Below are 288358 nucleotides of genomic sequence, written 5' to 3'. Positions count from 1 at the left end.
TTTCTGAGAATGATTAGGAAGATACAAGATTAAAAAATTGCTTCAGCCCTTATCTACCCCAACACTGACAATGTTAACTAGTCAAAGTTCTCCAGGGTTTTAAGCAGAAGTTAGAGGCTTTTTTTTAATCCGTTCAATCGTGTCCTATTCTCGGAGACTGACTGGATAAGTCCCTGCAGTTTTATTAGCAAGGTTTTTCACAAGTGGTTTGCCATTGCCTCCTTACTTCCTAGGGCTGATAGAAAGTGACTGGCCCAAGGTCACCCAGCTGGCTTTGTGCCTGAGGCAGGACTAGAACTCACGGTCTCCAGGTTTCTAGCCTGGTGCCTTAACCACTACAACAAACTAGCTCTCACAAGGCTCTTACAAGGCAGTTAAAATAGTTGCCTAGCAGCACAATCTGTCCATGTTTATTTGGAAACGAATGCCACTGTGTTCAGTGATAGTGGCTCCTTTGATTGGTTAGGAACATGAGAAGCGACCTTCTGCAGAAATCAGGAGGAGTTCGGTAGCATTTTTTCTGACTAAGACATTTTATTGAAAGTGTGTGCCTCTTAATAGTATGTGTTAGTTGGAAAAGGGGCTACCAGATGCCTTCTGGTTTTTGGCTACCATAATCTAACACAGCTGTCTTCCTATAATGACTTCTACAGAATTAAGCTCCTTGGCCTCAATAGCTGAATACTATGTACACTGACAGGAAGCAGTTTCCAGAGTTTCAAACCGGAGGATCTTCGAGGACTACCTGGAGATGCCCAAAGCTGAATGTGGAACCATCTGTATGCAGAACTTGTTCTTTGCCTGATAGTGCAACAATCGAAGCTAGTGATGGATGGTATCATCCAGCCATTGTTTCAGTGATACATCAGAATGCGGACAGACTTTATATTGCCACAGCAATGGGTGGATGTTACTATAAATTATTAGAATGATAGCTGCAGTTGTGGTGCACTTGGGAAGAAGATATTTATACAACCAAACAGAACTCTGTACAAAAAGTAATGTGTGCCTAGTAAATTGGCATTTTTAAAAAAACATTAATTTTTTCCTGTTGTGTGCAATCTCACAATAGGAAAAGATTGAAATCTCTGAAAAAAGTGAGCTCTTAATCTTTAGGATGCTCCCTTATTAATGCTTACATGATCCATTTAGTTTCATTTAGTGCTGGTTTCTACTAATGTCTAATTAATGTGCCATTTTTTAAGGAAAAAAACTCTACAATATGCTTCCAGCTGTCATCTAGCAGAACATTTTTCTCCTTCTTACACTATAACCGCCATGCCTTTTTTCTTCTTCTCTTAACTCTTTAAAAGTTTACATTTGGAACTGTTCAAGGAAAGTAACTGAGGAACAGTGTCAAGTTTTACAAGCTTGAATATTCTTTTCCAAACAGCTGACAGGAAAAAAACCCCCACACAGTTCCAAGTTTTTGCTTGAATTATAGTTGTCCAAATATATGAATTTATGTTGCTGCAGCTGATGCGTAGTCCTATATAACAACATTATATTTCAACCCCACCTTCAATAAAACACACAAGATGGCTATTAATAAAATCTGTAATAAAAAATTACAAAGCTCTCTAGAAATTGAAAAAAGGTGTATAAAATAGCTGATAATCAAAACAGGTTAAGACCTAGAATAACAAAGAAAACAAATCAGTTGACTGGTCAACTACTTATATATATGAACAGTGATTTGTCTTGGACTACAAGCTGGGGCTCTCTATATCACATTGTATTATAGTTCTATTGCTATATTATCTACTTTGAATCTTCCAAGGTACTGATGTCAAACTGATTGCTCTATTATTCCCTGAGTCCTCATTTTCTCTTTTATTGAAGAAACAGGCATCATTTGCCCTGCCTTCCCCAGTATTTCTCAAAGCTAATATGTGAAAGATTACAATCAGTAAATTGCAGTCCAACTGTTCCTTGAGATTTTAACTCATTCAGGGCATTCCACCAGGTCAGATAGGATGGGCATGCACCAGGTCCCTTCCCTTAGCTTTTGCCATCTAGTGGGATCTAGGCATTGTGCCTTCACAGTGCTAGCCCCTACCTTTTGGAACACCCTTCTTCCTGAAATCGAGCCCTACTCTCCTAGCCTTCAGAAAAGCCTTAAAGATCTAGATAGATCTTGTAGAGCATGGCAGGAGACCAGTAAAGTTCTTTGTGGATATGTGGAAGAATGTTTTCTGGGGGTGTTGGGAGTTTTTGTGATGGTCATTTATACCCACATGAATTAGGGAGGTGCCTGTCTGACCTGCTTATGCATACTTTCTGCTTGGTTTGAACTTAAGCCATGTTTTTCTCCTTGTCACTTTGATAATGGATCTGGATTACCTCTGTCAGACCATCTTCTTTACTGTCTACATCAGTTCATGCTGATGATGTCACTGAAACACTGATCTTCCTGAGTACAGTGCAAGCATCTGCCTGAGACGGCTTCCTTGTCACTTTGAATCCCAAAGTGCAGAGGTCAGTAGAAGCCTTTGCGCATATATAAAGGATCCTACTGCAAACAATCATGAGGTCACAAATCCCTGCTTAGTGCTAAGTTAAAAAAAAAATAACAAATGAGTTTCTAGCTTTTGCTCTTACCATTATATTTTTTCCCATCCCTGCAACCAGGATTTGCCTCAATATAAATTAAGAGCATTTTTCCATGTCCTGCATTTTGGGAGGATAAACAACATGTTATACCCCCTTCAGGTGCTTGAAAAATGCTATCATACCCACTCTTCATCTTTTCCAGGGGTGTCTTCAATATATGATTTAAAAAATCAAGTTTGTGACCATGATGGTTTAATCTAAGGCACAGCCTTCTGGACTTTTTCAACCATATCCTGGGGACACACTGATCTTTTCTCAAGGCTAAACATAACCAGTAGCTTTAGACTCTCCATTTAAGATTTAGGCCCTTTCCCCACTGCTGAGTTAAGGTGTTCTCCACCCATTCTTGAATCCACAGAAAACCATGCCAGCATGAAACTTGTCCCCCCTTGCCAATTCCTATCCTAACTCTATTGGCTGTATTCTGAATAATCACTGAATGATACTGTCCTGATTCCGTGTGATAAGAATAAGATAAGCAAAAAATTAAGCATTGGGCAGGCCTGACTCTTCAGCATCTCTAGCCTCCTTCCTGTGCTTTTTTTCCTACACTTCATTCTTTTATAACATGAGTTGAATAAAGTGAGAAAAAAGTTCCAAAGGGAGCTAAGTCATAAACAGCATTTTTATTTAAAATTTTGCTTCCCTTCATTTCCTTTCTTCATATAGACTACAAATGTCAACTTCCCAATTCTTCCATATTGTGTTGGAAGGCAGGATGGGTGGATGAGGAGTTGGTCCCATCTTTCCACTATTAAGCTATTGCAGTCCTGTCCTAAGCCAGCAACCCCACAGAGTTAAAGCAGTTTCAGTCCTGTTATCTCAGCACATTAGTGCTGTTATGGAATTGTGAAAGTCTACCATTTAAATATACTGGCTGCTGGCTGCTTCCCTTTTTTATGTAAAACATCCACTTGCCATACTGTGATATACAGGGACTCCTGGCCTTACAGAAGGAACTACACACAGCTAGAATGTGGAAGAATACAAAGGGAACTCCTGTGTGAAAAAATAATGTTAGACCACTCTTGCACAAATCTGAAAGACCATCATTCCAGTACTGTTGGGTCCAGCTCTTTAAGGAGACCACACCAAAGTGGTACAGATGAAGCTGAAAAGGGACCAGAAGAGAGGGAGTGTGCCCACATCAGCTCCAAACATTCAAGAAGCATCTCTCTGATTCTACCTTTTACCAATTACCTGACATTGCCTATGATGTAATGAGCAGCAACATATAACCAAATTTACAGAACTGGCAGCTGTCATTGGATACTGCCAACTTAAGAAGAAAAATGCTGCATTAGCACCAATTAAAGGATCTCTTAAGGTTATCTTACTCACTGGTTGGGGATGAGATGAAACCTGGCTTGGGCACGAACCACGGGAAAAGAAGGTGTCTGATCCTTCTGACAGTAGTATCTGACCATAATTTGAAAACTATGCTTCTATAGAAATTGCTTTTACTGGTGCTTCTTCCTGCTGCATTTTTCTTTTTGACACCACGTCATGCTGCTGACACATATTTTCCCTGGGATCATCTACAATCCCAAGATCCTTTTCATACATACTACTACCAAGCTAAATATTTCCCTTCCTATCCTTGTTACATACCCATATTCAGAGTTGCAGATTAGTTAATGAAATAATTGTGAGTCTTTCCTAAGCAAAGTATTAGCAGAAGATTTATAATATAAATAAACCTTATTTATCGGAGAACTAGATGAAAGTATCTATCCAACTTAGTGTGATCACAAAAAGCTAAGCAGAATTGGACCTGATTAGTCATTTGATAAAAGACATGAGGAAATGCAGGAGCTGTGAGGATAGACTGGGAGGTTGAAAAAGATCCCTGGAAGAAACAAACAAACAAACAAACAAGCAAACAACAACACAGTTCTTTACTGTTGCTGGAAAAAAAAACCCTATATGAAGTCACCAGGAATCAAGACTGACCCCACAGAGACTTTATTCTTTGATATTGTCTACCTTCCTAATAAACCAGAGGAAAAAAGTTTTGGTTCTACAATAAATACAAATGAGCATATAACTCTTGCTGCCTTTTCATGTGAATTTTAGGGTGTAGCAGTGTAGTTATTTCTTGATATGCTGTGAAGACCAGGGCGTGTGGATGGGTCTATTTAATGACTTACTACAATGCGTTAAAACAATCACAGGCACGTTACTAAAAACAGTGAAGTATTACAAGACCAAGAGGAGAACAAATAAAAGACGGAGAGATAAAAACACAAGTCATTGTTCCCGTGCATTGATTTGCCATTGCTGAGCAGAGATTAGGCCTGTAAATAATGTAAATGATCAATAACTTTGCCAGGGTTTTCTCTTTCGCCCTCCCCAAACAAATAACCCTGTAGGGCTACAGCTAACAACAAAACCTCACAAGATTAAAAACCTGCTAGCAAGAACCTATAGAGTTTAAAGCTTTGGAGTCAGTTCTAAGCGGGGCCATAACTAGCCAGTGCAGATGTGATTTGGAAAATAGAGCTGTGCCATTTTTTAAAATATTATCAGACAGAAACAAATTTGCTAATGATTAAAGGAAGGAAAGAGGACTTTTTTGGGGTGGGGGAGAAAACTTGCATGTTTATCTCTTAATCCTATGAGCCAGATTTCTAATTATAGTTCCTAGGACAGCTAGAAAATGTTATTCTTCAAACTTGACAAGACTTCTTCATGGTACCGATGTATGTATGATTATAACTGTCCCATCAAAATGTGCCAGTTGCTGCTTTGGATAAGGATTTCCTAAATGGTTCATACATACACACACACACACACACACGATTCTTTGGCACAGGGAAAAAAATCTGCTTTAGTTTGCCCAGTGTTTGCATTTTCCTGAGATGACATTTTGGGCTCAGTGCAGCATAACTAATGAGTTACTCAAAATTGGCTGTAAATAAGAAACGTCAGAGCAGCATTGCACAGTTGATTTGGAGCAGGTAGTGCCTCCATTTCTTTCACCACCTCTGTTGTTTTACTATCAAGCCAAACACATATTAAGCAGGATTTCAATCCCATAAAACAAACAAACTAAAGCGGGCAGGGATGGGATGGAATATATTGTGTGGCATTTGCATTAATTAGCTTATCGTAAGTAAACGGCCCAATGTACATAATGTTACCCTTGGATTTGAAAGCAAATGGACTGCATGATAAATTTCTTCCTCAAAGTTCTTTTTTTCCTGCAAATGCCAGGGTTGATTAAAGACATTAATTTCACTTTGGAAATGTCGGGCGGGTTCTGGCTTTGCATGGGCATTCACTTCCATTGTGTCTCCTAATCCATCTGGTTTCCCATCCCATTCAGAAAAGTACTATAAATTCATTGGAATTAGAGCTGGGCACAAATTGCTATTTGAAATTTCCACTAATTTTATGCACAGGGAAAATGGAAAGACAGTTTTTCTGAGCTTCTTGGGGGAAGGGGAAATTGTCGAACAATTTTATAAGGGTGGCACTCAACCCTTCTAGTACTATTAAGGAGAAGGTGTACAGTGAGAACAACTTCTCCTTAATAATATTTAATGGAACTGTGGGAAATCAGGGAGGCTGCAGATCTCTGGAAAGATGATATATTGAAAGCTAGGACAAGGACCTCCTTTGGTCATCTTGCAAGTAATCAAAGAGTAGGAAAGGGCCATTTAGACCAGAAATCCAAATTAAAGCATTCCCAACAGACAGCTTTCAAGCCTCTCTTTGAATCCATCCATAAAAGGGAAGATCACCATCTGTCTTGTGAATTGGTCCCACTGTCTAACTGCTCATATTATTAGAAAGTTTTTTAGCTGTATCAGCTTGTAACTTGAGGCCATTAATCCATGTCCTGCATTCTGGGACAACAAAGATTAAGTTCTGACCTTCTGTGTGACTGCCTGTGACACACCTCCAAAGGAGAAGACAGTGGTCAGGCAGCTGGGATGGAGCTGATGCATTATGGCTGGGCTGGTGCATTCTTTGATGATTTGGCAGCTGCAGCTGAGAAGGAAAGGTCTGGGCTAAAGCTAGCAGGCAATCTTTATTTAAAATGGGAAATGCAGGAACAGAGGGTGGACCTCTGTGGAGGCTGGGCAGGGATGGAATTGCACATCAGAAGATGAAGGTGCAGTTGATAGGTAGTAACAGGAGCTGGAAAAAGAAGCCTCCTATTACACAGAATACACAGAAAGAGCAACACAAAGGTTGTTTAGTTAGATCTACTGTATATTGGCAAGGGCCCTGGATTTACCAGGCATCAGCCAAACAGCCCCATTTTAGGGCTAGGGAATCTAGTTTGATTTATGGGCCTGTCACTGTCACTGTCTCCCCATGAATGCAGTAACTGTTAAAACTCCAACTTTCTCTTCAACTATTTATAAAATGTTTTACAGGACTCTTGATAAATGCCTGTGAGAGTGTCAGTCAATAAATGCCAGCTTTACAAGGCTTGCAGGAGTGCTGATTTTCCTTACTAAGAGGAAATAGGGTTAGAACAGTGTTTACCATCATTTCTAACATAAGCTTTCAGATGCTTGCAACATGGTACCATATAACACCTCCATCATTTTTTTCCCTCAAAGCTAAATACACCCAGTTACCTCATCCTCTCCTTATCAGACAGTTTCCAATTCCTTCATGATCCTCACTGCCTTTGCCTCTGTATTTGTTTCTCTAAATCTTTCTTAAAATCTGGTACTCAGAACGGTGTAAACTACAGTACATAGAGCATACTTGGTAAACAGTATTTGGAAACAGTTTATCTTTTGTTTTAATTTGCCCTTTTTGCATTTGGTGATGAATCATACTACTGATTCCTCACCTATAATTCCATATTGTTGTATTCACATATACTATTACCAAACCAGGTTTCTGCATTCTATACCTGTAGGTTTGATTTCTTCTTCCCAAGTGAAGGATTTGTCTCAGAAATTTCAGAATGTTCTTAGAAACAGAAATTTCATTCTCTTATGTTCTGTTCAAGTCTTTAATCTTATCAAGATGGTTTTGAATTTTGTTTTTGTTTTCTAGAGCATTAGCTATTCCACCCAATTTTGTGTCATCTACAAATCTGATCAACATTATTTCCACCTCCTCATCCATGTCTTTAATGAACATATTGAAGGACTGAACTTGTGGCATTCCACTTGATTGCTCACTATAGTTTGGTGAGGAACTATTGATAAATAAGCATTCTCTCAATACGTGTTTCAAGCTATCTGTGGCGAATAGATATTTTATTCAGTCCATGCTTGCCTAACTTATTAATCAGACTGTCATATAATGCTGGGTCAAATGCTTTGATGAAGTCAGGATGTACTATATCCATTCCATACCCACAATCAGCTGAAGTTAATCATTTAAAAAAAAGAAATAACATTGGTCTGATAGGACATGTTTTTAAACAAAGCCTTGCTGACTTTGGGTAATCATTGTATTACAGTTCAATTGTATTATTATTTTGCGACGTACTGTTGTGAAGCTGATTGCTCCATGGTTCCCTGAGTCTTCCTTTTTTGAACACAAAGACATCATTTCCTAGTCATCTGGCACTTCAACCTTCTTCCAGGATTTCTCAGAGCTAAAAGTTCAGCCAGACAATTAGCAAATTCCTTCAGCAACCCAACTCTTTATTGAGATTTGAAGTCATTCAGGGTATTTCCTGTCTATGTTTCTCTTAAGCCTGAGCTGCACCTCTGCTCCTTTAACCAGCGTTTCACAATTGCACAGTGGAATGGCTATTCTTTTCTTAGCTGGGACTGAATTAAAATAGGATTTGAATAAGTCTGCCTATTCTTTGTTATCTGTTACTCTTTTAATATCTTAACTGAACAGCAGTAGTGTACGTGCTTTTTTCAAATTATTTTGAACTTATCTAAAAAAGCTCCTTGCAATCCCTTGCCAATTCTGAGGAGCTGATTCTAAGCCTTAGCCTTTGTAGAGAATATCTCTAAAAACCAAGGTTATCTATGTATATTCTCCCTCAGGTCCAGCCCCTTTTCTCCCCTTCTATATATGTCATTTTTTTTTAAATCTTCAGAGTTAAGCTTTTTGTACAGCCTTACTGACTTTTACTGTTTTCTTCCATTTCCTTCCCCCTTCTAAAAGAATTCCACTAAATGCAAGAACACCACACTCTCCCTATGACAATTTCTCCAAAATTCTATTTTCCTTTGAAATAATTTCTAAACCAAATTCCCTTTCATCAGATTGAAAGAGAAAATGTAAGAAAGGGAGAATTTTGCCAACCAGTACAAATTAGAATGATTAGTGAGACAGAATATTTACTCTTAGCTCAGAGTATTCCACTTGAAGAGTGATTTTAATAAATAAATAAAAATATATGTATCACTACCACACAATTATCCAGAACCCAGGATACATTATTACTATTATTATTATTTAAATTTATATGTCATCTGACCCCCATTGACTCTGCGAGGTTTACAAATTGTTTAAAAAATTTAAAAGAACAAAAAGTAAAAATGAAGAGTGAAGATGGTAAAAATGACAACACTGGATGGGAACAAAGAAAAACAACCCACAAAATCTAAATTTTTGTTCCAGTTACCTGACTTGAATGCCAATTCTACATAATTCTTTGGGACTTTGTTTATCCTTACAATACGCCTACATTCAAAAATAGGAGAAGGAAATCAGATAATAGATTTGCATCCTGTTAAAAATACGTGCCATTGTTTGAATGAGGGCATTTAGTTATTCGCAGAAGTCTCTCAGATTCTTAAGATCTGCTGATAGCATAGAGAAGTTCCTTTGAAAATTTTAAGCTGCTCTGGCTGGGCAGCGGAGGCCCAAAGAGGAGTCCTGCAGTATGAAAGCTGGCAAATAACAATTTCAGTTTTACATTTGAAACTCAGGACTGCAAGGAACTCCAAAATCTGGACTGATCCTAATGAAACCTTATGTAGATGGAAATAGGGATGTGCAATACTAATCACCGCAACCACAATTGAGCATAAAATCTCGAGAGATTCTTACCCTAGATGTTCTGTGTTTTTTACAAAATGGCCTGAGACTCTCCATTTTTAACTTAGTTGATTTACAATAGCTACAATATAGGTCAGTGTTTCTCAACCTTGGCAATTTTAAGATGTGTGGACTTCAACTCCCAGAATTCCCCAGCCAGCATACACTGGCTGGGGAATTCTGGGAGTTGAAGTCCACACATCTTAAAGTTGCTAAGGTTGAGAAACACTGGTATGGGTATTGCTTACAGTCTTTAGCCTGCTTTTCTTTTTAGAAGCCCCATTTGCCACCTAGGTTCTCCTTCTGTTCTTTCCAGATTCTTTCTTGCTGTAAAAGATCGTGTCTTCTCCTATTACCTGACTAGAATCATACATCACTACAGCCATAGCTTGAGTCTGACTTTTGCCTTTCAAACTGCTTCCACTTGAGTTCCCAGTTGAAGCCATTAACTACAAGGACCTTGAACTAGACAGCATAGACTTACAGAATGGAAAGAGACCGCTGCAATTCATTTGACCCAGGAGTGGGAAACCTTTCTTAGATATGGTGGATGGATTGCATTTACAGTACAATTTGGTGAGAGACAAAGGCTGCAAGGGGAAGGGTGATATTATAAAATGCATGAGGCTGCAATTTTCTTTCTCCCCCCTCCAAGGTTTTTTGGGAGCGAATCAACTTTTCAGGTCCTTCTTTGTTTTTCAGTCTGTTAACCTTAGTTTAGACCTTAGTCCTTGTCTGTTTCTTTCCTCAAAATAGTAGAATACCATTCCATTTTTGGCAGCGATCTGGAGGCCATCCAAAAGGAGTTTGAGGTTACATATAACCTTGAGTGTTCGGGTTACCCATACTGATCTTGTTCAACTACTGCTTAATACAGGACCTGGGACACGTATTCAACCACTGCATCTGCTTACTGAAGCTCTGTTTAATTCTCTCCAGGGGAGAAAAGCTCACTACTTAACACAACCATTGTTTCCGCTGTTTAAGAGCTCTCCTTGCTAGGAAGCTTCTTTCAAAATTTAGCTGATATCAGCTTCCCTGCATTTTCAATCACTATGGATTTTAATCTTCCTTGCTTCTTTGCACAATAGTCTTTCAGATATTTGAAGACAGCTATCATGTCTCTCCTCTTATCCAAATTAACCTCAGATAGGTCTTCCAGCAGACTCATAGGTCTCTGACCACTCAAGGGTTTGCTCATCCATTGACCCAGCCTAATGAACTTGCACAATAGCTTCAACTCAAATATTATGGTACTCCAGATTTACTCTGTGTTATTTACATAGCTGGATCCCCCTGCTAAACTAAAGGTCACCATCAGTATCTTCCCTTCTCCCCCAATAGAGTTATTATCTGTATACCCTGTAGGAAGGATCCCTGGAAAGAGAAGAAAAGGCAGACAGATTACAGAAGACTGCATCACAGAAGACTGGTCAGTTTGATTCTCTCTCCCTCCATCTTTTCTCTTTCCCCCAGGGCTATTACAGGGAGTTCTCACTTACTGACCATTTGTTCAGTGACCATTCAAAGTTACGACATTGCTGAAAAAGGCGACTTATGACTGGTCCTCAAAGTTCTGGCTGTCACAGCATCCCGGTGGTCACATGTTCACGATCTGGGCACTTGGCAACTAGCTCGCACTTACGAAGGTTGCAGCATCCTGCAGTCACTTAATCACCATTTGCAACCTTTCATGCCACCTTCCCACAAGCAATGTCAATGGAGAACCCAGCAGGGAAGTCACTCCAGTAAGTCGCTCACACTGTCTCCCACCCAGCAACAGCCACTCCTGTCCCCCTGTACTTGTGCTGTGTGCCATGCTTTATCTGCCTGCTGGCCTGCTTTTAAGCTGCCTGGGACTCACTTAATGAGCCACAATCCTTGCTTAATGACGGCAATGAGGATTGCTGGGATTGCCATCGCTAAGCGATGCAATCACATGACATCATGCTTTATGACCACATCATTTAGCAATGGAAATTCTGGTCCCAGTTACCATCATTAACTGAGGACTAGCTCTACTACCAATTTCCATACAGGTAAGATTTACAATTGCTTATATTGCTTTTAGGCTACTTTGCAAGAGACTTAAACAATGGTCATAAATACATGAATTCCAGTTCTGTGGTGTTTCATCCATCATCAATACCTCAGGGTCAGGTTACTCAGCAAAATTGCCAAAATTCTTTTGTGTGTGTATCTGTAAGTGGCATACAAGTGTTGGCTCTGAAGGGAATGAGCAGTGAAGGCCTATATTTAATGCTTTCCAGTGACTTTGCATTGGCCTATGGTTGGCATGAAATGTCAATAACCAGGGCTAAAATTAAACCATAGGTAAATATAACTAAAAAGACAACAAGAAGCAATTAGAGCATTAATGGAAACCAGCAAGATTTGAAATCTGCCCTTCTTCTGCTAATTAGCCCACAAATAGCCTAGTGTTCTCCAGATGTTTTGGCTACTCCCCAAATATGCTGGCTATAGTTCCCCTCATTTGCAGCCAAAATAATCATTGTAGACTAATACTCTGGAGGGCATCAGGTTGGGGGAGACTGCTCCCTCCTTCTTTCCCCAGCTTTCACATGACTTCACCCATTAACCCTATATTGAGTTATTCTTTCTTAAACATTAATGTACAGTATATCCTTAATATTAATCAATGGAGGAGTTTTTATATGGAGCTGCGAGCAAAAATAAAATTCAGGGCTAAATAAAAATTGTAATAATTAAACACAACAGTAAAAGAAAGAAACCATTAAAATCTCCTTCAGCAAATCGTATTAAAAGTCAAGTGCCTCTTTGAATAAAACTGTGTCCTTCTGTTAGAAAGACAATAGTGATGAAGTTAATCTGTCCTTTGTTGATAGCATGTTCCAGACTCTAGGATCAGCCATCAAAACGGCTTTCTTCATTGTGCTTTTCAAGTGAATCTCCCATGGTGGTGGGCCTAAGTGAAGGATCTCTCTTGTGGATCTTAGAAACCAGGCAGGCTCATTTGAGAACATATCCAAAATGCCTGGTTTAAAGGTATTTACTCACAAAAGATATATTCCTCTCAAATACACATTTTAAATATATCCTATGCAGTTTTTATGCCCAGGGCTGCATCTGAACATTCAAGGAATGTGAAAATTTGTGGGCAGCTGCATTCTGACCTATGCATAAGTCAAGCAAGTGTGGGTCACTTTGATTCTTATTAGAATTCACCAAGTCTGAATTCCTCAGGCTTCTGTAGAGTCACTGGTCTGTTTGCTTGAGATGATAATTCAGTATTTTCTGTTTTTATGCTTGCACTGAGGATAATGAAAGCTCGCTACATCTAAAGGTAGACTAGGCCAGCTTGGGTGAGAAAAGGCTGTCATCAATTACAATATTATCTTATGACTTAACTCTATCCTGTGAGGATAGAAGGTAAACACATTGTTTCATCATTTTAAAAATTATGTGGACAGATACAAAGCAACATGTGTTTGGTCAGCTGCCCCGTTTTTCTTTCAATACTTAATTTGCAGAATGCACATGCTCCAGAGTGATTATTCTCTGATGGTTTATATTATCTAAGCTCTTCCCCCCCCACACACCCCCAATAAATCTGATTTGTATGGATTGGCAGTTCAAACAATGTATTTTCTAGTCTCAGGAGACAGCATATGGCTCACTTTTTGGATTTGCACCTTGAAAAGATGAATTGTTTTGCATAATGTAAATTGGAGGTGAAGGCTGTTTTTTTGACTGAAATGTTGCAAACACAATTAGTGAGATAAATACAGAACTAAATTCATCTTCTCTGAAAAAGCTAACCTGATTGGTATGCATAACGCCCTTTTATTTGCAGTCTTGGTTCTTCCTAAAGTAGTTAGCGATGCACAGGGTGGCATTCTGATTTGAAGCTTTAAAAAATTCTGGGATGAATAAAACATGGAATTAATTGCCAACACCGAACCTTTGCCAGCCAGTATGAGATCAGCTCTGCTGGATGAAAGCTCTAATTGTGATAGACTCTTTTCCAGTCCTAGGGGAAATGATGCCAATATGGGAAAGCGTTAGCTAGGGTGTCTCATCAGTTGTAAAGGGCTGTCTCTTTCCCTTTCAGAGGCAAGGGATTGATGATATATTAGCTGCATCTTTTACTTCTTTTTTACTGATCCATATATTTTAACAGTTGTGGGACTTAGCGCATTAACAAGCTGAAGGAAAGCATAATGCAGTGCAAGGGGCTTTCATATGAGAGTTGATTGTATGATCATTCCAAGGAATATAATTTTCCCATTTCTTGAAGAGTTGACAATAGTGGGTTGCAACAGCAGGATATGCCAGCTGGGGATGAAGGGAGTTATAGTCTAATGCAGTATTTCTCAACCTCAGCAACTTTAAGATGTGTGGACTTCAGCTCCCAGAATTCCCCAGCCAGCCTGGCTGGGGAATTCTGAGAGTTGAAGTCCACACATCTTAAAGTTGCTGAGGTTGAGAAACACTGGTCTAGTGCATCTGGAAGGTCCTGGCTTGGGGGATTCATATAGCATCAATATTCAGATTTTATTTCCATTCTATTTTCTCAGGTTTGGGCAAATGTTGTCTGTGTTATATGCAGTGGGACTGGGATTTGACAAGAGTTCCTCATGAAATGGGAGAGAGTAATGGATATTTTAGATTTTACAATTATAAAATAAATAAAAAAAATTACAAGGCAGCTCAGCAAGGCTCACTGCTAACACAGCTCCAAGGTCCTCCCATGCCAGATGGCAGGGTTTGAAAAGGGTCACCATTTATATTACCTCTGAATGATCAATATATTACTGCAGGCATTGATGGAAATATTAAATGATATCCTGAACTCTGGATCAAAGCTATAGTAGGGGGCTTACTTTACTACCTTCTTCAACCCTAGCACGAGCTCAGGGGATATCTGGTTCAACCTCATCCTCCTCTGAGCATGTTCAGTCAACACATGTTCTTAATCTCAGTATTTAAATGGCTAAAAACAAGGTGAAGTACGACTCCAGTTAACCATCAAGAGACTCTAGGCCTGTCAAGTTTTGCATACACACATACTCATCACACTATTCCCTTTAAGACTAACATTATGCAGAACAGAGAAAAGAAGTAAGATGCAGTAAGCCAGGTAAAGTAAAGCCATAGATAATAAAAGGAAATGACAACAGGTAGGACAACCAGACTTAGAACCATTATTGCCATGCACTGGATCATAACATGCATCTATCACCATCCTATGGATTCTTGCTTCCATATGTACCCAAAACAACGTAATTAAACCTATACCTGCACTTCCTTGCATTTGCTAATAAATTCTACTCCATAAGGTCAGACCAATTTTGTTCAGGTCTATTGCATCCTTTGCCTCGCTCTTAATTTCACAGACATGCAACATATCCATTCTTCTTCCATTTCATTTCACTTTCTGTTCAATGCTGTTTACCATTTACCTTGCTTATATTCCAAGTGACAATCTTCCATATGTTGTGGTCATCACCAGATAGGCCCATAATTATTGACCTCTGCCTCCCACCATAGCTTTGGCCAATTAAGACTTTCATGTAATACCTTTTAGTGAAATGGAAAAGGTGTAGACTAGGTTACCAGACTTCAGCAAAGGATCGTTACCTTGTCGTGGTGCTAGAGCTTGAGCACCTCAGTGATGCCATGAGCTAAACTGTGAAGGGCCACCCAAGACAGGAAGGTCATGACAGAGAGGTCAGACTAAATGTGATCCCTGGGGAAGGTAATGGCAACCCACCCCAGTATTCTTGCCGTGAAAACTAAATGGATCAGTACAACCAGAGATATGTCGGTATACCATCGGAAGATGAGACCCCCAGGTTGGAAGATGGTCAAAATGCTACTGGGGAGGAACAGAGGATGAGTTCAACTAGCCCCAGACGTGATGATGCAGCTAGCTCAAAGCCGAAAGGACAGCTAGTGGCTGACGGTGCTGGTGGTGAACGGCGAATCCGATGTTCTAAGGATCAACACACCATTGGAACCTGGAATGTAAGATCTATGAGCCAGGGCAAATTGGATGTGGTTATTGGTGAGATGTCAAGATTAAAGATAGACAATTTGGGTGTCAGTGAACTGAAATGGACTGGAATGGGCCACTTCACATCAAATGACCACCAGATCTACTACTGTGGACAAGAGGACCACAGAAGAAATGGAGTAGCCTTCATAATTAATAGTCAAGTGGCTAAAGCAGTGCTTGGATACAATCCAAAAAACGATAGAATGATCTCAATTCGAATTCAGGGCAAGCCATCTAACATCACAGTGATCCAAATATACACCCCAACCACAGATGCTGAAGAAGCTGAAGTAGAGCGGTTCTATGAGGATCTGCAGCACCTACTGGACAACACGCCTAAAAGAGATGTTATTTTCATCACGGGAGACTGGAATGCTAAGGTGGGCAGTCAAATGACACCTGGAATTACAGGTAAGCATGGCCTGGGAGAACAAAACGAAGCAGGACATAGGCTGATAGGATTTTGCCAAGACAACTCACTCTGCATAACAAACACTCTCTTCCAACAACCTAAGAGACGGCTTTATACATGGACTTCACCAGATGGACAACACCAAAATCAGATTGATTACATCCTTTGCAGACAAAGGTGGCGGACATCTATACAGTCGTTAAAACAAGACCTGGAGCTGACTGTAGTTCAGATCACGAACTTCTTCTTGCACAATTTAGGATCAGACTAAAGAGATTAGGGAAGACCCACAGATCAGCTAGATATGAGCTCACTAATATTCCTAAGGAATATGCAGTGGAGGTGAAGAATAGATTTAAGGGACTGGACTTAGTAGACAGGGTCCCGGAAGAACTCTGGACAGAAGTTCGCAACATTGTTCAGGAGGCGGCAACAAAATACATCCCAAAGAAAGAGAAAACCAAGAAGGCAAAATGGCTGTCTGCTGAGACACTAGAAGTAGCCCAAGAAAGAAGGAAAGCAAAAGGCAACAGTGATAGGGGGAGATATGCCCAATTAAATGCAAAATTCCAGAGGTTAGCCAGAAGAGATAAGGAATTATTTTTAAACAAGCAATGCCTGGAAGTGGAAGAAGACAATAGAATAGGAAGGACAAGAGACCTCTTCCAGAAATTAGAAGCATCGGAGGCAAATTCCAGGCAAAACTGGGTATGATCAAAAACAAAGATGGCAAGGACCTAACAGAAGAAGAAGAGATCAAGAAAAGGTGGCAAGAATATGCAGAAGACCTGTATAGGAAGGATAACAATATTGGGGATAGCTTTGATGGTGTGGTCAGTGAGCTAGAGCCAGACATCCTGAAGAGTGAGGTTGAATGCGCCTTAAGAACCATTGCTAATAACAAGGCAGCAGGAGACAACGGCATCCCAGCTGAACTGTTCGAAATCTTGAAAGATGATGCTGTCAAGGTAATGCATGCTATATGCCAGCAAATTTGGAAAACACAAGAATGGCCATCAGATTGGAAAAAATCAACTTATATCCCCATACCAAAAAAGGCAAACACTAAAGAATGTTCAAACTATTGAACAGTGGCACTCATTTAAAAAAAAAGGCAGAGGAACTAGGGACCAAATTGCCAATATCCGATGGATAATGGAAAAAGCCAGGGAGTTTCAGAAAAACATCTATTTCTGTTTTATTGACTATTCTAAAGCCTTTGACTGTGTGGACCATAACAAATTCTGGCAAGTTCTTAGTGGTATGGGGATACCAAGTCATCTTGTCTGCCTCCTGAAGAATCTGTATAATGACCAAGTAGCAACAGTAAGAACAGACCACGGAACAACAGATTGGTTTAAGATTGGGAAAGGAGTACAGCAGGGCTGTATCCTCTCACCCTACCTATTCAACTTGTACACAGAAGACATCATGCGACATGCTGGGCTTGAGGAATCCAAGGCTGGAGTTAAAATCGCTGGAAGAAACATTAACAATCTCAGTTATGCAGATGATACCACTTTGATGGCTGAAAGCGAAGAGGAACTGAGGAGCCTTATGATGAAGGTGAAAGAAGAAAGTGCAAAAACTGGCTTGCAGCTAAACCTCAAAAAAACCAAGATTATGGCAACCAGCTTGATTGATAACTGGCAAATAGAGGGAGAAAATGTAGAAGCAGTGAAAGACTTTGTATTTCTAGGTGCAAAGATGACTGCAGATGCTGACTGCAGTCAGGAAATCAGAAGATGCTTAATCCTTGGGAGAAGAGCAATGACAAATCTCGATAAAATAGTTAAGAGCAGAGACATCACACTGACAACAAAGGTCCGCATAGTTAAAGCAATGGTGTTCCCTGTAGTAACATATGGCTGCGAGAGCTGGACCATAAGGAAGGCTGAGAGAAGGAAGATCGATGCTTTTGAACTGTGGTGTTGGAGGAAAATTCTGAGAGTGCCTTGGACTGCAAGAAGATCAAATCAGTCCGTCCTCCAGGAAATAAAGCCAGACTGCTCACTTGAGGAAATGATATTAAAGGCAAAACTGAAATACTTTGGCCACATAATGAGAAGGCAGGACACCCTGGAGAAGATGCTGATGCTAGAGAGAGTGGAGGGCAAAAGGAAGAGGGGCCGACCAAGGGCAAGGTGGATGGATGATATTCTAGAGGTGACGGACTCGTCCCTGGGGGAGCTGGGGGTGTTGACAACCGACAGGAAGCTCTGGCAAGGGCTGGTCCATGAAGTCATGAAGAGTCGGAAGCAACTAAATGAATAAACAACAAAGGTTACCAGAATTAGTCATAGCTGGCCACATGCAGCCTTCCCTGCTAGCCATAAAGAGAGTTCCAGCATATGTTGTCTAGCATGCCAAAAGAGAACCAAACCCCAGTTTTACATCAAGCACACTCACACTATTCTATATAAGTTAAGATCTCTAATTTAGAGACCACCTTGCAAACCCACATACTGTTGCTCACTTTTTAGTCCATTGCACAGGACATGACAGAAAGGTAAAAATCTGGTGGTTCAGAAACAGAGAAATGATTAACTTACTATGTCAGATTGCTGGCTCATTTATTTTAATATTTTCTACTCTAGCTGACCTTGGCTAATTTTAAAAAGATAAGTAGGATTGGACCTAATATATGGATGGAAGACTGCAAGGAAATTCCATACTATAGGTTAGACTGGAAATTTTTTTAAAAATCACAGAAGAAAGCAATGGAAAACCACTTCTATGTTGTTGCCAAGAAACCTGCATGGATGTATCCATGTAGACATCAGAAATCAAGATCAACTTGAGGATAGAGTTGTTCACTCCAACTGAAAGTAGCTCTCCCAGGTCTCAGCCAAAGGACTTCTCTGCTTAACTGCTTCAGAACCTTTGACAGAGTGTGTGCCTTTCTGCATGCAGAGTAAAAAACACAAAACAACAGGGTTTTCTTAGTATAAGCACAGTGTTATCTAACATAATGGAGCCTGGGGAATCAGGATTTCATTTGCTTTTCAAAGTCAGATAATACTTGATACCTGAAAGAAAAAAATTCTACCCAGTAAAATAGTGGATGACCTTGAGCAACTTTCCAAACAATCACAGAGAAATCACTGCGGTTTGTTCTGCTTGATAGAAGTCTAAATTTGTGGGGGAAAGGCTCCAATGATAGTGGTGGCCCTTTCATGTCACCATGAGGCATTAAAAAAGCATTGAAGAAGCCACAACTTTGCATTAAAACATAACACCCATATACTTTCATACATTTCATAATGACAATTAAAATTTGAAGAGAAATAAAATTCATCTCGCTCTTAGTGTTGAAGATGGTGAGCAGGAGAATTGTATGTCTGTTCACCCTATTGTCCCCGTGCTCAGTATTGTTGAGCAATTTGCAGTTCTCTCTTCTAGAAGTTCTTTATCTTAAAACTGAACCTGAACTGGTCAGTCCCTGAAACAAAGGATGCCTTCAAATAGATTATTGTCCTCTGACCACTCTTAGTTCCAGGGCAGGCTTTTGAAATGTAGCGGTGAAAACAGCTCAATAACTGTATTTATGTGGGGAGGAAATTTTGGTTTTACACAATTGTAAGTTTTGAAACTCCAAGGCCACTCAACAGAATAACCCCAATAGAACATTATAAGAGATATTTGAATAAGTAACCTTTGGTTCTACTGAGCACATTTTTAAAAATCCCAAAAAGCAAAATGTAGCTGTAAAATCTGGGGCCATTTGTCATAATATTCCCCATGGAGCATAAACATGGACCATTTTATAGCTTGCCTGCAAAGGTATAATGCAGAACCTATCTTTTCAACTTGTTTTGACAGAAGTTGGTGTTAGCATTTTCATTTAATTTTATTACAAGGACTTTAAGCCCCATTTCTCCTTCACAATGAGCTTGCTCTGCTCACCAGATATATAGCAGAAGAGTAAGCTCATGAATTCCCACACCCTACACCCCAGCTTTCAAGGTGACAGCTTACTTGTTCTAAGTTTATTCTTCCTTCTGCTTTATAAAACTGCAAAATGTATTTTCTTTCCTTGCCTCCCTTGTGAAGAATGTCTGAACAGATGGCAAAGGCCTACAGCCTTTCTGGGGCATTCAGAAAGAGTCTGTAAGAGACTTAAATAGCCAAGTTGAAGAAGAACAATTTTATTATGCTTTTAGAATACTCCATGGGACTGGCAGAAGTATCTTGAACGCTATCATGCTTCAGAGATTCTCATTAGACACGTACAGGTCTTCAGGAATGAATAAATGTGGGCAATTTGACAGCTGGAGCACATGAAATTAGGAAAACTCTATGATGGCTTAATTATTCTGTAATCAAAATTGATGGCGAGACGTGGCCAAACATTTTATGCAAAAATACGTGTCAATTTCTTGAGGTACTATTCATTTCTATGTCAACTATAGAGAAAAAGGAGTCTTTATAAATCCAGTAATTTGAGCATCTGGCAGAGAAGATCATGGAACATTTATCCTAAAAGAATAACAAAGGATTAACACCCTTTCAGGGGGTAGCAATATTTTTATATCTTCTGTTAGATGGAGGAAGGAAAGGAAAAGATTGCAGTGTATTTCATCAATATTCATTCTGATTTGTTTTTAACGTCTTAAAATAGCTGTTGTAAAGTCACAACTTTGTCAAACGGTTATTCTCCTTTGGGGAGTGAGTTTATGCCATTTGGCAGACATGCTCATTCTGTTTCCCCTGTAGTTGGTTGTAATAGTTGCTCACTGTGTACACCTACTGAACTAGCCAGAGACTCAAAGAGAAATGAAGTCTGTGTATACTGTATCCATACACACTCATTTGGGCCTGAGCACACACATGCACACCCACTGTCTCTAAATAGCTCCCTTAAATAAGACTTTTAATCAGATTAACTTTGATGGCAAAGTGTGCTATTACTTTATCTACCTATTTCAGCAACAGGAATAGAATACTTAGGCTTTGCAGATGCTGCTGCTAATAAAAAGAGGATTGAAGGGGGTAGACATGGCAGAGAACAGAGAGATAGAAGCCAGAATTTTCTTGGAATAAATATATATCTGTACCTTGGCTTTGTGTCCCCATTATAATTAACTAGAATTTGCGACCTTTCACATGCAAATGAAGTCAGAGTCTGAAAGGGATGTCAGCTGTAATTCTTTCTCAGTTTGGCTCAGAGGCTGTGCAAATGTTCTGGCAACAGTTCTTAATTGATTGCAATCAATATCTTCTCTTTTTATGCAACATGCACTGTGATGGGGATTGGGGACATCTCCCCTGTCACATTCTTTTCTGGACTGCCTAAAAGCACCATGGCTAATTTATTTTGATGCTTAACTAATAGATAGGCATCCTGAAAGCATTTTAGGAAGACAGCTAATGAAAAGTACACCCAAACAAAAGCAGGTTGCATTACAATTAGCTGCCATAGAGGGAATATACTGTAGAAGAAGCCAATGATTCCCCTTCCATGTTGCTCTTTTATATACAACATTATTATTGTTTTTACTTCTGAATGTTTCACTTTGGTCTGCTGCATCAGATCATGAAAATAATATGATCAGGGGGTTCTATGCCCAGTTCAAATTATGCTTTAGAGAAACTTAATTGAAAAGTGAGTAGAAACTTTTTGATTCTATTTAAAAATGGAAATATATTGCCCAACCTTGCAATAAGATGTAGCTTTGTGATACTGGGTAAATCCTCTTCACAGTCTTTTTCAACTTGTGAAGGGGAACAGCAAACAAGAACAAGGAGGCAGGATAAACCCTTGACCTCCACATTTCCAATCATTTCAGAGTTCCCCAAACTGGAAAGTGGAAATGGTTTGTAATAAATTTTTAGAGGGGACATGACCTTCCTTTAAAACACCTTCTCAAAACAATATAGTCAATATAGTTTTAAGAATGGCTACACTCAAAATTCATATGAGCTAGGCTGACCGTATGTCCTGTTTTGAATGGGACAGTCCCTTTTTTTAACATTTCCCAACTGTCCAATCATTTCAATATAAATGTCATTTTGGTCCTGTTTTTTAAAAATGTTGGAGCCGTTATTGGGAAAAGCAGGAAAAAATTGAAATTGAAATTGAAAAGGAGGCTGACTTGGCAGTAGTTCTCAATCCGGTGGGAAACCTAGAGCGGAACTGCAGGAACAGCTGATCGGCAGTGAGCAAGAGGAAGAGTCGCTGCCGCCAATCAGTGCAGTGGAAGACGGTTGGAAAAGCGCGCCCAGCAGAAAATGGCTCTCAGGCCAAAACGGGAAGAAATAAAATAAAAGGGCGCACCAGAGAGGAGCAGGTTGTCAGGGACAACCGGTCACTAGACTCCTCTGTTCCTGTCCTCCCGTCCCAGCTCGCCACCACCCTCAGCCCCCCTGCACTTCTCCAGCCTCCTGCCACCTTGTTCCTATCCTCCTGTCCCAGCTTGCCGCTGCCCTCAGCCCTCCTGCAACCTCTCCACCCAACGCCACTCCTGCATTAGTCTCTCCGGACTCAACCATTGCCGCACCTCCCCCCTCCTGCACCTTCCCAGCTTACTGTTGATAACTTTTTTTATCGTCTTTTTTGTGAATATAGAATATTACATAAGCTTAACCCCGTCCCGTTTTGCCATCCCAATCTCCCGTTTTTGTCTCAAGGAAATATGGTCAGCCTAATATGAGCTCACAAACCTTGGCACTATCCATCAGCACAAATGACCAGCTGGGTCCTCTGACTCCCTATTTATACTTCTCTTACATGTTTGCTTTGTTAGTAGATTTATGAAAAATGTTCCTTATTACAGAATGTGCCTTAAGAATTGTTTTAAAAAGATCCACAAGACATATGATAAATTGATTGATTGATTATGTGCCTTCATTTCATTTCAACCCTTAGCAACCACATAGATTTTATCCATGATGATCTGTCCCTAACCTGGTCTTTCAGGTCTTCCAATGGTGTACTTATCACCACTGTAACTGACTTTGTAAACTGTGCTCCTGGTCATCTTCTTCTCTTTCTTTCCACCTTTTCCAGCATCAGAGCCTTCTCTAAAGAGCAAGGTCTTAGCATCATGTGTCCAAAGTAGGATAATTTGAGCCTGGTCATTTGTGCCTTGAGTGAGAATTCTGGGTTGATTTGTTCAATGATCCATTTGTTTGTTTCCTTGGCTGTCCACGGTATTCTCAGGAGTCTTCTCCAATACCAAAGTTTGAAGGCATCAATATTCTTCCTATTCTGATTTTTCAGAGTCCAACTTTTGTTTCTATAGAGTGCCACAGGGAATACCATGGCTTGCATGATTCTGATCTTTCTAGGTATAGACCAGTATTTCTCAATCTTGGCAACTTTAAGAGTCATGGACTTCAACTCCCAGAATTTCCCAGTGAGCAAGGGGAATTCATGGCTGGCTGGAGAATTCTGGGAGTTGAAATCCATACCTCTTAAAGTTGGCAAGGTTGAGAAACACTGGTATAGACACATCATGGCATTTGAATATTTTTGCCAAGGCCTTCATAGCTGCTTACCAAGTGCTAGTCTGTGGCATATTTCTTGACTGCTTGTTCCTTTACTGTTGATGGTTAATCTTAAAAGGCAGAAACTATCCACCACTTCAATATCTTCATTGTCAGTTCTAAGTCTGGTTGTCCTATCTGTTGTCATTAGCTTTGTCTTCTTTAATTTTAGTCCCAATTTTTCACTGTGCTCCTTGACTTTTATACTACAGCTTGCAGATCCTTTGCATTCAGGGTAGTGCCATCAGCATAGTGCAGGTTTTTGATGTTTCTTCCCCAATTTTAAAACCACACACCTCTTCTTCCAATCTAGCTTCCCTTAATATATATCCAGCATATAGGTTGGTTGAATGAATGAATGAATGAATGAATGAATGAATGAATGAATGAATGAATGAATGAGGACAGCCTTGTCACACTACTTTGCCAACCTGGAGTCAGTCTGTTTCACCATGTTCTGTCTGGACTGTGGGTTCCTGACCTGTATATAAGTTTCTCATGAGGACAATGAGATGTTCTGGATTCCCAGTTTTCTGAGCGCATTCCACAACTTGATGTGATCAACACAATCAAAGGCCTTTCTATAATCAAATTTCTATAATCAAATTTCTATTCTTTTTGGTATTCTTTGGCTTTCTCAATTATCCAGCATGAAACAGCCATAATGTTTTTCATGTAGGGTCTAATCTGCATTGGATGATCCTAAGCATTATTTTGCTAGCATGTGAAATTAAGGGTATGAACATAAGCATGCATATTGCTTGAGTATATTCTAATATAAAAGGTACTCTAATACTTGGCTAAGCCAATGCCAGTAACATCTGCCAGTTGCATATTCCATGTTTTAATTAGTTATTTTGTTAGGTGCAATCAAGTCAGGCTTGTGTCCTGGTGACTGCATGGAAAACTGTATGCCATTTTGATCAACCTCTGGTAATAACTTAAAGCTCCTCCAAGGACAGTCCTGTAATTTGTTTGAACACATTCATCCACCTTATCCATTGTCTTCCTATTATTCTACTTTCTTAACCTTGCCAAGCATTGTCATTTTTTCCAGTCCATCATTTGTTTGTGTCATATGTCCAGTTGGTGAGTGCCTACTTGCTGATCATTGCCTGAAGGAAACAGTCTTTATTTGTTTCAGGACAGATTGATTGGTTCTTTTTGCAGTCAGTGGCACTCTTAGTGACCTCCATAATTTGAAGGTGTCTATCTTGTTACCCTCATTCTTTTTCAATGTCTAGCCTTCACAGCCATATAATATCAAATGTTATAACTACTCTAAACTTTGTTGGCATAGAAATATCCGTATAGCTTCATGATGTTGCCTAAATTTGCTGTTGTCTTCCTCTATAGGATTAATCTCTTTACTTCTCCAGGGTACTGTCTGTATTTATTCTTAAACCCAAGAAAACAAAACAATCCATCACCTTCATTTTTTGCCCGTCAGCTATAAGTTCACCAAGCATGCTGTTGACATTTCCTTTGTAGTCTTAATAATGGAATCATAGAATGTAAAGATCAGAAGGAGCTTTAGAGATCATTTAGTCCAAACCCATGCCCACAGCTCCAGCAAAGAAGAGTCTCCCACCTCATAAGGCAGTCTATTCAACTGTTGAACAGCTCTTACTAGTAGGAATTTTTTCCTGATCGCCAACCAAAATCTGCATCCTTGTCACTTAAGCCCACTGGTTCTTGTCCTGTCTTCTGGAACAACTTGAATAAACCTGTCCCACCTTCAGCATGACAGCTGTTCAATTACTGGTAAAGGACTATCATGTTTCTCCACAGTATTCACTTCTTCAGGTTAAACATACCCAGCATCTCTAAGTTTTCCTTGTACATTTTTCCTTCCAGGTTCCTTATCACCTGTCCTGGGCATATTCTAGTTTCTCAATGTCTTTCCTAAAATATGGCACCCAGAACTGATCTAACCAACACAGAATTGAAAAGAAGGATGATTTCTCTTGATCTTGACACTCTACTTCGTTAATGCATACTTGGATTACATTTGTTTCTTTCACAGCTGCATTGCACTGCTGGCTCGTGTTCAGTTTATGACACATCAAGATTCCCTGATTTTTTTCACATCTATTGCTGCTCAGTAGGGTTCCCTGTCCCCCACCCTAGATACATAACTTTGATTTATACTACCCAGTGAAGGACTTTGCATTTGTTCCTATTGAAATATTATTGCTCTTATTATTATTATTGAAATTTGTTGTGGCCACCCCCTCCAGGAGACTGGGTAGCTTACAACATTGGACTATACAATTAAAACAGTGAAAAACATAGTCAAACATAGCAGCCTGCACTAAAAAGCAACCATAACAATACAAAAAACACAACAAGGGCTCCACAAACACACTAACTCCAGGCCTGGGAACAGAACCAGGTCTTTAGAGCATTTTGAAACTCCAGGAGAGTGGGCACCATATGTATCTCTGGGAGGATGCTGTTCCAGAGGGCAGAAGCAGTGACACAGAAGGCACACTTCCTTGATCCCACAGAGTGACAACATTTAATTGCTGGAGTGTACCCACTCTGCCCAAATGTACCGGGTGAACAGATACAAGTCTGTTCTTCCTGATCCAGACCCAAACAGTCTGCGGACACTGGGTCACTACATTGACAACTTCAACTGCACCGCCTGGGGTTGAGGTGTAAAGCTGGATATCATTGGCATACTGATGATACTGAACCCCAAACTGGTGGATGATCTCACCCAATGGTTTTGTGCAGATGTTGAACAGGAGCAAGGAGAGCATATAGCCCTGAGGTACCCCCCAAGTGAATGGCTGCAGGCACAATCTCTCCCCTCCTGTCATGAGCACTGATGGTGAGCAGGAGGGGGCCCCTATCCATGGGGGAAAACGCATGCGTAGTAGCGAGGATTTGAGCAGTCATTCAAAGAGACACAGAACAGACCCGCCTTGACTTTTGGGGTTTATCTATATGGGTTTTCTCACGCTTCTTCAGTTTGTTAGGATTTTCTGTCTAATGTAGCAGTAATAAAACACTATAGATTTATTCCTTGTCTCAGCATGGTTCCTGCTTGTTAGGACACCTCCTATCAACACTGACTGGAAACGACCACTGAGGAAGGAGGTAAACCACTGCAGCACAGTGCCTCCCACTCCTAACCCCAGTAGCTGCTCCAGAAGGATATAATGGCCGACAGTATTTAAAGTCACTGAGAGATCAAGGAGCACAAGGATGGATGCACCATCCCCATCTTGGCTTCACCAAAGTTCATTGACAAATGCAGCCCACACAGTCTCCATACTATACCCCAGTCTGAAACCTGACTGAAATGAATCCAGATCATCTGTTTCCTCCAAGATCCTTTGTAATTGCCATCCAACCACCTTCTCCACAACCTTCCCCTCAATGGGAAGATTGGAAACCGGATGGTAATTGTCTAGAATGGAGGGGTTCAGCAATGGCCTCTTGAGAAGGACCCCCCTCAAAGAAGACAATACCACCACATGGACCCACCCCTTGGTCACCTCCTGGGGCCAGGTTCTAACAAACAGGTGCCTGAGCTGACAATTTGGAGGACTTTGTCCACTTCGTTGGGAATTACAGAATCAAGCTCAGTGCAGATAAACTCATAAGACTGTACCCCAGGCAACGCATTTGGACTGCCCAGTCAGAGTCCAACTCTGAGCAAATTTAAATGACTTTATCTGCCAGACAGCATGAATATTCCTCATGTGGCCCAACAGGGAATGGGTCACTCTAAAAGGGCTGTTGGGCAGATATTGGAAGATGCAATAAGGGTGGAGAAATAATGATTTAGACCTGAATATGGACTCTTATTCGTGTTCGGTCAGATTCACTCTTTTTCTTTCTCCAACAGCACTTCAGGTGTCATTTCTGGTGCTTCAGTTCCTGGAGCTCCTCAGAAACCAAAGTTCACACTGGGATCAGCACACTGTAATGATTGCCTATCCTGATATACTCAGACTCACAAGCAGGTACTTAATGATATCTGATTTATTAAAAGAATAGTATGCAAATACAGAGAAAGCTGAGAATGAGCAAAAGCGCGCCAAATACAAACTAAAAACCCTCGGCTCCAAACGTAATCCCTCCCCTCACCCGGCCATAGCAACCACCCCCTCCCAGGTTCTGTTAGCCATTGTTCACACATCCTGGGAAAGCAACCTTGAACACATGAGATAACCCAAACACATTCCAACCCAGCAGCCAACAGATAACAACTCCCTGAAGAGGAATCCTCCTCCGTCCCGAGATCAAACACGTATCAGGGAAATGACATGCGAAACGTTATGATGTACCAGGAACATTGGAACAGTGAACATGACACACACAGAAAGAGGCTCATAAGGGCAATCCAGTCCAGGTCCTTGGTCACCTGCCTATTCTATGTTGCAATCAAGGCCTCAGCTGAACCTCCTGCCAGATGCTCTGGAACCCAATAGGGTCCATCAGTCACCTGGGGTGGGCTGATCTATCAGGTCCTGTCTCAGTACCAATAATGCCCCTTGCTCTCACATCTCCTCCATCTACCCCCACCCTCAATTTCTCTAACCCAGGCCCATCCATCTATAACTCACAACACCCAACAACACACAATATGATGTCAGGTTTTAAGGTGAATTTTATTGCAAACCGCCCAGAGTCCCCCTTTTAGGGGGAGATGGGTGGTGATAGAAATGTGAATAATAAATAAATAAATATGTTTGTTATTGCCCCATCATTGTTTCATCTGCATGTTTGGTAATCATATTTTATAACTCTTGATTCACCTCATTTATAAATATGTTGAACAGTGCGCCTAGGAGGGAGTCCTGTGGTACATTGCTTGTTACCTCCTTCCAGCTTGATGCAGAAGCACAGCCACTGATGTACACTCTATAGTCATCTAATGGCAGCATAAACCAGCCCACATTTTGCCATATTCTCTCTTCGGAAGACTTTATTGAATGCTTTGCAAAAGTTGAAGTATATTATGTCCAACTAAATGATCAACTAAAGTGGTCACTTTGTCAAAACAGGAGATTAAGTTGGTTTGACATGACTTGTTCTTAACTGAACCCCTTCTGGATCCTGACAAGCACTGAATTATTTTCTAAATGCTCTCAAACCAACTGCTTAATAATTTGCTCTGTAGTTTTAACTGATATCAACATCAGGCTGACTGGTTTGTAGTTTCCCAAGTCCTATATTTTCTCCTTTTTGAAGATAAGAACAACATTTGCCACTCTTGCAATATATCCATCCTCCATGATTTCTCCAAGATCACAGAAAAGGGTTTCAAGATTATAGCCACAATCTCCTTCAAAATGCTCAGTTGTAACTGAGATTTAAGTCTGTTCATGCTAGCCAAGCATTCTCTAACCATCACTTTGGATTGCCAGTCCCTCCTTTTCTCAGTTGTTCTGATTTGGTCATTTGGGGAAAAGTTGGAAACAAAGTAGGAAGTGAATTGCTCTGATGAGGAGAGTTCCATCATCTATAATCATTCTGCCATCTTCTCTAAGTAGCAGACTCACGCCTTCCTTTTTCTTCCTCTTAACCAAAGAAGGCCTTTTGTTGAGTTTAGCTTCCCTTGCAAGCCTAAGTTCCTTTTCTGGTTTAACATTTCTGCATTAATTTCTTTCTTCCTGCATTAATCTAATTTTTGACTTTCTATTTTTACTTTCATAACGAACCCTTCTAATTTTTTCTTTTTTACTTTCAGCTAACCTGGTGATATCATCTGCAAATCTTAAATTGTTCACATTTCAGAGTCCTGTTTTATTTTCAGCGGTTGTGTCTTCCAGGTCTGCCATTCTTATAATATTCACTGTGTTAAGTTACAGAGGCTGGATATGAGGACAATATGTATCCTTGTCTAACTCCTTTAGTCTCAATACTCTGTTTCTCTGAATTCACTTTGTATGTTAACTTCTTGTTCCTCAAAAGAATAATCAGACCTACTGGCATACCCATTAGCCCTAATATATTCCACATTCTGACATGAACTATGGAAAGCCCACACTGTAGTCAGTGAAGCAAAGTCAAGCCACCTTATATTTTCTTTCACTCTCCATTACTTGTCTTATGTTAGCTACCTGATCTTGTATCTCCCTATCTTTTCTAAAACTTCCCTGTTCATCTGGCATTCTTCTTTCCACATAGGGCGCTATATTCATCTTTGTAAGAACTTAAGCAAGATTTAGTTTGTACTATATGAAGAATTAGTGCAATTGTTTGATATGTGCACATTCTCCTGCAAGTCCATCCTATGGTATAAGTATATACCTCAATTATTTTCAGTTTCTAGGCTACACAGACCTGTTTGTTGGCATACTGAACATCTGTTAGCGCAAAATTTATCTATATTTGTTGACATGGAGCTGTTAGCATTTCAACTGCCTCTTCTCCTGGATCTTTAAACAGTGCAAAGGGTATTTCATTTGCACCTGTTTGATAGCTAGTCTATTACTTGTCATATCACATTTTTTAGTGGGATCAGTTCCTGATTATTTTCCATCTCTGCAAATATTTCTATCATTCTGTCATGACAATTGTAAAGAGGCCCATACTGTATAGTCTTTTCATCTTCCTTTAATCTCATTTGTATCTATTAGAATTATTATGGGTTTATGCTTCAGTAGTCCTTCCTAACTTGGCTTTACATTTCACTGTGACTTCTCTGATCCTAACTCCTTCCTTTGACATTCTTGACTGAGTTATCTTTCCTTACCCTTTTTTGCTTGACTAAAGGTTGCATTCAGTTGTTTGTTCATGTGGGGGGTGGGTAGAAGAAGGTACAAATGAATGCACTCCCACCCCAGAGCTTTCATCTTCTTTGGTTTTCATGTCTCAGATATCTTCCATCACCCCTCAGGTTATATTTTACATACATTACCATACTAAATTTGTTCTTTACATTGATCTAGTATTCTGAGTGTATGTCTTCCAGGTCAAGTCTTGTTAGTATACCTACTCTCTTTAATTTTCTAAGTTTAACTCTATATTCGATACCAATGATCTGTTGCACAATCTTAACCTGGAAGCATTATGGCTAACTCAATTGCTCCTCTCAATCTTCAATTTCCTATTACGATGTAAAGCCTGAACTCCTGAGGCGACAGCCCCAGATTCTCATGAAAGACATTTCATAAACAAGAGACAGATGTCAGAGAGCTTCTGAGCCAAGAAAAAGCAGCCAAAAATCCACTGGTTTGAAAAAAAAAGTGGAAGGGGCCGAGGCTTTGAACCTTGGGACTGACATATATATGGTACATGTTCCTTGAGTGTTGCTGGATACAAAACTTCTTTATACACAGTATATGGCTTCCTAATTCTGTGCAATAAGGCTACATATCTTGTGTCTGCTTGGAAGTGTGGACCTGTGAGACAGAGAGAAAAAGAGAGCCTGACCATTCCTGTAAGAGTCCTGACAAACCCAGTAATAATCAACCAATCACAAACACACAAACCAAGAGCTATATTTTTTGTAAACCCTTTTCCTTCACCAAACTTCCTGTCTGTTGCTTTCTTGGCTCTTCTCAATTTTGACCAGCTACTTTCCTGCCAGAACTATTGCAGCTATAAAACAGGACACTTGATGTATTTACCCAATCCAAATCTTCCTGGTTCTCCCATTTCTACAACTTTACAATCCAAAGCTGGTAGTAATACATCCTTTCCTGGTGTTGTATTTAATATCTCTTGCAATATACATAGAATTCCTCAATGTCTTCTACTATTGCATGAATAGCTACTAATTATAATGAATATGATCATGTTCTTTATTAGGTTATATCCAAGCCCATACTTAGCAAAGCTCTTTTTGAGTACACTTGCCACTTCTTTGTATGGTCTCATGACCTGAACAGACTCTTTTTGGAGTTTTTCTTACGCTCAGGAACAGCAATTCTTTGAATCCTCACCAGCACACAATCCATGTTAGTTGAGAATTCTGGAAGACATAGTTCAACATAATTGGAGAACATCAGGCTGGAGAAGGCTGGTGTGAACTACTGCCTGCCAAGGAGATGTCATAGTGTAGCAGGGGCATCCATGGAAGGGGAGACAGAGTCAACTTCTGCAAGATGGCAGGCACAGTGTCATGGTCCCAGACCCTCCCTTTTTGTAGGTGTATCTTTCAGATTTTGACACCTCACATGGATACCACTGAGAGCCAGTTTGGTCTAGTGGTTAAGGTTCCAGGCTAGAAACCAGGAGGCTGTGAGTTCTAGTCCCACCTTAGGCATGAAAGCCGACTGGGTGACCTTGGGCCAGTCACTCTCTCTCAGTCCAACTTGGTGCAATGTAGACTAGCCTCCTCATGGTGCACCCGGGCAATGTGACTTGTCATGGCTAAATAGTCTACACATCTGGCTGCTGGACCTCACAAGGATTTCCCAGCAAGAAAAGCAGCATGAACACCGAACTGCTATGCCATACGATTAAAAAAAATAAATGGATACCACTGCAATGTAGAATATCATGACATTATGAAGGAAATTCTATTATGAAAAGGAAGGAAAAATAAAAGAATAGCTGCTATCTTTTATAGATGTTTTATGTTACCATGTCATCTATTTTGGTGCAGAGTAACAAACTCTTTTCCAAATCACAATTATTCACACATTTTCCACATTCATTTATATTAGTTATGGTGTCATGCTAAACATTTTCATTTGTAAAAGGAGGTAATTCAAAGTAAGTGGATATTGGATTTAAATCTCAATTAAATGAAAAATATGCCATATGCTAGTTTATTTTGAATAATCAAAAAGAAGAAGAAGAAGATGAAAAGGAGGAGCATTGACAACAACCAATTCTTTTCAGAACTAAACATCCTAACGGGTGGGCAGAAACTACCCAACAAACAGCCAACAAGGATTTTCTGCAGGACGTAAGAACCGAGAAAAAGAGAAATTGAACAAAGGTTGATGAACATTCAGTGTTTTGTGTTTGTTGTTTATTCATTCAGTCGCTTCCGACTCTTCGTGACTTCATGGACCAGCCCACGCCAGAGCTTCCTGTTGGTCGTCAACACCCCCAGCTCCCCCAGGGACGAGTCCGTCAGCTCTAGAACATCATCCATCCACCTTGCCCTTGGTCGGCCCCTCTTCCTTTTGCCCTCCACTCTCCTTAGCATCAGCATCTTCTCCAGGGTGTCCTGTCTTCTCATTATGTGGCCAAAGTATTTCAGTTTTGCCTTTCCCATTCCTAAAGTTCTCTTGTGGTTTTGTTGGGTGAGGTGGGGGTTAATGAACTATGGAAAAGTAGCTGTGAAAAAGCCTTTGCACTTGTGTTACTGAATCCCAGTGCTAAGCAGCATTTCTGGTCAAATCACATTTCCCATAAACACAGTGGATCTCCCATAGGCCAGATAACCAAATTAGCGTACCATATTGATAATCAGATAAGTGGAAAGCCAATGTAATAATTCCTAACCAAAAGCCGTACTGGAACTGTAATCTGCTTCTTCGAGTTAATTTTGATTTATACCAGCATTAGATAGCGTGCAAAATAACCCTTGCTCGTAGTGGCACAAATAATAAGGTTTCAAATCTGCTCTGTTGCTTTTCATTCATTCATTCATTTATTATTTATTAGCTTTTCTCACTCCACTGTCAGTTCATGCTTGAAACAGTTAATCCCTTCTCCATGGCTTCTCTGTTCTCCATTGATTTGACAGGTGGCATAAATATTGACCTGGAAGCTATTTTCTAATTGAGGCTTCAGGTTTCTCATTCTTCAGCATTTTGTTTTGGAATCCCTTTTATTTTACTCAGCTCAGCTTCTCAGAAATGGCACAGCTGTACAAATGGTATGAATGCGGCAGCTGCAGGAAAAAAAATCTGTAGGGAAATCTCAGTCCCAGGATGCCCATGGAATAAGCTTTAAAGCATGTACAGCATTGATAGGAGACACAGAAATGGAATGGTAATTAAGAGTCCCTAGCAAGCCCCTGTACATATTGATTCAAGATTAATGGAATTGGAAGACATCAGTGCTGGCTCTTTTCCATTTTTTCCATTTCTTGCTGTTTTCCATCCAATACTGAAAATACAGCCTTCACACTAACTAACCACCCAAAGAGGATTATGAAAATTAAAATTTCAGTAGGTACTTTCCATTGTTGACTAATTTCTTTTCAGCTTGATTATGATGGGAGGAACTAGTCTCTCAAGCTGATGTTTAATGTTTAAGAAGTAGCAATAATAAAAACAATAGAAATAAATCTTTGTTAACCTGCAGTTTCATTTTGCTTTTCTGCCTAGGCATGACTAGTCGCAATGAGTAGGTGGCCTTGTGTGAGTTTCTGAATTCTGTGCTTAAGACACCCATTTTGCCCCTTAAATCTATCAATGCATCCTTGAAAATTAAAAAAAAAAAAAGCAAGGGCTACATATTTCAGTTTTGCCAAATTCTAATGCAGAGGCTCTGTATAGGAGGCTGACCCTTGGCCATTGATTCTTGGAATCCTTGAACATTTCTTTGTTTATCCTGAAATAAGAAATGCATATCTCTCAAAGGAAAGAAATTTACCTTTAGGGAAGGAGGGGTGGGTTTTTTTAGTTGTATTTTCTTCCATTTTATCATTTTTCTGTTCTAAGTTTAGTTCTGCTTTACTTTGAGATATTTTTTAAAAAGTTTGCATGCTACCTCCATGTAGAGTTGGACAAGTTCTAGCTTTAAAGTCCAAAGAGTTGCAGGCAGGCCATGTATATTGGCATGAGTGGCCAATTGGTAGCCAATAGGTTCTGAGATTTGAAGACAATAGGCTCACACCAGGTTGAGTGCCGAAGGGATTTTGTTGTATATAGGTTAAGACAGTTACAGAGAAAAAAATAGACCAGACTGCTTCCCTTGGCTTGCTAAGGTCCCCCCAAATGAGAGTGAATGAATCCCCTGAAGTCTGCTGATTACTATAAAGCAATTTCCTGGGTCTTCTGCTCCATTCCAAGGTTCTGAACTGTCTGGGGTCTTTTGCCACTTTTCATACTTTTTCAGAGAATGGGAGTGTAGGTAACACAATACTTGGAGATGGCCTGGTGACATATCTTACCAGTGACTTGGTCACAACTCAGACAACTAACTATCTGCCAAAGATGTTCTAAGTAAGGCATCACCTTTTGCATGCTGCTGCTCATCCTCCTCTGTGTGATGCCAGATTGTATTGCTCTTTTTATCTTAATTTTTACAAGTTGTAATACAGATAGGAGGCTCAAAAGTGAGTGATTACAGGTAGTCCTCACTTAATTACCACAATAGGGACCGGAAAATTGGTTGTTAAGCAGTGTGGTCATTAAGTGAGTCACCACAGTCATTAAGCAAATCCAGCGTCCCTAATGGATGTTTTTTGCTAGAAACTGACAAAAAAGGTCACAAATCATGATCATGTGACCACAGGACACTGGTTGTAAATGAGAGCTGGCTGCCAAGTGCCCAAATTTGTGATCATGTGACCATGGGGTGGTGCGACAGTTTACAATAGTTGTAAGTGTGAGTACAGGTCATAAAGCACTTTTTCTGAGGCCGTCACAAGTTTGGACTGTTGTTAAATGAACAGTCATTAAGCAAGGACTACTTGTACAATAATCACATACAATCCGTGCTAAGTAACTCTGTCTAAACATGGGTATGGAGGAATCTAACTTATATGTGCAAAGAGAGAAAAAACAGACCACACCATTACACCTCAATGTCATTTCTTTCACAGGGACTCTACACCATGTTGACAAATGGGTTGATAGTCTGACTTAATGTAAGACAATTTTTTTAAAATATTGCTATTTCCCTGAACTGTAAACAGTGATATCAAATCCTACAATTGCAGTGAAACAGGCATTGTGAAATATGCATTTGCAAGTGATGCCTAACAACCCCAAACTCTACAATATATTGCCCTTGAAAATGGATATATGTGATCGAAAATGCCAGGCTTTTAACTGAAGGTACTATTGTGGGCACAAGTGACCTTTTGAAATTCTCCACTAAATCTGTGGGCAAGGAAATTGGATGAATGAGATCTCCAAATTTCTCTAGAGAAAAGAGGCATTCTCAAAACGTTTCTCAAGGGCAGGACATCCCTTGGGTGGCATCAGCAGCACTGTTATTGGAAAAAAAAGGAGTTCCTTCATGATGTTTTCCTTTGGAATTTATCTGACATAAGGAAAGCAGGGGAAGCTGGAGAAAATTGTGCAACAGAAGATGGGGTCTTCATGTACAACCTTTAGGCTTATAATTATACAAGTATAACAATACCTCACAATTCCCATGAATTTCACCCTTCTTTCACCAGACTGAATGAGAACTGCTAGCAGAAGAAAATACAGGCCAATTTCTCTGTCTGGTACTTGAAAAGACCTCCCAAGTACATGAAAGGCCTGACAGCATGAAAGCTGCCAGGTGAATTTTCCAGTAAGTATACAGATTTATGGAGAGATTTGTTATATAGGCCTCAGAGAATGGAATTTTAAATAGGATTCCTTCTTCAGATTTCATACTTCACTAGTCATATTCTGCTGTGGATTCAGCTAACAAATTACGTTTTTTTCCTAAAACACCAATGAGTCATCCCAAGTGTGTCAGTGCTAGCTAAAAATCTTCTATCAAGGATGGATCACTGTTAACTGACAAGGCATCTTCCTTTCTTTCCCTCTATAAAATATTTGTACTGTTACATTTATGCTCTTTCATAACCTTTTAAATTAATAAAAGCTCTCAAGTAACGAGTTGCAGAGGTAAAGAAAATAATACATGTCTTTCTTCTTAATGAAAATCAATTCCAAAATGTGTAAAACTCACTATAAGCAAATTCCATCTGGATGATTCAGACAAGAAATGCCAAGAAAGAAATGCTTTTGAAGCAAATTCAGTTATTATATATCAGGACAGCACAGATCCTTATGCAACGTAGGACTGCAAATGGCACAGAAATAAGAGTCAGAAATATAAAGTGATATATCAGACAGGAGTTGGAGTGATTGGTTGTTGAGGTTGTTGAGTAAAGGATCCTATAGTCCAAAACTTTTTCCAACCATCCAATTTCCTTGGATAATAACAGAGTGAGGTAGAGGACAGAGATGAGATGGGAGGGGGTGAGGTAGGTGGAATAGGAGTTGATTTGAGAACTGTCATATCCATTGCATGGCAAGAGACAGAAGAGGGGCCACAATTCATTAATCCAAGGCACCATAATTCAGAAGAAAGACTTAACTTTTTTTATGCCTTCCCAGTCAAAGAACGTAGAATTTCCCTGGCTGAACACTAAAAGAGGGGCTACAGTTTCACAATTCGGCAAGCACTGAAGTTTCAGAAAAGGCTAAGGGCACTTTAAGACTAGAGTCAGCAACAATCAAGGGTGGATCATTTGCACCACCAGCCGTGAGGTCTCAGTGGGTCACAGACAACATCTCTTTTGTTAATCTTTAGTCCAGTCTGTAACGCACCTGCAGTGAACTCTCCAGGGTCCTGATATTGCCAGAGTGTAGTCTAATTTGAGCTTCTATTGTTTATCAGTATTCCAAAGTTGGCTTCCTTGGAGATTTCAGCTAAACCATAGATGACTGAATCACAGATTGAGCTGAGAAGGCGATAGCAAACAACTGGCATTTGGTGCTTCATTATTCCATTTTTTGAAAAATAGTAAAATAGATGCATTGACATTAAACATTATGTCCAACATACCTTATTTCCTTCCAAAAACAAGGAAAAATGGTCCAGTTTTCACATCATTCATCATTCATATTGTAGTGATATCCCTATATTATTATCATGACTTTCATAGGATGAAAAAAAAATTACTCACCCCTATTCTAGAGTGATACTAAAACATCGTCATCATCATCATCATCATCATCATCATCTTTCTCATTATGGCCCTGAATATATTGCTTTCTTAAACCATATGTAACTTAACATACTGGCCTGCCTCAAACAGCAGGGTAAGAAAAAGGTGGGATTCCTTCACCACAATGAACCACAAATTACTTAACCCAGTTTTAGACTAAGCTAGCATGTTGTGTAAATCCAGCCTGTAAGTCCAGTTCAATAACATTAGAGTTGACATAAAAACACACACAAATTAGTTTTCTAAGTAACATCTTAAATCAAGCTAGGATCCTCCAAAAATGCAGATCAAATGCCCAACTCCATTTTAGCCTAATTTACCATGGTATGGGAACACTGTCTCTTTCTCTCTCTCATTTTCACACACACACACACACATGTATGCATGTATGTATGTATGTTTGTATGTATGTATTTATTTCATTGGTATATGTAATATATATTAAAGGCCTGCCCTCTGGAAGAGCATCCCCCCCTCCACAGAGATTCAAACTGTCCCTACTGTGCCTGATTGAAGTTTGAAAATCTGGCTTTTCTCCCTGGCCTTGGGCTAGGATGATTGCCAAGCCATTTTAGGAGGATTTTTATTGTTCCCTCTGGCTGGCTATCATTCTTTTCTGATATTGTGATGTTTCGAGCCTTTTAAATTTGTAAGCCACCCAGAGTTGTTCTGGAGTTGGGCAGCTCTAGAAATATGAGAAATATATATGCATGTTCTCTGCGGCCAGGCTAAGAGCAATCTACCAGCTTCCAAGTGGAGATCAAAGTCAATGCACAACAAAGCTACCAGGATGAAAGGCTGTAAATCACCATAATCTCTCCTCCTTTTAACAGTGGTGAAGTTAGGGCTCGAATGTAGAAAGGTGGGAAAGGAATACACTCACTTTTTAATCAGGAAATCAGTTCAAGAAAAATGGGATTGAAATGAACAATGGATATGTGTCTCTAAAAGCATTAGCAACAGTGGTGTTCCTGTCCAAATGTATCACATTACAGATGGTATTTAATAGACATCCCACAGGTAATCAAATCCATTCTGAGTTAAAATAGGCTAATTTGGCCAATCTTAAATTGGCATTATCTTTTCAGGAGTGTGCCTAGACATCCACAGAATTGCAAATAGTTAATGCAGGTAGGTTGATGAGAGAGAGAAAGAGAGAGAGAGAGAATAGATAGGATACAGATGATAGAGACGACAGATGATAGATAGAGATGATAGATGATAGAAAGTCTCCTGTTGCATTTTTAAAAGCAGACTGTACAATAGCTTGCATTATGCAGATTCTCTCCACGAATCTTCATGCTGGTATTGAGCTGTGTTTTGTATTTGATTTTTATACAGATGTTGTAAGAGGCTCAAAGTGAGGAACTATCCATGCACAGAAAAAGAGCTCTAGGCCTAAGGACAGATTTCATTTCAAATCACTGCCCTACTAAATGATCATGCAAAGCCTGCCAGTGTTTCTTCTAGCCTCCTGGTGCCCTTGTAAAAATATATTTGATTGAAAATGAAAGGAGCATGAAAACAGAAAGCAGAGGACTCCTCTGCTTGCTCATTTTTTTTCCTCTGCAAAATGTATTATGATTCATTTTGTGAGACACTCAAGATAGATATTATACAGCAAGTCATCTAGGCCTAGGCATTACATGGGGCGAGTGCTTTATTCAGTTGTACAAGGGCCATTTCAGCATGGTGTACAATATATCAGGGTTCGGCAATTAATCAACAAGAGGACCACTAGTGTCATGGTGGAAATTCTTTTGCAGAATTTTCAACAAATGCAATCTATTTGTTTCTTTGAGGAATGCCTTTAAATTAAACAATTAATTTAACAGCTATCTGAAGTTTCTCATATGAAGCATCCTGACAGTTAATGCAAAGTCATGATTGATAATCTAACCATTCCTGCCTTTGTTGTAAACTCAGTAACCTGCTTCACATCTCTCATTAAGCACTAGTACATTTGTTTGTTTTTAACTTAGTGGGTTCTTAGTAAACCCATCCAGTGTGATTTGTAAACCTCAGCTTACCAATTAATGTAGGTAATTATTACTCAGAAAACCTTGACTACAGAAACTGTAGCTTAACACAATGTGTAAACCCAGTATTTTGAAGAGAAACTTGTTAGCTAGGGCCCTCCAGAACACTGTTCAAACGACACTGACTTTTTTGCAGCACTTAATGTGTTAGCTTTTCTCCTGCAGACATTCATGGTGAACATGTGTATGCCTACAAGAAATATCGCCAGGGAGAGCATTATCCAGAGAGCTCTTGTGGTGAGCACTCCAGATTCATAATGACCAAATGGGACTTGGTTGAAACAATAAATCAGAATACTCCACACTTCAAGAATTTGTTGTAGGTCCTCTTGTAATCATCATCATTATCGATATTATGAGATGTTATAATGGTACCCTGGATATGTATGTGAAATTCTTTGAAGGTTTAAAGATGCAACAGTAATGCTAATATTGTCATTATATTGCTGTTATTTTCCATTTCATTTTTTTGGTCTTTGGTTTCATATGAAAGCCAGGCTTTTAGGGGTGCATCTATATCTGGACAGCCTAGTGGAAGAGGTGTAGCTCAGAATCAGAGCCTGAGCTCTGCATGCAGAAGATTGCAATTTCAGGCCCTGCCATTGCCAACTAAGGCTAGGCTATACAGGTAGACCTCGCTTAATGAATGCCCTGTTTAGCAACCATTCGAAATTATGATGGTGCTGAAAAAGTAACTTTATGACCAGTCCTCGCATTTATGACCCATGTAGTATCCCTGCAGTCATGTGATCAACTTTCAGGCATTTCACAATCAGCGGGCTTTTATGACTGTTGCAGCATCCCGCAGTCAAGAGATCACCATTTGCATGCTTCTCAGTCAGCTTCCTATAGGAGACTCAATGGAGAAGCCGGCAGTAAAATCTTAAGTTGTGGTCTTCACAATCACAAGTTCTCAACCCACGATGACTTGCTTAACAACTGAATGGGAGGTGATGTCATAAGCCCATCATGGTCATATGATGTTTCACTTAGTGACAGAGTTGCTGGTCCCAATTGTGGTTGCTAAGTGAGGACTATCTGTATTTCTCTTTGAAAAACTAGCAAACAGCTGCCAACCAATGTAAAAAGCTGAGTTAGTCTGACTACTGCTCTGATGTGATATGAACAGATTTTATCTCTTCCATGAGGTTTTGCTTAGTAATATAGCCATATGGACTTTGCTGCTAACATTAAAGCCATTCATTCCCTTTGTCTGGTATGAAAAAGAGTTCACTAACATAGCACTAATAAGCATAATTAGTCTTCTAGCTTGTAGGCATTGGTAAGGTAGGAGGAATATGGGTCCTGTTTTACAGAGGACAACCATTTTTTCAAAGGTAAGGAGTCTATCTCCCGAGATATTGATGAACCAGAGAATCAATGCTACTGAACTCAAGAGCTTAGGTTTGGTTGAAACAGTAAATCGGAGTATTCCACACTTCAAGAATTTGTTGTTGGTCCATAAGCATCATTATCACCAACGTTGTGGAGATATTATAAGGGTGCCTCAGATAGGTTTAAAGACACAACAATAATGCTAATATTGTCATTTTATTAGTGGCCTTGGGGATCAAATAAGGGAGATTGGGGGACATGGCATAATGTGACAATTACTCACTTGTAACAAATAGATTCATGTAGGATTACACATAATGTACACTATAACATTTGGCAGTTAAAACCATTTTGTTTACTTTGACCAAATGAAACACTGTTTATCTTATCTATGAACTATGTATTTTTCTTAAAATTGATGAAGACATTTATATGTTGTAGTGTAACTGTATTTACAACCATGAGAGTTGTCTCAAGCCAAGCAATTTAATGTGGTGGCAAGTGCTAATTAACTAATGTCACTTTCCAAGGCTTCAGGAATTCAGCTGTATTTCCTTGGAACACTTATGCATCAGTGAATCCTATGATTCCTAAAGGAGTAATTCCTATAGTCCCAGGTAGATTAGATATTTCCTTGTCTACTAAAATGGGGAATCGGCCATCATTTTTCACCTCCTGGTCACCATAAAAATACACAGGCCCTTCCTTCTCCGACCTATCCTGTGGAACATCAACCCCCCAAGGTTAGATGGGCCCCGAACCTACTGGCCTTTTGCAAGGCCCTGGAGAGATGGTTTTCCCAAAGGGTCTGGGGGGCCGGGAATGTGGTACAGCCAGTGCAGTGGCTGTACTGATCATTCTGATGAATGGGATTACTTGGCTGTGCGCTTTATGTATTTTATGATGGTTTTTATATGCTTTTATATTGTTCTTTTTTGCTGTTTTAAAATTTGTTTTAAATATATATGTGAGATGGACAGCTATATAAATTTGAATAATAAATAAATAGTTATGCAGCTCTGGCCCTTTTATTTATCAGAAGAGTTTCACATGCTCCATTAGACTGTTTACTTAAGATTAATATAGCCCAGGATACTAGAAAAGATTGAAACTTGGCCCCTGTGTCTCACTGATGGTAATATGTATTAAAGAACCTTGTTCAAGGAAATGTTTTGCATTACCAGTAAGCATCAATCCTAGACAGCATTATTGATCTGCATGTCAATCGCTAGATCCTTGACTTACTATTCAGGGTGTGTGAGACAGTTCCATGCTTTCTGTCTAAACTGGAGGAAAAATACCTTTAGAAGCAAGGAAACAGATTTGTATTTTGCCTCTGGTAATGCTTCTCTCCATATTTCATCTTACTTCGTGTCATCTTAGAGTATCAGAGTGTTACATTGCCATTATGTATAAAAATAGAATGAACATTGCTCCAGACCTGTTTTTGCTGCTCCCTGTTTTCCTTTTGCTATTGGCCTGGTCTATGCATATAACAGAATGAGGCAGGACGATCAGATTCATCCCCAAGAAAAAAGAAATTAGTCACTGAATTGGAGGATAAAAGATGACACAAATTTACATGTTCTAAGTGATGAGAAGAGAAATACATATGGAAATAATTACTAGAATTGAAATAATAATAGAAAAAATCCTACGTTCAGAAGAAGACTCCAATTGTATAAAAGGATTTTATACATGCTAAGTCTGCTGTCCAGATGTTGAAGTTGCCCATCAAGAATTAACATCTAAGTGACAGATGAACAAGAGTATCTACTGCTTCTTCTTCTTACATGTACTAAACCATAAAGGACTGCTTTTTGTAAGGTAAATTACATGGGCATCTTGGAATAGGTGGTGGAATCCTGCACTGGTAGAATGAACTGTACCACTTCAGACGGTGGATGGGAGATGCCTGTTTTAAATAGCCCTCTCAAGGTATTTATAAATTAAAAGGAAAAACTAGCACATCCAGAAGAAAGTTTCTATAGCAGCCCATGTCTCTTTTGACTGCAGAACATTTGAAAATACATTTCTGATACCTACTGCCTAAAATAGTATTTGAATTCTAGTAAAACAGAAGTAGCTCAAACCTTTTAACATTTGCATCAACACCATCCAAACTATTGTTTTCAAATTCATGATTTGTGTAAAATTGGGAGAGGGGAGAAGCATCAGGGAGTTGGTATCAGGCTTGTGAATTCCATTAGCTACCACCCACCCTTCTCTTAACATACAATTGAATATTGTCGGAAATTATATCCACTGCATGACACCAAGTCTTTTTCCATGGCCGCCTTGTTCTGCTGCGTGTTAAGAAAATCTACACTGTGGCCTCTGACAACAGATGTCCCAAACCCCCTTAGGCTTATGTCAACTAAGTTTTGGGATTTGTTGTATCTAGACCATTTTTCCCTCTGTCAGGTGAACTGGGAATTGGACTGTCACCTTTTAATGCCACTGATCATCTTTTCATGAAAAGCAGGAAGCCAAGGGGAGGTGTGGCACAGTTGCCTAAATCTCTTCATGTCTATGGAATGTAAGACCTTCACATGCAATTCCTGGAGTGGTGGATTTTGCTGCTTTCCTTTTGCTGAGGCAATCTCAGATTTCTCAAAGCTTGGCCTGCTGTGTGATCCATGTCCCTCCTGGGAGGTGATGTATCCAGCAGTGATGAATTATTCTTTCAGAGAGGAGGAGGTCCCACCATCACTTAAAAGGCAGTTATGTGCTCCCTCCTCAAGAAGCCATCACTAGACCTGATTGTGTTAGACAATTTTTGTCCAGTTTCTACCTTTCCCTTTTTAGGGAAGGTTGTTGAGAAGGTAGTTGCTTGGCACCTTCAGAGAACTCTGGAGGAAGTGAATTTCAAAACTGGGTATGGGACCAAAACAGCATTGATCATACTTGCAGATGAGCTCTGGTGGAGGCAGGATGGGGGTGATCTCTCAGCGGCTTTCAGTACCATAAATCATGGTATCCTTTAGGAGTAGCTTCGGGGGTTGGAAGTGGGTGGCACTGTATTGTGCTGATTTACCTCCTTCCTTTGAGACTGGTCCCAGTTAGTGTTGATGGGGGAAGAGGACTAGCCCACAGCCCCTGCTTTGCAGAGTGCTTCAGGGCTTGAAACTTTCCCTACTCCTGTTTAACATCTACCTGAAACCTCTGGCTGAGATCATCTGATGTTAAACAGGAGTGGGGAAAGTTTCAAGACCTAAAGCACTCTGCAAATTAGGGGCAGTGGGCTATCCTCTGCCCACCATCCCCCCCATGATCAACACCATCCCTCCCCAATTGTTTCTAGCCAGCCCATCAGATCTGGCAGAAGAGCCATGTTATGAGCCCCATCAATTAAGGAATGTCATCTGGTGGGATGATAATTCTGTCATTGCACCTACCCTTTGGAACACAGTTTTCCCAGATATTAGATTGGCCCCAATCCTGTTGGTCTTTCACAAGGCCCTGAAGACATGGTTGTATTCCTGGGTTTGGGGGCTGGATTGTCAGACCCATGAGAAGGTTATATTAATGGTGGTTTAATTTTTTTTTAACCTTGGCTGCTGATTATGTATTCATTTCTGCTGTTGCTTCTGTTTTTAATTGCTGCTAGCCATCCAGAGTATAGTGAGAGTGATGGCCATATAAATTTAAATAAATAAATAAAGCCTCCCTAGCTGCACAAATTTCACAATCTGGGAAAAAAAAAACAAGAAGAGGAATCCCCTCATGATTTTTTCCTTGGAATTGGAATGAAGTTTGAGAAGCCAGAGAACTGAAGATCGACAGGTGTCTCCAGGGGGAAGAGGAGTCAAATGATACCATGTGTTTTATGACATCATCACATAAATAGCATGACTCATGTACATGCATCAGACATCGTGACAGAATTTCATAACAGCATTGTAAGTATGATTACATCATGATGCACATATTTTCATTTTGATTCCATTGTAATCTGCTGTTTGTAGGTTGGTGCAGAGATGACGGTACAGGAAAAAACAGAATATTCACACAATCCCTTGGCTGCTTATAATTAAGAAGTGCAAGAACACCATTGTCCTTTCCTGCTATTCCCACTGAAATTCTTTTTCTTTTAATGACATTTCAAAAGCAAATTCTCTTTCATCAAATTAAATGAGAACAGATAGGACAAAAAAGGAGAGGGTTTTACTGCATAATATTAATTCTGATCAGTGGGCTGAGACTATTTCATTCCTTATTTAATTCATAAATTTATGTCTCACTCCTCAACCATGAAGGGTTTACCTGAATGGCTAATGAATCAAGTGAATTGTATTTAGAATCAAACCTAATTCACAAGGTCATTTTCCAATGTCATTTTTTATAATACTATGTTTTCTTAGATTTTAAACAAGAGGAGGAATTATTTCTTCCAGAGCTTGCACTTTCAAATTATTTCCGGTCTCTGAGTGGTGTGGGGAGCATGGTTAGTGACATCATAGAAGCGGTGAAGCTGTAATTTGCAACCTGTTGAGGGGAAATTTACAGGCATGTGTGTGTATGTATGTGGGAGGGGGTATTTTAAGGCAAAGTAGTGTTTTATCACCTTTTTTTTTTGTCTTTTAAGCCCCTGAAAAATGTATCAGTAAGAATGGCCAACTTGAAGCTGAATTTTTGTGACACAATCTTGGAGGAGCTACAAAAATGGGCTGAAGGTTTTCTTACGGAGTTTTAAATCTTACCTATAATAATATATTAAGGGGAGAGGATTCTAAAACTTCTGAAGGCAACACACTGTGTTCCATAGTTTATCTGCTGTTATCATGGGAGGGAGGGAAAATAAGCATCTGTTAACCAAGTTCGCAACGATAGCAAATGGACAGATTTTAACCAAATGAAAAGGAGAGATGCAGTAAGATAGGCGGTAGGATTTATGTCTTAATGGAAAAAAGAGCTGTGATATTTTCTTGTTATACATACACACAGAGAGACTCTACTCAGTGATTTGCTACGTATGAGTTGCTAATTACACTGAAAAGTACATTATATACTGGGCTTAATCCAGAGGAAGTTAGTTAATTGATATAATTTCCATCTTGTTTTTATACTATATTATAACATTCTTCCCAACTGAAGCTCCAGATTCTAAATATGAGATACATTTTCTATTTCAAACAGATGCATGCCATCTACTACTTCTGGTTCTTAACAAGACATAGATATCACTTCCAGATTTCTTCCAAGATAAGCATCTCCCACAGAGGAAACAAACATCTGTTTTTGTGCATTTGTCATATGTGGGTTCACTTATTTAAATATATGCAACTTTTAAATTGCCTATTTCCTAGCACCAATCCCAGGTAAATACAAATCATGAAGGAGGTGAAAAACAGACCACAGTGCACCTGACCTTATGACAAACCTGATTTCACATGGGAGCACTGAATGCATTTTGATAGTGTGAATGGCCATGAAATATTACCCTCTGTGCAAAGTGTCTGAGTAATTGAAAATGCATTCCAATTCTTCATGGTCAGAACAGATGGGAGGATCCATTTAGGGCACAGAGATATAGAAGCTGCCCTTTGCTCCTTGCTGCTGCCTAGGTACAAAGCTACTTTGGGATCTGCCTGCTTTAATTTCATTTTATTAAATATTTCATATATTTAAAATTAATTTTACCAGCCCAATCTTAGAAGATTCAACCAGATGTTTCAATTTTTAAAAAACAGGATAAAAATATTTGGAGATGAGCCTGAAAGTGAATGCAACACATACCATGCAAAGGAATTATGCAATAAATAATTTACAGAAAGTGATTAGATGGCTCCTTCAGAACCACATCTTAAAGAGACTATGCTATACAGCAGAAACAATATGGATTGATTTTTGTATATGGTAGATCTTAATAGTGAATTCTCTGTCACGAGATTCGGTAGGCTTTAATACCTAAGCCCATAACTGTGGAGCTGCTTGCAGCCCTCACAGGCAACTCTTTTGTGTTCCCAGGAACCCTTTGAGTGGGCTAAGTAGGGCTGGATTTAGAGACCCCTAGGAAATTCCATGTTGGATTGAGAAGCAGAAAAAAAGTTCTTAAGAAGGCAATGGCAAAGTCCCCAGAAGTCAGTCTTAATCCATTGAATCAACTTTTTACCATAAGGGCCAACAGAGGTTCCTCAAAGCTTCTTCAGATGTTAAGGCTTCCATTTCACCCTTAAAGTTCCACAGCTCCCCAGAACACTACCCCCCAAAGGCTCCAACCTTAAGATATTTTTCCATACCTGATGCAATAGGATGCGTGAACTCCAATAATGCACTTCTTTTGCCATGTGGATGTTGCAGTAAGCAAGCAATGGGTTAACTGTCCCTGTTGCTTGGGCATAAACCAGTAGCTTTTCTGAGCTTTACCCTTTGAATCTGTTTTAATTAAAACTCCTTTGACCATAAGGGCCCATAAAATCAAGATTGATGAAAGCATTGGCAATGAAATGTTAGCCATGGGGCAAGTACAGGGGTCATTGTTCCCATAACATGCCGGTGCTTTCACTTTGCCAAGCCACTGTGAATGTAGTTGCTTTTCATTATACACTTTAAGGTCACCATTACAAAAGGGCTGAAACTAACCCTGACCTTACAGCTAATTAATGCAAAGAAAGAAGCAAATGCTATTTCACGAACCTAACAAATACACACAAACGAAAGCATTTAAGTTAATGAGAATCTATGAAATGACTTGAGACAAAGAAGCACAGACCTCCCAGACTACGATATTAATATCACTTTAGTTTTGCAGTAGCTTCCCTAGTTTCACTAATAAAACTTTCATAAGCTATTTCTGCAGCTATACATTTTCCATTGCAGTCATTTCCCTATCATTCCAAGCACAAATGTGCTGTGTTAATCCTTCTCCTTTTCTAACCCACAGAGCCTCCCAACATTACATTCTGGCACCTCTCCATCATGTGATATTATTGGATGGATGTGGTTACCTCTTTCCCTTTACCAGAAAGGAGATGCACTTGACCAAGGGAATAAGCTAGAATCTGTTCTATTGGATTGTACTTCACTTCTCATCCATAATCAATTGATACTCAAAGCAATTTGCTACACCTGAGTTTCATTTGTGGCAATATCCATCTAAAGGAGTGTTTTGAATTATTTATTGAAATATTAAATGGCAGAATGCCAAGCAGCTGAAATAGAAGCCATCCTAAGATACAAACTGTAGTTCTGAAATGGAATCATGAACCTGTTGGGGCATTCCATTAAAACAGAGATGCCCCAATCCATTTGTGCAGCCATTCCCAAAGCTCTGACATTCAGTGGCACATTGATGATTTTCAGAGGCATAATATCTCCTCTTTTTAAAAAAAACAACTAATTAGTATTAAATCATTGGGAAGCTTAATGAGCTACTTTATGCAGAATGACCTGAACTACCCCAAAATAATTTAAATAAATGGCTCCCATATTTCCTGTGACTCTCAGTACTGTGTGTATATATTATGTTCTTTTTTTAATCCATTCAATCATGTCCAATTTTTGGAAACTGCCTGGACAAGTCCCTGCAGTTTTTTCTTGGCAGGGTTTTTCAGAAGTGGTTTGCCATTGCCTCCTTCCTAGGGCTGAGAGAAAGTGACTGGCCCAAGGTCACCCAGCTGGCTTTGTGCCTAAGGCAGGACTAGGACTCACAGTCTCCTGGTTTCTAGCCTGGTGCTTTAACCACTACACCAAACTGGGTCTTAGATATTATGTATATGTATGTATAATTGTGATTATCAGCCTTAATCCACTGCAGGATGAAGACCTCTTCACTGAATGTTATGCAATCTACGATGCAGGTCTAATGTGGGTTGGCAGATAGATGTTTTTGTTTTCTAGTCTAGAGAATGACTGGCTTAGGCTTCAATGCACTCCAGCCATGATCTGGAGTCTTCCCACTCCAGTGCCTTAACCACTACACCACACTGCGTCTCATATACTGTATGTGTACGTATATGTGTGTATGCATCCCTGGATGAAGCAAAATTGCTCATCCCTGCATTAAAGAAACAAAGGAGAAAAATGGGGCAGTTGAAATTTAAGATATCTGCATGGTTCCTTCTTCGGCAAAGCTGATCTGTACCATGTTGTTGTTTATTCGTTTAGTCGCTTCCGACTCTTCGTGACTTCATGGACCAGCCCACGCCAGAGCTTCCTGTCGGTCGTCAACACCCCCAGCTCCCCCAGGGATGAGTCCGTCACCTCTAGAATATCATCCATCCACCTTGCCCTTGGTCGGCCCCTCTTCCTTTTGCCCTCCACTCTCCCTAGCATCAGCATCTTCTCCAGGGTGTCCTGTCTTCTCATTATGTGGCCAAAGTACTTCAGTTCTGCCTTTACTATCATTCCCTCAAGTGAGCAGTCTGGCTTTATTTCCTGGAGGATGGACTGGTTTGACCTTCTTGCAGTCCAAGGCACTCTCAGAATTTTCCTCCAACACCACAGTTCAAAAGCATCGATCTTCCTTCTCTCAGCCTTCCTTATGGTCCAGCTCTCACAGCCATGTTACTACGGGGAACACCATTGCTTTAACTATGCGGACCTTTGTTGTCAGTGTGATGTCTCTGCTCTTAACTATTTTATCGAGATTTGTCATTGCTCTTCTCCCAAGGATTAAGTGTCTTCTGATTTCCTGACTGCAGTCAGCATCTGCAGTCATCTTTGCACCTAGAAATACAAAGTCTTTCACTGCTTCTACATTTTCTCCCTCTATTTGCCAGTTATCAATCAAGCTGGTTGCCATAATCTTGGTTTTTTTGAGCTTTAGCTGCAAGCCAGCTTTTGCACTTTCTTCTTTCACCTTCATCATAAGGCTCCTCAGTTCCTCTTCGCTTTCAGCCATCAAAGTGGTATCATCTGCATATCTGAGATTGTTAATGTTTCTTCCAGAGATTTTAACTCCAGCCTTGGATTCCTCAAGCCCAGCATGTCGCATGATGTGTTCTGCATACAAGTTGAATAGGTAGGGTGAGAGTATACAGCCCTGCCGTACTCCTTTCCCAATCTTAAACCAGTCCGTTGTTCCGTGGTCTGTTCTTACTGTTGCTATTGGTCGTTATACAGATCCTTCAGGAGGCATACAAGATGACTTGGTATCCCCATACCACTAAGAACTTGCCACAATTTGTTATGGTCCACACAGTCAAAGGCTTTAGAATAGTCAAGAAAACAGAAATAGACATTTTTCTGAAACTCCCTGGCTTTTTCCATTATCCATCGGACATTGGCAATTTGGTCCCTAGTTCCTCTGCCTGTTCTAAACCCAGCTTGTACATCTGGCAATTCTCGCTCCATGAATTGCTGAAGTCTACCTTGCAGGATCTTGAGCATTACCTTACTGGCATGTGAAATGAGTGCTACTGTTCCATAACATTCTTTAGTGTTTCCCTTTTTTGGTATGGGGATATAAATTGATTTTCTCCAATCTGATGGCCATTCTTGTGTTTTCCAAATTTGCTGGCATATAGCATGCATTACCTTGACAGCATCATCTTGCAAGATTTTGAACAATTCAGCTGGGATGCCGTCATCTCCTGCTGCCTTGTTATTAGCAATGCTTCTTAAGGCCCACTCAACCTCACTCTTCAGGATGTCTGGCTCTAGCTCACTGACCACACCGTCAAAGCTATCCCCAATATTGTTATCCTTCCTATACAGGTCTTCCGTATATTCTTGCCACCTTTTCTTGATCTCTTCTTCTTTTGTTAGGTCCTTGCCATCTTTGTTTTTGATCATACCCAGTTTTGCCTGGAATTTACCTCCGATGTTTCTAATTTTCTGGAAGAGGTCTCTTGTCCTTCCTATTCTATTGTCTTCTTCCACTTCCACGCATTGCTTGTTTAAAAATAATTCCTTATCTCTTCTGGCTAACTTCTGGAATTTTGCATTTAATTTGTCATATCTCCCCCTATCACTCTTGCCTTTTCTTTCTTTCTTTCTTTCTTGGGCTACTTCTAGTGTCTCAGCAGACAGCCATTTTGCTTTCTTGGTTTTCTCTTTCTTTGGGATGTATTTTGTTGCCGCCTCCTGAACAATGCTGCCAACTTCTGTCCAGAGTTCTTCCGGAACCCTGTCTACTAAGTCCAGTCCCTTAAATCTATTCTTCACCTCCACTGCATATTCCTTAGGGATATTAGTGAGCTCATATCTAGCTGATCTGTGGGTCTTCCCTAATCTCTTTAGTCTGATCCTAAATTGTGCAATAAGAAGTTCGTGATCTGAACTACAGCCAGCTCCAGGTCTTGTTTTTACCTACTGTATAGATGTCCGCCACCTTTGGCTGCAAAGGATGTAGTCAATCTGATTTTGGTGTTGTCCATCTGGTGAAGTCCCTGTATAAAGCCATCTCTTAGGTTATTGGAAGAGAGTGTTTGTTATGCAGAGTGAGTTGTCTTGGCAAAATCCTATCAGCCTATGTCCTGCTTCATTTTGTTCTCCCAGGCCATGCTTACCTGTAATTCCAGGTGTCATTTGACTGCCCACCTTAGCATTCCAGTCTCCCGTGATGAAAATAACATCTCTTTTAGGCGTGTTGTCCAGTAGGTGCTGCAGATCCTCATAGAACTACTCTACTTCAGCTTCTTCAGCATCTGTGGTTGGGGCATATATTTGGATCACTGTGATGTTAGATGGCTTGCCCTGAATTCAAATTGAGATCATTCTGTCATTTTTTGGATTGTATCCAAGCACTGCTTTAGCCACTTGACTATTAATTATGAAGGCTACTCCATTTCTTCTGTGGTCCTCTTGTCCACAGTAGTAGATCTGGTGGTCATTTGATGTGAAGTGGCCCATTCCAGTCCATTTCAGTTCACTGACGCCCAAGTTGTCTATCTTTAATCTTGACATCTCACCAATAACCACATCCAATTTGCCCTGGCTCATAGATCTTACATTCCAGGTTCCAATGGTGTGTTGATCCTTAGAACATCGGATTCGCTGTTCACCACCAGCACCGTCGGCCACTAGCTGTCCTTTCGGCTTTGAGTTAGCTGCGTCATCATGTCTGAGGCTAGTTGAACTCATCCTCTGTTCCTCCCCAGTAGCATTTTGACCATCTTCCGACTTGGGGGTCTCATCTTCCGATGGTATACCGACATATCTCTGGTTGTACTGATCCATTTAGTTTTCACAGCAAGAATACTGGGGTGGGTTGCCATTACCTTCCCCAGGGATCGCATTTAGTCTGACCTCTCTGTCATGACCTCCCCGTCTTGGGTGGCCCTTCATGGTTTAGCTCATGGCATCATTGAGGTGCTCAAGCTCCAGCACCACGACAAGGTAATGATCCTTTGCTGAAGTCTGTACCATGAGACAACTTCATTCTAGATTCTTCTGAACTGAAAAATCTGAGTCTGCCTTTGACTTATATTTTACTACTATCAGAGCTTATCTATTAAGACTTGCAATATTCTGTATAGTGTTTATGGTTCATTTCTAGTCTCCAGTCTTATCTTAAGCTCTACTCCTTCACCAACTTACAGATTTTCACAAATCAGAACTATACTCTAGATCAGCCTTTCCCAACCTTTTGACCCTGGAGGAACCCTTGAAATATTCTTCAGGCCTCAGGGAACCCCTGCACATTCAGGCTCAAATATAGGCCAGAAGTTACAAAATTATTATATTTGTTCAATGTGTAGGCCTATATATATGCACTAACAGTGTTCTTAAACTAAAAATAAAGAATGAGACTTACCTCTTTAATGTGAAGTTGCCCTAATTTGAAATAATTTTTTAAAATAAATTGTGATCTCCCAGGGAACCCCTAGTGATCTCTCACAGAACCCTAGGGTTCCATGGAACCCTGGTTGAGAAACCCTGCTCTAGATTCTAATTCTACTCCAAAGAATTGTGGGATTACCACAGTATTCCACAGTGGACATAACCAGAAAGCAAAAGGGACAGGACTGCAATAGAATGATTTGGCTGAAATGAACACAGTATTTGCATGTTCATAGTTGTGCATCAGAATTCTTGCTACTATAATGGTAATAAATATTCCATTTTCTTTGTATCTCAAAGCAATTCACAGTACAAAGGGTAATAAAATGCATAATAAGATATATTAAAACAATCTAATACAATACTCAATAAGAAATAAAACATGTCACAGTAATTAAAAAGTTGTTGGGGTGGGGGACATTGTTCCTACATTTATATCAGGAAAACCTGGATAAAGAAATGAATTTTCAGCAAGTATCTAAAAGATGTTATAGAAGCCCCCTCCCAGATTTCAGGTTTATATTGCAGGGACAAAGACACAAGTTGTGTGATCACAGTTGTGTTCTGTGGCCAGATGGGTATTATTTGAAACACATATGACTTGTTCCTTACTTTTGCCCGTTCCCCTGATTTGTGTATGAGATTACGAAGTAATTTCTTTCTTTCCTTCCTTCCTCCCTCCCTTCCATTCCTCTTATTTTCCCATGGCAGGTCACCTTCAATGGGAAAGTTGGTCACTATGGCTGGCACTAATGAGATATTGATTTTTATCTTGAGAGCTGGTGACTGACAGAAGTTCCCCTCCAATAGTCTGTGCAAGGAAAATATGAGGCAGATGTTACAGCTGTCTTACTTCTTCTGGATGATGGAAAGGAAAACCTTGTAAAATGGCACTACTTAGCCAGTATTTACTTTCCTTTTTAACCACAATTGCAATTTGCTTAGATTCTAGCAAGTAGCATCTTAAAATATTAGTTGTTATGTGCAAATCACTCTATGCAACTTTAGTGAGTTCTGCTACATTCAGTGGGACTTACTTATAATTTTTATAGGATTATAGAGTTATAGATTATTAATTATAACAGAAACTAGTATCTGTACCAGGCCGAAGAGGTTTTTGTCTTTGATTAGATAGCGATTAAATTAGGAAGAAATTCCTTTCTAATATCTTTCATGGGTCATATCCTTCTTCTCCATCTTTGACCTTCAAGTCCAGGTGGGGCTGCAGACCAGTGATACAATTCCTGAGCTTCAAGCACCTAGGAGAAGCTTATTAAATACATAGCTATATTGTATGAAACTTGATTTAATTTTCTCCTTGCTCCACCCATTTCTTCTTCCTGGTACTGCCAGCTTTAGAAAGCACAGTCCTTGGAACACCACTGATATGCCAAGTGAGTAAAAGTTGTTAATCATAACCCAGTATAAGCGTGTCCATGGACAGGGGTAAAAAAAAAATCAAGATTACAACCATGACCACACAATTGAAGATCTGCTTTTACTTTTTCTACAGCCTAGTGGTTAAGGCAATGGGCTAGAAACCAGGAGACAGAGTTCTAGTCCTGCCATAGGCATGAAAGCTGGCTCAGTGACCTTGGGCCAGTCCCTCCCTCTCAGCCCAACAAACCTCACAGGGTTGTTGTTGTGAGGAAAATAGGAGTAGGAAGGAGTATTTGGTATGTTTGCCGCCTTGAGTTATTTATAAAAATAATAAAGGTGGGATAGAAAATAAATAAATAAATAAATAATGTCCTGATGCACATAAAAAAGGGGTAGGGCTTTGATCATGTGGTGATGGCTGCCATCTTGACCTTCTTGGCCCCCAAGCAAACAGCTCTGTCTCTATAGCTATTTCAAAGCCTTGTGCACGTTCAGAAAACTGTTAATTGGAGATAAAGTGAGATGTGAGAACTTGAAAAAGGGGACAAGATTGGACTGGAGAGAGAGAAAGGAGAAAGAGCATACTAAATAGATAGGAGGACTGTACATAACACTGGAGAGGTGCTTTATTTCAGCCAAGGTTTGAATGAAACACCCCCTTGAAGCTGCTTTGCAAATGCGAAGTATGACCCCCTTGCTTTTAAGACTGAAGAAAAATAACCCTGTTGCTTTGTCTTGCTCTGTTTCAGAGCCCTACTCAGCCTTTCCCCAAAACACTGACCCTCCATGAGAAAGCTGAGAGATTACTTCAGCAAGTGGTACAGAAAAGAGCATCCTCTCACAGTGGTAGCCAAAGTGTTTCTAGGCTTGGCATATGCTGTGGGTGCTAAAGGCAGCCAGCCTGGATCCCACTTGGCATGTGTCAAAGGTCTTCCAGATGGGGCCACTTTGGCAAACACTCTGAACAATTCCAGAGCATGTGTCAAAGCTACCCAGCCTAGATCCTCCCCTGGACTGCTTGCCAAAAGCTGTGAGAAGTGCCATGGAGGACGCATCACTTGCCTCCTCCTTGACAAACAGTTCAAGGAGGTAAGTGGCATGTCTTCTGCAGTGCTGGCCAAAGGAGGAGGTGAGTGGTTCAGAGGAGAAGTAGTGGAGGAAGTGCTGCTCACCATCTCCAAACCATTCACTGAATATTCTGGGTGCCAAAGGTCATCCAGATAATTCCAAAGCCACTCAGCCAGCCTGAGGACCTTTGGCTAGTCCTGGGGTGAAATCTGAGAAGAGCCCTCCTGTAATACATTGCTTCATCAGGGTGAATCGGTGAAATAAATCTCATCACCTCTACTTCGGCCTTCTAAGCTTCTGGCTCCTGTCTGGGCCAGGTTAAGCCTATGGTCCTGGGGTTTCTTGTATATCCTATAGAAAATTACACTGATAAGATACAGACATGAGAAAATTTGCTCACAATGGAAACTTTTATTTCCTTTTGTTTTTCTTCCTTTTTTTGTTAATTTTCAATAAATAAAAGAGTACACCATTGAACAATACAGGATGACTTCAATATAAACACTAGTTAGCTCAGTGCCTGAATACAGCCCACAATTTCCTAATAAAGATACCAGAAAGTTACTGATAACAAAGTAAACATTGAAAATGCATTATAGATTTACTCAATCCAACTTCAAAACATTTAACCAATGGTGAATGCATTTTGAATGATCCTGGAGCAGCATTATTACTGGTAATTCAGTTTGCAATATTTCAATAATTCAAAGTATCCTGAAAGTTGAATGGTTTCTTTGGCTTCAGAATGAAACTCTTCATGAACAATGTAAAAGAATAGCTACTTTTTTTTTAAAATCCTGTTTTTATGGCTTGTGAAAAATTCCATAATTTGCACTCTTCATCTGTAGATCAACTCTGATATCAATACCCAGAAAGCTGTCCATACAAAAGAGCCATGACATGTCTTTATATTGATTTTTCTTGCTTATCTCTTTCATTAAACTGAATGGCCAAAAATGGCAGGAAGAAATTGGATAGGCATGGCACATGAACAGATACTTGTCAAACCACAACACAGAAATCAGCTTGCTTCCCTACTCAGTTGATGCAATCATATTAAAAAGCAAATGCTGCCATACCTTGAGATCAGATGAAATGATACTTTAGAAAGTATCATTTTTTCAAGAAAAAAAATGCAGGAAGTACCTAATTTAGTCTCCTTTAAGTGTAATAAATTTTATCTTTAAAAAACCTACACACTTATAAAAATAATTTTAAAAGCATTCCTAAAACATTGCAAGGATAGAGCATATACATTTTTCTCAGGTTTCCTATGATGATTTTTATCTACCATTATCTACAAGATTATCTACAAATCTACCATTATCTACAAGTAATAAATAAACTACCACTATAAGGCTGTAATTCTATATTATTTTTTAGAAAACATACAGTACATAGAATTCTGCTTGCAATTAGAAGTTATACAATATGCGTACATATACCTGGTCCCATCATGAAGGTTCGCTACTACCACCAGTGAAGATGGAGGCACAGGAGTTATAAGAGTGAGAGGAAGTTAAGTACAATGAAATGTGAGGGAGAATTTGGCTGATCTCCAAATAGCTAAGCATGTTCAGTCTTGGTTGGTATTTGAATGGGAAAGCACTAGAAAATCCCAGGGTTGTACACTAGACCTGGAAATCAAAAAACATCCCAGGAGAAGGAAATGGTAAACCATTTATATTGTTGCCAAAGAACAGACATATAGAGGTGCCCATATTGTCCCCAGAAGACAAAGCTCAACTTGAGGGAAATCTCTACCTTGTACCAATAACTTTAAAATCTCACATGGGAAAAAAATTAAAGACAAGTCTGTTTAGAAGATGTATGAAGGGGTTGATTTGCAGATTCTAATTTGGCCAGCCTAAAAGTCCCTCATACTAATTTAATGCTTGTGGCCTAATTGGCTATGTATTATGGGAGGTTCTGTTCCAACACATCTGAACTGGGAAAGGCAGTTGTAAAGGCATTGGCCAAGAAGTTCTAGCCTTAAGTTCTTGTTGTTGTTGTCATCGTCATCATCAAGTACTTCAGTTCAGGATCATATTAAGAATGAACAGTGAACATTTTAAAAAAGTGAATGTTCAGTTCTGCTTGAATACTTTGTTTGTCTCACTGATTCATCTTTTAAGGGTCCTAACAACTGTTTCAATACTTTGTGCTTTTACATAGCAGAACCGCTTTCCAGTGATGGCTGTTCAGCTCCCAAAAGGAAATCCACTGACAAATTTCTTCTGTTATCAGTGTTGGAAGTAAAACTTGACTTCCAGCTATTCAGGTGTGAAAATGTATTTATATCTGTTTGTTTTTCTCATCCTATTCTACTCCCTGATGATCATATGACTATCCTGGCAGGATTAGGGGGGGAAAAGCCAAAGTATCTCATTTCAGTGGCATTATTTATTTCTTTTGCTCCATTACCATTCCTATCAAGCAGCAGAGGAAGTCAATTTCTCAAAAAAGGCATGTGGTTTTGCATAAGGAAATGCGTTCTGAATGTCAGATTCTTCTCAGCAGGCCTGTTGCATGAGTGGCCAAGCACATCAGCATCATCTGTAGTTATCATACTGAGGGATAAAAGAAAATGATATGGTTGAAAGGGAGAGACCTAGATTCTTCTTCAGAAGAGTGCCGCTTGGGACTCTCACCCAGAACATCGTTTTACTGAACATGGGGGAACCTGTAGCCTTTCTTTGAGTTAAAAGCAAAAAAAAAATATGTATGTGATGTCATGTTGTTGTTGTTAGCTGCCGTCAAGTCATTTGCGGCTCATGGCAACCCTATGTACAACAGAACAAAATGCTGTTCAGTCTTGCGCCATATGCCTGACTGTTCCAGTGTTTGCATCCATTGTTGCGGTAATTCTATTAATCCATCACATTGAAGGTCTCCCTCTTTTCCTCTGGCCCTCAACTTTATGACTGTGATGTCATAGGTTATGCAATATTAGAATGGATGTCGAGTTCATCTAAAGCATCGATGAACACCTGTGGCCCCAGAGTCATATGTGCCTCCCAAGTCCCCACTTTGTGACCTTTATTGTCAAGAATTTCCTCCTATTTTGATAGAGGAAACATTTGAAAATGGTTGCATAAGCCCTAAAATGAGCAGATCACAGGTTAAAAAAATAATAGAACATCACAAACTCTAACCTCTGCTGACACTGTGATGTGGTCTCACTTAACTTGGAGGGGGCTTAGCCCTCCCAAACATACAATGTGTATCCTTCGGACATCCTTGGTCAGAAGGGCCAGAATTTTTTTTTAGATTTTTTTATCCTACCTTTATTATTTTTATAAATAACTCAAGGCACTGAATATGCCTAATACTCCTTTTTCCTCCTATTTTCCCCAGAACAACAACCGTGTGAGGTTAGTTGGGCTGATATTCAAAGGATATTTTTTTAACAGTCAAATGCTATATATCTGTGGCATTCATTTCTCTAGAGCTTATTCTCAGTTTCATGATACACAATTACAGCCTCAATATACTGTATATTGAGGACATAGCAGGAATTAATTGATATATTAATAATGCTTGACTTAAGACTCCCTGAAAGCCTTGTACTTTGTTCCCTTTAATATGATGCATGGGAATTATGAGGAAGAACTCAATGAAATAGATATAGGCAGAGTTACTGTCTTCCCTGTTGGGAAAAAAATCTGGGAAAATATGGAAGGACATATAGGAGGATTGAATTACCATGATTGCAGCTATTGCCAATTCCAGCAGCTTTGAATGGGATCTTGAAGAGATTTCAATTTCAATAATGGAGGAATGAACGAAAAGACAACTGACTGAAAAACAATGTGTATTTCAATCTGAATGACAGAAAGGAAATTAATTGAGATTTTTAAAGACAGTGGCCTGACAAGAAGAAAGAACAATATTGAAGCAGGAGATTTTAAATTCTAAGTGCTCTAGAAAGGGAATCAGTGGTAGAAATTGAAATAATAAATTAAGAATCATAGTTATGAAGTGCAGTTTGCTCATTTATCATCTGGGCAGCTCTGTGAGGCATGTTAAGCAAGGGTTATAATAACTTGCTTGAGAATTTCTTTTAATTGGAGATCCCAAATATTCACCTTCCCTAACCCTAACCCTAACCCCAGCCTGGTCCCTCCAGATGTTTGACCATGTTTGCTGTGAAGTCTGTACATTGAAATACAAAATCTCCAGAAAGCACCAGGTTGTGGAAATCAGTAACTAAGCTAGTTGTGGGTGATGGAAGTTGTAATCCATCTGGAGGGCACAAGGTTACAAATGATCATTGTAAAGCAACATCAGCAAATAGATTTGCTGCAACATAGCAAATAGTTGCAATCCCACTCTCTAGTCATCGGGACATCTGCTTCATTTCTTGAATAGCTGTCTTGAAGTTCTGGCATGACTTATCCCCATGATGCAGCATGACAGGGTTTTGAATTTTGAAGAGGCCCATTGATCTTGCTCACTAGCACACCTTTCAGTATGACATATCTGCATGCTGGGTTTCCATAAGCAACTGCTGGGCATAGCAGGCAAACCTGAAGCCGTCTGGCTCTGTAAAACTCATTTGGCAGATATGCAGAACACTTCTCATCAAGGGTTTCAGCTTGAATGGCTTGCTTTTAAGTTGCTTTTTTCATTTAAGATTTAATGGTGAAACCATTATAACACACAAGGTTTTCATCCTGACTTTACAGAAAATAATCACTTCCAAAGTCTTATTTACTGGAATTTGCAGTTGCCTTGTGTGCTGTTAAACAGATTTTAATGGTTGGGGGGGGGGGGTTGCTACTGTTATTTTAAGAGAGAGAGAGAGAGAGAGAGAGAGATTAATCACAAATGCTAAAAACATAAATGCCCACTTATCTGTGTGTATCCTGTCATTTCCTTCATTGTCTCTTCTACCCCACAAACAATTTACACAATATAGTAGAGCATTTAGGATTGTCATCAAATGTACACTCATAGCAAAGAGCTCTTTGCCTTATATCAATCTTTTTTTCAACTATAAAATGCATCCATATTTTACATTTTTTGGTATCACTTGTAAACAAAAATTACATTTCAAAAGAAAAAAAAATTCAGTGTGCCTTCAACAACTAAGAGTTATGTAGGTTATTTGAGCCAGATAGATCAGATTTGTTTCCTTCTGTCCTCTCTCTTCTGCCTGCCTCCAAAATATGTCACACCTTTAACACTCCTAATTTGAGGCCACCCCAATATTGTTTTTAAATTTTCTCCAGAATCTAGAAAGATTTGGCATCTCCATCATTATAATTCCATGTAATAGTGGACTCAAATAATAAGTGTCAAAAGTGATTCAGTATAGACCATTGATAAACCCAGTAATAAGTTGCTTAGTTTTGTTGTTGTTTATTCGTTTAGTCGCTTCCGACTCTTCGTGACTTCATGGACCAGCCCACACCAGAGCTTCCTGTCGGTCGTCAACACCCCCAGCTCCCCCAGGGACGAGTCCGTCACCTCTAGAATATCATCCATCCATCTTGCCCTTGGTCGGCCCCTCTTCCTTTTGCCTTCCACTCTCCCTAGCATCAGCATCTTCTCCAGGGTGTCCTGTCTTCTCATTATGTGGCCAAAGTATTTCAGTTTTGCCTTTAATATCATTCCCTCAAGTGAGCAGTCTGGCTTTATTTCCTGGAGGATGGACTGGTTGGATCTTCTTGCAGTCCAAGGCACTCTCAGAATTTTCCTCCAACACCACAGTTCAAAAGCATCGATCTTCCTTCGCTCAGCCTTCCTTATGGTCCAGCTCTCGCAGCCATATGTTACTATAGGGAACACCATTGCTTTAACTATGCGGGCCTTTGTTGTCAGTGTGATGTCTCTGCTCTTAACTATTTTATCGAGATTTGTCATTGCTCTTCTTCCAAGGATTAAGCGTCTTCTGATTTCCTGACTGCAGTCAGCATCTGCAGTAATCTTTGCACCTAGGAATACAAAGTCTTTCACTGCTTCTACATTTTCTCCCTCTATTTGCCAGTTATCAATCAAGCTGGTTGCCATAATCTTGGTTTTTTTGAGGTTTAGCTGCAAACCAGCTTTTGCACTTTCTTCTTTCACCTTCATCATAAGGCTCCTCAGTTCCTCTTCACTTTCAGCCATCAAAGTGGTATCATCTGCATATCTGAGATTGTTAATGTTTCTTCCAGAGATTTTAACTCCAGCCTTGGATTCCTCAAGCCCAGCTTGTCGCATGATGTGTTCTGCATACAAGTTGAATAGGTAGGGTGAGAGTATACAGCCCTGCCGTACTCCTTTCCCAATCTTAAACCAGTCTGTTGTTCCGTGGTCTGTTCTTACTGTTGCTACTTGGTCGTTATACAGATTCTTCAGGAGGCAGACAAGATGACTTGGTATCCCCATACCACTAAGAACTTGCCACAATTTGTTATGGTCCACACAGTCAAAGGCTTTAGAATAGTCAATAAAACAGAAATAGATGTTTTTCTGAAACTCCCTGGCTTTTTCCATTATCCAGCGGATATTGGCAATTTGGTCTCTAGTTCCTCTGCCTTTTCTAAACCCAGCTTGTACATCTGGCAATTCTCGCTCCATGAAGTGCTGAAGTCTACCTTGCAGGATCTTGAGCATTACCTTACTGGCATGTGAAATGAGTGCCACTGTTCCATAGTTTGAACATTCTTTAGTGTTTCCCTTTTTTGGTATGGGGATATAAGTTGATTTTTTCCAGTCTGATGGCCATTCTTGTGTTTTCCAAATTTGCTGGCATATAGCATGCATTACCTTGACAGCATCATCTTGCAAGATTTTGAACAGTTCAGCTGGGATGCCGTCGTCTCCTGTTGCCTTGTTATTAGCAATGCTTCTTAAGGCCCACTCAACCTCACTCTTCAGGATGTCTGGCTCTAGCTCACCGACCACACCGTCAAAGCTATCCCCGATATTGTTATCCTTCCTATACAGGTTTTCTGTATATTCTTGCCACCTTTTCTTGATCTCTTCTTCTTCTGTTAGGTCCTTGCCATCTTTGTTTTTGATCATACTCATTTTTGCCTGGAATTTACCTCCAATGTTTCTAATTTTCTGGAAGAGGTCTCTTGTCCTTCCTATTCTATTGTCTTCTTCCACTTCCGCGCATTGCTTGTTTAAAAATAATTCCTTATCTCTTCTGGCTAACCTCTGGAATTTTGCATTTAATTGGGCATATCTCCCCCTATCACTGTTGCCTTTTGCTTTCCTTCTTTCTTGGGCTACTTCTAGTGTCTCAGCAGACAGCCATTTTGCCTTCTTGGTTTTCTCTTTCTTTGGGATGTATTTTGTTGCCGCCTCCTGAACAATGATGCCAACTTCTGTCCAGAGTTCTTCCGGGACCCTATCTACTAAGTCCAGTCCCTTAAATCTATTCTTCACCTCCACTGCATATTCCTTAGGAATATTAGTGAGCTCATATCTAGCTGATCTGTGGGTCTTCCCTAATCTCTTTAGTCTGATCCTAAATTGTGCAAGAAGAAGTTCGTGATCTGAACTACAGTCAGCTCCAGGCCTTGTTTTTACCGACTGTACAGATGTCCGCCACCTTTGTCTGCAAAGGATGTAATCAATCTGATTTCGGTGTTGTCCATCTGGTGAAGTCCATGTATAAAGCCGTCTCTTAGGTTGTTGGAAGAGAGTGTTTGTTATGCAGAGTGAATTGTCTTGGCAAAATTCTATCAGCCTGTGTCCTGCTTCGTTTTGTTCTCCCAGGCCATACTTACCTGTAATTCGAGGTGTCATTTGACTGCCCACCTTAGCATTCCAGTCTCCTGTGATGAAAATAACATCTCTTTTAGGCGTGTTGTCCAGTAGGTGCTGCAGATCCTCATAGAACTGCTCTACTTCAGCTTCTTCAGCATTTGTGGTTGGGGCGTATATTTGGATCACTGTGATGTTAGATGGCTTGCCCTAAATTCGAATTGAGATCATTCTGTCGTTTTTTGGGTTGTATCCAAGCACTGCTTTAGCCACTTGACTATTAATTATGAAGGCTACTCCATTTCTTCTGTGGTCCTCTTGTCCGCAGTAGTAGATCTGGTGGTCATTTGATGTGAAGTGGCCCATTCCAGTCCATTTCAGTTCACTGACACCCAGAATGTCTATCTTTAATCTTGACATCTCACCAATAACCACATCCAATTTGCCCTGGCTCATAGATCTTACATTCCAGGTTCTGATGGTGTGTTGATCCTTAGAACATCGGATTCGCCGTTCACCACCAGCACCGTCGGCCGCTAGCCGTCCTTTCGGCTTTGAGCTAGCTGCGTCATCACGTCTGGGGCTAGTTGAGCTCATCCTCTGTTCCTCCCCAGTAGCATTTTGACCATCTTCCAACCTGGGGGTCTCATCTTCCGATGGTATACCGACATATCTCTGGTTGTACTGATCCATTTAGTTTTCACGGCAAGAATACTGAGGTGGGTTGCCATTACCTTCCCCAGGGATCGCATTTAGTCTGACCTCTCTGTCATGACCTTCCCGTCTTGGGTGGCCCTTCACGGTTTAGCTCATGGCATCACTGAGGTGCTCAAGCTCCAGCACCACGACAAGGTAACGATCCTTTGCTGAGAAGTTGCTTAGAAAAGGAGTCAAATTCAAAGAACACACACATTTCAAAATGATAATGCACTCTATGAGCAATGCAGTGATGGTTGATTGTGTTCAATAGCCACAAAAGATTAAGTGTCCATTGGAAAATAAACCTGGTAAGCCAGGAAGTGGGATAGAATTTGTGTTTAAGATGGGTCCACCCAACCAACACTATCAGAAAGTTCTGCATTTCAGACTCTAATTGGTCACAACCTAGTATAGACATATTGCAAGAGGTACTTTCACAGCAAGAAATCAAGAAAATTGATGGCAGTGAACCATGTTGGCTATTGCAAAGCATGGATGTTTGGAAAGCACTTGCTTCAAAAATGTACAGCTTGATTTGCATGGATGGAGCATTTGGATTACTTCTGTAATATGTGTTGCTGCAAAGCAATTTCTGTAGCTTTTAACATGCCAAGCCTTAGATTGTCTATTTGTTAACACTTTCACCAACTCCACCCCAAAATCAATTACAGAAACTAGTTATACACTAAGTGTCATTGCAGACATGGTGTCTGGTATTCACAGAAAAATCATAGTGATTCGTACTTTAAATCGTATGTATCCTATAAAATTGGAACGTTTCCCCAGATATAACATACACTTACGTATTTTCAGCATAGAATATGAAGTATTTTCATATTCTAACATCACAGTAAAATGGATCTGACTGAACATGTCATGCTTGGTCAAAATAAATGTGAGCTCTTTTTATATCATTTAATCTATATGTGCCATATGATATGCTAATTCTTCCATTATTCATATTCAAAGATCCATATGCTACCTTTGGCAAAACTTCCAAATAAACAAGATAAAATCCATAAATAAAAGGCAATAAACCATGTTTGGAAATAAAACAACTATGCACAGGAAGAACAATCCAATGGTTCTAAGTGGGGAGATTCAGCTCCCACATCCATGATTATGCTAACACTGCTGTGGTCAGAGTAGAAGTAGGGAGAAGAGCCTTTCCTTTTCAGTCCCATCAACTGAGTTCATGCATCAAACTAAAACATAACATGGCTGTTTGGCTTTGGCTTAGCATGATATGGTAGTCTAACCATTATAAACCATGTTTTACAGCTTGGTCTGCCATTTGGACCCAACCAATTGTGGCTTAGGCAACTGATAATGATTAATGATAATGATTTATGAATAATGAGGCAACTGATAACGATTAATAGTAATGATAATGATTTATGATTAATTAGGCAACTGATAATGATTAATGATTAATGGTAATGATAATGATGATTAATTAGGCAACTGATGATTAATTAGGCAACTGATAATGATTAATGATAATGATTGACGATTAATTTGGCAACTGATAGTGATTAAACAAACCCAGTCCTAACCTAACCATTGATTCCAGAGCTAATGTAGTTTCAGGCCAATCATGGGTTCACACTTTTATTTTCATGTGCTTATCTGGGTACCAGGAAAAAGTGGGTGATCTCTGGGTTGTGGTCTATTGTTACATTAGGAAAATGAAGGATGGTTGGGAGTAGCAAATAGGTAGGGAGATAATATTTAAGTGGTAATTTGCAGGGGAATATGAGATGGAAAAGTATAACATGGGCACTGCAAGGGAGGGAGAATAAGCTAATGGCTCATTTTTATTTCTTTTGGGATATAGCATTTGGAGAGATTGAAGCTTCTGCCTGATTATTTGCCCCTTGCTTTTTTGGCTGATCAATTTAGCCACGATGGTTAAGGAAAGTGATCAATGTCTATTTGTGGGAAGGACGTATTCTCCCTGGATGAAAGGAGGCCGTAATAAGACCTTTACCATGGAAATCCTTCCTTGACCCAGAATACCTGTACTGGTTCCAAATATTCCATTCCTGTGAAAGGTATCTGAAAAAAGCAGTGAGTAGCTCCAGATGCATCTGGATCCATTTCAATCAGGCTTTCAGCTAGGCTGTGGTATTGACATTTCTTTGGATGACTTGAGCTAGAAATGGGATTGTGGGAGTGTGCCTCACATAGTTCTCCTGGGTCTTTTAGTCATTTTGATTCCATTGATTGTGGTATCATTCATTCTGGAAGGATTGGGAGGAACTGTTTTACACTAGTCCCATCTTTCCTTCAGGGTGCGCTCAAAAGATAGTGGTGGGTGACTACTGCTTAACTGGCAACTAAGCAATGGGTTTTGCCTTGCTTTCCTCTGCTGTTCAAATCTACACGAAACCTAATGAGGAAGGCCATCTGACACTTTGGATCAGAGTTGTCATCACAATCCATCCAATTCCAAAGAAGTAATCAATAGTATCTTTGTTGTACAAGTTTGATAATAGATTGGATCAGGGGAAAAATCTGAAATTATAACCAGATAAGATAGCGGTGCTGTTAGTAAATAGGAAGATCAGTCTGGATACTGAGGTTCAGCTTATTTTGATGGAGTTGTACTCCCCCTAAAAGAGAAGTTTATAGTCTGGGAGTCTCCTTGAACTGTTCCTGGATTCACAAGTGACAATTATAAAAAGGGATACTTCTACACAACTGCACCTGCAGCATAAGCTATGACCTTCCAGAGACCATTTAATTTGCTGAAAATTATCCACACCTTTGTTACATCCTGTCTTGACTACTTCAATATGTTCTAGGTGTGGCTACACTGGAAGAAGTCTGCAAGTTCCAGTTGGGATAAAACATGATAGCTAGGCTGCTAAATGGTGCCTGTACTGAAGGATCTACATTGCTTTCCAAATGAATATTGGGCACAACTGGAAGTGTTTAGCATTAACTTTACAGCCTCAAATAGCTTAATGCCTCTTCTCTTACAAACAAGTCTGGCTACTAAAACCTCCAAAAAAAAAAAAGCCCATTTTGAAGATGCCCCTACTCTCAGGTGCACTCTGTTAATCACTCCTCCTATTAACCTAATTCAAATGTTGTGAGCTTCCCCAGAGCATTTATTGTGAATACCCACCGAAGGAAATCCTAGACATTGGGGCCATATACGCATGGGCTTCTACATGAGCCAGGTTCCTTTATGGAATCTAAAGAAATTATAGTAGCATTGGAAGAATACACATCCATTCAAAACATGCTGAGTATCCAAGTTCTGAACAGATCCAATGAACCAATCCACAAAAGCTTTATCTTGTTGGCCTTACAGTTTTTTAAAAAGATGCAATAGGCCTGTGTTTTAAAATATCCCAGCTATGCAGACCAGCTAATTGCCAAAATAAATGGAACCCATCAGCCTTATATATCTCCCCATCATGAATTGGTACATTTCCTGTTTTTGCTGTATGCCTGGGGATTATAAAGGGTGTGTGCGTGTGAAGGATCAAGAATCCAGCAAGCTGTAATAGAGAGCTGCTGGCCTAGATTTTCCACCAGCTATATATTACAGCTTGAATTGTAAGTAGTACATCATGCATTGTAAGTAGTGCAATATTGATAAAAGAATGAGTCAATTTCAACAAATTACAATAGAAGTAAACCTTTTCAAAGTACCCCAAATAATTATGTTAAAATAAGTTATATATCTTTAGTGCAATTTGGTAAATGCTGAATACAGTATTTGTATGATTTGAAAACCCAGTTTCTTTCACAAGATGTTCAGTTGGCCATATTGCAAAATTGTTTCTGGGTTAAGTTCTAACTGTTCAGTTTGCTGATGCCCAAGTTTTAACTCTAAGAACTTTGGCTAAAAAAAAATGGAATGGTTCAGCAATAAATCCTTTGACATTACTGTATACTACAGGGAAGCTTAGGAGTCTGTTGTGTTAAGCTAAAAGTCTAATCTCATTCTGCAGCCTGCTTTCTATAGCAACCAGGCAGCTGGCTCTACAAACCATGCAAACATCAAGCCCAGAAGAAGTTGACTCCCTTAGTATTTCTCAGTTTGGGTGGTCAGAGCTAACCCAGAGTAATGCCACCTACTCAGGCAAAGATGTCTCAGAGTCACACTCCACATCCTTTGAGAATGTAAGGGACTACAGTGGATGGGCTAATAATGCAAAATAGGCAGAGCTGCATAACACACAGTTGAAGCCAGATTTTTCAGGGTTTTCTTTGGTTTTGGGGGAAGGAGTTGGATTTTTTAAGCTTACTTTAGAGTTCACAAAACACTTTTCACATGTTTCCTGTCATGAAACAGGAGGAATCTGCTCCATTAATTTTCAGCAATTCCACTGTTGGAATTTGGCAGTGTTGTTCAAGTTGGCTGCAGCATCTGCAAAGAGGTCTAGGCCGTACTTCGTCCACTATGCACTGGAGGGACTGAAAGCATCTCCACAGTTAATTGCTTTCTAGATAAAACAATAGAGTAGAACTCAAATACAAGAACAACCCTTAACTAAAATTTCTCTTACAAGTGTACTACTATAGGCCAAAGTAAGCTAATTTCTAATGAATTGACCACTGCCATCTGCAGGGGCCATCAAGATGGCAGTTGTGGCAGTGCAATTAAAGCTCTGCCCCTAGTGTATGTGTAGTAATGTTGCACACACATACTCAGGGGTGGAATTTCAGTTACACTGCCGCAACAAACATATTGACTCTTTTGCCCCACCTTACCCCCTACCCCCTACCAGACATTGCTGAGCCTGACTGCATGTGGCTGTTGTTTACTGGTATTCCTAAGAAATCATTCCAGGGAGGTAACAGCCTTCTTACTGATTCTTATAACCTTAGACAATGATAGATCATCATATATGCATGTGTGTATGTATGTGAGCTTGAAGATATAGTCTAAAACTTGCCTGAATTTCCCTGGCCTATTGATCTCTCTCAATATACTCCAGAGGTGTCCAGGGAGGCGCAAGTGTTGAAACATGTAAATGCACTGGTGCTATTGTGAAAGGGTGGACTTTGCATTGTGACTTTGCAATCCATGTGTCATCATTTGTGCATCATTGTGGCTCTGATATGCTCTCCAGTATTTTTATAACAACATTTCCTGTAAATAGGCAGCTAAATCTGTTGTTGATGTTGCCTTTATTTTATTTAATAAATCCAAAAATAAAACAATGGCAAAAAGAAAAAAGAAAAGATTAAAAAGGGAGCACAACAGCTAAGTCTGTTGTTGCCCTCAGCAGGAACTTGCAAAAGCTAGCTCCCTAAATTCCTCATCTGGAGGCATATATGGAATTTAATTTCACATGCCCAAAACTGCAACCCCTTGCCTCAGATTTCTTGTAACCACGTGAGCTGTAATTATTAGTCTATACAGGGTACACATTAAATTAAAAACAATATTTTATTTCTTTAATTGCAAGTTTATGTTCTTTGTGTTTATTGCATAAGTCTAATGACTTAATTAATAAAGCTGAGTTGTTCTCAGTGGAGTGGGAAAGTTACTAGGTTTATTTCACTCTATACTGAGGCATTCGTCTCCTCAACCAAGTTAATAACAACCTTTTGGAGGAGATGGCAAAGTGGTAACTCAACACGAGTTAGACTTCTTGTGACTTAATTGAAACAAATGCACCTAATAGTTGTGAACAGTTTGCCCTGTAAGTGGTAACAGGCTACCAATTTCTAGTGTATTTGAGGATGGATTTAGTCTAAGTAATAAAGATGGACTAAATTAACACACACTTAGGGCTCTCTTCCAGTCCTTGTTTTGGCAGAAAAGTATGCTGGCACAAAGTGTGCTGCCCTGTTTACCAGGTTCTATTTGGTCTCAGTAGCAAAGGCAGTGATTGGTTGTCCTTACAGTTTCAATATGCAACAAGTTAAGGAAAGTGATTTGTGAATTTCCTCTTCCCAACAAGCATCACCTGCTGGCTGGAAAAACAACCTCCAATTTATTTGCATAACATGGTGAGGTAGAACTGAATGAATGCAGGTGAGTGGTGGGGGGGAGGATGAGCCACCTTTCATGTGGCCTGAGCAACAGGTCGTGGTTGCCCAATGTATAAGAACGCTAGACCCGTGTTAAATATACCTCGAGTAAGATGGGTGGTGAAGAGGTTTTGAGGAAAATCAGGGAAGGTCCCTCCTGCTTTACCTACAACCTCTCCACCATGCATGGTATGTGACTGTCAGGCTGGAAGTTATTTGCACTGATTGGAATTTATAGGTGTAATTGAATGTATAACTGGAGTTTTACTTATTTTGCTCTTTGCTGCTAATGCATGACAGTGCTGGCAGTGAGCCACCGAGTCCGGTTCTGATTTTGTGGCTGGCATCACTCAGGGCAGCCCATGGAGTATGAAAAATGACTCGACTCTCCACCCCCAAGTAACACAGATGTGTGTTTGCCACAGTCTGTAGAGACCAACAGAATCTTGGCTAATCCCACCCCCATGACTGCACCATCCACCACATCATGAAGGAAGCATCTTAAATTGTCTTCCCTCTTCTCCCGACTTTTGCCATGGGGACATTACTTTAAAGGAAACAGCTTAATACAGTTTTAAGCTGCCTCCACTATGGGTTGGGAATGAAATGAAGGCAATATTAGGAGGACATGTCATTTCAAGGTTCAAAGGACATACGCATGCTATGGTTAGAGGGATGTGCAGATGACCCTTAAATCTGTGTCAGTTTTTTTAACTGTCAACTGCTTTCAGTTTGAAAAGCTCTACACAAAATTTTTGGATGGATGGATAGATAGATGGTCAAAAATCCTGGAGTAAAGTGAGAGATAAATGCTCCATAAAGCACTCAAAGGATGTCACATGAAGGATCACGCTGCTAAGTATATATTTTGTAAAAGATAAAAGAATAGATTGTAGAATCACTGAACGTAAGGGGTCTTGGAGATCATCTAGTTCAGTCACTTGCCCAATGTAGGAATCAACTACAATAGATCTTTCCAAATAGAAAGTAACACCAGTGCAATCCACTCTACTACCTTAGAATTCTAGTAATCTGCTATGATAGGCGTAGACAACCTGTAGGACTCCAGATATTGCTGATCTATACATTCTAGCAGGTCTAGTCAATATGTTGAGAGGTGAGGAACACGGGGAACTATAGCTCAACAACATCTGGACTGAATAATTTGTCTATCTTTATTTTAGCAGATTGGAACTAACAACACGCCATTGCACCATGGCCAAGGGCAATGCACAAATCTGTACTGAAAGCAAAAATACTCATTGTGACTCAGGAAAAAGAGAAATATTTTCATAGTAACTGTGTTTGCTTTTCCTGGGAACACTGCTAGGCAATGTATAACAACGCCCAATTCCTTGGATCATAAATTATACACAGTACAACACTGCATTGCATGCAGATGTAGCTGGACTGGTCTACAGCTGGATTGGGGCAATCATCTGTAACATCAAATTAACTGTGCACATCGAGTATTGCCCTACAGCTTGCAATCTGTGGTCTGGATGCCTGGGATAGGAGTGTGTAAGTGCTATATTTGTTAATCGTGGTGGTGTCCAAACCTGTCTCCTGGCAAATTAGCTCCTCTTCTTTACGGCAAAAATTGCTAGGTAGAGACACATTCTGGTTTAATTGTTGTTTGCAACTATAATGGGATCCAACATACTTGGCACTGGTAGGTGATCATTTTGATGTCTTTTGACATGGAATGTGCTTTGAGCTCCCTAAGATGGGGAAAAAAATTTCCCTGGGCACTAAAGATTAAGGGAAATATTAAGGCTCCTTATGACATTATCAAAGTGAAACCTTGATTCTTCAGATCTCCATTCAGTGGCCTTCAGAGACAACAGACCAGATTGTTTCACTAGAAAGAGGAAGGAGGACTGGGAATCTGAGTTGTGCCCAAGCACATCCAGAAAGCCTGGAATCAGCTGAGGAGGGGAAGAAGTTTGCCCCATGAGGCTGGTGGAGGAAGGCAGCAGAAAAGACAGGGAGACAAGGACAGGAGGGGCGAAGCAATGGAGAGGTTGGCCAGTGAGGCAGCTGTTGAGGTGGTAGTGGTGTGCCCCAGGGCCAGCTCCCAGAAAGCTGGCAGTTGGATTGCAAGGAGTGCTGCCCAGTGACCTCTGCCTTCCCCTAACCAGCATACCTGGAGACATACATGCATCCAGAGCCAAACTGCACCCAGGTAACTCGGATATCTTTAAAGGTTGATTGGATAAATAGATGAAAGGCAAATATATCAAGGCTATTTGTTCCGAGGCTCACTATTATAGGTAGTCCTCGCTGAACGACCACTCATTCAGTGACCATTTGAACTTACAACGGTGCTGAACAAGGGGTACTTGCAATGGGTCCTTGTAGCTACTGCTGTTGCAGTGTCCCCACAGGCACATGATTGCAATTTGGGCACTCGGCAACCAGCTTGCAATTACAATGTCACAGTGCCCCACAGTCATGTGATTGCCATTTGCAACCTTCACTGCTGGCTTCTGACAAACAAAGTCAATGGGAAAGAGGGCAGGGGGTCACAAATGGCGATCACGTGACTGCAGAACACTGCAACTGTGCAGGATTTGCCTAACAATGGCAACTGGGATGGCTGGAACTGCCATTGTAAATTGGCGCAGTCACATGACGTCATGCCTTATGACCATGTCGCTTAGCAACAGAGTTCCCAGTCCCAATTACTGTTGGTAAGCAAGGACTACCTGTCAGGTAAGTACAAAGCCTTTAAACTGAAGATGGTGGGCGGCAGTGGCTTTGACACTCACCAGACCCTGCCCTCCCTCTTTCCAGCTGGTGTACAGTCTCTGGGTATTGGACTTGGGGTGGAAGCCTCTGTACATTGTGAGGAGCTTTTGCACCTTCACATCAGCAGCCTCCATGTCCTCCTTTGGCCAGCTGACTATACTGGCAGGGTATCTGATGACTGGCAGGGCATACATGTTGATGGCGTGGGTCTTGTTCTTCCCATTGAGCTGGCTTTTCAGGACCTGTCTTATCCTTTGGTGGTACTTGGATGTTGCTGTCTTCTTTGCCTCCTCATCGTGATTCCCATGTGTCTGTGGGACACCAAGGTACTTGGACCTGGTCTGTATGTCTGCTATGTGGCCCACTGGCAGTTCCACCCAATTAGTCTTAACTACCTTCCCTCTCTTTACTACCATCCAGCCACAGTTCTCTAGTCCAAATGACATCCCAATGTCCTCATTGTAGATCCATGTCAGGTGGATCAGGGAGTCGATGTCTCGTTCACTCTTAGCATACAGCTTGATGTCATCCATGTAGAGGAGGTGGCTGATGGTAGTTCCACTCTTGAACTTGTATCTGTATCCAGTCCTTGTAATTATCTGGCTGAGGGGGTTCAAGCCTATGCAGAACAGCAGCAGGGACAGTGCATCACCTTGGTATATGCCACACCTCATGGCAATTTGTGTGAGCTGCCTTGAGTCAGCTTCCAGTCTTGTCTTCCACAGTCCCACTGTGTTGTTGAGGAAGGTCCTGAGTGTCCTGTTGACTTTGTATAGTGCCAGGCATTCACAGATCCATGTGTGTGGCATTGAGTCATAGGCTTTCCTGTAGTCAATCCAGGCTGTGCTCAGATTGGTCTGTTTAGACCTTGAGTCTCGAGTGACTGCTCTATCTATGAGCAACTGGTGTTTGGAGCCTCTGGTGTTGTTCCCAATGCCCTTTTGAGGTGTGCTCATGTACTGGCCCATATGGTCCTGCAGCTTGGCAGCTATGATGCCTGATAGGACTTTCCATGTTGTGGGGAGTCAGCTTATTGGCCGGTAGTTGGACGGTGCTGTTCCCTTGGTGGGGTCTTTCATGATCAGCACTGTCCTACCTTGTGTCAGCCAGTCTGGGTGGGAGCCTGCTGCTAGCAGCTGGTTCATCTGTGCTGCTAGGCATTCATGCACTGCTGTTAGTTTCTTTAGCCAGTAGGTGTGGGTCATGTCTGGGCCAGGTGCTGTCCAGCTCTTCATGTTCTTGACCCACTGTTGGATGTCTGCTACTGTGATGGTTCTGGGAGATTTCTGTGGTCTGTTCTCAGGTCCTGGAGCCACTTTGCACTGGTATTATGTGTCTTCTCTTTCTCCCATATGTTCTTCCAGTACTGTTCAGTTTCTGCTGTTGGTGGCTCTGCTGTTACTGCGTTGTTGCACTGCAGTTGGGAGTACACCTTGGATGGTTCTTTGGAGAACAGGGCATTTACATTCTTGGCCTCTGCTGCTCTGGTGTATCTCCTTAGCCTGGTAGCCAGTGCCATGAGTCTTTGTTTAGCAGTCTCTAGGGCTTCAGATGGAGTCAAGCCCTTGTATTTTTTCAGTAGCTGAGTCTTATCCTTAATCTCCACACTCTTCTGTAGTTACACCAGCTGACTAACTTCTTTCCGAGTTGCCTAGATCTTAGCCTCCAGCCTCATTTTCCTGGGGGTGGGGAGGTATGTACTGCTGTTCTTCTTGATCATGTAGCCAAGCATCTCCAGGATTACAGCAGCTGTAGTGTATCCCAGTTCATTGGTTTGAGTTATGATGATAGTGGGGATTGTCATGAGGGCTCTGTTGGTATCTTCTAGCATACTATCCGATGGTGCTTCTCCACTGAGCCTTGGTAATCGGTCTCAAGAGTTGACTGTAGCTAGTTCATCCATGATCTTTTGCCTCATATCAGCTGCTGTGCTCTGTAATGGAGGGGGTGGCAGTGACGTTCCTGCTTCAGGTGTTGGCTGCACCTCCAGTTGTTCTTCCGGGTCTTCTTGAGTCTGGGATATAATGCGTAGTTGGTCTATCTCAAGTTGTGAGAGCAGCTTCTTCTTTACTGTGTTGAAGCATTGGGTAACTAGCTGTTTCTCAGTTAGTGTGGATACAGGTCTTCTGTCCATCCATATACTATATACTATATATATATATACATATACATATACTGCATGTATGTGTGTGTATGTACACACACACACACATTAAAGTCTCGTGTGGCGCAGAGTGGTAGGCGGCAGTATTGCAACCGAAACTCTCCCCATGACCTGAGTTTGATCCCAGCAGAACCTGGATTCCTGGGTAGCTGGCTCAGGTTGACTCAGCCTTCCATCCTTCCGAGGTCGGTAAAATGAGTACCCAGCTCGCTGGGGAAGGTGACGACTGGGAAAGGCAATGGCAAACCACCCTGCTATAGTCTGCCAAGAAAAAGTCGTGAAAGCGGCGTCCCCCTGAAGGATCAGATATAACTCAGTGCTTGCACAGGGGACCTTTCACCTTTTTTTTCCATACATATACATATACATCCATGTGTGTGTGTGTGTGTGTGTAGCCTTTTTTCTTTTTCTTTCCTTTTTCTTTAATTTTTGCATAAAAGTGTATACCCCTTAGAAGACATAGATAGCATTTATTTATGTTTTTTAATTTTTTTTTGTTTTTGTTTTATTATTTCACTTAGGGAAAAATATTTCTGTGAAGAAATGCAGATGAATAAACTTATTTATTTATTTATTTATTTATTTATTTATTTATTCTTCAAACTTACATTACCGCCCATCTCCCCCAAGAAAGGGGAACTCTGGGCGGTTTACAATAAAACCAAGATTAAAATCATAAAATATAAGTTACAGTAAAAACACCAATAAATAAAACTAAAATAAATACCAAACCCAACGGGGAATGTTCTTATTCGGTGGGAAAGATCTATGGTGCTAGCCACCCCCAAGACAAGCTATTACCTCTCCCACCCCAAGCAAGGTGGCAGAACCAGATTTTCAAGTTCTTCCAGAGGGCCGGGAGCACAGTACGGTAGGGAACGTTTGGGAATAATGGATTTCAATTGAATATAAGGAAAAATCTTTGAATAGTAGAGCAGTTTCACACTACTATGCTACTGATTGAACATTCCCTTCATTGGACGTGTTTGAGCAGAGGCTAAACAGCCATCTGTCAGGGACGCTTTAATTTTGATTCCTGCCCTGAGCAGGGGGTTGGACCCAGCAATCTAAATTGTCTGTTCGAACTCTAAGATTCTATGACTCTATGCCCCCAAATGTCAATTGCAGAGGACATTGGTGGGAGAGGAGATATCTCAATCGCCTGCAAGTGAGCACTCTAGAAGTATTTGGTTGGCAACCATGAGAAACAGAAGTCTGATGTAGCAGGGCTGTTCTGATGCCTTCAGTCAAGGGGCAAAGCAGCACCTGCTTTTCAGTTAAAATATGGTTAGAGCCAACACAATTGCTCTGACTCATGTCTGTTTGGCCTGCTAATGCTCTAAGAGCTAACTGACTCTATTTCCTATTTTATTCATTTATTGAAAAGTTTCAGTTTTACTCCAGGGACATGTGGTTTTTTCATCTGTCAGAGGTTTGGGAAACAAGGTCCAAACTCCTGTCCTGAATGATGTTACACAGTTTGAAAAGAAATAAAATGCCAGTCTTGCAGCTTTGTAATGTCCTGGCACCAGTTGTGAAATAGCTCACAAATTTAGCTTCTAAACACTGTTCTGCTTGAGCCTATTTTTCCTCATATCAGCAGCAGTATCATAAAAATATATAAACTTTGCAGTGCTTTATAAACCTCTTTATGACAGAGTTAGACCAAGAGATTGATAAAGATCCTGCACAAATTCAGCTGCTGTTGGTGCACTATTAATAGCATAGCAGCTGGTGTTTCTGCTTTGATTATCAGTCTGAGGAACATTAAACTTTGGGAAGCCAATGAAATTCTATCCAACAATATCTGACATTAGTCTGTTACAGTTTTATACAAAGCCAGATTGGAGCTATTAAAGCTCCTTTTCATTTATCTGTATTAAGCTGCAAATTACTCTGCAGATGTGGCTGAATATACAACTTCCAAGGAAAAAATGTTCTTCATTTCAGCACACAAAGCCATGTTGTATTTCTTTATTAATGAAGTGGGTGTATTATAATACAGTGCGCTATAGCATTCTCTTTTTCAAAGACACACTGCAGCACCTTCATACTTTGGAGCATTATTAGCTGCCTTACACAAAATCAGAGCGTTGATCCATCTGACTCAATGCAGAGATTGAATGGTTCTCCCAAATGCCATACAGCTGTTCTGTTCCATACTGATGTTAAAATACCAGGGATTCATAGGCATCTAGGTGGGGGTGAGGGGTAAATAGTAATGAAACAAGTACCATGACTTACAACGTGCATCAGATATTGGAATGCAAACACACAGGGGCAGGATTTTCATCATGTTGTCACAGAGCATGTGCTGTATTTGTGTCCTTGTGGTTCGCTGCAAACATGACTCTTCTTTCCTTTTCTTCATCCTCCTAAAGTATCTGTTGTGAGTATTTATCTCAGAGTCATGACACTGATAGATGGAGCTAGTCTCCTGGCTCAGACAAAGCTGCTGCAATCAAACATATTACCTGGTACCTGAGCACTAAAACTAGCATCTTGCTAAATCAACCGGAATTTTCTTTTCCTGAAAAACTTGAACATAGAATTAGAATTAAAATAGGTTTATTATGGTTACCTCAGCAGCAGGAATGGTTAGACAAGCAAGAATATGTGTATGACAAACATTCAACAAACATTTTCTTCCATAAGACAACCCAAGGATGCTTAAAAGTACTCAGTCCTTTCACAGAAGGGAGTGCCTAGAATAAACAACAGCAAAGAATTTGTACTGGAGATGTTCCTATATTGGTCTGCTGAAAGATAACTCATAAAATTCAATCTCCATACCCTGGTATCCCTTAGGTGTCACACAAATGCCACAATTTACATATTTGCACTAGAGATTGTGACTTTCTCTACATGATCGGCTTGCCAGCCTCCAGCCTACATGTCCAAACATTCAGTACACATAACTGCAAGTACAGATAGCTCTTTGTCAAGTACACAAGGCAGATATCCCCAGCCCCTCCTCCCACCCTGCTGAAGACAGTTTGGTCCTTGTAGAAACAGAGAACTCTATAGAGGTTTTTGTCCCCAAGACTGCGAAAAGCAGGGACAACCATTGTTCCCCACAGCCTCTAATTAAAGCTTGGAATCTCCAGGAAGATGTGAGAAATCCAAGAACCTAGAAGCAGAGGTTTGTTTTGCTTCAGGAAATCTTCTATTTCTATAGAAATAGGTAAACTGTCTTACCAAGAAATAGTGCTAGTTCTGGTTTTTGTGTGGTGCTAAATCTAATTGTCTCCCATTCTCTGTACAGCTTATTAAATTAGGTGTTCTGCTTCACAGTTAATTAGGGTAATTATTTGCTTGTGGCCGACCACTGCCATCTTGTGGTCAACCTAGACCATTGTTTTCTTTGCATTTTCTTTTCTTGTAAGAGCCAGTTTCCTGCAGTGGTTAAGGCATCAGGCTAGAAATATGTCAAAGAAAATTTGCAGTCATCCAGGTGGAATTGTCTGTAGGTTGAGTCATTGGCTGAAACATTTCACTGCTTGTCCAAGCAATTTCTTCAGTCTGGGCAAAGGTTGGTAAGGGGACCCCATATATGTCTTCCAGGGTGTCTGCATTGTCCCTATACCTGAATGGCTTGTTAATTGTGCCATGGAGGTATGGATTGTCTTTGGGATGTCTTACTCCTAAATTCCTCGCTCATCCCCAAGTGGATCATTACGTGTAGCCTTCCTGGTGAACTTGTGAAGTGGTCTTAATCTTCCTGGGGACTAATGAAAGACAATTAACAATTAACAAGCCATTCAGGTATAGGGACAATGCAGCCACCCTGAAAGACATATATGGGGTCCCCTCACCAACCTTTGCCCAGACTGAAGAAGCTGCTTGGACAAGCAGCAAAACGTTTCAACCAAAAAGAAAAACCCAGTTGCCATGACTCAACCTACAGAGATCAGGCTAGAAACTGGGGGACTGTGAGTTCTAGTCTTGCCTTAGGCATGAAGCCAGCTGGGTGACCTTGGGCCAGCCACCATCTCTCAGCCCTAGGAAGGAGGCAGTGGCAAACCACGTCTGAAAAACCTGCCAAGAAAACTGCAGGGACTTGTCCAGGCAGTTGCCAGGAGTCAACACTGACTGGAAGGCACAATCATCATCATCATCATCATCATCATCATCACCACCACCACCATCCTGATCACAATTGGGACAGGTCTCCTTCAACACTAAACATTTGCATTTTGATATTTAAAGTTAAAATTTATTTTCAAGCTTTATCTTTTTAAAGAAAAAAATAGTTTGATTTTTGTTAATTTGATTTTGTTAATCTTAGGAGATTGTGTGAATTCTTTATTTACAAGCAACTATGTACAATTAGCAATTGTCCTTTAATTAATAGTTCAGTTCAATTCAAGGCCAACTGGGTAATGGCAGAGTGCTTGGCAAGATAGCAAAACCAGGTTTAGCTAGAGAGCACAAAGATGCGGCTGGACTGGACTCAACTGAAATTCATGGCAAGACAGCTAGGCAGGACTTGACTGAAGACCATGGCAGAGGAACAGGGCAGGATCCAGCAGGAACTGGCGACAAGGTGACTGAACCAGCCTGGGTTGGAGGACATGGCAAGACTGCAAGGCAAAACTTGGCTATGGATCACAATGAGGTAACAAGGCTTGGCTCGACTGGGTTCTGTGGTGAGGTGACAAGACTAGGTTTGTCTGGAACTCATGGCAAGACAGCAAGGCAAGACTCAACTGGGCTTCGGGGCGATGCAGCAAGGCAAGACTTGACTGGGCTTTGAGGCAACGTGGCAAGGCAAGACTCTACTGGGCTTCAAGGCAAGGCGGCAGGCTTTGACTTGGCTGGGCTACGTGACAGAACAACAAGGAAAGACTCAGAAGACTGGAAAGGCTCTGATTCCATAATGGCTCCAGGGCAAGGCTCCAGGGACAATTCCGGCTTCTTTTTTGCTGAGGAAGTTGTTAGCTCAATGGAACGTTTGTCTCCAGCAATGCGGTCTTTACGCTGGCTCCTTTTTAAGCCATTCCCTGCATGCTGTTTCTCCTGAGGAACCAATCGGGCTTCCTTCTGCTTGGCATGCTTTTCAGCTCGCCTTTCTCTTGCACTGATTGGCGGCTTTGAATTTGACTCCTGACTTTGCCCAATCGGCTGCTCAAGACCTTCCCGCTCTGCTGAGTCATTTAGACTTTTGGTTTCCCTGTTTTGCCTAGCATAGGTTTCAATTTCCACTTCCTCAGCCTCAGAGTCAGACTCAGCTCTTACAGATTGGTCTATCTTTCATGGAGGAAAGAAAGGGCTGTATCCTCTAGATATTGTGCCTCTACACAATATCATCAGAAGGTCACATTATAGAAGTCACCTCACCTTGGCTTTCTGACTTTTTAATCACCAGAAAAGGCAGCAACAGATGTGAGAGTCCTATTGCTATTATACATAGTGGTTGGGTGGGGGGTGCCAGGTGAGGATAGGTATTTTAAGAGGATAAGTACCTCTAAAATACCTTAGATGTCATCTCGCATCATCTTAGATCACCTAGTGCAGCCCCTGCTCATTGTAGAAATCCACTACTCTAGCATCCCTGACAGATGGCCCTCCAGCCTCTGTTCAAATACTTCCAGTAAAGGAGATTCAACCCCTCTCAGGACAGTTTGTTCCATTGTTGAACAGCTCCTACAGATAGGATTTTTTTCCTGATGTCCAGCTGAAATCTACTTCCTTGTAATTTAAACCTGAGAGTGGCAAATTCGGTGGAGACGGCTTCTCTGACAAAATGTGGTCCTGAGTTTCCTTTTTCTTTCTCTTGCCTTGGCCTCATGGAACAGCACTTCTTTAAGTTCTCCCTTCCAAGAACTCATCATGTTTCTGTGTGGCATGCTATGAATATTTCCCACAACCCGCCTTTTTCATGAGCCTCGGATCCCATTCCAGGGATTTACAAGTGCCAGCTTTGTCAATATATGCTATTTTTGAAAGCTCTCCAAGTTGCCCCAGTGTGCTAAAAACATCCCAGAGGCACATCCCTTGCCTCGCATGCTACAGAACTTTTAAGCCAGTGTTAAAAAGGGGGGATTTAAATAATGAAAATATCATCTCCAGAGTGCCAAATAGTCTGTATTTGTCAGATCCTTGTAAAAACATATTCTAGTGTTTTGTTCTATCTAATAAATTAACGTTATTAGTATACAAAACCCAACCCAATGAAGTCAAAAGGAGGGCTTTTTTCATCTCAACCATAATACTATATTGATTAATGAGGTATTAATCTATTTGTTTTGATGTACTATATCATGAAGGACAATCCCTACATGGTAACTAAAGCCTATACTAACTGTCCCTCTAACTGAACTATTTACTAAGAAAAATACAGATTCATGCTGACTTCAAAAACCTGCTGTAACTTTTGACTAAGTGACTTGAGACTGACAGTCCAAATAGGCCATATGATGAGTTACAATGTGAAGTCAGAATTATCTGGAGAAAAATTACACTCAATTGCTTCATAAAATATATATTCTCTAGGCCAGCCTTTCTCATTCTGACACACATGCACGAACACACTTTTTCTCTCACCCACACTTTCTCACATACATAAACATATAATGAAAGAAGGTGCCTTTGAATATTCAAGATCTGCTTGTAATGAATGGAAGCACTTTCATAAGGAGGTGAGACACAAAGGGATGGGAAAACTCATTTAAAAGTGGACTCTAATTCTGCCAGATTTGTACCAATAAATCACAGAGATGTTTGCAAGTAAATGTTGCCTAGTATTCTAACCTGGGGAAACCATGACCGTCATTGTTTGAACAATAATGTCCTATGCATCATTTAACAACATTCAGTGAAGAGCAAGACAAATCTGAATGTGACACAGATATAACCTTATAGTGTGCAGCGACATTAAGTGATGAAAGTACTGACCTTTTGTAGCTATAGGTTGCTTGTGTCTCCACTATCCTGAGCAGGCCAACTCCATTTCCTTTATTACTATGCAGTGATAAAAACATGATCAATGGTGCTGGTAAGGCCAGGCCAAGTGTTTCTGATATGAAGCGTATAGTTCAGAGGAGCCTCCCAAATGACTTCCCAGACAAATTACTTACCAAGAGCTGCTCTAGATAATTTGTTGAGATTGTAGCTATGTATGCACTATTACAAATTAAAACTAAAGTCTCCCTTGAGTCAAGCTCAACTCCTGTTGTTTCTTAGCAACAATATGCATGTGGTCTATTACTGCCTTCTTTTAAGATATTTTTAAACTTCCCTGTCTAGTCTAGTGCTCTCCTTCTAAATAGCTTAGTTTTTTCAAGTTCAGCCAAGATTAGGTGGTCCTCCACCTTGCTGTGACAAAGTAGCCTAAAAGTGACCAATCAGGACATGACCTGTGGAAATACAGCCTATGACAGCAGCATAGCAGAGATGTGGCAGGTCAAGATGGAGTTGAAGCAGTAGTAGGGATGGCAAAGATGGAAGTAGTATGTAATGAACAGCAATAAGAATAAATGTCCTGGCCTTATAAATGGCAGCTCTTACTGTATCCGGCAGGGACGCGGTGGCACTGCGGGTTAAACCGCTGAGCTGTCGATCGGAAGGTCAGCGGTTCGAAACCGCGCGGCGGGGTGAGCTCCCGTTGTTAATCCCAGCTCCTGCTCACCTAGCAGTTCGAAAACATGCAAATGTGAGTAGATCAATAGGTACCGCTTCAGTGGGAAGGTAACGGCGTTCCGAGTCGTCATGCTGGCCACATGACCCGGAAGTGTCTATGACAACGCCGGCTCCAAGGCTTAGAAACGGAGATGAGCACCGCCCCCTAGAGTCGGATTCGACTGGACTTTACGTCAAGGGAAACCTTTACCTTTACCTACTGTATCTGGGTTAACACTAATTCCATAAGGTTTCTTTGTACATTCAGTTTCTTACACATAGAAGGGAACTCACTGACAGACAGGACAGCATCCAGAAAACCAAGTGAAAGAGAAAGGTCAGAAGACAAGCAGAGTCAAGGTCTGGCAGCTACAAATTCTATGAATAGGAAGTTACAGCAGTCTTTCTGGAGTAGCATTGGTCTAGTAATTTTGCTCAAGGAAAGGGAATTAGCCTGCTCTGGATGGTGGAGACAAAAGCAATCAACCTTTAACCCCACCCAAACAAAGTTGAACCTGATCCAGTCTGTCATCCTTCAACAGGTTACTCCTGATCAGCCCTGGTGGGTTCATCTGTCTAAAACTAAGCATTCCTCTCTCTCTCTTTGATGCTCTCTCTTCAGATGCTGGCATTATCAAAGGCTGGGTGCAGGAGGCTCCTCACCTGATTCAAAGACTGCAGGTTCTAAGGTAAGAAGTGTGAGGTGTGTTGCTGCCTCAGCATCATTGATGTGGGTCTGATCTTTGGGATGCCTCATCTGGTTCCTCTACCATGTCCAAACAGAGTTTTGACAAGAAGGCAGCAAGGGTGAGGTAGATTAAAAGTAAGAAGGGAGGGCAATGATCACTGAGCAAGAAAGATGGAACCCCATGCAAGAGAAATAGGTTGTGAGGGTGCATGGGTATGCCATTGGCCAGGTGCCTGATATCTGGCAGTTCTGATGCACGTACTATTTTTTTTCCTCTCTCTTTAACACAAATATGCATACTTGCACATAACTTTACCTATTTCTCAATATTAGAATGCCGTCTAGCAAGCTGGGGTGTGTGTGTCCTACATTCATTCATTCATTCATTCATTCATTCATTCATTCATTCATTCATTCATTCATTATACAGCTGTCCATCCCACAACAGTGACTGTGAGCCATTCACAAGTGTTTAAAAAAAATAATCACAAAATATGCCAACTACACCATACCAATCTCGAAGGGCAAAGTGATCATGTCACTGCTATCTTCTTTGAATACCTCCTACTCCATCAATGTGGTTATAGTGATTAAATTCCCTATAGCTGCTGTGTTGATCAAACAAGCTGATTACCTGGTGTTCATGATAAGAAATATAATTCTCAATTTTTCTTCAGTATCTCATATCACTCATACTGTAGGCCTAGGCCAGCCTTCCCAACTTGGTGCATCTGAATATCTTGGACAATTATTGCCAGACTTCCCAGTTTTCCATCTGGAAGACTGTGGATGGCTGTTCAAGGTATTGCAACAAGCTAAATACTCAGTCCTACATGATCCTTTTACATTATTGCCTCTGTTAACCCAAGAGCAGGCTGAATTTATAGACTTTCCTCAGTTCATTTTGGCAAGTTTTTCTTTAAAAAGTCACGCTGCCTGGGAGCTATCCTGAAAAGAGGCTCACATATCAAGCTAACCTCCTTAGCATGCCAAAAGTGAAAAGTAACTCCACTAAAATAGAAAAAGATCAATAGACCACACTAGAAGCACTTATTAATTAACTTTTTAAGGGAAAGTTATTTATAATGGTTAAATGGACAGGGAAGTAATTCCAGTTCAGAATCTCTGATTATCTGAATTGGTCAATTAACTTCTTTTCTTCTCTTGCAAAGATTTGACAAGTTCCATTCAAAGAGACTAACTCTGGAATAAGAACAACCACCCTGCTTTGTCTTCAAATGTGTTCTTAAACTCACAAAGAATTAGTCTTTCTTTCCCTCTCTCTTTTCTCTCAGTACAAAAACAGCGTTACAAAAAGTGGCGTTCAAGTGTTCACTGACAAAATAGTAAGGGGTCAGGATCCACTGCTACGGCTTTTTATATGAGTGCTTTTAATGTCCTGTTTTCAAATCCAAGCTATAAAAGAATCCATTTCTGAGCAGTTGGAACTCTGCTAATACATTTTCTTGAGAGAATGAGAAGAAGGTGATTGAAATGCTTGAGTGTGCCTCACACATAGAGTGCCCCTGAAGGACTTTGGGATATAGCAATAAAAAATATTTACAATAGCAAGTAGAGGTTTTTTTCCCCTCCCTTTTGTATTTTCCTCCCATTTTTGTGACTTCCATGAGCTTTGCCCAAACTGCTTCAGAGCATGAAACCCATGAAACAGGCCATACCTTCAGTCTCATCTTTTTGTTCTACAGGGGAATGATCTTCATACAGTTCCATCCCACGGTTCAGACAAGACAGAGTTGTGGCTGATTCCAGGGACTGGACTTCAGGATTCAAGTAATCAAACTATTTGTAATGGAACTGTGCTCCTTCTTAAGGAACAATTTACAAAGCAGAGAACCACTAGATGTGGTTCTAGTGCTGACACTGAACAACCACATAACATCTATGAAAGGATTATTTTTATCAGCTTTAGCTGATAAATTTCAAACAGTTGTCGATGAGATGGCCAGCCAGAGGACAAGTGGCGGTGCTGCACATATTGGGGAAAAATATGTGGGAAGAAGGATAGCAGCATATCCTTCTCCTGTCTCTAGCTTACTTTTGTATCTCATCCCTATAGAATTAGTGAGATGTGAGCTCTCCCACCCATCCTAATTTTTATTTTGTCATATATATTTACATCAACATTCTAGATATTTAGACTCTATCTAAATTGCATTCAAAAACTATCCCCCCAAAAATATTCTGTTATCAGGCATGAATGAATCAGTCATAATCTACAGAGTACTTCTTTAACCATTGGCCACTGGAAGGATTTGGACAAAAGTGTGATAGGAGATGACTCCAAATTCTCATGGTGACATTTGATTTAATTAACTACATTGTGTTTTTTGTTTGGCTGGAATATTTTGGGTTCCCTTTTTCCTGTTTCCCTTTATGTTTTCTACTCTTTCTTCCTTTTAGCTTGCATTTATTATACTTCTGGGAATAGTATTCTCAGACCTGGCATTTGAACTGTGCTCTGTGCATACTCTTGCACTAACACTTGATTAAATATTAAGTGTTAATTTTTACAAATGTAGACTGAGTCATTTGCTTCATTGGGCAAGTATGAACCATTCTGAACAGGAACAACTAACAGCTTAGAAGTACAGGACCTTCTAAATCTTCTAATTTTTTATTTCTATCATAACAGTTGCATAATATATTGTTTTCCATGAAATAGAATTTGGGGGAAGAAAAGATAATTTTATGTACACCTTGCGTGTGCATTAAACTGATTGGGATCCCAATTAAAGTGAATGCTCCATCAATAAAGAGACTTGTGTTGCCTCTCCCTGCATTAATTATCATCTTTTGATCACTTAGCAGCCAGAGTTGTCATCAAAGCCAATGCTGGATGGTTGAAGGTCAAACCTGCACCTGTCTCTAAGGATGCATTAAGGAACTCTTCTTGCCAAAATGGACACCTTTTCTTTACTGGTTTCTCCTTCATTTCACATGTTGTATTTTGTCATGATAAGAGAGAAAGCCCTACTTTTCAAGTTTTTCAATAGAGGAGAGAGGAGGGGAGGAGAAGTATGGAATGAAGCTTTTATAACCTCTTAGACAGTGAGGTGGAAGAAGCAGGATGACAGGAAACTACTGCATTTATTCTCATCTAGGAGAACTAGCAGGACATGACAACAAGCCTTTGCAGAGGAGTAACAGCTATATTCTTGCAATCTAAGTAGTGCAAAGTGATTGAATTTTTATGGAAAGCAAAGAAGCTGCAGCACAGTATTTCCCACTGTCATTCTGATGTTTGCTCTGCTTTCACTGGCTCTGCTTGTGACAGAAGAAAATAAAATTAGCTTTTGCTTTTGTGCTCAACTGTCAGGATGGGTGGATTGGTTATATATTGGTAGTTATTACAATAAGGTTGGATTATATAGGTTTCCAGCTTGCAAAGACCTGCACAAGCTCTGAAAATATTATATTAAGAAACAAATATTGTCTTTCTGATATCAGAGGCTTAGTGAAAGCAGCCCTTTGGGCAGGAGGGCAGAAATGATAAAATCTCACTGGTTCACTGCTCACAGTTTAATCCTGTAGTGGTTGTAATGTAGTCCCAACAAGGAGGGAATAGTCCTCCAAAGCATAGTTCAGGATTTGAAACAGGCAGATAGAGCAACACTTTTCATTCAAGGTAGTTTCATTCATTGTTAAAACACAATCTCAAGGGTTATTTCAGTGTTTTAGATTTCCCATATATTATATATTCCGCTTTAGTGGAATGTTGGCTTCAGTGGATTAAAAAGAAGTGAGACAAAAAATTGATACAAGATGTCATGAATAATAGTGGGAAAAAAATGGAATTCAGATTTAATGTTCTGTGTCTGGGCCTCTCACAGACTCAAAATGTCCCTGCTCATGACTCCTTCCAAATTTTGCCATTCATACTCTCAAAGGACTGATTGAGAGCTTAATTTGACCAGGAATCGTAGTATCTTTCCCAAGATATAGAGATAGATCTCATTAAAACATTATTGTTCAATCCACATCTACCATACATTCATTCACCAGCCCTTTTCTTTTGTAAGGCTTACATTAGAATGAACATATCAATCCATCTGAAGTGTAAAGCATGTGTAGCACTGTGGACTGAAATGCAGCCACAGTGTTTATTTGTTTGAGGTGTTTTCCTGTTGTACTGATAAATTACCTTCTCTTGAGTGCTCTTTCCCTCTTGGCTGACATTTCCTTCTTTACACCCTTGACAGACAGAGTTTCTGTACAAGTGTCCATATTTCCTTCTTAATTCCTTCCTTCCTGTCATGCTTACACAGTTGTGATCTGTTAAGTCACTTTAACTCAAATTAACTCAAACACACCTTTTGACATTTTGCTCATGCCAAACATTTTGTGTAATCTTGATTATGCTACCTGTGTGATTGTTTATAACAAAGCAGTCTGAAAATAAATCTCTTTAGAATTTAACTCATGTATCAGAACTCAAGGAAGCTCTTAATACAGAGCTGGCCTGCTAAAGTTTGGCCCTCAGACTGATATAACTTCTGCTGTCTCGCTGCCTAGACTAATAACTAAGAAAAGGAACAATCAAATATGAAATATGATCTAAACATAACAAAGGACTGATTTTTAGACTGATCCTCTATCCTCAGATCACATACTAATTGCTCTAATATTTGGCCAGCAACATGCGTCAGTGCTGTAATTACTTGGGAAAAGCCGTAATTCCCATGGGTTCCAAGAATTCCCAAGCCAACCTGGACCCGATCTCACCACCAAGGCATGGGGGAGTCCACCAACAATCCAGTGATAAGGTTAAGGAGTTTGGAAAGGGAGCCTGCAAGACAGGGTTGGGTGGGGTAAGGGAAACAGTACACCAGCAGAACCCGCAACACTCAACTTCAATATAAGACCTCACATCTGGCTACCATCAAGTTATCACAGAATATCATCACCACACCTCTCCCTAATGTTCATATCAAGTCTAGTGTAGCATCCAAAACCCAGCTGGGCAAATCTTGGATACAGAATCACCTCCAAACAACCAGGTTTCAGTGATACATGCCAGACCCATTCTCTCCTCCAACACTAATAGATGAGGGAACATACAGACAGACCTGGCATTCAGTAGAAAAACTAACCAGAGTCCAAGGCATACAGGACCTTAGGTTGAAGCTAGGGACCAAAAGAGGGGGTTTGAATCACATTTCGTTTCCCCCTTCCCCTGTAATGGCTCATCTATCCCAGCATCTCCCATTATGCCTCCCTTTTCCCTCACTGCTACAATCCTCTGCTCATTCTCTGGTCTCTCATCAGTTTCCTTAGACAGCCTCCACATGCACATATGCAGGGCTTCTCTCAGCTTTGATTCCAAAAAAGCTCCCTAGTGGCACCCCTGAGTGGTCTCTGTTGTCTAGCCAGAAGTTGCTTCAGCAGAATGGGCCATGGAACATCCCCAGGGCAGCTTTTCTCACTCAGCCTCCTTTCCACTTGCCACTTCTCAGAGGCACTCACTCCTGCGGATGGGCCCCTCATGCCTCCTGGCTAATGGACCCCTGCCCCCTGCGGGTAGCTGTTCCATATTCCTCTCTGCATCTCATTCCAGGGAGAAGAATGCTTTTCTAAGCTAAGAGCTGCTTCTTTCACCTTTCTAGAGTTGGTCCTCTACCCACCTGCCTGAACAGCCTCCAACTAAACAGTGCCAGATGCTGCCATCTGTTACCCAATGCCAGACCCCTTATATGCAGAGGTAGCTGGGCCTCAATCAGTACACCCCACCCCATCTCACAGAGTTGCCATGCCACTTTCTCCTGCTAGTGATTAGTGGCAAGAACTAAGGGCAGGTGGAAATACTGTCCAGAAAGGTGGGGCTCTTCTTACACAGGCCTCAAACACTGGAGGCCACTGGTGATGGTGATGGTGTTGGTGTTGGTGTTGGTGTTGGTGGAGCTGGAGCTGGAGCTGGAGCTGGAGCTGGAGCTGGAGCTGATAAAATCGCTGCTGGGCTCCAGACCTGGACTAAAGAAAAATGTTAGTTTCAAAGATATTTAGGTCAGGTAGAAAAAATGTCCAGATAATTCAGTGTTTTTCTAACTTGGCAACTTTAAGATGTGTGGACTTCAATTCCCTGGTTGGGGAATCCTGGAAGTTGAAGTCCACTCATCTTAAAGTTGCCAAGGTTAAGAAACACTGATTTAGACACTCAAAGTGCAGTGGTCCACAACGCTCAAAAGATGGTCCACACATCTTAAAGTTGCCAAGGTTAAGAAACACTGATTTAGACACTCAAAGTGCAGTGGTCCACAACGCTCAAAAGATGGTCCACACATCTTAAAGTTGCCAAGTTTGAAAAACACTGAAGTAGATGGTGTATTTTATCATACACTCTGGAATAATTGCTGACAGAAAGAAAAATTAATAAGAAATTTAAAATAAATAAAATAAGCAGAAATGTCATACTATGTAATGCATGAACAGAAGTTCAGAACAACATTGTTGTCCTGTTAAACAATAGGGAATAGCTACCATAGCACTGAAAAATTGGTGAGGAGAGAGATAAAGAACACAGTTATTAAATAAGATTGCAGGAGAAAGGAGGCAAAGTATAAGCTTCTCAGAACTATTCATTCTTACACAATAAACACATGTAATAGTGACTCCATACAATGAAGGCTGTGACTGAGTCAATAGCACCATCTTTTTAAAAAATGGATAAAGCGAAATCCATTGTAGAATGGGCAGAACAATAAATAATGGTAGATAAGAACAATTTATATGTAGGCATGTCCAAGGTCAGATAATCTGAAAATTTAAAAATACTACTTTGCCTTGCAAAAAGAAAAACATCTTCAGTTCGACAATAACAGGATGACACATTCTGTTGGAAACTTAAGGAGTAATGGGGGGGGGGGGAGGAATCTGAAATGCCTTCAAAATAGTTTGACATAAATTAAACAATGTGCTAAAATATATAAAAATTCTGAAAATTCGGTCAGTTACATAAGACTTTCACACTGCCAAACAAACCCCTTATACAAAGCCTTGCCAACTCTACTTTGTCTCTTCCTACTGCCCTTCAGAAACTTGGTTTGTCATTTCCTATAATATAATGTGATTTAATATTTGAAAGAACATTGCTATCATGGTCCCCACTTGTGTTCACATAATCTTAAACCCCATCCTTTACCATCATTGCTTTATTATTTTGCAAGCTGTGATTATTTATTCCTGGATGTCCCTTTGTGGGTACTACTTGGAGAGAAAGGTAGAGTGTCATCACTAGAGGCCATGTTCAGTTTTTTGGCTTAAGCAGCGTACTTCCTCATAGGTAACATAAGATGAGGCTTCACATATAGAGCAGCCTCTATTGCTGCTGGGCTTACTGCATTGAGCACCATATCTGAATGGAAGTTCTATATATATTGTGCCTTGGCATCAGTGTTTACTCCTGGTGACAACCTGGACAATCCCTGCAGTTGGCAAGGTTTTTCAGAAGTGGTTTGCTCTTGCCTTCTTCTTCCTAGGGCTGAGAGAGAGGGACTGGCCCAAGGTGACCCAGCTGGCTATATGCCTAAGGTAGGACTAGAACTCACGGTCTCCCAGTTTCTAGCCTTGTGCCTTAACCACTGCACCAAATTGGCTCTAGTTCAACTAAAATATATATTACTGTGTACTTGAACTACCTGCCTGTTGAGCCTCTGTATATATTTTCATTTCATCTTTGTCTAGGGCTGCTTAGTTATACAGTAATATCTAAGTCAGCCTGCAAAATATATGTGATGCTGTCAGAAGTCTACCCTTTTCTCTTTTACACATAAGCTACTTTTCCTTCTTGGCAGATGCATCCACTTATTATAACTTAGCAGTTCTTCAAAGGATCTAACCAACTGGGTTTTCCTCCTAGATTTCCTTATATTTTATGCTTGGTGAAATATAGTAGCGCTGTATGTCTTCAGAGACGCAGATATTGAGCAACTGCATGGTCTTGAATCCAAGATGTTGCTTTTCTGAGCAGTTTCTCATGCACGTTGCAACTGCCATGTTATTACTGATCTGTAAACTTCATCTACATGGTTAGTAATTGTTCTTTCTGTAGTTAATCCTCTGATATGAAGATAACTAAAAATATATCCATGTTTTATAATAACTCTCAGGCAATGAACTGAACAACACTATGCCAATTTAATCAGCTTTAAAATCTGATCTTAATCTTATCATTATTGTAGTTGTGAAGAACAGGTTATTATATATTTATTTATGGTCCAAGACCAAGTCAGGAGAACAGTTTCATATTTCACTGAATGGAAAAACATGTTGGTGCACCTGACAAATCCTTCTTATTCTTAGGGATACATGGCAGGTTTTGGTCTCTACACAACATCCTCTCTTTCTCCAAAAGGTTTCGCTTTAGCCCATCCAAAAGTACCAAAACAGAAAGTATAAATTATGTATTTTGGGAAACAGTTGGCATGGTAGTTAAATTCCTGCTTTAGGGATGTGCAAAATGTTCCATCACGGAATGTTCCAAACTCAGAAGGACATTCCAGTCTCAAAAGAGCCTATTCCAACTTCTTCTAGGTTTCTCTGCAAGTAATCTGACTTGAAAACATGCCATTCTGGCCTTAGGATGAGTTGTTGATTTAAACCACTTCTGGAACAATAGGAGGCTGGTCCACTTCCAGAGTGCTTAGAAGGATCTTGTTCCAAGGCTGGAATGACCTGTCCTGACTTCAGAATGGCCTATTTTGAGCCAGAATGTTCTGCGTCAAAATATGTTGTGTACATGCACTGTAATGTCCTCAGACACTGAAAGTCAAACCTGCTGATGGCTTCATCTTGCTACTGATCATACTGAGATTGAAAAGAATGTGGTAGCTTTATAATAGATTCTTCTTACAGGTAGCAAGCCATACCTCTAGGGATCCTACCACTGGCATGTCAATAGAGTAGTATTCTGGTTTGGCAGTTTTCTGTTAAGTCATTTTTCTTAATTAATGGAGATGTTGTATACTTCTTCCCTTTTTTCCAAACACTTTTCTATTTAATGCCAAAATCCCTGTCTTTGGCATAGAAATTCTCCTGATGCATACATCTGAAAAATGTAAATTCCTCCAATGTAAGATTTTAAAAAAAACTGTCCATTTTTACACATGGCTTTTGATTACACAGCTGTTTTTCGGACAATGTTTTCTGCAGCAATTTTATCAGGAAATTTAGTTGCTAATAGACTTAGTTTGATGTCAACATTCATCCCACAAAGAAATTGTAGAGAGTCAGAATGCCCAGATTCTCTTCTAGGGGAATTTGTGGTAGAATCCTTATACTTTCCCACACTAGAAGTTATTCTATAACCTCCACTTTTCTATTTTCTTTTTCAATTGACACTCAGCACGCTAAGTCCTAACTGGGCAATCTGAGAAGGAGATTACATCCTAAATCCAATTTCTGTCGATTCACATTCTGCATTTTCTATTGGTAGAATCAATGTATTGATTTTTATAAAACAATGTATAAAGCTTCTTTCAGGTTTAGCATAGTGGTCCATAAAAATATAAAAACATTTTTGCCTGAAAGGAAAGGTGACTTTGTAAACTGCCTTGGTTATATCCATAGCCGCACATATTCATAACCCCAAACACTCTTAGGCAATGATTTGACCTGGGGAGTGAATTTTAAAAGCTGAGACGTTTTCCTATTGTTAGCCACTGAACAGTAAGTGTTCAGTATCTCTTTGTCATCTTCATCCTTGCTCCTTACACTGTCTCCCAACACTGCCATTTTTTGTTTTCCTACACCGAGATAACAGTCTGCCTTCTTCCCATTCTATTCATAGGACACATTTAGTCAGAATGGACCTATATTTGCTGCACAGTTTAATTATTCTGTTATCTTAGATTTTACACAAAGAAACACAAGGGACACATTTCTAAATGCATTCATTTGGATGTAAATAATTAAAGTCAATTGAATTTTAATCTACAGAACAGAAATATAAGCAAATAATTTGCTTGAATATTTGTTCAATTTTGAGCCTGCAATTTTGAAGATATACTTGTTTTGCGGATGTAATGAAAGGAGAACAAGTGATTATGCCTTACCTAGAAAGTTTAAAACCCTACTCATCTGCTTCTTATTTGTGTCCTCCAAATATACTGGAATTCAACTTGCAGACTCCCCAGTCAGCATAGAAAATGCTGAGAGAAAGATGGGCCAAGTTATTGATAAACACTGTAGAACTTTTTGTGAACTCTTGAATGCACCCATTTTCAAAGGAAGCTAAAACCATTAGAAAAAAAATTCTTTTGCATTTGCTGTCATACCAGTTTACTGTACTTTGAAGGGGGAGGGGGAGAGAAAATTGTAAAATAAGTGCCATGACCTCATGATGCAAGCTCTGCCTCTCATGTGTAGATGCACTGGGGGCATGAAAGGGCCAAGGCTTCCCATGCTTCAATTCAGACCCAAGGGAGGACATGAGGAGAGAATTCTATCCACGGGGCCAGGGACTCTTTTCCCATGATGTGCAACAGAAAACAGCACCTCCAACAGTAGCACATCCCTATAATCTACAGCGATAGATTGAACTTGAAATCCCACCAAGAGAAATTCAGAAGAAACTCTCCAGAGTGCTGAGAGTAAGGTAAAATAACAGAAGCTGAAAAAGAAAGTATGTGAGGCAGATTTCAGCACATCGTCAGTTCATACAATGTCATCAACTGACAAGTTACTGTTTGTCAGGTATCGAGTGGCATACATGCTCACTGTGGTATTTGAGAGGAAAAGTTTCTCATGGATTTCTGGGGGAGGAAGTGAGAGGGAAAAGGCAGGCAGGCAGGAAGAGCAAGCAGCGTTCATACTAACAACAGCATCTCTATATTGCTGGCTAGATTAGATATACTAAGGAAATTTACAATGAAGTATTTGATTTTGAGCATCTTATTTCTCCAAGGCTAGCAATTGTCAGTGCACAATTTGTCCCACATTGCTGCAGGGTTCCCTTAAGTTTATTCAATCAGGGTTTTCTGTCAGGGTTTAAGAAGAAATATACATTAGTCATTCTTCCTTTCAGACTCTTTTTATTTTGTTTTTAACTCAGCAAATGATTCTTCCCTCGCCATTACCATTCATCAGAGCCACTTCCTGTCCTTTCTGTGTCTGTGCTTAATTCCATGTGACAGGGCTGAGGGAAACACATTCACCTGTTTTTGTTTTTTTCCTGATCGAGTTTGAGAAAATATTGCAGATTCCTTCAAGGCAATTTATATTCATTGTCTTGGAAGGACTGTAATAATAGAACAATCATGTTTTCCTCTTCAAAATATAATCACCTTTTTATCTCAATGGCTGCACTATAATTGCTATGGAAAACTCTTGCTATCTATAATACATCAACTCAAAACCATGGCTTTAATATACTCATTTCTGTCTGTCAGCCCTCAAGTCCTCCTCTCCTCAACAGATTCAAAAGGGCACATCCTTTTGTTCACCAGGGCATCACTTTCATCAGGCCACTAAATAACCACTTAATCATATCAATGTTCCACATTATGGATTGATTTGAATGAGCTGAATGGAGTCAAGAGTGCTCAGTAAAGGACAAATATTTTTATCCCACTTTTCAGTATGTACGTGGAAAACATGCATGGAGAACAAAAGTCTTTGGTTAAAAGCTTGAATTCTTATCTGTTTCTTCAGTTTCTCTCTCTCTCTCTCTCTCTCTCTCTCTCTCTCTCTCTCTCTCTCTCTCTCTCATTCACTCTGTTTGTGTGTATGCATATAAGCAGGGTGATACCTAGTTAGTACCTATACGGATACCACAAGAAAATACCAAGACTCTAGCTTAGGCTGGAAAGTTGAAAACGCATCCAAGAAGGCAGAGGTGAATCACTTCTGTAAGGCTGCCAAGACATGTCCATAAATTCACTACAAATCAAGTTTGATTAAGTAATAGGTAATTGTGCACAAGAATTTTAAAAGACCAAGGTAAGCTGCTGTAGAATCCACAAACTGCTGTTTCATGCAGTCATTTGAATTGTAGCTAACTTGACTGATAAAATGATTATATTTTCACATTTATCTTTGATACAATGAAACAATATCCCACATTTAAATCAATGCAGTACTGGCTTCTGCAGAGTGAAGATTTAGCATGGTGAAGATAGGGGTGAAATTTTAACAATTTGAAGGCCCATTCCTCTTTGCATTAGAATAGATACATCAAAATATTGGGGGGTAGTAGTTGTTTGCAAACTGATTATGAGTGACCCATGTGATGCAAATGTGATTTTAGGCTCCACCAATAGATCTACAGTTTCCAAATCACAGGAAGCAATTGTTCCACTCTATTCTGTTTTGATCAGAACAGGCCTCAAGTATTATATCTTGTTCCAGACAATGCTCTTATAAGAAGGATTCAGAGAAATAGGAACAGGTTCAAAAAGCATAGTAAAGATGATCTGGAAGCTAAACCTTATGAAAGAGCAGGTGCTGAATATTTTTAGCCTTGAGAATAAAAGACTTGAGGAGGGGCATCCCAGCACTTTTGAAACACCTGAAAAGATGTCACACAGAAGGAGGTCAGGACCTCTTCTCTCTCGTTCAAGAGTGGAGGACATGGCATAATAGATTTAAGTTATAGGAAGGCAGATTCTAGTTGAATTCTATAAGCATGGACACACTCTCTTCTATCAGTAAGAGTAGCTCCATAGAATAGTGGAATTTATCAGAGATGTCTGAGATTCTTTAATTTGGATTCCTATCCTGAGCAGGATGTTGGATTCAATGGTCTAAATGGTTCTTTCTAGCTCTGTGATGCTATGTACACAAGGCTGTCCATGATGTTGTCCATAAAATGTGGGAGGATTAATAAAACAGGATTCTGCCTGCCTGTCTTGTCCACTAATTGCAATATAATCCATTCTGTGGTTGTGGTGCCTAAACCCAATTTCCCATGTCAGGCAAATGGCTGCTTCAAATAGTGTAGCGTCAAATATTTCTTATGCATTTTTTTCAATCATTCTCCTTCAGCTTGAGGAAAAAGAAATTGCTTTCCTTATTTGTTTGTTTGTTTGTTTTGAAAGAAGATAACAGTTCCATAAAATTCTCATAGGCAGGCTAGGGAATTCATGCAATTATCTGAAACTTTTGAAGGGGATGAGTGAATGCTTAACCTCTTGTAAATGTTTCATCTAGTTCTATGCTCAACACTTGCTCCATTTCAATCTGACCTTGACTCAAAGGGAAGGGGGTAACATCAAAGTAAAGCAGGTGGGCCTATATCCCATGTACTATCATAGCCATGAAAGGTGACATCATCTTCTTTCTTCTTCTTTCTTCCACTTACAGAAGATTGCTTGACCAATAACATCATACACAGAGGCACCAGTGTCCATGAGGAGGAGTTGTGGCAACATGATCAAAGGCACACGCTTTTGTATGTGTGTGTGACAAAAGAATTGTCAAAGGGAGTGGGGCTTCAGTCATGCAACTACAAATGCCATTTTGCCTTTTTTTATGTTTCCCTGCAGACACAGAGGAGCAAAGGAGAGGATGATGCTTTTCATTGTTTTTTTTAAGAAAATAAGAAGAGAACAAAAAATCAACTGAAAAGTAAGATACTCCCACCCCACAATTACTAATGCATGCTTTTTTCACCTTTGAAATATGGAAAGGAAAGGAAAGGAAAAGGAAAGGAAAGGAAAGGAAAAGGAAAGGAAAGGAAAGGAAAGGAAAGGAAAGGAAAGGAAGAATTTAACACCCATCTCTTTTGAAGGGAATAAAAAACCCCTGTAAATGCTAGGCCCTTGATGTAGCCTGGCATTACTTTAATCCCTGGCTTCCTGTTCATTTCCTCTATGGATTCAGTTAAATCCCAAGGGAAGAAGTAATGGGGGAACTCCTTCTATGGGGCTGCAGAGCCTTCGAGAAGGGGAAGCATACAAAGAAAGTAAATAAATGATAGAGAGGTACATAAGAGAAAACATAAGCCCAAATACACTCTGACCCTTTATAATCCTCCCAAAGAATAAAGTTTTTAAAAAATCAGGAAGAGGCTGCAATGATTAGGGCAGGAGTAGGCAACCCAGAATCCATGAACAACCCACAGCCCCACAAAATTCCATTTGTACTACCCAAGGTCCTCTAGAGTGGGCGGGACTGAATCTTTTTTTGCATTTTTTTAGCTTTGGGGATTTAAGGATCTAAGCATAGATAACTATTTCATTCGTTAACTGGGCAACATTTCTTTTGTTAACTTTTCCAACACACAAAACACACAAAAAAGCAGAAAGGTTCAGCCATACTCACTCCTGTGATGGTTCATAAGTAAACTATAGAGTTATGGTGGAGCCTCCAAGCCAAAAAGGGTTGTTCAACCCTGTGTTATAGTGTTGAATTGCAACCAGGGAAAGTTCAACTTCATCCAAGCTCACTAGGTGATTTTGGGACCAATTTACTTAACAGACTTGTTGCTATGGGGATCAAATTAAAGAAACTATGTATGGCTCCTTGAGTTCCTTAAAATAAAAAGAAATAAATTTGAAAGAAAATAACATTTGCAGAAGAAAAAACTTCAGGGATTTTGGAAGACAGATTTCCATGTTTCATTGATCCCTAAATTCCTTTATTGGGAATAGTGTTGATTGAGACTGGGAATTCAAACATCAGATATACAAATGTCATGTACCACTGGACAATGAATAAAGAGTAATTATATAGAAGCTCTGCTTTGTATTTTCCTTGTGTCTACTTCTTTTTTGTATCCACTTTAATCAGGTGACTCTTTGCAGAATTATTTTCAACTTGAAAACAAAAATATGGGGGAAAAGTGCTACAGTATGAGCATTGGACTCCTTGGTATAATTATTCTCCCTTGCCTGACAATCTAATTTAAACCAGGGTGATGCAGTAATTCATCATAGTTCATTCAGGAACATATAGAAAACTTTAGTTTCAGTTTTTTATTCTTCCAATCCAGCCCTATGCTGTATAGATGAGATGAGCTGGATTGCAACCCTCACTATCCCTAATCAGCAGTATTTTTGGTTTATGAAAGGTCCAGCAATCCTCCATATCTGAAAGTTGGGGAAGGCTGCTGATATTGGCAAAAATACAAAATGTTAAGATACACAAAATCTAGAGTGCTTTCCTTTGGATAAAGAGCAGAAAAGACAAATGGAGACCATTAAGGAGGACATAAAATGATGGACTCAGGGATTTTGTGTAAGCTACATATTGATATCAATTAAAGCTTTCTTTACCATTTTGTTATACACACCCTTTTACACCACTACCAAGTGGTGGCAGATGTGAAAAGGATTAAGTCTTCAGCCTCTGATTGCTGTAATCTGATCTAGGTGGCAGAAATTAACAAGTTAAGAGTCTCAGGGCCTCCCATTTTCAATGCCACTACAATTTTAGGTCCAGACAGACAGACTAGGCCTCAGCATATGAGTAGGACTACAGTAAACTCTGGGAAATTCTGGTTCCAACACATCTTGAAGGCTTCAATTCTTTTCATCCACCTGACAAAATATTATATACAGTAAGGAAACATTCAAATATTTCCATATCTTTTACAAGCAGAAGCAAGGGTGGCTTGTGAGGCTAGAAAGAAGTAGAGAGATATAGAGAATGATGCTCACATAAGTTGGTTTTAGCTTTTCCTTAATTTCTTTGACTTACTATTACTCAATTCCTGTAGCCTTCCAACTTCATAATGACCAGAGCACTGACCCAACTTAATCTTCTAGTAGTAGAGGTTCTTGTAAGTATGGAATATCCTTTAAGGTATCTTGTATGTTGACATCAGTACTGTACAGTATTTCAGTATACCCTTCTGTTTTTGTTTGATCTCCTTTGAATCGGTTACTGTCTGTCCACTGGCGTCCTTTAGCATACCAGTTCAAGGTTGCAACCTCCTTCTGAGTTCAGAGATCTTTTTAAAGACTTTCCTTGCTTTTCCATGCCTGTTTCCATCTTCAGTGTCTTTACAGATGTACAGATGCATTTTCCTTTCTGTAGTCTCTTTGAATATACCTCCTCTAGCTCCAGCTGCTTCAGGCTTCTTCTCAGTCTCTTCTGTTCCCTGGCCATGTGTCAAGAACCAAGCCAAGAACCATGCTGAGCTGACATCTCCAAACGTTAGTTCTTTATTGTTCTCACCCTATAGACAGAATCTTGCCAGACTAAAGCTACCCTAAGTGACCTAAGCACAAATAACCTGGGAGACTCTAGTGCAGGGCAACCCTGAACCTTTTAGCTTTCTCACAAACAGTTTCTGGACTGTGAATCCTTTTATCTATTTGGAATGCACCCCACTCTTCCTGAGAACCAGCAGCAGCGCCAGAATCCACCACATCACCTCCCTTTAGGAACACATTCCATCACACCATGGTTCCTGTCTTCTGCTCCATGCCCTGTCTGGACCCCTCTTGCTCCAGAAGCATCTTCTGCCAGAAGACCTCCTTCCCACTTTTTTTTTTGTCTACCTGCTCTGGTTTCCTTTATACTTCTTTATTTCAAAACTTATGGGCATGCTTGTAGATGATTCTAAGGAATTTAAACTTTTTTCGCCTTTTTCTGTAACTGTCTATGTACCTAAATGGTGCACCTCATAGTCATGCCACCAGAGAGAGAGAGGGAAAAAAACTTTGACTGTGACAATTGCACTTAACATATTTTTAGGGCAGTTCGTACTTCCAGATTTAGGAAGGATGAACTGCCCTAAAAATATGTTAAGTGCAATTAGGAATTTTAAAGGCAGTGGAGATTTGCCAGCAGAGCAAATGTAGAAATCTAGGTAAATACAATTTATCCCCCCTTATTTTTGTGAAGGGAATAAATTGTATTGTGCATTTAAGCTATGGGCCACGGAGGTTGAGATGAGTCAGTTATTGACTGGCAATTCTCTGCAAGCTTCATATGTACTGTATATGTGGAAAAAAACCAACAACAATCCAGTTAAACTTCAGGTGCATTTAGCTGTATTCAGAACTGTTGAGAGATAAAAAAAAGTTGGTTGTCTGGAATTGCCTAAGGAACCAGCTCTTGACCCTTCTAAAAATGTTAAGTATAGCCCCTGCCCCCCCCCAAAAAAGGTTACCCATTTCTGCACTAATGGAAACAAGAACAGTTAATCTAGAAATGCAAAGTTGAAGGCATGCAGATGGAAACCATACTGTATTTGGCTAGATGGACTTGTGGTATGTCTTAAGTCATAAGTCATCTTCATTTAACAGGACTAGATATGAACCAAAGCAGCTGCCTTCAGTTTATTAGACTCACTTGCAGGTGACATACTCTGAGGGACATTTCAGCAAGGGTTTTTGGCAGCCGTGTTAAAACACTGGCTGTAGTTTAATTTATTATTTTTTTAAGAGTTTTGGTGGAGAACTGGCCCACAAATATGCTGAGTAAGGAAAATTAGATAAGGGACGCGGTGGCGCTGCGGGTTAAACCGCTGAGCTGTCAATCGGAAGGTCGGCGGTTCGAAACCGCGCGGCGGGGTGAGCTCCCGTTGCTAGTCCCAGCTCCTGCACACCAAGCAGTTCGAAAACATGCAAATGTGAGTAGATTAATTGGTACCGCTTCGGCGGGAAGGTAACGGCGTTCCGTGAGTCATGCTGGCCACATGACCCGGAAGTGTCTATGACAACGCCGGCTCTAAGGCTTAGAAACGGAGATGAGCACCGCCCCCTAGAGTCGGACACGACTGGACTTTACGTCAAGGGAAACCTTTACCTTTACCTAAGGAAAATTAGAGGATCTCTATCTCATTCATACATATATAAGTAAATATGTCAGACTTCCTGACAAACAATATTGTAAAAATAATAATAGCCACAGAACATGTTTCAGAATATTTTAACTAACTTTTTTTAAAAACGTCCAGTGCCCCCAAAGTAATCAAATAAATGAGTTTCTTTAAAGGCTGATGATTGGAAGAAAGCTTCCCTGATTAAAGATCAGGACTGACAAAGTATCAATCACTGCTTCTTTTGATTAGGCACCACACTAATCTTTGTCACTGTATAATGACTATCTTGGCAAACAGAGTCTGATTGCTTCAGGCAACTCATTTGCATTAATCACATAAAGTAAAAAAGACAAGGATGCACTTCACTGTACCAGGCAAGATGGCACATATCTCATTGCATAATAAAAATGGGGAGAAACCACAAATATGGGCTTCATTGATCTGTGGAACTGTATGCATTAATGAAATAATCAGGTTGTATATGCATTTATGAATCTCCCTTAGCTGGAGTCACATTATTGGCCATTCTAATCCAATACTTTTTATCTTGACTGCCTGGAGGGAGGGTAAAGGTAAAGGTAAAGGTTTCCCTTGACGTAAAGTCCAGTCGTGTCCGACTCTAGGGGGCGGTGCTCATCTCCGTTTCTAAGCCTTGGAGCCGGCGTTGTCATAGACACTTCCGGGTCATGTGGCCAGCATGACTCACGGAACGCCGTTACCTTCCCGCCGAAGCGGTACCAATTAATCTACTCACATTTGCATGTTTTCGAACTGCTTGGTGTGCAGGAGCTGGGACGAGCAACGGGAGCTCACCCCGCCGCGCGGTTTCGAACCACCGACCTTCCGATCGGCAGCTCAGCGGTTTAACCCGCAGCGCCACCGCGTACATTACATTTAACTGCCCCCTTTGGGATAGGGGGCAGATTTGTAGTCTGACAACTTTTTTTTTTTAATTAAACATCTGTAGGAAGAAAAATCACCAGACTGGACTTTGGGGAAGACAGGTATTTCACTTACTTTTTAAAATATACCATGTGGCTGAGTGTAGCTTCCATCATGTTTAAGGCGCTTCAGCTTCTTTGCAGAACTAGAAGCCTCTTCTATAAAGCTTTCTTGGGGAGACATGGGCCAACTAGGAAGTGCTATGGAAGAAGCTCTAAAACCACAAAGAGCTCAACACTTTAAGTTAAGAAGGAAGTCATATTTTGGTTTAACATCTAGACTGGTTGTGGTGTTTAACCCATTTCATTCAGATGAGGCATAGTACAAAGGAAGCGTGTATGGATTTGTAAAGGTGAATTGTTTTACTTCGTTTAAACATACCTTGGAGTATAAAGGCAGTTTAAGAAAAAATCCCAAGGGCAAATTAATATACTTATGACCCCACATTTCAAAACTTTGTGGCCTTATACCTTCTCTTTTATGAAACATGAAGGAAGAGATGTATTTCTAAATATTTAAGTCTACCATATTTTTCTTCTTTGGAAAACACATTTGTTGTGCAAAACCCCTTTACTCTTTATATGTATAGGCAATAAAACTGAACAGTCATATAAAGCAGCTCACAGATGGAGAATAGCAGATAATGAGATGATCTGCTGTTGACTCTGTAGTGCAGAAATCAGCTCAGAAATTATCTCTATGAGAATGTATTTATTTGAAATTGAGTTTAGCTTTTCCCAATTGGTAGCACTCCAATGTTGCTGTTCCACAATTCCCAATCTCTAATCAGCCAGCCATTGGCCAAGCTATCTGGGGATGATGAGAATTGTGGTCCCACACAGTAGAATGGCACTAACTTTGGAAAGTTGGCATAGTGGATTACAAATAAAAAATATTTCTGCATAAAACTAGTTTAATCTATATATTCTATGAGTCAGTGTTGATGCTACCTAAATTACCTTAAGCAATCTTCAGCAACCTGGTACCTTTCAGGTGCCCTAAATGATATTTTCCAAATCCCAGGAACCCACAATAGGCCAATCACCATTCTGACAGGGAGCTGATGTCCACCACTTCTGGATGGTATCAAATTATAATACATAATACAGCCATTCTGTGAAAAATTGTTTGAGAATCTCACCAAGAAAATAGGTTTTATTTACCCCAGACTATCTACTAAAATAGGTTCTGTAGCAGGAATAACATCACCCAAGTCTTAAGGAACATTCTCTGCTCTGCTAATCGTTTTTTCTGGTCTACAGTTGGCCAAACCCTTTCTTGTGTCAAATAATAGATGACTGTAAGATGCTGTGCATGATCTTGGGGCCACTGTCAGAATAAATAATTGCTTAAAAAAGGGAAAGATATGCAGATCATTATGTGATGCAGCTATTAATTCAGTGTAAGCATGCAAGCTTAGCTTTCTTCAGGTTGAATTCTGAGAGCTGAACATGTAATGAGGAAGAGATGAGGGACTGATCAATGAAGAGCAGACCAAAGGTTTGTCCTGTAGCAAGAAGATGCAAAAGTTCTAGGCAGAGATGGTTTGAAGAGACATGCCATTCTCAGCTTCTGATAAACAGCCCTGAATTAAAAGTTAGTGAAGCGTTCCTAGTGCATGATTGACTCCTTCGATTTCTCAAGTTCCATTACCAAAAGTTTAGTTTGAGATCTGTGACTTACTCTACTGCATGCACATCCCATATTTCTACGTGCATATGTTTCACTCAGAGTGAATGAAAAGTTATCTTAGTGGCCAATCCTTTCAGTTGGTTTGATTAGGTGCAAGATAAATCTCAAGGTATGACTCAGATTGGCCCACAAGCTTCACATTCCTGAAGAACAAGTTTTAAGTAGGCCATGGCTCATCAGTGCCAAATGTTGCCAACACAGTCTGTGCCAAGAAAAATATGTCATTGACAGTCAAACCATTTCAGACATCATACTCTACAGTTTGGCTGAAACAGAATAAAGTATTTTCTTACACATAATTCACTGGGTTTGGGTTTATACGGTATAGCATTTATGTTTGGCTATCTCCCAGTCTATTATGGCATGCCTGGGTGTTCATAAAAGTGGGATCACTTTACACAGCACTATGTGGTTAAGGCATTCATCAACCACAATCTCTTTAATGCAATATCACATTTTTCTATTGCAGTGCTGTAGTATTTTTAGAGTATTCCCTGCTGTATAGACAATGCCAACAGCTGCAGTCCATAAATATTTGAAGGTAAAGCATTGAATTAAAAAAAAGGTCCTAGAATTTCTCAAAAGGTCTACTGAATACCTGCTTACACATCTACAAACAACTACACCTAACAATAACAAGTGTGTGTGTATGTGTGAAATTCATTATATACACATACATACATAAATGTATGTGAGCACACGCATGCACACACACAATATTCCAGAGATGCATCTGAAAATCTCTATTTGTATTTAAAACTGGGCCATAGTACTCAGCGTAGCATTTTGCTCTTCCTATACTGAACACTCTCTCCTATGCAGTCCTTTTCCAGCAGTATCACTTACCCCCTGGCCAAGCCACCTTAGAAGCATGACTCTATGGCATTCTTCAAAGTGTGGCTAGGAGTGGCTCTGGATTTTACAGGCAGATGCCATTGTCACCTCATGACATGTTGCTTTGGCAACCATTTCAAAATAATGCATACAGGACAGCATCCACAAAATGCTGTCATCATAAGAGACTTCTTGAGCCTTTGGGCTCAAACTTCAATCATTTATTTTAGATGCTTTTGAAGTTAGCACACAGGCATAAAGCACAATAATGAATTATTGTGTTTAGCATAAAACTATCCTTATTTATTTATTATCTCTTTTTTTAAAAAAACAGAAAAGTATTGCATTAACCACCATTAAAATCTAAAATCCATAAACCATGAAACTAACAATAACTTGCCATCAAATCGCTTACTGAAAAATGAGCTCAAAGATAATCAGTGAATGACCCTCAAGGAAGTTGTTCTGTGAAAAACATGCATAAGTAATATCATTTAAAAATCATGTAGCCATTTTACTTCTTGGAGGATATTAGAGAGATATAGCTTCTGCTTTTCAAATCAGTAAAGACTGCTTTGATTGCAGTATTAATTTTGGCTTATGATAACAGTTTGGATAGGATCTCAATATTCTTTCATGTCTTTGATTGATGGCCTTGCTGGACAGAGTAGGCCTTCAGTCCCACCCCATTGTTTGTTGGCCTCCCTAGCTATGCATATCTGAAGATGCTGACAAGCACCTGGGAAGCCATCATTTAAAACAGTGCACAATGTCATGAAGCTGGCATCATTCTGGGGCATTGTGGGAAATTTTAAATCCCAGAATCCCAGGCTTAATTTAGCAGTGGGAATGTGCACAGCAGCTGATTAGCAGTGGGACAAGCTGAAATGATTTCTGTTCTGATCTTGTCTCTCCTTACTATATCTACTATATCTTTATAGGACCTTGCATCCTACCTCATCTTTCACATGACCTAGCATTAAATTGGGGTAGATAACCTACAGCCCATAGGCTGTATGTGTCCCCCCCAATATGCAGTCCCCAGAGCTCACTGAGATTGCACCATTAAAATTCAATGGCAAAATGAAAGTTAGTGATATTCTTAAATACATCTCCAAGTGCACCCTTAAGCCCCAAAAGTCACCACTACTAATGATATGACATCACTAGATATACCTGATACATACCTTGAAGGCCAAAATGCATTTATTTAAATGCAGCTCCCAGGCTGAAAAGGCTTGCCTATCCCAGATTAAGAGAAACATCAGCTGTGCATTCTTAGGAATGTAATTCAAACAGCATTTTGAATTTCCTGGGGAATGTCACATCCAGGGTACGTTGGATGCCTCCTTCCAGAATCCAGGGGGATTCCTGAAGCATTCCGAAAAAAGATTCAGCTTTGTCCTTTCCCTCCCATGTAGGAAAAATATTGGGGGAAAAGCAGAAATAGTGGAAACTACTCTGAGGAGAAATAACTGAAGCAAGGTTATATGAAAAACACAGGACAGTACTGTACTGTATATAACATATCTCACATACTAAAGTCATGGCCTACTTCTAACTGAGCCTCAGACATGGAAAACTCAGGGGTCATTCTCAAGTTCATACCTGTTGTCATTCTCAAGTTGGATGCTTTTGCAAATCTCAGGCATAAACTTCCTTAGAAAGGAAAAAAATGCCACTAATTAGCAATAGTTCAGTTATTTCGTGTATTCCTCTAGTTGTTAGCAGATTAACATGGTCCTCCTGTCAAAAAATGGGAAAGAAGCCAGACCGAAGCTCATTATTCCACCAGAAATCCTTGACCACTAATGAGTACTTGATAAAGGTTAGATAGCTCCCTGCCGACATTTGGCTATTAAATTGCATTTATACTCTAGCCCTATAAACACTATAAATTCTCTTTCATTAGTTCACTGTTCACAAAGCCCTTTGAAAACAGAAGTTACATGGAGAGCATCTGCACTAAGCAGAATTCAAATTAAGGCAGGAGGGCCTCAAATAGTTATAATTTCTCAGTGGGTAGAAAGATTACAAATAATTTCTCAGACGTTGGGTGGTTATGGAGTTTCCAAGCAAGGCTATAGAATGCAAGGCTGAGCAATATGAATAATTTTTTAATTAAAAAAATAGAGGGTGACAATGTGACAAACACATCCATAAGTCAACTTCTTGAATGCATTACTATATTTTACCAAGATCTAAGACAACTACTGTATATCATGGTGAAATACCAAAATACACATTCCAAAACCTGGATTGGCTGGAGGTGAATAGTGAATCAAGCCTAGGATTACCAGACATCCAGCAAAAGGAGGATATGTCCTCCTATTTGTCGTCATGTCCTCTGTCTAGCAGGCATAGCCTTAAAATCAAATATTGTCCAGCTTTTTGTATATTTTGTTTTTTTATTGTTTTCACAACAGTAGTCATTCCAATTTTCATGTATTGTGACCTTGTAAATTGTCTGCTTCTTTCTTTCCCTCATCCATCCACAGACTCGACAGCCTAGATTTACATTATTTAATTTATTTCCTGATTCCAGCTGTCGGCTTCAATCCAGCCCCTTCAAATCTATGATAGCTGTAGCCTGTAGATCACATGACTCTTCATACATTTCTAGGGTGAGATTTGAAAAGCACATCGTCATCAATTCTATATTATTGCTAGCATATGTCCTTGAAAATTAAGATTTGTTGGAAAAATTTTGCAATTGAAAAGTAATTCTTTCTGATCCTGAAAAAAATAATTTCATATACATGTAGGCCCAAGTACTTTTTTTTTTTTTTGCAGTTTTCCATTGTAATTTTTGTCACGAATGTCAAGAAAGTGAAACAGTTAGTGTGCCCTCCTTTTCCTCCATTTGTCCTCCTTTCCAATTGTCCGTGTCTTCCTTTCTCTGTTCAGATATCTGGTAAACCTAATCAAGCCTACAAGAGATTTCAAAAAAACCCAAGCCATTATGCTTAAAAAAAAGTGGGAATAAAGTTACCCATAAACAGCTTACTTTCGCCACGCCTGAGCAATGAGGCCAGGCATTCTTGCTGCTGTCATGACAGTTAATGTGGACTAGTTTCAGGGTTTCAACTGATGAGTTTCCCTGTCATCCTTTCTCTTCCCACTCCAGATCACCATTTGGCACTAAAGTCAACCACCAATCACTCACCTGATCACGTGGCAGGGCAGGTTGGGACTTCAAGCTTTAGTTTTTATTATTTATTTTATTTAGGTTTATTTCTATTATTTACAGCATGCTTCTTCTGACAGGACTATCGATCTCCCAGGAGATTGATAGCCCTGTCAGAGAAATAGAAGATCAATTTACCTATGTCAAACAACCCCCCCACCCCCCAAAAAAATTCTGCCTGAGTGATCCGAAATACGAAGCAAATTTGAAATACAAAGCAAAAAGCCTGAACCAAAGAGCTGTCAGTGCTATTGTGTCTCTGAATTGTTCCTTCCTTCCTCTCTTCTGAAGCCAATTTTCCTTGCTAAGGGTTTTTGGTCCAGCAAAAAGAACCTCTTCTCTTTCCCACTCCTATTTCACATTTGTAAATGTGGCTGTTGTTTCATGTGCTTTCCCTACTTTACAATCACTCCAGCAGACACACACACACACACACACACGAACACACAAATACACATACACATGCACACTTACAGAAATAGCTGAATTCCTGGCTGACAGATTTATTTACCTCCTGGGAGTTCAATATTCTAGTATAAAAAGAAAATGGCCAGAAATCCAATCTCTCTCACAGTCAAAGCCAAAGTGGCCAAGGAGGCACTGTGCCAGGAACCAGATGAGGAAAGGACATTGCTTTAGCAGAGTTGCTGGACCAATTCAAGCTGAGGAGACTATTGTCTTTGACTATGTCATCCCCAGGCTGTCCCTGAAGATGCTCTACATTGTCTACACCTGAAGTTCTGTGTCAAGAGGAGGAATATATCATATTCATACTGGATCCACTGAAGTTGTTCTAGGCTGCCTCAGAAATAGGCTGAATATGAGATGGAGATGCAGCTCTGAAGACATGGCCCTCAAAAACAGTTACAAGAACACCTTCATGCCATACCAAGTGAAACAAGAGGATAAGCCTTCAGTGGCTAGAAAATACTTCTGGAAGTATTAGAGGAGACTGACAGGAACTGTGGCCAACTTGCATAGGCCTCTATATGTAGTCATGTTCTGATTTCTCTTTACTCTGTTAATTTTAACCAAGTATAACTTACACCATACTTATTTATTTAACTACATTTTTTCCAACTGTTCTTCCAAGAAGCAGAAGCAGGGGAAAGAAAATCAAGCAAATGGGTGGACTTCAGAAAATCGCCAGTGATGTCTAGCCCATTATGTCACTTTGGTCTCTGGACTGTCAATCCCCATTTAATAGTTCCTTACATTCCTGTTATATCAACTTACATACCTTGCCTGTAATCCTTCACATTGTGTCTGACAGAAGATCTTTTTGACAAACGTGAAGGCATATGCTGCTGGCTGGAGGAACGGAATGGATAATAATCATATTAGTTTCTAAGCCACACTCACAGACGGCTACATTCATCTGGGAAAGTCTCAATCCTAGCCTATTGATTTTGCTTCTTCTTTTTAATGGTAGACTTGCAATAAAGATTACCTGCCTGCTTGTTTCAGTCTCTGCAAGGAAGTTCATTGCCTTGTAAAAGATCATTTCAGTCTCATAATGACAGAGGGAAAGGACTTCTTGGTATTCCAGCCTTAGCACTTCAAGAAGCAGAGAGTTTCAGCTGTGTAGTATAAATCCTATTGAGTTTAATGAGATTAACTTATTACTAAATGCAATTAGGATTAGAGCTTTAGGCTCATTAAAGCAGTGAGGCTGACTAGAAGGTCCCCTCCCATAATGCTTCGAGTCAGTAATCAGCACCTGCTAGAACCAGGATTGCTCTGGGCCTCCGTTAGATAGCTAAGTCCAGGAAGCTACCTTTTAAAATATCTTCAGAGGCTCTGGGGCATTGTGGGATATTGGAAATGGAAGCCAGCTAAGTTTTCAGCCTAGAAAAGGAAGGGATACTAAAAGAGCTCTTTTCTGTGAGCCCTTCAGCTCCAAAGCAGATCTTGTCCCCATTAATCAAAGTTGGGAAACCCATAAACTCCACTCTCTAATTCCCAAAAAGCAAAACTGAAAATTCAAGCCCAACCTCCATCACTACCACATTCGTGCAGCCCTCAGACAGTTGATTCTCATTATTCGCATTAGTTTGTTTGTTTGTTTGTTTTTCACATTTCTATCAATGCCCATCTCCCCAAAAAAGGGGGACTCTGGGTGGTTAGTTATGTTAGTTATGTTCTATAAAATCACAGCAAATATTGAATTAGCAAATGCTGAACCTCAGTTTGGAACACGTGTGTTGGACAACTCAATTTTTTTTGCCATTCTGTGTATGTCCGCAAATAACTGCAAAAATGCCACCAGCATTGATTTTGGGGTTACAAATAAATTTTAGCGAGTAGGTGAATTAGAAAATACAGAATCTGTGAATAACAAGGATTGATTATATACATAAAATCCTGGCCACAGTATTTTTTGTTTGCTTGTTTACTACCTGGTACATTGTATGAAACCATTTATTGAATGGGGGCAATTTTTACAATGGGAACTAAATATTAGGGTATGTTGAATTTTGATCTAGCAGAACCAAATAGTTTCCTTCATAACAATATGGAAATGATTGCTTCCCGGTCTAGCCTACAATTCTGGGGTTTCCTGGTAGTTTGCCCTCAAAGTACTAACCAGGTCCAACCTTGCTTAGCTTTTGATTCTGGACAAGGTCAGTCAGATTCAGAACCAGATGGCTTTAAAGACATATCCACATATTTTGATATGCCATTGCCTTCTTCTGGGACTTTTTTTTAACCTCTCAGTCTAGGAATTCTCATGGTAGTTTCTATTTAGGTACTACTAGGTCTGGGGAAAAGTGTTTTTTCAGGTTAAACCAAGGCAAATTTACCATTGAATGTGATCTTATTCTACTGTATTATTTCTAAAGAACCATGTTTTAGAAGGGGCTACAACATTTGATGAACTCATCAGAGAATGTTTTCTTCAACTATTTCTCCCCCCTCTCCATCAGGAAGATTGACCTATTTCTAAAGTAAACATTATTATTGTTAAGTACCTTCTGCCTTCACCTGGTTAGCAAATAAAAATGAAATGTTTAGCACTCATGTTTACTAAAGTAGGAACCAGGGAGGGGGGAGTCAATCATAAAGCAAAGGCATCTCCATGAAAATCACTATCAGAGTTAACTAAGGAACTTCCATGTAGCACGGTGCCATTGAATACAGACATCTGGCTGAGGGTCTAAACCAGAGTTCAGAACATTTTCAGACTTAGAGTCATGTACATATATAAGCCTAGACTGAATGCCAGATACAAGTGAGCACCATCAAAAGCATCCCAGGGCAAAGTCAAATAGAAAGCTCCTTTTCACTTTTTTCTCTCTCTCTCATGCCCATGCACAATGCAAATATAGTATATCCCATTATTGATCTTCAGGCATATTTAGAAGATTGACACATCCACTTCCGAAGCAATTAAGCTTAGAAGAAATTAAATTTCCATTGAAAGGCCTGTTGCTCTATGGATAGTAAAGGGGTTGGTTTGGTGGGGCCATAGTGTATGGAGCAGGAAAATTAATTCTTCCTTCTGCAAACAACTGAGCATTTTCCCTGCTCCTGTGGCTGGAAATCCCTTTGGAAACAGCAAATCTAAGGTGGTAGAGTTTGCACATATATATAAATTTAGCAGAGACATCACACTGACAACAAAGGTCCGCATAGTTAAAGCAATGGTATTCCCAGTAGTAACATATGGCTGCCAGAGCTGGACCATAAGGAAGTCTGAGAGAAGGAAGATCGATGCTTTTGAACTGTGGTGTTGGAGGAAAATTCTGAGAGTGCCTTGGACTGCAAGAAGATCCAACCAGTCCATCCTCCAGGAAATAAAGCCAGACTGCTCACTTGAGGGAATGATATTAAAGGCAGAACTGAAATACTTTGGCCACATAATGAGAAGACAGGACACCCTGGAGAAGATGCTGATGCTAGGGAGAGTGGAAGGCGAAAGGAGGAGGGGCCGACCAAGGGCAAGATGGATGGATGATATTCTAGAGGTGATGGACTCATCCCTGGGGGAGCTGGGGGTGTTGACGACCAACAGGAAGCTCTGGCGTGGGCTGGTCCATGAAGTCACGAAGAGTCGGAAGCAACTAAATGAATAAACAACAGCAGCATAAATTTAGCTAGGTTCCTCATTCCATGTTGATGTCAAATGTAAAGTAGGGATGTGAGGCATATAGATATCAGGAGTAGATTCTCTCTTCATCCTCCATATGTTGGTTGAATGCATGATATGGAATTATTCTATCTTTGAAGCAGATTAATATGATTTTAAGTTATTTCACATGTTTAATATCAAGGAACAATTTTGTGCAAATAACTCTTTAAGAAAATCTAATATAAATCAGATCTCCTTCTCCACATACTTTCTTTGTTGCCAAATTGTTAACTGTTAAAGGCAGTCTTCCCCCTCTTGAAGCCAGCCAGATCTGTTGTGATTATACCTCCCAGAATTCCCAGTCAGTGACTCTGTTGGCAGTGCTGCTGTCCTGACTAAGCAAAGACCACGCCGAGACAAGGAGAAAGTCTCTAGTGTTTTATTTACTGCTATTGTAGACAGAATCCTACCAAACTGAAGAAGCGTGGGAAACCCAGACAGATAAACCCCAAAACTCAAGGCGGGTCTGTTCTGGGTTTCTTTGAATGATAGCTCTAAGTCTCTAAACTATGCATGTGTTTTCCCCCCTGGATAGGGGCCTCCTCCTGCTCACCATCAGTACTCATGACATTTGCTTAAGAATTATGGGAACTTTAATTCCAGCAACACTGGAGGGCAATGAATGAGGGAAGGCTGGTCGAAGGATTTATATGTGAAGAAATACATTTCCTGCCTGTAGATTGCCATCTGCCAAAGAGTCAACCTCTGTAAAAAGATGAATTAACCATCCCTGACTTAGAGTTTCAAAATCAGCAAACTTTCCCTTTTGTTTCTTTAATTTACTTATGAGCATCTGAGTGCTATGGTATTGCATGACCTGTGACTATGAAGCCAGTTAATAAGAATCTGAGAATCTGTCTTCAATAACTCCTAAATCATGTGGCTGATACAATCCATTGTTAGCCTCCTTCATTTGGTTGTAGCATTGGATTTTTTCCAGGCAAAGCTATCAAAACTGAGAGAGATGACTTGAATCCAAACACTCATCATTGGAATGGTCTGTATTAAGGGGATTTAAATATTTTGCACGTAAGCTACACTCATTAACTAATTAGCCTGTGGCATTTACAAATGATCTAAATAAAATGGGGGTCTATGTGGACAGCCATCTGTGACACAAGACACATTAGACAGGAAGAAAGATAGGACATTTCAAGCGTGTTGTCAGTTTTATAGCTTTCCATGCGTCTCAGCTTGTCCTTGTTCTGGACTCAAAACTTTGGCCCAAGCTTGCGACCCTCCTGTTGCACAGAGAAGCTGGTCATATTACATTACAAGATCATCCAAAGAAACAGGAGATATTACAAACACATTGTGCCCAAATTGGAGTAATTGGTGTCTGAGAAGTGGCAGACCTATTACTGAAGCCATATGGCATTATGCATAAGCTAACCAGAAACAGCAGCATTTCTAAGATGTGAAATATTGAATCTCTAAAAAGATATTTACTGGCAATAATCAGCAGAGATTCACTTGGCCCTGCATAGTCCCAAAGGCTTCCAAAACATGGCCACAGGTAGACAAGTCTGACTTATATGCACACACATTTTGAAAGGAAATTAAGAATATATATTACATCTTGTAGGATGATATCCTTCTTTTCAGAACGAGAGGCAGAAGAGGAAATAAAAATGACATATCACTTGTGTTTTATATCACTGAAGATGGAGAAATAGTCCATACACAAAACAACGAACATGCACACACAAAAACCCAAATTTCAGCTTAATTCCTGGAATGCATTGGGAGAAAAAGGGGGGAGTGCTACCATTCTATCTGACAATTTTGTGTGGGCGTGTGTATTAGTCCTTTCTCAGGTCTTGTACACCATGCACCTGCAAAGTGGATTGTGGTCCATGAAAGTTTATATGATGAAGCATGTGTTGGTCTTTGGGATAGCATGGGAGGCTGACTTTGCTATAGTAAAGGTAAAGGTAAAGGTTTCCCTTGACGTAAAGTCCAGTCGTGTCCGACTCTAGGGGGCGGTGCTCATCTCCGTTTCTAAGCCTTGGAGCCGGTATTGTCCCTAAGGACCCGTCCGTGGTCATGTGGCCGGCATGACTCACGGAACGCCGTTACCTTCCCGCCGAAGCGGTACCAATTAATCTACTCACATTTGCATGTTTTCGAACTGCTTGGTGTGCAGGAGCTGGGACGAGCATCCGTGGTCATGTGGCCGGCATGACTCATGGAACGCCGTTACCTTCCCGCCGAAGCGGTACCAATTAATCTACTCACATTTGCATGTTTTCGAACTGCTTGGTATGCAGGAGCTGGGACGAGCAACGGGAGCTCACCCCGCCGCGCGGTTTCGAACCGCCGACCTTCCGATCGGCAGCTCAGCGGTTTAACCCGCAGCGCCACCGCGTCCCTTGACTTTGCTATACTTCTGGAAAATTGAACAGTTTTCACAAATGCACCTCTCTCTCTCTCTCTTTTTTTTTTTTTTGAGGATCTCATCAACTGCATCCAATCATGACTTTCTCAGTTTTCCCTTTCTTGATCCATACATTCTTCTTTCATCTTTGTGCTGTAATTCAATCCTCATTCATAGTCTGTGTATGAAAAACTATTTCAACATACTTCTTTCATACTGGCCACTCAGTTTTGTATTAATTCACATTCATTCAGCACCCATTCATGATCATTCTTGACCAAATCTCATCTTGTATTACCACATATACCCTTTTTAAGTATCCCATTCCCACTGCAATCAATCCACTGTTTTATTTCTCCTATTAACTCACATCTTCACATAAGAAAGTGCACAGAAGCATACCCCTCAATGCAGAATTTTTCACTTTTTTTGACCAACATTCATTCCTCAGTACAGATCATATACTACTTGCTACCTTTCTACCAGTCTGTGTGTGTCTTCAAATTTCTCCATTCATTTTCCCATATTTAGTAAACCCAAGTATACTAATTTATTTACTTGCTTTAGTTTTTCACTATTTTATGTGAAACTTGCTTTCACCCCCTAATCCTAACCCAAACTGAACTACTTTAATCCTTGATACCTTAATTTTCAGATCGATATGCCTCATTGCATCATTCAATGTATCTAACATTCTCTGTAATCATTTGGACTGTCAACCAATACACAGCATCCTGTGCATACAAAAGTACATATACCTTCAGACTTCTAACCAACATACTGTACCTCTAACATCACCAGAAGAATTCCTTATATACTGATCCATAAATACATTAAACAATCAAAGAAACATCACCTTGTCCAATGCTTTACCTCCTCCCTCTCTCTCTTTCCCCCTTCCCTTCCCTTCTCTTCTCTAGCCCCAAGATTGCAACAGGAAGCAAATTATGAATGGCAGCTTCAGAAGCACCTTCACCTTCTGCAATATTCATCAGGAAGGAAACGAAAAAAAAATCTTTTTCTTTTTTTCCCCACTCCCCTGCTATATTGCTATAATATCCACAGGTTCCAGATTATAAATTTTCAAGACAAGAGACTGGTGCTATTCTGTTCCATGCCATCTCAGGGATTACAGGGATTACAATATAGAATACTTGAAGGGGAACAGATTAAGCAAAATGTTTATGTCTTGCGCTGTAAAATATAGCAGAGGGAATACCCGGGCGAGGGGGGGGGGAAAGGGAATTGCCTTAAGTCTCCCTCCTGAATCACCCCTGACACCATAATATCTTGCAGAACAAACTAACAAATGAAACATGCAGACCAAACAGAAACTTCAGTAGAATATATTGTAGGTTGGAGATATACCACACCGTTTTATTGCAACCTGGTTTCACTTGTGTTTCCAATTATTAAACTTGCATTTTTCTTTAGGTAAGTTTCATGTGGGCCTGGAAAGATTTCAACTGCAGTTCCAGCACATTTGCATAGGAATCAGCCTTCTTGACTTCAATGGCACTTTTGTGTAAAAATGCTCAGGGTTGCCCTGTTCGTGACTTAACCAGTAAATAGAACCTACTTCAGATTTTTAAGGAAACAAAACCTTCCCACTGAAGACATAATTTAGCCAACCTCACCCATTTCCTGTCTGACTTCCATTCATTGTTGAACTACTGTTGAATTTTATGGCTCTTAAGTCAGCCTTTTAGTCTATTCTATGGTTATATTAAAACTTCTGTAAGATTAATTTTCCTGTGTCCCATTACATTAGAATAATTGCTTCCTAGAATTGCTGGAAAACTGGGAAATACAAATATTACGGTTGCTAAGAGAATATAAATGTGTCCAAACTATTTGTTGCCAGGATATATCCAAGCAAATGTATATATGCTAACTGTTACAGGTGGAGAAACACAGTTTCATATCTCTGTTCAGACACGAAAGTAAGATATTGTCTTGCTTACCTCACATACAGTGGTGTGAATACAGTCAAAGCAGGGGTGGTAGCCCTCTGTTGCTCTGGGATACAGGAATCCAGCCAGGCTTCATTAAAAAAAAATAAATCTGGTTATGGTCTGTTGCAGGGCCAGGATATGCTCAAGGAGGAACCTAGACATTTACCTAGGATGGCACAATGGACCAGGATTGGACAGCAGACAGCCTCAGTGATATGGATTAGGGTTACCACTTGATGACAGCAAAGAGATAGAGACAACTCTGTGCTGCCCTCTAGTGGACAATGAGATTTTTAGCACCCAGATCTGGGAACCCTAGTACTGATGCAACCTGCCAGTCCTGGTCTATCCCCAAGAAAGAGATCTGTGCTGCTACTGCCTGCATACCTCCTTGACAGCAGCTTGTGTGTGCAAGCCCCAAGCACCAGAATTGGCCTGCTCTCTTCAGTTTAACCACTAGCTCTTTCACCAATGACTAAAATTAGGATAGAGGGCCCTTCTGAGAGGTTTGCCCTGGGGTCTAAAGAGCTGCGCCTATGCCCTAGTTCATAGCATTGTATTTTAAGATAAAATGGGAGATGAGAGGGTGTTCTCCTGATTGCTCTGAGCTTCTTGAATTAAAAGTGATCCAAACATTTATCTACTCCTTTCTTGATCCTCGTGTTCATTTCTCTCATACACACAGTCATGACCAAATTTCTAGATATGCCACTCAGCAGGAAAAAAGAGCTCTGCCATATCATTTTCCATTCAAGTTCCAAATCGACCCCATGCGTCTTTGTGCCATCAGATTTTGCCTCCATATTGTGTATCTGCCAAGCATGTTTAGGGCTTCCCCCCAGGCTATGCTGTGAAACATGAAATAGGAGACAAGGGTGTGCCAGACGTCTCCCAAACAAAACACCCACAAGTATAAGAGAAGATACTAGAAGATACATTCCATCAGTTTTACAAGATGGAGAAAAAAAAATAAAGCTGCTTCTCCAGGGTTGACCAAGGACTGTGTTACAGTTTTGTTTTGTTTTTCAGACTACACTGGACAGCAGTGCTTTACTGCCTGTATCGCACAAAGTGTTTTCCACAGAACTGAGAAGGAACAGACAGGAAAAATATCAGTTGCCTTACCTCCCAATATATCACTGTAAAAATGGTCATATGTTGTTTTCATTGCAGTTTTTATGCAAGTCAAAAAACATCAGTCTGTAGGCACTTCAGAAATGCAGTGATTACCAAAAGTCAGCATGGATTGGTCAAGAACAAGTCGCATGAGGCAAATCTTATTTTATTTTATTTTTTTGATTGGGTCATCTCCTTAGTAAATGGTGGGAATGTCCAGAAGACAGGATAGCAAAAAATTAGTTTAAATTACAAAAATACAGATGGGACAATGGGAAAAAAATCCTAATGGTTAGAGCTGTTTAACAATGGAACATATGACCTTGAGAGGTGGGAGATTCTCTTTCGCTCAAGGTTTTTAAACAGAGGCTGGATGGCCAACTCTCAGGGATGCTGTAGTAGTGGATTCCTTCTTTGGGCAGAAAGTTGGACTAGATGATTTTCAAGGTCCCTTCCAACCCTTCCATTCCATAACTCTGATTCTATTGATGTCCGCCCTCTATGGTCCTCTGCTTTCCAAAGAAATAAAGACTGCAAGCTTAACAAGAGAAGCTCAGCTGTTGCTTTTATGAAAGCTTTGGTGTTCCCAGCAAGACAAGATTCCTGTAGATTAGAAAGTTCCCTGCTTTTTCTAGATAGACCAATAGCTGCCTTTTGCTACAAAAGGCCAAGCTGCTCTGTGCCCTCTCACCTGAAGGAGTAAGCAAAGGTGTCATGTTCCCGTTCCGATGTTTATGGTTCCTCGTAACGTTTCACATGTCATATCTGCAGTTGCGTGCCTGCCTGGCCACGCTGGTAAATTTCCTTTGTGCTGACTTGTGATCTTCTGGAATGTATGTTTGGGTTATCTCTGCTGTTCAAGGTTACTTTCTCAGGCCGATTCTAACGGTTGCTAGCGTCTGGGGTGGGTGGTTGCTATGCTAGCCTGAGGGGAGGGTTTGCAACAGGAGCAAGGCTTTTTAAGTTTGTAATTGGCGCGCTTTTGCTCATTCTCAGCTTTCTTCGTACTTTGCATACTATTCATTCAATAAATTAGTTTTCTCTAGTAACTACTGATGAGACTCCTTTTATTGGAATAGGCAATCATTACACTAGGATAAAATTGAGGTGAAGTTTCCATGATCAAAGGGTCAATATAGCGGTGGGATCCCATCTAAAGAAAGTCAGGAAAGGAGATGTCAGCATTTTACACAGGTGTACTATTTTCACTGTAAATTCTTTCTTCTTCTTTTTTCTTATTTTGTGGCCTAAATCCAAGCCATCTCCTTTCTCCACTCTCTGGATGGGTCTGTAGGGATTCTTAGGAAAAGCAATTGTTTCAACCCTCTCTTTTGTTTCTAGGGAGGATTTCATTCCACAAATCGGAAACTCTCCCATTTTCACTCCAATCCCTTGAAGTGATATATGGGCATGTGCTTGGATTTTTCTCTTTTCTCATCTTAGGCTTTTTCCCCTGTCTCTGTTAACAAGGAGAGACAAGCCTGACACCATCTCCAAGATTCCCATCATTTGGATTTCTTCCTTTGCCATAATGGTCAAACTTTCTGGTCCCCCCACCACCAGTTTCATGTAAGGCTTGTCTTTCTTGGGTAAACCCAATTCCTCATCACTGATTGTCCCAGACCAAATAAAATAACATCATTTAAATCCACAAGCCAAGCTCCTGAGTCCAACTTTTATTCAAAATACTCTTATTTTCTATGTATATTTTACACTGCTAATGCCTATTTGGGGCTTCACTAAATTCTTATTTTACTCTTAATTTTGTATTTTGAATTGAACTGCTAATTCCCCTCCTGCAATCATTAGAATCTGTAGTATGTTTACCATTTTTGGTAGTTCCTCCCCAGAATTAGTTAATACGTTGATTCTGTATGTTTTATGCATTTTAATTGGAATAGATTGTTCTGAATGGTAAAAAAATGTAAAGATGCCCTAGAATGCAGGGCATTGGGCACAGAGCACATCTTTTTGAACATTTGAAGCATCTTTTTCCATCCTTGGACTCTTCTATTTTTTTTCTGAACATGAACTTACCTGTGGAGACAGCTGTGAAAAGCTTCTTTAAGCAGTTGTGTGAGGAATGCTTTAAGGATTCCAAAAGAGGTGCTTCATACCACACCTATGTGCTCAGAAGCATCACTTCAGAAGTATTTCACAGCCCCAAGGTTGTGATTCTGGCTTCATTGGTTGCAATAGTGATGAAATAAAGAGGCGATTTTGTCTGTGATTACCTTGCCAACTGCCTCTCAAGAGCACAAGTCTGATTTAATGAATCAGTTACAAAAACCCCCAATGCAGAGTCTGAACTGGCCTAAAAGCATTACTGTTTTTACATTACTCATTTGTTCCCATTATAATTCTGTGAGTCAAGTCATGAATGGTTCCATTCAACTAATAAAGAACCTGAATTTGAAATTTATTTGATTGAGTCATCCAAGGTATTCACAGAGGAATAAAGACATGAACTCAGGACTGAATATGTCTCTGGGCCTTTCCCCACTCGCACCTAACCATGGCACAAACTCTGGTAATACTTTTGCTTTGCCATGACCCCATGACATTGCCATAATCTCATTCCCAGCTCATACTGAGACAGACTGAAATCCTCCTGCATCAGCGTTAAAGTTTTCCTACTTATTCCCACTTACAGCCCCCACCCCACCCCAAGGGCAGCCTTAAGAGGGGTAAAATCTCTTTACCCACTGCCTTGAAAGGAAATCAGGTGACTTGCAGTGATTGGGAACAGAGCAAATAGAGGCAGAATAGGGACTGGCAAATTTCATTCCTGTGGGCAGGTCATTTAAGGATCACCCCAATTCTAACAGCAATGAAAAACAGAACAGAACTATTGCACACTTACAAAAAGCACGTATAGAGACCCTGTTATCTTCTGCCCCGCCAAGACACAACAGAATTGAGAATGGCACAAGTGAAGTGTTATGCATGTTTGTACTGTTCGGATGACTAAAGCTTAAACTATCTACAGCAGCAACCTTTAACATTCATTTATTTGTGCAGATCATACTGTTCTGCCTTGGAGACCCCTCAAAAAGTCTATACACCAATCTTCCCTAGCCTGACACCCTTCAGATGTGTTGGGACTAGAACAGATGGCTAGGAATTGTGGAAGTTACTGTTGAAACACATCTGGAGAGTGCCCAGTTGGACAAGGTTGCCATAAATAAAAGCAGACAGTAACATTCACAGTGACTAGTTAAGGAACAGGCATCTTATACTTCAGGCTATAAACAGAAATGGAGACACAATGATAACAGAGCAATTACTGCTCTCCTAGGGCAAGGTGAACAAACAAATGGGGAAAATATCTATTCAGCTGGACTGAAACACTGATCTTAAGACACCATAGTCTCTTCCTGTTGATGACTAGGACAAGAATTATAAGGGCTTAGAAAGCAAAGGTTATATTTATGAGTAGCTGACTTCCCTGAACAGCTTATGGCAGAGAGCTATAAATACTTTTGCTTATGCAGACAATGAAAGAGAAGTGTAGGGCATATTAGCTGATCCTAAATGCTGATACATTGGGGTGCCACAGCAAAAGATCCTCCTCCTCCTTCTCCTCCTTCTCCTCCTCCTCCTCCTCCACCCAGTTTCTGAAGTAGTTTGGCCACTACTTAAGAAAAGGAAAAGGAAATACATTGCCTTTCCCCTCCTCCAAAATATAACAACAAAAAGAGGCAACTGATTTGATTCATCACTTTGATCAAATCACCTTTGAACCAAGTCTCCAAACTGAATATTAGTCCTAATATGATTAGTTCACTCTGCTATTCCAGATGTTCATTGTTGGTGGGCACCTTCAAGGTTCTAAATGCTTTCCCTTCTTCCCATTCTTCATAGCATACTGAATTTGGGCAGTGTGTTTTAATGATATATGTTTTAAATAGCAGATGCCTTAAAATAAAGGACTATGCCCATCTTAAATATGAAAGCTTTCTCCAAATAAAGTTGAAGGTAGATTAGGCTGTATTGGAAGAGAGCTAAATAAGTTATAGTAGACTGGTGAAGGTTTCCAACAGCCAATTCTTAAGCGGTGGTACGAACTAAAATGGGTTTGTGCAAATCCATGCTCAACTCACCAACTCTTTTTTGGGCTTATTGATGTGATGGGTCTTGGTACTGGGTTGAACCACTCTCAGAGGCTGGGAGAAGAAGATTTTGAACCTTGGGTTCCTTTATCCAGCATCACAGTCCTGTGAATAATTTTGGCAATGGCAATCCAATTATCCTGTGACCTTTGAGAGCAGTCCCAATAGAACAGCCATGGGATTTCACTTGAATTGTCAATTTTTATACTGCAAATCTGTGATTGAGTTCAGTTTTCTTTCTAATGTCTGTACCATGTTGGGTTTTCATTTTGGGTGCATCCTTATTGTTCTTTCTCTCCTCCCACCCTCCACCTTCTACAAAGAGTGATGTTAATGGAAACCTTGCAGATAAAATTATACAATAACATAACCACAAAATTACAACTTCACTCAAATGTCAACAAATCATATTTTTAAACCATGCTATCAACTGTTTCATAGCCTCCTCCCCCCACATCCTGTTTCTATGAACTCAATGTCCTTCAGAAATGGAGAGAGCTTTGTATAAAATTGCCTGAAATCGCTGAGAATATAATGTGCTTTAAAGGCAAGAAAAGAAACTGAGGAGAAAAATAGATTATCTGTGCAAGAAAATTAAATTGTTGCATTTGACAAACAAAAGCTGGTGGGAATCAATAACTAAGCAGAGAACAGTATTAAGTGTACACATAGCAAATGGGAAAACTATTTTTCAAAACGTCTTTTGAAAACAGGCAGACATCACACTTCAATTGAATTTTTCAAAGAATGAAAACCAAAGCTGTACAGATATTTACTCATTTACTGAAGCATTTAGTAGGCAAATGGCCATATAAACGTCAACATTTCTCTTCCATGAGAATGGAAGATGAGACGAGGCTGCTTCCAAAGAAGGCTTTTATTGTCTTCACCACTGACCCAGGGTTGAGGATGAAGTCACTTAACCAGTTTTTCACAATGGCATTATTTTTTTTAACAGCTGCCTTGAAAACAGATGAATCATGTTTTAATTAAGACATGGAAGGGTGGATTCTTCTGATGGCCACATTCACATAGCCTACATCACTCTACCTGCATTTCAAGGAAGCATTGTTTGACCATTTCTGTCTGTGGCAGTTTCAGGAAGAAGATAGCTTGTCATAAATCTTTCTGCCATCGAAAGCTATGGATGAAGTAATTCTGGCTTTTCTAATAGCATACTTAGGCTTCAGTCTAGTTTAGTTTATGAGCCAGTTCTGCAATTCCTTGAAAAATGAAATTTACTGCAGCAACACATTTCATTTTAGGTCTATGGCTCAGCATATTACAATCAAATCCAATTTGGCATGCTCCTGGTGTATTAGAAATTCAACTGCAGAATTCCCAGTCAATAAGACTGGAAGTGTTGGGAATTGCAATCCCATTTCATTTAGAGAAAGATGCCATACTGTTGTGTCATAATCTGTAGAGAAGTATAGAGATGGCCTTGAAGAAGGTGTTGAACAGTTGTTTGTAAGTACCAGATTAGCCCAAGAAGGGAAGGTGGAGTGAGAAAGAAACTCAAGACTGCCCCACTTTGATTTTGTTTGGAATAGGAGTGGGCAGAATTTGTCAGAATTTCAAGATGCTATTATTTTACCCTGCAACAATAAAATAGAGTTTCAGTAATCCTTGATCCAGTCTGTTTCTTGATTTGGCCTACCTCAAAGGGCTGATATACTCATTCTTTTTGGAGTTATTTAAATAACTTTGTCTAAATAATCTTTTATGTTGGGTAAGCCAGTATTATTGTCTGTGAGTGGAGAGAGGCTGAAAGGGAATTACTTGGCTGAAGTTCAGTTTTAAATGTAATTCTACAAGGACTTTTATACCTGGGAATAAAACTGTGCTGAAATCTGTTCTCCAATTTCCTAACATGTTTTTCTCTCATAAACTTCTGTGTATTTATCTCATTCTCAAAACAGTTTTTAATCTTCCTTTTCTGTTGTGAGATTGCTGGAGGTGCTAGATGTTTAGATGTTGCACATCTGTCTATTTCTCTGTAGCCTCCTGACTGCTTTCACCTCCTAATCTGAAAGTAGTAGCAGTTTCCTCATGAAATTTCTGCTCTTAGATCACAAGCACTGCACAACACTATTGTCTAATAGATTCTTGGATGAGAGAGGATTTTAACTAAGAACTTCTGTAGGCCTGACCCAAGGCATTTTATTATCTGAGACAAAAGACAAGATGGTGCCCTTCCTTCACAGCATTTCATATGCAGTTCTTCAGCTGGCTGGATTGTCTGTTGAATCTATCAACAGTGATGATAGAATAAGTTTTTCTATTAGACTAGTTTTTCAATTGCTGGACTGGGTTTGTAAGCAGCCACAAATCTCTCAGGTCAAACAGGGCTGGCTCCAGCACACCATTGGTATACTTGTGGGGTCATGTATATATGTGTGTATATAAATCTGTTATAGTTGCATGCTTATATACTGTATGTATGCATGTATATAAATCTGCTGTAGATATTAGAGTTACTGTTCCATGCAAATAGTAGAGCAATGGTATTCTCTTTTTTTATGACTTTTATGAGAAAGATAAAAGCAACAAAAAATTTAAAAAACTACAAAAAAAGAGGAGGAAAACTAAAAGGTGTGAAAACAAAAGAATTTTTTTTTCAACATTACAGAAAGATGTGACTTCTGACTTTTAACAGCAAGGATATACAAAAATTTTCCATAATCAATCTCTTACTCTATATTAAACCAAAATCACATTATTTCTATAAATCATTCCCCTTTAGCACATTATAAAAATCACAAAGTACAGTTACTCCCTCCCCTTATATTAAAATAAAGAAAAAAGAATTCATATAAACCTCCTAAACAACTTCCCCCCTCAAAAAATAACACTTATTTAATTATTCCCTTCCTACTACTATTCTATACATTTCTGTCTACTGTAATAAAAAATCAAACTAAAAAGCACATAAATTGTCTGCCATTATACTAAGTAATACAATCTTAATCTTAATAAACCAAAAAAATAAAAGCAATTTGAAACAATGACTTTAAATCAAATTCTTAAAACCATCCAAATAAACATTTTTATACCCTAATATTCTTAATCCATATCCTTAAAAACAAATAACATCAGTCAAACCCTAAAAGCGATCCAGATAAACTTTCTTTAACCCTTATCCCTCTTCAAAATAAACCAAAGCATTTACATATACCCACAATGTGCACAAAGTTTTCTCTTGAAAAAAATCAAACAACCCAACTGCCGCCCTCAAAAACTCCAACGTCTCTTCAGAAAACTTCCCATACATAATGACCCCTTCTTTTTCATGGCATTTCACCAAAAAGTCAATTTTACTTATTGCTTGCAGATCCCTCTCTCCATTAAATTTTCCAACTCCACTATCCAATCTTCATCCAGTATCTCAACAGAAATCCGAATCTCATTCTTAGAAGAAACATTTCTATCACTGTTGAATTCCTCAGTTTCATCCACTACATCCCCAACCAGATGACACATTTTAGAGCTCATATTTTCCACAATGTCCTGAATGTCTTGTATAAAATCTTGATGGAAGTCAGAAAAAATCTGTTTAAAATCCTCCATGCCTCAAGCGGTAGATTATGGCGCCCCCCAGGAGCTTAACCAGCGAAAGTCAAAGATATGGAAAAGTTCCAGAGGGTATTTACACAAGCGAAAGTGAGATAAGCAGACAGTTTCCAAGGGAAAGTAGAAACTGAAAGCTGAAGGTTTAAATCAGCCAATTCAACATGTAGGAAAATGCTAATATCTTCAAATTTAATACCAAAATAATAACAGGAAGACATTTGTTTACTCTCAATCCTCATTTATATTTGGAAGGAAAGCAAATTCCAAAACTTAAAAAAGAACTTTTTGAAAAGTAATCCCAAAAATAATGATAAGCACCAAGAGAGCCAGCTTCTCCTTGCTGTAGGAAGCTTCTCTTAGGGTACATATACTTAAAATATATATATAAATTTGGTGATTTAGAAATGGGGTGGCCAGTCTTAGTGACCCTTTAAGGTTACAGCACGACTTGGAAAATGGTGATGTCCCAGCTGTTTGCAATCTTCTGGCTGCAAGCAGCAATCCAGAGGACAGATGGGGTGATTCCAGGTGTTTTCCTTTGTCTGGAGAACACTCCTGGGCTTCAGGAAAACCTGCCTGAGCCCAAAAGAAATTGCCATGTTGTCAGTTCTGCCCGCGGAGCCCACGGGCACAGCTGCTCAGTCTGCCATGTCCCCACTGGAAAAGCAATGCGATTCTTAACCTTAGATTCTGAATGCCAGCAACGAAGTAAAGCTGAATTGTGAGTTCATAACTAGAAATGTGCCTTAGGTTTAATTGAATCTGTGGAGCGGGGGACTACTCCTTGCACTCCCTGCTGGTTGGAGACCTGGCAGCAGGCTTGATTAAGGTCTGTTAGATAGTACCAGACAAGAAGCTAGTAGGGACTCTGCAGGTGGAGTTTCCCTTGGGGACACTTCCTTGAACTCAGCACCAGCTGCTGTGTAAAAAAACTGGGCTACCCCAAAAGAGCTATCGGTCATTATATATATTTTCTTGGCAAGGTTTTTCAGAAGTGGTTTGCCATTGCCTGCTTCCTAGTGCTGAGAGAGAGTGACTGGCCCACGGTCACCTAGCTGGCTTCGTGCCTAAAGTAGGACTAGAATTCACAATCTCCTGGTTTCTAGCCTGGTGCCTTAACCACTGCATCAAACTGGCTCTCTACTCTCTACATTAAGTGGAACCGTGTTTTGTTTTGAATGGTGGCACATGAATAACTCATTCTTAATTCCCAGCAGATGGTGGCCCCTAACTAACTTGGTCTGGTCTGGGAAGCTAAATAGGTTTAGTATGTGAATGGGAGACTGTCAGAGAGTCCTAGACCTATAGCTAGACTAGGCAGTTTTAAAAAAAACATTCTGGGAATGGCAAACCATTTCTGTATTGTTTCCAAGAAACAGCCATGTCATGAACTTGCATGGTCACACTCCATTCAAAGGAGACTTTGCTTAACTTCATATACCATATGTTCCTCGCACCATGGTTAAAAGATTGCAAACAAAGCTGGCTGGGTGACCTTGGGCCAGTCACTCCCTCTCAGCCCAACCCACCTCACAGGGTTGCTGTTGTGGGGAAAATAGGAGGAGGAAGGAGTATTAGGTATGTTTGCCACCTTGGGTTATTTATAAAATAATAATAAAGGTGGGATAAAAATAAAATAAAATAAAATAAGTTAACTCATCTCCTGCCTGGCTTAAAGATGTATGATGGAGCAGTCAAGAAGCTGGACTGCAACTAGGCAATCCAGTTTCAACTGCTGGTGACCCCTGTGAGCACTGCCTTGAGCTCCAGGCCATAAATCTAATAAAGAAGGGCTGTGTTCACAAGGCACAGATGACTTAGAAGAAAGAAAGAAAGAAGAAATAGCACTTGCCTACTGTGTGCCAGCAGTGCAAGGCAGTGATGTCCTGGGAGAATCGAAAAGGTCAGGATGGAAGCCACAACTATGCAAAGCCCCACCCCTTTTTACATAAATCATACATTTGACCATGTAAAAAAGCAGTGGGGTCTCAATCATGCAATCATAGCTGCCGTTTTGCCTTTTTTAAGCCCCCGCCCACCCCTGTTAAGAGTCAACGGATATGGCTACGGACTCAGCGCAGTCAAGGTTGACCCAGTCTGCTTCCCCGCTATTCCACAACTGTTATAACTTTTCCAAACTCTTCAGTTTTGTTTCTTCCTCTCCCCTCATCTAGGTGACCTCCCTGTTCATTTTGATTTCCTTGCTGGCTCCATTCTGTCTGTTGGAACTCCTTTTATGTCATCCTGTGATCTCCTGTTGTCTCCTGTTTATGTTTACTTTCTCGTCCCATTCTTCCGATTCCTGATAATTACAAACCCCGGCTGCCCAGATTCCTAGCACCCGAGTTACTTCTTTGCTTCTCATACCGAATCGCTACTGGTTAGCAACAGTTTCACTCATTCCCCCATCTTTATCGCAACCCTCTGGCTTACAAAACTTTCTAAACAGACAGAGTTTTCCCATCTAAAAGAGGAAACTATAAATGGCAACATATAACATGTTAAAACAGTAAGTTAAACAGTAATGGAAACCACTAGAAACAGAATTAAAACTTGAAAGCACAGCTGCAATATAAATATAAAGTTAATATGGAAATCGCTGGGAGGAAAGTCATTCCTTAAGACTGAAAAGATAATTAGGTAGTTGTCAGGTAAGGATACTCCCAGACACTATTGAGAAGGCAGAATTCTGGGCAGCATACCAGGGCTTTGCCAAGGTGTAGGGCACCCAGAACAGGGATTGGCATGATGGCTCTAGGGCTTCAGGGGCAATCTCTGGGCCGGAAGCAGCATCCTTTTAGATCCCTTCAGGTCCATAGTCATTAAGACTTTATAGGTTAGGACCAGCACCTTGAACAGGGCAACAAATGAACTGGGAGCCAACAGAAATTGGAATTGCTATGTTTCAGTGGGCAACTGTGTGGGAGAAGCTACAGTGGAATATTCCTTTCTGTGGCCTAAAGATACCAGAACCCTCCAATAGGCTGGATTTCCAATTCTGTCAGCATCTTGATCAAACACCTCTCAATATTCCCTTATTTATGTGAAAGAGTCCAAACTTTTTTTACATGACTCCAGTATATAGAAGATCAAATTCCAGTTGTTTAAAAATAAATGATATTATTTGGTAGTTTGGGGCACCATGGTATACTCAAGCAGTTAGTGCCATCTCCTGGTCAATCTGAAGAAAGGTCCAAACTCTGTTGTGCATCAGCACTGTTTGAATATTCAGCCTTGGCAATATGTAAGTTTTGTTGTTTGTTTATTTATATAGGCTTCCTTTCTATTTTGAACTCACAAGGCAACTCCAAAATATTCTAGAAGAATCACTGGCTGCTGCTCAGCTCTGCCAACCCCAACCAACAAGATGCCTTTTGTCCCCCCCACCATTCTTCATTTATTTGACCACCATGCGCCTCTTTCTATTTAATGTGTACATTCGAAAATCAACTGATGCCTCTCCATAATGCCTCTCCATAATGGTTAAAATGTTTCACTATATTCTTTGTCATTGAAGTGATGGCCTCTATATTTTTCTAATAGGTCCAACTACAGAGCTTTTTGCTTTTAAAAAAAACAAAAAAAAAACTCTACAAGCATCTTGGCAGCAGCAAATAATGTTCCTGGATTTTATGTTGTCTTGTTATATTTCTTGCAAAGAAATGGGATAACAGATGATCAAAGGATTATATGGTGAAATCAACACTGTTACAGTATAGATGTTATATGTAAGCAGTGATAGCATGGGCATGGGCGGTTCTCAGACCTCTCTTCTGTGAGCTGCATTGGGTGCCAGTGTGCTTCCAGGTGCAGTTCAGGGTGCTGGTGGTCATTCACGAAGCCCTTCATGGCATAGGGCTGGGTTATTTGCAGGACCACCTCTCCCCAGGTATTTATACCATCCCATCAGATCCAGCCAAAGATGCATGTTACGGTTCCTGTAAATTAAGGAATGTCATCTGGTGGGACCCAGAAAGTGAGCCTTTGCATCTGCCCTTTGGAACTTCATTCCCCTGGAGATTAGATTGGCCCTAACCCTGTAGCCTTTTGCAAGGCCCTGAAGACATGGTTGTGTTCCAGGGCTTGGAGGTTGGATTGTCAGTCAGAGCCTTTGAGATGGTTATGTTAATCATGGTTCTACTGATTTTATTTTATTTTATTTATTTTATTTATTTTATTATTGCATTGTATTGCATTGCATTGCATTTTAATTCTTGGTTGTGCTTTTAACTGCTGTTAGCTGCCCGGAGTCACCATGGTAAGATGGGCAGCCATTTAAATTGAATAAAATCAATAAATAAAATTGAGCTGAATAAATTTTTCTAAGTAAGGATGGGGAACTTGTGGTCCAAGCGATGGCTGAATTTCAGCTTCCCACAGCCCCTGTCAGCATGCTGAGTACTGAAAGACGCTGGGAGGGTTCAGCTTTATCCAAAGGACCATATTTTGCCCAGCTTAGCCCTGTTCAAGATAAGACAGTCTTCCCAACCTGATAGCCTTCTTGGCTGACTTCATCTCCCATAATTCTGAATCAACATGGTTGGACCAGCATTTTCTGTACTGGGTACACCTGGGGGAAAGCTCATTAAGTATTTACTGCAATATTTCAAGCATGCATATTACATTAAGCCTATGTGCTGGTGAGGCTTTTCACAGCCTGAGGTTTTGACTGCATGGTTTGCTGCAGTGTTATTGACTGCTAAAGGAAAGGGGTGTGTGTGTGTGTGTGTGTAACTGCTTGTGTGTGGTTAGATGTCCTGTATGATACATTTGGAAATGGTAACTTTATAGTCTGTCTACCCCAAAAGGCAGAGTTAAAATGAGAAACTTGAAGAGCTGCTGGAGTGTATTGAGACACCAGTCAATGTTTTTTTTAAAACCAATTCTTAAATCCACTCAATTTTGAAGGCATGGAAAAGACATCACATGCTAATGTTTGCTACTATCACATTACATCAGCAGAGCCAGTACCCACGATCCAGCACAGAACCTCTCACACACTTAAGTCAGGCTTTCAATGGGTTTAAGTGTACGTAATGGCACTCTCAATGCATAATCACTCATCCACCCCCTCCACCCCCAAGATATGTATACATAAACACAAATAAATCACTACAAAGGAAACCCTTTCCTAGAGAAATAAACTGCATTCTTCCATAGCCAGCCTTGAAATCTTCAGAGTCCTGCATTGGAGAACAATTAAAGTAAGGTTGTGTCTAGCAAAGAAAGAACATTGTTAACATCAACTAAGGTGTTGTCTAGTTGGTTTTGTCCACTTTGTGTGATTTGGGGGGGGGGGCTAAGAACACCACCCAGCCAGAGGTGGAACATACCCAGATCCACAAATAGCCACCACTGAACTGTCCTAATCTTTCTGGGTGATCATCAGCCCAATATAGAGAGACAGTTTGGTCTAGTGATTAAGGTGCTGGGCTAGAAACCAGGAGACTGAGTTCTAGTCCCGCCTTAGGCATCAAATCCAGCTGGGTGACCTTGGGCCAGTCACTCTCTCTCAGCCCAACTCCGTGCAATGCAGACTAGCCTCCTTGTAGTGCACCCCAGACAACGTGACTTGTCACAGCTAAATAGTCTACACATCTGGCTGCTGGGCCTCACAAGGATTTCCCAGCAAGAAAAAGCAGCATGAACACCAAACTGCTATGCCATACAATTAAAAAAAAAAGCCCAATATAGAGGAAGTGGTAGGTCTTGGCAGAACCCAGGTTGTCAGAATAGTCCCAGCTGTTGTTGTACCTGCTGCTATGGTGCCTGGCACCAACTTCTTCCTCTTCCTCCTCTGGGGATCCTCTCCTAGTGCTGCAGTTGGGAGACTTGGCATGGACTCTTGCAGCAGATGGTGGCTACCACCCTGTCTCTCTTCCACAGCCATTTCCTATTGCTGGCATGCACACACCTCAGCCTCCAGCTGCTCCCACTGCTGGCTCCTCTGGGTTGTCCAGCCATGCAGCCACAGAAAGCCCAGAGGCATTGCTGGCTTCGCCACCACCACTGGTCTACTACCACCTCCACTGAGGAAACCACCATAGCCATCATGCCTCTTCCTCTTGCTTGGCTCAACCATTTTGGGGACAATAAACCAGAAGGCGAAGAGGCTGCTGTCTAATCAAATAACAACCTTAACACTGGCTTTTGGTTGCAGAATGTGCCTTCTTAACAGTAATACTGGTTTTTTTCCTCCCAAGCCTTTTGAAATGTGTGATTTTAACTTCCAACCTATTGGAAATCAACTGGGCATGTTTCGCTGTGCTCTGAAACTGCTTTGTTTATAATTTTATGCTGAACTTTGCTTTCTGTTGTGTTTTGAATGTTGCAAGCAAATACATCTATGGATCTTTCACTGTTTTTTGTGGATGTGCATCTCACTGTGTTGAAGTACCAGAAGGAACCAAATCCTCAGTGTTTAAATCAACTTTGCATGCACCACCCTTCTGCACCTATAAACCACCATGGCAATACATGTGGAGATAGGTAACAGAGGGACTTCTATCTTTTTCCCTTCTTTAGAAGACTTTGCATGTCTCTATGTAACAAGCCGCTTACAGACTGATATTCTGAAGGTTTTCATTACTTCCTTCCTCTCTCAGTTCAGTTCTCTTCCTCTTCCGAGTTCAACCTGTGCAAGTCAGGTACTTCTGACCTCTCTCTCCATAATGGAGGACAGCATGCTAGAAGTTCTTAGCTGTAGAAAGATTGAAGTAACATAGGCTTTCCTATCAACCTGCTATTTCCTACATAAAGCTTATCTTCATCTTTTCTTTCATATGAAGCACCAGTTTCAATAATATTTTCTTCTAAAAGTTACACTCCTAATGTCAGTGTTTTTTCTCCCCATGCATTCCTTCCACCATATAAAGCTGTCTGCTATCCAGCACTCTGGACCTCTGACTAATAGCTTTGTAAGGAATCATGTGAAATCATAACAGTTGGGAGAAAGAAGGGAAAATGTAAACCAGGCCCACCAGCATTTTTAAAGGACTCAATTCACCACCACCAAACATCACCACCACCAGGAAGGATCCACTACCATCCCCAAATACATGCTGCTGAGGACCTCCAATGCCTCACTGCCCCCACCAGCTCTAGCACTGCCACTGCTCCACTAACTGCCAAACAATTGATTGACATGTCAGATATTCCTTTGCAGCCTGTGATTATTTTTAATCTATCTATTTATCATCTCTATCTCTATCATCTCTTTCTATCATCTCTATCTATCTCTATCTGCCTTTCCCCTCAACAAGTTGTGCAGGTGTGATGAAATGTATATTTATGAATGTAACTAAAATGTATCATAGTTAAGCTTTCCAGGACCTGCTAATAAAACCACATTTTATTGAGCCTAGGCTGATGCAATTCTCACGACAAGTAGTTACCCATTGCTCCAGCATCAGATGAACCAGCAAACCAAGCCAGTCCCAGTTTGCTGGTTAACAAACATTTTGTGGTGATTAGACAGCTAACATTTCCTGAATTTTTTCTTATTTACTATTTAGAAAAATAAAATAATAAACATAAAATAAGTGTAAAATATATAAGTATCCCAAGTGAATTAGACCTATGGGGTGTGTGCGTGTGTGTGTGTGTGAGAGAGAGAGAGAGAGAAAGAAATTTAATGTTCACCATTCCCATTTCCCCTCAGATTAAGAAAATGATGAGAACTGTTATAGTGTCCTATCTCTAGATCCAAAGACCAGAAGGGAAAATTACTCTCTGATTAATTCTCCTGTCCAGGTTAATCCTAACGACACAAGTAAAACAACAACCAGCCTAGTTTTAAAACTGTGGTTCAGGTGTTCTGTTTTAACTGCATTTCAACATGTGCTCATGTTTCAGTTGGCTTGGTTGGTTATGTACAAACAGCCATTGTGTGGTTTGGTTGGTTATGCACAGCCATTGTGTGGTTTGCCTGTCACAAAGTATGGGAGCATGCTTAAGGATAAGGCCTACCTTATTCTTTCATGTATGGACATTTTCTCAAGTTATAAGCAACTGTCACTTCAACCTGAGTAGGAGAGGAGATTCATCAATATGAGCAACCCAAATATTTCTCAGGGCAAAAATATTAATAGGATGTGTTCACACAGCCACATGAGATCTGAATGTTGTACTTGCAGAACCCAACACTTAGATCCTTAAACAGATTGTAAAGATTTGTCTTCAGAAACTCCTTACAATGCAGTGATGAAATAATGGAAAACAGCATGTGTTGCCATGGTGGCTGCCCTCATTCCACTCCTGTCACACTATTATCTTGCCAATAAATTTTTTATCTTGGCTTCCTGATAGATTTGGCATGGTAGCAGTTGTGAAGAAGTCAACATGTTCCAGGGATGGGTCATCTAGCAATGGGGCACAGCAAAATGACTCAGGATAGATCAACATCTGATACATCCAACACTTTCCTGCAGAAGTTTATTGAATCCAGCTGTGAGAACTCTTCACAGCTGAAATACTCTTGCAAGCTTTCTCTTGCTTGCTTGCTTGCTTGCTGCTCTTATGTGTGCCTGAAGAATGAGACTGACACAGTAAATGTTGGAAAATTAGAACACCCCATGTATATAAGCAGTTACAGAAGTCATTTCATGAAACTAATGAAATAATTATAATTTCCTGGCCACAGTGAACTTTTAAAAGTTTGATTTTAATTGGCATCAAAAAACAATTCATTATAGCAGCTACTTGTGATTTTTTTTAAAAATTCATATTTGGAAGAATTTGTAGAGCGTGTTCATTTAAGTCCGGTATACCACCTCCACTGCCCAAGGTGTACCAGGGTGAATCTGACAAACCTGACATGAGAATGAGTTCGAAAGGTGTCAAAAAAAAAAAAAGTCAAGATGGCAGCTGCAACTGTGCAAGTGAAGCTCCTTCCTTTTTTATGGGCATTACACATGTGCCACACATACACATGCACAGTCATGGCTGTCAAGTTGACTTTTTTACAGCTCTCCCCTCCCCCATGCATGCCCCTGCATATGCCATCACCTGCTAGTAATGTCCAGTGAAGAATGCAAAAGGACAGGCCAGTCTTTATGCAAGAAATAATCAGAAGACAAATCTAACTACACAACTGACGATCTCCAAGACCGCCAAAATGGTGCAGTTGGGAGGGAGGGTCCCAGTGAGGTGGGGTGGGCTGTTGGGGGGATTGAAATGTTTTATGTGGGGGTGGAGCAATTGGGATGCTTATACCTGGGCCTGGGAGGGAATGGGAGGGGTCAAGGGGCTGAGGGGGCAGGCAGGGCCATCTCAACGGTGATGGGAAGAGGGGGATAGGGCAGGAATCAGAAGGCAGGCCGTACTCCAGGACACAGGGCCCACTGCTTGAAAATAGTTCTGGCCCTCGGCTTCTCTCCTCTGTGCCTGACAACTGGATCCTTGTGGTCCTGGGCTCAGGCTGTTGCTTTTGAGTGCCAGGCTGGGGTGTAACGAAGCTGCCCTCATCCATTATCTTATCTTGGAGGAAGGTGCCAACCTGACATGTCTCATCAAGACCTGGTTGGGCCCAGGGGGGGGGCGTCCCCTCTTGGAAATATGCCCACCTGGCTAAACGAATCTGGCAAAGTTGGCACTCTTTGGGTTCCTTCGATTAAGCAATGCTATCGGGACCCTGGAAGAGTGTCTTCTCTGTCACAATGCCTGCCCTCTGGAATGAGGTTTCCCTTGAGATCTGGATGGCTCCCACCCTGCTGGCATTTCAAAGGGGCCTGAAGACATGGCTCTTTGCCCAGGCCTTTAGTGAGGGTGAGTGAAGCCCCCTTATCTTATTTGTTCCCATCCAGGTTTGTCATCTCTGCCATTTTTCTTCTTTTTTGTGTAGTTCATTCCCTTGTTTTTAAAAGTTTTTAACAATTTGTAAGCAGCTGAGAGTCACTGGGAATCGGGCAGTATGTACATTTAATAAATTATTATTAGTTGTTTTTTAGGTTGTGAGCCATTGAGAGTCTGCATATGATTGCAGCAGGGTATAAATGTGATAAATAAATGCTTCAGGCTTTGAATATATTTTGAACCAGCCATTTGTGGCTTATTCAATAAGCCATGATTAAGCAAACCATAGATCAGTGCAATGTGAGTCTTCTTCTGTCTCCCTCACACATGCACACACACTAAACTTAGCATTAAAGTAAATGCCTAATCTAAGCTACAGTCTCTGCAGTAGAAACTGCAATTATTTTCACTTTAGCCAGTCTCAGCAATGCTAACTGTCTTGTAATTTTAAATATAAAAAGAATCTGCCTTATCTCTGGGTTAACAATGCTGTGTTCACATTACATGCTATATCCAACAAACTAAACCATATTATGGCTTAGGTATGTGCAAAACCAAACAATCCACTCCTCCTTCAGATCACATTGAGCCAGCTACTCTGGGGTGATTCAGCAATATGCCAATGTTAATCCTTCAAATTAGTAGTAGTTTGTGGTGTTATGCATATCTAAGGCCCCAAACAAGGTGGTTTTGTCTGGTAAATTACACCTAGAACATCACAGCTGGCTTGCCAAGGTCTGAAGGAGGAACGGAACATTCCAGAGTTCATTTCCAGAACATTTGGTTTTGCATGTTCCTATTATGGCTTAATGCAACAGGCTACTTAACTCAGTATGCTAAAACATGCTGGGTTTTCACATCACATTGAACCACAAAGTACCCAGCTTTTTAGCCTAGCCTAATATGTTATGCAAATCCAATCAAGATTTAGCTGTAGATCTTGATTAGATGAGTTGAAGCTTATATTCATTCTTAGATATCTTCACTGAAATAGAAAGGAATGACATCACATGCTACATTTTCATGTAGACCTCTGAGACCTTGGTCTGGATAACTGGCTACATTCTTTTTTGAACAAAGCTCTCCAGTAATTTCCAATAAAGATATCTGCAAACTTAATGGGAAAGGGCACTGAAAATGAAACCCAAAGTCTCAATAATGTAATGTCTGAATCAAATGCCAAATTTTCCATAATGTTCTCTTCATTATGACATTAAGGAACCTCTGAGATAATGAAACACAGCTGCTATTTAATGCAGCAGGGCTGTGTTTAACTACTGATACTTTTTGTTGAGATATCCCAAATGAATTTTTGCTCCCCCTGCCCATATATATTTTCCCACTTAGAGAAGTTGAGAGGTTTGGCAGAGCAGAGACGAATTAGAATCTTCTCTCACTGTGCTTATAAAACAAGGGAAGGGCAACATAAAAACAAAAAGGCGTAATTTTAAAATTGACTTTTCTGTGGGAACTATCATTTTATAATAGATGAATATCTGCTTGAGAGACTAATTTAAAAAAACAAAAACCAAACTTGATTTGTCAATTTTCCACTGAGTTATGATGAGAGTAACCAATTTGGGAGGTGAACAAGCCAGCACCAATAGAAATTGCAGGACAACTACAAGGATCAGCAATGAATGGAACAAAATAGGTTAGACATCAAATGTATTAACTCATTTATCTTATCATAAGACACATACACATATACATCCCATTAGCAATACAGCAAGGAAAAATGAAAGCAAGCTACTGGAGTTGACTTCACAATGACAGTGTACTTTTTATATACATACAGTACATCTGAAAATGCCAATTACACGTTGCTATAAAAATATGATCTGTTACTTCCCCAGATTGGCAAAGCCATTGTTTTCAGAAAGACTCCATACAAGTTTATTCTAAAGAAAAGTGATTGCTCCTTTATTGTGTGTGACAGAGATGGATGAAGGGTAAGGGAGCTTCCAGGAGCTTGTTTCAGTGCTGTGATCAGGGAAATGTCAGTTGCAGACTTGTAAGAGAGGAGACCAGGGAAACATGCAATAGATGTTCAGTGTAATTGCATAGGAGAATCTCACCCAGATCGTACTATCCCACCCAAGTCAACCACCTTCAGAGCAACCGTGTGCTACATCAGGTACAAAGCATTTAGGCAATGGCTACTCTAGTTAAGGATTCTGGGAGCTGACACCCAAAGTATCTGGAGAACACCAAGATGTAGAAGACTGTATTTAGGCCATGGGAGGGAGTTCAGCTGGAGTAACAGCAGCAGCTCTACACCTTGCTCTCTCTAGTAATATTAGCAGACACTGCACTCTTATTCTTCTACTGAACTTATCCCAATGCCCTGTGACCCTTTCAATGCCAATATATGGTTCCATTTTACAGGCATTCTCCAGACATGCAGATGTTGTGGGCAAGAGATGCAGGAATAATTCTACTCTCCCCTCCATATGTTCACTTCTGTGCACTGGACAATGCTTGTGAACACAGATTGCAGCCTTCTTGGTTTGCTTAGTGAATGCTCACTTGCCACTGTACAATATGAGCAGAATCCTCTACAGTACAAAATGTGCACACTTGAAAGTGAAACAGTGAATTATGCAAACAGAAAGTGACTGGTCCCTTTGAAAGGAATCCTTAACATACTTCTGCAGCTATCCCATAAGGCCTTTCATGACCGTACATTACTCTGGCATCTAAACTATGGTATATCACCTTTACGTTCAGTGGGGTGTGTAGGAGGCAAGAGCAACAACAAAATTCTTGACATTCTAATTAGGCCCCAATATTGGTTACATGAATCAATCTTCACAGTGGTCTCAATGACAATGAAGGGCATAAGGCAAATTAATAGATGTTGGGACATGCAGAAGGCTGATGCAAGGCTTAGATTAAAATCTAATTTTTCCCTAGCTCGGTAGTCATGCACAGCCAGCCTTCACGATTGTGCACCTAAATGCTATTTGCTGAGAAACTCCCATGTAAAATATTAGTCTCTCTCCTGGCTAAACTGTTTTAAGCCTACATTTATGTTTTAAGCCTACATTTAGATGCTCACCCTATGTCACTGTATATAATGGGGAAAATAAACTGCTGTATTTCAGTTGTAGCATCCAAGCAGCATGAAACAAGATGACTACCTCAGTTTGCTGGGAAAATCTTCCAGAGAATTTTACTAATTTTAGATTGAGTTCCATTCAGTAGCTTATTAAAAGCAACAATTAAAGGTATTTTTCAACTAAGGATTTTGGATTTTTTTCTTAATCCAATTTTTAAGGTGGTTTTTGCCAGGAAGCCTAAGGCTGCCATCTGTTGGCCATGTATCCATATGACAGTCTTATTTATTCTAATATGAATAAATGATAGTCTTATGTAGTAGTCAGAAATGAATTTGTACTTTAACTAGAATCTCAAATAAAATCAGATTATCACTTCATGTTTCCTTCTCTGATCAACTTCCTCACCCAGAGGAGAAGCAAAGGAACCATTTTCAGTGTAACATACAAAAATGAAGATTTTGATTATTAGCAAACATTGGAGTTTATTAAATGCCCTATTCAAAGTCTCCCTCCCCTCAAAAAAATCCTTTTCTGCATGCCTTAAATACCACAAGTCACCTTAAGGAATTTCTATGCATGCCCAGCAATATGCATTTTACAGCATATTATGGTGTTAAATTATTATTATTGATATAGATGAGTATTAGTTTTATTCCCCTTAATTTCTTCTAGTACTGTATCTTGATCAACTTGGATAATTCATTTAAGGCACTCACTCCACAAGAATGTTATTTCTGGCCTGAGATTGCTCTTTTTTAAAAAAAAAAATTACATTGCGGTTGGTAATTTAAAAGTAAATCACCATGCTAGTAATCATCCTGATCAAACTGAAAAACATTTCTAAAATTGGAAAAAATTAAGTACATTATATACACAACCAAATTTTTGTTTTAAATTACAATCCACTTGTATTCTACTTTAAAAAAACTGATTAAAGTCTACTTAAATACTGCCAAGTTTTAAATATCATAATAGTATTTTCAGTGAACTACTACCTATCTACCAGCATATTGGCCCTTTTGAAACAAATACTTCTTTTATTTAAATCTTGCATATATAGTAACATATTCCAAAAACAGATCTTCTATTCCACATAAATAAGTATATTTCTGTTCTTGTTTTAAAAACCTTCATATGTTTAAATTATTGAAGCAAAGAGCTATGTTTTGCTTCCCCTTTTGTAACAACTTGTTTTTGTTTTTTTAAATCCTTCATTGTTAATCTCACTGGTAAAATATAACTGTATTTCCAGGATACATAATGGACCATTAGTTTTTGTTTTTAACATGTTAACTGCAAATCCTGAACTTTACAGTAAAAGTTAAAAGGAATTTCTTGTAGAAAGTCTCATGGAATGTGTACTCTATAGAGTGGAGTTTGGTTTATATTAGTATGCAGTGAAAAATTCTTTGAACAAACCAGCCAATGTGTGCTATTTGAAATTTCAAAGTGCAAGTGAGTCTACATTTTCTTGTTTAAAAAAGTGAGTGTTTGTGAAACTCTCATTCAAGGCAACTGGCCAACACTTTGCTAGAAAGTCTGTGGTAGTCCAAACACCATGGCAGGTGGGTTTGCTTCACCTTGGATCTTCTGTGCCCATCCAAAATTCAGAATCCACAATGTTCTATATCAGGCAACCTGAGAAAGGCGATTCTTCCATCCATCCATATTCTGGAGAATATGTTTTTGAGAGCCCAGAAACAGTAAGCATGCCTGCCCTCATAATCTGGCAGGATTGAAGGGGAAAGAAAAGTCCTTAGTGCACTGGACTGCCTAAAAGAACAGAAACCAGGACCCTCCTCTGTTTTCTGGACATAGCACCACTGGCATAAGACAGTACTCAGGCAGAACTGCTCTCCACTGAACACTTCTGCGACTCCAAGATAACCCGCTTCCTTTCCACTTACAAATCTCCATCTGCAGGCGGTTGACACAACTTGTAGATTCTGTAAAAATGGACATATAAGTTGGTGTTACAAAAAGAACTTTAAGGATAATGTGGCAGAGCAAAGTAAATCAAATTGCTTTAAAGCAGCCATGCCCAATGTCTGGCCCTCCAGATCTTATACTCTCAAAATTTTCATGCCTTTAGCCATGCTGGCAGGGAATTAGGAATGCAGTCCATTATATCTGGAGACAATCTATTTATTTATTTATTATTTTATTTATTACTGTATTGATAAGGCTACTCAACAACATGACTCTGGGTGGGGTACAACAACAACAAAACCGTAAACTGTAAACCCAAAAACTGTAAACCCAAAAAGAACCACATAACTTTAAAACATACGCATTTAAAATGCAGAATATAAAATGGCAACCAGCACCTTAATAAAAACAACCAAAAGGGGACTCCACTCAAGTGACCCAAATGCCTGGGGGAAAAGCCAGGTCTTACCTATTTGGGACAGATGTGTGTTATATTACCTCCCTCCAAGGCATAGGCAATTCAAAGCAAACTGTAATTCACCTATGGAATGTAATGATTCCTTTGAATCCCCTTTTCCCTATGGAATGCTTAATGATATGAACATGCAAAACTAATTCCTGTTGAAGAGGCAACTGGTATATTTTGTCCTCTACTATCTGTTTCAGCAGCTGCCTAGAAGCTAGGAGCAAGTCTTTCTTATTTCAACTATATTTTGTATGCAAAATACTGCTTTGCCTTTGAGATATGAACAATGTCTGCTATGACTTGCTAACAGATAATAGCAAAAATGGCCTGAAAAAGTATATTGAAAATTCAGACAAGATACAGAAGAGAAAGGAATGTTCTCACTATCTTCAGAATGACAATACAAGCCAACCTTTCACCTTTGCCAGTTATTGTGGTGTACTTAAAAACAGTTTGCATTTTTTGTAATTATTTGATTGAAGTTTTTAATAGACATAGTAAAAACAAATACAAACTAAACATTTAAAGAAAAGTAAGAACAAATTTTAAAAATGCAAGAGAAAGAAATAAAAAAGAGGAAAGAAAAGGAAAATGAAAGCCAATAATCAAGATGTGGCCTCCAACCTTCATCACACCAAGCACAAGCTAACATGATAACTCTTCACCCTCTTTTAAAATTACAAACAAAAGCTCTTCTTCCCATAACCTAACTCATATCTATACGCAGTCCAGAAATCTTCATCTTTTCAGCAAAAAGTCCATTAGATGCTACCAGAAATATCACACAGATAATTTATCCCCGATCAAAAAGTCCAACTTTATACTCCTTCCTTTTGCACTTCACAATCTTGGACTTTAATTCATTCCAGTGATGTCGCAGGATTTGATCTTTCATCAATCTTTGGCATGCGAAGAGATTCTTCAGATCCTTTACCAAGTTACTTTGTAAATCCAGTAAAGAGGCACCATCCAAGATTTCTTGTCGCAGGTGCTCCTTGTCCAAGTCCTTTTCTTGATTTGTCTTTTGAATTTCCATTTTAGTTTTATTATATTCCATACTTACAGGTTCTATTATATCTGTGTCAGGTATTAAGTTGCTTTTTAAAATCTCCCTTAACATCTTCTAAGGTTTAACAATAGGAACCTGTATGCTTTGTAAGATATTAGTTATTAATATCTCAGTCCATTTTCTGAAGAACTCTTAAGTAACTCAAAAGTTATACCAGGATTGGCCATTTTAAAACCCTAGTTTAAAGGGTGATAGATGCACTTTCCCTTTTTTTTCCTTTCTGCCTGGTCCTTTAGTCCCCTCTAGTGTCCATTTGCCACTTTCAAAGAATCTCAGTTCCTAATATGGATTTAGTTCCGTTTCAGTCGTTTCCCACGGGTGTAGCATTTAATTATATACTTGGTTTTCAAATCGTACAGCTAAAGTACAAATGTTCCAAATTCCTCTGGTCTCCTACTCTGTTTATAACTTCCTTATATCAATTTTTTTTTTTGCTTTTTGCCAATTATATATCATTTTTAAACTCTTAAGTCTCGATTTAAAATTCCTTGTAGAAAGAAGGCAAAACTCACCAGGTGTCAAATTAAACTAAGTGTTTTGAAGGTCTCTAATATCCATGAGATAGTTAAATAGATCATTTCCAAAGGTGATTAGAAAGTGAGTGTAGCTGGCTCACTGTCCTTTTTAAAGGCTCTGCCATGGCTGACAGCAAGATTTGTCTCCCTTGTCTCCTGGTGCTCAATCCAACAGGGACTGCTGTTCTACGATCCCTTTGCGAGGAGCTGGCATTGTGCTTGTGGGCAATTTCCCATCCTTTCCTTCTCAGAGTGGTTCCAAAGGACTGGTCTATTTGCCGGTCCCTTGTTCTTCACCACGGTTGTTGTCTCCACTGTTCGCGGAGACTGCTTTAGTCAGCCGTAGCTCATCGAGAAGCATTCTAATTTGCAATTTCTAATATTTCAGAACCTATATATTGCTGCATTTCAACATTTTACCCTCAATGGTCCTAGATGGCAAATGCATGAAGACCACTTATAATCTAATAATTTAACTCTGTGGAGTATTGGAAACTTTGGTCCATGTCCTCTTATACTGTCGTATCTACAAAGGTGCCTAAGATACATGAATTGCCACATTCAAACTTTCCCTGTTGGGCCTGATGAATCTCAAAGAATAACTGCAAGTGTAACCAAATTTGCTGAAGCAGCTTTGGAATTTGCCATCACTAGCTGACCGCCAGCTAACATCCTTTTATTTCATGGTAGCTCAACGATTGCTCAATAGAATCATATTCAACATTCCTTGCATTTGTCCTTGTTCTTGATTTCCACTTAGAATTCTACCTGTTTTAAAAGGGGTAAATGGTGTGTAACATGCTCTGACTTCTCATTTAACCCTATTGTGCTATTATTTCAGTCTGTGGTTGTAATAATAAAGATTGACCGCTTGTTATTCTTACAGATATGAAAGCTAGGGAAATAGGTCCATTCTGCATCATCAGACCCTGAGCTAGGTGCTATGTGTTCAGGGTCACTGAGAACATCAGGTCCAGAGAAGCTTCCTTCCTTTAGTCTCCCTAGACTGGAAAGCTCTACATGGTCATTTTTTTAAATCTCCCTTTGCCATTTTTTGAAAGCACTAAGTATTCATGCTTGTTGCTTATATCTTTTATATCAATCATTTTAATGATTAAGTTACTTAATCTCTTCATGCGGCCCATAGCCTTGTCTCTCAACACTCTTCAGGCTGCTGATCATGCCTTGATAATTTCAAGTCATTATAATGCCAAAAGGGTTAGGGGGGAATAACATATGCCTTGAAGAACAGCCATAAAACTGTTGCAATTAATGATAGCACAAAGTTAACTGGATAAATGTGTATGCTTACATGTGTGCATGCTCAGAAGATAGTTCACCAGAAAAGTCATAGCTGAACATAGCTACCTACCGGGGTGCAGATTGAGGCATCTGATCCATCACTTTCAGATTTTTTGCAGAGATTTCAACCCGTGGTCCCTAAAGAAAAACATACAAGAATAGTTACATTGGCAGTACTAATAAAACATTGTAGCCCTGGAGAACTACATTATTTTCATTTGAAAATCTATTCATGGCCATAAAGCAGCTTTGGAAAAGAGGGAGGTGGTGTCATGACCCCGTTGCAAGGCACAAAGAGCCTCACAACGTGGATCATGATCATTAAGGAAAAGAGGAAGGAGATAATTAAAACAGTGCTTAAACAAAGCACCCAAAGCACCCACACCCATGGACTCATTATACAGCTGAAAAGAAGGGCTTCAGATAAGCAGCGATAAGCCGCACCTGGTGCCCTGGAGGACACACCGGAACCAAGAGGACAAGGAAAGACACCGGGAAAACGCCCACACAGCCATCAAGGAGCCCATCAAGAGGGATTGGGGACAATGAAGGGTGGAGGAGCACGGGACCCCGCAAGAGGGTATAAACAGGGCGCCTCACCACCGCACCCCCGTTCCCGTTTTTCATTCTGTCAGCCACCATTCCAATAAACCGGAAATCCTTAATATCTATTAAGTGAGTCCGTGCCTTATTGCAAAGCGAGACTGACCCTGACAGGTGGTAGAGTAGCCTTCTGTCTTGTTTAAGATGAAAGACTTCAGTATGTGTTTTGCAGCTGCTACTGCCCAACACACTGAGAGTGTCACAATACAACAGGATGCTGACAAGTATCCTGAGAGCATGCATGACAATATGTGCATTCTGCACAGACTGCACTTCTCCCTTTAAACCAAGGATGAGCAACATGTGGCTTTTCAGATGTTGCTTCCCTACAGCTTCCTGAAATCCCTATCAACATGGCCAGTGATGAAGTATGCTCAAAACTGTAATTTGCTAACATCTGGTGAAACAAAACTTCTCCATTTTGCTTAAAGTACACACTTTATAGGTTTGGAAGTATTTATCATAAACATGTCATTCTTTATTACCTTCTGTATCATTAAATGATGTGGATACCTTGCATATAAAAGTCCTGAGAGCACATACTACAAGTAATATCTTCTCTTAGTTGTACATTCATTGTCCCATTTGGAAATTTATGGTTGCTAATATTATTTATTGAATGTTTCATTAATACTCACTTGCTTTCTCATTATGTCTGTTGCCTGCATAATACACTTGGGCAAGAGTCCATGACTTCGAGCCAATATTGCTGCTTGCTCCAATGACACACACAGTGTGCTCCTAATAATATAACACAAATAACATTCCATTCAGGAGCTCAACACACAGTCAGCCCTATACATCAGATATCCATAACCTGCAGGCTGCCTCCAGCCCCACCCCTCCCAGAGAACCCTCCAAAACGTGTCACCAAATTATACATTTCTAATGTCATAGAAGTAAAAATGACTGAGTATCACATTAATGCATTTACTAAATATTGTGTAATTTTAATTATATCCACATTTCCATTAAATTCTATTACCTTTAGGTTTTCTGCATTCCTTTTCCAATTCTTTGCCCTGGCCCCATTCATTCTGTCCTGTTCATGCCTACCTTAGGGAATGCAACTGTAAGGGCACCACATGTGTGGGACATGGCCTGAGAAACTTTGCCCATACATATTTTCCTGTAAGTTTATTCAAATTCATGGGACATATATCTGAGAAGGACTTAGAAGATATGGATAGGGCTGCAGCTAATTTTTGCACATCACTCTTGATAACTTAAAGATCCCACTCCTTTCTGAATACCAGTTTAAAACACCATGAATATAAATTATTTTATATAATGTAGCCCTATACAACAACAGCAGGAGAAGCAAATCATTTAGAAAGCAAGATTTAAAAACATCAACCATTTTAAAGGTGCAAATGACACTAAAATGTTATAGGTCTATATTTAAAGCAAATTCAACTTTATGTTTTTTAATAATAAAGATAGTGCCAATTGTGGAAACTGGAATTATTTCTCCCTACACCAACATAGCCTACAGGCTTTTAGATTTATCATGAGGCGTTAATGTAAAATGTCTACAACCTACACTGGAGTCTCAAACTTGCAGCCCCTCCAAGTCATTTTCTGCAGCCTACCCCAAAACTTAGAGGAACTCAAATTGATTTGGAAAAGTCTCACCTTTGCATCCCAGTGCCACACATTACAACCTGGCAGGCTCCAAGGCGATAACAGAATTCAGAAGAAATAGGCAGCAGTCCAGCCCCTGCTATGTAATTACTAGAATAGCCAGACTGATTGCTTTTTGTGCTGACAAAAGATTTCATTAGTCTGCAAAGCTCCTCCATTGCATTGATGGGCCGAATAAGCTGCAAAGGCATAGAAAACCTTTCTCAGTACAACTTAGCCTCTTTCCTTTCTGAAAGTTGTATCCAGTGCAAACCCTTATGTCCATATCTATTCAGTATTATTGCTGTTGCTATTTTGTGCCTTGGAATCAGTCTTGACTCTTGGCAACTACATGGAGAAGTCCATGCAATGAGTTTCGAAATTAGAATACAAGAACCAGTTTGGTGTAGTGGTTAGGCTAGAAACCGGGAGACCATGACTTCTTTGAGGCCTTAGGCACAAAGCCAGCTGAGTGACCTTGGGCCAATCACTCTCTCTCAGCCCTAGGACGCAGGCAATGGCAAATCACTTCCCAAATCTTGCCAAGAAAACTGCAGGGACTAGTCCAGGCAGTTGCCAGGAGTCAAAAGCTGACTTGAAAGCACAAAATAAATAATAGATGCTAGTGTATTGTGAATTGGGATTGTTATGCTAGAGCTCTCCATGCAATTTTTTATTGTACAGAGAAAAGAATGATTTGAATTAATATTTATGGTATAGAGAATGGTTTGATCCTTCCTCTGTGGAATAAGGTCCCAATCCTGATTATTCTTTAAAGCTGAATTTAGGTCTGGGAAGGAAAAAAAAAAACCCTGCAGGCTTAAAAAGTTTGAAGTCTGTACATTTCCTTTCAAGTGGCTAACTGCAACCTCAAAGGGCAATCCAGATCAGGATTATGGAGTGGAAACTGGAAGACCATTTTACTCGCACTAGCAAAATTAGACAGGTCACAGGTAACCTTGGAACCTATTGCACGTGTAGTTTGGCATGTGTATTTTGACATTCCTGACAGCTAAATTCATCCGTTTCTCTCTTTTTTAGCTATACACTTAAAATGCGTATGAAGAAACTTGGAGGACATTTGGAAAATGTTATCACACTATTTTGCACTGGGTGAAAACATTTGGTTAACTTCCTTCAACCAATCACCTTTCAGATATGGCTGGGAACATATTGGAAGGCACCAGCTTCTGGAAGCCTGCTCTAGCTAATAAGGAGGTCCGGTTTGATCTGTTTCACACAGTAGGTTAAGCCTGATCTCTCTCCTTCTGCAACTGTTAGATTATAAGCAACAGCTTTCATCTTAACAGTTGAAGTAGCAGCCTCACCAGTTCCCGCTTTGCCAAACAACTGAATATATGAGCAGAAAGGTTACTATACCTGATGAATTTTCACAGCTGTGGTGTTCGAATCTGTAGGCAGGTTGGATCGTTCAAGGTAAAATGTCCTGAAATTAAGCAATAATTAGTTTATAATTATGCAGTTTCAAGCATTCCTATGAAGCATTTTAATTCCCAAAAGGAACCAATCACTGCAGGCTCACACATGGCCTAACTACACCTGGATGGTCCAAAGAGTAATGACAGATTAAAATTAGACAGATTTCCAATTCCAATTCTTCTACAATTATAAAAGAGTACAAGAGGTGGGCCAGGTCCACACAAATTATGGAATGAGCCCACACCTTTCTTCTCAATTGTTCCTTTCCACATTCTCGCCAAATCTAGCACCCAGCTTTGACAGTCTATTTCCAGTTCCAGCCCTCTATTGCCCTCTCCCTTTCTCTCTTTGATCACTCTCTCTCCTACATATAATTAAAATTCAAAATAAAACTCGAAAGGAACTCCTATTTGTATGACTTAACTCAAATAGTCAATTTCTAGCAACAGAATAAAGCTTCTCCTATGACACAGGTAGAAAATGTAAAGTTTAGCTTCATTGTTCACTGAGGCTAAAAGGGTGGTATACATGCCATGGGTCCCACCCACTAGGTTCAAAATAAAGCTTCCTATCTTTACTAATGTTAAGTGTCATGTATAGTGGTAACATGGATACATTTTTTAAAAATAATTTTGATTCAGTTGCCATGGCTGTCTACAAACAGTATTCTTTTGATGCTATGGTACCTGAGCTTGCGATAATACTGTTGCACCTTCTCAAGAGAGTAGGAATTGATTTGATGCTGAAGTTCCTCCTGAGATGACCCATTTGGCAGGACTTGGCCTTCCAGGTTTTCAAGGGCTGTAAATATTTTAATGAAAAGTCTAAAGCAGCTGTTATCAATTCTCATACGTTCCATTATTATCATTATTCGGTAATAGGAAAAGGGGGAATCTTTTGAATTAATTGGATATAATCTTATTCTGTCCATTTAATCTTGCCAAGGGTTGATGTGAGGTCAAAAAAAGGATGCTTACTTATGGGTTGGTGATCAAACATTCATCCCATTAAATTTGTGAAAAATACTTTCTAGTATCTACTGTCTATCTGCCTTGATTAGGCTTAAAATTTTGAAATTATTTGTCTATTTAACTTCCACTAACTTGGCCTTCATCAAGATTTCAGTTCAACTATGTTAGGGACTTAATATAAATAAATGCATGAAAGAAAAGGATTCCACCTGTACCTTTTGTAAAGAGCACTGCATGCAGTTTCAGACTTCCTCCATTCTGAAATCGGGAAGGTAGTTTGGAAAAGTAGTAACTATCCAGGAATAAGGTTACCTTCAAAACTTGCCGATTTCCCTCAACGTGATAAAAGACATGAGTGTCTGGAGGAAACAAGAAAAAGGATATCACAAATTTGGGGGGAAACAGTATTACAAGATAACCAACAGGAGGAAACTATGAAAATGAAACCCATTTGTAGTTCATTTGTTTCATTTTTCCTTGATACTGCTCTTAAACTGTGCAACTTCTGTTGGATTAAGGGTTGTAAAAGGTACATCTTAGAAAATAAAAGGTTTTTTCTGCTTCTACTGAAATTCCAGTCTCTGTGATTTAGGCAACAGAATGCATTATTTTACCATTCGAACAAACAAAAGTCATACAAAAATTAGAAAGTCAAGGGAGACAGCATCTAAACTCACTTGCTACAAAACACTCATCCAGCTGCTTGAAATAAAAGGCAACCTTGTCCAGCTCTGAGAGGGTGGCCTGAATATCTTCCAGCATGGTTCGCTCTTCTTTCTAAGGGAGAAAGAAATATGACAAAAAGGTGAATAGATGTCAAGAAGGGATACACAAAACCTTCTCTTCACAACAACTGGAATTATAGAAAGGAGGATAGACAGGTTGTGACTGTGACTAAGACCATGTCTGAACCCTTCATTCTCTGAAAGGCATTCACTTTCTGATTTTTTTTAAATGTAAGCCTGCACCTCTAACATACATTGTCCACCACATGACTCATATGGTGAGATACATTAAAAATCGTAAGATACATTAAAACTTTGTGAGCAACAAGAACTTGAGACTCAAATGACTATGAAAAAAAATTGCCCTTATATTTGGTACATTTCCATGTTGCAAACACATTCAGTGCAATGCAAGATGCGGTTTCTCACCAGCAGAGGACAGAACACTTCACACAATTAGCTATCCCTTACAGCTAATACTCTGTACAGCATTAATCTTGCTACAATGTGGTTAACTTTAATTTTTTTAACAATGTACATCCACTTTTCTTGCTTTTGTCTTTTGAGTGAGAAGCCAAGAAGATAAAACTCTTGCACATTTAACATGGTTGCACAGAAGACATAATATGGACAGGTACAGCTTGTCACTTAAAGGAGAGAAAAGTCCAAACAGATGGATTTGTTGCTGTGTATGGTGAATCAAACTCTTGGTCTGTTTATTCAGTACTGCCTGCAATGACTGCCACTACCAATTAGAAATAACTTCCCTGACCAATTTTCTTCTTGCATGCAAAGCCTGCTCTCCAGCAATGAACTGCACTCACTAACTTTCTCATAATTATTAAAGGTGCAATTTTGTAGCTATAACACTCTGCCAGACAGTGCCCTGCACAACATACAAACCCAGTTTCTCTCTTCTTGTACCTATTAAGACAACATGTACATATACAGACCTCTCAGATCCCTTCACACCCTTGCCCAAAGTAGCTTCTCCTTTGGCACATGTAGGAGAATCTGAAGTTTAGCTGCATTGGCCACGGTGGCTAAGCAGGTGCTACACATGCACCGGGTCCCGCCCACTAGCTTGAGATCCTTGCACATATTTCCCAGCTGCACCAGAAACCAGCATGCGGAGGTGTGAATGGGGACTGAACTGTTATTTTCCATGCAAATTACACAATGCTGCAAACAAAAGCAGTTTCATTTTCCCAGCCTTTGCAAATATATTTAGGTCAGAAGATGAGTAATGAGAGAACTGCACACTTCCTTATTTTGGTTTTCTAAGTTTGAGGAAATGGTTTTCTAGCCTTACCACACTGGGTGACAGCAAGGACTGGTAGTTGAGCAACACTCCCGTAGCTGCTATCTGCTCCAGCCACTTCTTACTGGCTTCCCGGCTGCTTTCTTCATATTCTCCGTTGTTGTTGTATCTATAGTTGAGCGCTCCCAATAACTGCTCTGAAAATGTGCAAATGGCTGCCACCAGGGCCTGACAGAAAATTACATCTCTTCTAACTTGCAGTTCTGTATCTGGAAGAGGAAAGAGAAACAAGAACTGGGATCAATAGGCTACAGCAGTGCTAGCTGGGGAATTCTGGAACTTGAAGTCCACACATCTGAAACTGGCCAAGGTTGAGAAACACTGGGCTGGAGCTACTGCATGTGTTGCTTGGGCTTGTTGCTTTAAATAAATAAGTAAGATGATTCATGGCAGCCCATATGACAATGCTGATATATGCCAAAAGGTTTATTCTCCCCACCTCACCGTGAGGAATAGAGTTTTTCACAAGACCAGCGAGAAGATTAGGATGAATAGAGGTGTCCAATCTCATCCCAAATCCTGAAAATAATAGTTTAATACTATTCCTCCCCTGAAATGGAATGAAAATATTCTTCAAACTGCATGTCTGTCTCTTAACACTGCTTGGGAGGTCAGCTGCAAGGGGCATAAGATCCAGGAGCTGCTTTACCTGTGCATTTCAGCAAAGCCAACAGGAGCTGATTCTTTCCATCTAGAAAGAAAAATAAACTTAAATAAAGACTAGAATTTAATCATATCTTCCTTAACTGAAATGACAATGCATGCTAAGAGTCCCCCTTTTGGGAGAGATGGGTGGTGGCAAAATTTAATAAATAAGTAAGTAAGTAAGTAAGTATTGAGCCTTAGTGATAGATACTGGGGCTGAAGCAGTCTTAGAAAGTGAACCTTGTAATCGGGTATATGCTCCCTACAACTCAAGTGTTGCTAAACTATCATTCCCAGCAGTATCCACAAACATGGCCCATAATGAAAGTCCTGGAGAACCATAAAGTATCAGAATCTAAAGACTGCAAAGACTGATACCACCAGAATCCATCAAATTTACAGAGGAAGGAGCCATAGCTCTGTGGCAGAATCCATTCCTGGAATCAGTAAATTCTGTATTTAATCCCAGGCATCTTCAGATAGAATAGGTGTTGGATGAAGCATAGGGAAATCAAATGTTAGTCCTCCATCAGCAACAGAAGCTCGTTGAGTGACCTTGGGACAGTTGCTCTCTCTCAGCCCAACCTACCTCACAGGGATAGCACTGTGGTTTTGTACTGTGCTTAGATATAAATGCATAACAAACAAAAATATTAAAATTGATTCCCCTAGCAGTGGAATAAGATATAATATTGAGACAGCTTATGGCAGCTTCCTATGTTTTCTGTTTCTAAGGTCCAATCTACCACCACATTCTAGTTGGGAAGATTTTAACAGCAATTTCCATTATTTATTCAGTTATTTTACTCCTCTTGATCCCAACCTTCTCTAAACTTTCTTTATAATATGGAACTTTTTAACAGTTCTTTTCCAGCTTTCCATTCACAAACCTTCCACATATTTTTGAATGGTATCAACAAGGTTTTTAATGCGAAGTGGGAGGTTCCAGGGATCTTCCTGAATGCTGATCTGAATCTTGTTCCTGCTTCGAATAGTGGTTTCTTCTTTCTGCTTAAATTCTGCAGAACAAGAAAAGATTTTAGTTCTCACAATGAAATAATACCAAAGTGGTATAAAACAGCAGCTAATTACATCCTGTGCTAATCTTGGCTAAGCTTATTTCTTTGTAAAGGAAAATATCACTAAACTAGTTTTGATGAGATACTATTTTTATTGAATTATGATTAACAAACATTATCAAGTTAAATAACATAAATCCAAGATGCATAGAGAAAAAAGATATAGAAAATACTAAAAAATACTAAAATGTCAGTAAAGACACAGGGCCTGTACACATACAAATCTATCATACTTATAATTATTACCAGAGTAAAATCTATTTAAACTCTAAATCTAAAGCTATTGAGATAAACTATACAATCCATCCAAATTTGATCAAACATTTGTGGTGGTCATGCAATAAAGCTGTACCCTTTGATGTAAAATTTCTGGAGAGATAGGTACCATTACTAAACAAGAGCTGAATGCTCCCCAGTGTTAGATGAAAAAACCATAAATCAATTGTAGTTCCAGAGAATCAAAAGCTATAAATATATTTAAAGAACATTGGCTAGTGAAAGCTTGTTAATTTTACTAATTTGTATAATATTTAATAATTTCCTGATGGGGTAGATATATTTCAATTTAGAATAAAACCAGACTGATCTATATGAATAATTTTATTTATAATCACTTTTAAAGAATTAGCTAAGAATTTAGTATAGAGTTTATAGTCTGTATTAAGAAGTAAAATGGGCCTGTAAAATGCCATTTCACTTCTGAGGATTTTTACCTGGTTTAAGGATTAAAGTCATCTTGAGCTCTTTCCAAGAATCTGGTAAGGGGTCTTCCTGGTGCAAGGTATGGCATAAAAGCAGAAATTCAGGTATTAAGACCTCTTTAAATTCTTTGTAAAATCCCCTGACAGTCCATCAGGGCCTGGAGATTTTCCATTTTTAATTGTTTTAAAGACTTAAGAGATTTCTGAAAGGCGATTTCATATATTATATCTCCTCTGGAGCTGGTTCTGGGAATGTTAATCTATTTAAATATTAATTTTAGTTAGTGATGGATTATTGGAGGAATGTAATTGTTGAAAAAAATTAATACTTATATTTTTGGTTTTAGTCATTATTCGGCCATTGCTATCTTTTTCCTTAGCTTTTTTCCATTTATTTTCTAGCATTCTAGAATTTTTATTATATCTTCGTAATATCTTTGCTTAGCATAAATAATTTGAGAGAAGATTTTGTCTGTCTCCAAATCATTTAACTCTCTCATTTTATTTTCTAGCTGTTTATAAATACTGGCTGATCCAGTTCTGCCATGTTTTTCTAGTAGACTGTTAATTTCTGATTAAAGCTTACTTGCCTTTTGTGTGATTTTTTAAAATTATCTTGTTTATACACTACCTTCACCTGCTTATTCTTACTGGTGTTTCATTTATATTATTATTTTTAAAAAATTCCCATGTTTGAGCTAATTGTTGCTTTGCTGGCACACAGCTTAATAAAACAGGGTTAAAATGTCAATTATAAGTACATGGAATAATCTCTTCCAATTGGCATGTAAGAATCACTGGAGCATGATCTAAGTATTGGTGCAATTTTAACTTGTTGCAAAAACCTTTTTAAAAAAGGTTTAGACATCCATATGTAGTTTATCCTAGGGTGGGATTTAAATATATCTGAATAAAACGTACAGGTAGTCCTCAACTTAAATCACAACTGGCACTGGAACTTTCATCGCTAAGTGAGGTAGTCATTAAGTGAGTCATGCCCAATTTCGACCTTTTTGCTGTGGTCATTAAATGAATCACTGCAGTCATTAAGTGAATCACCTAGTTGTTAAGCAAATCTGACTTCCCCCATCGACTGCTTGTCAGAAGCCGGCTGGGAAAGTTGCAAATGGTGATCACATGATCCTGGAATGCTGCAACTGTCATAAATACATGCCATTTGCCAAGTGCCTGAATTCTGATCACAAGACCTCAGGGACACTGTGATGGTCGTAAGTGCAAGGACCAGTTGCAAGTCACTTTTTTCAGCACCATAACTGAATGGTCGCTAAATGAATGATCGTAAGTTGAGGACTACCTATATGTCCTTTTGTGCAGGATTCATAATTGTCCATGAATCTATACATCCATGACCATGTATTCAATTTTGAAATCTCTTAAACATACCAGTCTGAAGTTTTAAACTAGTTTTGATTAGAGAAATGTAAGTCTTTAGTATCAGCGCCTGGCCAAGTAGGCTGATATTTTAAAAATAACTTTACGCTTACAACTTTGGCTGAACTTGAAAAGCTCAGCAGATTCAGACCTGGTTAGTAATTGGAAGGGAGACCACTAGAAAATATCAGGGCTTCAGGCTAGACTAGGAAGGCAGTGGTCAATCATTTTCATATTCTGTATTACTGTTTTAAAAAACTGCATAAGGGACGCGGTGGCGCTGCGGGTTAAACCGCTGAGCTGTCGATCGGAAGGTCGGCGGTTCGAAACCGCGTGGCGGGGTGAGCTCCCGTTGCTCGTCCCAGCTTCTGCACACCAAGCAGTTCGAAAACATGCAAATGTGAGTAGATTAATTGGTACCGCTTCGGCGGGAAGGTAACGGCGTTCCGTGAGTCATACTGGCCACATGACCCGGAAGTGTCTATGACAACGCCGGCTCCAAGGCTTTGAAACGGAGATGAGCACCGCCCCCTAGAGTCGGACACGACTGGACTTTACGTCAAGGGAAACCTTTACCTTTACCTTTATTACTGTTTTAAAAAACTGCATGGACATCCACATGTCCATGAAGTAATCAGATGTCAAGCTTAATTTAGGCAGGAAGTTGCTTTTAGCAAATTTTAAAATCTACACAATGAAGGGACTGTGGCATAATGGTAGACCACACTCTTCCTGTGCTAAAGGTTCCTCCTTGGCACGTCCAAGTCAGGCTGGCAAAACTCTTGCTGGAAATCTTGAAGAGGTGCTGTTAATCAGACTAAACAAAATGAACCAATTGTCTGACACAGCAGAAGGCAGCTTCTTATGTTCCTATCAAGAGAACACCCTTGACGGCATGTGCGGGGAGGGGGGGATTGGCAAAATGTGGACAGAGCATCACAATGCAAACCCTGGCCCTTTTGCATGAGCATTAATGTCACTCTGACTTTTAAAAAAAGGACAAATTTGCACTATGACACTCTATCTTGCTGACTTTGACATACACATATATACTTCTCAGATGCCACTGGAACATACACAGGGAAATTTTTTCATCAGGTGAAAAAAAAATGCATCAGGCTGGGAGTAATACATTACTATCACAGTATTTAAAAATTCTAGCCTTCTTGTAATCCTGTTGTATTCTGAATCTGCAATAGGCCTCAAATGGATAAGTCTTTTAACTTTTAACAACTGATGGAGAACGAAGAAGTTATATCATGCTATTTACATACTAATAAACACCAATTTCCCTGAGCCCAGCAAGATTACCTTGCAAAGTGTGATCTATTGGGAAATGTTTGGTTTCTTCAAAAGCTTTGCTTATTACTGGTCCTTTGAGAAGGACATTGATAGCATCCACCTGCAAAGAAGCACATTTACTCAGTCTTTAACGTTCTTCTAGGCTTTCTGGAGATAAAATGTTATTTGCCGAAAAAACCGTCATTACATTTTATCTATTGCACTTTGGTTGAAGAGCAACCTGGAGCAGATAAAAATTATTGAGTTGCTGGTCTGAAAATGAGGAAACAGTAGCAGGAATGTTGCTTCTAGCAAAGCCATTATTAATGAAGGCTGGGATAGCAATGGGACATGAAGCACTAGTAGAAGTTGATAGTTATTAGCTGTCCATATATACCCTCAAAGGCAAGCCAAGAACTATTAATTTAGAGAGAGATGAACACTGCTGCATGTCTTACATGATTAATTTATTAAATTCTAAGATACAATATGTGGTGATTTCAGCTCAGTTCAATGTTTGTATTCCATTTTTCTTTCCGGAAAAACCCCAAAGCAGCCAACTATAACATTAAAAAAAATTATCAAAATGAAGCAAAACAAAAATAGTCATACTCCAACAATAATTAATCAATAATTTGATCAATTACTAATAGAGAATTATTATTTCTGTTAATATCTAAAGAAAAAAGATTAAAAATTCTATTAACACCAGTCATTCAATTCAGTAAATAAAATCAATCATGCATAAATAATACATCACACAAAGAAGGGATATTAGTAATTTACTATAAAATTGACTTTCATAGGAGGAACCCAATTTTACAGTTCAATTTCTGCAGGCAACTCCAATAAGGCATTGTCTAATTGACTACCATCACACTCTTAATCTTCCATCAGATCTAGAAGTGATGAAAGGCCCATGATCAAGCCCAGAAACTGAGACACAGCATCTCTACCATACACTGAAGCCTTGCTTCCTCTTACATAGGAGAAAAGAGGAACACAAGAAAAAGCTCTGGATTATGACGTTGAGTTCCTGGAAGAATCAGACTAGTATCCCACTTAATTATTGCCTGATATCTTTTTAGCTTAGATCTTACTTTCCTAGAACTTTATGGTTGGCAAAAATTAGCAAGTAGAACGTGGCTGGTTTAACTAACTTTAAAAATGTTGAGCAAGGTTGCTAGGGTTATTGGCCACAGTAGCTCAGTAATGCCTCCATAAATTAAAGGAAGTGTTTCCCTGAAGACCATGTTCTGAAGACAAACATTAGGAGAAAAACATTGTTTTCATGCCATGACTATGAGATTCCAGAGGTGTGCTGATATTAGAAGCCATATGCTGCATTAGATAATGCTTGGTGACATGAATGACAGAATACCTAAGCTAAGACTCCATCAGAATCTGTTAAGTAACCTCCACTCCACTCACTGTACAACAGCACAGAGGACAGCTCCAGAGATGTCCTCATCTGTATGTATAAAAAAGTAAAATCTTCTTACCTGGTTAAAAAGATGCTCAAGGCAGCCATGAAGCTTGTCTTGTTTGTCTGATGGTATTCTCATATCACTGGGAAGTTCATCACCTAAGACAAAATAAACAAACTTTGGTCTTTATTCCCATGCAGAACTTCATAAGCACGTATCTATCTTTTCATTTGCTCACACTTTTTTCCTTCTCTTTCATACTAATTTTTTTGCTCCTCATTCATTTCCCTTCATACTTGCATCTACCAATCAATTTCTACATTGCTTTGATGAATTCCCCAACCTGCACTGAGTTCTTAAACATGATCTCTTCCTAACAAAGCAAGTCATTCATTTGCAGAAGACCTTTTACTGAAAAGCAAAAAATATTTGCATTTATTGGAAACATATTTTTCCCCATTTCTAAAATGTTTTTGGAACAAATTACATGAGCTACAGGGAGATTTCATCAGGTATCCTGCAATTACTTAAAGTCTCTATAGTAGATAGGGCTGCTGAAGATCCTTTCCACAATCTCTGGATTTATTTATTTATTTATCAAATTTTTATCACCGCCCATCTCCCCCCAGAAGGAGGGACTCTACATAACTATAAGCCAAGTTTAAATGGCAAGACTCCTGGAAAACGATGGCATTGCTCCTGTCGTTTTGAGGAATAAAATACATGAAAATTATAGAAAGCTGTAGGTCCTCAGCGTGGGCCCTATGGGTGCTAGTATGCCTATAGAGCATTTCCTTGGCACCCTATATTCTATTTCATTGCATTCATTTAATTTTTTTACTTTCTTTTTTACCACTGAATCTGCTAGCTAGGAATGATTAAACTTATCATTGCACACATCTGGAAGATTATAGGATGGTGTGTGGTCTAACTGTTGTTGAACATTCTGTACAGCATTTACTCACCTGATCCCATTTCATCACTGCCTAAATAAGAGCTGTTACTCCGGACACTGGTATAGGAAAGGACTGAATCCCTGTTGCTGTTACATTCACTGTAAAGAAAAAAAATGGATATAACACAAAGCTTGGGATATAAGGGAACATAGAAGAAACTCATTCATTATTCATCTAACCATCTCCAAGAACTATGACTCTGCTTACAAAATGCCATGAAGAGAATATTGCCTTTAGTAATTTTTTTTTCTGAAATGGACTGGAATGGGCCACTTCACATCAAATGACCACCAGATCTACTACTGTGGACCACAGAAGAAATGGAGTAGCCTTCATAATTAATAGTAAAGTGGCTAAAGCAGTGCTTGGATACAATCCAAAAAACGACAGAATGATCTCAATTCGAATTCAGGGCAAGCCATCTAACATCACAGTGATCCAAATATATGCCCCAACCACAGATGCTGAAGAAGCTGAAGTAGAGCAGTTCTATGAGGATCTGCAGCACCTACTGGACAACACACCTAAAAGAGATGTTATTTTCATCACAGGAGACTGGAATGCTAAGGTGGGCAGTCAAATGACCCCTGGAATTACAGGTAAGCATAGCCTGGGAGAACAAAATGAAGCAGGACATAGGCTGATAGAATTTTGCCAAGACAACTCACTCTGCATAACAAACACTCTCTTCCAACAACCTAAGAGACAGCTTTATCCATGGACTTCACCAGATAGACAACACCAAAATCAGATTGACTACATCCTTTGCAGCCAAAGGTGGCAGACATCTATACAGTCGGTAAAAACAAGACCTGGAGCTGACTGTAGTTCAGATCACGAACTTCTTCTTGCACAATTTAGGATCAGACTCAAGAGATTAGGGAAGACCCACAGATCAGCTAGATATGAGCTCACTAATATTCCTAAGGAATATGCCGTGGAGGTGAAGGATCGATTTAAGGGACTGGACTTAGTAGATAGGGTCCAGGAAGAACTCTGGACAGAAGTACGCAACATTGTTCAGGAGGCGGCAACAAAATACATCCCAAAGAAAGAGAAAACCAAGAAGGCAAAATGGCTGTCTGCTGAGACACTAGAAGTAGCCCAAGAAAGAAGGAAAGCAAAAGGCAACAGTGATAGGGGCAGATATGCCCAATTAAATGCAAAAGTCCAGAGGTTAGCCAGAAGAGATAAGGAATTATTTTTAAACGAGCAATGCGCGGAAGTGGAAGAAGACAATAGAATAGGAAGGACGAGAGACCTCTTCCAGAAAATTAGAAACATTGGAGGTAAATTCCAGGCAAAAATGGGTATGATCAAAAACAAAGATGGCAAGGACCTAACAGAAGAAGAAGAGATCAAGAAAAGGTGGCAAGAATATACAGAAGACCTGTATAGGAAGGATAACAATATCGGGGATAGCTTTGACGGTGTGGTCAGGGAGCTAGAGCCAGACATCCTGAAGAGTGAGGTTGAATGGGCCTTAAGAAGTATTGCTAATAACAAGGCAGCAGGAGACAACAGCATCCCAGCTGAACTGTTCAAAATCTTGCAAGATGATGCTGTCAAGGTAATGAATGCTATATGCCAGCACATTTGGAAAACACAAGAATGGCCATCAGATTGGAAAAAATCAACTTATATCCCCATACCAAAAAAGGGAAACACTAAAGAATGTTCAAACTATCGAACAGTGGCACTCATTTCACATGCCAGTAAGGTAATGCTCAAGATCCTGCAAGGCAGACTTCAGCAATTCATGGAGCGAGAATTGCCAGATGTACAAGCTGGGTTTAGAAAAGGCAGAGGAACTAGGGATCAAATTGCCAATATCCGATGGATAATGGAAAAAGCCAGGAAGTTTCAGAAAAAACATCTATTTCTGTTTTATTGACTATTCTAAAGCCTTTGACTGTGTGGATCATAACAAATTGCGGCAAGTTCTTAGTGGTATGGGGATACCAAGTCATCTTGTCTGCCTCCTGAAGAAGCTGTATAACGACCAAGTAGCAACAGTAAGAACAGAGCACGGAACAACGGACTGGTTTAAGATTGGGAAAGGAGTATGGCAGGGCTGTATACTCTCACCCTACCTATTCAACTTGTACGCAGAACACATCATGCGACATGCTGGGCTTGAGGAATCCAAGGCTGGAGTTAAAATCGCTGGAGGAAACATTAACAATCTCAGATATGCAGATGATACCACTTTGATGGCTGAAAGCAAAGAGGAACTGAGGAGCCTTATGATGAAGGTGAAAGAAGAAAGTGCAAAAGCTGGCTTGCAGCTAAACCTCAAAAAAACCAAGATTATGGCAACCAGCTTGATTGATAACTGGCAAACAGAGGGAGAAAATGTAGAGGCAGTGAAAGACTTTGTATTTCTAGGTGCGAAGATTACTGCAGATGCTGACTGCAGTCAGGAAATCAGAAGACGCTTAATCCTTGGGAGAAGAGCAATGACAAATCTCGATAAAATAGTTAAGAGCAGAGACATCACACTGATAACAAAGGTCCGCATAGTTAAAGCAATGGTGTTCCCCGTAGTAACATATGGCTGCGAGAGCTGGACCATAAGGAAGGCTGAGAGAAGGAAGATCGATGCTTTTGAACTGTGGTGTTGGAGGAAAATTCTGAGCGTGCCTTGGACTGCAAGAAGATCAAACCGGTCCATACTCCAGGAAATAAAGCCAGACTGCTCACTTGAGGGAATGATATTAAAGGCAAAACTGAAATACTTTGGCCACATAATGAGAAGACAGGACACCCTGGAGAAGATGCTGATGCTAGGGAGAGTGGAGGGCAAAAGGAAGAGGGGCCGACCAAGGGCAAGGTGGATGGATGATATTCTAGAGGTGACGGACTCGTCCCTGGGGGAGCTGGGGGTGTTGACGACCAACAGGAAGTTCTGGCGTGGGCTGGTCCATGAAGTCACGAAGAGTCGGAAGCAACTAAACGAATAAACAACAACATTTTTTTTAAAAGAAAGGAACTTCCGTGTGTCATACTTTGTCTTCTACTGATAAAGATGCATTGCAGAACCAGCACATTACTCTTGATGGGAATGGCTAAAATGATGGTATTTCAACATTAAATCTTTTATGATTCTTCATGAACTTTGATTTTAGAAACTATGTCCTATAAGAACCAATTAATATAACGAACATGATAGAAATTGTATTCATTTGAAGAGCCATTCATCTCTTGTTTACATGAAGGAAAAGTCTTGCCATATGCAATGGAACTTACTTCTCAGTATTATAAGTTCTAAAAATATTGGGGACATGCTGATCAGGAAAGTTGAGAGCGGCCTTCCCTGAACATTTAAGTCACCTGGGATGGTGACTCTTATAAAAGAATTATCTCCTTTAAAAGATAACTTTCCACTTACAATATTTTGTTCCCCCAAACATCTCTTTATCCCATTTCTAAACAGGATACAACATATTTAGAACACCTAGAAAGAGCCAAATATGTATATTCTTATGAGAAATTTATCGGTGAATAAGATCCCCTGTCAACAAACTCTCCTCTTTACTCATTCTTGTAAACTCCACAGTGTCTATTCTCCAATTTGAAAGCTATCAAAACACATTGAATTCCTAAACATAGGAAGTATGTTTAACTGTTCGAGTCTCAAGTAGCTTTTTTTCAGCTTTCATTTATGTCCAAATTCTGAAAAGGTGATGGTCCCTTGGGAATTTGCCTTTGATCTCAGTCATCTAGGATAGATTATTCTTAACCAAATCATGATGCAGGACTAAAAGTCATATAAAACAATAAGTAAAATCAACTCTATTGGTACTGACACATATTCAAAGTGCATTCAGTCTTAATGTGAAGGCATGCTGCCAGACAAGTACCTGCTGGTGCTTTGCAAAATATTCCTAGGCTACCAAAACTGGGGATTTAAAGCATGAAAAATGTGCTCTTCTATTTGTGCAATGATCAGCTCTTAAGAGGAAATAAATACCATTAATTCCTGTGACTAGGAATCTTGAGCTCATGACATCAGTGGTTTAAATTTAGAAAGGAAAGGAAATAACACTTCTAATTGAATTGCTATGGCCTATTCCATTTAATGTGCAGATGCAAAATGTTAGCAATTTTCTATGAACTCCCACAGACATTTGACAGCTCTTGGCTCCTTCTTCAGAGTCATTTATGTTAACTCTGGCTCACAGAAAGCAAATTTCCCTTGCCAGCAGAAATACTCACTCCACCTCCACAGCCATGCTTGCAACAAATTTAAAAGCTGACCATGTTTGGGAACGATAACTCCTAAATTATGAAACTGAGGTGAAAGCAATCTCAATTTGTAACTGCTAGTCTACCCAGCTGAGAAGGACTATCATGGTAAAAAGAACTACAATCCTGTGAGTGTGTTGTCCTTGCAAAAGGAAATACTGTACTCTTTTACTGATTGTTGTCTTTTTTTCATTATTATTTATTTTTTTCACTTAAAAAAATTACATGGCTGCCTATATTATATAAAACAACTCTTGATGGCTAACGAACATACAAACAATAAAAACACAAGATTAAAATTCTAACACACTATCAGCCCTATAAGAACACAAAAGAACACAAAAAATGCCAGGCTCACCTCCCATCCTGACCCAACACCTGGGAGAAGAGCCAGATCTTACTGGCCTTTTGGAAGACAAGGGGATAGGGGCCCTCCATTTCTCAGCAGGGAGGCTGTTCCATAGGGGAGCCACAGCTACGAAAAAGGCTCGCTTCCTAGGTCCTGCCAGATGACAACATTTAATAGAGGAGAGCTGGAGTGAGCTCAATCTAGTGGGATGGGTAGATGTCCTCAGGATGAGGGGGGTCCTTCAACTAACTTGGCCCCATGCCATACAGGGCTTTCAAGGTGATAAGTCAGCACCTTGAATTGTACCTGAAAAGAAACCTGGGGCCAGTGCAGCTCACGCAGCAGTGTTAACATGGACAAACTGGGAGGTGCACAAAACTGCATGAGCTGCTGCATTTGGATCCATTGAAGTTGGTGGTCTTTAAGGGCATCCCCGTGTAGAGTGCACTGCAGTAGTGCAAATGAGAAGTGACTAGGGCCTGAATGTCCATGGCCTCCTGATCCAGGAATGAGTGCAACTGGCACAGATGAATTTGTGCAAAGGCCCCCCTAGCCATAGCTGCCACCAGCTCCTCAAGCAGGAGCCGTGAGTCCAGAAGGAGCCCCAAATCCATGGTGCCCACCCTCTGTAACATCATTCCTCTGGAGGTCAGATTGGCCACAGCCCTACTGGCCTTCTGCAAGGCCATGAAAACCTGGTTTTGTGCCTGAGCCTGGGGCACCAGGTGTGTGTTAGAGCCTGTTTCCTGGCTGTGTTAATTGTTGTTTTATGATTCTGACTGCTCTGTGTCTTACTTTTTATATTGTATGTGTTTTATTTAGTTTTTTATCTGTTTTTATGGTAAGCCACCCAGAGTCATGTAATGGTATGTGGGAAAGACCTTGGGAGACAGGGCAAAGAGATGCTACCTCAGAAACAGTCAGATAAGAGTCAGCATACCCTGCAGCTGGATAGTGGATGGGGCAAGAGGCTAGTTTCTTGGGCTGTAAAGGAGAAAAGGGGGAGGACTGTACTTTCAGACTTGCAAGATTCTGTTAATGTAGCTTTGCAATAAAGCAGAGTTAGCTTATCTGGTCATGTTTCCTGTCTGATCGACTTGGGAAGGATGACATATATAAGATGGGTGGCCATATCACTCAGATCAAATAAATGAATAAATAAATTTGCCCACCAACAATGTCCAGGGGAGTGCTACCCTGCTGAGAGTTAAACAAGGCAACTCTCCAGATCCAGGGGACACAAAAACCAGAACCACTCCCAAACTCTTGTTCCTTTTCTGCTACCCATCATGATAAAATTGCCTGTTATGTACTGCCCCAAAGAAGAAACATTTCACCAAAGGAATACAATTTTGCACGAAATGTACATAATCTAATTCATAGGGACAGATGCACATTTAGAATTATTAGAGTTTAAACAGAAAAGCAATGCCTCACAACAGAATGAGGAAGAATGTGATTAGGTGTCCTGGGTAACTGCTTTAATTTGTTGATCACATGCTCACTATTGATACATATCATCAAAGTCCTTGCTGCTCTCCCTTTTTGAAATCCTTTTTCTTTAACCCAGACTCAGACTAGACAGTTCTTCAAACAGAAGACTCCTCATTGTACAGTAGAACTTATTTATGTACTTGTAGATTTAATCCCACCTTTTCTCCAGTATCATAAGGCATAATGCATAGCGCTCCCTCCTCCAATTTGTCCTCACAACCACCACCCCATAAGGGACATTGGGCTGAGAGACAATGACTAGACCAAAGTCATTCAACTAGCTTCCATGGCTGCGCATGGACTTGACCCTGAATCTTCTTAGTTCTGGTCCCAAAATTTTCATTGCTATACCACATTGGCTCTCATCATGTCACCATCTTAAATTATCTTGCCAAAATATCTTTAAAATCTCATGAAACATTCTTCAAGCAGGTATCCTGTGTTTTGCTAGAGTATAACCAGTGGAGTTAATTGCAGCACTGCCTTCTTCTCTTAATATATATTTACATGTCAGTTATGCTCACAGGTGTGCAAATGGAGTTTCAAGCTTGAAAAAGTTTTAAATTAATACATTAGGTACACCCCTTGTTCTCCTGCCAAGCAGGCCAGCAACTATTTGAACTGTTGCATAAAAAGAAGGAAAAGAAAAAGGGCAGAGCTATGTGATGGTAGTAATGTCTTCTAGGGGAATGAAACAGGAGCCCCCTGGGACTTAACAAGTAGAAGGTACAAGGTGCGCTTTGAAGAAGAAGGGCATTTCAAGCCTATAATGTCTTGTTTTGTAGAGCTCTGAATTAGGAAATTAAGGAACCTCTAAGAAGGCAGCTCTTTCCAAAGCAGTACATCTTCTGTTCTACTCTCAATGTGCTTTGTATGACCCAGACTTTGTTCACTGAAGATGTCAAGCCACAAAGTCCAAGCTACTATTGCTGCAATTCCTGGTTGTGAGATTTTTTTCCGAGCAGCAGGGCTGTGGTTAATTCTGTCTACTTCCAACTGCTTCAGACTGGTGCCTGTCTTTCTGAGTCATACAGCCCTTCCTGCCATTGATGTAATCATTATTCAAAAGTCCAATTAGTCTGTGTTTTCTGTGGATGATTGTGTTTGTACACATAAGACAACATATCACCACTTCTGCAAACAACAGCTACTGGGCTGGTTTCAGACTAAAAGGCTTGAGCTTCTGGAAAACCCACAAAAGGTTCCCTCCTTCCAGCTGCTTCATTTTGCTGGATAAAAGGGGGAAATTCCTCCTCCTGACCTCACCTGACCTGCCTGAGCCCTGAGACCAAGTTGTAAGTTGATCCTGTGACAGACATATGAACCATGTCTAATTATGGAGAACTTGCAAAGGATAAATTCATGCTGTACCATCAACAATTACAGACTGGTCAAACATACCACAAATGTTCTATGGTGCTCTGTAGAACATTCAAGACCTCATTCTATAGAAAGGATGCTCCTAAAATTTTATATACAGAATAATATATAAGATGCCTATCTACTAGTTGACTTTAGGCATTCAATGCTTTGCCAGGAATTGACAAGGCTGAAAAAGATATGCTTCTCAGCCTGGGGAGAATAGGATTAAAAAAAGATCTTGAGAAAATCAAACTAACTTTCTTGGAGATATTGCATGTCCACTGTATCAGAAGAACTACTATAGGGATCTATAAGGAATCATGAATATTTTGTGGGAAAAACTATATGTAATGAAATATAAAATCTCTATATACAAATGTTTGTAATTGATGAAATTAAAGAATAGTGAGCCTTAAGCATTGTTCTTTTTTTTTTCTTTTGCTTATAGAATATACATTAGGAATTCCTTTGTGTTCAAAGCTTGAGCAGATTTTATATACATTGTAAGTATGTACTGTATGTATGTACTATATGTATGTATGTATGTAGAATTCATCCATAATGAGAAGAAACATGGGAGAAGAGAAAGTAGACCTCATGTACCACTTATACAAGGCATTTTCTAACAAACTTCAGCAGGCAGAAACACACAAATATGTACTTTTAAGCAATTGTGTGTACATACATTAAGAGTCCATGATGTACTTTCAGAGTGTTTCCAAAATCATAATGAAAATAATGGGTGAATGTAGAGGTCAGAAGTTTCAACATTTCTTAGCTGTTCTTCATTTTCCTCTTTCTGCATATTTGACTTCTTCCCAAGCAAAATGGCTTCTAAATAGTGTGTCTCACTGAACTTACCTGTACGAATCTCTGAAACTTATTGTATCATGCCCAGAGTCTTCCTGGTCTTCTTCAGATACTTTGAAGCACACCTTCTTCATGCCATGCTCCACTTTGTCAATATCACTTTCATCAGCAACCAAAGAAGTGGAGGGTATCTCCTCTGTAGAAGGAGGCTCACATAATTCATCAGCTGTTGGTTCTGTGATAGTGGACAAAAGCCTGCAGGTATAGAAAGTATTATGGTAAGAAAGGTAAAGCACATGTCTAGGAGGGACACAATTACTTTTGCTAAGCTATATGGGCTCACATAGAACGGAATTTTGTAAAGTCCCATGTGAGCTATTCTTTAATTTTTTTGAACTGAGCCGCTGCACTAAAGTGCTGACTGAAGCTAGGACTCGGTGTTTGCATTATGATTCTGAAATGTCCCTCCTGAGGATACTTAGCTGGGTATTTATTCACTTTTAAGTATGAAGATGGCAACTTTATTCTTTATTTTTTATTTCTATTTATAGCATTTATAGCATTTATAGCAAAGGGACGCGGTGGTGCTGCGGGTTAAACCGCTGAGCTGCCGATCGGAAGGTCAGCGGTTCGAAACCGCGCAGCGGGGTGAGCTCCTGTTGCTCGTCCCAGCTCCTGCTCACCTAGCAGTTTGAAAAAATGCAAATGTGAGTAGATCAATAGGTACCGCTTCGGCGGGAAGGTAATGGCATTCCGAGTCGTCATGCTGGCCACATGACCCGGAAGTGTCTATGACAACGCCGGCTCTAAGGCTTAGAAACGGAGATGAGCACCGCCCCCTAGAGTCGGACACGACTGGACTTTACGTCAAGGGAAACCTTTACCTTTACTTATAGCATTTTTACTGTATTTTATTTTTTGTATTATTCTGATGGTTTTAATCACTTGTTGTAAACCGCCCAGAGGCCTCCAACGGGAGGAGATGGGCAGGGATAAATTAGATAAATAAATAAATAAAAATAAACAAATTTTATTTGTCCTGGTATTTAATAGATTATGTTTTAATTGTTGCTGTCAGCACTTTTGGTAGCTTTCAGACATTATGCTACAATCCTTGGAAGGAGGCAACCTATAAAGCATATTGAGCTGAACCCTTGCAGGACTTTATGAATTGTAATTGAATTATAACCTAAATTTATCACCTTGAATTATATCTGGGAAGGGGTTATGGGAGAAAGCCTGTACAACTGGTACTGGAGAAAATTCTATTTTGGGGAGAAATGCAGGACAAATGATACATCTTAAGTTTATTAAATGAAATACTTTTTATAAAAGAGTTCAGGGAGGAGAAAAAATTATGTATAAACAATTTAGTTCAGAACAGGCACACCGAAATAGGAGTACGTATTACTCTCTGCAAAATATTTGCGTAGTGTTTAAGATTTAATTACCCATCCAAATAAATTATCTAAGCAAAATCTCATCTTCCTATGGAATAAAAAACAAAACAACAACTGGCATCCTCACGAGAAGGTAGCTAAAATTATTTGAAAGTATCTAATTCTGCTTCAATGTTTATTGAATTTCTCAGAATTGATACTGACAGCCTATAACGAAGTAACCCTTTATAAGCTCTTGACTACAACAGTTTTGATTTCAGCAAAGAAGGCAAAGGTTCAAGTTCAGTGAATAGGCAAAACTTTCCAAAGAGATACAGCCTATTTGTTCAATCAAAGCCAAGGAGGTTGACAAATTTTCTGGCAAATCACCTCTGTCTTCTGCATGCTACTCTCAAGTCACTCATGCCCTGGTCACTTCCTGAAAGAATTACTGTAACAAGCTCTACATGGGGCTGCCTTTGAAGAGCATCTGGAAACTTCAGCTGGTGCAAAATGCAGTGGTGCAGGCAGTGTGCTCCTCAATCAGCCCACATTACACTTCTGCTCTGTGAGCTGCTTTGGTTGCCAGCTTGCTTCCAGGTTCAGTTCAAGGTGCTGGTAAAGGTAGTCCTCGACTTACGATGGCAGTTGGGATGGGAATTTCCATCACTAAGTGATGCAGTGGTAAAGCACAACCGTATTGCTTAGCAACGGCAATCCCTGCAGTCCCAGTTGCTGTCATTAACCGAATCCTGCGGTCATTAGATGAAGCAACTTCTAGCTGGCTTCTCACAACCAAGTCAGTGGGGAAGCTGGCAGGAAGTTGCAAGTTGCAAGTTGCAGTTTGCAAGCAGGCCAGCAGGTGGGTAAGTGGCTGCTGCCAGGTGGGGGCAGGCACAAGGACGGGGAGGGCACAAGGCTAGGCTTGGGGAGGGTGCATGGGGGTATGCGAGGGTGGTGCATGGGTCGGGGAGGGTGTGAGGGGGAGCATAAGTGGCTGGCATGGTGCAAGTGCAGAGGGGCTGGGGGAGGGTGCGCAGGTGGGGGAGACTTACTCCAGCAACTTGTGACCTTCCCTTCCAGCTTCCCCATTGACTTTCTGTGGAAGCCGGCAGGGAAGATCGCAAATAGCAATCATGTGATGGCAGGGTACTGCAACCAGTTATAAGTGTGAGCTGAGTGCCAAGCTCTCAGATTGCAATCACATGACCATGGGGGTGCTGGGATGGCCGGAACTCTGAGGATTGGTCATAACTACCATTCATTCAGTGCCATTGTAACTTTGAACAGTCGCTGAACAAATGGTCCTAAGTCGAGGAATACCTGTAATAACTTATAAAGCCCTATATGGCATGGGGCCAGGTTATTTGAGGGACTGCCTCTCCCCAGTTATAACCACCTGCCCCATCAGGTCCACCAGAAGAGGCATGGTTCAGGTCCCATCTATTAAGGACAATTGGAGAGCCAGTTGGAGAGCCTTTTCTGCCACAGCACCCGCCCTTTGGAACATCATTCCCCCAGAGGTTAGACTGGCCCTGACCTTGCTTGCCTTCCAAAAGGCTCTAAAGACATGGCTCTGTCAACGTGCCTGGGGATCCATTTATGGCCTGGAGAAGGTTGCATTGATTGATGCATGACTTGCACTTGCCTGCTTACTATGTTTTCTGGTTTTAATTTGGTTTTAAAGAGGTTGTTTTTATTGATATTTGTATTTTGCATATTGTTTGTGTTGCTAGTTTGTTTAATTATGTGAGCTGCCCAGGGTCACAAACAAATTCCAAAAGCAAACCAATTTATTTATTATTTATTTTATTTAAAACATTTGTATAACCACCCAACTTAAAAACAAACTCTAGGCGGCTTACAACCCAGCAATAAAAAAACACTATGTACCACTATAAAAACAAAAAAACAGTAAAATCAATGACCAACTTACTTATGTATCTGAAGGACATATTGCTTCATTTCCTTAACTGCTACATCTAGCTTGTTGAAGAGCTGCAAGTAGGAGTCCTGTATCTCCCGATCCTCTTGTTTCAACAGAAAAGCAAGACCTCTATCTTCTTGAGCAGTTCTTCCATTCTCTTGCCCATAGTAACCATCATATTGTCCATGTGGGTTGAGATCTCCATTTTCTGGAGTCAAGCACCTCCATGACGGGGCAGCCATAGTTGTTATGCAATGCTGAGTGTATGAGACGGGATTTAAGCTTCCTGTTAAACATTAAAAAAAATGCTGAAAACTAAAACCACTGCTTTTTTAAGGTGAGCATTTGAAATATTTACTATATTAAATAAACTGTTTTTCAAATATGCTGAGCAACAGTGCCTTATTATTAAACTGGTTGTTTTAATGCAAAATAAAATGCCATAAAATTGAGAGTATTTGATGGAATTCTCAAATGTTTAGTTAAGCTTTAAGATTACAGACGAGTATCAGCACACACTGCTGCAAACAGGCCATTAAAAATGCTTTATCCCAGAAGAACATAGAAAGTTCCTTGAGATGCTACTATTTAATGATGAAAAACTTGGTGGAAGATGTTTTGCATGCAAAAAATCTTTGCTTTTTTACTTGTATCTCCAAGTATCTCTTTCTGCCTAAAATACTAAATACCCACTGCTAATCTGGGTCAAATAACTGTCTGGTATATGGCAGCTTCCTATATAACTTATGTCAAAACAATCATGAAATAAAAAAGGCAAGTAACAAGATTGACTGATTTAGAAATAGATAAGTAGGGTTCTGTTGTACTTTTTCTAACCAACCACTGAAGAACCTCTGAAGTCTCAGTAAAGAAATTATTTGAAATTTACCAAGACCATCAGAATTTATATGTGATATGTATATAGTTGAAATGAATAGGAAGCTAATAGGTATATGGAAGATTATCAGAGTCTTACTTTGGTGTTCTCTTAACAGTTAATTAGACCAATGAACTTCCCTTCCCTGGTGCCTGTATTTCACTAGTTTTTCATCACCAGGGAATATCTCAGAAAATGCATTAGAAAACAAATCAAAGATCAATTTTTTTTAATTGCCTGCTTACAGATCCCAAGCCTAGTGGCCATAAGAGATTTGCACAGAGATTGATCTCTTTAGTCACTCAGTATCTTTTAAGCCAAGAAACCATTCCTTCTAAATAAGAACAGATAAAATCTGTTCCAGTTCTTTTTATTGTCATGTGTAGGATATTAGTTATGCTCACCCCCTCCCCATGCCCTATGACAGAGTCAGATATTCTGATGAAAACTTCAAAGCCTGTCTGACATTTTAGCTTTTTTTTCTTGAATGCAATGTTAATTCTAGTCCATCGCTTCACTTCAAGAGAAGATACTACAGGTTTTATTGTTAGTAAACACCTTGTTCTGGATCAAGGCCAATAATAGAAGGCTTCCGCCCAATGCGAATGCTGAATGACCTTCCCGTTGAGGTAGTGTTTTTGGGGTATGACACTTCCATGAGGTTAATGTGGCAGTTGGTAGGACAGAAATCCATGCTGCACAAGGGGTGAAGCTCTGTTGTGGCTCGTTTGAAAGATGGACTCACTTTCATTTTCAACTCATCTGCAAACTAGAGAAAGAAAAAAAGGTTTACCCCACTCCTATGAGCACACTAATCCATAAAATAACATGCATCTCAGATCTTTTTTCTTCTATCACCACTTCATCCACCGAAGGAGTAATTAACTTCTGTGGCCCTACTCCAATAATTGAGAGGACAAAAAAATATTTCACAAAAACTACGTAAATCCATATTGCATAAGTAACAATCAAGATACTCATAAATTCCAGGATAGAACAAGGAAACTGACAGAAAATGGCAGTGGCAGAATACTGGTTTGCAAAGCAATGTTATCGACAGGGTCACTTATGTAACAGCAGTATTGGATTGTTTGCCACAGTTTGGTGACAAACTTCAAATGCTGAGTGGTGTATCTTTTTCTTTTTCTTTTTTAGTCCCAAAGATGCTAAGTTAAAAAAAAAAGTAAACCTCCAAAAGAAAGGGTGAAGTAGATGGATCTAGATGTGTAACAGCAACCTTCAAAAATAGCTAAATCCCAATAATCACCTATTTGATGGAGAAAGCAATTAGGGGAATATACATAGGAAATTAGACTTTGCAGTTCTATATATGCAGAGGCTCTTCACTGTATGAATGTGGGTGTTTTATAATTAGATGCTGGTATGACTTTGCATGCTCAATAAAATCAATAAACCCTTTGGAAACTGGAAATACATAATTGAATATGCACATACCCACCCCCATAAATTTGTTATTGAGGACCTGAAAGCATACTAGTTGAAGTCATCACTGTGCTGCGGTGGCACATAAGATTGTGCACGATGACCCTACCTCTTGATAACTGGCAATTCTTCTGCTGATGCTTTCTAGCTTTGTGTCACAAATCTGCCGGAACTCATATTGTGGCATGGTGACCAGTGCGTTGCTGAGGGACATGAGCCTTCTGCAGTTCCTCACAAAGTTGCTGTCATCTGTTGCAAAAGCCTCTAAAATCTAAAGCAGGGAAAATATATGGATTTGCTTGGTTGGGTCATCGTGACACATGTTTCTAGGCACACACAGCACTGGAACGTCATCAAAATTGCACCATTCCAAAGAAAACTTTTTATCAAGCAAATATGCTTCTTTTATCCTTCTTTGAATGAAAAAAATGCTTAGGCTGACATTTCTACGGGAGCACGCTTCAGCAGAATACATTCTTCCCAAACTAGGTGCCCCATGATACGTTTGTTCCCCAAACATCCAACTTTCTAAGATAAATTCAAACAGTATCTCATCTTGCTAACAGCTCTGTCTGCTTGCACAGAGAGCCCTCTTGCAGTCTCATGCAGGCAGGTTTCCTCTGAAATACCATGAACCCCTCCTGTAAGTTGCGAGATGTCTCTCACTAAACCTTTTAAGCATCTGTATGCTTGTTGCATGAATGGTTTTTGTTTTCGTTTCCTTTCCCATCTTTTAAAGTGAATTTCATACTTTTAATATTTTAAATTTATTGTAATTGGTGTTTTGATTGTTGTATTGTAATCTACTTTGAGAGTTACAATAATGGGAAATAGTACACAAATATATTAATTAAATAGCTAAAAAGGCTTGTTACTAATGGGTGACTCTTAGAAGTGTCAGATGTTCCAGTTGCCTCGTTCAAGTGTAACATGGAAACTGATCACACGGAAAGCAATTTCCCCTTTCCAGTATTTCAAACCAGATCTGACCATTCCCTAGGAATCTTTATTAACACCAGGACGTCTTTTTGAAAAAAGAAAATCTAAAAATACTCTACAAATATGCCACTAGTTATTTTTGCAATTAGGTCTTAAATAGACGGAAGAGCAAGAATGTTGCACTTTGCTGCAAGTATTGCTTCCCATCACATTTATACCCCTCCACTAAAATAAATACATAAATAAGTAACTATACCAACTGAACAATAAAATCCCATCTTTAGATATGTTAGAAAAATGTATTTAACTTATCAGTATAATATAGCACAGTGGACTAAATTAAAATAATGTCTAGTGACAGCATAGTGATAGCACCTACTTGTTACTAAAGGTACTACAATACCTTTAATGGTTTACACATATTTCTGCTGAAATTGCACTGATTGCAAATACCTAAATTTGTAACTCCTCCTCCTCTAATTTTGCTTCACTCTTAAGCCAGAAAAGGTTCCAGAATTGTTTGCACATTAATGAAAGCAACACAGTCCCTGCATTTAGAATTAGACTCTAACAAGTCATAACACAGAGGGGAAAAGCTTGTGTTTAAAAAAAAGAAAAAAAAGGAAAACAAACTGGGTTCTTGATTTTTGGTACTCTTCTTGAGAGTCTGTATGAAATATAGCAAATGTATGATGTAACTGATAATCCAATGAATGCTTATTTAGAAAAAAAAAGTCATGGGATTTATTCTCTAAAGAGTGGGATTACAGTAGAATGGTCATCTAGCTGAGTAAAAATTTTAATTGCTTGTAGCCTGTCTTCCACAGTCTAAGAATTTACTGGGCCAGCTGACTGCAATAGTGAAGAATTTAAAGCATATTGATCTGATTAGTCAACAGACCGATGGTTAGCCTTAAAAAAATCCTCCACAACATCCCAACTAATGGCATATATTCCACATACCACAAATACTACAGTTTACTGTATCAACTCTAAACCTTCCTAGAAGTTCAGGGAATATGACTTAATCAAAGGCTTCCACTGCTCAGCAAGAGAACCACTATTTTTTCTCAAACTTTGGTCTAGCCACTGTGGTTCCTCCTTTCGTAATTGTTAGATATTGTTGTAATGTGTGGGTTTAGCCTCCAAGGTCAACTGGAAGCACTGTTTGGTGCAAGACCCATAGGAGTATATTATAACCATACATGCTATCTTTATTTCCTCTGCTTGCTTCAACCAGAAAGGAGGTGTCAATGTCAGATAGTAGGGTGCAGAATTGGGCTTTCTCAGTTGATTGCATGCACACCCTGGAATGTTCCTCCAAGGCAGTTTTCTTCAACCCAGTGCCCTTAATGCACTGGTCTTCAGCTACCATCATCCCTAGTTAACATACCTATTAGTCACCTCCTAATTTCTAACTTCTTTAGTTGCATTTTTTCATCAAGCAAAGCTGTTCTTATTTAGGAAAGTATTGTCAAACTGCTGATATTTTAAATCTTCTGCTTGAACTGCTAAAAAAAAGTCTTCTGTATATACTGGCTTTAGGCCTAATATTTGCAGCTATAACTATGATTTTTGCTTTTGATATAACACTTGCCTGTTTTCAATTATTCATTTTTTGATGACAGCCTTTGTGCTTTAAGATTCTGGTTTGCACCTCACTTTAGATACTTTGGAAATATTTCATCAATTAATGTTCTAATGTGTCTTATAAATTTTTTAAAATGGAGATTAATGTCTCCCTTATGTTGCACTGCTAATGCATTTTCTACTGTCTGTTAAAACAAACAAAACAAAACACTCCTAATAACTCTTACTGTATAGCAAATTGTTATAGTAAGAGCATGCAAACCTCAGCTATCAAGACTTCTGCATTTTCAGGTCCCAGAGTTTTCAACTGCAGAAAGCCATACAAATGAAATAGCTGGAATTTACTTTTCCCTAGTTAATGCCCATTCTCAGTGGTTATTCTCTAGCTCTCTACAGTTCTTACTCCAGAGAGAGATACCATAAAAACTTACAGCCAAATATTACAATATCTACCATCAGCAAAAAACTCTGTTTAGTGATACCTGCATTTTAATCCACCTTTATTAAAATGTATTACTCCTGACTTAAATGTTATTCATCCTTAATCTTCAAGGACAGGAAAAGGAGAAACCTGGATTGAAAAAATAGAAAATAATGCCCAGTGATGTAAACCTTTGCTGTGAGGTGGAAGGACCCCTTCGGTTCAATTATCTTCTCCAGGACAAAACACTTGATTCCGGCAGTGCTGACGTATTCATAAACAACAGCATGTTCTAGATGGACATTGTCCACTGTTAGACTTATAAGATGGGCGTCTTCTCTTATAATTAGAGGAGAGTCAAAAGTCTGAAGGGACAAGCCTGAAAATCAAAGTTTAATCATTACAGTACTATAGAAATAGGGATAGGACTACTGTCTGTATAGCCTGTTGGCCCAACAAACAGTCCATATTTGTAGAAATTGAACATAGCATTGAATATCTGGGTACGGTTTATTTTTTCTGTATATCATTAGTTATATTTCATTTACTCTCGTCATTTATGAGCTTCATAATGAACACATATGAACAAATCTCAATGGTATAACAATCAAACATTAATGTTATTTGTTGATTCTGACTCCCTTAATATACCAGTAAGACTCACATGAAACTGTGATAACATTCAGTGGTAAAAAGATATGCAAATATTTGGAATATCTAAAAGTGGCAAATTATTTTTCAAAGCACTGTAGAGCTGAGCAACAATCTGAACTTTCCCAAATGTGCTGTCAGGATTGCCCAATCCAATCGCAGCAGTTTTATCAAATATAATTTCCATGTTTTACCTCATTTTTTTTCTCTTCTGTCACAAATTAAAAATTTGCCTCCAAACTATGAATCGTGACATTGGGCTGATTATGTTTCCCTTTGGTAAACATTCTGTTTTATAGTAAATAAGAAAGTTTGCTCCAAGTGAAGCTGTGTAATTCCTTTCAAAGTGATGCCACGTAGACAAAATATCAAATGGGGATGTCTTAAATAAACATCTCCCTTTTTATCTAGCTCATGGTTACAGCCCTTTTCTTGACAACATTCTTGCTAAGAATCCCACAAATCAGCTGCAAGTATATCACTTCCAATTTAGGTAACAAGCTGAAAGAAACAGGACTGAGCTGGCATCCTACGTGGCACATGGGATACGATAATTGTTTTTTTAAAAACACCACAACCACATTGCTCAATATGACAGATGTGGACGACATGGCAAGACACTATGTAATTAAGTTGGTTTGTGGCTTGGCATTGCAGCTGCCAAATCAATTATCCTGCACCATCACTTCCAGGAGATTAGTGATTTTCTCTAGTGCACGACTGATCTACCTGATTTCTCACTACTGTCTCACATTTGTTCAGAAGCAAGAGGCCTCTGATATACCAGCAGAAGATAGGGAAGTATCTTTCCATATGCTTCCAGAACACGCATGGGTCCTGAGTTGGTTGGAAATCCAAAAGAAATGTCCCTTGCAGACAAATTCAGCACTTGAGATCCAAATTACCCACAGGTGTCTACAACAGTTCAGTTATATATAATTGCATTTTTCTCCTTGCATTAGTAGGGTTTTTTTTTAAATTCTCATAACTCCATTCCCTGAGGTACAATTAAAACTCATGAAACTGCCTTACACTGGGGCATACTTTGGTCAGAAAAGCCTACTTTTTCTGGGAGTGGTTTAGAACTTCTCTTTTCTTTTTTAGGGGGAGATGGTAATGCCCACACTGGAACCTTTTGAATGTAAAGCACACAATTTATCATTCAAGAAGAGCTTCTCCCTTTTGAAAAGAGAGCTACCTAGCTCACTTTCTCCACTGGCATAGAATAAATTTTCCCCATACCTTTTTCCTGCTGGCTGTCATTAAGGGGATCAAGATCTGAATTTTCTTCAATGGAGAGATTTCCTTTATGCATCTCAGAATGACTTCCATTCAGGTATGAGTTTGAAGCTGCCTGTCGAGCTCTCTCCTCTTCAGCATCTTCATGTGTTCTGTAAACCCACTGGTACAGACCCTTCCAGGAAAGTAGGAATATCAGAGCATCAAACTTCCTTCTCTGACTTTCGGTTTTATCTTTTCTAAAATGGTATACAGATGGGGTTTGTCCCTATATGTCTATTTATGACTGATTGGTCCAAGTGCTAAGTTTCCAGAAACGCCCTAGCATTTTTGGATTTGGCTTAGTCTAGAATGTTGACAATTTTCCCAAGATATAAACAACCAGCAAATTCCACTCCCCCTCTGCCCCACCCTGCACTGATGATGTTACTTAGCCTGGTAATGAAATGTCTGCAGAAAAACAGACAAGCTCAGAGAACCCAGAGAACCTAAGAGTTCAACTCGGAGCTACAGTACATGTATTCCCTACAATTGGAAGTTTTAAATTGATACGTGATATAAGAATGATACTAAGGTGGATTTACATGACCCATACAGAAACTAAGCTAAGCCTCCTGCATTTGTACTCTTTTTTCCTTGTTCTCTTGCGTCACCTTCCCACAAAACAGCCAACATCCTTCATATTTGCCAAGGAACCATCTGGAAGAAGGGGATAGCAAACCATTTCTGAATCAAAAACTCTGTATGTATTGCATCTCTCTTTGTAAGTACTAGGAGTTGAGTTCAACTGGAGGGCAGCTCTACTTTTCTAATTATGAAGGCAATTAGGCTTGTGAAACCCTTCACATAGGAAAAACTGTATTCTCCAACATCCTGCTTTTTTAAAAAATACAGCCTTCCCCAACTGTACCTTCTAAATGTATTAGGAGTACAACTTCCATAATTCCCAGATAGCATGCAACTTATTTTGAGGGTCCCAACTCCAACAACAGATATACAGAATCCTGCTTGAATCTATTTCATCTTGTATATACAATAAAATAAAATGGTACATTGGACTTAATATAAAGGTCCTTTTTCTACAGCAGAGCCAGGGTGATTTATAGTGGGATATCTCCCTCCCATACACTGCAGAGGCAGGGCAGGAAGATTCTGGCAGTGCTTTCCAATATTCCAAGGAAATGGCATCACAAGCTAGAAAAAAAGCTCAAAAGAAGCTTGAGAAAAGGCCTCTTGAGAAAAAGCCTCTATCTAAAGGAGAGAAGTAAAGTTCCCCAGAACTACTGTATATACAATTGGTTAGTGAAACTGATGGGTGACTTTGGATCAATCACTGTCTCAGCCAATTCACCTCACAGGGTAGACATAGACATAGAAATTTTATTTTGGTCATTGACCAATAAAACCTCACAAGGTTGTTGTTAGGGAAAATAGAAGGCAGGAGCATTGGCTTGACCAACCAATAAATAAATAAATAAATAAAGATGGGATAAAAATTATATAAATAAGTAAGGCTGCGTGATACAGAATACATTGGTGGAGAGGCATCCTTATTTCTGATATCCACCTGATATGACTATCAGGAACACCACCTTCTATGTCAGGTGCTCTAAGGAAGACTCACGTGGCTTGAATTAGGGTTCAAACAAGGCTTAGATTGGGGCTTGGAGTATTATACTGTGGACCGTGGTTAGTCTTAGTAAGGAGACCTCCCTATTATTGATGAGATATGATTGATGAGGTATGGATTGACAGAGACTCGTTGCTCCCTGATCATAGGATCAAGAAGGCTGAAACTTGTCAGCAAAGAGTCCTTGGCTATAGTCCCTTAATGAAGTCCATTTCTAAGGTCAGGATTTGTGAGGCATGGCAGGAGTCTGGTGCTCCTGAGTTTCCCCTTTTTTTGACACATCTACAAAAGGTTCACCATGGTGAGGTGTGAAAGTTCTTTTGAGATTACAGAATGGTCTGTATGGCCTTGCTATCATATCTGAAGCTCATAAGATGATTCTACTCAGTCTTCAGATGTATAGTTGTAACCTGCTGGTGTCCAGACTGTTGAATCCTCCTTGGCCCAGCAGGTTTGGTGATGTCAGTAAGTTCCATGGTTGAGATGTGAGATGATATCTAGGTTTGCTACCTGGGTCTCCTGGGCCAATTGGGTGCTATTTGAATTAGCTCTGCTCTTTGGTCTTGCACTAGCTTCAGCAGCCTAGATTAGCAGGGATAAAGTACAAAGTAGATGTTTGGTCTCTGTTCTCTTCCCAAGATGGTCTGTGTCTCTTTAGATCCCAGGATCTGCTTTGATTTCAATAAGATCAAAAGGTGCTGCCTGAAGTCCTGCTTCCCCTGCTCTCACTTTCGTTGTTGTTGTTGGTTAGGAGCAGATATTTCTTTTGGTCCTTGGTCTTGATCAGGACATCTATCTAGTATAGTATCCTTTGACCCTCTAAAAGGAACTGTGTGGTAGTACAGAGATAACTTTTTGTTATTCTGCAGAAAAGCTCAAAGACTAGATGTTGGCTGGTTCTCCTAGTAAAACTCTGTGGAACCATTCACCTATGGAGTAGATTTAGTCAGCCCATAATTAGAACCACTGTGCTATTTTTGCTGAAGAATTTAAGGAGAGGAGCCACTGACAGAAAAAATAGGAATTGCATCAAACTGTGTAAAAATTTAAAGTCACAGAGTTTAAAACTAACTCTGAATTTAGAGAAGGATTTTGGAAACAAGTACTGCTTTTAAAATGGGGATGTAACAACTTTCTAGTGATTTTTATAAGGAACTGCATTCAGGTCTCCAAAACAAATCCAGGGCTTTGTTAGCAGGGCTTATCTCTGCAAACTAAAAGGGAAACAATCTGTTGTATCTGCCAGAATACTGGTGACTGAAAGAAATATACAGATTTTTACTTCTCAACAGTTGAAGGAAGGATATAATTTAAAGCAGATTTATTTAGCAGACTGGTTTCATAACATGAGGCATTTTCTTTCTCCTCTTCTCCCCTCCCAAATCATTGTAAGAAAAACCATTGTAAGAAAAACCATCCCTTTCCTCACACACCCACTTGCTCACCAGAAATTCCTGCTGCCTATTCCTGTATGACGAAAAGTGATCCAGAACTTCAGTGTAATTTTCATTCATCACATTATTTCCATTTACTTTCAGGACACATTGGCCTGGGTGAAGCCCCACAGCTGCTGCTTCTGATCCTTAGAGGGCAGACAGAAGAATCTCAACAGACAGATTTTCTCAACCACAGGATAGATAGATGGATGTATTTACGTAGTATATAAATAACATAGTATAAAGTGTTATGCTTTTAAAAAATATATTTGTCTTGTTAATATCTTTGAGATGACAGGTTAATGTTATCAACAAGTATTAACATTATCAACAAGATGCATGTCCATATTCCTTTTCCTTACCTCTCCCCACAGCATGAACATATGGTGGTGCTACTCCCCATATCTGGAAACACAACTTGTCATTGCAATCTGGAATTTTGATAATCCTGCCAAAAATTAAGAGAATTACATGAAGAAAAAAGTCTTGACTGGTTAAAAGATGGATACTCTGTTCTGTATAAACTATTCCATATCACTTTTCATGGAAGATCTAGGGGTGTATTCTATGGGGAATTCTCTGACTACAATGAAAAAAAGCAATCACAGCTCCTAGTATCCTGTTTATTGTGAGGTAGAAAAAAATTAAGTCTACCAAAAGTCAAATGAAAGAATAAACAAGTACAAACTATCATGAACATGGCATCAGAAAGCTCTAAAACAAAGATGTTGCACTAGACAATTTTTTTTTATTGTTAAATATATGTTTTCCCGAATTCAATTTCATGTGTATGTTTAAGCTATTAAGTCAGACTCATTGCATAAACACTGCATAGTCTCTTTTACGGTTAAGAGAAGGCTATGAGTCATGACTTTGGAATCTAGTTTTATAGGTACATTTGTTATCTGAATCAGGGACACAAGACTATAAAACTATTATGTCCATATGCTCATGCATGCTCTCTGTCTCTCTCAGAATATGCTTCCAACAACAGGAATCATTGCCGTGGCTACATTTTTCTAGGATCTTACTCTTTAGATTTGGTGGCCACAAGAAGTCGAAGAGGCCGCCGAGAGCAGAAAGACTGGTTTAAGATAGTCTCAACCTCTTGAAATGAACGCAGGAACACAAGATCCTCATTCATGGAATAAATTTTCCGACCAACCTGCAAGCCCGCCATCTGAAATGATGCATAAATATTATAAACTGTACCACACAATTAAACATATGAGTTAGAAGCAGAAGTTGATTAATTACTGTTTCTTTTCCCCAAGTTTTGTTCTGGAGATTCCTCTTTTCTTGAAAGCTTATCAAGAACTCAGAAACATCAGCAGATAAGCTTCTATGAAAGAAAGTTTATCAGTTTTTGATGCAGCAAAAGTTGAGTCTGACTACTGTAAGAAAGCATTGGGTATAGTCTAAGTTACATTCTTGCTATACCTGGGGCAATAATGAGACAAAAAGGGCTTCCAGGAATTAGAAGAGCAGGAACCATGCCCCCAAACATACACTGTGACAATGCACTATGTTCCTCTATGGCATATTGGAATGTTCTGACATTCCTTTGTCAATTGATTTGCTTTGATGTACCTAATTGGAAGATCACCAGGAAATATTAGGCCTGGGGGTTAAGAGTGGGAAGGCAGAAAATAAATTCTGGAGATGAGCATTGAAAAATCACTTTCATATTCTTGCTAAAGAAAACTACATGGACATGTCCATGAAACCATCAGGATTCAAGCTCAGTTTGAAGGAGACTTTACCTAGGGAGAAGAAAATTACAGGGGTGACAGTGGAAAAGAGTGCAAAATCAAAACTTCAGTCTGGGTTTGGTATCAATTAAACTTTTTGGATTTACCAGAATTACTGGCATCCCCTTACCAATCCTATATATAACTTTTAACAATTTACAAATACACCAATGCACAACCATACATTTGGTAGATACGTATACTATACAGTACACTTAAACACAAAACAGAATTTCAAAAAATGGCAGCAAATCTAAAAGGAAGCATTTAATTGAGATAGTTATTGTATTCCCTTTCTGTTTCAATTCCTAATAATCAAGCGTAGTTATCTGGATGTTGGCTTTCTGCATGGGCTTTTCCATGGGCATAGATCAAATGGTTGTTAGATGCAATTAAATTAATTATCAGACAGCTGGTTGTCAAATGTTTCCTCAAAGCAGATAGTAAACATGTGTCTGGGAAAAAAATTGGGTTGTTTCTTCAACCTGACAGACTGTGACTGTGTTTAGTACAAAACGTGCAGAGATGAAATATCAGAATAAATACCTTCAAACTAGAATTATTCAACCACCTACAGAGCTAATAGTTTGTCAGAGCATGAAAGAGTCTACTAATATGGCAATATGAATCTAACAATTCTTCAGAAGCCTGAAAAAGGTACAAAGGAATTTCACTTCCAGAGAAAGGAGGTTTCTAGATTATTTGAGGGGAATCAGGAGTGCAAAGACAGAGTTGCAAAGTATGGGCAGTCATGCCCACCAAAATAGAAGAAATAAAAATGATGGCTGAGCAAGATGTATAATTGTCAGAATGTTAATACCTTATACAGCTCCTCATCCCCACTCTGTGATGAGTATGAAAAGAATGTACTATTCAAAAGAAAGTAGATAATTTTGCCTAATCTACCTGGTGTCCTCCAGATGCAGTAACATTAAGTATCAGATTCCTCCAGATAGCATGGCTGATGCAGAAAATTCTTGATATATCTTAGTATTTAGTACTTCTTCAGAGTTTCATCTGAAGACTGGTACATTCCCCTTCACTGGGGGTCTTCAAACAGAGGCTTGACAGCTACCCCACTGAAATGCTTTAGCAGATCCTGCACTAAGCAGGGGGTTGGAGTAGATGACCTCTCAGACCCCTCTCATCTCCAGGATTCCCTGTTTGCTGGTACAGTAGTTATATAGGGCTGCCATATCCATATCAAGGCTGCAAAATTCTGGATGAGTTTCATGTGTCTGCTGGCTGTCATCTAGCGGTCATCTATATTTTTGAAGCCTAGATAGTATAGCCTAGAGATAATAGCGTTAGTGACCCAATGTTAAGAATAGCCATCTTCACTCAAAGCAGAAAATCAAGAGTAGTTTTTGTATGATATAACGTCCAAAACTAAAAAACTTGGTTAAGAGATATAGGGAATAATGGAACCTGGATGAGGGCATTTACATTGTCTCTGCTCTGATTCTTGCTAATCTTCTTGTATGTGCTGATTATGCACAGCTATCCACACATTTACATACACCATTGTAGCAGCACAAATATATGCAAATTACCATATAGAACTACTGGACTGTAAAAGAAGCTTTTGTCAACCTGTCCCCTTTGAAGTGCATTGGAACTTCTAGGATTCCCAACCAGCACTGCCAGGATTCAGTAATGCTAACTGGAAATTTTGGAACTGCAGTGCCAGTACATCTAAATGAAACAAATTGGAAAAGGTTGCCTCAAAGATTAAGTGATCCAGTTCTGGATCATGACCTTTTTCACCTTGCCATAAATTTAGTAACTAGCTTCTTGTGGGCTTGAGAACCCAAATGGAATATAAGGGTAATAATATTGCCCTGTTATTGTAAATACTGAATAATTACTAAAAATGAATATAAATTATTTTGACCATGCTAAAAATTCTATAAATGTGATTACTACTAATTGTTACTGATAATACTAGGCCATGAAACCTGATTCAGGATAGAATCTGCTATAGTCCGGATCTGTGCAATATGGAATGGCATCATTCCAACATACTAAGGAAATGCATTAAAGTAGAGGGGTTTTGGGGCTGAGCATCTCATAGGACTCTAAATTACAAGAAAATGTCCCCATTGTAGATTAACTCCCCTGAATTCTTTGGAATCTGCCTATTGTTTCTTTAGTTCATACAATAATACATTTAGCAGATGGCACGTTGCTAAGCAACAATAATGCTAAAAGCAAAAGGCAGCCAAGTCTTTATCCTTGTTTTGTTTTCTTCCAAAAGTAAATGGAGGAAAGAGAGAGATGCTTAATAACACCCACCAGCTTCACACAGGTGGATCTGCAACTGCCGCAGAGGGAAATCTCCAGCCTGTTGACATAACTTTTATTGCCAAGATTTCATCCAGCTGCTGAGCCTAATGCCACAACGTCACCTAGCAATCCACTACTTTGATCCTGGGAAGACTCAGTATTGTCCCAAATCATCTTCGTTTGAAGAACGTATCTCTGACTGGGGATAGGTGGACTTCCAGGGCTTTAGAAATGCTTTTGGAATGTTTTTCAAACTGATAGGCATCAATGAGATTTTTTATGCAGGTTTTCAGGCTTTTCTTTTGAGCAGAATCTGTGTGGCAAAAACTTCATTGTGCCAACATTTGAGGGGGGGTGTTACTATTTTACGCTGGTCCATCAGATGTTTTGTTTATGAAATAAATAATGCAAGCATAAACTTTGGTGTTAGTTGTTCACTCAGTTCGCTCATCTGCTCATCTCATTGTCATAGCAAGAACACACTTTACTAACCGTTTTTGAAGTACATGTCCTCACAATGTTGCCTCCATTGCAGCCTATTGCTGAGGCAGCCTAGAGCTATCTTCAGTTGTTCGAATTGGGCAGTGGCGTTTTCTTTCTTCTCCCCACACAAAACCTTCCATGCAGACTACTTATAGTGCCTAAGGGATTAGACTGCGGATGACATGGTCAGGGATAGCCACCTGCTTAGTTCCAATTCACCCAGCAAGTCTGCTGCAGGAACACCTCTTCCCTGTCCAGTTGCTGAGCCCCACATTTCCACGGCTGCTTTGGCTTTGGCTGTGAGGGACAATGGACTTCTAGTCTTCTTCTCTTTATACTGGAATATCTAAATTCCAGGAGATCAGTATCAGACGGGAATCCTGATATTTGGTGCATATGCATGTTGCGCATGTGTGCTGGGGAGATCATAATGGAGGGAGTGCACATGACTCACCCCAATATGGAATGGAATGGTGGGAGAGAGAAGTGGCTTTTGCCTGGCCAAAACCAATTCCAACCTGGCAGCTTCAATGAAATTGTTTCATAGGACTATAGATCTCTTGGGAAATCAAAAGTCCCATCAAACAAAATGCAGTGCATTGTAATAAAAATTAAGGCTTAATAAACAAATAAGATTAATTCCCCAATTCCACCTCGGCACACCTTCACAAGTGACTGGCTGGTTGGTTTTTCTGTCAGTAGGTGACACTGGGTGAGAGGGGAAAGGGGCAGCAGTGAATGCACCAATCGTTGTCCTGAAACTACCCTGCATTAAATTGTGTAAGGCCTTGTTGCTGAAGCACAATAAAGGTGAGCTATGGAGATAGCATGATTTAGGTCAATATATACGGGAGGAAAACAAATGACATTTTGGTAACACACAGTGGCAATGATATGCAAAAATTCAGCTTATCTGAAAGAGCATGAATACTTTTTCAGAGAAATGTAGATGTTGTTTTCCGAGATGTTCTGAGTTGAAAGTGGAGTTAACTTACTTTCTTGCTCTGCTTCATTATACACTGCCAAGAACCTCAGCTAATTGGGGCAGTTTACTATTATTGTACATAACTTAATGAAATAATTGGTGTCGATCGGAAGGTCGGCGGTTCGAAACCGCGCGGCAGGGTGAGCTCCCGTTGCTCGTCCCAGCTTCTGCACACCAAGCAGTTCGAAAACATGCAAATGTGAGTAGATTAATTGGTACCGCTTCGGCGGGAAGGTAACGGCGTTCCATGAGTCATACTGGCCACATGACCCGGAAGTGTCTATGACAACGCCGGCTCCAAGGCTTTGAAACGGAGATGAGCACCGCCCCCTAGAGTCGGACACAACTGGACTTTACGTCAAGGGAAACCTTTACCTTTACCTTTACCTACCCGAAGGCCAATTCCAGTTTATTGTTTATGAGGGGAAGCACATCTGGAATAACATACACACAAAGAAAGTCAGAGCGCTAAATTTAAATGGATTTTATTCTAAAGATCTACCAAAATGTTACAGGTAAAACTGCCCACTTATTTGAAGAGTCTTCATCCTTATGAAATAGTGTTTTGTGTAACTTTATAAATAAGAATTATGATGATTATTAAAAGGTGTCCTTTCTGCAAGAATAGAATTCCAGGTCAGTCATATGCTTATATTTTATTTGGTTTCTCAGACAATTATCTCTCAAACCAATTAACTTCAGAGCAGTATGAATTCTATAGGACTATTTTAAAAATGTAGTATTTGGTACCAGCAAAGACTAAGGCTTTCTAATCAATTTTGGCATTTTTAGAAAAAAAAACCCCACATTCCTAAGATTTTTGTCAGTTAGAAATAAGTTCCTGGCCCATGGTTACTATAACCACAGTTATGCAAAACAGTTAAAACTCCAGAATATAATATGCAATTATGTAACCACCAACTTTTCCTGTAATTTCTACAGGATATCAAATATAGTTCTTCTGAATCACCTGAAGTACAAAAGACTATATAAATCATTTCTCTTACCATTTCTTATAGTGACAATAAACACTTTTTAATGAAGCAGTTCACAATCCCACAAACATCACCCAGATTCCACAGCTCCCAACCCTCAACCTGGAGAGCATCAAGCCACCAGAGCTTTTCACCAATGATTTAAAGCCACTTAGCTGGTTCTCAGCCATATGCTGGATGCTTTGTAGTATCAAAAGTCAAGTAACAAGCTCAAGAATTGAGTAAAATAGTGTTATCACTAGGTTTCAAAACATGGAGAATTATGCCAATGGCTCAGAGCAAAATTTTACGGTCAAATGTAGAGAAAGCAATTTTGGGGAAGGTTTTTTTAAAAAATCTTTGCCAAATTGTGTGTAACTATAGCCTCAAAACACTTATTTTTTTCCTATTCCCAAACAAAAACTTTTTTATAGGAGACTGTTCTGTGAAACTGAAAGAATGATTTGTCAGCCAGTGGTTTATTGAGAAGTTCAGCTACTAAAATACTTCCTAAGCAGATACAATCAATCATGACAAGAAGCACAGTCTTCTCCTGCCAGATGACCTCTAGATGTGTTGAAGTACAGCTCCCATTATTCCCAGTCAGCATAGCCAATAGCTAGAGATGGGAACTGTAGTTCAATCTTCAGAGCAATAGGTTGTGGAATGCTGATCAAGCACAATCATTTACACAAACTGCTTGGGAGACAGAATCTAAGGTTCACCTTGAAAAACTAAGCAGGTCAGGACATGCTTAGCAAATGAAAGGATAACCATCCAGCAATTCCTTCCTCCTACATGAGAACAATTTATGTCATCATCTAATAACTATCTTGCAAACCAGGAACTTTTTAGTGAGAGAGCAATGGGAGCAATAGTCAAGTAACCTATGCATGGAGAGGATACATCTATGGTTTGATTCAGTATCTGAAATGATCAGATTAATTAAAACTTTTCATTCTTTCAAGGCAGTCGAACAGCACATACAGATAACTTAGTTCGGTTTCGTAGCAAATGGTGTATTTCCCCAAGCTCATGGCTTCCAGCTGTTCAGTTAACTTTTTAAACCCTTTTATGATAAACAGCTGTGCTGATTAGGCATTAGTGTAGTTGAATTTCAAAATATCTGGAGGAAATCAGTTTGGGGAAGACTGTTCTAGAATATCCCTCCGTTCTGGAAACACAGAATGTGAACAACCGTAAAGACCACAGAAGAAGAGACTCTAGTCATGCACATATTTTAAAACATGGTTTCTATGTAGTTGTTCCCTTTTTTGTTATTGTGAAACACCCCCCCCCCCATGCCCTTTAGCAACTGTTCATGTGCACAGATCTCTAGAGTATCTGGAAATGAATCACTTAACACTGGATCCCTGATAAATTTCAGTCCTCTGTGGATGAAGAAATGTATCCAACAGAAGAGAGTATTTGTAGCTCAGGGATGAACTGTGGAATCCTTGGTGCTCTCTGAGCTTGGTTGTTTCCTTGCAGACATTTCATTAACCAACTGGGTAACTTCATTAGTGCAAGTGTGGGGTTTGCTGCCCTGCCAGTTTTGGTGGGATGTGGTTTCCTCCTTAGTGGTTCCTTGTTTAGGGTACTGTTTTCTACCTGATTGTTTGTCTAGTGTTGATCCCTGCTTATGTGGGTGTTGGCTACTGGAGAGGATGTGTTCTGGTCTTTTTGTTTCCTTCCTAGGTTTTTTATTGTCTTTTGAAAGATGTGTAAGTGTGGTTTAGCTCTATGTGTCTATTGATGGCTGATTTGTCTGAATGCCAAGGTTCCAAGAATCCCCTTTTCAGATTTAGCTTGATTTAAGATGCTGATAGTTTCCCAGTTGAAACTGTGGTTGAGTCTGTTCATGTGTTGTGAGATTAAGGAGTTTTCACTGTGTCTTCTGACTGACTGCTAGTTGGTGTTCATGGATGCGCTCTGCTAGTCTGCTTGTCTGCCTGTCCTACATAGTGGCTGTTACAGTCCTTCTAGTGTATATTGTAGATGACTCCTGTTTTTTCTTCTTCAGCTATTGGGTCTTTTGGTTTGCTTAAGGTGTTTTGGAGGGCTTTAGTTGATTTGTATGCTACAATGATGCTATGTGGTTGTAATAGTCAGTTGGTTGTTTGAGAAGTTTTTAATGTATGGCCATGCATCCTATGCAACTTTATCAAAAAGTGCCTGACCACACAACCTGCTACAGCACAACCAGTACAATCTATGAAAAGGATAACACTCCCATACCAAGCTCAAAGAGCACCAAGAACTCCACAAAGAAATGTATCTTAAAAAGTTGAAGCCAATGTCTACATAAGGCTTTGCACAAACTACAATTTATATATTCTACTATGTGGAACAGTGAGATGAGAAGGTCTATAGACATAACTTCTGAGTCTCTCCTTGGATTATAGGCAGCCCAAAACACTCCTTGGTTTTATTGAGCAACTGGAGGTAATGAAACAAACAGAGATACAGCTAAACCCGAGGTTAGAATGCACAAGTTCACTTACTATGTAGCAGTGCTGGCAGCAAAGAAGGCTTATTTCTCCACCATCTTTGTCTCATCAATGAACATCTCTCACACACATACACCTCACTCATGGTCTCATTTGCAGAGACATTCAAAATATGCTGCCCCTTAAATTTCATTCCACATTTTTTGTTTCCACTATTTCAATATAAATCCAACAGGTGTTGGCGCTTTGATGATCTTGTTTGAACTTCAAAAGATAAGCAGGTCAGACCTGGCTAGTATTTGGATAGGAGACTATTAGGAAATCTTAAGGGTTGGAGACTAGACTGAAAAGTTGAAGAAACTGGAAGAAGGCAATAGCAAAGCAGTTCTACATTGTTGTTAAGAAAACTACGTGAACGTGTCCATATAATCATCAGGAGTTGAGTCTGATTCAACGGAGTCTTTCTCTCTTATCTCAATATGCTTTGCTCTGCATATATTCTTGATTAGGAGTGTCTTGATCATCAGAAAATGACTACTTGCACTACTATATAGAGCATTTTAATTTCCAGCTGTCACACTGCTTTTTTTCTTTTCTTTTCTTTTTTGTCTTAAGAGTCCTACTAGGCATTTCATGGAAGGCTGGTGATCAGGATCTCTTATAGCATTTTATTTTTAACTTCAAAGCAATTATGAAAGGCTATTAATTTAGTGAGGAAATAGCTCTGCAGGTGGGTTGTAGGGTTAACCCTTTCATTTGATTATCTTTTCCTGATCTTAATCTTCTCCTCTAAGATATTAACAGCTCTGCTGCAGGGAAAAAGGCAAACCACTTCCTATTTGATGCAGATCTAAATGCAGATTCATTTCAATTAGCTTCACATTTGCAAAATGTGTAATTTTGCATTACACATTATTCTGGGTATGGGGATGGAGCTTTTATTGATTACTTCAACAGACTTCCACAACCTGATGCCTTTCAGATATGGAGGCTTACTGGTTGGGAAGTAATCAGAGTTGTAGCCCCAAAACATCTGGAGTGTACTCAATTGGGATTGGTTCACTGAATTCTTCTGCAAAAATGCTAGATGCAGCAACACAAAGCCTTTCAGTACACCAAGGCAATTTAGTGAATGAGGAATTATAGAAAGTGCTAAATGTTTTACCACTTTAATATGAAACCATGCAGAGCTATTTGGGGGGAAATAGTTACAAATCAGAAATGCTTACCTCTGCATGTGAGCCCCGACGAACAGACTTTACCACAATGGCTTTGTTCTTTTCTTCTATGTCAAACCCATAGTCATCCTCTTCTGGAAGAACCTTAGAGCATGATTAAAAAATAAAATAAAATACAATACAATCTTTAATATACACACTTTCTTTTTTTGCAAACAAATCTGATCCCACATAGCTTTTGCTATTTCAGTTCTTCCTTCAAGTCTTCAACAGCAACTGAAAACAAAATATTTTTTCTTTCATTTACTTTCAATGAAACAAAAATCAGTAAACTAAAAACTTAAAAGGAGAATAATATTCTCCTTTAGGATGTACTTATGTTTTTCCTGAATGATGGAGATTTTTTACTAAAGTGACTATTTGTTAAGGAAAACATCCATTCTAGCAGAAATGCAGAGTTTTAATTGCTTGTTTCAGCTCAGTATGTATAATTGATGCCTTCGAGACAGTGACTGGCTCACAGATCAGATGAAACAAAAAGATGCTGAGAGCCAAACTAATAGTAGGCATGATAATTTCATGTTTATTACACAATCTTAATTAAATTATGGATTAAGATGTGTCTTAATCCAAATCATGTCAGGAAATATTACATCCTGCAAAGGCCTTTTTTTGAACAGAGATCCTTAGATGAAGGTCTCTTCTTCCCTGGAAGTTATTAAAGGTAATCCTTGCTTAACAACCATTAGTTCAGCGATTGTTCAAAGTTACGATGGTGCTGAACAAATGGTAGTTATGACCAGTCCTTGTTACAGCTGTTGCAGCACCTGTGCGGTCATGTGATCAATATTTGGGTGCTTTGCAGCCCGCCCGCATTTATGACTGCAGCATGCGCTTCAACAACCCCCTGCCTGTTTCCTTCCCATCGCTGCTTTTTTGGCTGCCCTGCATTCTGCTGCGGCCACCTACTCCTGCCACCCCCTTCTGACCTTTGCCATTTTCTTCCTTCCACGGATGAAGTGCACCTGGCTGAGCAGCTGCAGGCCCTTTGGTAGGCAGCAGAACGCAACGTGGCCAAAAAGGCAGAGATGGTGGGGAGATAGGCAGGTGGGGGTAGTTGAAATGGAGGCGAGTGCAGCAAGGCAGGAGAAGCATGAGGTCCATGCCTAATGATGGCATGGTCCTCACCTAATGACTACAACCGGCACTACTGGAATGGCTCTTGCTAAGTGGTGCAGCCATGTGATGTTTTGCCTAACTACTACTTGACTTAGTGATAGAAATTCTGCTCCCAGTTAGGGTCATTAAGCGAGGACTACCTGTAGTGGAACAAGGTCTTTCACAGCAGAATACTCTTTATGGAACACTCCTTGGAGAAAGCTGGCAGGCTCGCTATTGTGGTTTATTTTACAAAAAAATGTTCATGCCATACAGTAGTGATAGGAAATTAAATCAGACCCACAAGAGAATTTCTTCCTCTTCCCATGACCAGCTCTCCCATGTCAGTTCCCACAGGCCAAGCGTCCCAATTTATTCCGCTGTGGAAAAGGGTACAGTGAAGCCATTAACAGGACAGTCCTCACCTTACATCAAATATCTGGTCCTTTTTTTTTGAGGGATGTGCAGTTGAAAAAGATCTCTCTAGCAGAGGCCAGAGATGTGATTTTGTATTTGCAACTGATCAGTAGGCACACAATGTGTCAGAATTACAAGGTTTTTGGTTAGAATTTAATACATTTGTCTGGATTGATTTTTCTTACCAGCAAGCTTTTGGCTAGGATGTTTTCAATGAGCTTGAAGTCATTTCGCAGTGGCTTACTCTTAGAATTTGTACCTTCCATCTCCTCATCAGCATGAAAACGGAAATACTGAGACTCGTCTCTGAATTCACTCTTCTCCAGTACTTGAGACCAAAAAGTGGGAAGCAGGAAAACATGCCATTACTTTCACAAGCACCACATGAATCTACAAGTATGGTCACAGTCTTGAAATAATGATCTATGAACAAATCACCAACAAGAATATCATATCACTATATTAGGTTTCTAAAGAGTCCCCCCTCCTTAAATGTCTGGAGTTGGGTGGTGAGCTTTGGGTTATGTCCATGAACAGGATCATTTTTCATCGAAAGGCATTACGTTACATCCTGATGTAATTCTCTTAAAAAGCGTCTAGAAGCATGTGCTTTGTCCTATCTGGGTGGAAAAAAAAATTTAAAAACCAAATCAAGTTAACAATGTTTCTTTCTGGAAAATAGACAATTGATACTGTAGTTATAGAGAAAAGCTCAGCGTGAAATTAATAGGATTCCTCCAATGTAAACATAACGTTCAAAGCAAGCTTTTGGCTTAAATCAGTTCCTTCCTTTCCCTATCTCTCTCCCCATTTTCAAACTCCATAAATTGAGGGTTTGTGTCCTGCTAGCCTCCAATGGGAAAAACCTGCTCTCTCTGCATCATATCTGACACTGTGTCCCTGCAGCTTCGCATGAGCCTGGCTTTTACACTGCTGACACAGAATCTAAAATATCCAAGGGAGGACATAAAACAATGGCTGCTTTTCATCCATTGCTTGGAAAAAATCCAATTGGTAAACATAGGTCCATTGTGAGGTTTCCAAAGGCCAGCCCATTCCATGAAAAACTGAGAATGGACATAGTGCTAAATTTACTCCTCAGCTGCAGCTCTTCTCCTGCAGCACTTTCAAAATCATTTACTTGTCTGAAATGTGTCAACCCAGTCTGAATACGGAGGTCATGTACTAATAGCTGCTTTCATCTTCTGAAGCAATATCATCCATGAAAGATGTGTAAAAGAAATGAGCATGTACACTGCTTATCACCCATTTCTATAGTTTACTCAGATTTACTGAACTGGTCCTAACAAACTTCCTACAGCACATAGGAAGAGTCTGTAGTGGTTACAGGCACTGGGCTGGAAACCATGAGTTCTAGTCCTGCCTTGGGCATGAAACTAACCAGATGACTTTGGGCCAGTCACCCTCTCTCAGCCCTAAGAAGGCATCAATACAAAACCACTTCTGAAAAAGTTTGCAAGAAAACTGCATGGACTTGCCTGTGTAGTTGCCCAGAGTCCAGTCTGACTTGAAGTCACAAAAAAATAAATAGCACATTGCCCCTTCTTGCAGCTATTTCATTAGACATTGCACATATTGACATAATAGCAGCCTTTCCAAACCTGGACAAATGTTGAACTATCACTGTCATAATCCTTAGACCTGGAAATTATGGGGGCTATAATCTAACTCCTTTGGGTATGGTAAATCAGAACAAGCTGACACAGAGTATGCCCAAATTATTTTCTCTATATCTCATGTTTAGCAGTGAATATGGCTGCTTAGGCATCCATGAGACTGAGGTATCAACAAGCTTGCGGAAAACCCAAAGTCTGAAGAAATAAAAAATATTATGTGGAGCAGGGAGTCCAAAACAACCCAATGAGGGAAATGGAACAGAATGGAGATCATAATTGTCCACATGGCCTAAACAAAGGACAGAGCAGGTTCAGTTCCCAGCATTCAAGCCCAGCACCAGTTAAATAGTAACGTCCACAGCCCCTGCAAGGCCCAGTGTTGCTATCTACCTTGATGCCTTTAAAGCTTTTAAGGCAGGTACCCATGCAGTCACTCTGTACTCTGCTGCTGCCATTATTAATACCAGGCAGGGCTGCAGGCATTGTAAGAATAGAGGAGATGATTCACCTGAAGGCCTGCCAGCACCTCCAAGTAGATTAGGTTACGTAGCATAAACTGGAAAGGGTCCCTGCCTAAGGCCATGGAGCAAAGCTGGGGACTGTGCTGGAGTATGAAGATCAGTGATCTGAGGGCATAAGATAATCTCACATACAATGTAATTGATCATCCCACTAATGAAGAAAGTGCAATCCTGGGGGGAGGACCTTTAGCTTATTATTAAAGCATACCTATAGCATGCTGTGTAAAGCCATGCTTATAAAGCATCTTTGCTAATTCAAAAAGAACATTATAAGAGAGTAATATGCCAGTTTGCACAAGAGGAGGTTCAAAGAATTTGGTTTTCTAGAAAATGCTCTCTGTATTTCTTAAATTCATTTCTGGAGTCTATTTTTCTATTTTTCCTTCAAATGTCCAGAATACAATAGTTATTGGGACAAGAGCAGAAGGAGAAGTAGAAAATGAATTACATTAATTAAAGCAGCCTAACAAGGTGCCAGAGTAATGTGAGGCTGTTGTGTCTTCCTATGGTTCTAATTTATTGCATAGCAAACAAAGGAAGGACTGTTGCTGAGTGTAGAAGAATTGCCTTTCATTTCATGGAGCCTGTGCTGCTGATTGGAAGCCATCAGTATATAGAGAAACCTTGGAAGTAAAGTCCAAGTTGGACATGTTTCTCAGCCTCCTGAATCTAACCATGTCCCTGATGAGTTTTTTTTCTGTATGGAGGGTTATGCAATTTATTTATTTATTCATTCATTCTTTTACTTCTTTTGAAATGTATATTTATTATTTTTTAAGAAGAAAAAGAAGAGACTGAACAAGCAAACAAAAGGGGAAAAGAAAAAAAGAAGAAAAAAATTGATTCAGAAATATAATACCTATAAGTGGACAAAGGAATTGCGGTACCAAGATTGTACAGTTAGTGCTCAGTATATTGGTGGTGAGAAATTAACAATAACGAACAAAGTACATTGAATTACCTTAACAATGCGAGTAAGTTTCTAACTTCCCTTTGTTGTACTCCAACTAATGTACAATATTTATAGACATTTAACATTTTTGTGTGTTTCTGATTTCAATTCTTTAGTCAGTTCTTTTTCCTCTTAAAACCATACTCTAAATACTTATATTTGCCTTGCTGAATAATATATAGTAGGTTTGGAAGTCATTCTTGCTTAAATTGGGTTAGACTTTGGTTGTGAATGTATGTTTTTAATTTTGCCATTACTCCATATTCTCCAAGTTTAAGTTCCCAGTCTGATATCTTTAGTAGGGTATCTCTTTTCCAATGTTGTGCTAAATTTGTCCTTGCAGCCATAAACATGTATCTCAGTAAATGGTGATTTTTTGTTAAGTTTTTTCATTATTTATTGATTCATTCATTCATTCTGTATGGAAAAGCATTGTGAAACCTCAGCACAGGCTGATAGCTATAATTTCAGAATTATTTCTCAAACTGATACACAAATGGACTGGTTGCTTTCTATCCCAACTATTCTCCAATCTTCACAGGTTCATATATCACACAAAGCCATAATTTGGTTAAGCACCATTTACTTAACCTCAATTGGCGGGGCTTGAAAAGCACATTATGTTATAAATTGTGGTTTACATACCACAGAGGCTGGGTTCATGCAATATACAAAGTCAAGGCTAAATGAATCATATTATAGCTGAGCTAAAACTTCTCTTATTGTTCTCTCCTGTACATAACCCACTTAACATGCAAGGACTCTCATTCTCTTTTCTTTTCTTCCTTGCCTCACTTTTCTGATGTCTGAATGGGGCACACAATTCCCATCTTCAGCGTTCCCATTCCCAAATCCTTTGCTGCTGACTCTGTGCAATGACAAATCTGGATTGAACTGTAATTTATTTGCAAATAATTTCCTACTAGGTAAATTTAGCTTTTGCAGTCTGATTTGTGAAGAACTGATAGGTAAAAGTCCTTCCTTAAGTCTATTCCAACCACATAATTTTAAGAAAGAAAGATACTTTCCCTTTACCTAGAGGATTTGGTGAGATTCTGAATTGCTTCTGTCTCCTACTTTTGAGTAACTATACTTAGGACTTAGATTTTAACCCTGAAAAGATTCTTTACTAGAATTTTACCATTTTCACCTAGAAGGAAAGCAACAAGAATAACTGGGCTTGTCTTTTCCCTAACAGCCCAGCTTAGTAGCTATTTAAAGCAACTTTCCCCATCCCAGTACCCTTAAAATGTATTGGGAAGCAGGTTGCATTCCAGGAGATGTAATCCAGGGGGTGCTCAATTGAAAAAGGCTGCCATAAAATTGACCATGTTTCTTGGTTAAAGAAACAAATTTAAATCCTTGTGAATTGGCTAGGATAAGGAGAAATTAACAGCTTACCATGATGCATAAAGCCATTGTTGCAGAGCCCAACCCCCAGTGCAACAGCTTCCTCTCTGGTCTGACAGTCTCCCTGGTAACAAGAAAGAATAAACGTTACAACCTGGGGACATCATAATTCAAACAATCCTACCACAACTAGACCCCAGCTCTCAAATGAACAAGGCAGTCTTTACAAAGAAACAATAGCAAGTAATTAAAACAGGACTCCCTTTGCTTAAATCCCATTTACTCCTAAATATAGTACCTTTTGCCTTCTTCAGGATTTGGAAGGACAAAGACCAGTACCTCATAAAGGAGCTGTTTTAACAGTACCCGGCTGCAGCCTCTTGTCTCTATGCAGAGGCCTTCTTTACCAGCAATAATCAAAGCCATCTATAGCTGGCTACATACCAGAAAACATCAGAACAAGAGGCAGCAGAACCTACTGAAGGAACGCAGGCAATGATTCCTTATTCAGAGTTCCCAAAGGTCAGATTTAATAGTGTATAAATACAATGTAAATATGAAATACCATGCCTGTATCCCTCATAAAAAACAGCTGCTTAAAATAATACATATAAACTCAGTCACATTATTTCATTGTATTCCAGCTAACATTTCTAGGAATGATGTAATAGGTATTTTTGGCTGACAAGAAAAAAGCAGAGGAAAAAAGAACACATTTATTTTGGTGCCAGATACCCATTTTATCTGCCCAACGATTTGTGTGGGTGGCCACTTGGAATGGAACTATATAGGCTCAGCTCCATATGGCAAGCAGCTCATATGAGTCTCTCCAATGAGATTTGGGCAATTTTAACATTAATAGTGTAATTTCCTTTCTTCACCAAAAGATAACTCTCACTGGAATACATTTCTCCTCTGCTCTACTTGAACGTGAAGATATTTTCTCATTCCTCAATCATAGCAGAGACAATGTTGCATGGATACTGTGTAGTTGCAGTTCCTGGCCCGCTCTAATATATACAATTTCTTATTGGAATAGTCAGTAACATAGATATCCATAAATTATGTTTCACTTGGCTTGAAGACTCACCTGACTGTCTTCCTTGGATCCATGAAGAAATCTTTGCTAAGTCAAGCTAATCAATGATTCGGAGGGAAGGCTTATTTTCCTCTCCAGTTGGTAGGATGGAGTTATGAGTTTTGCAAATTCCTTTCTTTTCATTAGAGAACTTTGCCCAGCAAAGTTAATTTAGAATGGGACAAAGGAGAGAAGATGGATAACTCTGCTAAGCAAGGGGTTGGAACACACAGCACTTCTGCCCCACTTCCTGTTCTATAGTTAGACAAATCTCCATGGTTTCCAACTATATATATGCAGAATAAATTATGGCCAGGAACCTTCAATAGCAATAGGATAAAGTAGATTCATTTGGCTTAGCAACTCATTCACACCCAGGACAATAAACCAAACAAGACAAAGACTGAATGTTGTGGTAACTACTAAGCAGTCCTTTTACAAGTAAGTCTAGAGTACATAATAGTTTCTAGATGACTATTATGTGTACCAAACACCACAATTAGCCATTATAATTATCAACACTCTTTCTAGCCTTTTCCTTATCTCATGATCTCAAAAAAAGAAAAGGAAATTAAGACTTCTGTTTTGCTTATCTTTTGTCTCCAAAGCAGTTGCTTTGCCCTGTGAGATTTGGGGAAAGCAGCTGCATCAGGACGGAAAAGAAAACAAAGCAACTTGATACCTTCAATCTCTCTTTTTGTCCCTGGGTGTTGCATCAAAAATAAGATACTAATTGAAAATGAATAGCAAGACTTTTCTTGATGAAAGGAGGTCTCTAGCACTTAGTACTTGTAATAGCTGTGAAATGATAGGGTTACCAGATCTGGGCTGAAAAATTCTGGACATTCACTAGATGACAGCAAACCAGGTCGTCAGTATCACTTTGCTGTTGAGTGGTCATCTGCATTTCTGCGACTCAAATCTGGTAACTCTAATATAGTGTTTCTCAACCTTGGTAACTTGAAGATGTGTAGACTTCAACTCCCAGAAGTCCCCAGCCAGCATGGAATTCTGGGAGTTAAAGTCCACACATCTTCAAGTTGCCAAGGTTGAGAAACACTGCTCTAACAGATAACAATAAACAGACTTGAGTACAGCTTCCTTTAGAAACTACTTTGACCTGTGACTGGGTTGCACAATTTAGGCAATAAGTATAGTTTCAGACTACTTTTAATTTAGATCAACCTCACAGTATCAGTGCAGAATAAGCAAATACTTTTTCTTAGAGGGCAAAGTGTACAGAGCTGAAAGTGCTGATCAACTCTATTTCTCAACTTTTTAATTGCAATATTATTTATATGCTTAACATGCACCTCTCCCATTTCAACATCCTGCCACATGACTAATTTGCTTAGAATGTTATTAGAGGAAACTGTGAATTTATAAATGCTACCATTTAATTTTACCCCAAAATGAGTTTAAAACTGACATCTGTTTGACACCGCTCTTAAGCTAGCCTTTGGGAATTTGCTTTGCTTACAAGAAATAGCACATGAAAACAGTAACACAAACTTGGCTGGAAGTCCTGATAATGCAACTTGGATTCAGATATTACCCTTTGCAAAATAGCAACATTCAAGTCAAGAGCTGACTGAATCTATAACATCTCAAATGCTCTCTACATAGTTGGAGATATAATACAAAAGCTTCCCAAATGGAAACAGAATAGCAATAACAAAGTAGGAAGACCACTTTTAGGTGTTCAGATTTTAAAAAAATTGCATAATTAACATCTAAGCGTAGCTGGAAGCCAAACCAGGCCTGTTTCTGGTACCCTGGCATAGATTAACCAAGGACAATTTGTTCCAGGCCACAAAAAAAATATTCTACATTAAAAAGCTATTTAAAACAGTGTTCTGATAACAGATCTGACATTTGTCTTTCATAAGAGCAGTATCTGGATTCCTATCTTGCTTGTAAGCTTCCCAAAGGCATCTGGGTAGCCAGCGTGGGACCCAGGATACTAGAGGACTAGAACCTCAATCCTAAATCTTGTATGGGCTGTTAAGTCAAAGACCAGTCCGTGCAACATCAGCAGAATAATAAGGCATGTAGTCTTGTTTTAGAATTGTTGTTATGTGCCCACCCAGATTAAGCACTTTTAAAGAATTTAGTTATTAGAACATAAAAAGTGAAATTCTGGAACATCTTTATTTTATTTCCAGCAATAATAGAAGTAAATGTTTATGGGGAAAGCTTATATCCAAAGTTAGCGGGAGTTCCAAAGTATACAGAGCACACAAAAGGAAATTCCTGAAGAGCTGTTTCCTGCTACAGGTTGCTGAATTTATTGCTCTATATGCAGCACATCCAGACAGAAGCAGATGGACACTTTGTCTCTAAATATTCATGCAAGCGATTCAGCATTTAGGACTTTCCAGCACTGACTTTGAGCTATGAGAAGAGATAGACACTATCCCTCCATTTCACTATTCCTTCAGCCATACATCAATGCTCTACAGTACACAGACTAGATGAGTTATGCTTGGACAGGCATAGTTAGCATAAAAATTATCCACAAATATCTGAAAAGGTGTGGGGGAAAATATGTCACTCTACAAGTTCTCTAAACAAGGATCCTAAATAATCATTTCAAAGTAGGGGTAGACACTCCCATTCTATAATTCTCCTTCCTTCATACTTGGGAAATCAAGGAATACAGTAGATGCAGAGTCCAACAGCTGAAAGTCAGTTCTCTAATAAGACTCAACTTGAACCTATTTACTTGGCACTTCAGATCAGATTTTTTGTTTTCGTGTGACTCCTTCCAAGGGCCTGGACACTGCTACGACATCACCTCCTCAGTCTTCTCAAAGCTAAACATACTGAATTTTCTCAATCCCTTTTGGTAGGGCTTAGTTTTCAGATCCCTGATAACTCTCTTCGTACCTGTTTCAGTGTGCTATATATATAGAACCAGACATAATATTCAATATTGGGTCTCATCCAAACAGAATGAAGTAGAATTAACAGTTCCCATGATTCAGAAATTTTGGGTACCAGACTTCTTTATTCACAAAAACAAGAACGGCCCTATTGAAATAAGAGTTTAAATTAAAGATGAAGGGGATAGAGTTAGTGTGGGAGCTGAAAATCAACCCATTTAAAAAAACACCAGGTTGGGGAAGGCTGGCTTGAGCTGAAAAAACTATGGTGGGCTACTCTATCATGATAGAAGCGCATCTTCTCTGTAGCAGCACTTGCCCTCTGGAATGAGGTTTCCCCCAAGATCCAGATGGCTCCCACTCTGCTGTTGTTTAGAAGAACTATGACGACCTGGCTCCTCACCCAGGCCCCAGGCAAGGGAGAGTGAGCCCCCTCGCTTCATCACGCTTGCCATCTTTTATCTTTATTTTTTATTGATTTTATTGTAATTTCTTTGATCATTGTGACTCTCCAAGAGTCATTGAGAGTTGGGTGGCATACAAGTTTAATTATTATTATTAATAAAAATAATCTCTTATCTTTCATCAAGGACCAACCATATTATTAATTGCTCACCACTGTTATCTGCTTAACCTGTCCTTCCCAGCTGGTGCTTTCAGATAAATTGGTTTTCAGCTCCCATAATTTACAGCCACATCTAAAGGACACCAAATTGGATAATATGCAATAAATGTTTTTATGTTTTAATAGTGTGCAGAATAATTTTATGGAATAATATTGCAAAATATTAAAGAATTGAGGCTGAATCCAAAGAAGAGAAACATCAATATCTGTATGATCTCTTTACCTGAGCAATCAACCAATCCACCAGCTTATTTGCTGGGATCACTGACTTGTATGTCTTCAAGTGATAATCTCTATCTCTATATCAGAAAGGAAAATTAAAAGATTGTTAAAAATTATGGTTGGCCAAATACATTCTTAAAAAGTCAATGCCACATTTTAACCAGGGAGAGAAATTATAGATAGAAAACCATTTCTTTGTAGATTTTCTGCAGTTTATAGTTCAGATATTCGACTGCACACTGTAAAGGGGAGAGGCAATGGCCTGAGTAACATGAATAAACATCTCAGACAAGCCCCTCGCTAGTTCACACAAAGATAATGGGAGGGGGGAGGGAAGCGCATTCAGACTTGCAAGATTCTGTTCCTATAGCTATTACAGTGAAAATAGTCCTGACCTATATGGCATTGATTTCCTAGTCTGGTCTACCCAGAAGGGCTGATATAGCCTTTTCAAATCTAGTCTCCTCTACATGGGTGAGATTGTAATTCCCAGAATTCCATTTGGCCATGCTGGCTGGAAATTCTTAAAGTGACAACCATATTAAATCTGGAAACTACTAGGTTATAGAATGCTGCTTCAGCATTATCATTACATTTACTTATGGCAGTCCTTTTGAACAAGCCAGAGGGAGCAAAATTTGAGGTAGAGATCCTTTTAAGAATGCACCTACTCAAACCTTACCATAATTCCCCCCAGTCTTATACATATTACCTCCCATTTTATAATAAAATTCTTTGAAACAGAAATTTTATGTATGTTTGCTGTACCTTTATTATGTGTCAACAGAGAGTATGGGCTATAAATCTCCTTAGGGAAGCAATCATATTGGAATAGTTCCCAATCATGTGTGACCTTATTTTCCACCCATCATTCTAAAATGGGGACTGATAGTTCATGAGTTTTGGTTACCAATGCTGTTGAGTCCGATGCCATCAAAATACTACCACTAATTCCATGCATCAGAGGCCATATCACTTTCTTGGTTAATTGATTATTTCTTTTTGTTTGACTTTTAAATTATTTTTTAAAGGAATGGATGAAGCGCAAGTATACCCAAGACATACAGTACATACACACATTTATTCACACACTTTAAAGCATCACTCCCCTTTCTTAGAGTTCTGTTGTCCCCTAGGGTAGTAGTGTTTTCAGTTAAGCAGAACTATGGTTCAGGAGATGTTTTTATGCTCCAAAAAGTACTGGCATGACGATGACTGATCACTCAAGTCCCTGCATCTCTATGAAAATTGAGGAATTAGGAGTCAACTGCAGAAACTGGGAGTCCAATCTCCTTTTTTAACTGACTTGTTTCCATTACTTTATGTGATCAGTAGGTTTTCTTCTGAAACCTATCCTGTTATTTAACCTAACAATAATGCTCATCTGAAAGCTGAAACAGGGAATCAGTCAATGATGTTTCAGTATACCAAATAAGCAGATTTTGTTAAAACATGTAACAGTTTTAATTATAAAACATATAATTAAACATTAAGCTAAAATTATTTTCCAGATTGCCTGCTTGCTAATTTAATTATTTATTGTATATCTGCTCTTCCTCCTAAGAGAATCTTAGATTAATTTTTTAGAGAAAATATTAGAATGCATTTCAAGAAACTTAGTTTAGGATAAATTATCTTTAGACAGTTATGTTATAAGAGACAATCAATAGAACAGGATGTCACACAAAGTCTTAACTAGCTGGAAACACTGTTAAGAGAGAGAAGGCAAGTTCTCCCAAACAGATAGCAATTAATTTCTGGCTCAATAACAATAGGGAGAAAATTCCAAATGAGGTGAGACATAGTATGAAGATCTCATAATAATAAACTTACTTTATCACTGGAGTGTACAGACTGTGCAGACGACAGTAGAGCCTCACACCCTGCAAAGAAAAGCAAATGGCAGGGTTACATTCATTAGAGTTTTATCTAAAACACATACAGAAGAGCAGCAACAAGCCTGAGTAAACCACTGCCTTGCTGATGGACTTATACTATAATAGTTCACCCTTTGAGTTAAAATAAAAATCAAAACATTTAAGTGAAAAACATGGGGTGTATGTTTTACTGATTTCACAATGACCCCAAAATATCTTGAACTACAATATTTTAAAGCAACCATTTCCTCTCCCAATTGACACTAAGTTAATTACGTCTAGTCTTCCACTTAACTTTCCTTGAATAGACACTGCGTTTTACATTTTACAATGTAAAATAAATTCTAGATGGCTGAAATCTCTTGTATTATTAAGCTAACACATAGTTTTTCCACAGTTCCAGCAGCAACAACAACAAAAATACCTTAGACATGATGTCTTCTAATTCACTCCTTGGCTTATATGTCCCATCATCATAACGAAATCTGTACATCACCTGTTCATTTTTGAAGTGGTGCTTATCTGAAACTGAACCATCAAGAGGAATAATCAACAGCTTATTTTCCATTCTTCAGCATGAAGTCCTCCAAACAAAGACACCCATAATTTGTTGAAGAACAAGATTTGGTTACTATAATATTTTATAGTATTTCTTACATATGTGAATACAGATGGTCCTCAGTTAACAATGGTAATTGGGACTGGAATTTCCATTACTAAGCACTGTGGTTGTAAAGTGTGACATCACATGACTGCGCTGCTCAGTGATGTAAGTTCTGGCAGTCCCCAGTTACCATTGTTAAGTGAGGACCATGCAGATCGTTAAACAAGGACCTCACATGATCGTGACTTCTGACTTCCTTCTGGCTACCCCATTGACTTTGTTTGTGGGAAGCCTGCAGGGAAGGTCGCAAATTGTAATCACATGACCACAGGATGCTGTGACAGTCAGAAATCCAGTCCAGTTGCCAAGCACCCAGATCGCAATCATGTGACCACACAGGTGCTGTGCCAGCTAGAACTTCAAGGATAGGTCGTAACTACCACTTGTTCAGTGCTGTCACAAGTTTGAATGGTCACTGAACAAGTGGTCATTAAATGAGGACCACCTGTACACAAACACAAAAGGTTGTAATGAATGGTAGCTGTTTCTTAGCAAACCGTGTTTCTGCTTGCACAGATCACTGCACCTACATCTACTACAGCTGATCACATCCTTGGGCGATAGTACTAGAAGTATACCTGCAACATTTTCTGTGCCACTTGGGCTCTGAGCATATAGCTGTAGCCAGGATAAAGGTGACAAATTAATAATTTATATTAAAATTAAAATAAAATTAAATATAAAATTGCTCTCCATTTATGTATTTAACAATTTACTTTTCTCCCTTTTCTGTCATATTACATATTACAATTTAGAAACAACACAAACATCCAACTAAAGACCACATCTAAAGTTTTCTAGATGTAGAAAGTAAGGAAGATGACCTTGATGGAAATATGCAGGAACTGTTACCTAGGCAAAAGGGGCTGAAATATTTTTTTTAGTCCAGAACAACAAGATAACATTCAGAAATTGCTCGGGCAGATGCCTCCCTAATTCACTGAAGTATAAGGAGGAGGAGGAGGTACAGCATTGTCAGACCTGCATGGTTCTGTTATTATAGCCAGTCTCAATAAAAGTAGTTTTAGCCTTCGTGAAGAGTTGATTTCCTGTTGTGAGGTGGACACTAGATTGCCCTGCAGGATCAGATACTGTACCTCTGCATTAAGGTAAAGCCATTACTGGATATAATCCAAAAGGTAATCAGAATGGGATCAGGATGAAGAAGACTTTTTCATGGAAATCTACAGGAAAGGGCAAGCAAAGGCAAATGACAACATTTATATGATAATGTAATCATGCAAATGCTGTGATTTATGTACTTGTGTCATACTGCTGAGACAAAATATGTAATGGCAGTTGTGTATATTGTCGTTTTGCTGTCATTGTTCTTTGCTGCAGAAGTTACTGGATCTTTTTTTCTCTCTCTGCCTGGAACCCTTGAGAGCTCCTACCAACAATACCAGCCTACGCTGAGAAATAATAGCTTCCTACGATATTGCAGTATTTTTCAGACTCTTTAAAATGGCATTGTATCAGCCTGAGAGCTGCCTTTCCATAACGGTCTGACAGAGACAATCAGTTAAATAGTTCTTCAGTATTATGACAATTATATGTAATATGAAGATGTGTTATATCTCAGAAGCCAAAACTTTGTTAATATCATCCTGCCAGATGTCTGCTGCAGCACAAGAAGACTATTCAGTAGTAATGGTGCCGCATATTGTGCAGATGGTAGCACAAACCTGGGCAACCTGGGAGGATATTTTGGGGTCCTTGTCCGAAAGAAGTAGCATTAAATAGAAATCACACTCCCTGCCTGGAAATTTCTTCAATATTGGATATATAAGGATCTGTCTAGAGTCCTTATATAGGGAACAGTCTAACAACATATGGCTTAGGGTTTCCACTGAGCTGTCACCACATGGACATAGCCGAAGGTGCATAGGAGTACCCTTAAAACATCCAAAAAGGACTGCTGAGGGCAATGCATCCAGCCTGGCTAAGGTGAAAGCTTTATGAAATTTCAAAATTGTAATAGATGATAAATAAGAAGCTGGAATGAACCCTTTTGGAAGAAAATGACAAATATTGGGGTGTAGCACCTTACTTAAATTTGTCTGGAGATCTATATCCCAGATCCGTTGTTTAAGGGCGGTTCTAGCATTATCAAATCCTAATGAGCACAGACTTTCCATAGAGAAGCCCAGCAATTGAATTTTATCTAAGGCTTTAGCCACAATGATTTAAAATGATCTCTAAATACTAATGGGTCTAAACCTATAGGAAACGGAATTAACTTTAGCCAGAAGGAACCATGCCGTGGCATCCAATGAAACTGTAACTATTTCTACGTGTAGAATGGCATTTTTGATACTTTTTGGTACCATCAATATGGCTCTAATAAACTTATTCTGAATGGTTTCAATAATATTAAGCTTTGCAAGGGAGCAAATTTGAGAGCCATAGAGAAGCTGAGGGACTACCTTAGCTTGAAAGACCTTGCAAGCTGCAAGAATATAATGGGCTCCTTTGGAATGGTAGAATCTTGCAATAGCTGATGAGGTACGCTGTGCAACACTTGCCCGGTAAACAATATGAGCATTCCAGGATAAGGAAGCATGGAACTACACTCCAAGGTATTTATAGGAGTGTACCTGTTTAATTGGAGTCCCATTTATTTGCCATTTATGAATCTTATGATGGTGTCGGGCAAAAACTAAGACTTTAGTTTTCTGATAATTTATTGAAAGTTTTTGATCTGTGCAGAATAAAACTAGTGCCCTAAGTACTTTTCTCATTCCCACTTGTGAAGTAGACATAATGACTACATCACTGGCATACAATAGTGCTGGAATTGCATGATCAGCCAAAATAGGTGGATGATGGACTGAAACAGCAAGCACTTGAATTAATGGATTTAGATACAAATTGAAAAGTAATGGAGCTCATATGCAACCTTGTCTTACACCTCTATAAGTTGGGATTGCTTTAGATAAATCTAAAAGGAGTGCATCTAATTTTCAGGGAGGTGTTTGAATAAAGCAACTGAATAAGAGCTAGCAGCCTTTTGTCAATCGTGGAATGTCTCAGACTATCCCACAATCTCTCCCTTGGTATTAGATCAAAAGCTGATTTAAAATCAACAAAGGTTGCAAAAAGAGAACCATGGGGCGGGGGGGATATTTTTCTGCCAAATGGCGAAGAACCAAACAGTGATCTAGTACTGACCATTCCTCTCTAAATCTGGCCTGTTCTTCGGCAATAATATTTTCATTTTGTACCCAATCCACTAACTTTGAATATAAAAATCTGGCATAAAGTTTATTTATTGTGTTTAATAAACTGATAGGCCTATAATTTGTAGGGTTGGGTCTATTTCCCTTATTTCTGTATATCAGTACAACAGTGGACTGCAAGGAGGTCAAATCAATCAATCCTACAGGAAATCAACCCTGACTGTTCATTGGAAGGACAGATACTGAAGCTGAGGCTCATATACTTTGGCCACCTAATGCAAAGAAAGGACTCACTCGAAAAGACCCTGATGCTGGGAAAGACTGAAGGCAAAAGAAGAAGGGGACGGCAGAGAATGAGATGGTTAGATAGCATCACCAATGCAATGAACATGAATTTAAGTAAACTCCAGGAGACAGTGGAGGACAGGAAGGCCTGGCGTGCTATGGTCCATACGAAGAGTCGGACACGAGTTAACAACTGAACAACAACAACAGCCTGATTCCAGTCAGATGGAAATTGTCCTGTGTTATTAATGTTTGTAAATAAGGTGGCCAGAACTGTGGCCCACCAGTCTTTATTTTCCTTTATTAATTCTGGGGGGATAAAATCACCTCCAGATGCTTTACCTGGTTTTAATTGGACAATAAGATCTTTAACCTCAGCTATGGATACTGGTGGCCAATCTAGGAGGTCATTACAAGAGGGAATCACATCTGAGATTACAGCAGATTCCCTTTTAAAGATGTTATTAAAATGATCCTCCCATTTATCTGCAGATATTTGTGTAATAGGGCCAAGATGTCTATCTGTAAGAGACTGATTTATTAAATGCCAGAACCAAGTGGAATTCTTCAGCTTTGCTGCTAAAATTAAATTACTCCAATTCTCTCTTATAGCCACTTTATCTTCAAGAGATCTTCATAATTTTTTTAATCTTAAGTAATTTTGAAGCATTTGAGGAATTTTCCTGGCGAAAGGAAGTTATTGCATTTAAGAGAGCCTTTTTAGTTTTAATGCAGTCATTATCATACCAAGATTTAGTATGTGTGTTTATGTGTGTGTAAGTATGATGTGTATAAACACAATTAGTTGTTGTAAATCTTGTTGGGGGGCTTGAAGATTAACAATAATTGATTGATACAGTGATATTACTTGTTCATATGAATCAGATGAGCAAATTTGGGTATTTATTTGAAGCAGGGGCTCTGAGGTCAAATAATTTTAGCCAGATCTTGAGACCATTTATTTTGTACTTGCCCCTTCATTGTAATATCAATGGGATAGTAGGCGACTTCTAATGATTCAAGATTTGTTTAGAATCAAAAAGACAAATTGGTGGAAAGTGGTCACTATCAGGGTGAGTTCCAATATAAAAGTAAGCTATATGACAAATCATAATATAATCAACTACACTGGCCCTGTTTGGGTGCCAGAATGTAAACTCCCCTTTTACATCACTTCTGGCAGTGCCATTAAGTATAATTAGATCTAAACTGTCCACAAATTGAACCAAACGAAATCCTGCAATATTACATTTTTGGTCTTTAGATCGGCTGGCTGATAAATAGCCCACATCAGTTTTAGTGGGCATTGGCCACTTAAAATGAGTTTGCAGAAAAACATCAGATTGGCCAATACGTGCATTAAAATAACCAGCAACCATTATGATAGAATCTGGGTATTGACATGATAACGAATTTACATAGGTATTGAACTGATTCCACAAATTATTTATTTCCCTATGCTCATGAACTGGGGGAAAATACACATTAACAAGTAATACAGAGTAAAATTTAAATCTAAGTAGGAGGGCTAGATCCATATTAGCAAGACTCCAGTATGAATACTGGGACATTGAGTTTAACAGAAACCATAGAACTCAGGCCACCTGATGGTCTACCTTTTTTGTGCTGGGAATTGCATTCAAAGTAAAGGGAATATATCCAGGTATTGATAGATCCTCCATAGCCCATGTTTCTTGAAACAAAAGAAACAATTCTTTTTTTCTGTTTTATATGCCTGTGTGTGTGTGTCTGTGTGTTTGTGTGTGTGTGTAAGATTGTTACTATTATATATTTTGATTGTATCTGGCCTTAGGGCTGTAATAAATGTGTTGTTTTTGTAGTATATCTTTATGCATTCACATAATTACAGCTGCAACAAGCCTTTTTTCTACTACATTGCCTAACAGAAAGACTAGATTATAATTATTTTGTGTGCTCAATATTTCAGCAGAGCATACTTGAAAACTGAGTACATGAGTACATCAAGAACTAATGATCTCTGTTCCAGGACCAAACAAATGGATCTTCTCCAAGATTTCAATTCATGAAAGCATCCTCTACTTTTGTCTACCCACACTGTTAGAAAAAGCACTTCTGGTGTGCTAATAAAAAGAGATTATCATAAATGTCACACAATAAAAGAACTTCCCCATTAAAAATTTGTTTCAGGGAGTTTGCATAGGAATTAAGACCACTCAAATTCCTTAGGAAGAAAATGCCTCACTACTTTTGAAGTTAATTTTCCAGCTATGAATACCTGAAGGATAGAGCAGGAAACCCAATTGCTTAAATAAGAGACTGATACTGTTATTGGAAAGCAGCAGGAGAGAAACAAGTTCTGCAGCTCATTTCTGATGGAGAATACCCTGCCCATTCAACAAATCTACTGAGAGTTATTTCACAGACTAGAAACAGATCTTGATTATGCTGCCCATGGGGATTCTGAGAGGAAAAACAAATTATGGCTCTGTGAACAAATGCATCTGTTCAACATGCTCATTTGCTCAATGACACATCTTGATATATATGTAAACATCAGCTTCTTAGATCTAAAAATGTACGACCCACAAGAAGTAAGCAATTTATTACAATAGTTGATCAGCACCAAAAACAAAGAAAGAAATTGTGGGTTTTGCAGAGCTCAGGTATATACTATCCTTTTATATTGTTCAGCAAGCTTTGCCATAAAATTTTGCTATCCTATGCAACAACATAATATATGAAGGGATGAATGAGGCTGATTTTTTTGAGATCCCTGCGTCAAAATATGTGAATGCGTCTCAAGAAAGACTTTGGTCAATCTACATAAGTCTTGGGCATACTAAATTAGACTTAAGTCATCTTGGATGATACACTGTTATATGTCAGCACAGTTATCAGTATTCCCTCATGAGCACAAACACTGCTGTCACTCCGTTTGCCACATGCTGATCCACTGGTTAAAGGTTAGCACTTGTGAAATAAATGTTTGTTTACATGCTTCAGTGTCACACAAACTGGACTTGAAGAGATCGTCACAGCTGCTTACCAGGAAAAAACTTCTACTGCATTTCTTCAGAATAGATATATACAGGACTACATATACAGGCTGCAATCTTTTGTCTCCTTTCTTGTGATAAGCTCCATTGGACACAATGGAATTTACTACTGAGGAATATGCAAAGAGAACTTCACTGCCAAATACATTTATTTTATTTTACAATCACTCCAATTTTATCTTAAATTATAGAGAACTATTAAAAAGAAGATACTTCAACATCATACATACACATACACAAATTCTAACTCTAAGAGCCGCTAATAGTGAATCATCTTTGCCTTGCAAATGTGTAAAACTCCTCTCTCTACAACTTGGTTTCCAGTTTCGAAACACAGAGCTGAGTCTTGTAATATGACGGCTCTCATCACTGGAATTTACTTCACCATTGTGGCATACCTAGCCCTGTCACTGATGTGTTTTAGGAAGTCTCTAAAAACACATATATTTACTTTGGCCATTAACTTCCACTAATATTTGTTTTTTAATGGATAGGGGGTTTATTTCATAACATTTATATTATTTTATTAGTTCTGTAAACCATATGAGAAGCAGTCCATAAATATGTTAAAATAATCTCCTCCAGTTAAGGAACCTTCCAAAGCTCTGATTGAAATACTGGCTTTTGTATACATCTGGCTTCTTTTGTGCTTCTTTTCACTACTATCACTTCCAAGTACATCATTATATCTGACAGAATTTTATGATGTAATACACAATATTCACCATGATGGATGATGCCGTTCTCCAACAGAGCTTGTCCCAGATTGACCCCTTCCTCTGGTTTGCTTATCTCCCCAATTTCTTTCAACCAAGAAACAAACTCACTGGAAAGAAAGAGAAGCAGTACAACAAATGAAATTAGCTTCCTATTTCCTTTAGTTAAAAAATAAATGTGCAAGATGTGAGTTGACTTAAGGCATCTTTCTCTCTACCAGGCAAAGTAGAGCATATCCCCATGAAAGCCACATGCTGGAGTGGTTAGAATGCTGGTGCTCAAATTCCTGCTCCCTCATGAATTGTCCGGAGTAACCCTTGGCCAATCATTTTCTGTCACCTGGTCTACTTCAAGGAGCTTTCCCATGTGTTTAAATAGACCAGTGAGGCAGCATGCTATGACCCTTCCCCTGAGTTTGTGCATGCATAGTCTCTGAACAGTGAAGTCTCTAGATTCCACTCCTAACTATCACGCTTAAAGCAAAACTGTGCATACTTGACACAAAATTTAAAGCATTTTGTGTGAATTTTATACAAAAAATATCCTGCCTTCACAATCTGCCAGATTGCATGTGTTAATTTTTTATTTAGAATGTATGAACATATTATGGTTACAGAGTTACTTGCTGTTTGTGTATGAAGAAAGACATATCTCTCTGTCACTCATAACTTTGACCCTAACATTGTCAGAGTAATAAGGCACCGACACTTCTGCAGTCATCTCAAAGGCCATCAAGACTACTTCTGCAATTAATCTGTGATTAATGCTTGGCTTCTGAATGGCATAAGTTGCGCTCTAAGAACTTATGGATGCAGGCTGGACAAAAACTAAATAATATAACACCTCACAGTACAAATGCAAGAGAGGCTGCCACAGGAAAGCAAAACAGTAATCAAGGAAGGTCAGATTTTTGCATTATTACTCTTCATTTGCATGTTCTGCCTCCTTTAAAATTAACATTTGGCTTGAATTCCTAATTGAGTGGTCATCTGCAAAAATCCAAATGACCAATCAATGGCAACAAAGAGATAACAGAAAACTCAGACTTTGTGCTGCCATCAAATGATTTCCAGATTTTTAGCCAAGATCTGGTAGCCCTAACTTTGACAACAACTTCTACAGGTTCCCAAAGACCATATTTAAAGTCCCAGGAGCCACAAGGAGTCCTGCAACCTCAATTACTCACCTCACGGTACAAATGCAACAGAGGCTGCCACAGGAAGGCAAACCAGTGATCAAGAAAGGTCAGAAGCTGAGGTGTTGTCTAGCCTACCTCATCACCCTGCATGTCCCATCATGCATTATTTTGTTAAAGTGTGAGGAGTGGTTGGAAAAGTGAACTATTTGCTCCAATGAGCAACTTTGCAAGAAGATGAGACTATAAATGTGATGAACTAAAATGAAAGACAAAGACAGGCAATGTGAGAAAATGAGGCCTTTCAACTGGCTGCAATGCTTCCTTGTTACTTTGGAAGATTTTCCTAGTTTCAGTGAACAGCTTCTATTCTTATTTAAAATATTTCTATCATACCTTTCAATGCAGAAGTTGTGGAGTTCTCGGTACTCTCTGACCTTGGTTGTTTAACCCTTTGCTCCAAAATTTCAATATGGTTAAGATGATATTCTAGGTAACTGACTAGATCTGGCTAGCTGGTGCTTTATTTCCTAAGTATTATTGTTTTTATTGTTTATTAATTGTTAATTTGTTTATTTATTTTTAAAATATAAAGGCATTCCTTCCACGTGGACTCTTGCAACAGATTCCATCAACGATACATACGGTGAAATACAAGTTCAGCTAAAATGAGGAAAAACAAGTTGGCAAGTTGGCACCTTTGAAAAGCTCACCTAAAAGCTTATCACAGCTTCCAGAGGATTAGATCTGAAAAATCTGAGTTGTGGCATATGCATTGTGACATGGCATTGCAGTCATTCATTCAGAGGAGAAAGGACACCTTCTAAGAAACCTGGGCTATTACCCCAGATGATATCTCATATAGAGTTTCCATCTTCTCCCTGCAATGTGTAACTTAACTCATGTGCTCACATGTATGACATTCCTTGAGCTACGACTGTGACTAGCAGGTGAAGGTGAATTTAATAATAGCTCCATGTTTACATGTCTAACTAGGTGTTAGAAGTTAGCCAACCTTGGCTGATCATGAAAAGCTAAGCAGGGCTGAACATGATTAGTACTTGGATCCCAGATCCAAGGGAATCCCAGAGCTATAGGTTAGACTCATAGGCAGGCAGGCAGGCAGAGGCAATAGCAAGGCATTTTTTAATATTATTGTCAAAAGCTATATGGACATATCCATGGAATCACAGCAACTGAGAATAATTCCAAGCAGATGTCACTGTTTCACCCTGTTATAGTATATAATTGTTATTTTCTCCTCAAAATGCTTCCAAGTATAAAAGGGGGAAAGTGAAGCACACTAACTAGACTCTTCCCTCTGTCGCATTTCCACTCCAGTTTGGTTGTCCTTAATATGTAGGCGGCTGAACTTCTACTCATATAAACACACTTTACAACTCAGAATCTTGAATCAGATGAGAAGGCTGAGAACATCCCATCTTAACAAATACACTGCAACAGAGACAGGAGATACCGCAAAGTGCTCCTGTTGATGAAACTTCTCCATAAAAAGAGTACCCACAAATGAAAATCTTGCATACCCCTATTGTGCAAGCAATAATTTGCTTGAGCACAAATGTAAATGAAAATTTTTCATAGCTTATTCATGAACTGTTCTGGCAAAAATTCTGCAAATGTCTTGGGAAGAATTTGACATTCTTCAAAGGACTGTCCCTATAAATGTTGCCTGAGTTTTTCCAGGCATTCTTACAAGTCGTCTTTTTAAAATTTATTGTAAGTTAAACATTCCTTATTATAAGTTAGAAACTCATCTTATTCCCAGTGATCTGGCCAAAGGAACAAAACTAGTGAAAAAGAAAGACTTTGAAGGATCAGGACATGTGCATTGACTTCTGTCTGGTACTAGTCAGAAGGATGCAAAGCATAAGAAAGCAAATTTGCACTGATGTAAGAGGAAAGATTAGGGAGGTCAGGGACAAGTGAGGTCTTTAAAAAAAGAGCAGCTATCTTTGGGACCGATATCAAGTTCTTTACCAACAACTTCGTATACACACAGATCTGTCAAACAAACTATAAAAGCCCCATTTGATGTGCATATCAAGAAGCAATGTTGGTGGTTTGAGTTTGGAATAGCAAGAAAATGTGCAGGCCATATTTTGAAGCATGCGGGGGGGAGGTTTAAGATGGGGTTGTTTAAGAGTAAACTAGATATGAAATGACTAATTTGTGGTGACATATTGGCTTAGCTTTGCTGGGTGGCCAACATGAGAAAAGCAACTTGACTGCTATAGTTGGAAGCCCACAAAGATTTTTTCTTCTTTTCCACAGGCTTAGAAATTATGGCCAAAATAGCAAAATTGCTACATGGAAGGATTAAAGCCTGATTATAGTTAGATACAGTATATAAATATGGAACTAGAATGCACAAAAGAATAAACTTCAGGTCAAAACTGGGAGTCTTTTGTTAAAAAAAAAGGAGGGGAAGCATCAAAGCAGCTATGGATAGATATTTTTAAAGCTGGTATTAGACAAGGGTGGTAACAGAAAGTAGCCCATGGTGCAAAATGTTTCATGCACCTCAAGAAAGATGATTACAAGATGGGACGGACAACTTCCACAGGCATTTGCATGTTAGCGAAACAAACAGGAGATCCCCAATGATCCAGTGGTTATAAGGATACATGATTATAGCCTCCATCTCTTCAAAATATGTCCAGCACTCTAATGCTGACACTATCTGGACCCCGAGTAGTGTCAACCTAATCATCCTGGCACAGCTTTTCCTATCATGAAAGTAACCAGCCAATCTTCCCTGCAGATGTGCTTTGGTCTATTAGATTCTTAAAGATGCAATACTCAGCGCTCACAATTGCTTCTTGAGGAATCCAATACGGCAAAAGTCCGCATCACAGAATGGAGTTTACCTCTGACTCTGAGATGACTCCTGCAATAAGTGCTGTTGGTGCGTAAAATATAGCTGTCATGTGAAGACTGACTGGCAATGGCAGCAAATAACAGTAGTGTTGCACTGTAGTGACAGATGAGGAAGACAGGGCATATACAGGGCAGAGTTGGTTGTGTGACCTGTCAAAGTCCAACCACTCCCACCAAGTCACAACTAAAAAGTTTCACGTGTGAATCTATCAGAAATACCAATCCTTTTTTCAAGTTTGCCCTGCATGTAGAAACAGCATCACTTCTGTTTCCTAATATAAGAAGTTGAAAATTGCTATGCTGCATCACTGATGGACATGAGAAGGAAACAACATATATTCAGAATTTCATTACTAGAAAAACCCTCTCAGATTACCTCCTACCTAATCTTTTCTTGTTGAACATCTTTAGCCTCTATCAGTTTCTCCTTCCACATTCAATGTCTTTCCAAGACTAACATTTACACCATTAAAAATCACTTCCTAATATCTCCCTGGCTACAAATGGTGAGTTTTTCCCTGTCTCCTCTGGAAAAAAGAGGTAACATCCTGTTTTTATTTCTGCATTTTAAATTTGGCATTAAAGCCAAAACAACCACAGGAGAATCTTTTTTCTAAGCAAAGATAGGGGCAAGGAGAGAAAGAAGGCAAGACAGAGAGCTAGGTTGTCAAAACTATTTTCAGCTTATAAGTTAAGTGTTTGTTGTGCATTTAATGTCTTTTCTACAGATTTCAAGTGATATTTGCAAGTTTTCTCCCCCACACCCAAAAGCATCTGCTGTCATTATGTAATCCAAGGGCATTATGTAGGAATGAATGATTAATTTTAATAAATTAATTGTAATAGAGGTTAAAGACCTTTCCAATTAAATTCCATCAAAGCACATTTGATTTGGCTTCACAAACCCATCCACAGAAAACTCACAGTTCTTTCTGTTAATTGGAATGAAAGGCCCTATTCAAATCAAATATCACTTACTTGCCAAGAAAGCACTTGGGAACAGTGCTTAATTTTCTCCTCCTGTCTTTGATAAGATTCACTTTCTTGTTCATCATCATGTGATATAGTTTCTCCCCTTTTTCAGAAATCATAGCATAGGCATCTCTCTCCATGCCTAATTTCAGACCTGGAAAACAAAAGCAGGATCTTCCACAAACACTTCCCAGATAAACTTGGTCAAAAAACAGGTTGGCCTAATATCAACTAGATCACAGACATTTTCCTCTCCTTGGGGGAAATACTTTTGTAAAGACAGAGACAAAAACAAGTTTCTCAGTTCTGAATAGACACTTCTTCTCCCCTGAATAGAATAATGGTAAATCTGAAGCTTCTTTTTTACCTGTTTTCAATGGAAGCCCTTCATTCACTTCCATCACAACTAAGGTTGTGTATATTGACAACACATACAAGTCCATAATAAATACACTGATTACAGTGCATCAAGTTTCTGATCTAATTAGAGAAGGTGTAGAATTATGTCTAGTGCAATTCAGAATTGTTTTCAGATCAGATTTCTACAGAAATGATTTGCAGTGGGGAGGGACATTCTGGCCGATTGCCATCTTCCTCCATGCTGTAATATTACTCAAATACACTTGCTGACAAGTTCTGCCAAAGGTAATTTGCAAAGTCAGACTGGGATAGAAAGCAGTCTGTGTAATTCAACACATTCTCAATTTGCAGCTACATCATCAAATTCCCCAAACTCTGAGGTAAGAAGAAGATTGCAATGCATCTCTTACTCATCTAGTTTGAACATAAAACATTTTGTCTTAGTGCTGATAATGGCTTGGCTGTCGAAATATCTGAACCAGATGTAATTGCTTTTCAATAAAATCTTGAATACATGCCTAAAGCCTCCTTGATTTCTTTCTCATCTATGACAAATAGAAATTGCCTCCAGACAAACAAGTGAATCCCCAATGTTCTGAAAGACAGCAAAGGCTTCACATGTAGAAGATTAACCAGGTTTGAAAAACAAGACTGATGAAGAATTCTGCCTAAAGCTCTAGAAAGCTAATGATCGGCCGAAGAAAAAATACAGAGCTAAATAGCATTGGTTCATGATATAGGTCTGCTTGTGTAAACTTGCCTATTATGGCTTAGCATTATGTGAGGACCCTACAGCTTGTTTACCAAACCATCATTTCAAAAATCCTGGGTGTTATATATGAAGGCCTAAATGTAAAAGACCATTACCTGTCCCTTCCCCCTGTACAGAAAAAACCTTTAGGCTCTCTTAAAAAAAACATAGTCCTACTGATTGTGCAAGTATTGGTTTTTGCATGCTAGTTTTATATATTAAAACTCCTAATGCACTACTACCATTCAGTAATTCACACTTGACAAGGCACTTTGAGTTTCATGTTAACTTGCTACTGTTTAATACGAATTTTATCAGGACCAGCCCTATCATTAAGCACGTAGCTTGAGAAAGAAAGTTGATAAACAAAGGTGCAAAAGGCAGTAAAAAGGGGTTATGCGAGTGCAATATGGACTAATCTACTTTACTGTACATATGTACAGTAGGTTGCTAGTGCTTTTGAGGTTATAAGTTGTATATGCAAAGACCCTATTAGCCTTATTCATTTATTTGCTTTAAAACTTGCATTTCCACTATGCAGAGTACTCAAGTCAGTTAACAAAATTTAAAAAGAAAATGAGAAAATAAATGTTGAAATTAATACTACAATCAATTAATAAAATGTCAATTGTTTGCGTTGATTTATAGCTCTTATGCTATGCTGATGTTGATCGAGATGCATTTAGAACGGCAAAGACTTCATTGTTAGTTTAGATTTGCCTGCTGTCTTTAGTGTACCTGTTTACACTTTGTGTATCCTCTTATATCTTGATGTTACCTTCAGGCTGCATTTGAATATAGGTTTTGCTGGCTTGCTGTTGCAATGCTAATGTTATTATTCACGCAAGAGGAAAGCAGCAACGCTTGTCTTTGCAGCCATAAAATACAAACAGGCAGCTTTCCAGCAGAGAGCAACACGTCAGTTTGCTTTGTGCGGTTCTTGTTTTGGTAAGCAGGGAGCTGGAAAAAACACCCAGCAAGTCCAATGTTTTGCTTGAATTTCCTGCCACAGATCTTACAGCAAAACTGGCCAAGGTTTGTGTGTGGTGGGTTGTTTTTTTTTTAATAATCCCTGTAGACAAGCAGGTAGTACTACCACCTCACCTGCTTTTATGATCTTGGGTGAAAAACAAGAGAAATGGAGTATGTTCCAAGTTTCCATTGTTTTCTATGGATGGGACCACTGTAACATAAGTGATTTTCAGGAGAAATATGAACGTTTCACATTTTGAATTAGTTTATCCTTCACTGTAGGTTTTCAAAAATCCTTGTTGTATTGATTTTTCAGCCAGAATAATTTTGTACGTTTTTAAATACTGCCTATTGTATTAAACAGGTATTTTACTGTTTTGTATTAACAAACCTAGCAGTGGACAGTAATTGAATAAGTTTCTTATGTTGCAACAATTTATATGCCTTAAAATATGGATAATAAGCCAAAAGGATTCATTGTGAAAGATACCTGGGTGATTTTTTTCCAATTTATTGAAAACCCTTAATTAAAAAGATTCACCAGACATAGTATGATAGTATGTTTTGGTTTGCCTAAAATGTCAAAACAGTCTAGAAAGGTTTATATGCAGGTGGTCCTCAGTTAACGACCACTTGTTCAGAAACCCTTCAAACTTGTGACGGCATTGAACAAGTAGAACTTACAATAAGTCCTTGAAGTTCCAGCTGTTACAGTGACCCTGTGGTCATGTGATCACGATTTGCGACCTTCCCTGCTGGCTTCCCAAAAACAAAGTCAATTGGGAAGCTGGCAGGAAGTCAGAAGTCACCGTCACGTAAGGTCCTCGTTTAATGACCTGCAGTGATTCACTTACCTATGGTAACTGGGGACTGCCAGAACAGCCATCGCTAAGCAGTGTGGTCATGTGACATTGGGCTTTATGACTGCATTGCTTAGCGACAGAAATTCCAATCTCAATTACCATTGTTAAGCAAGGACTACCTGTGGTGGCAAAAAATTAGGAAGATTCTGTTAGCACCTTTTCTGACTAATTTTATTAAAAGCCACAAGCTTTTCTGAGCTGCAGCTCACTTTTAGTGGAGTGCAGTGTGTCACTTCTGAATTGCATTCATGGTCAATTCTTCATGGCATGCTGGAAGAGATTTTAAAAGAATTTAATGACACAAGTAAATGCCAGAACTGTAACCAAATGTGTGCTGCACAAACTATTATATTTTTTTCCAGTTATCAAAAAGAATGCTAATGTACATTCCTCTCTACCACAACTTCCAGCAGGCCTGGGGGATTCCTTGGAAACAGAGAGCCTGCAAGATGGCTTTATTACATATGAATTTTTTAACACTCTCCTGTGGTCTTATTATACTATGTTTTATTGTTTTTAAAGGTTATTTAAGATATGTTTTATCATTCTGTTTTTATCATATGCTGCCCAGAGCCACATTCATGAGGTGGGCAGCTATATAAATTCAATAAATTCAATAAATAAATAAATTCGGTAGATGGATAGATAGATAGATAGATAGATAGATAGATAGATAGATAGATAGATAGATAGATAGAGTATTTATTTGCCTTATAAAACAAGAGCCGTAAAGCTTTAAAACATTTCACCATGTAAATAAACTAGAATATGATTTTGTAAGGGCAAGAATACTTGAGGTCTGCATCTCTGAATCTATTTGAAGGGGAAAACTGAAATAAAAGCTTCTACATAGGAGCTGCTTACATTACACCTCCCCATCACCACCATTTTTTTGCCATGACAATGAAAATAAGCTGCTCTTTTTCAGATGGAAAATTTCACAAATGCATACAGGCAATCTACTTTTTCCCCCCACCTATAAAATGTACCAGCCAGGAACTTACTCTCTCTTTGTTCCCGTTCTTTGATTATAGCATCCAGCCATTTCTGTTTGTCCTCTGCTGTCTTGGCCATACAGACAAACCATTTGTTTTTGGCAGTGTTGTGTATCTTCCATCCATTTGTTACTGTATAACCATTACTGTGGTAATCTGCTGCAAAAGCACAAATGTACCAAGAAGAGAATGAGTGCAAATCTGTGGCCTAAAGGGAAAATAAGTTCAGCCTGGCAACACACTTGGGCTCCACCATTGTCCTTTTTCTATGGTATTAATAGAAGCAGCTGTAGTAAGTATTGTGAAAGCTCCATCATAATTTTTAGGCATTGCATTGGACCACAGATCCAATGGAAACTGGATCCTATCATGCATGCCACTGAAATACTTTGGGTGGGGAATTCTGAATGCTGCAACCACACAGGATTTGCCTAACAATGGCAACTGGGACTGCTGCAACTGCTGTTGTAAGTTGGAATGGTCACGTGATGTTGTGCTTTATGATGTCACTTAGCGACAGAGTTGCTGGTCCCAATTACCATTGTTAAATGAGGACTACCTGTATCTGTTCCAAACCTGCATCACAGCATGCCCTCTTCCCGAGCTAGATGAAATAGCCAGGAGTTAATTACTCCTGAAACCCAGAAGGGAAGAAGTGGACCATGTCTGTAAGGGAAGGGAGTTCCAAAACATGAGGGTGGTGAATGAAAATGCCCACTTCCAGGGTCCCATCGGATGGTACTCTTGTATTCAATCTGATTGGTTGGGCAGATGGATATGGGTGAAGGCAGCCCCACAGATCACCTGGCCTGGAGCTATGTAGGGCCTTAGAAGTGACAACCAGAACCTTGAAATGCACCTGGAGATCTACAGGCAACTGGTGTAGCTTCCAAAATAATGGGGTTACACAAATACAGTGGAAAACACTAATCACTGCCAGGCTGCCACATTTTGTACTACTGCAGCTTCCAAATGCTTTTCAGGGGAAGCCCTGTGTTGAGTACATTACAGCAGTCCAAGCAGGTGGTGACTAAGATACGAGTGACTGTGAGCAGGGCCTCCCAACCCAGGAAGAGTCACAATTGGCATACAAGCTGTAACTGGGCAAAAGCCCTCCTGCCCACACCACTGCATTCTGGACCAGCTGAAACTGTTGTGAGCTTCCCAGAGTTGTGTTTTAGGATGGGCAGCCATACAAATCTTTTAAATAACATAAATAAATAAAACTTTCAGGTGGTCTTCAAGGGCAGCACCATACAAAGCAAGTTACAGTAGTCAAGCCTCAAGGTGACCAGGTCATGAGTGTCTGTCTGAAGGGCCTCCTGATCTAGGAGAGGGTACAATTGGCACACTAAATGAAGCTGTGTAAAGGCCTTCCTGGCCATAGCTGCCACCTGACAAATTGAGCAGGAGCTGTGAATCCAGAAAGACCCCCCAAACTGTGAATCACCTCTGAAAGGGTATGTACAATTCCCTTAAGAGTCAAAAATAGAACATGGCTGCCTCCTCCTTTTGAGAAAAAATTAATTGGTCCCTTACCTGTCCCATCTTCCACATTCTCAACCTCCATAACTTCTGTGTTTATTCGCCCTCTGAAGATGTAGAGGGATCCATTGATAGACTTAGTACGTTTAGATGTTTTCTTCCCAGCAACTCTGCAGTTAGTGAATATATAGTTAGCAAGGATGCTTATTATATAAACATTGTATCATTTCCCACAAATATATTAATTCATCCTTCTTCTCCTCTTCCCTAGGAAATATCCTATATATCTCTTAGAGTTCAGAATTACAATCTGTAATCAATATATATCACAACTGTTAAAAAGGCTTTGTATGCATTCCAACATTAACATTAACATTAACAGGAAACATTAACAATCTCAGATATGCAGATGATACCACTTTGATGGCTGAAAGCAAAGAGGAACTGAGGAGCCTTATGATGAAGGTGAAAGAAGAAAGTGCAAAAGCTGGCTTGCAGCTAAACCTCAAAAAAACCAAGATTATGGCAACCAGCTTGATTGATAACTGGCAAATAGTGGGAGAAAATGTAGAAGCAGTGAAAGACTTTGTATTTCTAGGTACAAAGATTACTGCAGATGCTGACTGCAGTCAGGAAATCAGAAGACGCTTAATCCTTGGGAGAAGAGCAATGACAAATCTCAATAAAATAGTTAAGAGCAGAGACATCACACTGACAACAAAAGTCCGCATAGTTAAAGCAATGGTGTTCCCTGTAGTAACATATGGCTGCGAGAGCTGGACCATAAGGAAGGCTGAGAGAAGGAAGATAGATGCTTTTGAATTGTGGTGTTGGAGGAAAATTCTGAGAGTGCCTTGGACTGCAAGAAGATCAAACCGGTCCATCCTCCCGGAAATAAAGCCAGACTGCTCACATGAGGGAATGATATTAAAGGCTTTGGCCACATAATGAGAAGACAGGACACCCTGGAGAAGATGCTGATGCTAGGGAGAGTGGAGGGCAAAAGGAAGAGGGGCCGACCAAGGGCAAGATGGATGGATGATATTCTAGAGGTGATGGACTCGTCCCTGGGGATGCTGGGGGTGTTGACGACCAACAGGAAGGTCTGGCGTGGGCTGGTCCATGAAGTCACGAAGAGTCGGAAGTGACTAAACGAATAAACAACAATGCATTCCAGAGCAATTCCAAATATTTTGAGCCATTATATTTTATAGTTAAATTTAGTGTGACCACAAGGAGAGAACAGTACTGAAAGCTTAATAATTAAAAACACTGAAAAGTTGCAACTAGTGTTATCACTAATGCTGCTTACAGAACGTCATATTTATTGCATGTTTTTTTTTCAGGGACCTCAAGAGAGCATACATATGGATCTACCCTCATTTTATCCCCACAACAACAACTCTGTGAGGCATGTTGGACTGAGAGAGAATTATAGGGTCAAAATCACCCAATGGTTGATTAGGAGTTTAAACCTGTGCCTTCCTGGTCCAAGTTCAGTGCACCATACTGGCTCATATGGGACAATAAATCTCAGCTGTTCCCTTAGAAATCTTGCAGGACAACCAGTAGTGTCCTACACAAATCACAATGACCTCAAAATGACAGCACATATGTGTGGTATCATCATGCAAATGCTGCAAGCAAGCCTCAGCTAGATAAATCTTCCTAAATCTCACATTGCTTTGTATCAAGGTGGGAATCAGTCATGATTATCAGAACTGATCTCTTAAAGACACTTCTTTTGTCATAATTATTTGGAAATAATTTTAATGCAAATGGAAAGCATCAAAAGAGCTGGCAAGTTACCTGATTGCTTGTCTAAAATATTATGCGTGCTGTATTCACAAAACTTTTTCTGTTCAAAGTACTTATCATTCATAGGCTTGAGATGTCCCTTAATTGGGGGGTGGGTGTGGAGGGACAGTCTGCAATTCCAAAACCCCATTATTGTGATGTTTGGACCATTTCCAAGGGCTGGGACTCCAAGCTTCCCTCACAGCCATCTTTCTACCCACAACTCCCCAAATCCCCCCTTCTCTTCAGGCTCCCTCCCTCCATAATTCAAAGTGAGTTGTTACTGGATTTTTCTGTTCTAGTACCTGGTCATCACAGTTATCTTCTATTTCAAAGAAATAAGCCCGTTTAAAGATGAAGAATCAATACAGGTACAGAGTAGGCAAAGAAGCTTTGAAGTTGCAATTAAAAATTAGGACCTAGTCGTAGCCTTCTCCATTATGTTTAAATGTACTGTATTTCTGTTTCAATTCTAATAATTATTTCTACATTTTCATTACACCAATAAATAAGCATATGCAATTTTGGGATATAAACTGCTGAACATTATTTTGCTCTTATATTTTAAGCACATAAAGACATCTCCAACACTCCTCCAATACAACAATACAAGCAATCTCTGTCAAAAAGCCCTTGACCTTATTTTATACCTACGTAATTCAGATCACAGTTACAAGCAGACTTCCAGGAAAAAGACATGCATCAATTAAGATACCTTCAAAATACATTTCAGCAGAACTAACAAAAAAACCACATGAATCTCCATGCTGTGAATAACACCAGAAGAAAAAAATAGGTGCACACAACAGCATCCAAAAAATGTCCATAAAAACTCTCTTCCATTGAGTTTAACAAATTCTGTGCACCTATATATAATTAGAGTTACACTAAAATAGATATAGCAGTTTAGGGAAGTTCTCTTTTCACTTATTATTTACTTATAAACTTTATTACTATTCTAAATGTTTTATTTAAAGAAGACTACAATTGTCACCTTTCCAATCAAAGCAAATATTTGTAGCTCAGGGTTGAACTGTGGAGCCTTTGGTGCTCTCTGAGCCTTGTTGTTTTCTTGCAGACATTTCATTGCCAGACTAGGCAACAACTTCAGTGCAAAGAGGGAGTGGGCCTTGCTCTCAGTTTATATCCTGTGGTTTGCTCTGCCTGTGTTGGTAGGGGTGTTGTTGTCTCATTGGGAGTTCTTTGATTGGGCTGTTGTTTGCTGCTTGGTTGATTGCCTGAGTTAACAGTTCCTTGATTAGGGTCTATTGTGCTGTTTGATGGTTCATCTGGTGTTAATCCTAGTGTTGATTTTTGCATATCTGGGTGTTGATTGCTGGCAAGGGAGTGTACTGGTCTTTTGGCTTTTCTTTTGTCTCTTTTGAATGTTGTGTAAATGTTGCTTACCTCTATGTGTCTGTTGATGGTTGCTTTGTCTGAGTGCCGGGCTTCCAGGAATTCTCTGGCATTTTTGGATTTGGCTTGGTTTAGGATGCTCACCGTTTCCCAGTTGAAACTATGGTTGAGTCTGTCCATGTACTGTGAGATTAAGGAGTTCTCATCGTGTCTTCTGACTGCTAGTTGGTGTTCGTGGATGCGCTCTGCTAGTCTTCTGCCTGTCTGTCCTACACAGTGGCTGTTACAGTCTTTGCACTGTATGTTGTAAATAACTCCTGTTTTTTCTTCTTGGGCTATTGGGTCTTTTGGGTTGCTTAATATGTTTTGAAGAGTTTTAGTTGGTTTATGTGCTACGGTGATGCCATGTGGTTGTAACAGTCTATTGGTGGTTTCTGAGATGTTTCTGATGTATGGCAGTGTTATCCTTTTCACTTTTTGATAAATTTGAGTGGGTATAACATAGCTAAAGGGCTTACAAAGAAACCCAGACACCTCACAGAGGAGAATGAACATTCCATCAACTCCCCACTACAGTGCCTCCAGAAAATCAAAAACATAAAAATAGAAGAAGATGAGATCATGGTATCATTCGACGCTACAGCTCTCTTCACCTCCAGAGACCCGGCACTAGCAAAAGTATCCATGGCTGCAGTTCTGCGCAACACATCTGACCTAGCCAAATACACCAAAACAGAAATACCCAGGATAATGGACCTCATCAACCTCTGCCTTACAACCTACTTTCAGTTTGATGGAGAAATATACCAACAGGTCAAAGGAACACCCATGGGATCACCAATTTCAGGACTTATAGCAGAGATCATAATGCAGCGTCTGGAAAGGATAGCACTCCCACACATACAACCCAAAGTATGGATCCTGTATGTAGATGACACTTTTTTCATAATACAAAAGAAACAACAGGAAGAAACCCACAAAACCATCAATAACATCTTTAATGGAATAAAATTCACAAGGGAGGAAGAAAACAACAACTCACTACCATTCCTGGACATCCTCATCAGCTGAGGAAATGATGGTAAGTTAGAAACACAAGTCTACAGGAAAGCTACCCACACCAACCAAGTGCTCCATTACCAAAGTAACAATCCAACCTCCCACAAGAGAAGCTATGTAAGAACATTATTCAGACGAGCATATTTATTAGTTGCGGTCAATGACCAGCAAAATTTAAGAAAAAAGCAAACTACAATCAAGAAATACAATAATAAACTGCAAACTAACAAAATATATCACATAATAATACAGCATTCACTTTGCCATTACTGTATTAATGCATTTGTTACCTTATGGGGTGAGCCTAAAACATTAGAAATTATACGGTAAGAAATTATAAAATAAAAGTAAAAATATATATCCCCTGACAAAATTTAAAAATACGTTTTAAAATAGGGAGTTATTTCTTTGTCTGGATTTGTCTTATTTTCATTGCAGCAACACAGAATTTGGCAACTGTACACATAATGTAAGGTTTTAAATCCTGAAGTAGATAGTTCACATAAAAATTATCTGGATACCCAGGGAGTTTTTCTATTAGGGGCAAAATGTAAATTGACCTGATATCCCTATAAAATTTACAGTGTAGCAGTACATGTAAAATGGTTTCTACTTCCTCTTCACCACATGGGCAGATATGCTCAGCTATGGGGGCTTTGTTGTATCTGCCTTGGAGCAGTGCAGATGGGAGAATATTGAATCTGGCTTTAAAGAATGCGATTCTCAACTTAGGAAACGTTAAATTTAGGAGATATCTTGCTGGTTCCCCTACGCCCCTGTTTATCCAAATTCTGTTATGTTGTGGGAGCCTATTAAGTTCATTCTGGAACTCCATGTCCTTCATTCTTTGGATGACTATTTGTTTGGCTTGATCATAGCCTAATGATGTTAAGAGCAGAGGAGAGAGTCCATACGAAGCCAGCTTATATTCTACCGCCTGCTGCCAGGGTGAAAAGAAATTATCTATTAGGACTAAAGGAGTTAAACCAACTGGGAAAAGTTGGATTTTTAGCCAATAATTTATCATCAGCTTCCAGGCCCTCACTTGAATTGACGGCATTCCTGTCTCGAGCCTTAACTGGGCATTTGATGTACCATTGGGTGAGGCCAAAAATTAATCGCAGGAATTTTGTTTGGACTGTTTCCTGCGGCACCTTCTTCATATAAATTCCTATTTGTGCCCTGTAAAGAATTTGAGCCAATGTTTTGGCCTCAAAAAGTTTTAAAGCCACAGTTACTAATTGTCCTCCTCCAGTATAAAAAAAACGTTTAATGGCGTTCGTTGACCTGAGGGCTGATTACGTTACGTAGTTCTGGTGTGCATTCCAAGTACCTTTCGAGTGGAAGACCACCCCAAGGTATTTAAATACACTGACCTGTTCTAGTTTATGCCCTTCTACTTTCCAGGAATGCTGCCTAGCTCTCTTGGCAAAAAGTAGAATTCAGACAAGCACTTACGCACTGCAGCAACCCAGAACACCAGAAAAAGGAAAAAGATCATCTGTACAGCATCTTCCAACAAAATGGGTACCCACTCAACTTTATCAAAAAGTGCCTCACCACCCAACCCACTACAACCCAACCAATAGAAACTATGAAAAGGATAACACTGCCATACATCAGAAACATCTCAGAAACCACCAATAGACTGTTACAACCACGTGGCATCACCGTAGCACATAAACCAACTAAAACTCTTCAAAACATATTAAGCAACCCAAAAGACCCAATAGCCCAAGAAGAAAAGCAGGAGTTATTTACAACATACAATGCAAAGACTGTAACAGCCACTGTGTAGGACAGACAGGCAGAAGACTAGCAGAGCGCATCCACGAACACCAACTAGCAGTCAGAAGACACGATGAGAACTCCTTAATCTCACAGTACATGGACAGACTCAACCATAGTTTCAACTGGGAAACGGTGAGCATCCTAAACCAAGCCAAATCCAAAAATGCCAGAAAATTCCTGGAAGCCCGGCACTCAGACAAAGCAACCATCAACAGACACATAGAGGTAAGCAACATTTACACAACATTCAAAAGAGACAAAAGAAAAGCCAAAAGACCAGTACACTCCCTTGCCAGCAATCAACACCCAGATATGCAAAAATCAACACTAGGATTAACACCAGATGAACCATCAAACAGCACAATAGACCCTAATCAAGGAACTGTTAACTCAGGCAATCAACCAAGCAGCAAACAACCGCCCAATCAAAGAACTCTCAATGAGACAACAACACCCCTACCAACACAGGCAGAGCAAGCCACAGGATATAAACTGAGAGCAAGGCCCACTCCCTCTTTGCACTGAAGTTGTTGCCTAGTCTGGCAATGAAATGTCTGCAAGAAAACAACAAGGCTCAGAGAGCACCAAGGACTCCACTGTCACCTTTCCACTGAGCTATATTTATACTTGCAATAACAACTGCTTTACCCTAAATAAAAAGAATGCATAGGGTTCAAATTCGATAAATTAAAGGCTGTTTGGGGGAGCAACCTGCTAAGACCCAAGATTTTAAAGAAGGGCTGAATACCATCAACTATTTGCAGGAAGCACAGAGACACACTGTTGAAACAAAGGAAATCCATTGCTATAGTATCTCTGATAGGTAGCAATCCAGATTAAGAATCCACTATCTTCCAAATCTTTCATATTTATTATGGTACTATCAGGGCCACAACTGGGGGGGGCAACCGGGGCATGTGCCCCAGGCACAGTGCTGGGGGGGCACCAAAATGAGCGCTGGGGGGGTGCCAAAATGGGCGTGGAATCCATGTTTGCCCCAGGTGACAGAGACCCTAGTTGCGGCCCTGGGTACCATTGTTTTATCTTTTAAACTACTGTTTGTCACCCAGAGTTACAAGGTTGAGATGGGTGGCCATAGAAATTGAAATAAATAAATAAATAAAGTCCATGAAACTGTGAAAATACCCATAGTACCACAAAATTCTTCTCCATTAGGTAAAAACCCCTGCTTTTCATTTTAATTCCGGTTTCTTGTCCTTTCAATGCATGTTTGTTTGTGTGTTTGTTTGTTTATCAAATTTCATCACTGCCCATCTCCCCAAAACAGAGGGACTCTGGGCACTTTACAATAAAGCTAAAAAGGTTAAAATACAATAAAAACAAGATATGGTACATAAAATATAAATATAAAATATAAAATGGCATCAAGATGGCAGTTAAAAATTCTAATTCAATTCATAAATATATGAGGACCACTTTAAGGCGCTAGCCACCTTAAAGTGGTCCTCACATATTAATGTTCTACCCACTAGAGTGACAAAGAATGCATTTATTAAAACATCTATGTGGCATTTGAAGAAATGTATCAGGTCGTTATATATAGTGATTCTTGAAAACTGTGAGGATGGGTAGTACCAATGTTATACTGGACAGTTTCAGTGCAACAAATTGCCTCCTGCAAGCCTCCTGCCACCTGCAATTGGGATGGGGATAGGAATATATATGCCACCTCCTGTACTGGGTACTGCATAAAAAAATACTGTATCCTAAACCTGTTGTGGAGGTGTATTTTTTAAAGGAAAAAATGCAGGCACATAATGACAGATGGCAGAAGAATAATTGGCAACTAAAAATACGATCCATTATTGTGACAGGATGTGAAACCATAGTACTATTAGGGTGGTTGGTTACGTATGTTTGTAGACATGTATGTATGCATGTATTGTATTGTATTGATTTATATATCTGCCCATCTCTCAACTGCTTTTGTTTAATGGTTGTTTGATTTGATTTGAGACAACAGTTCTCAAGGCTGAACCAAGAAAGCATGCAACATCAGAAGATTCAGTTTAAGCAGAGACCCTGGATGGTGCTGCTGCTAAAAGTACAGAACACTTAAGAACTGAATAATAAGAGTCCTGCTGGATCAAACTCCATGTGGGTTGGCATTCTCTTCTCCCCCAAGGCTGGCCAGGATGTTTCTGAGAAGCACACAGTTAGAATACAGACTTGTCCTCATAATATTCGTAATAATAATTTAATACCATCACGGCATATCACTGTAGGTGACAATGATAAAAACAAAGAAGAGATGATGGCAAAAGATGACAAAAACCAGGCAACAGCAAGGAGAAAACACTCACTGCCCAGAAGAGGGACTTCAATCACTTTCACCAAAGGCCTGGGTGAACAGCCAGGGCTTCAAGGCCCTCCAAAATACCAGCAGGGTGAGGGCCATCCAAATCTCAGGGGGAACCTCATTTCAGAGGACAGGTACTGTGGCAGAGAAGGTGCACTTCCAGGGTCCTGATTGATGGCATTGTTTAATTGAAGGAACCTGGAGTATGGCAACCCTGCCAGGTCAAATCATCCAGGCAGATACTATGGGCGTTTCCTCAAGTAACCAGGCCCTATGCTATGTAGGGCCTCTAGGTAATGACCCACACCTTGAATTGCACCTGGAAGCAAACTGGCAATCTTTCAGCTTGTGGAGCAGAAGGCATGCTGAGGCATGCTGATCACTACCTGCACTGCTGCATTGTGGACCAGTTGAAACTGTAGTGAGCTGTTCAGAGTTGTGTTTTAAGATGGGCAGCCATACAAATCAAATCAAATCAAATCAAATCAAATCAAATCAATCAATAAATAAATAAAGTTTTCGGGTGGTCTTCAAGGGCAGCACCACATAGAGTGTATTATATTAGTCAAGCTGTGAGGTGACTAGGGCATGAGTGACTGTCTGAAAGGCCTCCTGATCCAGGAGAGGGCACAACTGGCACACCAAATGAAGCTGTGTAAAGGCCCACAGCTGTCACCTCCTCATTGAGCAGGAGCTGTGAGTCCTGGAAGACCCCCCAGATTGCACACCACTCTTGGAAGGGGAAGTGCTACCGCATCCAAGGTTTCTCCAGATCTGGGTGGACCAAACACTCACAGCCACTCAGTCTTGATAGGACTAAGTCGGAGACAGTTCTTCCCCATCCAAACCTCACACAACCTCCAGACTCTGGGACAGAACCTCAACAGTCTCATTTGGCTGGCCTTAGATCAAAAGATCTAACTGGGTGTCATCAGCATACTGATGATACCAAGCCCCAAACTAGTGGATAATCTCACCCAGCTGTTTCATGTAGATGTTGAAAAGAAGGGGAGAAAGGACAGAACCTTCCAGTACCCCACACAGGAGGGACCTAGGGAGCAATCTCTTTCAACCAACCAACACCAACTGAAATCCACCCCAGAGAAAGAAAGAGAACCGCTGTAAAACAGTGCCTCCTATCCCCAACCTACAGTGCTGGCCCAGGAGGATACCAATAATGATGGTATTGAAACCCACTGAGAGATCAAGGAGTACAAGGACAGATGCACCACCCACATCCAGGCTCCGCCACAGGTCATCTACAAGCAAGACCAAGGCTGTCTGAGTAGTAAATCCTGGCCTGAAACCTGACTGAAAAAGGTCTAGATAATCCACTTTCTCCAGGGTTCCCATCAAATGCAACTGGCCACCTTCTCAACAACCTTCCTCAGAAAGGGAAAGTTGGAGACTGGACAATAGTTATGGAGAACAGTTGGGTCCAAGGACATTGCTGAAATAACAGGGTTTTTGTTTCTTTTTGTTTGTTGTTGTTTTGGAAGTTTATTTTGCAAGCTTCACAGTGATCTGTCCAAGGTTCTGACACGCCTTTGACCTTACTTTGCCTTTTCAAGCCTGAACAGGTAAATGTGACATTAGATATAATAAAGCCCTTCTTTCTAGTACTTTGGATTGGCATTCCTGAGGATCCTAATGCTGAGCTAGGGCAGAACAGAAATCTTCATAGATACTTGAATTATTTGGGTTGACCTACTGCTATAAAAAAACTTCTTTAATATTATAGATTGTGTCCTCCTACTTTAGCAGCCCCCTACTTTAGCTGATTAGTAATGTCTGTGTGTCAATTAAAGATGATCCTCTTTAGGGTTAGATCAGGAGCAGGGTGGGCAGGGGAGTATACCAGCATAGAAAACCTTTCTATGTTTATGCTGGTCTATGACTGTAATGAAGATTTGATTTGATTTCTCATTTTACAATATTGGATCATCTATTTCCACCAGACTAACTTTCATTCCATGCAGTCTGTATTTTTGAAGCATCAAGCAACATAAAAGCATAAGGTATAGTTTTTAAAGGATAGAGCAGGTGGCAGTAATCAGTGATTTTACACCGACATGACTATGAACTGCAAAACAGAACATGTGAGTAAGTAAACTTGTGTTAGTAAAATTACAGTAACAAATTATAACTAGAAAGGCTGATTTTACCATCCCCCAACAATCCTGCACATATACCTGCATGGGTGTGGAAATTCTACCCGTGATGCAAAGAACATTGCTTTAGTTGTGTGTGAGTAACTAACCCACAAAGGCAAAGGCAACCTTGTGGTTTTTCTCCATCAAATACTACCACCCTCCTTTTGGGCCAATTGATAATCGATGGAAAGGCCCATGAAACTGTCCCGTGCATTTGGCTCCAATCTATCATGATCTTGGGGGCTGCAGCATGAGAATTGGTTCTAACACTAGTCTGGACATATATCCATCAGAGAGCACTGTTTGAGGTGTAGTAGACATTAAACATTATTTATTCTATTAACTTACTGTAAAATTCCATATTTGAACACAGTATCTGACTAGTATGTCAACTGTTGAAGCCTGACGCTAACTAGCTCCAGCAAGTAGGTAGACATTCAGCTCCATTCTCCACTGAATTTAAATAGCAGACAGACAGATGAACCATCCAAAATTATAGCAGCTTTGCCACATCTAAATATATCTCTTAAATAGTAGGTAGCATGCAGCATGCTCCTCTACTTTTTAATGAAAATCAGATTCTGGAGATTGGGACAGAGCTTGCTTTGGAATTACAAAGAATATAAATACAAATTCTTTGGGGAATTGAATATGTCAGAGCTACCATATTGATCTCCAAGCCAAACTGCAGAAAAGTTGCTCACTGGGGCCTGTTCTGTACAAACAAGAGCACTCTCTCAAAAGGCAATAGAACATTTTGTTTCCCAAAACTCAGTGTTCTGGGAAAACTGCCTGCAGAAAGGGAGGGGCTGTATTAATCCAAGCTGCTAAACAGAACCAGGAGAAAATAAGGCTGGCAGAGAGAGAGTCAGGAAGACTCCAATGAATGAGGAGGAAGTCAAGATTTACTAGTAAGGAATAAGGGGATGCTTTTGCTCAGCACATGGAATAAATGGTATTTCTATTAGACACAGTCTAATACAGGATTTCTCAACCAGGGTTCTGTGGAACCCTAGCGTTCTACAAGAGGTCACTAGGGATTCCCTGGAGATCATGGTTTATTTTAAAAATTATTTCAAATTCAGGCAACTTCACATCAAAGAGTTTCATTCTTTATTTTTAGTTTAAGAACACTGTTAATGCATATATAGAGGCCTACACATGAAACGGATATAATTTTGTAACTTCTGGCCTATATTTGAGCCTGAATGTGCAGTGGTTCCCTGAGGCCTGAAAAACATTTCAAGGGTTCCTCCAGGGTCAAAAAGTTGAGAAAGGCTGGTCTAATATATCTAAGAAGATACTAGGTTAGGGAAGGCTACTGTAGACCAGGAATGAAGAATCTCTAGCCTATTAGCCTAGTCTGCTCCAAGACTAGGCTTTGAGTAGGGCACTTTCCCCTTTCTACCACTATTGCTGAATTTCACCCATTCTTTTCCTTCCCCTTTAAAGGAGAATGCTCTTAAATCCCTTTCAGAGTATAGATAAAGCCAACAGAAACTGATCCTGCAGGGTCACCCGCAGAATTAGCTTTACCTCATCCATGTCCTGACATTCACTTGAAGGGAAAGGAGGCAGCATGGATGAAGCCAGCAGGATGACCCAGAGCCAACTGCACATCCCACAATCTTATATGGCATAGATTACTCTTCCCAACTAGTCTGGTGCATGCCTCCCCCAAGGGGGAAAGTGCCTGTTGGATGGCTCACCAGATCAGTCAGAGAGCTAATTTCAGCCCTCAGTCAAACCTAGTTCCCCACCTACAGGATCAGGAAGATTATTTAAAGATACAGGTAACTGAGCTCAAGTTTAAAGATTAAAACAAAAGGGAAATAAATATGAAAATTGAGTAATCTACTATATCAATCTTAGCATCTGCAGTTTCTCTTGACTTTCATGAGAATGATGAAAGCAACATTCAGAGCAGTGCAAGCACCGCCCCTTTGGGGTGAGCATGTGTTAAGCCCCACACAGCTGGGCAAGATCAAGCAAGCAAGAATTACACCGACTTCAATAAGGTATCCTTAATGCAAATCTTGGGGTAAATACAGGATCTTGGAAACTGCAAGAGGAATGTCCAATCCTCATTTATAGTGAGTTCATTAAGACTGAGTCTCTCTGAATGATATGAAACTTTTTTTTCACATCTGGGCTGAGTTGCTGTTGGACTCCCCTTCTGACTCTTCATTGTTTCTATCTCTCTCCCTTTCATTATTTTCCCAGCCACCCTCAATCTCTCATATCGCAGCATACATAGAAAAGGGGCAGAGGTTGCATCGAAACATGATAATGCTGCTTAAGTCACTCTGAATCCCCTCCCTTGCAGCCAATGGTGCCAATCTTCATTATCTTCAGCAAAGATGTTGTTAGTGAAATGAAAGCCAAAAAATAAAGCTCCTAACCCATGCAAAAGACAAGGCTACATTTATAGTGGGGGGGGGGGAGGGAGAGAGGGAGAGAGGGAGAGAGAGAGAGAGAGAGAGAGAGAGAGAGATTACATTTAGAAATTACTATGCAATACCGGTGGTTTTCTTGCTACCTCAGGTTTTTTTTTTTTTTTGCCTAAGATGTTCACATAATCCACTTGTGTTCTTTCACCTCAAGCTTCAAAAAGCCTCCAAATCGTGGAGTCCTTGGTGCTCTCTGAGCCTTGTTGTTTTCTTGCAGACGTTTCACTGCCAGACTAGGCAACATCTTCAGTGCAAAGAGGGAGTGGGCCCACTCCCTCTTTGCACTGAAGGTGTTGCCTAGTCTGGCAATGAAATGTCTGCAAGAAAACAACAAGGCTCAGAGAGCACCAAGGACTCCACAGTTCAACCCTGAGCTACAAATATTTGCTTCGATTGGAGCCTCCAAATCGTTTCTGCCCACATGCCTGATTTCACTTTGCTTCTGCAAAGCTATCTGTTCTCAGGTACTTTCCAATTATGTGACCCAGTTTCAGCACAGAGAATTCCTGCCATGCACAACCAGCTCCCAGCATTTCCCTTAGGTTCAGATGGCCCTGGCCCCCTTAGCCTCCCAGAGGCTGTTCAAACCCGGCTTTTTCACAAGTATTAGTGCCATGAGTACTGATGGTGAGCAGGAGGGGGCCCCTATCCAGGGGGAAAAACACATGCGTTTTTCCCCCAGGATAGGGGCCCCCTCCTGCTTACCATCAGTACTCATGACAATTAGGGCCAGAAAGTTTGTGTCTTGGTTATTTGTTTCTTGTAAAGGTAGTCCTTGACTTACAATCGTTCTTTTAACGACAGTCTGAAGTTAAGATGGCCTTGGAATGGGTGCTTTATGGCCTGTAAAGCGCTTCCAAGTGTCGCAAAACATCACACCCCCCCATGGTCACATGATTGCATTTCAGGTGCTTGGCAACCAGCTCGCATTTACAACTGGTTGCAGCATCTCAGTCATGTGATTATGTTTTGCAACTTTTTTGCTGTTTTCCAGCAAAAACCACCCACTGAGGAAGCTGTATTTGCTTAACATCCACAGTGATTCGCTTAACAATCACTGTAAAAATGGTCATTAAATTGGATTCGGTCACGTGGTGACTCGACTTACAACTGCAACAACTTATGATGGAAATTCTAGTCCCGATTGTGATTGTAAGTTGAGGACTACTTGTATTGGGTTATTTTAATTGGTTTCGGATTTTTATATTGTTTTTGTATGGGCTGTTCACCACCCAGAATTATGTATTTAAGATGGATGGCTGTATAAATTTTCTAAATAAATAAAAATAAATAAATCCCACAACAGGAATATGCTACTTGTAAACTCCAACCTACATTCTAAGCCCCACCAGAGCCTTCTCTGATCATGACTGCCAAAAATAAATTTTTTAAAAAAATGCCTGATGTTTTGAGGGGGATACATGAACTTTGTAGAATACACATTAGCATATGCTTACCATAGTTTAAAAAAACAGAAGAATCCTTCTTTGTAAATAAGGCTACCTTTTATGTTAATTAACTGGGACTACAAAAGCTTATTTTAAAAAAACAACAGCGGAGGATTCCTCCTCTCCTTCACTTTGCATATAAAAGCTTGGTCTCAGACCTTCCCCCCAAAAAAGTTAGAACCCCAGGCCAAGGTAAGATTGCCCTTTTCTTTTCTAAAGTCATACTTCTAGAACCCTAGCTCTCAAGATGTAAGGTGAGTCTTCTTAAGAATTATAAAAAAGAGATGCTCCCTTCTCCTTAATCCAGAAACAAAATAAAACACTTATTTCAATGTATTTATTATCTTTCCTTAATATACAAAAATTGCTCAATCATGTCCGATTCTCAGAGACTGCCTGGACAAGTCCCTGCAGTTTTCTTGGCAAGGTTTTTTCAGAAGTGGTTTGCCATTGCCCACCTTCTCTCAGCCCTAGGAAGGAGACAATGACAACCACTTCTGAAAAACCTTGCCAAGAAAACTGCAGGCAGTCTCCGAGAATTGGACATGAGTGAATGAATTAAAAAAAAATATATTAAGGAAACTGAAGAACTGATATAGACAGTATACTCACCTGGATTTCCGCTTGCAATAAACAAGAAGGTTATCAAAAAGAAAGAATGTTCTCTCCTGGATGTTTCCTGCTGAGATTTTTAATAAGTTTCCTTGAAGCAGGGGCTGGGTGGAGATGTCTGTCAAGTTGGATCCCTAGAATACAAAAGAACAATTTCATGTTTCTACCCCATTACAAAAGATTTTATCAGAATTCTGAAGTCTTGAAGTTAATCAAATCTATCTTTCAGAGCAACAGCTGTCTTAGAAATTATTTGACTAAATATGATGTTAATATTCTTTTTTGATATCTCTCAAAAAATCAAGTTTTAAAAGGTAACTTAACTTCTCTACCCTAGTGCCCTCCATACAACTGAAATATATTTGCGAAGATTTATTTTAATTGAATATACATCTAAACAATTCAGTAACCAGAATTCACTAAGCTATATATATGGATATTAAAAACAAACAAACGAAAAACCCAAAGATAAAGCCATTACATAATAAAGCCAGTAGCAAGGAGCAATAATACTTACAAAATAAAACCAGTTGCAAAATAAAACAGAGTAGAGATATAAAAGCATTAAAATAGTTCTTTAAAGCCTAAGAATAGAAAAGGTTTTACTTATCACCCCCAAAGAGTGCCAGATAAGCTGGGGTGCACAAGAGGAGACAAATGCCACCTATGAAAAACCTTTCTTTCAGCCACCAACTTGCTACAGTATATTATACAGTATGTATGCAGTATGTTATATAAATACAGTATACAGTACTACAATGGCCATAGGATGCAGGTAGATAGATACTTATCAGCCTTGCGAAACACAGACTGATGAGCTAATTCTACTTTGCTGTAAGGTTACATTAACAGAATCTTGCAAGTCTGAAAGTACATTTCTCCCCTTTTGCAAGACATAACAAAGTTAAGTAATTTTATGATTTGAAAAACTGGACGCTAGAGGGGACTAAAGATTCTAGGCAGAGGAAAAAAACACACGCCTACCTTTTATGTTAATTAACTGGGACTACAAAATGATGCAAAACATTGTTAACATTGAAAATATTAAAGGAGACTTTTGAAGAATTGAGACAGAAATTATCAAAGGAGACTTTTGAAGAATGGAGACAGAAATTAGTAGCCACAATATCAACAGTGTCAGTCACAATGTCTGCTTCTATGCATAGACTATGTCCAAAAGATGTTATTGAAGAAATGACAGGTGTGGAACAAATTTTATCTGACACACACACACACACACTGCAGCTCTTCCTCCTGTCTCTCAAGATCATTCCCACATACCATTACAGTACTGGACTTGAGATAACCTATTCCCAAGAAGTTTAGAGCTTTAAAAATTAGAACCAGCACATTGATTAGGAAAATGGATCGGCAGCCATTGCAAACAGCAGACCATTACTATAATATATTTTCATCTGCCACCTCATATTAGCAGTTCAGCCAACTTGTTTTAAACTGAGAAAAGTCTCGAGGACATTTTGAAAGACATCCTTGCATATACTGATTTGCAATATTCCAAATCACAAGGGAGGTGAGTATCAGATATAAGTAATCCAATTTCACGTTACTACATATAATATGATTTTCTAAGCATGAAAATATGTAGGTAATGTGCCCCAAATAACAAGAAGTAATTCACAATCAGCAAATTACTCAACTAATTCAATTTATACAAAACACAAAACAAAAAATAGAGAAAGTATAAAAAATATATTTCTTATTTTGTAATGTGATTGGCAGGCTGATGTTCACTGCCAATCACAGTGAACATCATTACCTTGTGGGGGGAGATGGGCGGTGTTAAAAATTTGATAAATAAATAAATAAACTTCCTTATCTTCAGTGCAAACCAGACTAAGGAAGTATATTAGATAATGTAACCTACTGATATCTTACTGGAAAAAAAAAAGAGAAAACCAGTCCAGAATTGTGAAACACATGCTGTCAGCAAAATCATTTTCTTTCCATTTTCAATGCACCCACATTAGCAGTGGTTGCATACTTTCAGAAGTGGGGTGGTGGCTGAGTAGGCAAACTCTAGCCAATTTAGCAGATTTAATGAAGTACTATTAGTAGTAGTGGTAGGACGAAGGAGCATCAGCATCAGCAGGAGGCATTTACATAAGTGTGCAAAGACGACAAAGCTTGGAGAGACTAGTTGGTTCAAATAATCTGCTAACTGGTGGAAAATGTGAGACAAACTTTAAATCAGGAACTTTCTGGCTCACAGATCAGCCACAATAGCAACTATTATACCACATTCTGAACTCCATTTTGAAGGTCCTGCTGATTTTGAGTTCAGGATCCCATAAAGTTTATTTCAAGTAAATGAGGCGGCATCTATGTCTGACACAAGAATGATTCTGAATTCCAGAAACAAATCTTTGAATAGGCCTGTCTGACCCACCTATCAGCTTTTTTTTCATATCATGTAGCCTATAGTAGTTCAGACAGGTATATACTGTAAGGTATCTCTGGTTCTTAAAGATCAGTCTTTTCCAAACTAGTGTTTTCCAGATGTGTTAGATAGGACAATGAAGATTTAGTCTAGCACATCAGTTGGGGAAAGCTATTAAAGGGCATAATTTTAATGTTTTGTTTGAAATTCATGCAGCTGCATCCATGCTTAGTTATACTTAATTATCCAATGAAATCAAAGAATGGAATTTGGTCATAATTGGCAAGTGAGGTTACAGACAAAGTGTTTAGTGAGCAAATGTGATGCACCTCACCCACCAATGATCTAACCAAAGAAAGGGCAGTAACAGGCTGCATGCAACCCCCATAAGCATAAATTGCTTATGGGGGTTGCATGCAGCTTGTTACTGCCCTTTCTTTGGTTCTGTTCCTCTGCACCCCAAAGAAACACCACTGAAATTTGGCAACAGAATCAGCAAATATTGGTGGTGAAATTTCAGCCTATTTTCTAGGTTTTTAAGTAGTTTTACTGATAGAAAAGGGAGTTATTTGCCTATGAGAAGCTTGTACTCTCATTCTCAACATTAAACCCCACCAAAACATGGGCTAAAAAATATCAACCATGCTCCTTCCAGTGCTGTAAATAAAAGTCAATGGACCAAGCTGCAGGCCTCAATCCATTAAGCACTGCCTGTCATTGATATAACCCAATATACAGAAAAATTCAAAACCACTAACTAAAAATTCAAAGCATCAGGTGTGCAACATTCCTTTACTGATGGAAAACAGAAAAGACACCATTAGAGGAAAAAGTAAAGTACGTATTAAAAAGGCACTAACTCAATAAGTCTAACAATCAAATGCAAGAGTAACTCTGATATCTGTGTATTTTTGTAGCTTGCTCTGCATACATATTTGTCTTTTTTAAAAGTACGGTATTTGTAGGGACTTTCCTTCTATACTGTATTCCTTCTGAGGTTAGCTGCTGGTTACAAAAATTTTGAAACTATATCAAATTAAGATCAGCTTCTAATATAGACAAGCTTTTAGAAGTAGACTTTGGGGATTTTTTTTTATAGTGCAAAAATACTGATGTTATCTTTTGAACTCATCAAGCAATGGAATAAATCAGCAGGTTGGGCTTTGATGATTAAATGGTTTAATTTTAGAGAAATAATTTTATTAAAAGTTTAATTAAGAGTAAGAGATTAACTTTTTCATATACTTTTATATCTGGGATGAAGAAGGTCAGACATCACCTGTCTTTTATACTTTTCTATCTATCCTTGCACTGTTTTAGTTTTTCCTGTTTCTTTTTAGATCTGAATTCTATCTGTTTTATATTCTGTATTTTGTATTTTAATTATACTTTGAAGAATATTAATAAAACTTTAATAATAAAAAATATTAAAAAGAATAAATCAGCAGGAAGCTTTTGTTTTTTTTGTTTAAAAGGAAACCCTGATAAATATATCAGAAATTCTTTTAATTCTCAGAATCTTTGTTGTGGGCCATTTAAATCCTTAAAGCAATGCTTAGCCAATCCCATTTGTTCCCTTGTTATTATTGTTATTCAATCTGCTACTATCCTGGATGGATTGGCAAAGTAGTAACTGAAGCTTCAAACCTGACCCTCAACTCAGAATAAATTTCCAGTTGTGCCCAGAGACATGCTACATTGAACATTCTGTCTGAGCTCTGTTAACCAAGCTTGCTATCCACATTTTTTTTTTTACATAGCTGGATATCTACATCATTCACATGGCTTCAATTGGATGCCAAAAAAAAAAAAAAAAGACTATAGGAGAAAATAAGCAAGTTAAAACAATGGCTGTAGTGGAATAAACACTATGAACATGAGGAAGTTTACATGACCTTCTGACAGATGGGTCCAGCAAAAGAATTGTGGCTGGTAAGCATCAGCCTCTCAAACCCATGACACTCCAGACACCATTAAGTCCATGAAGTTATTTAGCAAATTATACGCTAGACAGTAGAATAAAAAACACATTTGCTCCCTGGAAACTTCTCCTCCTGCTTAATCAGTGGCCTCTGTCAAATTCTTATGCCTATCAGACTTTTTCAGAAATGATTACTGGATGGGCTTTTATCCAGTTAAAGAAATCATACTCAATTTATCACATTAGTTTTAACCAACTCAATTAAAGATGCACAATTTACATAGCCCCTACACCTTCCTGGTACAACTCTTTTAAAAATGTTATTGCGTTTTAAAAAGAGAAATACAGAGAAAACAATATACAAAAACAAATTAAACAGTAATATCCACAAATAAATTAGGAAATTGTAATACCAAAACAAAGAGAAAATAAAAATAATAAAATAAAATAAACAGAAAAAAAATCCTAAAAATTAAACATAGTAAATTAATATAAATCATAGTGCAATTGTTTTGGCATGGTTTAGAGTAACACCCCATCAAGGCTTTATTACAGCTAAGCAAATCCTGCCTGCCTGATTTACTTTAAATAATATTCAGATATATGACACTTGAAGTCCAAACCAATCAGCAGCTCTACCATCTTATTCTACAGGTATCACCTGAATGATGCAGTGAATAGATCTTTCCTCAGCTACTTGCCAATAGCAGTATTATATATTGAATTTGACTGGATGCACAGTTCTCAGTCCAGGCACAAATGATCATATTTTGGACACATTATGCAAAGACCCTGCTGCATGAAAAGTCTATAATGCTGGGAAAAGTGAAAGGAAACAGAACAAGAGGACGACCAGCAGCAAGGTGAATGGACTCAGTTAGAATGGCAACGGATGCACCACTGGAAGACCTAAAGGACCAGGTTAGGGATAAACTGTCATGTGTGGTCACCAAGAGTTGACACTAACTTGATAATCAATCAATCACTCAATCAACCAGTCAAATATGAAGCTATGGTTGCAGGACTTTTTATCAAGACTATATGTCATATTATTTCATGTGAGCTTTTTCCCATTTTAGTTTCATGTTTTTGGTTTCCAATTTGGTTTTTATGTTTTCTAACTCATCACCAAGAGCTTAAAACATGAAGTAAATCTGTCAGGTTCTTATTAACAATTTTATTTCAAACGACGTTACTGATTACCTTTAAGTTCTACTTATTCTGTGAAATTTGATATAATTTCTTGGCTTATAAAGCCATATATAAATAAAGTAGTAAACTACTGAGGTTGTTAATTTCAGAAACACTTTAACATGACATGAAAAACATTTTGGAATGCATTATACAATCATCTTCAGTCCTGCCAACCTCAGAACACTGAGAACAGGCAGGGGACACAGTGAGCCAATCTGTGCTCCCTCAAGCAGACAATCATCATTTAGCCAGTTGCCTGAGCCCAACTCTTGAAGGAACAAAAATCCATTCACGTCCACTCACCGCAGAAAGCAGACAGGAATGATTTTCTGTGTGCATTTTCCTCATCATTTTCCAAAAAAATCTGAACTGCTGGTATTAGGTAAAAGCTGCTTGGTTATTAAGATGTAATTCTTCCTGTATATACAGTACACTTTCACTGAAAGCCATAATAATGGCATGAAACTACAGTACTACAGCCAGGTAATGTTCTCAACCACATTGCACTGCACTGTCTCTGTGTCCATGGCTGGGAAAGAGGGGAGAGTGCTTGAGCCCAAAGGCATGAGGCAAGATAAGGCAAGAACATGTTGTTCTTCTTTACGGATCTGTTCAACTGACTAGATGGATTAAGGTTGCACTCAAGGGTAAGGTTGTCTGTGAAATCTGCTACAGAGCTCTGCATTCAGGCCTCCCTAAGCCCCAGACTCAAAAATTAGGAAACTGAAGTTCTGCCACTTAACTAAGCCAGAAGAAAATTGGCTTGGCTGCTCAAAGAAGACAATATGAGCAGGGTCAAAACAATTTGGAAGGGTTTTTTGTCTTGATTTGTTTAACGTTTACAAGTATCTTAAGAACGTTTTTATTGTAATAGGATTTATAACTTTAGAAATTATCTGTTAAAATCCCAAATGCTTTCCAGCCTTTTTGCTCATACATCTTACATACATTATTGCTTCAAAAAAAGAGAAAAAGTCTGTACACAAATGAAATGATTTTAAAGGGAAGTGTACAATTTGCAGAAGCCCACCATCCCACTGAATAGCCCAGTCTTGTGTATGTAGACTTGTACGTTCCATTCACAGGGTTCATGCAACATGCTTAACTTGGTTTGTTATATTTCTTTTTCAGTTCATACAATACATTGACTCACAACCTAACCTAATCAATACAAGAAACTAAGACACAGAAACAACAATAACTAAGGTAACTAATGAATAGCTAATGAAGTTAAACTTGTTGCTATAGATTTACTTGCTTACTAACGCTACTGATGACCTAAGACTTAGAATGAAACCTATTACCCCACTTTCCACCATACCTCCCATCCTTCAATGTGAGACTGCAACTGCTCAAGGGCTTCCAGCTTCTCCATCTGCCTTTTGGTCTCATTGATATTAGTACACACTGTTTTCATTGCCTGTAATGCATTCAATACTGCTTGATAATCTGGGTGTTTAGTGGGTGTCCTCTTGGCGAGTTCCTGGAATAAAATTGTAAAAAAGAAAAGGAAAAACAGAAATAAATTATAGAAATTAAAAGACAAACCTATTTTCTATTATGTTTGAGGCAGAATGCAATTACTGAAAAACACAATTGCAAGTGGATATCTCTAAATGAAAGATGCTGAGTTCAAGAGTTCCATTAATTGTAGGACATTGCAAGACAAGACTGTCCAACTTGCAATCCTCTCATCTTAGAGGGTTGACAATAGTTTTCAAACACATATAATTCTGAAAGCTCTTCTTTTCAGGCTTCTCAGTCAGCTCATCAGTTTGTTAGTCCATCTACTTATTTCCAAGCATTTATTCAGACTCCATATGTTCCATTCATTCTCAACAATTGTGTCCAAGTATGTTCATTCACAGATAGAACAGCATCAGACCCTGGGACTTATTATTTTCCTCTTCTACCTGCACACCTTCTCTACAAACCCTTCTTCCTAAGTAGCAGAATTTGCAATGTTAATGGGGGGAGCAGAACACCCATTTTGTGAATCACTCCAATATTACACTGGCTATTGCTCAGAACCACCTTCAAACTGAAATACTGTCCTCCTGAAAATATGGGCTCAGAGAATCAGTCTATGCCAAAGATGGTCATCCTTTAAATAACTGAGGACATCATTTGACATTTTTTAGTAGACAGCAGATGCAATCATTAGGATGATAAAGCACAAATGGCCAGGTTATGTCAAATATATGGCTGGCTCCAGGATCCTGTTTTATTCCTGGTTATCAGAATGACTTTTCCCCTTTGCTTTTCAAACATTACAAACCTATTTTAATTACTGGAGGATGTTCTTGATGCTTCATAAAAGGAGTCTGGTGTCACATTTGATTCTGGTTCTTCAGGTTGTCCATCCCTGGGTTACCTTAAAAAATGTCCTCATTGATTATGTTCAGATGTCATAATTAGCCTGAATACTGAATAGCATGTTGGAATAGATGAGCCTTTGACCTAATCCAGTTTTGTGTATTTTCTGCTTGTAGCTACACCACCATAGGATAGACTCTTCTTTTGAGGCCTCATTTCAGTGCCAGAAACTACTGAAGCTAAGACTAAGGCCCGGGCTGGTGGCAGGTTCCTCATCTGGAATTCCACACTCAAAGAACCTCCACAGAACATCCCTTATTTCTTTCCAGATCTTTATCAACCTATTTTTATGTTTAAAAACATCTAAAGGATTTTGTTTGGATGTACTTTTCTAATGATGGTGTATATCTAATATGTCTGTTGGCTGCTTATTCAGTATATGTCATGAGTGCCGTTGAGCTAAAGTCATCAGCGCAATGGCACTCATGACAATGACAAGGAAATAGGTGAAGGGGTACAAGTTAAGTAGCCATCAACCCACAACGACTAACGGCTAACAAACAATAGATAAACGGATCACGGAGCCACCCAAGCCATCAGCGGCAATACAACGGGGATCGCCCAGCTGAAAGCAATCAGCAGAAGAATGAAAACCTGAGGATGGGCGATCCTGGAAACCCTCAACCAATGGCAGGGCAACGCATGGGACAAAGGGGGGTGACGTGACCGAGAGCGAGGGGGCGCTGACCGGCGCGGGGTATTTAAACCCCGCACCGGCGCGCTCCTGTCACTCTCAGCTTTTTTCTACCAACGTTGTACCTACCCTGAAATAAACCAGAGCCTGCTTTGCAAACCAGTGTCTGAACGTTACTCAGAGGTAGGCAGCGCATGACATAAAGCTGAGAGTCATAAACTCAGCCTCGCCGAGCCCCACCGGACGACAACGAGCCGCGGGAGGAGTAGACGGCGAGAAGACCAGCAAGATGAGGCCGGAACGACGCGGGCAAGGAGGGCGAGCCGCGCGGCAAGAGACAGAGGAGGACCGACCGAGGCCAGAGGCACCGCGGACTCCCGGAGCCATGGACGCCCACCCCACCCGACCCGAGCCTCAGCTCCAACCCCAAGGGGAGATGGCGACGGAGGCAACCCGACCGCGGGAGGGAGCAGCACGACTTCCGAAACCAGCGGAGGACCCCGCGCCCCACATCGCACCCCAGCAACGGGCGTGGAGCGACAGCCCCACGATGCTCGACACGGAGGAGGACGACGGAGACACCCATCAGACGGAGGAGGAAGCGGACCCGCGGCGGAGGGACGATGAACCCCACCGGCAACCCACCCCCGAGGACGCGCCAACGGAACCGGCCCCAGCGGCGGCGCGGGCTGTGGACGAGGAGGCACGAGCTGAACTCGCGGCCATGCGGGCTCAGCTGACGGAACTCCGGACCATGCTCCAGGCGCTCATGCCCCCCGCGCCACCCAACGACGTCCCCGCACAAGCCCACACCCCGAGCGAAGCACCGAACACACACGGGCCAGCGGAGAGCCAGCAGACGGCACAGGCGGCCGACACCACACCCCGGGAAGCGAGAGGCGGGGCCGCACAAAACGCCCGGGCCCCAAAGGACTTCCCCATCTTCTTCGATGGGACCCCCTCAAAACTCTCGTTTTTCGTGACCAACGCTAGGGAGTTCATGGGGAGGCACGGACACTCCTATGACTCCGAGGCCGACAAGATCGCCGCCGTGGCGATCAAACTCCAAGACAGGGCGGCGGACTGGTACGTCCAACTGTACGAGTCCAGCTCCCCCGCCCTCGCCACCTTCCCTGCTTTCATCAAAGAGATGAAAACCTACTTCGAAGACCCCCTAGCTAAAGTACGGGCGAAAAGCGCACTCCAGAGACTTAAACAGGGCACACGCACGGTCCCTGACTACGCCCTGGAGTTCAAAGCCCTCGCGGGAAAGGTCTGCGACTGGTCTGAGACCACCCTGCTGGAAATCTTCAAAAGGGGGCTCAACCGCGACGTTCTCCAATGGGCCCTCTACCGCGACGACCCAGAAACGTTACACGGGTGGATCCACCTCGCGGGAAAAGCCGAACACGCGCACCGCACCTTCCTGATGACAACCACGGAAGACACAAACTATGTCGGGAAAAAGGTACCCGCACCACACGGGGGGATGGCCGGCCCCATATACCCAAAAAAGAAGTTCAACCGGGAGCCCTGCGGGAGGTGTGGCAAATTAGGGCACAAGACGGCGGATTGCTTCGCCAACCGACCGCCGACCAGCGCGCCCAAGCCCGCCCCGAAAATTAGCCCCAAACCACCCAACCCGGGGCCGCCCCCTCACCGCCGAATGACCGTGGCCACAGCGACACCGGAAGAGGGCTGGGACACTTACTGGGGGGAAGAGGACAATACCGACCCCGACCAGCCGGCGGGAAATGCTCCCCGCTTGCTCTGAGACGCGTGGCGAGGCAGGCGGTGGGACAGCAACGCGGACCACCTCAACGAAACGACAAAAGCTCCGTAATATTGGCAGCAATTCAACTCTCTGCCGGCAACGGAGCCACCACGGCCGCGGCACTAGTGGACTCGGGGTGCTCAAAAAACCTCATCCACCCCGACCTAGTCGCCAAACTCGACCTCCGCTGCTTCCCCCTCCCCACGCCGCTGGCATTCCACCAGCTGGACGGCTCTACAGCGGGAGGGAAACCAGCCACGCTACAAACCGAGCCGGTCACCCTGCAAATGGGCACTCACACCGAGCGCACGTCGTTCGTAGTCACGCCCATCGGACGGCCCATTGCAGTCCTGGGGATGCCATGGCTCGCGAAAAACAACCCGCGGATCAACTGGGCGACCCGCACCTTCACATTCGGCGACGGCGAGTATCGAGCACCAGTACCAGCTGGCGAAAGCAACCCCACGGTAGGACGAGCGGAGGCGACCACACAAGACAACGCCGCTACCACAGCAGACCTACCGGAACAATACGCCGACTTCTCCGAGGTCTTCGGAGAGGCAGAGGCAGACCAACTACCCCCCCACCGCAAGACGGATTGCCGGATCGACCTACTGCCCGACGTCCCCCTACCTAGACCAAAGATCTATTCGATGACCCCGAAGGAGATGGCAACCCTCCGGGAGTTCATCGATAAAAACCTAGACAGGGGATTTATAGAGCCAGCATGCTCACCGGTCGGAGCCCCCGTCTTATTCCGGGAGAAGAAAGACGGGACCCTACGGCTCTGTACCGACTACCGGGGCCTAAACGCGGCTTCCCTGTCCAACAAATACCCCTTACCCCTGGTGAAGGACATGCTCGCCCACCTGTCCACGGGCAAAGTCTTTTCCAAATTGGACCTGCGCGAGGCGTACTATCGCATCCGAATCAGGGAGGGGGACGAATGGAAGACGGCGTTTAACTGCCCCCTAGGCGCGTTCCAGTACAAGGTACTGCCCTTCGGACTCGCGGGGGCCCCTGGGGTGTTCATGCAGCTCATCAATGAGGTACTGCATGAACATCTGTTTAAAGGGGTCCTGGTCTACATCGACGACGTCCTCATTTACACAAAAACATACGAGGAACACGTAACCTTAGTCAGGCAAGTCCTCGACAAGCTCAGAAGGGCGCAGCTCTATGCAAAGCCCACAAAGTGCGAGTTTCACAAAGAGCGCCTAGACTATTTGGGGTATCGAATCTCCGGGGACGGCATCGAAATGGACCCCGCAAAAGTCGAAGCGGTGCTAAACTGGGAGCGGCCCCGCAACAGACGGCAACTACAGAGCTTCCTGGGATTCGCGAATTTCTACAGGTCCTTCGCCCGGGGGTTCGCTGAGATAGCCCTCCCCTTAACGGACCTCCTCAAAACCAAAGGGGTGGGGGACACCCGACGCGCCAAGAACCCAGGCACAGTGCTGAATTGGACTCCCGCGTGCCAGACCGCATTCGACAAGCTGAAAGCGCTGTTCACGACGGAGCCAATCCTCGCGCACCCGGACCCAGAACGGCCGTTCGTGGTCCAAGCCGACGCCTCAGACTTCTCCCTGGGAGCCATCCTGCTACAAAAAGACTCCACGGGGCTCCTGAAACCATGCGCCTACCTGTCAAGGAAGTTCTCCGAGACAGAGAGGCGATGGCACGTCTGGGAGAAAGAAGCCTTCGCGGTGAAATCGGCACTAGAGACATGGCGTCACCTACTCGAGGGAGCCACCCAACCATTCGAGGTCTGGACGGACCACCGGAACCTCGAGGCCCTACGAACGCCTAGACGCCTTAGCCCAAAACAGGTCCGATGGGCCCAATTCTTCAGCCGCTTTGATTTCCAGCTGAAGTTCATGCCGGGAAAGAAGAACTTTCTGGCCGACGCCCTCTCCCGGCTGCCCCAAGACGAAGAGCCCGCCCCAGACACCATTGGGACGGTCCTATCCGCCTCGCAACTGGGGATGGCCGTGACCACCCGAAGCGGCGCACGGAGGCAGCTCGACGCTACGGCGCAGCCGACGGCGGGACAACCGGCGACGGAAAGAAGGCAACCGCAACTACCAGGGGGAATGCGCACGGACCTCGCCGCCGCCCTCAAAACCGACCCCTGGTTCCTGGCAAACCCCGACAAGGTAACAATGGCGCAAGACCTGGCATGGGGGGAAGGCAGAATCTACGTCCCGGACTCGCAACGCCAGGCGATCTTGCATAGGTCACACGACGCCAAGCAAGCGGGACACTTTGGGTTCCTCAAGACCCTACACCTAACGCGGCGCCAATTCTGGTGGCCCGCGCTCAGGCGAGACGTAAAAACCTACGTGGCGTCCTGCCCAACGTGCGCTAGGGCCAAACGGGCACCAGGCAAACCCGCGGGGCTACTGCAACGGGTGGCAGAACCCTCCCGCCCATGGGAGGAAATCTCTATGGATTTTATAGTGGACCTCCCACCCAGCCAGAAGAAAACGGCCATTTGGGTGGTGAAGGACTACTTCTCAAAGCAGGCCCACTTCATCCCCTGCACGTCGGTCCCATCCTCGCAACAACTAGCCAAACTCTTCCTCATCCACGTGTACAGGCTACACGGATGTCCCGCACGTGTGGTGACCGACAGGGGCACACAGTTCACCTCCAAATTCTGGCGGGCCTTCCTGAAGCTGACGGGGACCCAACAGGCCCTGTCTACGGCTTGGCATCCGCAGACGGACGGAGCCACTGAGGTTCTTAATGCCACCTTAGAGCAATTTATACGATCATATACGAACTACCACCAAGACGACTGGGCTGAACTGCTCCCGTTCGCCGAAGTCGCATACAATAACGCCGTCCACACGAGCACGGGGAAAACCCCGTTCGAAGTAGTCTCGGGGCGCGACTTCGTCCCCATCCCGGAGCTACCTCAACCCCCGGAACCCCAGGTGGACGCCAGCGACTGGGGACGGAAGATCGCGGAAGCATGGCCAGTAATCACGGCGGCGCTAAAGGAGGCACAGGCTGCTTACAAAGAGCAGGCCGACAAGCACCGGCGCCTACAACCGACGTTCCAGGCGGGGGATATGGCCTATCTCTCCACCAAGTTCCTAAAGTCAACCCAACCCTCGAAAAAACTGGGGCCTAAGTACATCGGGCCGTTCCGAGTCACGCAAATAGTGAACCCGGTAGCAATACGCCTGGACCTGCCACACAACCTCCGGAGGCTCCACCCGGTGTTCCACACCAGCCTCCTAAAACCGGCAACCACCTCCCGATGGCACCCAAGCACGCCACAGCCCGCACCGCTTATGATCGACGGGCAACACCACTTCGAGATAAGGGACATCCTCGACTCCCGCAAACAACGAGGAACCCTACACTACCTGGTCAGGTGGAAACACTTCCCCCACCCTGAATGGGTGGCGGCGCATAACGTTAACGCGCCTGACCTGACCAGAGCATTTCACCGGGCATACCCCGACAAACCGCAACCAAGGTCAGCAAAACCAAACCCCCCCCCGCAGGCCTCCCCCCGCCTCCCGTGCCCCAAGGGAAAGGGCCCCCCCCAAGCCCGCGACTTGGGTGGACCTTCCCCCCCCCGGGACTCACTCCCCCCGCCCCGGGCCCACGGGGTGGTGACAAACGATCGCCAGCACCCTCCCCCCGCCCCCCGGCCGCGGGGGAGTGGCAAGCAAGTCAACAGGGCAACCTGGGGGCAACGCCCAAGAGACACAACAAAGGCGACGCACTCTAAATAAGAAAAGAAGGGCCCTACCTGGAGCTGAGAAGCACCCGACCAGCCACGCCTCTCGCCTCGCCGAACTGAGCCAAACAAACAGGGTGTGGCTGGAGCATGCGCACGCCAGGTCAGAACCCGAGCATGCGCACCATGGACACACCCTGGGAAGGCACGTGGTAGAGGGAGGAGCAAAGGGAGGGGCGACAACTACTCCGGCGGGAACTTTAAAAAAAAAAAAAAAAAAAAAAAAAAAAGTGGCATTTTGACAGCTCCATGGGGAAAACCCAGAAACCCGGGGGAGAACACTATTCGGAAAGGGGGCAGTATGTCATGAGTGCCGTTGAGCTAAAGTCATCAGCGCAATGGCACTCATGACAATGACAAGGAAATAGGTGAAGGGGTACAAGTTAAGTAGCCATCAACCCACAACGACTAACGGCTAACAAACAATAGATAAACGGATCACGGAGCCACCCAAGCCATCAGCGGCAATACAACGGGGATCGCCCAGCTGAAAGCAATCAGCAGAAGAATGAAAACCTGAGGATGGGCGATCCTGGAAACCCTCAACCAATGGCAGGGCAACGCATGGGACAAAGGGGGGTGACGTGACCGAGAGCGAGGGGGCGCTGACCGGCGCGGGGTATTTAAACCCCGCACCGGCGCGCTCCTGTCACTCTCAGCTTTTTTCTACCAACGTTGTACCTACCCTGAAATAAACCAGAGCCTGCTTTGCAAACCAGTGTCTGAACGTTACTCAGAGGTAGGCAGCGCATGACAGTATACTTTTTAAACACATTTAACAGTTACTTATTTCATGGTGCAAAATTTTTTATTATAATACTTTTTTGCCAGGAAAATGTAAAAGGAAATCTGGCTCATGAAAAAAAAAATCTTCAATACAAGTGAGGTTGTAATGGTTATCTTAATGAGAATGAGTCTTTACTTCTTTTTGGATCTCACTTGGCCACTATCATTTCTAATGGTCCTAAGTTATGTGGCCAAAAATTCATAGTTCTGAGAATGAATTAATATCAGTATTATATGTGGTCTTGACCAAAGCAATGACAAAAGTTTGGCAAATAACACAACCCATATCAACTTGCAATGAAATCATTTTTGGACTAATAACACTTTATAGCCAGCTACATTTTGCTGAAGTATCATATAAATGAAACCTTGCTAAACTTTTTTTCTTCCTGGTACCCATTTTTTTTTAATGCAGACATGTTGTGGCTTGGCTGGAATACTCATAATCTTCCAGCAAGTATTTTCTTCTATTGATTTTTATATTTAATTTCAATACCTTTAAAATCCAAGATCTAATGGCAAAACTGTTGCATAGCTGTCTCATTTCCCATTTATCAGAGAGGATAATGAAATGGATTGAGGATAACAGGGTCCAAGTTTGTAGCATTTGCAGAGCTAGTAGTCAAGAAAACCATAACTAGACTGGAATGTATTTTCAGCTTAAAACAAGGAGGAGGAGGAGGAGGAGGAAGAGAAGGAGGAGATGAGGGAGGGGAGGGGAAGGGAGGAAGGAATCTACATTCCAGACTGCAGGTATCAACCACTATCCCAAGAAAAAACTGATTCTGAAAACTGAAATTACGAGGCATAAAGAAAAGTGTGTATACTGAGTTTGCTTGCTTTATTCTCCTGTGATACATTGCTTGATTGATTGTGCCATCAAATCAATGTCAGTTCTTAGTGACCACATAGTTTTTCCATGACAAACTGTTCCCAACCTAGTCCTTCAGATTCTCCAATGATGCTTCCATGGCCTCTGTAACTGAGGCCATCCACTTTGCTGTCTTTTTCTCTTTCCTTCCACAGCCTTCTCCAGCAAGCTAGATCTTTGCCTAGCATGTCCAAAATTTGATTATTTGAGCTTGGTCATCTGAGCAGTGAGTAGGAATGTTTCCAATTTTTTCTTGGTTTGTTTTCTTGGTTGTCTATGGTATTCTCAGACATTTTCACCAACACCAAAGTTCAAAAGTGTTAATATTCTTTCTATCCTGGTTCTTCAAACTCCAACTTCTGCTTCCATAAAGTGCCACAAGGGAAACCACTTCCTGCATTATTCTGATCTTTGTTTCACATCATAGCATCTGAATATCTTTTCCAAGCCTCCATTGCTAATCTCCCAAGTGCTAGCCTGTGGCGTATTTCTTAACTGCAGGTTCCTTTACTGTTAATAGTTGATTCTAAAAGCAGAAGCTATCCACCACTTAAATACCTTCACTCTAAATTCTAAGGGGGGTTGCTGTACCGTCTAATCTTCTTTATATTTAATCTTTGTCCCATTTTTTCACTGTGCTCATTGATTTTTATTATCAGAGCTTCCAGATCATTTGCATTTTTCAACTATCATTGTGTCATCAGCCTAGCACATTACTGGTGTTTCTTCCTCCAATTTTAAAACCACACCCACATCTTTCAATATAGCCTCCCTCAATATATATTCAACATATAAACTGAATAAATAAGGGTGTATACAACCTTGTCTCATTCCTTTGCCATCCCAAAGCTAGCCTGTTTCACCATGTTCTCTGTGGACTTTAGCTTCCTGACCTGTGTATAGGTTTTTCATGAGGGCAACTAAATGTTCTAGGATTCCCATTCTATGTAGGGCTCTCATCTGCATTGGATGATCCTAAGCATTATTTTGCTAGCATGTGAAGTTACGGATATTGTACAATAGTTTGTACATGTGCTTAAGCCTTCTTTCTTTAGTATTGGTAGGTAGGTTTACCACCATCTGTTGGCCACTGTGTTGTTCACCAGATTTGCTGACATAGTTTGGTTAGAACCTTTACAGATTCTTCTTCTGTTGCTTGCCATATTTCTGTAGATATTCCATCAATTCCTATAGTCTTCCAACTTGGTAATGACTAGACTGCTGATCTAATTTCATTTTCTAGTATTAGAAGTCTTGTAAGTAGGGAATATCTTCTAAGGTATCTTGGTTGTTGACATCTTTCCTGTACAGAATTTCAGTATCTTTGATCTTTGAATCAGTTATCAGTCCTGAGTTTGGAGATCTTTTAGAAAACTTTCCTTGTTTTTCTTCATCTATTTCAATCTTCAGTTTCTTTACAGATGTTATTGTAATCCTGCTTCTTGTCTCTTCTAACAGCTCTCTGAAATTCTTTGTTAAGTTCTTTCATGAGATCGTCCTTGGCTTTGGCTTCTCTTCTCAGCAATTTCTACTGTTTGTTCTAATATCCACTTTGCTTTCTTCTGTTCATTCATCTTTGGTAGTCTTCTTTCACATTATCCTTAACAACTTGTTTCATTTCTTTCCAAAGTTCCTCTTGTTCTCTATCAATGAGGTTCAAGATTTCAAAGTGATTCCTGACGTTCTCCTTGAAAATTGTACCCAACTACTATCCTTCCTATGAAAGCAACACTGTTCCTCCTCCATTTTTCATGTCCTGAGTAGTAAGCAATATGGTCATCTGACTAATAATGTCCAATTCCAGCCCATTTCAATTTGCTGATGCCTAAGATATCAATGTGTAATTGATTCATTTCCTTTTTCACTGTGTCGTGCTTTCCCATCTTTAAGCTCCTTATATTCATGCTTATTTCTTTGCAGCTTCAGATTTTCTTTTCCTGAGTGGCAATATCAGCAACTAGACATTCCAAAGGCTTTGATCTACTCATGTCATATGCACCATTAGTACTCTTCCTCAGCAGCATGTTGAGTGCCACAGACTGTTTTTTGCTTCTAGATAAAGAATATTTATCGCTGAAACAATGCCATTAAAATAATAGGTTCTTTCAAATTATAAAAAGAACATTTGCTGCATAGGGAGGTGTTTTTGATAGCTCTTGGGCCTTTGGAACAAATCTGGTTAAATCTTTTTTTTTAAACGTTTAAAAGCTGCTGGCTCTGCTGGTGGCCCAACAATAACCAGCACTGAACTCTGGCTACTTGCACACTTTCTCCCCACAGCATAGTATGCACAACCTAAGCACATTCATCTTTGTTCATTCTTTGGGCGAAAAGCATGAAAGTGTTGGCTAGCGCTCCAATAAACTGTCCTCTTCCTACTTCTGCTTCAAGGGTTCATGTCTGCATCCATCCCACCCAAAAAAAGACTGAAACAAATGTTATGAATTGGTTATCTCTGAATTATCTCTGAGTAGCAAACTGGAACAGCCACATTGAATAGGTTGCATCTCAGCAAGAATAACTAGATTTTTTCCTGGGATTCTGAAATGTTATCGTCAAATAGATTAGACAGTACTGGTTGGATAGACTTAAAAACAGGATATGTATGTATGTACATATGTATACAGGTAGTCCTCGCTTACTGACAACTCGTTCAGCAACTGTTTGAAGTTACAACAGCGCCAAAAAAGGAGACTTATGACCAGTCCTCGAAGTTGCAGCAAAAGGTAACAAAAATGCTCAACTCCATTTTTCTGAATATACAGCCAGATTCTACTCACACTTTACATACAATCAGCAACAGACTGAGAGGTCATACAGGTTGAACTTGAGCTGGGCCTGCCAAAGATATCACAATCCATCAACACAACAGATGTACACTACTTTGCATGTGACTATCCTTCTGTCTTAACAGCATATATTACACATTTTATTTGGTTTGAGCAAGCACCCATGCTGTCCTTGGCTCCTTCGTTTAATATTGATAAAACTGATATTCTTGATATTTTGGAGGAACTCCAAAGTACCATTGAACCAGTCATGGAAACTGTTAGATAGCATTCCAGCAAAACCTATCCCTGCTTGACTCTTTAATTAAATTCTTCCTCTTAAGCTTAAAATAGGAGAATTGAAAGCCTGAAGTTGCCTTCCCTCCCCCACCCCATCTTAACAGACAGACTTTGCCTTTTCATGAACAAAATACATCCAGCATTTCAAAATTAGGGGCTGTGTGATTTCATTTCATTTTTAAATATGAATGCCCTCTGCTTTTCAGACAAGATCTCGCTCTTTTATCTTGTCTGGCTAGAATCACATGGTCTCTTGGCCCTCCAATTTACATCAGTATAATTTCTGCAAAACAATGTTTACAGACTGTATTAGCTTGCAGCAAAGAAGCTGAAATTCCAAGACCCGGGTTCTTGAGAGTCAAGTGGGACCAGCTTCATCTGGCAGACAACTCTTGCAAAGTGTGTCTTGCTTATCTCTATTTTTAATAGTCATGTCAATCAAAAATATTGCATCTAGGCAAGAAGGCATAAGAAAGGGTTAAAGGAAGATGCTATGCAACTAGAGTTGCTCTAGTGGGTTGAGGATCTGAGGAAAAGAACTGGCCGTACCATTAAACAAAGTGAGACAGTAACTCCAAGTAGCAATAGCAGCCCTCCAGTTATTCTACTTGGAATCTTCAGCCATTCCACTCCTGTTTTATCCTGCACTGCTAAATTGGTGTGTTTAAACCAACCCCCAGTTGTGCTGGAAGACCCCATCCTGATGCCAGAGAGTCAACTGTCAGTCCAGTCAACTTCTATGCAAGGAATAAAGCCCCCACCCATCCAAATGACTTTTGCCTGGGGTAACAAAAATGTCTTGGTTAAAGAAAAAGGGTTAACGTAAGAAACAAGTGCAATGAAGAAGGCAAATGCAGAGAAATGAGGACATGAAAGGCAGCATGAGAATGGCTTTGGAAACAAAATGCACAAAGCACTTTAGTCTGAGCAATCATTCCTGGGGAAAAGTCCGGCTTCATATCGTATTCACTAGGGCAAGAGAGTCCAGAAATGGCCTGCTTAGAGATTAAAGGAAATTCTGAGAAAAAATTATGGTGGTAAAGAAATTGCGGACCTGATATTAAAGCAAGCAATGAAGGAAAATAATTTGTTTCTAAGATCTCCCCCAGTTACCACACTGAACATTAATTTGATAATACGACACAGATCTACCTATAGAAGCCTGAGAGGTCAAAATAATTAAATGCAAAAGGAACTACCACAATTGAAATATCAGCATTCACTATCCACAGAAAGAGACTGTATAATCTATGTTCATTTCTCTTGTAAATGAATAAGCCCATGGGAAATAATTTACTCACTCTCTCTAGCATACACAGATAAAGCAATGTTTTTCTTACAAACTCTGCACTTTGGGCCAGTTCAGATTGTGGCTCTTTACATCAGTCTATATTCATACTAGTTGTATACATGCATGAGCAATGTAGTACAACAGAAGCTGCAAGTTTATATATCTCAGATATAGGATCTTGAGCTTAAATTTCCAAACGACAGGAACTGCCACTTTTGAAACCCATGAAGTATCCCATTTCATCTAGTATGCTACTGATGCCAGCAGCATCCTAAACGGTAACATAAAAAAGCACATAGCAAAATACAAAATAAACTACAATATTATGGAAGAAACTAGGGAAATATGCAAAAAGAAGGAAGTTTTAAAAATAAACCAAGCATAGCATTTCCTAGAAAAGATGTTGTTCTACTGAAACTTGCATTGTTTTTGTATGATCACCCTGTTGCCACCCAGTCTCTTCCTACAACACACCAGTAATCTTTAATTACTCACTTTGAGAGCAGAGCACTTTTTTTCTGCAGAAAATTACAAGTATCCGTATAACAGTATTCCATTGCTCCCTGCCCCTTACATTTCATGACACTACAGTGGGGCAGTACTTCCTGCACAATGCAAAACTGCTCTTCCATCAGATCTCCCAATTTTATACAATGAATAAGGAAATATTTTATTATAGTGAAATAATTTTTTTTTCAGAATTCAAAAAACACACAGCTGTCAATTTTCCTGCAGAGCTTTAAGTTGGGAAGGCTGATATTTCAGCACCTTAACATCTAGCTAATTAGCACTGTCCTGTCTTTTACACAATCCCAGCAAAAGATAAAAGGCACTTGGCTAGATTTCCATCACAGTGCTTATCTCTATTGATTTCTGACACCTACCAACATGAAGGGTTGCAAGCATTATGCTGTTTTGCATTTTCTTTCAAGTGAATCTGGAGTTCTGCAACTCAGTTTCTGCCTCTAGGTGATCCCTTCTTAGGAGTACAGGAAACTCCCTACCAAGGCTGTAGCCTATAATTATCAAATGCACTTTCAAGTGGTTCATACAGCTGGCAGGCATGGAAACCCAAATAATACAGCCTTGAGCTGCAGCCAGATACCTGAAAATCTGGGATGCAAATAAATGGCAGCAACTATCCATAATCCTTTTGCCAAACAACCATCAGTCTGTTGACTCCATGGATGTGTTGTGTTACTATGTCCCACATATCCCATTATGTTAGGGCACAAGGAAGCAGAGAGAAATGCTACTAATCTCCACCCTGAGGATGAGGTTTATATGTAACCACACTACTTTCAACTCACTCGAATCCCCAAGGGTCTCATTTTACTCACAGAATTTGTCCTGAGTGGAATACACTATTTCAGTGCCCAGAGGTTGAACCATGTAACAGCTGCCTCACCGCTGAACTCAACAGTTAAAAGCACAGATGCCTTATAACAGCAGGTATAAATGAAACTATAGGCTAGAAAAGTATTGAATAAATAAGTTAAATACACGGGCTGTGCAATATTACTATTATTTCCCAGCCAGCAAACTTTACTAATACCAAACTCTTCAACATTTCCTGCAACGATTAATGTCTAAGAATTGACTCAGGCTTTATACCTAGGACAAAGTAAGTTTCTCACTCCATCCCCTAACACTATAATCATAAGCACAGAATGAATTACACCACCCAAAATTCACACTAGTGATATTCATGTGTGAGTATAAATTCTTCATGCAATGCCCCAGTTCACCCCCAGATGACATAACTGATATAAAATATTAGAAGATAAAAGATTGTGGGGTGGGGGTTCCACTAGAATGATGATTCCTTATAGCTACGAAGTTTACTTTAACATCCAACTGGGCACATTTTTGCAGTTGTTTAGAAAACAGTGGTTTTAATTGTTTCTTTAGAAGAAACAAGGATGAAGAAATAAAATAAAAAAGAAATAGAATATAAACTTGAATACTGTTTCCCTTCAGTCTCCACAACTTTATAATCATATGTAATATACTTATCCCTTAATTTCTCATTTTTTGCAAGGTGTTTCTATTTCTTTCTCCTCTCTGATTTTCTTTTCCATTCCCAGCCCCTTTTTTTCTATTGAAATTCTGCTTGACATGTGATTAACTGTATGAGTTTGTTTCTGTGGGAGGAGAGGAAAGACATCTGTATCAATGGGTACATTAATCATTATTGTAAGATGAGAGAATATAACATCTGTTAATTAATATAACATCAGTGGTGACTTTGGCTTGGTCCGTATGCAACTGGATGAAGCAGTAATGTATTCAATTGAAGATACATTATTTGCTGCCTAAGATAATTAATTTGCTGCAAAAAAGAAACTACAACATCTATGCTAGAATCTCTCTTCTTGATGCACCTGAGATAGCATCCACCATCTGCAGTCCTTCAGGTTCCAGAGATTTGGGGTTGAGGCCCAGACTTGTCCTTTAAAAAGGTGTGGTGGGGAGCATGGGCAGATGAGAGAGGCAGGGGCATACATTAATAAGTAACTGAGGACAGCGTATAAATGTGGGGAAGGCTAGAATTAAGACTAAATAATTATATTGTCAATGCAATTAATGTAATTATTTTCCCATATATCTGTCATGAGTACTGATGGTGAGCAGGAAGGGGCCCCTATCCAGGGGGGAAAACACATGCGTAGTACTGAGGAGTTAAGCAGCCATTCAAAGAGACACAGAACAGACCCGCCTTGATTTTGGGGTTTATCTGTCTGGGTTTTTCCCACGCTTCTTCAGTTTGTTAGGATTTTCTGTCTAATGTAGCCGTAATAAACACTCGAGACCTATTCCTTGTCTCAGTGTGGTTCCTGACTGATAGGACAGTATCTTTTTTTTCTTCCACCATATTAAAAATTATAGTTTGGCAGCAACTAACTGTATTCACACAGTATTCTTAACCAAATCAGTTAAAAGATTTACTCAGTACATTTGCACAGCATAAGAAGCTTGGTCAGCTATAACTTTGATTATATTTTTGTGGCTTAGCATGTTATACGAACCTAACCTATTTGGTTATTGTTATGTGTGTTGTGTGAATCCAGATAATGGGTAAATTTAGCAACAAAGTTAAGTAGGTTGTGTAAATGCAGCTTTAGGGACTACCAATTCTGTTCCTGATCAGTCCTCTGCTTCTCATCAATTCTACGTTTTTCCATTTTCCATTTTGTTTCACAATCTCATAAATACAACTGAAAGCCAACCAAGCAATCCACATCAATGTGGATATGTAAGGAAGTAAAACATATAGTCTGGGATGAGTTCTGGGCACCTTTATCAAATCCCAACTTCCTTGGCCTGTTTATCCCATTCTAGAGGCTTTACGAAGGCCCCGGAGTGTCACCCATAATCCCAGAGTAAATCTATGGAATAAACATGCCCTCCCTTCCTGCTTAGCCTTGACCCGATAATTATTTTGGGCCTCTTGCAAAAATTGAGGCAGCAGTTTAAAACAAACTAAATTTTTCACAGCCTGACTCATAGACTTAAGTATGTAAAAAGCGACCAGGGTTTTTGGACTTTTGAAGCACTGTTCTATCTCAAGTATCTCAAGTTATTAGCACTAAGAAATATACTTCCATGAAAAGGACAGGCCTGATCTCCATTTGCAAAGGCATTTTTTGCACATCTCTCGTGTATACTTATCCCTACTCTGACCTTGTCCAACTGAGGCTTGAAAGTAATTCATGCAATATTGCTGGATTACACATTTGTAGCTCTCCATATGACAGCCCAAACTTTCTTAATTAAGTTTTGTGCCAGAAAAACCTTTCCCCTAGTTTATCGTAATGGCCTTCTCCCTTTACTCTGTTGGCATATGTGCATTTATTTGCCTGCCACAGTCATCTTTAAGAGAACATTTGGACTCATTTGACAGCAGCCTTGGATTTATCATTTTTAACAGTTTATTATTGATTGATTTTATGGATGTATTTCATGATTTTATTAATGTTTTATCTCATATGTTATAAGTTACCTAGAATCAGAACAGTAGGTGGAATATAGATAGATAAATGAAACAAATGAACAAGATAGGTAGTACACGACCTTACCTCCCCAAACTCATGGTACCATGTCAAACAAAGGAATGGGAAAAAGGCAAAATAGTGCAGCAAAACAAATAAACAAAAACCAATCCTTTAAATTTTTATTCCTCAGAGTCTATTCTTGCAATATTGTTTTTTAAAATGGAAGTGCTTCTCTCCTTCAGAGTGGCACACTCTTGCTTGACAAATACAAGTCCATCGTCATTTAAACTTACTGAGATATATATTTTACATCATGGAATACTGGAATATAAACATCATTCAAATTTAGTTCAAAAACAACAACTCTACAAACATTTTGGAAAAATGCTCAGAGTTTACCCCAGAAGCTACTTGTTGTTCTGCCAACATGCGCAACAATACTTTCAAAGTCCAGCACCCTACTGTGTCAGCTGATTATTTCAAAACACTTTTAAGGTCACTTTCATTTGTAGTCATAACTTGAGAATGAATGTGATTGTGACAAAGAAGTGAAGGGTTCTGCTGTTTTGCACAAAGATGATTGTACACCCCACAAATCACTGCAGAAAACATATTCAATTGCCAGTAGTACTGGAACAGTATGATAGAAGAACAAGAGTAGTCCTCTTTTATTACACATGTAGCCCACACTGGGGACCAGCCATGCGGAGGTCTAGTATGGATGATTTATTCCTCTCAAGAAAAAAAAGGGGGAGGGGAATCACCCAACAGTCACCAAAATTGAGGAAGGATAAAAAAATGAATGAATGAATGAAAAAAGACGTTCCTATATGATTCAGTAACCACTGAATGCTCTTTTAACACTGTCTTAGCAGAAAGTATAAAATACATCTTGCTTAAGGTTAATGTAGCATTCTGATCTGCAGTTTATACATATGTCTTGATGTTCACCTCATTTCATTGTAAAGAGGTATCATGTTATGGCTTCAGCATGCAAGGAGCCTCAGCAGTGTATGTACAATGGGTGCTCTATGAAGCAACTCAACATGCTCTAACATAATAGAACCAGTCAAGATTCAGCAGAGAAGCACTTGCCACAATAGACCCCAGAAAGTTAATTCTTCATATTCACATAATACTGTATGCATAATTAATAATCCAGGAATATTGCTGGTGGTAGAGAATTGTACTTGTCAATTGTTGAGTTTACATCTCACCATTTAATGACTGCAGCATCAAATACTGTCTTGATTGATCAAGTATCACAGACATAGCTGGCAGAATGTTATACAATAGTTTTCTTATATTTTAGCTCAAGTCATTGAATGTCAAATAATCAGGAATGAAACAGCTAAGTGGGACATTACATGCATGAATCAATCTGTAGTGAGCCATACAAATCATTTTTATTGTATTCAAGTTTTATAAACAGCCATTTTTTTTACTACAACTGGAGTGTGTTAATTTTCTCTGTAAGCAGGTAAGTTCATGCAGTGAGGAAAAGTGAAAAACTGCAGGACAATAATCCAAGAACATAGCTATCAGGACAAAGTCTTCACTTGGTGTTACCTTGAGGAGAAGTGGGTATTTGCAAATCCTCTGTATTGGAGTTAGGAGATAACCTTCAAGTGGAATGTCTGTAGTCTTTCTGCCTCCCAAAAGCATGCAGCTCTGTAAACAAAAAAGAACAGGAATATTACATTTGGCTCAAAACATCTCAAGATATCATTGTAATGAACGACATTTTGTAGAGTTGGTTATCTGTTGGAGTCTTATATGAATGATGGACTGAGAAAGTATTAAAAAATCCTTTCAATGCATAGAAAAAATAAAGGAACATTTTATTCATTAAATGTATGGTCTGTTTTCTTTAATAGGACTCAAGATAACATGTGCAGGGTTCCCAGAAGATCTCCCAACCAAGCACTGCTCAAGGCTGATGCTTCATATGCCTTTATATTGCAATTCAGCACATTCCTCACCAAAAATTCCAAGTCAAAATTGTACAACACAAAAATGTCTGGACAGCCATGTATATTTTATCCAAATAGCTATCCCATTCACAGATAAAATGTACAGCTAAGCTGGAATGCATATTTTTAGGATTTAAACACTCTAACATTTGGGTTCTTAGCCAACATGATGGCATCTGCATACAAATGTATCCATATATTTGCATTCCCAATCAATATACCACTACCATCACTACAGGCATTAAGTAACTCAGAATATGTATCCTTATAAATACTAAGCCATTTACTAAACATTGCATTTATTCTCACACAGGATTAACTTTCAGCATATATTGCTATCATTGCAGACAATAACCAACCTTCATCTCCATATATATGCAAAACAAATTCCTTAATTCTAGCCTATTCACTTTATCTTACATTTTCTCTAAATCAGAGGTACTCAAACTGCAGTATCATGACTCCTTAAAATGATAATTATAGATTTTACAGTGCTTCTCATTAATGTAACACTACACACTTCTGTAGCACATGGGCACCTGCAGCAGGAGAAATGGGGAAGGGGTGAATGATGTTACTTGCATGATGGCATCATCACACAAATTTAGTTACATATTTATGTAAGACATTAGGATGCAAATATATAATAGTGGCATTTATGTGATGACATTTTCATGTGCATGTCATTATTTCAGTATCACTGTAATTTGTGGCAGATGTTGTTGCTATGCCATTTTACAATATAATTCATTTTATTCTGTTCCAAGCAGCTTCTACATCTTTCTCCCTTATGTCCACTTTCCATCCAAGGTTTTTAGGGACCACATATGGCACCTATACTTCAGACTGCATACCTCTGGACTACATCTTCTTTAAATTAGAGCAACAAGGTATCCATGGAAACCCATGCCTCCTCAAATCCCTGGGTAATATTGTAGACCCTCAAATTAACTAAAAATGAGATTTTAAAATTAGACAATCTTGCAAGTCTTTGCCATTTTTACATGAAAACTTACAAGACTTGAGAAAACTTGTGAGAACTCAAGGTTGAGAGTGCCAAAATCTCATTACATTTGACAATTTCACAAGAATTTAGCAATTAAAAAAATGGGCACAGAGATCATTCCAAGGTAGGATCTCTATTTCAGGTAGAGATGTCTATTTTTAAATTATTCTCATTTTATTGTAATATTATCATGCTGGTCATAATTTATATGGAGAGGTAGGAAGATGGAAGACACAATAAGAAGGGGATAGATGGAACTACCAATTCACAAAATCAGACTTCCACATCAATACCGCATGTAATGATTTCGAATGTCTTTCAAGGACAAGCAAAGTAACACCACAGCCCCAAGACCTTCTCAGCTTGTGAAACAATGAACAAGGCTATAGATTTTTTTTTTTCTGGCAATCCAATAAATTCAGGAAATGTGCTGGATTAACAGCTGTACTCAGATCTCCTCTTAATAATTCAAGTTAAAGACATAAATTAATACACCAGGGAAAAAAGGAGTGAAAGCTTTAATAGAGCATAAGTAAGCAAGCTTGCACCCACTGGCAACAATGCAACACAGATACAACATATGCAGATACAGATACAAACAAGCAAAAATAGGTCTGCACTAGGGACATAAGTGTCAGAACCAGGCCAAGAACCACACTGAGCTGATATCTCCAACTCTAGTTCTTTATTGTTCTCACCATATAGACAGAATCTTGCCAGACTAAAGCTACTCTAACTAACCCAAGCACAAACAACCTGAGAGTCTCTAGGGTGGGGCCACCTTGAGTCTCTTTGCTTTCCCTCCCTCCTTCCTGAGAGCTAGCAGCAGCGCTGAAATCCACCACAATAAGTGCTTTTATGGGGAGATAAACAGTAAGGGGGGCCCTGTAGGGGACACTGCTCAGTTCCAATGCAGATTGAAAAAGTCCTCAGTTTCCATATTTTGCATCTTCTTACAGGGATGGGAAAAGCTTATCTCAGACCAGTTGTCCCAGACCAGAGGAGACAACTCTGGCAACAGTCCTCCATCCCCTTTTCACCTCTCAGATGGACTAACACAATGAGCTCTACAAAGGGCTGTTTTTGAAGACTACTCAGAAGTTAAAATTGGTACAAAATACAGCAGTGGAGGTTGTGAGAGTCTGGATAGAGAGAAACAGCTGAGACGGAACCCAAGCAAGATGGAAGTTTAGGAAGATAATTAAGTCCTGGGTATTTTATGGAACATTTGGGGACTGAAGAGCTGACCTGATGAATATATCTTAGATGAGTGATGGATACTGGTAATAAATGGTTGTTATCTATTTTATCAGGGTCTGATTATATTTATATATTTATATAAATTTATATTATATATACACACACACACACATGTTTGTTTCTTTTTTCTTTTTTAATATGTATGTTTTGATAATATTTTATGTACAGTATGCCTTAATAAGTGACTTAGCTTCAACTGATTGAAGCAGCATAGAAGCACAGTAATAATTCAATAATGCAATCTGTTCAGTGTATGCATCCTGATTAGAGATGCTGAAGGTTCCCCCCACATGACAGCAGAGGAAGGAGCCAGAAAACAACATTTCTCCATTTTCACTCCATCCCCATGGAACAGTTTGCCCTCAGAGATCTGCATGGCGCAATCCCTGATGGTTTTCAGGAAAATAATTAAAACAGAATTGGTCTGTAGAGCTTTTAATTGCTAATGCTGCTGGGACTGGATGCCAAGGGAGTAGTATTATTTACAGGTTTTTTTAATGGAAAGTTTTATAGGTTTATGGATATGTATAAACTGCCAGGAGTCCATGTGGAGTTGTCAATATATAAATATTGCAATATATTTAAATAATCCATGGGGAACTATAGTAAGTACCAATAATACTGACAGGCTAAAGGTCTAATTGTCTACAGGGCAATTTCTTATGTTGTGGGGTGGGTAAGTTAAAATATAATGGAAGAACAGCCTACCGGTAGCTTGGATTGCTTGTTTGAACATCAGCATATTGTATGAACACAACCAATTCTTGTTTATTCAATAAATCATAGGTACACTCACCATGGCTTAGCATAATGTGTAAAACCAGCCAGTATTTATTTATTTATTTATCTAATTTATCCCTGCCCATCTCCTCCCATCAGGGGACTCTGGGCAATTTACAACAATAGATTAAAAAACATAACCATAAATACACAGAATAAAATACAGTAATAAATAATATAAATAGAGGTAAAAATAAAGTATGTGAATCCACTCATTGTGGTTTGCAAACTATAGTTTATAGTTTGCATGGTGCATGAACCCATTATCAATAACCATAGAGATTCTGAGTATTGATTTCTTTGATCAGTGTACCTGGCTAAGAATACATTTAAAATGCATTGAGCTGAATAAATTATACTTTAGTGTACAGTACAGGGTCATTCTTTTACTGTTTAATTTTAAGCCTGGCATAGTAAGTCAGGATCGTTGTCATGTTACAAAAATGGACACTGGGGTTCTTTCAACCAGCAAACTGCTGGATTCAGTTTTTTGACAATGTCAAAAATCCACCAGTGAGTCAAGGTAATACAGTTGATTTACTGTCAAGTTTGTTGTTAATCTTACACAGCATAGGGAACTATGCCAATGGAACCTATGGCTCTCCAGATTTGCTGAATTACAACTCCCATCAGCTCCTATTAGCATGGGTAATGGTGAGGAAACTTGGGTATTGTAAATGAACATCTGGAGGACATAGGTTCTTACGCAATATTAAACTCAGCAATTTATCAACAGATATTTGCCCACACTCTGTGCTATTTTATTTATTTATCATATTTTTATCACTGCCCATCTCCCTCATAAGGGGGACTCTGGGCGGTTGCACAGAAGTACAACATAGCAGAGTCCAGATGCAAAGAAACATTCTGGCAGCTCTACTGTTCAAAAATGGGAAGCATTTTTTTTTTCAAAAAAGGAACTGAAAAGAGAGTGGAGAAAAACCACTTGTATGAGAAGCAAAACACTAAGAAAGTCTTAAAAGGTGCAAAGCAAATAATCAGTACATGAAAGGCCAATACATTTTTGTTATTATTTTTCCCCCTCAGCCACAAAGAAACCAGTTTTTCCTGTTTCCATCCTTTGTAACCAACCTTTCCTCAAGAGAACTCCAGTTCACATAAATAGGATGCCCATCCCAGCCCCAACCTGACCCACTTCTGCTACCTTTCTATGAGGTGAGATCTGGTTCCTCCAACTCAGCCCCCACTAAATATACTCTACTGTACTATAATGTTCCAGAATTTACAGCCAGCATGTTGTATACCATAGTGCTGCCCCATTCCAGTTTGTTATTTTTCAATGATTGGGGGGGTGGGATGGGAAGCAAATTGGCTATGATTCTGAATGAAATGACCATGGATGGGGAAGGACTTCAGAATCCCTCCCCATTTTGTCTGGGGCATTCATGACTCTACTTTCGTTTTGAGTGTTGGAGCAGGCTTGTCCGTAACAAAGAAGTTTATCCTGACAGTTTATGGTACCATTGATTCTTACCAATAGGAATGCTCTCACAGGAGGGATCTTGTTCAGTTCCATCAAAAGCCTGAGTGCTTTTTCATGGTTGCTGCAATACTCCTCATATACAATGAACTTGTCTTTCTGTAAGAACAGGAAAATAAATTTATGTTAATTAAAGCATTCCACTGATTATCATTGGTATCTTATCTCAAATCAATGTAAGCTAAACTTCCCATCAAAGCAGTGTAAATACGTACAGTACATCATGGGATATGCACTGCAGCACAAACACTGGTGATGTTACCTGCAATGCTTGAATTTCATACTGTCTGAGTTCACACATCATGTTAAATCAGGAGTGGACAGCTTGTGGCTCCAAAGCAGCAGGCAGCATCCAAGTTCTTTGTTGTGATTCTCCTGGAGCAACGTCTCATTATAAGTCACCAGACTGGCTTCCTGCCATTTATAGGTAGGGAATACCCAATATGCATGCATGCATGCATGCATGTATTTGTTTACTTACTTATTTAGAAAATGTACAGTATGTGGCTGCCTACCTTATATATAATAATCCTAGCTGGGTCTCAGCAAGAGACCATAAAAATAAAATATAAATATAAACGCACAAAACCTCACAAAAAACTTATTTCAGTGTAGGCCCTAAAATAAGCTTAACACATGTGTGAACAACAACAAAAGCAATAATTTTAAAAATGGAGGGAAAAATAGATAATTTCCTAGCCCTATGCTAATTCATAATATGGCCATAGTTAACAAAATCATAGCTTAGCATGATGTGTGAATCCAGCCAGTACACTCAAGAAGTCTTTTGAATGGCTTTCAGTGAATAACTGTTTAATCAAGTTACGCAGAAGATAGGAGCCAAAGTGTATACAAATGTACTTTAAAGTAGAGAGAAAGAGAGAGTGCCTTCCAACTCCTTCCTATCCTCTTCTGGCATTTTCATTAAATCAGAGACACAGTTCATAAATGAATCTTCCCAGATCTGTTCAATTTGAGACAATGATTTATAAGAACCTATATACTAGAGTTAATATATTTTATTTTATTATTTTATTAATCAAATTTATCACTGCACATCTCCCAAAAGGAACTCTGGGTGGTTTACAATTAATCCTATACATTTCATAAATATACAAATCCTGCAATTATATATGCTAGTTAATTTATAGATGGTATGTTGTTAAAATAAATATGAGTTTGATAAGAAAGCAAATTTACACAATTGTTTAAATTTTCCCAAAATGTATTTCTTAGAGAAAGAGAGAAAGTAAGAGATAGAAATAGAATGCACTGTTTATAATTTTCAGATTTCAGATAATTTTAGATCTCTTCATCATATTTTATGTGCATTAGGGCTTACTAGTCTTTCAGATTGAATTTGGAAAAGGTGCTTCAGAATGTATGGGAGTGTGGGAGTGGCATATCCCTCCAACTCATTAAAGCAGCTGCATCTTCCACTTCTGGTTCACTATCCTGGAAACAGGTGTAGCTTCTTTAATGACTTCTACTTAGGGACTTCTGTACTTTCCAAAGCTCTTCTTCTGAATCAGATTCAAAGCATTGCACAGCCCTGGTAGTGAATTCTATATATTATGTGTTGTCCTGAAAATACTTTTTGTTTTTCCTAAGTGTGCTGACAATGATTCATTCTAAAAAAGTTAACTATGAATTCTCTTCCTTGTATTACATGAAAAAGAATTACAGTTTTGAAAGAACACAAAGCTCAGATAGAGAATCTGGAGGCCACTTAAAGTGTTATTTTTATTCTAAGTTTTACTTCTTTTATAATTTAAATTTATTTGATGGTCTGTCTCTTCTTTTATCACTCCATATATCTCCATCCAAACATAGGGAAATGTAACATACAGCCACAAAAAGGTTATGGGAAAAAAGTAGGGAAGCAGGTAATTTGGGCATTATATCCTTGCTATGTAACACATCTATAATTGCAACAGCCTCAACTTCAGGCAATTTTGAACAGAAGTTTGGAATACTAAAAAGATAAATGTTTCTAGCTACCAGATGGAGAAAACTGTAACCTATGATGAAACAGAATAAAACACTGTTTTTTCTTAATTGTATACCTTGGCTGTGTTCATATATCATTCTAAGCTAGTGATGTTGGTTGGTTTCAGCTTAGCATAATGTAGGAGCACAACCATTGTAGTCTGCAACCAAGTTTATAGGTTGGCATGTTATACAAACCCAGCCAATTTTGTTTTATTCAAAAAAACAGTGTAACGAAAAAAATGGTTTACTATACCTTATGAACACAGCCTTCAGATAATAGGACACTGCATTATATCCACCCTTTTGTGTAAAAAAAATTAACCCAGTCAGGTGCTAACCCAGTCAAATCTCTTGCCAAAGATATTAGTAATACACAATCCCATTTTCAGGGTCAAAAGTCATCATTTTGAGCAGAGTTTCTACTCATTTTCTCCAAGAAAGAGCCCTGGCATCAGGAATGTATTGGCAAGTCTTCAAGGTATTGACAAGGTAGCAGTAGGTATGGAATGAACTGCCCCTTCATAACTCCACAGCTGACTGGGTTTAGGAATCCAAACATCTCACAACCTACCCATGTACCAGTAAAACGGATTGTGCTAACACAATCACCATGTGAGACCATAGGTCCATGTAGCTCAAACCACATTGTGCTAAGATTCCACTGCATCTAAACCATGATGCAACCCAATTTACAGTGCAAGATCAGGGTTAGACACTCTCATAAACCTAAATCTGAAACACTTTTTTCCATCCTTGTTTGTAATCTGAACTAGAACCAGAGGTAGAAAAACAATATTTCACAGGAGAGCAAGACAGCTAAATTTGTACCATAATCCCACATAATCTCAATGGCTCTGCTTGCATGGGAAGTTAGAAACTACAGCCCAACATGTCTGGAGGGCACCAGATTGAAGATTGCTTTAGGGTACATCCCAGTCACAGGTCATTAAAGCCCCAGTGCCTGATGGGGCATATAGTACATGGGAATTTATACAAGTCAAACATTGTAAGACTTACTTCTTTTTTGTCATAGCCATTAATATCACCCAGCTCTTTTCAGCTGACCTTATCCCAGGGAAATAGCACCCAGTGTTGATTTGTTGATTTTGATTGCAGCTCTGCAACACCGGCCATATTTTTAGAGATTATATTTAGATCATGACATCTCCTGGCAAACCACAGTTCAATATATTCAATAATTATAAAGATGCCAGAGGGCTTTCATCAAGTCTTACCAGCTGTCCTTGCACAAGACCACAAGTATGAAAGCCACGCTTTTAAATTACTTAGTGCTTTAAGTGTTTAATTTTCTCTCCGGGTGACACCGAGGTTTCTTCATAGGATGAGGAAACTATCAGTTACATAATTAGAGATGCTACCCTCAGAAAACTGAACCTGCACTTATCAAGCATATTATGATCACTGATTGCAACTATTTAAAAATAGATCTTTTCTTGCTCAGCAAATTCTTTCAGTATGCTGCCCTGTAACGTAGGACTACCACACATATTACCACATTACTAAATTCACTGGATGAATTCCTGCATTATGCATGTGACAGTCATGTGTAATTGCAATTCTGTAGGCAGTTGTATGCAACAGGAATATGCAACTAGCCCATTTCCTGGTACACATACATTGCAGGCACATACATGCACAGTCCCATCTTAGGCAAGAAAGCCAGCTGGGTGACCTTGGGCCAGGCACTCTCTCTCAGCTCAACTCACCTCACAGGGTTGTTGTTGTTGTGGGGAAAATAGGAGGAGGAAGGAGTATTAGGTATGTTCGCTGTCTTGAGTTATTTATGAAAATAATAAAGGCGGGATAAAAATTAAGTAAATAAATATGCCATGCACATATAACACATTTAACATATAACACTTATAACACCATGTGCACAGATATGCACATATAACACCATCATATAAGTTAGTTTAGTGTCTGCAATACATTAATTCCTATTTAAGAATGCATTCTATGTAAGAATTAATACCATGTATATCCATAGATGCAATCACAATTAAATATAAGGTTTTGTTGTTAGTAGTTTAAATAGCAAATAAGATTTCCTACTCTAGCAGAACTGAACAACCTGGCTGTCAGGGCTTTTGACTCTACTTGGGCCTGACAGGCACTTTGCTGTGCAGAGATCTAGTCTAGTACTCAAAGAGGTCTACTGCTATCCCTAAGCTGCACCATGCTTGCTAGAGAAAGTAGATGAAAATAGAAAACCCTACTTCTACATCAGATCAGAAAAAAATATATGGCTTTGTCTATGGGCTGGGCGTTAGAAGAAGACAGCTATGCAAACATGTCCTTAGGGGAATATATGGATGTGCCCTAAGGGCAACCCTGGACTTCTCAACAAACAAAGGAATGGATACCATATCAAGATATTTTGACATTAACTGAAAAGCTCTACAGAATTAGATTTTGCCTCCTAAAAAATTATAGAAGTGCATTAGGGTACGGAGGACAATGGATATGAAGAAGATGCAAAAGGGCTTGAACATCCAGCACATTCCAAACTACAACTCAATTCAATTCTAAAACTGTCCCCTATATCCCTGCAATGTTACAGGCACTTTACTTTCCTGTTTTCAGGGGAAAAAATAACAAGGTAAAAACCCCAAACATGAGACAGTCGTCTTCCCAGGAGGTTGGGACAAAATGCACTCATATTTGCAGACACACTGATCTGGTGTGGCTTGTTTATTTGGGCTTAGAATAACATGTGAAGTCAGGGCTGTGAATTTTTGTGTTTCTCCAAATCGTTGACAAAGAGCTGGAAGAGAGAAGTTTTTCTCTGCTTAGAGGAACCCTACATCAATTCAGGCATCTCATGAAACTACTTGATTGCCAAATCCAGTGCATTTAATTTGCATCAAGATACACAATTTCCGAGTCTGGCCACAGCCCAGTAGCAGTTTGAGACTGCTTCAAGATGCAGGTATGAAACACATTACCAAAATGTATTTTAATTAACATACTCACAAATTTTAAGAAAACATCTCCCAGTTCATGCTGAGACTGAGGTTCTGGATGTAAACAGTATTCTAGAGCAGTCAGGAAGTCCTTATGAACATCAAGTATATCTTCTATATTGGAAAATAAAATCTGCAACATAAAGAGAGTCTCCAGTAATAATTGCTAATGAAAGCTTTGCAGATTCTTGTCCCTCCACCCATTTCAAACAATCCTTGAGTTTGTCTTATATTGTTTAATATTTCGTAACAAAATAACAATTTAACATTTAATATAAACATTAGGAAAAAAATTCAGTAAAGGCTATACAGGAACTAAGAAACTTAATTAACTATGGTTTGGCACAATTTCTGAACAAAGATTATCCTATTGCAAAGTTTTAAGTCCTTAATAACTTACTATTTTCACTAATTCTACAATGAAGAGATACCTGTCAGGCTTTAAACTGAAAAGTTCAACCCTTTGGTTTAATAACGTAGTAAAAAGAAAAATCTTAAGCAGTGGTGAGGGGTTGAAACAGACAAGGGGTGGGGGTTGAAACAGACAAGATAGCAGACATGGTATCACAGTCCAATCCCCACCCCTTTTGTACATGCATGGGATGACACGTCCACCACAGAAGCCCAAAGAAACTTCAGGCATAAACATATTTAATCAGGTGAGAAAAAATTAATCTGGATGCAGTATTTGATTGTACAACAGATATATTTAGGACCTTCACAAGCAATACATGAATTGGAGTAGAAACAATAATGCTACTGTCTTTCTATTTGCAGCATTTAAAAGCCAGAAAAACCTCACTGCTAAACTTTTTTGTTTGCTGGACAGTAGCTGAAGGCAACAGAACAGCTTAAGGACTAAATGACCCTGGAAGAAAAGTCAATGACATGCACAGTTCCTCTCTCCAAGAGATAAAGGGATTTAGCAAGGTGAGAAAATACAAGCATCTAGTTTTGCAAGCCAGAGGTGCTTTGCTTTAAGTTGAAAAACAAATTGAAAGGAATGGGGATTGCAATTAGAAATCATAGATTTATCCAATTAGACTTTCTGTTGGCTTTAGGAGAACAATATTTAGGGGCTGTGGTTGGACCTGAGCCTCATGATCTGCACATGGCTGCCACATTCATTTCTTCATTCATTATAGGACAGAATATTATTGGATTTAACTGCACAAATGAAAAAGAAAAGATCTTCCCTGCTGTTTTCCACCTATAACACATGTCATAGGAGTGTATAGTTTCTGTTCATTTAAGGTAATGTGGCAATCCAAGCATTGCAGCTGCTAAAAATCCACTGACAGAATTAAGGTTGGGCTTGATGTTACCCCAATCCTAACCCAATAATTCTTAAAGAAATCAATGTTTTGGAAGCATTACCTTGACATTTTCCTCTGTTATATATTTCTCAGCTTTATCCACAGCATTTTGTCTAATTCGATGCAGAAAGGCCTGCAGGGAAATAAAAAAAGGAGAGAGTATTATTTTCAAACTGATCCTTCCTTCATTTCACTTATTATATCTTCAGGGTTTTCACTGGCATTGAGCCATGAGATACAAATCTGGGATTCTTCTGGGATAAAGGGGAGATCATTTTACATATTCGTAATCATCAGCTGTAACATTCTGATATCGGAACACCACGTTTTGATAAAAGCATCTCTTTCAACTTGCTTGGACCCTGCCTGACAACAAGTATCTTCCTTCAGAAGCTCTTGTGATACTTAATTTTACTTAGACAACTGGCACCACTGGCACACCAAAGGAAACTACTGTTTGCTTAACTCCTCTGAAGCAACCTTTCTTCCTATAAAAACGTGACTGTTCTGCATTGATTAGGGAGGTGTGATGTCTGGATTTCATCATGCAAAAAATAACTGTGTCAAGCTGGGGGGTAGAGGAGGGTAGAACTGAAATACTTAACCAAATGGAGTGGGGAAAATAAGGGCATTCTGAAACCAACTTATAGTATATGCGTCTATGGACACCTATAATGTAGTCTCCCCCCACCCCATTTTCAATTTTGTCTTTATTTCAACCACACATCAACACAGAACCACAGAATTGGAAAGGGGCCTTTAGTTCAATCCTTTTCAGGAACCCAAATTAAATCATCCCTGGCTGTGCAACCTCTGCTTGAGCACATTCAAGAAAAAGGAGATCACTTCTTCCAGTAGCAATTGGCTCTGGTGTACAGTTCTTGTTAAGACAACAAGATATATATTTTAACTGGAATCTGTTTTCCTGAAACTTAAAATCATTATATCATGTCCTGCACTCTTGGACAATAGAGTGTGACATTTTTCAGATACCTGAACAATGCTATCATATCTAAAGATATCCAGTTCCATATACTCTCCTCATAAAACTTAGTTTCCAGTTCCCTGTATTGTCTTATATAGAAGGATGCATTAACTTAAAAAATCTGGCTGCTTCTGTGATCAGCCCCACTGCCTTTCTCTGCACCTGTTCCCGTTTATCTACTCATGTTTTCTTAAAATCCGGTGCCCTATTTGAGGTGGAGTCTGTCTGGTGCAGAATACAGTAGAACATCTCTAGTGGTTTGCAGATATTCTTACAAGAACTGTCAGATTAGCCCAAGGTCCATACCAGTCCTGCATCATCTCCCTCCTTTTTCTTCTCTTGTTTCTTAACCCCCAAACACTAAAATAAAACCAAAAGCCTCTTATTTGCTTCACCAAAGTTCTTCCAAAGCCTGGTGTAAGTTCTTTGTGTAGGAGTCTGTTTTGGAAAATTGTTCATAATGCTAATATAAAAATATGAGCTCATTTATTTCTTGTTTGCCTGCACAATTTCTTAGGAGGGAAAGGGCCACATTGATAAATTAAAAATCATTGCAGGCTGCAGAGGAATACCTGGCATGCCAATCAGTTGCTCGGCGGCTAGTGAAGCAGTGCAAGACAGTGAGCTGGTGGTGGCGGTGAGGCTTGGAGGCACTCGGCAACGCATCTTTCAGGGCAGCGGTGATGAATTTACTACTTTTTAAAAAACACTGGTGGACCCCATGCACCGCATGGGCCGTCCAGCTGTGCAGGCCTGTCTTAGACCATCTTAACTGATCCCTACAATGGTTTCTCCTGGATGAGTATGTCTGACTCATTCCCATGTATTATCTTGTGCCTTCCTTCCCTATAGAAAGGATGAGGAGGGGGTTTCAGAGTGGAAACAGGCATAAGTTCCCCCTCTCCTTTTTAGATGGTGCAGGAAAAGGAATTTTTAACATTGTGATACACTTATATATTTCATTCATGCTGCTGAGAATAACCCAGATCCAACAGCAAGTAGAAGCTGTGGAACTGCACTTCCCATTTCATAGGAGGAGGAAATACTTTCTTCTGGTATTCTTCTAAAGGACAGGCTAAGGCAGCAGAAAAGGTGGCCTTCTTTTGTTTCTGAAAGTGTGCATGGTCTCTTGACCAAGAGAGATCCTGTGTGTCATGCGCTGCCTGCCTCTGAATAATACTCAGACACTGGTTCGTGGATCAGGCTCTGATTTATTCACAGCGCAGTTACAGCGTCGGAAGAAAAAAGCTGAGAGTGACAGGAGCGCGCCGGTGCGGGGTTTAAATACCCCGCGCCGGTCAGCGCCCCCTCACTCGCGGTCACGTCACCCCCCTTTGTCCAATACGTTGCCCTGCCGGTGGGTGAGGGGTTGTGAGGCCCCGCTGGCGTTCCGGGATCGCCCATCATCAGGTTTTCTATTCCTCTGGTGATTGCTGTCAGCTGGGCGATCTCCGATGTATTGGCGCTGATGGCTTGGGTGTGCTCCGTGATCCGTTTAGTTATTGTTTGTTGGCCGTTAGTCGTTGTGGGTTGATGGCTACTTATCTTGAGCCCCTTCACCTATTTCCTTGCTATTGTCATGTGTGCCATTGCACTGATGACTTCAGCTCAACGGCACTCATGACATACTGCCCCCTTTCCGAATAGTGCTCCCCCCCGGTTTTCTGGTTTTTGTTTTTTTTTTCCCCCCCCCCCTCGGTGGAGCTGTCAAACGGCACTTTTTTTTTTTTTTTTTTGAAATTCCCGCCGGAGTAGTTGTCGCCCCTCCCTTTGCTCCTCCCTCTACCACGTGCCTTCCCAGGGTGTGTCCATGGTGCGCATGCCCGGGTCCCATCCTGGCGTGCGCATGCTCCAGCCACACCCTGTTTGTTTGGCTCAGTTCGGCGAGGAGAGAGGCGTGGCTGGTCGGGTGCTTATCAGCTCCAGGTAGGGCCCTTCTTTTTTTTCAATTTAAAGTGCGTCGCCTTTGTTGTATCTCCTGGGCGTTGCCCCCAGGTTGCCCTGTTGACTTGCTTGCCACTCCCCCGCGGCCGGGGGGCGGGGGGAGGGTGCTGGCGAACGCTTGTCATCACCTCGTGGGCCCGGGGCGGGGGGAGTGAGTCCCGGGGGGGGAGGTCCACCCAAGTCGCGGGCTTGGGGGGGCCCTTTCCCTTGGGGCACGGGAGGCGGGGGGAGGCCTGCGGGTGGGGGTTTGGCTTGCTGACCTTGGTTGTGGCTTGTCGGGGTATGCCCGGTGAAATGCTCTGGTTAGGTCAGGCGCGTTAACGTTGTGCGCCGCCACCCATTCCGGGTGGGGGAAGTGTTTCCACCTGACCAGATAGTATAGAGTTCCTCGTTGCTTGCGGGAGTCGAGAATGTCCCTTATCTCGAAGTGGTGTTGCCCGTCGATCATCACCGGTGCGGGCTGTGGCGTGCTTGGGTGCCATCGGGAGGTGGTTGCCGGTTTCAGGAGGCTGGTGTGGAACACCGGGTGGAGTCTCCGTAGGTTGTGTGGCAGGTCCAAGCGTATTGCTACCGGGTTCACTATTTGCGTGACTCGGAACGGCCCGATGTACTTAGGCCCCAGTTTTTTCGAGGGTTGGGTTGACTTTAGGAACTTGGTGGATAGGTAGGCCATATCCCCCGCTTGGAACGTCGGTTGTTGGCGCCGGTGCTTGTCGGCCTGCTCTTTGTAGGCTGCCTGTGCATCCTTCAGCGCCGCCGTGATTACTGGCCATGCTTCCGCGATCTTCCGTCCCCAGTCGCTAGCGTCCACCTGGGGTTCCGGGGGTTGAGGTAGCTCCGGTATGGGGACGAAGTCGCGCCCCGAGACTACTTCAAACGGAGTTTTCCCCGTGCTCGTGTGGACGGCGTTGTGGTATGCGACTTCGGCGAACGGGAGCAGTTCAGCCCAGTCGTCTTGGTGGTAGTTAGTATATGATCGTATGAATTGCTCTAAGGTGGCATTAAGAACCTCTGTGGCCCCGTCCGTCTGGGGGTGCCAAGCCGTAGATAGGGCCTGTTGGGTCCCCGTCAGCTTTAGGAAGGCCCGCCAGAATTTGGAGGTGAACTGTGTGCCCCTGTCGGTCACCACACGTGCGGGACATCCGTGTAGCCTGTACACGTGGATGAGGAAGAGTTTGGCTAGCTGTTGTGAGGATGGGACCGACGTGCAGGGGATGAAGTGGGCCTGCTTTGAGAAGTAGTCCTTCACCACCCAAATGACCGTTTTCTTCTGGCTGGGTGGGAGGTCCACTATAAAATCCATAGAGATTTCCTCCCATGGGCGGGAGGGTTCTGCCACCCGTTGTAATAGCCCCGCGGGTTTGCCTGGTGCCCGTTTGGCCCTAGCGCACGTTGGGCAGGACGCTACGTAGGCTTTTACGTCTCGCCTGAGCGCGGGCCACCAGAATTGACGCCGTGTTAGGTGTAGGGTCTTGAGGAACCCAAAGTGTCCCGCTTGTTTGGCGTCGTGTGACCTATGCAAGATCGCCTGGCGTTGCGAGTCCGGGACGTAGATTCTGCCTTCCCCCCATGCCAGGTCCTGTGCCATCGTTACCTTCTCGGGGTTTGCCAGGAACCAGGGGTCGGTTTTGAGGGCGGCGGCGAGGTCCGTGCGCATTCCCCCTGGTAGTTGTGGTTGGCTTCTTCCGGTCGCCGGTTGTCCCGCCGTCGGCTGCGCCGTAGAGTCGAGCTGCCTCCGCGCGCCGCTTCGGGTGGTCACGGCCATCCCTAGTTGCGAGGCGGATAGGACCGTCCCAATGGTGTCTGGGGCGGGCTCTTCGTCTTGGGGCAGTCGGGAGAGGGCGTCGGCCAGGAAGTTCTTTTTGCCCGGCATGAACTTCAGCTGGAAATTAAAGCGGCTGAAGAATTGGGCCCATCGGACCTGTTTTGGGCTAAGGCGTCTAGGCGTTCGTAGGGCCTCGAGGTTCCGGTGGTCAGTCCAGACCTCGAATGGTTGGGTGGCTCCCTCGAGTAGGTGTCGCCATGTCTCTAGCGCTGATTTCACCGCGAAGGCTTCTTTCTCCCAGACGTGCCATCGCCTTTCTGTCTCGGAGAACTTCCTTGACAGGTAGGCGCATGGTTTCAGGAGTCCCGTGGGGTCTTTCTGTAGCAGGATGGCTCCCAGGGAGAAGTCTGAGGCGTCGGCTTGGACCACGAATGGCCGTTCTGGGTCCGGGTGCGCGAGGATTGGCTCCGTAGTGAACAGCGCTTTCAGCTTGTTGAATGCGGTCTGGCACGCGGGAGTCCAATTCAGCACTGTGCCTGGGTTCTTGGCACGTCGGGTGTCCCCCACCCCTTTGGTTTTGAGTAGGTCCGTTAGGGGGAGGGCTATCTCTGCGAACCCCCGGGCGAATGACCTGTAAAAATTCGCGAATCCGAGGAAGCTCTGTAGTTGGCGTCTGTTGCGGGGGCGCTCCCAGTTTAGCACCGCTTCGACTTTTGCGGGGTCCATTTCGATGCCGTCCCCGGAGATTCGGTACCCCAGGTAGTCTAGGCGCTCTTTGTGAAACTCGCACTTTGTAGGCTTGGCATAGAGCTGCGCCCTTCTGAGCTTGTCGAGGACTTGCCTGACTAGGGTCACATGTTCCTCGTGCGTTTTTGTGTAAATAAGGACGTCGTCGATGTAGACCAGGACCCCTTTGAACAGATGTTCATGCAGTACCTCATTGATGAGCTGCATGAACACCCCAGGGGCCCCCGCGAGTCCGAAGGGCAGTACTTTGTACTGGAAGGCGCCTAGGGGGCAGTTGAACGCCGTCTTCCATTCGTCCCCCTCCCTGATTCGGATGCGATAGTACGCCTCGCGAAGGTCCAGTTTGGAAAAGACTTTGCCCGTGGACAGGTGGGCGAGCATGTCCTTCACCAGGGGTAAGGGGTATTTGTTGGACAGGGAAGCCGCGTTTAGGCCCCGGTAGTCGGTGCAGAGCCGTAGGGTGCCGTCTTTCTTCTCCCGGAATAAGACGGGGGCTCCGACCGGTGAGCATGCTGGCTCTATGAATCCCCTGTCAAGGTTTTTATCGATGAACTCCCGGAGGGTTGCCATCTCCTTCGGGGTCATCGAGTAGATCTTTGGTCTAGGTAAGGGGACGTCGGGCAGTAGGTCGATCCGGCAATCCGTCTTGCGGTGGGGGGGTAGTTGGTCAGCTTCTGCCTCTCCGAAGACCTCGGAGAAGTCGGCGTATTGTTCCGGTAGGTCTGCTGTGGTAGCGGCGTTGTCTTGTGTGGTCGCCTCCGCTCGTCCTACAGTGGGGTTGGTTCTGCCCGCTGGAACTGGTGCTCGATACTCGCCGTCGCCGAATGTGAAGGTGCGGGTCTCCCAGTTGATCCGCGGGTTGTTTGTCGCGAGCCATGGCATCCCCAGGACTGCAATGGGCCGTCCGATGTGCGTGACGACGAACGATGTGCGCTCGGTGTGAGTGCCCATTTGCAGGGTGACCGGCTCGGTTTGTAGCGTGGCTGGTTTCCCTCCCGCTGTGGAGCCGTCCAGCTGGTGGAATGCCAGCGGCGTGGGGAGGGGGAAGCAGCGGAGGTCGAGTTTGGCGACTAGGTCGGGGTGGATGAGGTTTTTTGAGCACCCCGAGTCCACTAGTGCCGCGGCCGTGGTGGCTCCGTTGCCGGCAGAGAGTTTGATTGCTGCCATTATTACGGGGCTTTCGTCGTTCCGTCGAGGTGGTCCGCGCTGTTGTCCCACCGCCTGCCTCGCCACGCGTTTCAGGGCAGGCGGGGAGCTTTTCCCGCCGGCTGGTCGGGGTCTGCGTTATCCTCTTCCCCCCAGTAAGCGTCCCAGCCTTCCTCTGGTGTCGCTGTGGCCACGGTCATTCGGCGGTGAGGGGGCGGCCCCAGGTTGAGTGGTTTGGGGCTAATTTTCGGGGTGGGTTTGGGCGCGCTGGTCGGCGGTCGGTTGGCGAAGCAATCCACCGTCTTGTGCCCTAATTTGCCACACCTCCCGCAGGGCTCCCGGTTGAATTTCTTTTTTGGGTATATGGGGCCGGCCATCCCCACGTGTGGTGCGGGTACCTTTTTTCCGGCATAGTTTGTGTCTTCCGTGGTTGTCATGAGGAAGGTGCGGTGCGTGTGTTCGGCTTTCCCCGCGAGGTGGATCCACCCGTGTAGCGTTTCTGGGTCGTCGCGGTAGAGGGCCCATTGGAGAACGTCGCGATTGAGCCCCCTTTTGAACATTTCCAGCAGGGTGGTCTCGGACCAGTCGCTGACCTTCCCCGCGAGGGCTTTGAACTCCAGGGCGTAGTCAGGGACCATGCGTGTGCCCTGTTTAAGTCTTTGGAGTGCGTTTTTCGCCCTTACTTTGGCTAGGGGGTCTTCGAAGTAGTTTTTCATCTCATTGATGAAAGCAGGGAAGGTGGCGAGGGCGGGGGAGCTGGACTCGTACAGTTGGATGTACCAGTCCGCCGCCCTGTCTTGGAGTTTGATCGCCACGGCGGCGATCTTGTCGGCCTCGGAGTCGTAGGAGTGTCCGTGCCTCCCCATGAACTCCCTAGCGTTCGTGACAAAGAACGAGAGTTTCGTGGGGGTCCCATCGAAGAAGATGGGGAAGTCCTTTGGGGCCCGGGCGTTTTGCGCGGCCCTGCCTCTCGCTTCCCGGTCTGTGGTGTCGTCCGCCTGTGCCGTCTGCTGACCCTCCGCTGGCCCGTGGGGGTTCGGTGCTTCGCTCGGGGTGTGGGCCTGTGCGGGGACGTCGTTGGGTGGCGCAGGGGGCATAAGCGACTGGAGCATGGTCCGGAGTTCCGTCAGTTGAGCCCGCATGGCCGCGAGTTCAGCTCGTGCCTCCTCGTCCACAGCCCGCGCCGCCGCTGGGGCCGGTTCCGCTGGCGCGTCCTCGGGGGTGGGTTGCCGGCGGGGTTCCTCCTCCCTCTGCCGCGGGTCCGCTTCCTCCGCCGTCTGCTGGGTGTCTCCATCGTCCTCCTCCGTGTTGACCGCCGTTGGGCTGTCGCTCCACGCCCGTTGCTGGGGTGCGATGTGGGGCGCGGGGTCCTCCGCTGGTTTCGGAAGTCGTGCTGCTCCCTCCCGCAGTCGGGTTGCCTCCGTCGCCATCTCCCCTTGGGGTTGGAGCTGAGGCTCGGGTCGGGTGGGGTGGGCGTCCATGGCTCCGGGAGTCCGCGGTGCCTCTGGCCTTGGTCGGTCCTCCTCTGTCTCTTGCCGCGCGGCTCGCCCTCCTTGCCCGCGCCGCTCCGGCCTCATCTTGCTGGTCTTCTCGCCGTCTACTTCTCCCGCGGCTCGTTGTCGTCCGGTGGGGCTCGGCGAGGCTGAGTTTATGACTCTCAGCTTTATGTCATGCGCTGCCTGCCTCTGAATAATACTCAGACACTGGTTCGTGGATCAGGCTCTGATTTATTCACAGCGCAGTTACAGCGTCGGAAGAAAAAAGCTGAGAGTGACAGGAGCGCGCCGGTGCGGGGTTTAAATACCCCGCGCCGGTCAGCGCCCCCTCACTCGCGGTCACGTCACCCCCCTTTGTCCAATACGTTGCCCTGCCGGTGGGTGAGGGGTTGTGAGGCCCCGCTGGCGTTCCGGGATCGCCCATCATCAGGTTTTCTATTCCTCTGGTGATTGCTGTCAGCTGGGCGATCTCCGATGTATTGGCGCTGATGGCTTGGGTGTGCTCCGTGATCCGTTTAGTTATTGTTTGTTGGCCGTTAGTCGTTGTGGGTTGATGGCTACTTATCTTGAGCCCCTTCACCTATTTCCTTGCTATTGTCATGTGTGCCATTGCGCTGATGACTTCAGCTCAACGGCACTCATGACACTGTGCTGAAATTCCAGCACTTCCTGACTTGCATCTTTCTTCTATACTCAATGACTGCACTCACATATTGGGCCAAGGGACAATGTGGTTTATTGTGTTCACTTTAACACCACAGGGTTAGTTTAATCTACACTGATGTAATATGCATTACAGGTTTCTAAAGTGAGCATCACAGGACTACTGAATCCAGAGTCCTTTGATACCTAACTGTACCATTGGCTAAAACTGCCACCCAAATCACTTCCTCTTTGACTGAAAAGTGAAAAATGGGAAGAGGGGAAATAAATTTCAGCACTGTCCTGATTATCCGAGTTTCAGTTCTGAAATAAAAATCACCCACATTAGCAGAAGTAGGAGAACAAGAAGGAGGAGGTATGGGGAGGCAACAAATTGCAAATGAATCCTACTTTTTGTTTACTGTTCATATTTCCTGGTGAAAGGTGAAAGGTCCCCTGTGCAAGCACCAAGTCCCGTCTGACCTTTTGGGGGGACGCAGTTTTCATGACGTTTTCTTGGCAGACTATAGTGGGGTGGTTTGCCATTGCCTTCCTTGTATTTCCTAATACATATTAATTGATATATATGAAAGTGAGACAGTTCTTGCTGATACTGTAACTGCTAGGTTCATTACCGCAAAACACAGGAAAATTAAATTACATCTTTCATTGGATCAGTGGCATTTAAAAGTGTGGGAAACTATAGGCAGAAAAATTAAGGCAACATTGAAAAAAAGATTCTACAGTAGAGAATAACTGCAATCACATCTGGTGATGATATATCTGCTTTATTTAAAATGAGTGTTCAGGTGTTGGACTAGAAGTAGGGAAACCCAGGTTCTAATTCTCCCTCAACCATGGAAGCTCCCTGGGTGACTCTGGGTAAGTCATCCTCTCAGTCCAACCTACCTCACAGGGTTGTTGTTGTAGAAAAAAATAAGGAGAATTACCTAAGCTGCCTTGAAATTTAGAAACCAAAGAGGGATTATAAACCAAATAAATAAATAAACAATTACACTTGCCTATTCAAATGTTTTGGATTGACATGTTGAATATGAATGACTAAAAACACCTATATTTTTCCTCAAGCATGTGTATGCTAATGTGTACCCTGTGTGTGTATATATGTGTTTATTATACACATATAATTTTTTAACATTATCTTTGTATTGTTAGTGTTCTTTCTGTTGTTCTTGCTATTGAGGTTCTGCATTTACATTTTGTAAAAATAAAAATAAAATAATAATTTTAATAATCAGTTCGTACTTGCTACAGCAAGCCTATCAGGACAAATTGGGAGGTACTGAAAAAGCTTTTGCCCTAAAGGAACATGTCTGTTCCTTTCAAAAATACAACAACAACAATTTCAGGCAGACCTCAGCTTAACAATAATTTCAGGCAGATCTCAGCTTAATTTCAAAACCTCTGGCAGATAATCCAAGCATGAAAAGTTCTCTCTACATCCCTGGTAACCTGCTGCTTGGGAGAAAGACAGGAGAAAGAAGCGAAAAGTGGGGATACGGTGCCAGACCCACTGCCCCAAACATGGCTGGCTTCAATTTTGCTCAACAGAGGCAAGCAGCTCTCAGCAAGTTACCTCTGAGGAGACGTGGACTTCAAAAGAAAAAAGGTCATTCACTGTTTTGAGAGGTGATGAAAAAAATGAGCAGAATCTGTTACCTACAAATCTGTGACTGTTCCGTTCCTGCTCAGAATTCCTGCTCCTCCAAGTGACAGGGTTTTTTTTTGGGGGGGGGGTTAGAACCACAGGATTGGAAGGGACCTTGGAGGTCTTCTGGTCCAACCTTCTGCCTAGTGCAGGAATCATCATACCACCCCAGACAAATGGTTGTGTAATCTTTCCTTGAAACCTCCAGTGATGGAGCAACCACAACTTCAGGAAGCTGGCTCTTCCATTGCTTAACAGCTCTCACAGACAGGAAATTCCTCCTTAGTTAACATTTGAACCTTTCACTCTAGAGCTTCCACCGATTGGTTCTCATTTTACCCTTGGGTGCTCGGAAGAATAAATCCACACTCTCTTCCCTATGACATCCCTTCATATATTGGAAGACTGCTATCATGTCTCCCTTAGCCTTCTCTTCTTTAAGCTAAACACACCAAGTTTCTTTAACTACCCCTCTTTAACCAACCCCTCCTTTAACCACCCCACATAGGATTTACCCTCCAAGCTCTTTATCATCTTTGTCATACACTTTCCAGTTCCTCAGGCTCCTTTCTGTATTGTGCCAACCAGAACTGGACAGAGTATTCCAGGTGTGATCTGACCACTGCAACATACAGAGGTACTATCACTTTCTGTGATCTTGACACTATACTTCTATTGATGCAGCCAAAAACTGCATTGACTTTTTTGGAAGCCTCAGCAGATTGCTGGCTCACGTTTCATCTGTGATCTACCAAGACACCCAGATCCTTCTCACAAGTACTAATGCTAAGCCATGTACCACCTATTTTGTCACTGTGCATCTGTTTTTTCCTGCCTAAATGCAGAACATTACATTTCTCACTAGTGAGCAACATTTTGTTGGATAGGGCCCAATGTTCAAGTCTTTCAAGATCCTTCTGAATCTTGAGCCTGTCTTCTAAGGCATTAGCAGTCTACCCTCCCCCCATCCCAAGGCTTGTGTCATTCGCACATTTTATGAGCATCCCTTCTATTCCCTCATCTAAGTCATTTATCAAGATACTGAAGAGTACTGGGCCCCAGGACAGAATCTGGGGTATCTCACTCCATGTGAACACAGACCCATCAAGGACCACACAGTTGTTCAGCCAACTGTGAATCTATCTGGTAATGGGACCATCCATTCACGTTGTTCCAGTTTATCAAGAAAATGACTATGATCTACTCTATCAAATGCCTAGGGGGATATATTATTAAACTGGAAATATTGGTACTTTCAGGATCTGTGTTTGCTCAGCTGATCTTGGGATAAAGGCCATTAAGTACCACAATTGTCATGAGTAAGGATGGCGAGCAGGGGGCTCCCATCCAGGCTGTAAAGCGCATGCGTAGCACTGAGGAATTAGGTAGCCATTCCAAGAGACACCGATCGGGCCCGCCTTAACCTTTGGGGTTTATATGTCTGGGTTTTTCCCACGCTTCTTCAGTTTGTTAGGATTTTCCTGTTATGTAGCAGCAATAAAACACTAGAGACCTGTTCCTTGTCTCAGCGTGGTTCCTGGCTGTTAGGACAACAATGTAGGAAAATTATAACACAATGGCTGCTCTAGCTAATATATTAGCTTTCTCTCCCCTGATTGCCAAAGTCAGAGTTTGTTCTTTTGTAACTTCCTATAAGCATCCCTTGCCATTTAAACACTCTAAACAAATGGGCAGTGTTCATGGCCAGATAAATAAATAATGACCAGATTATCATTATAGGCATGTTTCTCAAAATCACTGGTGGGGAGGAAGAGAGCATTATCAGACATAAAACATCCTTAGGATTCCTCAATAAAAACATCAACTGATCAACTGAAAAGTATAATGGATGTCCCTAATTTTCACAATAAGCCCCAGATTTTCCAGAGAGGAAGAGAGTGTAGAGAGTGAATTGGCATGCCAATAATGTTCATTTTTCCAAATCTAATTGGAATTGGAGATTCAAGGGAGTGGGGGAGAGAGGCAGGGAGAGTATAAACAGATGCCAAAAATCTTTGTTAGCCTCATTGGCCTTTTTTTATTAATGGCAAATGGAGTTCAATTTTCAAGACTGTCAGTATTGCAAGATGGAGAAAACAGATGTTATTTGGAAAAAGACTAGCTGCTACTATATTTAGAAAACTAAGCAGAGGTCTTTTTAGTTCAGGATAAGCCATGGATAATTCCCAGCTAACTGAACATTCATTAGTCACTATCACAATTGCTAATATACTACCAGAATTTATCATAACTATATGGAATGGTCTTTGTGATATTTTGCAGTATAGGATGTGTGTTGCTTCTTGTTCTCATACTGCGTTATTAATTACTGCTGTCATCAACTCACAGCCAGCAGCACCAATGATCAGGGATTTAAAAAATAGCAGCCCAATAATCCCTAAACAGCTATAGGTTCTCTGCCTTAATTTATGGAGCGTATAGTTCGTTAAAGAATTACAATCCAACAAAAGCTATTTCCTTGCCTATAATGCACAAACTTGGGGGGGGGGGGAATAACAAATCTATAACTGCAATGTTCTTTCAAACTGTAACATTTTTCTACACAATAAGGTGGACCTAGCCAAACTCGGCTGATCTCAAAAGCCTAAGCAGGACCAGACTTGGTTAATACTTGGATGGAAGACAACCAGGAAATACCAGAACTGTAGTCAAGAGAGGAAAGTTAAGTTGAAGTTGTTGGAGAAAAAAGCAAAGCTACAGGTCATCAAATAACAGGGTCTCAGACAAGTACAATGGGATGAAAGTAAATGAGAATAGCCCTAGTGACTCAATGAGAATTTAGGGTGAGGTAGACCTACACTACTCCAAAATAATGTCATTTTTCAGAGAGAGCAGAAGCCACCTCCATTCAATTGTGTTTAATGTATTTTTAATGTAAACTGCCTTGGGTTAACTTCCTGGAAAATACAAATCATCATGATAAGGATTTTGATCACCATCTGCTCCACCTCACTTGCCTAATGACTCTTCCCTGTACACACTCAGTGCAGAAAGGGATTATAGCATAATGGCTGCTGTATCTAAATTCTTCATCCTTGGCATGGGCAGAATCATGACCCAAAACTATTTTTATTGAACTCAAATGGTAAAATTAGTGGATAACTCTAGTCTGTTGATAATCAAGATACATATTCAATCTTTCTCTGATGTTACCTATGAAAGCATGTGTGTGACCCAATTAGATGTTTTTCTTCTTCTTGAGCTTCCACAATCCAGCTGAAAGACCAACAAGTTTGTGTAAGTTTTATATACAAGATTTATAGCAGTCCACAGAATGCTTGTTTTCTTTAAAACTCCACTGGCTGCTGTAACCACATATAATATTTATTCATTCTTTCCAACTTGCTTGACATGATTGCCAGCTTTCCAAAGGACACAGAACATAGCTCTGTCACACATCTTGATAAGGTGTAAAATGCTTTAGGCCGTTTAGACAAATCTTTAAAAGCAGAAGATGCAAAACTTTCTGCTATACTCTTTTAAAAATCTGAATCAAGGATAGCTTGCATAATAACTGGTTATCAAGACCAAGACACATAGATCAGAGCTCAAATCTTATAAAGCACAGGAATAATATGTTTTCTGCAGATGTTAAAAAAAGAAAAAGTGAAGTTCAGCTATAGCAACAAATAATAATTGTTACTGTTGTTGTACCCTACTTCAGCAAAATAAGTGTGGATCGGACAAAATTAAATTTAATTCAAATAATTCAACTAAAATTTAATTTTTAACTTTTTAAAAAATCAAAAAGAAAAAACCCAAGGGCAAAGTAATTTAATTTATTTTTGTTTTTCTTACTGTATATCTCTATGTGGTTTTAAACTGCTTTGGGTGTTCACTTTGATTTTAAAAAAAAGGCAGCATATAAATCACGCAGGGAACTAGTTGAGTAGATAGACCTGACCTGTCAAGAAAGACATTTCAAGATATTCTATATTTTATTTCTTCATGGAGTTTCTATGCAAAGCAGAATTAGAAAAACGCAGGCGTGTTCCAAACAGAAATGACATTTTTTGACCTCCATAAATTTCTAAGAATGAACCCCTGCTACAATTGAACAATCTCACATTGGAGCCCCTTAAGTCACCAGGAAGAAAAATTATAAAAGAGCTTTGCAATGCTTGAGCATGCTGCTTTAGTTAGATACCCAAATCTCTCAAAGTGCAGTATCTCAGTAAACTTTACAGTAAATGTGTAAGGTAAGGCGGTTTATCCCCAGTTTGCAGAAGGGAGGAGGCTGAATGAAAGATGAAGATGCCCAAGAATAGTGTACTAGAGGCTGAGGTGAGATATGAACCAGTCAACCTCCCATGATGTGGCTATTTTCTTAAGCTGCAATGCTAGATTGCTACAAGATAAGCCTGCAACCAGACAGTATTTTGAATTGTGTTTCTATTAACATAAGAGGCAGACTACTTTTCTGTTTAAAACTAGTGTGAATTGTTTTACAACCATCTTCTTGTCACTCCTAATAATTAACTATAACAGACATCCTTGTCTGCTCGAGTTATTAACAGAAAAAAATAAAATAGCTCCACAGGCCAATCTATAAATTGCAAAGAGTGTGTGTCTGTGTGTAAAAATACATCTAGAAACTGCAACCAATTCAAAACATTTGGAAAACACTTTTCCGCACCAGAGATGAGGTATGCATTTGCTTACATTGCATTTGAATGTGAACTTCCATAATTAGCATTTCTGGAACTTTTATGTGAACCAGAATACAATTATGCACTTTTTAAAAAAAACTGCAAACTGACAAAGAAATGGAATAAGATAAACTTAACATTGTTTGAAAAGTGAAAAATTCTAGAGATCCATATGCCACACCTCATATGTCAAACTAGCTACTGCAATCAGTGACACAAGTTTGTTTCAATGCTGCAGAATAAAGTTTTCTGTTAAAGCTGCACATATTTGCACCTCAAATAAGGTATATTCTCCCTCCATTTGAAAAAGCTGTCAGTACTACCTTAATGGGAATACTTCAGTGCAGTTATGTTGATAATCTACTTACTTCTTAAACCCAGTGTTTACATACTCACTACAAAAAAGCATACTCTCCTCATCAGATATAAACATACAAAAGAGCCATGCTATGTTTTGAAACTTCCCTTTGAGACTCTCCGGCACATTTCCAATTCACAGGAACTACAAAGGAATTTTTCCCCACTCTGCTGTTATGAAATGCTCAAATCCTCTGCCGAGAAGCTCCTGTACAGAAATGGCAGGGAAGCCAATAAGATTTGCTGACACTTAACTGATGGCAGATCTCTACTCAAACCAGTAATGGCCTTTACCTCCACAGAAGGAATCTAAAGAAGTTGCCAAGATCAAACAATGGGTTCTTAACAACTGCAAATTTGCAGCCAGGGAGACTGACAGACACATATGGTTCCTGCTGTTTCCAAGGGCTTGTCATCTTCAGCCCTTGCTGGCAATTGGGCCAGTCTTTCCTGTTTATAACATCAGTAAATTCCACATGACAGTGAAACTACATACATTTTATGGTCAAGCAGCCTAGAGGAGTTCCCAGTGGATCCAAACTGCATTAGCCTTTCCTATTCAGGAATGGGCCTGACAACCACTGACAGCATTCAGTACATACTCAAGCCCTTCTAAATCCAGCTTTTATTAAGATTGGGTATACTAATCCTCAAAGATTTCCAAATTGGATTCAAGAAGGATCTGCAAGAAAATATATTAGTGTGGATTGCTCTGTTCAGTGTTCCATGCCTTCTTTCCATTCCCACCCACCCTGAGTTTCCATCTACTTCCAGTTGTTACCTGGAATTTTTAGCTTCATTAGTAGCTTTTTAATAAAGGTGATATTAGCATTTAAGCATGGCATCCCTGCCTTCTTTTCAAGTTCAAGAAATCATATTTTCCTTTTACTCAAACCCCTTTCTTTTACGTGCAAAAACAAGCCATTTCAGCAACTAAACAATAGAGAGCATGCAAAAACTAGCCCTTTCAGCAACTAAACAATAGACAGCGTATTCTGAAAGTCCTTGAATACACTTGCAAGTTTTAAGATGATACAAACCCAGCTGGGAAAGGGAGTGACATAACCCATAAATTTGCCACTTGTGAAATGTTATCTAGAATCAATGTTTTATATTGCTCAATTCTCACATGTAATCAATATATTTTGTTTGATTACTTGCTTTATGACATATCATATATACCAAATGTATGTATCATCTGTCTCTGTACCCTATAAAAGGACCTGACCACCCTCACCTTAATAAATGTGTTTGCTTTTGCCTGAATTGCTGTGTGATTCGTGTTTTCAGGTAGGCAAAAAGCCACTTTGCAAAGTTAAGTCTCTCTCCCAAACTCAGGGACCAAGTTTTTATCAGCTCCATGCCAATCTCAGGGTGCCTGAGTTTCTAGGCAACACAACTATGACTACAGAATATGTTTAGTTCATCATGCTAAGCCATAATGTTGTTTATGTAATGTGTTTTAGCCACAGTCCCCAAGGGATAGGTTGTAGCATAAGCCAAGCTAAGCTTGAGCACCTGTTAGGCTGGTCCTCATCTGAAGCAGCTAAGAGGCCTGCACAGATCATTCAACAAGATGCATGAAGTACCCCCCTGCATCTGTGCTGCAAAGGTGCAAAGCCGCTACTCAGAAGTTAATCACAGCTGCTTTG

At 40.3% G+C, this 288358-nt stretch overlaps 1 protein-coding gene across 1 annotated transcript; it reads right to left on the bottom strand.

The window, feature by feature from the left end:
• Positions 1-138736: 138736 nt before the first annotated feature.
• PREX1 (phosphatidylinositol-3,4,5-trisphosphate dependent Rac exchange factor 1) lies at positions 138737-271424 on the bottom strand. Its single transcript, XM_063297090.1, has 39 exons — positions 271347-271424; positions 269980-270102; positions 264988-265092; positions 260043-260144; positions 241243-241404; positions 234409-234542; positions 219477-219592; positions 217947-218096; positions 214003-214150; positions 209000-209100; positions 201533-201636; positions 201065-201114; positions 199233-199308; positions 194473-194545; positions 190147-190289; positions 188438-188530; positions 179311-179459; positions 178642-178727; positions 178289-178425; positions 175217-175388; positions 173515-173702; positions 170483-170644; positions 169489-169699; positions 168063-168339; positions 164799-165002; positions 156494-156582; positions 155604-155686; positions 154132-154222; positions 150539-150667; positions 149653-149694; positions 148995-149212; positions 147635-147734; positions 147173-147316; positions 146673-146787; positions 145927-145993; positions 144559-144746; positions 143562-143664; positions 142391-142458; positions 138737-138985 (listed from the first exon to the last, which is right to left on the bottom strand). The coding sequence occupies exons 3-39, from the start codon at positions 265027-265029 to the stop codon at positions 138943-138945; spliced, it is 4560 nt and encodes a 1519-aa protein (XP_063153160.1). The 5' UTR covers positions 265030-265092; positions 269980-270102; positions 271347-271424; the 3' UTR covers positions 138737-138942.
• Between the last annotated feature and the right edge of the window lie 16934 nt (positions 271425-288358).

Source organism: Candoia aspera, chromosome 3 (genome assembly GCF_035149785.1).
Source record: "Candoia aspera isolate rCanAsp1 chromosome 3, rCanAsp1.hap2, whole genome shotgun sequence".
NCBI classification, from domain to species: domain Eukaryota; kingdom Metazoa; phylum Chordata; class Lepidosauria; order Squamata; family Boidae; genus Candoia; species Candoia aspera.
Note: the sequence above shows the minus strand (reverse complement) of the source record. Positions and strands in the feature narration are given on the sequence as shown.

Excerpts from the sequence above, each read along its gene's own strand:
- PREX1 (XM_063297090.1), bottom strand. The coding sequence starts at position 265,029 with ATGGAACTGAACAAGATCCCTCCTGTGAGAGCATTCCTATTG. Across the intron at positions 147,735-148,994 it reads CCTTGCTGTCACCCAGTGTG|AAAGAAGAGCGAACCATGCT; the intron begins GTAAGGCTAGAA and ends TTTCTCCCTTAG. Across the intron at positions 144,747-145,926 it reads CAGCTGTGAAAATTCATCAG|CTTATTCGGCCCATCAATGC; the intron begins GTATAGTAACCT and ends ATGCCTTTGCAG.